The sequence below is a fragment of the Mesocricetus auratus genome, unplaced genomic scaffold (assembly GCF_017639785.1).
Source record: "Mesocricetus auratus isolate SY011 unplaced genomic scaffold, BCM_Maur_2.0 Super-Scaffold_100010, whole genome shotgun sequence".
NCBI lineage: Eukaryota > Metazoa > Chordata > Mammalia > Rodentia > Cricetidae > Mesocricetus > Mesocricetus auratus.
Window position 1 is genome coordinate 49808660 of NW_024429194.1, and position 288358 is coordinate 50097017.

At 42.4% G+C, this 288358-nt stretch overlaps 1 protein-coding gene across 4 annotated transcripts; it reads right to left on the bottom strand.

Annotated features, from left to right (window-relative positions):
* Nucleotides 1-5115: 5115 nt before the first annotated feature.
* Nucleotides 5116-179589, bottom strand: Spats2l (spermatogenesis associated serine rich 2 like). Of its 4 annotated transcripts, none has more exons than XM_013121137.3 (13): nucleotides 179440-179589; nucleotides 153894-153943; nucleotides 100024-100084; nucleotides 76545-76653; nucleotides 73148-73197; nucleotides 69892-70138; nucleotides 53373-53582; nucleotides 52009-52144; nucleotides 31181-31239; nucleotides 12762-12871; nucleotides 10285-10387; nucleotides 7540-7760; nucleotides 5116-6018 (listed from the first exon to the last, which is right to left on the bottom strand). In XM_013121137.3, the coding sequence occupies exons 3-13, from the start codon at nucleotides 100060-100062 to the stop codon at nucleotides 5623-5625; spliced, it is 1680 nt and encodes a 559-aa protein (XP_012976591.1). In that variant the 5' UTR covers nucleotides 100063-100084; nucleotides 153894-153943; nucleotides 179440-179589; the 3' UTR covers nucleotides 5116-5622. The 4 variants fall into 4 exon arrangements, with proteins under 4 accessions (XP_012976591.1, XP_012976590.1, XP_012976589.1 ...); XM_013121136.3 differs by lacking the exon at nucleotides 179440-179589 and adding an exon at nucleotides 179128-179230; XM_013121135.3 differs by lacking the exon at nucleotides 179440-179589 and adding an exon at nucleotides 178905-179051.
* Between the last annotated feature and the right edge of the window lie 108769 nt (nucleotides 179590-288358).

Below are 288358 nucleotides of genomic sequence, written 5' to 3' on the forward strand. Positions count from 1 at the left end.
GATGTTGGCTGTGGCTAAGACAAATAGAATTTTACAGTAACTGCCAGTCAGGGTTCTGCCCTACTTGTTTATTTAAAAGATTTTCATTTTATAAGGTTCCTTTTTAGATTTTATGCTGGCTTCTTCTACCCCAAAGCCCTCATTATTTTGGTAAAATTCTTCTGAGCTCCAGGTATGAATTTGGGGGGTCCTGGAGCTTAGAAAAGGAACTGTTTCAAAAGCAAAGGGCTTGCCACAGAAAGAAAAATACAATACTTGCTTAAGTTGGGAAAAGGTAAAAATCACTTCTTTCTGTCAAGGTTTCTTAAAAATTCAGACATTTCTAGTTCAATTACAGATCTTTCAAGAACTCGCCACCTAATTCCTTTACTTGGAAGTTTTGGGAACTCAGTTTGAGTGTTGACACCATGGACAACTGAAGGACATCAGAAACCCACAGTCAGACCAGGGATGTTGGTCAGTAGGCAAGTGACTTGGAGCCAGTAGAGATTGTAGCCAATTGGAATCAAGGTACCCCGTGGTCTCCTGTCACCTGGGTGGTCTCCCATCTGCTGGGTGGTCTCCCATCTACTGGGTGGTCTCTTTCTCCATTCCCTAGTATCTGTCCTCTTTCTTCTTTCGCTGCAACAGAGGACCAGAGACTCAGCGTTTCTAATGAAGACTTCTCCTTACAGTTCTGGAAGCTCCATCACATGTTGGAAGCAGATGTGTGTAGGGAATGAGAAAACAAGACTGAGTTGAAAGCCTTTGGGCCTTTTGTATTAGCACTGGTCCACTCATCAGTATGGAGCTCTTGCAAACTAAATGCTTTTCTTTAGTCCTGGCCTCTCAGTACTGTTGCATTTGGGATTAATGCATGATTTTGGGGGATACACACCTCTAGGTCCAGCGTAGTGATCTAGTGACATTGTTGACATTTTAGACCAGATATCTCTTGGTCATTTGGATTGTGCTCTGCACTGGAGGGTGTCTGATGGCATCTGGTCAGCAACCAGAGATATGCAAATGCCTTCTGCAGGTGGTGGGGGCCACTTGCCCCAATTGAGAACCACTGCTCTTTCTGGGTGACTCAACCTGAGCAAATAATGCCTCTCCTTATTAGGGAGTGCAGAAGAGTAAGAGAACACTGGAGCTGGCAATGGCAGGCAGGGATGGGACTAAGCGGGAGGATACCAACAAAGAATTAAAGAATGCCAATGAAGAAATCTGTCCTTTGAGTTCCCAATTACATTCCTGGCTTTAGTGCAATGTTAGAAATACATGTTCTTTGAGACAGAGTCTCATGTAACCCCAGCTGGTCTAAACTGCTAGGCAGCTGAGGATGACTTTGAATTCCTGGTCCTCTTGCCTCTACCTTCCAAATGCTAGGATGATTTCAGGTATGTAACATGTGCTAATGTTACCCTTAGAAACATTTTGCTAATTTTCTGACCAAGCACTTAGCTAATAAAAACAAAGATATAGTGATCCAGCAGCCATCGCTGCGTCCTAACCTTAGCTGCCATGCAGTCAGTTGCTTCATGCTCCTGCTGCATGCTCAGGCGGCCGTAGTCATGATGCTCTGCACCCTCAAGTCATGAGCTGGAACAAATCCTTCCCCCGTTAAGTTGCTGGTCATGGTAACAGAGAAGCAACTAACACAGACATTGTGCAGTGCAATACACCCGACTGTGATTTTCAGGCCTTTGGGCCTTATTTGTAATGTGGGAGAAACAGAAGGTAGTGGAGCTCAAACATGTCATAAATCTAATTGAGTATCTCAGGTTAAAACAGCACATTTTATTTTTTGACAAGTATTTTTAACAGTTTTCTGTAGTTCTTTGGTCATTGTCCCAGTCATGGCTCTGAAATTTTTTCTATGTCAAAATTTGCTACACGCCTTTCCCCCACATAAATACATTTCCTTTCGAATTGTGTGCTATGGAAGTGTGTGGAATTTCTCCTGTGAAATCTGAACTAGTGGAAGCACCTAGAGTTCTTCTAGGCTTTGGGAAGAGACAGTTCTCAGATAAAGGGCTTCTAGAAACAAATCCTGAAGATCATGGAAGAAGCTTGTGTGACGAATCAGCTGAGAGGAACACCATGCATTGGTAGAACAGATTCAGACCCACCCTCTGCCCATGGCTGTAGCAATGAGATTAAACACTGGTTTTGTCTGATCAGCCTTTATGGATGGGACAGAAGTCTTTCTTAGGACTTACAAAGACTTGTTTATGAAAAGCAAGAGGATGAAAAACAACCTATAGTGTCTTGTATAGTATTAAAATTGTGTTTCAAATTCTTAGCTAAATGACCCTATGGGGATTCACAATTTTTCACACTTGTTTTTCTCAAACATTACAACAACTAAGATGTTTAATAGTTTCAGAAAAATTCAACTATATTAGTCAGTTAGTGAATAATCATCATTTCCTTTGTTATTTTATAGGTTGAGAGATGTTGGAGCATTCAGCTAGCTCTTTTTTTTTTTTTGTATCAGTGCCTTTGCTTCCTGGGGCAATTTGGAGTCATGGCCCTGCTGTGCCTGAATTTTTAGGGATGTACTCTGAATGGGGGAGGAAAAATCCCATTATATTATTTCATGAGCTGTCACTAGAATGTTTGCCAAGAAGCAAAGCATTTACTCTTGTTAGACACACGAGGGCACCACAACCAGCCAGCAATGCAGGCAATGTGTAAAGGGTAGGAGTGACAATGCTGTGTCAGGGACAGTGAGGAATCCCAACAGCTTCTGTACAGCTAGAGACCAGCCTGGCCTCCGTCCTCACTGCAAATGGGTCTAGGAAACTTGATTAAATCAAGATTGAGGTTGAAATCTAGGCTTTTAGAAAAGTCAGAAATCTCAAGTCTGTTACTTTAATAAAAACTTTAAGCTAATAACTTTTCCCATGAACCTTATTTGATGATGCCCCTCTGAGAATGCTTAATTCGAATCCCCGTTTCTGAGGTGGACAGAATGTCTGTAACCCGGGCTTTCTACTGGGACTTGTACTGCTAGTTTCCCCCTAAACCAAGCTTTTCCTGGGGGTGAATTTCTTCACGGTTAAACACACTGAAGGTGGCGACATTTTCATGGCCAAAGAGTGGGAACGCGCAGTTTCTCCAGAAAAGTGTAAATTTGGAATGTAATTGGGCAGTCAACAGGGAGTCTGGATTTCAGAGTCTGGATGCAAGATGTGTGTGGTGAAATGTAGGTGAGTTTTGAAGTTATGCATTCGTTGTGAGTATCAAGCAGTTCTGACCCCTATCAGAAGTGTACGTGAAGTAGAGAAATCAGTGTTTGTGGCTCTTGGCTTTTTAGGTGTTTAGCACTCTTTATTGAGAATGGCAGAACTGGTCTAGAGAATGGCTCAGTTGGGAAAGTGTTTGCCATTCCAGCACAAAGACCTTGCTTTGGTACCAATAACTCACATAAAAACCTAGGCATGCATTGGCAATCCTAGTGCTGGAGAGGCAGCCCCAGGTGGATCCAGGGACTCACTGGCTAGCACAGATGGTGAGCCTAATTAGGGAGCCTCAGGCCAGTGAGATCCTATCTCAAAGAAGAAAAACCAAACCGAATTAAGGTGGACATCCTGAGGATAAACAATATGAGAGCTTGCCTCTTGTTCCATGTACACACATGTGCAAGTACACACACACACACACACACGTGTAAAAAGTGAAAAATGCAAGAATATGACCCAGATTCACAAGATTAAACAAATGGCTCTACCAGAGGTGAAGAAATGTGATCGAGCATTTATTTCAAAGACCTGACATTGGCCTAAAATAGCTAATTACCACTTTAAAATGCAAATTTGAAAATGTTCACATGCCAGAGTGTAAGGCAAAAAAATCTAGGGGAAAATGTAATCAGGTCTGAACACTTTTTAGTATTCTTATGTTTCTTTCTAGTGACCTGGGAGTGTTTGCTATGCACTCAGGAATGCGTCTGAGCTTTCTTAACTCCAGGGCAACTTGAGGGAGCGGAACAAGAGTAAGAGTGGCGGGATCAGACTCTGGAAGGAGGGCACATTCTTCACCTGGCATGTCCTTCCCCTTTGTAAGAATTATCTGCCTGCATCCTTACAGCTGTCACGTTTAAACTGACATTTTTTCAGGGGCCGGGAGAAATCTTACTACACAAAGCTTGTGTAAAATCCTTCCGATTTGTAAGCTATAAATTCAGGGCCTCAGACAGGGTAAACAGAGACTGTGGTCCAAAGCATTCGTCTTTCTTATTTGAACCGGTTCCTCTTCCTTCCTTCCTGGAATGTGGACTTGACATTTTGAATTCCTATTAAATCTCCGGGTACACTCAGAGACCTCACGAAGCTCTGGAGAGAGCAAACATCCTCCGGTACTTGGCAAAAGAAGAAGCAGATGCTTGTGTGGATTGAAGGCTGAGCTGTTCAGGGGAAGAGAACCAGTGAACCTGGGCTGTCAGGAAAAAAATCCCAATGAGGAGCTGAAAGGGTGTATTTGTACTTGAAAGTAGCCAGCAAAGGAAGACGGGGAGTTGGGGCTCTTTGGATTTGGGGGTACTCTATGTCCATTTTCCTTTTCTGAGGTCACAGTAGCTCTACATAGCCAGTGCTTCTGGGGAAGCCCCACTTCAATGTCAGGGGTGGGCTCTGATTAGTTTATGCTAATATGCTAACTAGTTTGTTCTATTAGCTAGTTCTCCCCATGGATGATCCACAGTCAGGTCTGTAAGTAATAGCATGCCAGAGTTTTGTTGTGACTTCTGACAAGACACTTGTCCCACAGAGAAGCCATCAATATCATTCTGAATACAGTGTCAGAATATGGAGGACAGAATTCAGAATTAAGAGAAAGGATTGGGAATCATGATCAAATTGGACCCAAGGCATGTTTTAATTCTGGACTGGCTAGCGAACCAATCATCTCGGTAAATTTTGTTACATACATGGTTTCTAACTACCATGTGGCATCCAAGATGACCGGGTATATAGCACCTATCTGTATGGTAACTGAGGGAGTACCACTGTTTCCTGAGAATTCCTTCTACAGAGCTTGGCACCAAACTTCTGGACTTCAACTTTGTCCCAAAAGTACTACAAAGAACATCCAACATCAAGGTAGGCATTGAAGAAAGAAATAAGCCAGGTGTCAAATGCAGCATATTTTAATTTGTTTCAAATAAAGCAATATATGTTTATATATATATTTATATATATTTCAGAAAAACACCAGATGTTAAATTCTACAAAAGCACATGTGTCTTCAGCAGATCACGTTTGTCTGATCAAGAACTTCTTGTTTCAACATTACCTCTCTAAAGACAACCAATGGATTGACATCACAGCTACAACATAGGTTGCTAACCGAGCCTCTCATCTTCAGCCACATCTTGATTTTCCTAACAACGAGTAAATACTGCCTGGCTAAAATGATGCAGTCTTGAGGAGAAGCGACAACAGATCAAGCAAAGCCATGGGAGTTATGAAGCAAGCTAGAGCAGAGCATTAGAATTAGTAAAAATGACTGAGAGAGGATGAATGACACAAACATACAGGGTTTGTATATTCTGATTGACTCTCTTTTGGCAGCGAATTGGGTCAGCACCTTGGGCAGGGAACCAAAACCAGGCAAAAACCTGCTCTTTTCTTTCCCGGCTCAGGCCACCAACGTCACAGCTGGGACTGAGAGAACCGTGGCCTCTGTGGAAACTTCTATTCTTGTGGGACAAAGATTGCACTGTGAAACCCTACCAACATTGCCCCGGAAAGGCCTGGCCTCTGAGTTGTCTGCCACGTGCTGCCTTCGACGGGGTTTTTCAGAATGTGTTGGGGCCTCTGGGGCCTTTGTCCCCAAGGAGGCCTCTTGGTTTTTGGCACCACCTTTGTTTTTGGGACGGAAGCCGTTGTGTGGCTGCCGTCTGTGTTCATGCCGGTTACTGCTCTTCACCGCAGGGTCAGTTTCGTTACCGCCACCCTGTGACTTGGCTGGACCATTCAGCCTATTGTGGTACTGGGGATTAAATCTTCGTCTTTGGCTAGACGGTCCATTATGCTAAAAAGAGAAATGAAGGAAGTGTTTGAAGCCAACAAATCATAGAAGACACCGGTAGGTGTCAGGGCAAATCTACTCCTTAAATAACAGACATGAAGTTTTTCAAACTATAGTAGAAAAAGTCAGCATGCAAATAGGTTGAGTTGGTATAATTCCCAGTCTAGCACTACAGTCTTATAAATGGAACTGGAAGAAAAATACGCATCTTCAAAAGAAGAGGAGGAGGAGGAAGAGGGGGGTGAGTGCTGATTCTGGGTGGATGTCTCCTTGGTCTCCCTGCCCCCTCACTCTGTAGGAAGGATAATGATGTGGGACTCATACCAGTTACTCTGAAACACAGGGCCTTTCCTGCCTGCTCCTCACTGTTTTGCTTAGATACACAAGTGTACTGCCACTTAAATTAACCATCGCCTAAATGTTGAAGTCACGGAGCTGCAAAGGAACCTACATGATAGCAATGGATTTGGATTTTTTTGTTTTTAAAGAAACCAAGAAAGGGAAACTCAAGGGTTAAACTTTAGACTTATTTTCCTCATTGTGTTTGATGACAAGCATGGGGCATATGCAGTGGAGACACATTTTGCCAGTGTTCCCTATCAAACCATTACTTTAAAGCTCATGAAGTCCCAGAAATGCCTGGCAGTGCCTGCAGGGGGAGCCCTAAAGGCCAAAAAGAGACTCAGCAGGGCATCTGCTAGTAATCCCGCACTTTGAAATACAGAAGACAGTTGCAGAGATCATGAAAGCTGCCTTTGTAGTGCACCCAACACCCATGTCACCGAATCCCATTTCTTGTTCATTTTCTAACCACAGGCTACTAGTTCCCTCTCAGAAATGGAGGAGAGGTGATAGACTGTTCTTTGAAAACATTCCTTCCTTCTGTCCTACCTTCCTTCCCTTCCTCCCTCTCTCTCTCTCTTCCTGGTTTTTTTTTTTGTTTTCCAAGACAGGGATTCCCTGTGTAACAGTCTTGACTATACTGGAAATTACTTTGTAGACTAGGCTGGCCTCAAACTCACAGAGTGCTGGGATTAAAGGCGTGCACTAGCACTGCCTGGTGAAAAGTTGTATTTTTAGAGGCTATGGAAGATAGGAATGAATAAAGTTGTTTTGAAAAGTGTGCTTTACTGAAATTCCAAGACAAGGCAAGTTTGCTTGACTTTGATCTGTTACTCACTCTCCAAACCTAAGTAGGAACTTCCTCATGGTGAATAACAGCAATCACTTTTCCTCTCACTAATGGTTTCAGTGGTCTGTCCAGGACCTGTCGATGCAGGCACGAAGGGCATGAGAGGATCTGTCTCCATTAGGTGAATGAGGTAACATGGTGGAGTACGCGAAGGCAAGAGCCTTTGAAGTATGACTGGATGAGGCCAGGTAGCCAGCGCTCTTGGAACCGAGAGAGACAGGCTAGTGATTCTTTCCTCTGGAAATGGATGGTGGTTTCCTTGCTGACATCATGTACCAGTATTGGCAGAGGCCCCACAGGCAGCACAGTGTGGCCCTCTTGGAGTGGCTTACCTGCTTGTTAGTGGGCATGGGCTGGTGACAAGCATCAGCGGTGTTGGGAAGACCGCCCACCATTTTGGGGTTTGCCACTTTCCCCTCAGAGGGCTTGTTGTGATTGGATGATTTTCGGACAAAGTTCCCTTGCTTCCCGGAAGAGACTGCATGAGTGTTCAGCAGAGGCAGCAGGGAGTTGCAGGGGGTTCTTGAGGAATAGTTGTTCTTTGGATGTGTGACTGCAACAAAGAATGGTTGGGCGTTAGGGGCTGTGCCAAGAGCACTGATGTCCGAGGAGCCATTAGAAAGTGCTAGAAGAGGAAGAAATTGGCAGGAGCTTGTACAAACATTAAGGGTCACTCTTTCAGATGTAGTTTGAAAGGACACCGTGGTGCTTAGAGACCATCACATTTCTCCTGGGAGGTGCCATCCACAATGAGAGACATTTGCAGGAACAAAGACATACCTGAGTGACTTAAAGATTATTCTTTAGGTCAAGAACCACCATGGATAGGGAGATAATGACATGGTGATGTTCTGTCTCTGGCTCACCCATAAATGAATTCTACCTCTTAGATTCCCCCATTACCCAGCCCGTTTACACGGCCCATAACAGGCTCTATACTATCCGGTGCTGCAGACTCATAAGGATGGAGAGGCTGACAGAGCCCTGTATTCTGAGAGCATGGGATGGGTGGAAAACATGTGTTAGGAATATGAGTATCCCTGACCATAGGGCAGGCCCGCCAACCCTGTGCATCTTCTATACTCCACCAGGGCTACCCAACCAGTCTTTAACTGCAGGTCTGCATCATTTCCAGCACTACGTGCACGGCAGGCTGATCAGGCAGCTCACTGTCAGGCACACATTCAGGTCAGGCAGGTCTGCTCAATGCTTATTATTGCCAGTCCTGTTGTTTTCGAAAGTGGTGGTTTCAGGCAGGATGATTTCTGTGTGATTATGCTGAATCGAGGCCAGAGGGGATCAATTCCAGGATAAAGCCGTGACTTCTCTCACAGCTCACTAGGATTCAATTGCCAGGCTGGACAGAAAGACCTTCTTCTGAATTTTAAAATTGTCACCAATTTTTAAAAGCAATTCTCTCTGTTCCCTTTGTTGGATCAGACTTAATCCCAGGGTTTGGCAAGAGGATTAGGAATGGCTAGTCGGGCTCACAGAATGTTGGAAGTGGAAAGGACAGGATGTAGCTCCAGCCCCTTCATATTGTAGGTAAGGTGTGACAAATGATTCTGGGCTGTCCAAACACAGCCAGGGGATTTTTGCAGCTCTCACGCTCACCAGACTCAGTAGCACGGGGTCATTATTTCCCATTTCCACTTCTGCTTCAGAAGCTGTAGCAATGCACCCTCCACGAAGGATTTGTGGATTACTGCCACAAACACTTGAGGCTGGCTGTCTTTATATGGACACTCACAATTTGGGAAGGGATGATTTCTCTCACTAGATGGCACCTGGAGGAAAGGGAGTGACGTGCCCCTCCCCTGCCCCTGTCCCCACCAGAGCTGGGTGACACGGATTCACTCAAGGTTAGAGTCTGACTTGTCATCTGATTCAAAGAGAACCTAGGATGGTCAGGTTCCTTCCCACATGTCAACCAAACTCTTGATTGGAGAAGAGCCAGTAAGGAGCTTCTGCCATAAATGAAGCAGCATATGAAGAAAAAAAAAAACTAAAAAGCACAGCAAAAAAAAAAAAAATCAGATGACTGACATCTGCCAACAGGAAGCCCTCGGCATTGTTTTCTGTTGCTCAATGGGAAGTTATTTAAACAACCCGAGAGCTGGTCACATGAGTTATGGAAGTGACCAGCTAACCATACTGACATGGAAAAATGTCTAGCGTCTATTGCCATAAAAGTACACTTTATTACTACACATGTATGCAGTGTGTAATAGACAGAATGTATGGGAAAATAAAAAGGTGACCTGAATGCTATGTCATATGCTAGTCAGCACAGTTTGGTAATTTTTAGACCAAATTGATAAACTGTTTTATTTAGAGGAGAAAAAAAGAAATTTCAGTGTAGAAAAACGAGTGCAGTCAAATCTTAGTTTCCTGCTGGCTCTGAGGTCGTGGATGATTGCTGGTTCTTCTCTGTGACGGTCCTCAAAGCCACGCTGGCACTTGTCACTCATCCCTACCTCCCCTTGTGTGTGGGCTGGAGGACAGGAGAAAGCAGCAGCCAATTTTGCTGCACATTAGCCACTCTAATTAAGGCTTAATAGTGAACAAGACTAAACTAATGGCTGACGCGAAGTCTCTCATTATCTTCAGCTTCACTCAGCAGAGAACTCGGGCTCAACAGGAGGGGGGCGGCACTCGGGAATCTCACGACTGAGCACTCCAGCAGGCTGGAAGAGCATCTACAGAACCAGAGCAGCAGTGTACCTGGCCGAGCTTACGAGAAGCCTGTGAAGGTATAAACTAGCTGATATGCTCTGCTCAGCTTAATAAATCTTGGGGATTTGCCGATGGGCAGTGGCATTTGAAGAGTCTAAGTTCAAATCTTGACATTTCCAGCGACTTGTGTCATGACCTTAGATCATTAAAGCTCTGCAGACCTCAGGTTGGCCATGCGGGACACACACACACACACACACACACACACACACACACACACACACACACACACACACACACACACTACACGGGACGACCGTCTACCTGACATTTCTGCCATTGGCTCCAAATGGCGCCAAGTTTACTCCCACAGAACTACTTAGTAAGCATGCGAAACTCACTTTCTCCGCAGATCATGATCTGGGCTTTCAGCTGTTCGATGTCACAGGAGAAGCGGGCGGCCTTCCCCAGCTCTTCATCATATTTGCGCTCACTAACAAAGTGCTAGAGGAGAGAGAAGGAAGGCAGGGTCCCAAACTGCAGCAGTGCCCGCTGCAACCCTCTCTGTGCCCGCAGATGGCTGACGTGAGGGGATCCCTTGAGCACAGTCAGTGTAAGGTGCCACGAAGTGGGCCTTGGTGCTGCCCCCCCGTGACCATTCACCTTTTTCTGGGAATAAGTAGGAGTCTGACTTTCCCCTCTGCGGCTCAGACAGATGCACGATGAGCAACTCTGTGTCTGGGCTCATTTACTCAGCCTTTTAGCATCCCTCACTAGAGCCGTTTTCTGAGTTACATTCCAGTAGGGGTTGCCTAGCTTGGCCAAGGGCCTGGTATAGTATTAACTGTCAAAAGAAAATATGCCACCCTCCCTAGACACCTCATCTCTATTTTAATAAGAAAGCAAGAAGTCTCGTGCATCCAGAAAGCACGATTCATCCTCATGATTGAATCTCAAGTGCTGCCATAGGGAGTGGAAAAGATTAGTTTCCAATTCATTTAAATTCAACTTCATATTAAGATCTAAGTGTAGATGGTGCAGTGAGAAATACAGAAATAACCATGACTCAAACCTTCCTTGAGTATCAGGGAGTTTAACCACACGTCGAGGAAAAAGATACCATTAAATTCAAGGATGAAAGTGGTTGGTGCTTTGGAGACAGAAGCGGAAGAAATGATCTCCCACTGAGTGACGTGTGAAAAGAGAGACCACGGGAGCTGGGACATTTAAAAAATATTAAACTGGACACTGACTGAATTCTCAGGAAATAATCTCATTTTCACCTGATCACATGATCATGAAATCAGTATTCTTATTACCTCGATTTTACAGATGAGGGATCCGGGCTCTAAGAACTTAAGACAATATGTAATTTATCCAAGCCACAGAAGTAGAAAATTTTGGAGCTATACTGTTTCACTCCAAAGCCTGTGCTGCCAACCATGTAATGAAAAGTGGGATTCCGAAAGGAAGGAGTGAAACTTGGGAGAAAATTGATTTCAATTGACTAGGAAGCTGCAATCCCACATTCCCCACTTGATGTTCTAACAAGCTGGAGTTTTCAGAGGAGACAGGCATTGCAGTATGGGCTGACCTGCACTGTACTGCATTCTGAGCAGGGAAGGGGACGGCTCATGCTAAGGGAGGCTAGGTCTGTTTTGGGAGTTTAACCTTGGACCTGGGGTGGAGAGGCTGGAAGGAGACAGAGGAGGCAGAAAGACTAGTTAGGAGGCGCTTGTAATTGGCTGGGTTGGAAGAAACAAGGGCCAGAAGGAAGGTGAGAAGGGAAACACCTCCAGGATCTTGACACCCAATCCCTTTCTCCCTGAGCTTTCTTCCCTGCCAGCCAGGAGGGAGGGGATCAAATATCAACTGGCACTTCCTGCTGCCGCCAATCAGCTTTCTTCTGGGATGGACAGACACTGTTCTAAAGCCAGCAGCAGCTGCGCGCTGAAAGGTTTCTAGACACCAGGGAGAAGCTAGGCGTACATGTGTGCAGACACACTGTTTAACAACTGTCGTAAGAGAAGAGGAGGCTCAACGTCACCTTCCTACTTCGGGATAAGCGTTTCTTGCCCCTGGTGACCACTTCCTCTTCTGGCAACTTTACCCAATGCTGTCTAGAAGATCCATCTCAGAGGGTCTATAAGTTGAGGTGTCACATCCCCCTCTCTTGGCCAAAAAGGAGGCGTGGCCCAAGTAGAGAGCAGCCAGAGCTCTTCTTTAGTGGCTTGAGTCAGTGTGGCACAAGAGCTTATGACTCTTGGAGGGAATCCAATGCCATGGGGCTCTGAATAGAGAATTAGGGGATTATTATTTTTTTCCTGTATTATCCACAAACCACACTGGTTCCTACCTTTAGGTCAATGTCTGAAGACATACCTGGCTTTGGTGATTTGCACTAAATATTATTTCAAATTCTGCTTCCGATTAGCCAGGATTAGCTCAGACTCCTTGCAGTGGAAGAAATCTAATAAATATACATTTACGGATAGTAACCTTAACAAAAAAGGGAATTAAACTAGAAAAAAGAGAAAGGATGCTTTATAAAACACTGTTAGGGCATACTCACAGGAGTGTGCACTCATATGCACAGGCGTAAATTACACTGTAAAAATCATAACCCAGATAACTTACATTTAAATACACTTTAATGGGTTGGTCTTGACTAACTTATCCCCCTCCTTTGTACTAATATATCCCTTCAAACCACATTCTACCTAAGGTAGAGTGTTTCTTCATCCTTCTGTAGTCTGAGTTTCAAGTCCCTGGAAGGGAGTCGGCACATGGTGTCAGAGCAGCCGTCTATTGACACAAAGCACACACAATAGGAGTGGTGCTCCGGCTCAGCGTTCTGCTGGGATTTCAAACAACTGACCTTAATTTCTGCCCGAAGTTCGGCCAGCTGCATCTCTGCCATTTGACTGGCTAGATCAGTCAGTCTCTTCAGTTCTTCTGCTTTCTTCTGACGGGCAGTCAGGATCTCCACTGCCAAACAGGAAGGGATGGCGTGTTAGGGACTGGGCTTAAACATATTAAATGGCCGCGTTTCTTGGAGTCCATTCTCTCCCAACAGCCTCAGACCACAACTGAGTCAGTCATCAAGGGAGGCTGGCTCTTCATGTTCATTCCCAACAACACATTTCCTGGTGTGCTTATCTGCCAATCCCCTAACAAAATCCAGTTCCCTCAGTCACTGTCTACCTACACTGCTTTCCTTCATTCTCTACACTGGTATCTGAACTAACTTTCTTAATCTGCAGTCTTTAATATGTTGTTCAGAACTAGCTCTGAAAAAAAGACATTAGAATCCTTTGGCATGAGATTACACAAACAGACAGAAGTCCACTCGGCAGGCCCATTCTCCTGTATTGCTATCATTAAATCCTAGCAGCACTAGACCCTGAAGCTTAACACACAGACTGGGGTGGAGGTCAGCGGTAGAGAACACTTAAGGAGCACATAAAAGGCCCTGGGCTTGATCCCCAGTCTGGAATATTTTAACACGAAGTCACTTGGGGTAGCTAGCTGTGAACCTGGAATATGACTTCAAAGATTTACTCTATTCGCTTTCATGAGATGAGAATAATGCTTCTGGATTTGATATTCTGCAGACATATTTTTGTTTTACACACAGAGAAGTTCCAGACTAGGGTATCTCGTATCTTTGTTTGAAGTGTTCCTGGTAGAAAAAATTTCAAGGGTGAGTCAAGCTGCTCTGAGCTGGATTTGTGTGCGTTCTTTAGCATCCACACCTGTAGAGGACAGCTGAGAAGTCTCTGGTACCTTACATCCTCATCACTGTCGTATCAACTCAAGTTGCAGATACATGTAGAAGCCCGGGTTAACCTGTGTGTGTTTCCCAAGAAAGTATGGAGCACAAAAGCAATTAATAAGAAGTTTGAGCTACCAGTACACAGGCTTCTAGCTCTCTATTTCATCACATGTGCATTTCCTTCCTTTCTCTTGGCCAATCATGTTGAGCCCTAAGGAAAACAGCCCACATTAGAGGACACACATGCTGAACTGTTTTCCATCCTGGCTACGCAAGGGTGAACTGCTCTATTAGACCACACTCACAGCACACAGAGCCACACGATTTATTTTCATGATTTTGCAACTTTTGAAGTGTGATTTCATTGTGTAAGTCAGCTGGCTTCGAATGCACATTTCTCCTGCCTCAGCCACCACTGCTGGGATTTCAAGCCTGTGCCACCACACACAGCCAAGCAATGTGATTTCTGATTCTCAAAGGTCTTAATAGATACAATATCAAACAAGTCACTTAAAAAAAACAAAGCAAGAAAGCAAATAAATATAAAAATAAGGTGATGCACACAATCAGTCAAGGCTTAAGATTCCTGCACACTCTCCCATCCAAGTACTAACCAGGCCCAACCCTGCTTAGCTTCCGAGATCAGACGAGATCGGGCGCGTTCAGGGTGGTATGGCATCAGCCTGGGAATCCAGCATGGGACTGATCAATACCCCCTGAATTTGGGTGTCAGTGAGGAGGCCTAGGGAATCTATTGAGCCTTGGGCAGCAGATCAGTACCCATCCCAAGTATACACACGGACTTTGGACTCCCATAGAACAATGTGAGGTGCACTCTCACCCTGAACACTTGGGGAAGGGTCTAGGCCCTGCCCTATATGAAATGACAGACTATGGACACCCCCATGGAGGGCCTCACCCTCCCTGGGGGAATGAGGGGATAACGGGGGGGGTTGGGGGAGGGCACGGGAGGAGGGGAGGGAATGGGAGAGGGACCTGGAACTGACTTGTGAAGCAACATCGTTTCTTATCTAAATTTAAACTGAAAAAAAAAAGATTCCTGTACACTGAGAGATGCACACAGTCAGTCAACGGTTAAGATTCCTGCACACTGAGAGATGCACACAGTCAGCCAATGGTTAAGATTCCTACACACTTATTCCTGTTCTTCTTCTCTCCCCACGGACCAGCATTTGGACAAGGCATAGAAGAACCACCAGATTACTGGACTTACTAGCACCCACCAAAAAGGGAACTCTGGTCCCCAGACCAGGAAGGGGCTCTTTCTGCACCCACTAAAAGAAGAGATGGGAAAGAGACAATACAAAAACACAGTCAGCAACAGAAAAACAAATATGACACCGCCAGATTCTAGAGACTCCACACCAGCAAGACCCCAATATTCCAACGCGAAGGAAGCAGAAGAGAACGACCTTAAAAGCACTTTCATGAAAATGATAGAGGCGCTAAAAGAGGATATTGGAAAATCCCTCAAAGAAATGGAAGAAAAAACAAACCAAAAAAATGCAAGAAATGGAAGAAAAAACAAACCAAAAAATGCAAGAATTGGAAGAAAAAACAAACCAAAAAAGGCACGAAATGGAAGAAGAAATGAAGCAAAAAATGCAAGAAATGGAAGAAAAAGCAAAGCAAAAAATGCAAGAATTAGAAGAAGAAACATACCAAATAAGGCAGGAAATGGAAGAAGAAACAAAGCAAAAAATGCAAGAAATGGTAGAAAAAACAAAGCAAAAAATGAAAAAAATGGAGGAAGAAACAAACCAAAAAAGGCAGGAAATGGAAGAAGAAACAAAGCACAAAATCCAAGAAATGGAACAAAAAGCAAACCAAAAAATGCAAGAAATGGAAGAAAGAACAAACCAAAAAATTCATAAAAGGCAACAAACGGACGAACAGATAAACAGAAAATTGCAAGAAGCAATGCAAACGCTGCAAGGGTTGAAAACTGAAATAGAGACACTAAAAAAAACACAATCTGAAGAAAGGCAGAAAATAGAAAAGCTGGACAAACAGTCAGGCACTACCAATACAAGCATTACCAACAGAATAGAAGAGATGGAAGAGAGAATCTCAAGTGTTGAAGATACATTAGGAGAAATGGATTTATCAACCAAAGAAAACCTTAAATCCAACAAATCCTTAACACAAAACAGCCAGGAATTATGGGACACCATGAAAAGACCAAACCTCAGAATAATAGGTATAGAAGAAGGAGAAGAAATCCACCTCAAAGGGGCAGAAGGCATATTCAACAAAATCATAGAAGAAAACTTTCCCAACCTTAAGAAAGACATGCCAATGAAGGTACAAGAAGCCTACAGAACACCAAATAGAGTGGACCACAAAAAAATCCCTCGCCACATAATAATCAAGACCCCAAACATACAGAATAAAGAAAGAATATTAAGAGCAGCTAAGGAAAAAGGTCAAGTAACATATAAAGGCAGACCTATCAGAATTACACCTGATTTCTCCATGGAAACTCTGAAAGCCAGAAGGTCCTGGATAGATATTCTACCTACACTAAGAGACCATGGATGCCAGCCCAGACTACTATACCCGGCAAAGCTCTCAATCACTATAGACGGAGAAAACAAGATATTCCATGACAAAACTAGATTCAACCAATATGTGTCCACTAACCCAGCCCTACAGAAAATTTTGGAAGGAAAACTCCAACCCAAGGAAGCTAACTACAACCAGAAAAACATAAGCATTAGAGAATCCCTCTCTACCAACAGCCAAAAGAACAAAGGGCGAAATTCCACCCATAATTCCACCAACAACAACCATCGCAAATCGAAGAAGGATGAGCAATCAATGGTCATTAATATCCCTCAATATTAACGGCCTTAACTCACCCATAAAAAGACACAGATTAGCAGAATGGATTCGAAGACAGAACCCTTCCTTCTGCTGCATACAAGAAACACACCTCACCCTCAAAGACAGACATTACTTGAGAGTTAAAGGTTGGGAAAAAATTTTTCAATCAAATGGACCCAAGAAACAAGCAGGGGTAGCAATCCTAATATCTAACAAACTAGACTTTAAAATAAAATCAATCAAAAGAGATGAAGGAGGTCATTACATACTCATCACAGGTGAAACCCACCAAGACGAAGTGTCTATCCTGAACATCTATGCCCCCAATACAAAGGCATCCACATTCGTTAAAGAAACATTATTAGAACTTAAATCTCATCTAAAGCCCCACACAGTTATAGTGGGAGATTTCAACACACCACTCTCACCACTAGACAAGAATACCAGACAGGAACTCAACAAAGAAGCAAAGGGTCTAATAGAAGTAATGACCCAACTGGGATTAACAGATATCTATAGAACATTTCATCCACATAAAAAAGAATATACCTTCTTCTCACCACCACATGGAACCTTCTCAAAAATCGACCACATACTTGGCAACATATCAAACCTCAGCAGCTACAAAAAAATTGGAATAACTCCATGCATCTTATCAGACCACCATGCCTTAAAATTAGAATTCAACAACAACACAAATTGCAGAAAACCTACAATCTCATGGAAATTGAATAATGCTCAACTGCACCATCCCTGGGTCAAAGAGGTAATAAAAAATAAATAAAAGACTTCTTCGAATTCAATGAGAATGAAGACACAACATACCCAAACCTATGGGACACTTTGAAAGCAGTGCTACGGGGAAGTTCATAGCACTAAGTGCTCACATGAAGAAACAGGAAAACAGTTATACCAGAGAATTAACATCACAGCTAAAAGCTCTAGAACACAAAGAAGCAAACTCCCCCAGGAGGAGTAGACGCCAGGAAATAATCAAATTGAGGGCTGAAATCAACAAAGTAGAAACCAGGAAAACAATACAAAGAATCAATGCAACGAAGAGTTGGTTCTTTGAGAAAATCAACAAGATAGACAAACCTTTGTCCAAACTTACCAAACAGCAGAGAGTGAACACGCAAATTAACAAAATCAGAAATGAAAAGGGGGACATAACAACAGACTCTGAGGAAATCCAGAGAATCATTAGGTCATACTTTGAAAACCTGTACTCCACAAAATTCGAAAATTTAAAGGAAATGGATGACTTCCTGGACAGCTATCATTTGCCAAAACTAAATCAAGAACAGATAAGCAATTTAAATAGACCTATAACCCCTATGGAAATAGAAGCTGTCATCAAAAGTCTCCCAACCAAAAAAAGTCCAGGTCCAGATGGCCTCAGTGCAGAATTCTACCACAAATTCAAAGAACAGCTTATACCAATTCTTCTCAAAGTGTTCCACACAATAGAAGCAGAAGGGTCTTTGCCAAACTCTTTCTATGAGGCTTCAATAACCTTGATCCCCAAGCCACACAAAGATACAACCAAGAAAGAGAACTTCAGACCAATATCCCTCATGAACATTGATGCAAAAATACTCAATAAAATCCTGGCAAATCGGATCCAAGAACACATCAAAACAATCATTCACCACGATCAAGTAGGTTTCATCCCAGGGATGCAGGGATGGTTCAACATACGAAAATCCATCAACGTAATCCACCATATAAACAAGCTGAAAAACAAAAATCACATGATCATCTCACTAGATGCTGAAAAAGCCTTTGACAAAATCCAACACCCCTTCATGATAAAGGTCTTGGAGAGATCTGGGATAACAGGGACATACTTAAACATAATAAAAGCCATATACAGTAAACCAACAGCCAACATCAAATTAAATGGACAGAAACTCAACGCAATTCCTCTAAAATCAGGAACAAAACAAGGCTGTCCACTCTCTCCATACCTTTTCAACATGGTACTTGAAGTTCTAGCTATAGCCATACGACAACAAAGGGGGATCAAGGGGATACAAATTGGGAAGGAAGAAGTCAAACTTTCACTGTTTGCAGACGATATGATAGTTTACATCAATGACCCAAAGAACTCTACTAGGGAACTCTTACAGCTGATTAACACCTTCAGCAAAGTGGCAGGTTACAAGATCAACTCAAGAAAGTCAGTAGCCCTACTATATACAGATGATAAAAGGGCTGAAAGAGAAATCAGAGAAACATCACCCTTTACAATTGCCACAAACAACATAAAATACCTTGGGGTAATGCTAACCAAACAAGTGAAAGACCTGTATCGTAAGAACTTTGAATCTTTAAAGAAAGAAATTAAAGAAGTCCTCAGAAAATGGAAAGATCTCCCATGCTCTTGGATAGGTAGGATCAATGTAGTAAAAATGGCAATCCTGCCAAAAGCAATCTACAGATTCAATGCTATCCCCATTAAAATCCCAGCACAATTCTTCACAGACCTTGAAAGAACAATAATCAATTTTGTATGGAAAAACAAAAGACCCAGGATAGCCAAAACAACCCTGTTCAACAAGGCAACGTCCGGAGGCATCACTATCCCTGACCTCAAGCTCTATTATAGAGCTATAGTCCTGAAAACAGCTTGGTATTGGCACAAAAATAGACAGGCAGACCAATGGAATTGAATTGAAAATCCGGGTATTAACCCACACACGTACGAACATCTGATCTTTGACAAAGAAGCTAAAAATATACAATGGAATAAAGAAAGCATCTTCAACAAATGGTGCTGGCATAATTGGAGACTGGCATGTAGAAAAATGCGGATCGATCCATGTTTATCGCCATGCACAAAACTTAAGTCCAAATGGATCAAAGACCTCAACATAAATCCAGCCACACTGAACCTCTTAGAAGAGAAAGTGGGTGGTACCCTTGAAAGAATTGGTACAGGAGACAGCTTCCTGAACATAACACCAGTAGCACAGACAGTGAGATCAACTATTAATAAATGGGACCTACTGAAACTGAGAAGCTTCTGTAAGGCAAAGGACACAGTCAGCAAGACAAAAAGGCAGCCCACAGAATGGGAAAAAATATTCACTAATCCCACATCTGACAGAGGGTTGATCTCCAAAATTTACAAAGAACTCAAGAAGCAAGTCTCCAAAACAGCAAAGGACCCAATTAAGAAGTGGGCTGCAGAACTAAATAGAGAGTTTTCAATAGAGGAGTCTAAAATGGCTGAGAGGCACTTGAGAAAGTGCTCAACATCCTTAGCCATCCGGGAAATGCAAATCAAAGCAACTCTGAGATACCATCTCACTCCTGTCAGAATGGCTAAAATCAAAAACACCAATGACAGTTTATGCTGGAGAGGATGTGGTGAAAGGGGGACACTCCTCCATTGCTGGTGGGAGTGCCAACTGGTTCAGCCACTTTGGAAAGCAGTATGGAGATTCCTCAGAAAAATGGGAATAAACCTACCACAAGACCCAGCAACTGCACTCTTAGGCATATATCCAAAAGATGCCCATTCATATAACAAAGATGTCTGTCCCACTATGTTCATAGCAGCTTTATTTGTAATAGCCAGAACTTGGAAGCAACCTAGATGTCCCTCACCCGAAGAATGGATAGAGAAAATGTGGTACATCTACACAATGGAGTACTATTCAGCAGAAAAAAATAATGGAATCATGAGATTCGCAGGCAAATGGATGACACTAGAAGAAACCATCCTGAGTGAGGTAACCCAGTCACAAAAAGAGAAACATGGCATGTACTCTCTCATATATGGATTTTAGACATAGATCTGGGGAGTGCCAGCCTACAATCCTATTGCCAGAGAGTCTGGGAAACAGAAACTTCATTTACTGGCTGGTTAAGTACTGAGCTGAACTCAAGAAAGCCAGTATCAGAGAGGGAGGACTGATGATCAAAGGGATTAAGACTGGGCTGGTTGAACCCCCAGAAACAGCTGACCAGACAAAGGTTAACTCTTGAATCCCAGGCATCAGCCTGGGAATCCAGCATGGGACTGATCAAGACCCCCTGAATCTGGGTGTCAGTGAGGAGGCCTAGGTAATCTATTGAGCCTTGGACAGCAGATCAGTACCCATCCCAAGTATACACACGGTCTCTGGACTCCCATAGAACAATGTGAGGTGCACTCTCACCCTGAACTCTTGGGGAAGGGTCTAGGCCCTGCCCTATATGAAATGACAGACTATGGACACCCCCATGGAGGGCCTCACCCTCCCTGGGGGAATGAGGGGATAACGGGTGGGGGGATGGGGGGGAGGGCACGGGAGGAGGGGAGGGAAAGGGAGAGGGACCTCGTACTGACTTGTGAAGCAACCTTGTTTCTTATCTAAATTTAAAATGGAAAATAAAAAAAATATTAATAAAAAAATCTACCATATGAACAAAAAAAAAAGATTCCTACACACTGAGAGATGCACACAGTCAGCCAATGGTTAAGATTCCTACACACTGAGAGATGCACACAGTCAGCCAATGGTTAAGATTCCTACACACTGAGAGATGCACACAGTCAGTCAACGGTTAAGATTCCTACACACTGAGAGATGCACACAGTCAGTCAAGTTTTAAGATTCCTACACACTGAGAGATGCACACAGTCAGTCAAGGTTTAAGATTCCTGCACACTGAAGCCATTCTTCAGAAAGATGTTAATTGTTTATGTCAATATCAATGTTGAGATGTAAATAAAATAACCTTCAGTGTAAGGCCCAATCATCTGCCAATTACACTATCCATCCTTTGGGTATTTATCTGGCTCCATCTGCCTAGCAGAGGGATGGGCATACTGACTTATGCCTACTGGTCTCAGGATTAAGAAAATCTACAAAAAAACCCCAGTGTCTAGATAATGTGAGTGACAAATTTTTACCCGAATGCTGACAGTGTCATACTGAATGATGTCTTAGGGTGTGTAGTTGCACCATAGACTCAAGAATAGCAGTCTGTTGTTATATTTTGGCCAGAGAACATGTTTCGTTGAGCTATACATTAGCTTTACAAGTTGAGGATCCACATTTACACAGTAGGAAATTCTATTTGAAGGAGATTTCTAGAGGTTCTTAAAACATTGGAATGTGGGGTAGGGACATGGCTCACTAGGTGGACTCTTTTTAGCATGCATAGGCCCCCAGTTCATCTCTATCACCACATAACAAGGCATGGGCTGGATACCTGGGAGTGAGAGGCAGAAGAATCAGAAGATCAGGGTCATCCTTAGTTACACAGTAAGATGAGATTAGCCTGGCATATATGAAGCCCTGTTTTTAAAAGACAGTAATGTCTAGCCATCCTGGCTCAGCATCCCAAGTGCCAAACAACTAGAGCATGGTGCCCAGTGCATACCTTCCCTACATGCCCTTCTGACAGCATTTATGTTACTTGCCTATATACACCTTTCCAGTCACTCATGGAACTAGACTAAGACTGAATCATGTAGTTCTTTGTGTCCACAGTACCTATACATAGTATATACTTATATCTATGCTACTTAGTACCTATACATAGTACACAGGAGGAGCATGCTGATGAGGGGTTCATTGAGTGGATGGGCCCATTAATTAAAAGGATACCAAGATAAGGACTGAAGTTCCTGTCCCCCTTAAGACTGTCTAGGTCTGGGGCTGGAAAGATTGGAAAGATGGCTCACTTGGGTGTGGTGGTTTGAATAGGAATGGCCTCCATAGACTCATGTTTTTGAATACTTGGTCCATAGGGAGTGGCACTATTAGGAGATGTGGCCTTGTTGGAGTAGGTTTGGCCTTGCTGGAGAAAGCGTGCATCTGTGGAGGTGGGCTTTGAGGTCTTATATGCTCAAGCTACGCACAGTGTGTCAGTCACTTCTGCTGCCTGGGGGTCAAGATGTAGGACTCTCAGCTCCTTCTCCAGCACCATGTCTGCTTGCATGCCATCATGCTCCTCACCACAATGATAATGGACTAAACTTCTGAACTGTAAGCCAGCCTCAATTAAATGATTTCCTTTATAAGAGATGCCATGGCCATGGTGTCTCTTCACTGCAATAGAAACCCTAACTGAGACACTGGGTGAAGTGCGTGCTGTGTAAGCATGAGTATCTGAATTCAGATCCCCAGTCCCTGCATAAAGAGTTGGGTAAGGCTGTGCTTTTCAGTAATGTCAGGGCTAGCTGGGAGTGTTGGGAAGCACAGGAAGATCCATGGGGCCCCAGGGGCAGTGAGCCTAGCTAGTCAGTGAACCCCAGGTTCAGAGAAGAGATCGGATGGGGAGTGGCAGAGAAGACATTCGATGTTGGCCTCTATCCCCCACATGCATGCACACAAACGTGTATGTACACTCACACATGTGCCACACATATGAACCAGTGTCTCCCCCCATACTGTCTTCAAAAAAAGGTTTTGGGACCAATAGCTTTGATTATTTACTAGCTTGTCATTATAATTCAACATATGGGTGGAACTAAAGTCTGCAACACAAGAGAATGATTATTGAGTAAAAAATAGGAAATGTTATGCCTCTTGCAAAGTACGATAAAAATATATATATTCTGAAGACAGATTTGAAAGGCAGGGAGTAAAGGGGTGGGCAGCCCACAGTGACTGTGCAGCTAAGTGGATCCCACTTTTCTCAATGGATCATTTGTCAAACTGGTGACAATTAGAGGTCATTGTTCTTTTTGATTATGTAGAACTTGGGCATTCACTTGATACAGAAGATTTTGTAAAAATAGATATAAATGGGCCCTAAAATGGGAATGCAGGTGCAAGACTACCAATAAGTTCTGCGTTTAAACTCATGCAAATCATGAAAATGAAGACTGTGTATCAGCAAGTGCTGGGGTGCGTTTTTACATATAGTCTCATTAACATCTCAAAGCCTTTCATTATGAAAAAGCCTGAGAAGTTCAGACCATAAAGCCCATGTTCTTTAGGGGCTCACATTTTCACCATCAGCACATCAATCACAAAAGCAAGAAGCAACAACAAACCCAGATCAGATCTTAAGATTATTGATTCTGTAATTTAAAACAGAATAATATGTATGCTTTGAAAGCACCATGCTTTCGGAAATCTGTAGAGGGAGACAGTTCCATGCAGCTTGGGTCCCCTCTACATGCAAGACTTAATATTATGTATGCAACTTTATAAGCAGCATCTGGCATGCTGAAATCCATTTTCTCAATAGGATTTGTAAATCCCTTCAGACTCTTAGAACACACTGGAAGCTTGGCTCATATTACTTGAACCATGGAAATCTTAAGGCGTCTCCAATAATACTCAACTGCAGAAGGTGTGCTCAGAATCTTGGGGCCAGGTGTTGGAGTGCAAGCATTTCTTCAAGCATAGAGACTCTCAGAAATCCTTCTTATTCCATAACAGTTCTTGAGAATTTGCTATTTTACTTCATAATATGCTCATGTTAATACAAAGGCATGCCTTCTCCCCACATCTCTAGTAAACCTGTCAAGAACATGTCTGTGTGACCTTCAGTTCCCTGGGGAGGCAGACAGAGTCTGAAAGCCTGGTGTTATACATGCTTATTTGTTCATCTGTAAAATATAATAATCCTGCATCCCCTGCAGACTCACTGTACTGCTAAACAGCAACCTTTGCAAAGTGCTGATATAGTATACACACAGAACAAGTGTGTTAGTAACAAAGTGAGACATATTCACCTAGAACATACTTTTAAAATACTACATTAGTGTTCACTAATATCAATTACAGTCTATAGACACCACAGTGATTGTAATTGTGATGGCTAGTTTCGGTTGTCAACGTGAATACATATGGAATCAACTAAAACCTAATCTTCTGGGCATATCTGTGAAGGACTGTCTTGACTGGATCATTTGAGGTGGGAAAATCCCACCCTAAATTTGGGCCATCCCTTCTGATGGCAGTTCACAAAAACTGGAAGGAGGAAGCTTTTGCTTGTTTTCCCTGCTTGCCTTTACTTTCACTGACAAGTTCATCCATTCTGCTTCTGAAATACCCTTCACTACTTCTTCAGGACTACAACATAAACCATGGAAGGCGACGGAAGACAACCAACCTCAGGGGCTGATCCACTGTTGGATTCTAGGCCAGAGTTTGTAGAAATACTAGGGCCTCTATACACCGGCACAAAGTGGGACACTGAGCCCCTAATTTGAACTAAACAAAGGCACCTGAAGCTTTAAAAACATCTTTGACTTTGTCTCCAGTCCTAGCACTTCCAGATGTCTCAAAAGCTTTTCAACTATTTGCCCACGAAACAAAAAGGCATTATAAAAGTGGTTTCACCCAAACTTAGGGGTCATGGAAAAGCCCTGTGACATACCTGTCCAAATGACTGGACACTGTAGTCACAGGATGGCCTACTTGTCTAAGAGCTGTGGCAACTACTCCTATCTAATGAAAACAAACAAACACATTAACTCTGGGTCAATATCTTATACCCATAGCACTCTATGCCATGGTGGTCCTCCTCCAAGGAGCACTACGATGCTGGCTGTCTAATGCCTATGTAACCTAGTACCAGGCACTACTCCTGGCCCACCTTCGAGTCTAGTTTAAGAAACCCACCACCATCAATCCTGCTACCCTCTTGCCCCATGACGACCTACAGATGCTCATCCATGAATGTCATGAGATAAAAAATGAGACCAGATACATGGGAGCTGCAGAATTTACTTTAACCAAAATGATTTGGGCCCAAGTTTGCTATCTGGCCATACAGAACAGAACTGATTGCTCTGACTCAAGCTTTCAGATGGGGAAAAGGAAATTCCACCACCATAAACATGGACAGTTGCTATGCTTTTACTACCGGGCATGTCCATGGTATGATCTATAGAGAAAGTGGGTTCTCACTGATTGGAAAAAGAAAACAAAATCTTGGCCCTCCTAAGAGGCTTCCCCTGTCCTCCACTGTTGGGCCACTGACCTGGCTATGGGACAAACAGCCCTAAGACTTGGGGGGAACTATTGATATTCTGATGACATACCATGACCCCATGCTGCCTGAGACTCCATGGTAAAGAAGAAATGGGTAGCTCAAACCCACAGGTTGATGGAATGACAATCCCAGAAACAACTGGGACGACTCTGGTAAGTGACCTTCACTAGGGGTCCCCCAAGCTTTCTGAGTAGTTCAGCCCAAGGTAGGTTATACCTAGACTGGAGGGTTTAGTGTGGGATGCTTTAGCCAGATGCCAGGTTTGTGCTCCAGTAAATCCCAAACAGAGAGCCCTTTCCCATGAATCAATTCAAATGGGAGGCCAACACCCTGGCAAACTCTGGGAAAACTGACTTCACCAAGATCTGGCCTGGCAGGGGAGGATATAAGTATTTGATAGTTTTTATAAACACCCTTTCCAGTGGGTAGAAGTATTCCTCACCTAGACTAAAACTGCTCAAATAGTGGCTTAAAAGCTCCTCCGGCCAGGTGGTGGGGGCACACGCCTTTAATCCTAGCCCTCGGGAGGCAGAAGTAGGCAGATCTCTGCCTGGTCTAGAGAGCGAGTTTCAGGACAAGTAGGGCTGTTACACAGAGAAACCCTGTCTCAAAACAACAACAACAACTACCCCCTCCCCCCCCAAAAACAACAACAACAAAAAGCTCCTCCAGGAACTGGTTCCCGGATTTGACTTCCTTCTAGCAATGGAGTCCAACAATGGCTTGGCTTTAATAGCCAAAACCTCTCAGTTAATGGCTAAAGCTTTAGACATAGACTGAAAACTTAATTGGACATACAGAACTTAGAGTCTAGAGCAGGTAGAAAAAAATAAATATTATGTAAACAAACAAAAGAACACCTCTAATAAAACTCTCAACAACGGATATATAGACTTTCTTCCTTTGCTCTGCTTTGGGACCACTGTACTAAAATGGGGAAGGATTTACACCCTATGAGACCATGAGGTCTTCCCCATTATATCCAGGCTCAGAGACCAGCAGTTGGCAGAACTCTCTAACCACCCCTTTCTCAAGTCACTATAGACACTCCGGCCCTCCCTAACAGCTAGTCATTGAACTCTTCAAGAGACCCAGATGACCTCAGAGTCCACCACCAGTTTCCCCCTGAGTCAGGTGATACTGTCTAGGTTAGGCAACGAGCCAAATGGTCACTGAAACCAACTTGGAAAGACCCCTGCTCGGTGATTCTCTCCACTCCTATGGCAGTGAAGGTGGCTGGCATTATACCATGGATCCACCACACCCAGGTCAAGAAAGCAGAAGCCACAGGCGCTGCTGCCAAATGGCCTGTCTCTGGACTATGGACCCGTTGAAATGAAAGTTTCAATAAAAAGTCTGAAAATTCCATCAGAAAGACTCTGACCGTTGGGAAATAGGGAAAATCTGGGGAATCAGACTCTATGGTGTAGGAAGGGACTCTGGGGATGGAGTTAATGATTCCCAGCCAGAAGTCAGTCAGGATGGCTGGTTATGCTTAGACACCTGGTACCTATACTACATAAGGACAGGAACTAACCAGCCTGTCAGTTCACTAACTGACAAAACACACTGTGACGGGGATACCCCAAATTAAGGTTAAAGGACTTTAAAAGGGCTAAAACCTTCCCAGTATCCAAAACCTTTAGCCCAGGCATTTCCTCTTATTCTGAAGCCTGCTAATTCCGCCCTGTGGGCTAACTAATCTGGATAACAGCAATATTACCAGGCCCCCTAGCCTACCCGGTGGGCATGCACTAGAAGTTTAACTAGACATGCCTCTTTTGATGCTTTCCAAACTAAGCAGATGGTTGACCAGGACCCAGAGGCAGTAAAAGTTCTGTTTCTGAATTTAAACAATAGTTAGATTTCCTTGCAGGCATGGTCCAACAAAATTGGAGAGACTTAGACTTCTCATGAGACAAACAAAGCTATATATGACTTTGGGAAAAAACTTTTGTTTCTATGCTAACTGATCAGGAGTAATTAAAGAAAATCTTGCCACGGTTGGGGAAAACTTTAAAAAGACAAAGACATAAATCAGATAATTAATACTACGCTCTTGGTCCCCCTTGGCTAACTACTCTGCTAACAGCACGGACTGAACCTCTAATTCTCATTCTGGTTGGATTAATGGTGGGACACCACATTTTAAACTATATGGTCAATTATGTATCAATTTAGTAAAATTAATGGTCGTTAGGACCAACCAAGCTTCTGTAGAGCAGGATGAGTTCACAGTCTGACTCACTGAGTAAGACTAATGGGGAATGCAACAGGGCCCCAGACCTTAGTACAACGGGCTCCATGATGGAAGTACCATTCAGGCCATAACTCAGCACATAGACACTACTGCTTGCCAAAATGAAAATAAAGATCTAATCCATCAAAGTCCAATGTTTTCTCTATTTCTTCCCACTTTATATTTTTTTGAGACAGTGTCCCTTGCTGAGCCCAGAGCTCAGTGATTCAGATGGATTAGCTGGTCAGTGAGCTGCGGGGGCATCCCATCAAGTCTTTCTGGGATTACACATTCTCAGTGCTGGGACTACAGCTGTGCACCCCACGCAGGGCATTTAACGTGAGAGCTCAAACTTAGTCCTCATGTTTGTGCTTTACACACTGAGCCATCTACTCAGACCCTAGAAATGTTTCCTTGTGTTTATTATCGTAACATTTTTATTTCACTTATTTATTTACCTGTTGTGTGCATGAATCTATCGTGTGTAAGCATGCATATAGCACAGCATGTATGTGGAGGTAAGAGGACAACTTTCAGGTGCTTCTCTCCTTCTCATATGTGGGGTCCTGGGGATCAAACTAAGACCCATTGGCTTGGCAACAAGTGCCATTGTTTGGGGAGCTATCTTGCCCCTAGTCCCTTCAGCCCTGAAAAATTTTAACTAAAAATATTGATAGCTGTTTTTCAAAAATGAAAACTGAATTATGGCCAAAGTACAGAGGAGGAAATAAAAGAAAGAATTTCATTTAATCTTTTGCTCTTGTGCAAATGACTATATTGGTAGTCAAACGAAAAAGAATTGAGTTGAGAGGTTGCTGGGTTCAGATTGCCATTAGCTGACTCGTACGATAAAGTCTGTGTGAGGATGAAGAGCTTAGAATGCCCAGGTAAAACATTCTAAAGTAAATCCCAGGAGATAAATGTGGTTGTTGGGTCCCCAGAACACACCAGACCAGATTCAATTCTGAGAAAGGGTCAGCCGTCCACTGTGTTCCATTGGAGGAATCTTGTCTCTGCTGAAATTTCCAACCCATAAATTGTCCTGTGTAAGACTGCCATCGTGCACAGATTGCCATTTTACATAGATCACCATCTTACATAGATTACCATGGCATATAGACTGCCATTTTACAGATTACTTATTTACATAGATTACCATGGTATATAGACTGTCGTTTTACACAGATTGCTGATTTATATAGATTACTGTGGTATATAGACTGCCACTGCACAGACTTTACCTTACACAGATCACTACACACATGGATTACCATGTGCATAGACTTTACCTTACACAGATCACCAAACACATGGATTATCATGTGCTGGACTTTACCTTACACAGATCACCACACACATGGATTACCATGTGCACAGACTTTACCTTACACAGATCACCACATACATGGGATTACCATGTGCACAGATTGTCACCTTACACAGATCACCACACACACAGATTACCATCTACACTGCTACTTGTTGAGTCACTTATCATAATGGGAAGATTAAGACATGGGCAAACATAAAATAAGACCCAATATATTAATATTTTGTGTTGAATGTAGGAAAAGTTTTACAGTGATCATGACAATATGAACTTGCTATTTGTTTACTTACTTAAAAAAATTGAAACAGGGTCTCTTGCTAAGTAGAATAGGCTGGCCTCACCAAACCCACAGAAATCCACCTGTATCTGCCTCCTAAATGCTGGGATTAAAGGTGTATGTTGCCACATCCAGCCTATGTCCATTATTCAGTATCAGGCAAACTGTCTTTATAATTTTAAGTTAAAACATGGATTGATTTTTTTCTCTTACAGTCTGAAGTTGGCAGGTGTTGGCCTTTTTGACAGAGTTTGTAAACAGAACTGGAGTATTTTAAGAAAGTTTCATTTAATACATCTCTGTATTTGAATTATTAATCCTATACAAGTTGCTTCAGAGCTGGGGGATGTTTTGCTTGTTTGGATTATCAATGCATCATCGGATTCCTAAAATGCTTGAAAAGAGACAGATATGTAAACACAGACACATGCCCCATCACAAATATTTAGGCAGCTCTAGGTGACACAAATTTTGTTGTTTTGTTTTTCATTTTGTAAAAGTGTCTCATTTATTCTAGGTTGGCTCTAAACTCTCTATTTTGATCTTCTTGCTTCTGCTTCCTGACTTCTGAGACTATAGCCATGCATCACCATGTCTGGTTTAGGTCATGCTGGGAATCAAACCCAGGGCTTCAGGCATGCTAGGCAAGTGCTCTTTCAGATTGAGCTACATTTTCAGGTCAAACAGGAGCAATTTAAGGGAAATTCAATAACTTGAGTTATTTGAACTTAAAAGAGAATGAGTGTCTTAGTTTGGATTTTCTATTGCTCTGAAGAGACACTATGACCATGGCAATTCATATAAGGAAAACATTTAAGTGGGGTGGCTGGCTTATAGTTTCAGAGGTTCTGTCCATTATCATCATGACAGGGAGCATGGCGGTGTGGAGGCAGATCTGGTGCTGGAGCTGAGAGTGCTACATTTTGCAGGCAACAGGAAGTTGACTGACAGTTACATTGAGGGAAGCTTGAGCAAAAGAGACCTCAAAGTTCACCCCCACAGTGACACACTTCCTCCATTGAGGCCATTCCTCCTAATACTGCCACTCCCTTTGGGGGCCATTTTCTTTCAAACCACCAGAATGAGTTAAAACTACTATGAATGACATAGTGAGATTGTAAATTGGATAGACTTAAAGATGACTATCTTGAAATTAATACCTGCTTCCCCCAAGTCAATGCCAGGGCTGAGGAGGTAGCTAAGTCAGTAAAGTGCCATACTGTTCAGTCTTGAGGACCTGAGTTCAAACCCTAGAACCCACAGTAATTGGCCCTGGGGGAGCAGAAGCAGGTGGATCTCTGGAACCCATTGGCTGTCTAGCCAAACTGATGAACTTCAGGTTCTTGAAACCCTCTTTTTCAAAAAATAAGGTGAAATGTGGTAGAAAACACCTGAGGTTGACATCTGGTCTTCACATACATGAGTGTACATTCACCCTACACGAAGTCACATACACACATTGATACACCCACCCAAGCACACACTACATGGATTTACATAGGTGTAATATTAAATTCCTTGTCCCTTTAAACAAAATTAAGCTTAGTTTCTGTGTGTGCACGAAAGTCCCCTTGAATTTAGAGAATTCAGTAGCTACCCCTGACTTCCTCAGTGAGCATTCTGTCCTGAAAGCTGTGAAGGAGGAGCTGTAGCTCTGTCCTTCTGACAGACGGTTCAGCAGAAACACAGAGACAAGAGATCAGCCCGGGATTATGGAGCTCACCCATCAGTATTTCAGTGTGAATTGTAGGGTCTTGCCCTAAATTACTGTCAACCTGAGTCACGGATTGCTTCAGGTTGGGAGGCACCTTGTCACACAGTCACATACATGCCTTGGGTTGGAAGGCACCTTGTCACACAGCCACATGCCTACTTACTGGCTTCTTCTTTGACTTTATCCATTTCTGCCATTAGTGAAACTTCTTTGTCAATGATGCTGGGGAAAACAGAAACAAAAGGAACAAGAACTTACAAACTCTAACAGACAATGGAAACACAGAAAAAGGACTGTCATTAAACAAATTACCCCAAATATTTTTGTGTGACAATGCCAGGAGAACACCCTGTCTCTAAAACAAGCAGCATGGAAGGGATGTCCCCAAGGATAACACAGTGACATCTGCTGATTAAATCACTGTCAACACATCTGAAAAGAAAAGGCCTTTCCGACTTCCAGAACTGTATGGCTTTGCATTTAAATCTGGGTAAATTTTTTCCTTACACATTCCAAAGTTCCCAAACAAAAAAAGCTGGCACCTAAGTCACTAAGGATAATTCCCAAATGTCTCTATGTTCTTGTTTCTGAGATTCTAGCTTAGTAGGAGGAAGGCAGACCCAGTTCTGATGCAGTTAATTCTAAGACTACACTTGGACAAGTCTGCTCCTGGATGCTGCCCCTGCCAGCTCTATAATACAAGTATATACTTCCCATCCTCCCAGCACAGCAAGGTTCTGGTGAACCTATCCAATGCAGTTCATTAATTAAAGCAATTACTCAAGTTTATTTCTCTCATCCCAGCCCCAAATCTCCCAGTTTCACTCGCAAAAGCAACGACACATCAAAAACACCTTCTATATCTCTTCTCAGATTTGTCTTTAAATCATAGACATGAGCTGCACCTTTAATTTTCATTTGGTCACAAGTTATTATTATGTATCCATCCATCTACCATCTATCCATCTACCACATACATGCAAATATCTGAAATTTAAGGACTTTCTGAAATCATAACCACATTACTTTATCACCTAAAACATTAATAACAGTTTAATACTTCAGGTACCTACTCAGGTTTCTACATATTCAGGTATCTACAGCTGGTCCCTAATTTTTCAGTAGTTTGTTTAAACCAGCACCTAAAATAGACTTGCTCTTGTAAATGGATGACTCTCTTAAACGTGTTTTAATCTACCAGTTCCCTCTCATCTGCGTTCTCATTTCTTTTGCAATTTATTTGAAGGAACAAAGTTGTCCTCAAGAGTTATCCAAAGTCTGAATTTTGCTAATTACACTCTATGGCTTTATTAAACACACTCTTTTTATACTTCCTATAAAATTATTAGATGTAGAAATTTGTTAAGATTCAGGATTGACTTTTTCAGACATAGAATAATTTATAAATGTGTTATATCTTTGTGTGTGCTGACAAAATTATACAGTTACAATATTCCTCCAGAAGACAACTCTGACCTGATTTTCATCACCTAATGAAGACACTGCACTGAATACAAGACAACTCTCTTTTTGTTATTAGTAGTCACCAATGTTGTTGTCTAGATCAACACAGTTTGTAGGGAATTATGATTTGTATGAGTGTTTCATTTATTTACTGATGTCCTCTAGAAAGAGAAACTTCACAAATTGGGCATAGTTCAGGGTTAGAGTGCTTAGTCAACATGGCCACAGCTCTGGGTTTAATCTCCATGGTGTCCATCTCTCTGTCTCTCAGAGAGACAGACAGACAGACAGATACACAGAGAGACAGACATGCATACAGACAAACAGACACGGGGTGGGGGAGAGGGAGGGAGATTGAGATGACCAATTGTTTGGTTATCATTAAATATAGTTTGTATAGGTAAAGTAGATGTTTGGTTTTCTTTCTGTAAATAGGTTTTCAAGCTAGTTAGTCTTTTAGCATCCTCCAAAGGTGTCAATGAGTTTTTATCCTTGTTTATACTTCAATTATGAATTCATGTTATGGGTTTGAATGCATTGCAGTTATCATTAATTTAGATTGTTTAATCACCTGTACTTTCAAATTTTACAGTGTTGAAAGTTTCATTCTTAGTTATTTGCAAAATTGGGCAAGGTAAGAATTGGTTTGTGAATGTATCTAACCATTTGGGACTCTGAACAAGATGATAAAACCTAAGACTTGTGAGTGATGAGTGTCTGCTGTGGAATTCTGCTCCTTGCAAGCAGGAAATTCCAGTGGAAAGTGACATGTGCAGTGACAGGCTCTGAGTCCAATCCCTCAATCATAGACAGCATCCGGAGTCCCCAGGACACACATGGCTTAAGGTCATTGGGCTTAGTTCAGGGTTAGAGTGCTTGGTCAGCATGGCCACAGCTCTGGGTTTAATTTCCACGGTGTCCATCTCTCTGTCTCTCAGAGAGACAGTCAGACTGTATCATCTTCTGTATCATCCTTATTGACAATACATAGTTATGGTGACAGTGTCTTTTGGGAAATGAACAACACTGACATGTTAAATGGAAAGAAAGAAGCTTCTACCCCATCCCTGCCCCAGTTGGCTCAGTTCCTTTCTCTGAAAGCCTTCATCGTCTCAAGGTCTTATATAGCCTTTAAGCTTCATCTCTGCACAAACCAGCATATATTGAGCAATATATAAAGTGTCAGACTGTGTCAACAGACCTTGGGTTCCAGTGATTACTAAGTAGATGCAACTTCTTTTGGGAAGTCTACAAATGCCGACATAATAGAGAGAAGTGTGGTTTTGTTTGTGGTGCTTGTTTTGGTTTGTATTTTTCAACTTTCTTAGAGTAGGAACTTCCATTTTAGTTCAGGGAAACAAGGTTAAAGGATAATCTGTTAGGGAGTTAAGGTGAATTTGGAGTCAGGAGCTTAAACCACAAATAGCTAAACTACTCTGCCTGGAAATGTTTTGATTTTTTTATTTCCTATGGAAAGGGAGGAGAGAGAAGGCTGAGCACCAAGAGCAACTTCAGGGGTGGGGAAGTCAAAAACCTCCATGAGCCAGAACATTTCCTATGCCACTTTAAGGAATTTCTGTGGCCTTGCACATAGCAGTGAGATCTCTGTATCATCTTAGGCTTCGTGTGGATGGCTGGAGTGAGCATGGCACACACACAGGCTGGGTCTCACACTTGAAATTATGTAGGGGTGAACCAATGGAAAGAGGCAGAATCTGAAGGCACAGCAAGTGAAAGAATGTAAAACCTACTTGCACCCCAAAACTCACGCATGTCTTGAAATAGTCTTCAGATTTCCACAGAACACCGAAAGGTCAGCCAGGAAATCTCATTTGGGCCCAAGGGCTAGGCTATCCCAGCTGACTCATGGGTTGATAGAATGACAAGTCCTGTGGCCAGTGACTTGTGCTGCATGCTTGTCACAAGTAGAGTGACACAGAGTTGCATAGGGTTTGGGATAAGGTGCAGAGAGAGAGAGAGAGAGAGAGAGAGAGAGAGAGAGAGAGAGAGAGAGAGAGAGAGAGAGAGAGAGAGAGAGAAGAAAATGGTGATGGTCAGAGGGAAGATCTAGCAGCCATCTGAAGAGAACTGAAGGTTTTGAGACACATATGGCACATTTGGCAAGGCTGGCCTGGTCTTAGGTGGTCAGTAGTTGGGAGAGAAGCAGGCTATCACAGGAGGCCACCAGGCTCCACATAGATACCTGCCCTCACCACCCCAGTGCCTACGCAAAGAACAGAAACTGGAAGTCATGAAGACTATAGGCTGTACATGTTGGGCAGGAGAATGTCATAGGGAATAGGCTTTGCTAAGTTCTTTACCAGCTCACATTCATGCTAAGTTTTTTTGTTGGTAGGATTTGTTAACATAATATTGTGTTAAGAGAGTTTGCAAGATGGGTATCAGTGGTATAATACATAGCCCCAGGTGAAACACATATTAAACAAAGCTGGATAGTCTCACAGTGGTTGTTGGTTCAGACCTTCTGGGCTGGCAACAGGAGGGACGGAGGTTTACACAATACACTCTTAATCTGCTTAACGCGCACACTTGGGGATGTGGAAAAGCCCGTGAAGTTGACATCAAACCATGCTTCTATTCCCGTGAGTGTTTTAGCAAGGGAAGAAGGTTGTCTTTGTGTGTTTCAGCGCTGCTCTCTCTCTATAAGACTGTTTTCAAACTCATGCGCAGAGGCAAGCCCAGGGGTTTAGCTCTGATCTGACAGAAGCATACCAAGCACAGTACTCTGCATAATGAGGGTCCATTTGACCATTCCCCAAGAATTTCATCACACTGGACCTGCAGTACCTGAGTTTGCTTCCAAGGCATTAAGCTTGGGGAATGGAAACGGGTGTGACAGATGAGTTAGTACAGGCTAGTCTGTCCCTTGTAGGCTGCCAGACAGCAAGGAGCCAGCAACACATCATACTGAGCCCCAGACTAAGAGCAGGTCAAGATGGAATGGCCATGTCTACAGCCTTTCAAATGCCCTCAAAACCTTGGTGTCCCAGTCAGCTTTGAGAGTGATTTGATCAGGGCCATTTGCATGACTCAGTCTTCTCAGAAGGACAAGTTCAGTAACACACCAAAATGCTGCTGGTGACAACAAGTGCAGGTTGCACAGGGACTGAGGGTGTCTTGTCAGAACTCTGGCATGGAGTTAGCAGAGGGGAAGGATGGGAGGCCCCTCTGAGTGGACTGGCATCAGTGCATATACCACAGTCCTACTGGGAAGACGTCACACTTGCTTTTGAGGTCCTCCACTGTAGGTAGACATCAGTTTGCAGTTGTCTCAAGATGAGAGTCAGACCTAGACAGTACAGAGTACTGATTGACTCAGCCAGGGCCATCAACTTGTAGGCCAGTGCCACACAGAACAATCTTACTGAAGCCTCCCAACACCTCAGGAGGCAGGAAGCCTGCTCAAATTCCACCACAGAGCCTTGGGGGCATGCTCTCTGCCTCAAAGACAATGTCCCACTTCCTCCCCAAACTCCTTTCATCATCTAATGAACGTTCTTCAAATCTTTGCTTAACTGTCATGCCTCAAAAACCTCTAATTGAGTTTCTTTTAAAGATTTATTTACTATTTGTAGTGTTGCATCTGCATGCATGCCTACATGTCAGAAGAGGGCACCAGATCTCATTATAGATGGCTGTATGTCACCATGCTGTTGCTGGGAACTGAACTCAGGACTTCAGCTAGTGCTCTTAACCTCTGAGCCATCTTCCCAGCCCCTCTAATTGGATTTTAAAAACTTCACTTTTATGCTTGTATTCCGTTATGGGATGCTCAATAGTGGCTGAACTGTAAAGGAAGACAACATACCTATATTTCGGAGGCATAGCAATGATGGAACTTCTTAATGTGTATATTGTAGAACTTGCATATAAGTCATGTGTATGTAAAAATATACACACTTTTGGGCATGGACTGGCTCTCATCATTTATGAGATAATCTGAGGAATAAAATTGTAATGCCATTCACCAAATGTGGGAGCTTTGACACAGAATCAAAACAGGACATCTGCGGTAGTGTCTTCTGAAATGTGTGCTTTTCCATTCATCCAAAAGCCTAAGTACGGAGTGGTCCTGATTCCCAGTAGAGATCCTCGGTACTTGGCAGAAACATATGACTCTTTAATTGGCTTAGACTTAAGATGTATCTAGCATTTCTCTATCAGCAGAATGAACATAAAACCCATGCTAAGCTCACACGTTTCAGACATACCTTTCTTCCCTTCCAAACACATCTTCTCCTTTTATCTAAACAACTTGGATAATAAAATTTTATCCTGTGGCCATAAAAAAGCTTTTATTACCAAAGCAATAAGGTCTAAGGAGGAGATTATTGTGGCGAAAACTTGATAGTTTATTATATAGTTAACCGCAAAGATAAAGTGTCATTTCATAAAAAAACGTGCCCACTTTGTCTTGATTCTTCCTATAGGGAACTAATAGCAATGATAAAAGGAATCAGAAGGACTCTTCAGTCGTAATATATTTGTGGTTTCCTGCTCTGTGGACGACTCATCCTTAATTCTAGAGAACAAGGCATAGAATGATAAAAACAGCTTCTGGGAGCCTGGATGAGACACACAGGCCTGTGTTCTTAAAGAGCAAAGATGCTATGGTAGGCAGTCACCCACAGGACCACCATGGTTGAGAGCCTACTGGTCAACATTGAGGACTGAAAGCAGAATCCTAAAACAGAACTTCAACCAGTGCGGGCATCAGCTAGAACCAGATGTCAAAGAGTTAAAACCAGGCCAGTTCCACCTCTGATACTGCCTCAGGGAGCCTGAAGGCAGAGAAACTGCTCAGAACCATCTGATCCCAGACAATTGTGGCTAGGAAGCATCTTATGGATAAAGCGCTTGAGTGAGAATTCCCATAACTCATTGCCTACTGTGCAGACACAAACCGGGAACACCGGAGGAGAGGGCAGGGCGAGCAGGCTGTGTATGGAGCCTGTACGCTGGCCTCCTCGTGCAGAAAGGTGAGGTGCTGGGAGGGAAAGCTGATAAAGAATACCAAGGGAGTGTTCAGTCCTACTGCCTGTACCACACAGTGCAAGTGTGCAAATGAGTGACAAACCTTAATGCCAGACTTCTTGATATAAGAATGTACCCCCTTCTCTTAAGTTAGAGAAGAAAAATAATTTAAGGACAGCCCCACACTTTGGACTCTGCTCCTTATTACTGTGGTCCCAGTAGGACCCCGTGGCCTCTTAAATGGGCTGGAGCTGGGAAGTTCTCTTTGTTCTTCACTGGGGAGGGGATCTGTACTACTCAACACTTAGGGGTCTTTGTCCCTTGGATGAGGGACACTAGGGAAGAGCAGAACTTCCTGATATGTGAGGCCCCATGTACTTGTCCCATGCGTCCCATTTCCAACACAACTTATATTCTAGCCAGTCTTGAGACTAGGGCAAAACTAGTCAAGGGCTTCAGCTCAGCCACTTCTCAACTACCGCCGCTGTCAACAGTCTCTTCCTTGGCTTGAGGACTACAAATGCAGCAAGAACATGTGCGATTCTGTATTCCTAGACCAGGAGGGTCAGCAGCTCTAGCTGCAAGTGATACTCCCAATCTTACAAGCTGCCAACTTTCCATTCCTTTCTTCACCTTAAGAATCCTGTCCCCTCTCCCACACCCTGTGCTGGTTGCAGGTGTCACCACTCACTTTTCACTTCCATACCATACTGTCCCCAGAAGTCTACTCCAATAGAGAAATACCTTTCCTACTCACTTCCACTGTAGTGACAAGTGAATCTTTCTAAAGATTTAACTCAACATATCATTCTGTAAACACACAAAACCCACAGAGGTCTCCAGTGTGGACACCAGGGTGGGTACAGCCTTTGAGACTTGCCAACTCACAGGACCATCAAAGAGGTAAGGCGGCTGACTGTCTTGGCACAAAGCACACTCAGCTACAAGATCTGAACAACTGGCTCAATCTATCACTTGGACTGAGTTACCAGAGATGACACAGTGTGCTCACCTCTCTTAATTTGCATATTTCCTGTCTGAATCCTACAATGATGAATATTTGACTATATCATTTAAGCTGTGCTTTGGGAATGAGACATACAGTTTAGTTATATAGACTAACTTTAACACTTACCAGATTCTGGAGTTCCTCAAAACATAGTTCATTTCAAAATAATCCCACAGGGACTCATTTATCATCTTGGAATTTTGAAAAGGACAAGAGTTACAGAATCCTTTAAGTCTTTTAATCTACAACACCAACTGTTCAGCTAGGACTATGTGGCTTTAGTTATTAAGTGCTTTCTTGTCTTTGCTAATTATGTCTTAGCTTGATCTCTTTCTACGGAAAGCACTAGTCGAGAAAATAACCCCACTTCAGTTTCACTATAAAAAGAGAGGGCTTAGCTCTCCACCCACAATGAGGGATAGTTTAAAGCAACACTCTAGAAGAAGAAAGAAAGCTATGGATGCCAATTGTCTTATCACACAGGAATACCATCTGGACAACTGACAAACATTCTTTTCTATATCTTTATTTCATCTTATATGCTCATTTAAAAAGCTGAAAAAATACAGAAAGCAAGGTAAAATTAAATATTTCAAAATAAAACATAACAAGACAAAACCCTTTGTCTCATGCACAAAATAGAGCCAACCACTCTCAACAGTCTGTTACATTTTCTTCCAGAAACATTCTTGGAAAACCAACTGGGGTGGGGGAAGCTTTCTTTGTAGATGCTATCATAGATGTTGAACATCAGTTTCTTGGGAATGGAAAGTGTAAGACACCTCAGTGGTGCCCGAAGGATCAGAAGCACTGTCATATCTCTACGAGGCAGCCAGGCCTAGCCTTTACTGCCCCTGGCTATCTAGAAGATTTTATAGTTCTTTTGGATGTTTGGTGAAGAGGGGAGGGAGGGAAAATGCATACTGGGACCCTCTAGTCAACCATGCCACTATTATCTCCGTAACACTCTGGTCTACAAAGCTCCACATTGGGATGGCGAATAAATATTAAACTCTTAAATAGTACTTTCCTAACCTCTTGCATACAGATGAATGTCAGTGAATTTTCTGATCTGAGAGGCATGGGTTCACATTTCATCTATTGATGGAGTGTGGCCAGGGGAATCTAGCCCTCCCACATATGCTGTGGTCTTTCATGCTTCTGTTTCCTTCAGTATGGAATCTTCTGCTCCCCCATTTTTTTAAGTTAGAAACAAGCTTGTTTCACATGCCAATCCCAGCTCCCTCTCCCTCCCCTACTTCCCTGCCCTCTCCACCAGGCACCCCAGCCCCCCTACCCAATCTCCACTCTGATTCCCCAGGGAGGGTGAGGCCCTCCATGGTGGATCTCCAGAGTCTGTCATTTCATCCAGGGCAGGGCCTAGGCCCTCCCACAAGAGTCCAAGCTGAGAGAGCATCCCTCATTGTGGGAGGGGCACTCAAAGTCTATTTGTACACCAGAGATAAATACTACCCTAGGTCCCATAGATTACCTAGGCCTCCTAACTGACACCAACATTCAGGGGGTCTGAGTCAGTCTCATGCTTTCGACACAGCCATCAATCTGGGGACCAAGAGCTCCCCCTTGTTCAGGTCAACAACCTGACCTGAACCGGCCCAGTCTTAACTACTTTGCTCATCATGTCTCCCTTTCTGTCACTGGATTTCAGGAGTTCAGTTCAGTGCTTGTCTGTGGATGTCTGCCTCTGCTTCCATCAGTCTCTGGATGAAGGTTCTGTTTCCCAGACTCTCTGGCAGTAAGACTGTATGCTGGCACTCCCCTGATTCATGTCTAAAATCCATATATGAGTGAGTACATACCATGTTTCTCTTTTTGTGACTGGGTTACCTCACTCAGGATGGTTTCTTCTAGTACCGTCTATTTACCTGAAAATTTCAAGATTCCATTGTTTTTTCCCCGCTGAATAGTACTCCATTGTGTAAATGTACCACAGTTTCTCTATCCACTCTTCAGTTGAAGGGCGTTACCCGTCAATTTTCTAGTCTTCCTTCAGGAGTCCAGTGCCCCCTCCATGATGAACCTCATTCCATCAGGGCTTATTTCCCCCTTGCTTCTTCTAACCCCTCTACCTGCCCCTCCATCGCACCACTTGCTACACTGCATTCATCACATGGCCTGTTTCCCTTTGCACCCACCAGACATGACTTTTAAGGGAAAGAAATTGTCCCCATCCTTGGATATTTGCAGCAGTATTCTCCAACTGTGGTGTGCAGACTCCTTTGCTCAGTGCAACTCACAGAATGCAGATTCTGGGCCTTACCCGTATGGGATCAGAATCTCTGGGAAGGGCTCAGGTGCTCCTCATTCACAAGCAAGTTTGAGAATGTCGCTGAAGGCACGGTCTCTACCCATGGGCTGAACGGATGAGGAATGGGAAAGAAAGGAGGACAGAGGGAGACACGGCAAGACACGAAGGCAGGGTGAACTGCCTTGGTGGCAGGTGTTGCCATTCAGCATTGGGAGTTCCTTTATTTCACTTCTCTCTTCACCCAAGGGTAGGAAAGCTGTGGTGAGATTCTCTCATCTCACCCGGAGATCCCGCACATGCTAAACGCCTACCAAGTTGGAGGATACCGTCGAAACAGCGTCTTCTGGACACAGCAGGACTAACACGCACATCAACTCACAGAGACTATGACAACACAAGATCTGCACTGGTTCAAACCAGACGAAAGCCCAGCACTGAGAAGGGGAAGTGGACACAAAGCCCCACCCCTAACTATTCACCCCGAAGCTATTCACAATCGGTGCCTGATGGGAAAACCAGCTTTCTCCAAAGGAGTGTCACGGGGTGCACCAACCACACTTCAGGGAAGGCTGCATGCCCAGGAGTAAATGACCAACACAAAATGAACTCCATTTTGCAGGGGAGGGTACACTTTTTGTTTTATTACTTTTTACCTTATTGGTTTTTTGTTTGTTTTGATTTTCTTTCTTTTTGGAGACAGAGTGAGGGAACAAGAGAGGGGGACAGTAGAGCACGAAATGGGGTGAATAGGGAGGCAGTGAGGATCTTGGAGGGGAAAGAATATGGCTATAATACACTTTATGAAAAAAACTTTTTAATTAAGAAGAGCTTTAATTAGGAAGGCCTAATAACTTCCTGCCAGTGTCTCAGGGTAGAGGAAAAGAATGTTCCTAAACTTTATTCTAGAAGAAAGAGAGATTCAAGCCAGTATCAATTGTAGAGCAGGCTAGCAGTTTTCTAGAATGATCTGACAAGCTTGCTCACTTACACGGGAGTATTCATACAACCCACAGAAAGTGGTAACTGTATCTTGGTTTCACAGATGAATAGATGTAAGAAACTCAATTGGCTCCTGAGCTAGAACACAGGAAATGAAATTCAAACCCCATTCTGTCTAACTCCACACCACATGCTTCCCAATTAAGTGGTTAATAAACCTTGGAAAGCGTGACTTTTATTAGAATATGGCCTAGTGAGAATCAAGAGTTTATAGGCACTGACATAATAAAGCTGCACCCATGTAAGGAACTCTGTTACTTCCACTTCATGTGCAGTTTGCTGCATGATCTGTTGTTGTCTACCTGACAACTGTCCAGAATAACTCCTGAGTCCCCCTTCCTCATAGGTTAAAAACAACAACAAAAAAATACACACCCCAAACAACAACAACAAACCTCCGAAACCCATTCTCAAATTATAATTTAGAATAACTCTCCTTAAATACTATAGTGTATTATATTACAAAATCTTTTCTTTTCTTTTTTGACAGGGTTTCTTCTTTGTGTAGCCTTGGCTGTCCCAGAACGCACTTTGTAGACCAGGCTTTTCTTGAACTCACAGAGATCTGCCTGCTTCTGCCTCCAGAGTGCTGGAACTAAAGGTGTGCATGCTCCACCGCTGCCTAGCTGTGTTATAAATTCTTCTGTTCTATAGCTAGCTGGTTGACTGGCAGCCTTCACCTGCTGGAAAGATTCAGACATCTGTGCAGATTTCAGAACAAAAGCAGGAGCAATGCTGAGTCCTCAACTCTTATGGAGGTTCTGCTCTGCAAAGAGGCTACAGTGAAAGTGAAGTGGACTCCCAGAGACAGTCATGTGTGGCTGACAAAACATATGGCGGTAATCCGCACACAGGGCCCAGGAAGGCTGCTAATGTGAGGGTTGTTGATGCTGGCTTCCTGGGACCGTACCTACACCGAAAAGGCCAGTTCAGTACTTTTTGTATTTATCAGCCTGCTTTTCCTTCAACTGATTCATTCAGTCCCAGTAGTGGCCCCGGGGAAACATCTAATGCGGAGAAAAACCTGAGGGAGGAAAGAAAATAGGAAAAGGGAAGCTTCCACCTCCGAAGAGTGATCTGCCCCTATTTAGAGTGACATATATTCACAAACGAGGCAAGATCTGGAAGTGCACGGTACCTCAGGGACTCGCCACAGTTGCAAAGTCACAGGAACCTTGAGTTTCTCTGCGTTATGTGGTATTTGCCCTTTTCATAGTTTCAGAATGAATCCCGGAGCCTACTCCTGCTTATTACACTGGTGCAGAGTGAGGAAAAGGAGTCACTTTGGGCAATTTGTCAGCTAGATGGCAACAAAATCCATCCATATGGCTCTCTTGAGGCATAAATATATTTATTAGCCTCTTTTATTATTGTCTCTGTGTATCCTTTACAAGTGTGTGCTCATCCTCACGCTGTGTTCTTTTAATATTCTCAAATAATATGGACTACTAGGGTGGGGGAAGGGTTAGGCTTATTTAATTTCCTTTGTATAGTATCTTGTACAAGGTACAAACAGGTGGGCACTGAGAAAAAAATATTTGATGAGAAAGAAAGGGATTTGTGGGAAAGTCAGATTTGTACAGGTTTTGATCATTTTGAAGACTGTATTCACTTCCTGAGTGGAAAGACATGAAAGCCTTTTATTACCTTTTAAAAAGAAAAACACAATCTGAACTTCTGATTTTTATTAAAAACAGAATCGAAAACTGAAGACCACATATCCTGACCTCTTGATTTTGTTCTTCATTATGTGTCTAGGCTAAAAGCTGGAAAAATCTAGTAATTGTTTCATATACTTCTTATAATTAAATAGGGAATTGAAAGCATTGTACAATCATTATGTAGCAATGCCGAATAGCTGCAAATCCTCCTTAGGTCATTCTTGTGCTGGCAACCCTGTCATCAATACATCTTATTGAAAGGGACACGGAAAAGCATCCTTTTGTGACTCTACAATTACACTATGCCAGGAGCCGACACTCCACTGTGCACACTAATAACGCTCACTGTTTTTGCCACATTGGTTTTACAATGGGATTCCTATCCATTTCCCATGCTTGTATCAAGGTCCTTCATGGGATTGAACTAAATGCCAAATCTACTTGCTGCCATCTGTTTTGTGATCCAGACCAAATTCAAAGGTCATTTCTTTAAAAACCAAATATGTGTTACTCCTATCAAAGTATATGCAGCTCCATAATGCTAATGATTCTCTTAATTAAGAGAAGGTAATTAAATGACCAAGTATTTGTTCAACTACCACTGGACCATAAGCTATCCAAAAAGACCTTCTGCTTCCATCCAGTTTAAACAGAACAAGGGCTTGCTCACCTGAGTATGTCACTGGCATTGGAGTGTCTGGACATGAGCCATGTATGCTGGGAATACCAAGTAATATTGCTGCCTGTCTGAAGCCAAGGAAGAATATCCCCAAACAGGCACTTAATGGAACAATTCCCCACTGTACTTATCTTTACACGCCTCAGATCTCTGTCCTAATCCTGGTCCCCACTGTGATATTTGGCTTTATTGTAAAATGAGAAAAAGACTCTGGTAGAGACAGAAAAGGCTAATGAAAGTGACTGCTTGTCATTAGGTACAACCTTCAGTTCTTAATTTTTCCATTTTCTTCTAAAGACCGAGTTGAATTCTATAATAAAAAACAGACCAAAAAAAAGCAAAGCCTTCAATTTTCTACACTACAATATAATTGTTTTTCTGATCTCAAGGAGGCAAAAATGTAATTTGACCTTTAAAACGTGTAGCTGGAAGGGTTATGTTTCAGGAAGTATGGAAAAAATATTTTCCTACCACTGATTGAAAAGGGAAGGCTTTTGGTATGAAAGCAATGGGAAAGAAAATCCCACTACTGGCCTTGGAGGATGGGGTTCCAGAAGTTAAGATTCTCACAGTGTTGCCAAGTCTGTCTTTCCCTCAAGGAGGTACCTCAGAACACTCTGCTTTCTCTTCCTAGGGAATTCTTGGTATTATCGACATCTTGAACCAAACATGTTCTTGTTATAGGAGTATAGGAAGGAAGGAAGATGGGAAAGAGGGCGTACTTTGCATCCTTGGCTGGTTGGCCCCTGATCTCACCTTGTGCTACTAGAGGCTGGTAATTCGCCCTCCCTGCAACTGTGACAGTCAATAATATTGCCAGATCAACTGTCTCCTGGAGCGGAGAGATTCACCTACTGAGAGACACTGACTGTGTTGGCTTCAAACTGCCTGTCACCTCCACAAGATTTGCAACTAGTGATATTCAACTGTTACAAGACCCAAAAGAAAACCACCTGGATTTAAAACTAAACAAACAAGTTTTCATTATCCAGTCATGTGTTGACAGACAACTAGGTTGGTCCCAATTTCTTGCTATAGAGAATAGAGCAGCAATACACATGGGAAATTTGCTACAATAACAACAATGAAAAAATATATATGAATACTATTTAGCCCTAGAGAAAAATGAAATCACAAATTTCATTTGCAGGAAAATAGACGGACTTGCATAGGGGGTAAAAAAAGTCCTGAGTGAATGAAGTCATGAGTGAATGCATATGTTGACATGAGCTAAACTGGCCATGTTATAGACCCCAGAGCCTAAGAGCAATGGCAAAGCCTTCTCCCTAGGAGATGAGGCTCAGAGGGAAATGACAAAGTCTTTATTGAATGTTGACGGTGTGTGCAGAGTATGTCCACCATAGCTTTCTCCAAGCTGGGTGTTTAAAGCATGAAGACTGTTTTCCTACAGAGCCTCCTACCTAGATTGACTAAACCATCTCCTTGACCCAGCTGATTACTGTAAACCCCGCCTCTTTGTTTATCTGTATGCAGTAGCCCCACCTCCCTGTTTCACTCTATGTAAGAAACAGGGAGCTGCCAGGGTGCTGCGGGTTTCCCCTTCAGAGTCTAGCCCATGGGATCTCAAGTTTCTGTCCGTGTCTCTGTCATTTTCTTCACTTTCTCGCTGTGCCAGTCAGGTTCATCCATGCAGCCATGTTGAATGCCACAGATTTAGAATACCAAGCAAGGACACAAGCTCAGAAAGAAAAATACTGCATGCTCCCCCTTACACGCAGACACTAGCCATAACACACGTGTGGATGCGGATACAGTCTAACATATAGAAAGGTACACAAGCAAGGTCACAAATTAGATGATGAGGAAGGACCACGAAGCCAGTGGACACTTGAATCATGAAAGAGAATGCACAGCTAATTATTTTTCCAGTTCTAACTCTGTAGGGATTTTCTGGTGGCGGATAAATGCATAAAAACACAATCACTACTGAAAGTCCTAAGTCTAATGTGAAGTTCCACAGCATTTTCACAATAATTATTCTGTAGAGGTTCACTGAGATGTAGGGTCTGCTAATTTCAGTGTGTGAAGGGTTTTATTTTAAGTTCTTTAGACTCAAGTTCTAATTAAAATACCACCCCAAACAAACAAAGAAGACAAGACTGAATTCTGGGAGCACAGAAGTAAGTTTGGGTGTGATGACTTTGTAAAGGGGGGGCATAATGGCCCCAGGAGTGTTAACTATAATTTTCATATGTGAGTGTGGTGTGTGGTGTGTAAGCAAATATTAGTCATAGGCACTGTCTCTCTGGAAATACTAGCTACGCACAAAGAGAACAATGAAAGACCCAAGGAGCACAGAAAAGCCAGATTCTTAGCATTGTGTGCAAAACCTTGCACCACACAAAAACAGTGCCAAGGTGCCAAGAAAGGATGAGTGCTTGGAGCTTGTGACAGGAAGGGTTGGTCACCAACTAATAAAAAAACTATGCTGAATGATAAGCCCCCTGAAGGAGAAGATGGTCTTACTTGGCTTCAGACTTAGTGACTCGGAGAATGTACATTCCAATAATTTTACACTCTTTGGATATCCGAGGAGCAACACTGGGAATAAGCTATCAACCATGACTAGGTGATTCTGAGACACAAGCCTCACTGGTTACTTCCTGTTGGGAGGCCTCCTCAAGCTCACAGTCCGAAAAGAGCACAGCATTTAAAATGTCAAAGAGATGATGATATCTGGCTGGTGTGTAGGACCCTCTTGACAGTTAGGGGGAGAATATGTGCAGACAGGGTTTGCTTAGCTACCAGCAAGGCCCCAGCAGTAGGTAAGGGGATTCCAGGGTGCTGGTAAAAGGTGAACTTAGCTTAAAATACCTAGGTCTTCAGTTTGGATTCTCACACTAGAATTCATCTTTTAGTTAGGGGAAAGGGTCTCTAGAGAGCATTTGTTACATGATATTATGTCATTTTGGGTGCAGAACACATCTTCACAAGGAGGATGAGTTCATGAACTATGGAAGACCAGTAAGTTTCGATGATCAAAAAGAAGAAAGGAGATCCGTAGACCACAGGAGCTCTGACCTAAAGGGGGCAACAGGAAGAATCCCTGTCTGTGAGAAAGGAAAAGATGAACGAGGAAGAAATGAGGTGGCAGAGAAAGGGTAAGTAGGCTGCGACTCCGGATTTGACAACATGAGAGGTCTTCACAGGATCTCAGGTTTGAACACCTGGTTCTCACCTGGTGGCACCATTTTGGGAGGTTGTGGAACTTCTAGAAGGTGGAACCTTGTGGGAGGAAGTGGGTTACTAGGGGTGGGCCTTGACGATTTACAGCTTAGCCTACTTCCGGTCAGCTCTCTGCTTTCTGACTGCACATGTGATGTGAGCAGACTCTTCATGGTCTTGCCACTGGGCCTTTCCCTCTCTGATGGAGTGAGTCCCTTCTTAACTGTGAACCAGGACAAAGTAGTTATTCCTTGAAGTGCTTCTTGTGCTATCTGGCCACAAGAAAGGTAACGAATGCAGCCCTACTGCAGGAAGAAACACACAAGGCATAGGGCCAGTGTGGCCCCTCGCTATAGAATTTGTGTTCTGACTGCCCTTTTCATTTCAAATAAAACAGCTTAAAGTGATTGCTCCCTCCATCCCTCAATCTCTACAACCTCATTACCACCCCCACCCACCCTGCCACTAGTACACGGACTACTTTGCTGGCTCCAGACCAGCTTCTATCTTCCTTAAGAGTGCTCTTAATTAGATGTTAAATTGACAATAACACCTAACAGGATTTTTTATAGCTCTATTTTGGGATACTTTCTCTCTCAGCATATGGCAGAAATATTGAGTATTATTATACTTCCTCAATGTTTTTTCAATTTCATATTTTATTGCTCATTTTAAGCCTTCATAATCAACTTGGACACACATACACTGGGTTTGTGATGAGAAGCTAGACTAGTCTGCACACACAGCAATTAAATCTGGCAGCTATGATTCCACAGGATGAATATTTTCCAGCTGTGGTAGGAGGCCAGTCGTACAGAAATGCAGCCAGCTGTTTCACGTTAGTTCCTGATATTACTTTTTATGCTCCTGTTGCCAAGTTTATCTTCTGTTCAGACATAGTGGGAGAGGATTGTGTCATCTTGGTTACTCGCTCAGATTCCCAGCTCTTTCTGAGATGGGACTGCCCCGTGTATGGCTAGTTAGTCACATGGGACTGTGTCCTGGTGATCTGCCAATGTTCTATTTTAGCTACTTAGTGGTTTTCTTCAGTAACTGTACTGAGTAAGTGCTCTTCGTGACCTGCTTGGGAAGGATAAATACTCAACTCATTTGGCCCTGGTGTGTCCTCTGTAAGGCTGGAGGATGTAAGGCAACCACTTCCTTCTAGCTTCTTAAAATCACCATTCCCACGAACTTTATGGGATTTTTGGCAGAATGTATTCAAGCAGAACTCATGTCCTCAAGTGTGGCAAGTGGTGACAAAGTGAATTTTTAAAAATGTTTTACATTAAATGCATGCTTTATACATTTATTTTTTTCTGAAGGACACACAATGCCTCCTCCTGAGTACGTGGGAGCGAGGAGGATTGGGTGATCCAAATAAGGATCAGAGGGAGGACTTAGGAGTGAGACTCACTGACTCAAGTCACTGAGGGTCACGAGTTACTTACTGTTTTAGAACGAGTAATTTTTTTCAGAAACCAGAGGACGTGGTCCATGTGTTCTACATCTACAAACCCCTTCTTGTTGAACCCAAGCTTTACCTGTCTTTAAAATGGTGGTGATAGGCATACAACTCCCTCTACTGCCTACAGAACACGATTCAGCCATTGGTAGAGAAACTTCTTTCCCAAGTCTTATGTAGCCTTGGCATTTTCATGAGTACCACAATTCCTAAAATCCATCCTCCTCCCACTTAAGAGACAAGCAGGCAGGGGCGAGGGTCTGTCTTAGTTTGTGACTGTGTTGGCTGGGCTGAAGGCTTGTTTGGAGCAGAAGTGATGTTTTCCATTTGACAGAAATGCATGTAAATGGTATGTTTAAATGTTAATTTGGTTTTATTTTTAAGTTAGCACACAATTGTTGTGGGATCATTTTTATTAAGGGTTAGATTAGAGAAGGAGTATTGGCATTTACTCTGTAGCCGTCACACACAGTAAAGGGTTGAACCACACATTTTCTCCCTTGGTTTTGAAGGAAAGTGCCCTTTTGTCTTAGCATGACAGGGCTCAGAACTCATCTTCCCACCAGGTTAAAGTGCAAGGGGAATCCAGAGTAGAGAAATAACACACAACTTCTGTGGGTACTGGCTTTCCTGATCCACATTTCAGGAGTGAAAAGCTCGAAGAACCTGTTGTAAACCTCCAGATGCCCTGTGACCTGTGTGCTGTTCATTTTACCAATACACAAAATTAAGTAAATAAATAGCAGTCATAGCAGCTGGAGGACAGGGGATTCAAGGTCACCACTACACTTGGTCAGCGGGTGCCTGAGTCACTCAGACGGAAGGTATTACAAGGGGCTCTCAGAGAAAGGGGTTACTCTACAGAGCTACCCACCTGGATAGGGCACAGAACTCCCCTTCAGGCCAAGAACTAATCCCCCAAGACCAGGACTATCAAACTGCAGACCGCAGGAGCTACTTCACCCTGGTGTCTTTCCTCATTGTCCGAGTGACTGTATGTCTGGAACACTTAACAAATTCACTCGCTGGCCCCTACCAGGTAGTGTCTGCTGCCCCTGGTTCTAGACACTTGTTGGGTGGACTTACAAGCAACAGGACAACAGACTTAAGGAGAGATTGGAAAAGTTATAACTAGAAATTACTAAGAATTCTTATTTTTTCAATAGTATAGCATCTTTGCCATGTTTAAATAGTCACATGTGTCCTGGGAGTTGCTTTGAACAATTTAGCTACAATCTGGTCAAGAGGAAAGTTCCATGGACACCATGGCTGAGTGAGGGTAAAGGGTAGCTCATCTCAGAAGACTAGTAAGGGACTGAGTGGCAATTGAAGGAGACAATTTCCTGTTAAGTTCCGGGTGTCTTCTGTACCCTTGGGATCTTGTATGCAGCAGATGGCTTAAAATTCATGAATTTTAGATTAAGTTAGTGTGAAGCTTAATCCTTAGTTTTTACAACTCTATGGCACTGTTAAAAAGTGCATCAGTGTCAAAGCAAGGGCATTGCATGGGAGAATATGCAGAAAATACACCAAATTCTAGTATCAGGAGAAGTCAAGGAGATTGGGGGACAATTTCCATGGACCTGGGTATCATGGTTGGGTGGTTTCTTTCAGTGTAAGCACCTTGCATTTTGGCCTGGATAACTATGACCAAAAAGGGGTTGAATTGGGACTCATCCCACTGTCAACTCTGTAAGAAACATTTGACTTTGAATCGACAGTGACAAGACCATTTCTCCTGCCATGGTGGTTGTTATATAGAGACTTACATGTAACCAAACCCAGCCAATGGGAATTGGCCATTACATGTTTTGCTGGAACTAGACTCCAGTGCTTAGACTTATGAAGAAGCTAAGAAGGGGGATGGTATCTGCTACAGAGATGTCTGCCTAAGAATTAAGTCAAAAATAAGCAAACTAGGAGACTGTGGGAGATACTGAAAAAGACAGAGATGGAGGAAGGAAGTGAGGAAAGAGGTAGGAAGGAGTAGAGAGACTGGAAGGAAATGAGGAAGGAAGAGAGCTACTGGAAGGAAGTGAGGAAGGAGGAGAGCAACTGGATCCCAATAGTATAATATAATTAGACTTAGAAGTAGATTTACCTGAATGAAGCTTCTGGTACACACACACACACATTCTCATTCTCATTCTCTCTCTCTCTCTCTCTCTCTCTCTCTCTCTCTCTCTCTCTCTCTCTCTCTCTCTCTCTGTCTGACTGTCTCAGCTATGAGATTCTCTTTTGTCTTTTCTCATTTGAAATGGAAAGAGTCTTAAGAGACGCTGAGTCTTCAGACAATGAGAAGATTTTTCCTATAACACTCTATATAACAATAAACATTTCACTCCAACCTGTACATAAATTAAACATCCTGGGCTCATTAAAACCAGCTGAAAGGAGGGAAGGGCAGCACCTAACTCACATCAGGATACTATTTTATTTTTTTGAAAGAAAGAAAACAGGTTTCTTTAGGACACTGGGAAGGGCAGTGAGCCAGGCAGTAATCAGAGTACCACTGTGACGGCTAACACTGTCAACGTGACATGATCTAGAATGGCTGAGGGGACAAACTTCTGGGCACATCTGTGACATATTAGACTAGATTAGCTGAGGCAAGAAGGCCACTGTATCTGTGGTCAGTGGGCTGGAGTCCTGGGCTGAGCTGAATAAAAAGAAGAGAGCAAGCTGACACAGACACAAGGTGGCCAGCTGCTTCGAGCTCCTGCTGCCATAGTCATGAACTCCTGTACCTCAAACTGTGGACCGAAACAGACCCTCGCTTCTATAGGTGACTTCTGTCACACTGATACAACTACCATGGCCTGTGTCAAGAATGGAGCTCTCTCACTAAGTTCACTGAGTAAGATGTTTCTCTTTGTTGGGGGAATTGAATGGTAATGATGGGAATATTTTTGATTTTTAAAAATCTGTCATGTGACTAGCCTTTCACAGATGCCGATACCATTTACATCCTGCCCCCTTCCTGCCTTTGATCAAGTTTTAGTCTATATCCTTGATATGTTATTAGACCCACTGCAAACTTCTGTGAATTATGATGTCTATCAGAATTCTTCTTATTGAAAGACTTTTTCTTATTATCCCCAAGACCTATTCTTTCCTGCCTGCAGAATTCACAGAAAGTCAGCCAGAGAGTGGTTCTCTGATGTTTATGCATGAAATAGACAACCTTTTCCATCTGATGTCTTTTACAGGCCATAGGGATAGCTTAGATGCTGTGAATTTATAGTTGTGGGTCGAATTACTCACCAGTTGTGTAACTCAGCAAAAGCTGCTTTGATCTTCTTCACAGAACTGTCCACTTCCTCTTTGATCATGACACGGTATCTAGTCAGAGAAACAGTGCAGCGCTGCAAATCCTTCACTGATTTCTCAATATTTGGGCCTAAAATTGATGCCAAGAAAAAAGATATTAGCATGACCATTTTATCTTTTATTTATGAGCTAAAAAAAATGAGGCCAGCAACCCCCAAACAGACCTGTATTTTGTTGTCTAGAGGAAAAAACACTGCTAAGAGGGAATGATTTGTCTAGCACTCCAGAATGTGCTAGACAAAACCCAGAGGGGGCTCTGGCTGTGCCATGTGGGGTACACCAGTCATTTTGCTCTTCAGGAAATGTCATAAACTGTAATATCTTCCAACCTAAAGGCCATTTGTGTGGCTGGCTACTCCTGTTAACACCACTGCATGTGGTTCAAAGCGAACAGAGACTTTGGTGCAGGAAAATGGCATAGAGTCTGGGAGAGGTACAAATAGGCTAGAGAGGACGGAGCATGAGTGCCAGGTATGCTGGCTCCTGACCATCATCCCGAGTCAGGCCTGGAATGACAGCAACAGTGTTAAAGCTGCTCTTTGGGTGCCCATCTCCCTGGATTTCCTGTAACTTGCACCAGGGTGGAGAGCCTGCAGGGCCAACAGGCTGTTCTTATCTCATCAAGAGGATGTTTCTTCTAAGAAAGAAATCTCTCTCAAGAAAATGCTCAAGAAAATGGAACTAGTGTGTCAAGCCAAAGCCAAGGAAACCAAATACAACTGAGGCTGAATTGGAAGGACATTAGTCTTGGAATCAGAAAAGGAAATGATTTAGCCATCCCATTCGTAAGGCTAGTTACTAGTCAAAACACCATGGCTTGAAAAATGGAAATCAAGTATGTCAAATAGAAAAACACCTCTCAGTGGTAGATTGTCTGAAGTTCTAGCACAGAACTGAGTTCACAGAGTGAAGACCATCTCTCAAGGAGGATCCATCAGGCTCTAGATCCATCTTCATCCACACAGGTCTGGACTTCGTATGCCCTGGAAGCACTAATTCACCACACTAACACTGCCCTCTACGCGACTAAGGTAAATGAACATCCATTCATTCACAGTGGGGCAGAGAAGGGGATGCAATTCCACTTTGATACTCCTAGACCTTTGACTGACATGGGAAGGACTGCATCTGCCTTCCTATTTCCCATCCAAGCGGCTCATAGGGGAAAAGATGAAGAAATTCAATTGCATGCACGGCACTCTTTGCTAAGCAGTATTTTCTGGAAAGTTCTGCCAGCCTGGCACTTTTATGTGTGTGCAGAATATGTTGAATCATTTGTGCAAAAGAAATCACTTTACCTCGTTTCTTTGCCAGATCATCTGGCTTTATTTCAAGATGAGCTGCGGGGGCAGCATTGGACTGAACAGGAGATGTTTTTGCCTTAGGCTTGCTTGGGTTGCAAGGCTGCCCAGCTGACCACTGTAGACCATCTGACCTCTCTGATGGTCCATGAATAGGTTTGGAGTTCCCATCTAAGGACATTTTCTGTTGCAGTAGTCTGTTGCCTTCTGTAGGAGAACACCAAAAAATGATTGTGAAAGGATAAAGTAAAAACAGGGACAGCAGAGTGATGGGGAATGGCGAGATTTCTGGTTTTATTTACAGGCTGGCAATAAAGTCTTTCACTGCAAAAATCTGAAGGAGCTGTTTTAATAGGATTCCCAGAGGAGCTGAGGCTATATGAGAAAGGGCCTCATATTTAGAGTCAGAAGTCTTGGGTTTGTGTGTGGGCTCTGGTAACTGCTTGTAGAGAAAGGTGGAGCAGCTGTTTAATATCTATGAGCCTTACTTTCCTCACTTGTAACTATCTAGCAAGGTTATTAACAGGCTTGCAGGAGATGAGTATGCTTCCCTATCTCCTCCCCCCCATTCCAGTAAAAGCTTAGGCATCCTTCGGTGTGAGTTCATATTGAAACCATAAAAATGTAACCCTCCCATCTCCATTAATGCTTTGTGGTATTTCATTCTGGATTAACGAAGGCAGAAAGAGTGATTGGAGATGCGGCAAGAATGAAGTGACAACAGGTAATATAACCATTTCATCTAATTTATGGGGGGGGATTAAATCAGGCAACATCATGGTAATAGCTCAACCATATTTAAAATCTAAGTGTTAGATTCTCTCAAGAGCTTTAATAGATGTGGCAATAAATTAGAAGCACATTGCTTTTCGGCATCTTCTAAAAAGGTAGGTTCGTATGTAGTTATTGCTGGTGTGAGTTAAATGGCATCTAAGGGCCTGAAAAGGAAATGTTATCACTCTTTAGAAAAAACAAACAAACAAAACAAAACAACAACAACAAACAGTGAGCCAGTGTGCTTCTGAAGGTCAGGTTCATGGAGAAAGCTGTGGTTTGTGCGCAGAGTGCATCTTGGTTTAGACGACTCCAAGGCTGAGCTTCCCAGTATCCTGGACAAGCTTGCAGCAATGTTTTCACCTATCTAGCTGGCTGTGGCTCATATGCATTCAGAGCACAGCCCTCTCTTTGAAGCCCAGCACCCCTCCCTTTCTGGGGCACTTACTTGCCCACCCCCTGCTTCTGCCCGCTCCTTGCTGCCTCCATATATTACATTTAACATTACACTCCTGTGTCTGTCTCTCACTGCCGCCTCGCTGAGGCTATGACCTCCTAGAGGGCAGACACTGAGTCAGATCCACTTTCTAAGTTCCAGTACTTGTGTCTGGTTCAATAGCTTTCCGTAGAGCTGTGATTGAGTTAAAGTACACTTAAAATGATTTCATGGGGAAAAAGAAGAAAAGACAGGAGGCACACCTTTCCCGACACTGTCACAAACATTACAAAGACCAGGGGGAAGTGTGAGAGAATGCAGTCTGGGTCCTAGACAATTTGATTTTAAGACATTAGCTCATTTATGATAAATATAATTGGACTCTAGTAGAATCCATCATTCATAACCTATATGTCAAGGAGCCTTCCCGAACAATGAAAACTTTACTGAAAGGGAAATTATAGTATACACTGAAATGTCCAGAATAGGTAGTGAACAAGTAGTAAACACTGAAAATAGATTTCTTGCAGTAATGGAATTGTTTTGAAGCAGTAATGTGTAATTTAATCCTTAGTTACACTAATGTGAAATTTCACTGTATGAATGACAGTGGTTGTCAAACTTCCATGTGAAATGACTCTCCCTTGGTACTGTTTACACAGCAATTTCCTAAGGACTGTCTCCAGAGCACCCGAGTCAGCAGTGGCCTAGAGTCCTGCATCCCAGGTGGGTCTGAAGGAGTGGAGACGGGTAGACATACATGATGATGACTTTATAAACATTTGTGTTGGAACAATGACTAAATCTAAACCGGTTCCCACTCATTCCCTTCCTAAATCACAGATGAAATTCAGTCTTGGTGAGCGATTATAAATTCAGAATTACAAATTTAGCATAGCAGAGTAAATTAGTTGCAGTCTTGGAAATTTGGGGATGGATAGCCTAATGGAAATAATGACCTTAGGTAGAGGAAAAAAATTATTCTGTTAAGATGCAAATTAATTTTAAACAGGAAGACAGGCATGTAAATAAACATGAGCTCATTAACCTGGAGCTAAAAATATTTTGTTTGTGCATTACAGAGTACTATGTGGGCTATTGATTCAGTTCACCACTCATCTTTCAAATATTTATTGAGAAATTTGAATAGCAATATTTTTGCTTTCTGAAAAATCATTATTGGGGGAATCATTGAACACTGGGAATATTTACAACTCCCAAAGACCACTTGGATCTGTCTGCAGACTGGCTAGGTAGATTTGTCTATAAATATGGCAGAACTCTGGAATTCTATCAGAGAGTTAGACAGTCACAACAGAATGATATTCATTTGGATCACACGTCCTGGACTTCTAGCAATACAATAATGGAAGTTATTTCCTAGAGACAGTGACTTTCCTTTAGCATCAGAAACACCATCAGGTCTCCCTCGGGAGGCCAGCTTTAAATTTCAACAGCTTCTACCTGACCAGAGTTGATTAACACATGTATACTGTCAATAAGATAGCCATCTCCCTACATGTGGCTACGGAATAACTAAAATGTGGCTGATCCAAACTCAGATGAGAAGTCCTATAAGAAGTAAACACTGTTTTTTTTAAATCTTGGCATAATATCTTTAAAAGATTCTTCAATAAATATAAAAATATTGAAACTAGAGAGCTCAGTGGTATAGTACTTGCCCAGAATATGCAAGGCCCCAGGTTGGATTTTTTTTCTTTTTTTGAGACAGGTGTGTAGCTTTGGCTGTCCTGGAACTCACTCTGTAGACCAGATTGACCTTGAACTCATAGAGATCTGCCTGCCTCTGCCTCCTGAATTCTGGGATTAAAGGAGTGTACCACCACTGCCTTGCCCCCTAGGTTGAATCTTTAGCAATGCAAAAAGTAAATAAATACTAATTGCATGTTGAAATGATCATATTTTAGATATATTAATTTAGATAATATATTATCCAATTGAAACCACCTTATACCTTTTAATGTGGCTACTAGAAAATATCAAGTTGCATATGTGCTTGCACTGTATTTCTACTGTAATTGTAAGGAGCATGAGAATGGTTTACTGTGTTCAGTCACTAATAATCTATAGTCTACTATGAGAGGGCATTTATTTTAGTCTCCACTTTCTACATGTGAAAGTGGTGACAGAGTGATGCTAATCTATAGTCTACTATAAGAGGGCATTTATTTTAGTCTCTACTTTCTACATGTGACAGAGTGATGCATGTCTTGCTTATTCAACATATGCTTGATATCTACTGCTACATGGTCAACACTGAATGAGTGAATGAGAAATATGCACCAAGGAACCAGCATTACTTCAGTGCTCTGCATATGTAGGGCCATTCCAATGATAGGGTCCCTAGTCAAATAGGAGTCTGTGGCTTTAATATTCATCGAGGGCTTGAGCCAGATTTGTGATATCTTGGAAAGAGATGTTATCTTTGGAAAGAGCCTATTTGCTCAGATTTCAGTTAAAAAATTGTACATATCTTTAGTTAATTCTTTTCCAGGTATTAACAATGGCTCCCAGAAACTTCTGTGGTTTTGAATTTCACAATTACCAGAACCCTTTTAAAACTGAAAATACTTAGCAGATCTTAATACAGCTAGTGCATGACTTATGGAGAATCATTTAGCTTTCTGATTCAAGTAGACTCAACAGACACTTCTCACAGAGTCCCTGATGTGCTATCTCTGACTTTCATATAGAACACAAGTAAGTCATCTCTCTGCCCTTGACACTGATACATGAAATGCAAAAAGCTAATAAAAGAATGGAAGAGCTTAGTGAGTCTGAGGTGACCTTCTTCCTCTAAATTGCCTTGGCAACACTGTCGGAAATCAGTTGACTATTTGCATGGGTTGGTTTCTGAACTCTATTTGATCCACTGGTGTAGCTATCTGTCCTCACTCACTATATCTATATAAGAAGTCCTAGTTTCAGATATGCTCTCCAGATTTGTCCTTTCCTTTTTAAAGATTATTGTCTTTATCATAAGTCCTTTGCATTCCAATATAAATTTAAGAATTAGCTTTCTCAATAAAGAATTTCAATTAAAAATCTGGCAGAATTTTAGTTGAATTTGTGCTCAATCTATAAGCCAAATTGAGAAAAAGCTGGCCTATTATCAATATTGAATCCTTTGATTCTTAAACATTACATATCTAATTGTTTATTTGAGCCTTTAAAAATTATCTTAATATTGTTTTAGTTTTGAGGTTTAAATATCAATGGTCAAATTTATTCCTAGGTATTTTAGACTTCCTATGCTTTGGTATGTAAGATTTAATTTTTTTTCAGTTCCCAAATGTTGGTTACTATAGTAAAATATGAAAATTCTAAGACACACACACACACACACACACACACACACACACACAGAGGCCCCCAGATCTTAGCACTTGGAACCCAGGATGTATAAAGTGAGTAACAGCCATCAAAATGAGAACAAAGACCTGATCCATTATAGTCAATAGTTCTGAGCAAGTCCCTAAATGTACTAACCTCGCCTTTTGGCTTCTGTAGTTCTGCTTCTGACTAACTGTTCTTGCTAGCTAAGGTGTGTCAACCCAGGATTTATTTTTTTGTGCTAAAATGCCCATCCTGAAAAACCTTTGGGACTGCACTCAGGTCCTGAACACTCTGTGTAGTCTCTGGAAGGCTACTACAGACTTTCTATTGACTCAAACCCATGTCCGAGTAGTTTTCTCTGGTGGACACCTCATAACAGATACCTCAAAAAAACACTAAACTTATATCTAGAGACTTGTTTTATGGCCTATTAATTGGTCTATTTTGATTAAAATGCCAGATATTCCTAAAATATTGGGTCCTACCAATCAAGTTAGATGGTAGTACCGAGTAAGCCTACATTCTTACTAATGTTTAATGTACTTGTCTCATCAATTAGCAAGATAATGGTATTAAAATCTATAACTATTATGGATTTGTCCTTCTTTAACTCTATCAATGCTGCTGCATAGATTTTGAAGCTCTATACTTAGGCTTGTGAACTCTAGCTGATATACTGACTTAGCGTGTTACTATGAAATGACTCTGTCAGCATTTCTTGTATGAGAATCTTCTTCCGCCCGTGGATCTCCTGCATTTAATTGTTTGCACAGCATAACTTTCCTATATCCTACTTATCTTTACCTTTTACAATAATTACATGTAGCTGCATTTTCTCATCTATTCTGCCACTATCTGCTTTTTCATTGAAATTTTAGTCCACTACTATTAAATAGTATTATTACATTGTATCTACCATTCTGAGGTTATCTTAGTTCAAAATTTTTTTTCAAATTAGAGATTGTTGTAAGGATTGCAAGATTGTATTACTGGTTTATCACAATATCCTTCCAATAAACATGTGTTTCTTCAGGAATAAGTTAAGAACCACACAAGAGCATAATTTTACTTGCCCACTTCTATCAATATGAACACATGGGTTTGCATTATAAGATTTTTCACCATATATGAACAACCGTGTATGTTTTAAATTTTCAAAGTCCTCTTTTCTCTAGTTTTCAGGTTTTTTTGTGTGTAAATTTGATGCACTCAGAAGAAGACTATAGGAAGTTGACAGGCAATTTAAACCTAACCTCCAGGAATGCAGTAAATATAGCAGCCCTAAAGTCATTATTTTAACCTATTAAAATTGTTTCAGAGTCTACCCCAAAGACGATATTTCAATAAAGCATATTATCTAATCATGCTTAAAGGCTGTGAGGTAGTTTTATCTGGAAAAATCGATCAACAAAGCATACCTTTGTTGTTATAAAATTAGGTTTAAAATTCCTAATGTCGATGTCACTTAAAGCAAAAAGTACTTAAGGAAATATAATTGCATTTTATGATGACTGGTAATAAAATTGATACTCCTTTGGCATCTGGTCATTCCGTTCTTTAATATTTATAACCAGAGAAATACAGGTGGAGATTACATTAAAGAAATAATCTGTTTTTAAAAAACAATGAGATTAATGTAAGCTTCCTGAACAGAAACATATTGAGAACTTAAGCTCACATATGCATTGTGTGCACATGTACACAAACACGGTCATACTTTTTAAACCCAATAATTACAGGAACCAGGAATAATCATAGAAGTTGTTCACTACAGTGTTGTTTCTAAAAGCAGAGACAAACTGAAAAAATCGACAGGGAAAACAAAAGCAGTTAAATTATGTGGCAAACTCATAAAAGTAATAACAGCCATTAAAATGTGATGAGACACGCTAATAACGTGGTGAGGCACATGATCTTATACAGTTAATACATGCTAATAAACATGGTCTTCCCCTCATCAGGGAAGCTTCCTCTTGTAGTGGACGGCTGTTAACACTGGAACTCACAACTTCTCAAAGAAAGAGAGTCAGTGACTATGGAGAGAGGTCATCTCTAAACGGACAGTTGGATATTACACTTCCAGCAAGGCTCAGGAAACACTGTGAAAGAGGAGGCCAAGTGATGGCAAGAGTCAAAGGTTGGGGAAGATTGCTTAGGAAACTGCACTCATGGACTCAGGGTACCTATGGTTCAGATCCCATCTCAACTGAAGTAGTATTGGCAACTGATGGCCCCTGGGGGAATGAGGGTCAGTGTTCTGCAATGCTGTGGGCATCACTAATTGGGCTCAGTGGGCTGGGTAAAAGAAGGCATAAAGTTAGAAGGGAGATGTAGGGGAGAAACTGAAGGACAACAGTTTGGAGCCACATTGTGTTTGGAGCTGGAGAGATGGCTCAGGCTCTGAGAGTACTTCTGGCTCTTAGAAAGGACCAGAATTCAGTTCCCAGCACCTACATTGGGTGGCTCACAACCGCCTGCGATTCCAGCTCCAGGGGAATCCAAAGCCCTCTGCTGGCCTCTGACAACACCTGCACTCAAATATATAAATCCAGACACAGATACACATACATCCACCTAATTATTTTAAGTGTTTAAATACATTGTACTCATATCAAATTATCAAATAATAAATTAAAATGAAAGAAAAATAGATAAGTGAGAAGCAGAATGTTAGAAGGTGGTTGCACTATAACAGAATCTCTTATCTGTTTGTGTTACCTGTTTGTTATATTCATAAATAAAAGATGAAATACCCTGGGAAAATTAACCTTAATAAATACTTAATGATATGATGTAATGCTCACATGTTCATGCTAAGTAAAGCAGATTACAGAAATTCACATGCTATGCAATTTTTTTTGTGAGGAGTCTTTGTATCTGTGCTTTAAAGTAATTTTGGAATGAAATTTAACAATGGTTGTTTGGGGGAGACAAAATTTATTTAATGGAATTTTCCAAATTTCCTCAATTAGGACAAAGTAATTTTAAATACAGAAACAAAAACTCTATAATTATCTCTAAAAGGCAAAAGATAACAACTTCAAATAAGACTACAGCAGGGCACAGCATCCAGAATACAGTGAACCTCAGACCTGAGAACAAGAAAAACTTAGTCTGTTCAAAGGAGTAAAACTTAGGCTGTGAAAAGAGTGCAGTATGTAGGAGGATCTGGGGGCGGGGAGAGGAGACTGGGGCTTCCTGAGAGAACTCTGTGGTAGTGAGAGAGAGCCAGGGTCGTCGTTCTGGTGGGAAGGGAGAGGTAGAGACAGTGAGAAACGGATTAATGCTGTGAATACCTGGGAATAAAAAGTCTGAGCAGGTCTTGCTGGTTGATTGACAATGGAGGATGGGTGCAGGTAAAAGGGAGCTGTCCCGAGTGCCACCTCGACTTCTCGCTTACGTGGATTATGAACTCAAAAAAGAGAACCACACTTAAAATGGAGATCATAGCTGTTTTGGAGCATGTCACTGAAGTGCTTTGAAATGTCAAAGTGAAAATATCAAATATGCCTCAAAGTTCAGAGAAGAGTATGGACTAGGAAGATGGGTGTGGGACACGCGGCATAACTACAGCCAGGGCATGTTCCAAATGATCTAAGCAGAGAGCTTATGGTTATATGATGGAGGACTTGGCCAGCCCAGCCTTGATGGGGTTTAAACAATCCAACAGCCAGGCAAAGAATGACCCTCAATGAAGCTGAGAAAAAGCAATAGAGACACAGGGAAAATAAGGGGGCTGTGTCATAGAAACCAAGATGAAAAAGACATGGTGGGTAAAGACAGAGGAGTAAACAATGCTACATCCACCGAAAGAAAGATAAAGGAAAGATCAAAGGTTGGCCAGATTCAGTAGCTGGGAGGCCACTGCAGAGAGTGGGAGCAGTGTCTTCTGAGAGATGGGCTGTAAACCACCACAAATAGGCTGATTAGTGAGGTGGCAGTGAGGAAATGAAGACAGCTGGTAAAAGGAACTCCTTTAAGACAGAAAAACAGTCTCGCGATGAAACCTCAGGCGCGTTCTTCCCGTTACAGCCACTGGCCAGCAACTAACAAGCATCATATTTTCTCCCATCTCTGCAGGACAGGGTGGCTAACAGATACAGTAACTTTGCAGGAGACATCAGAAGACAGGGGTTAATTCAGACATAATGTCAGTTCTGCCCTTTCAAAACTTCCTTAGCAAATGTGCACAGGCATTATTATTCCACCCAAATCCCATGAAACTGGAGTGGCTCGAAGGCCATTAAAAATGGCGGATGTTGTGACGGGCGACATGTATTAAAAGATAATAGATAATAACAATGGATCAAGCTGTCAAAGGTGGAAGACAGACATGTTAAATCAAACACACGCCACTGTCTTAGTTCCTTGCAAGACAAGTTCAACTCTCTTTGCATTTGACAGAGCAATTTAAAGCTTTGTTCAAAGAAAATCATAAAATTTTTCTTTTGAAACCCCTCCCTCTCTCTGTGTTTATTCTACCCAAGTCCTTCTGTAAATGAAGTCACCATTTCAAGGTTCTGAAGGTAGGATATTTAGAGCTGAGCAACAATGGAGTGTGATTTTGCTGGACAAAATACAATATGTTTTGCCAATGAAGAAGGGGAAACAGGGCTCTGGACACAGAGGTAGGTGAGGGCATCGGGTGTCCTGTGGCCTCAGATCACTACAGCCAGTGCTGTCTATGCCCATTTCTGCTCTAGACTACCCAGGGAAAGAAAGCAGAGATCCAAGTCAATGAGAGTATAACTGAAGGCCTCTCTTAAGATTCCCCGCGCATTCAGCCCCAGTGCTGCTGGAAGAGGCTAAGGCTGAGAAATACACATGTCTACATGGAAGTGAGCCAAGAACTCAGGTCCTAAAATAATAATTAAAGAGGAACATGAAAAATTATTACGTACTTTGAGATAGCAACAAAATGTATGTTTGTATAAGAGCACATAATCTCAGCACTATACAGAGTATTAGATCTTTAATTTTTCAAAGACAGCAAGAACCTATAGTGGCAATTACAAGGGCTTCTCTGAGACACTTACCAAGTGTAAACTAACAAACAACCAACACAAAACCTGCTTGTTGAGGCCATCATGACCTGGCAGGAGATACTGGAGTACCTGAATCTCAACTCAAACATCTCTTCTTTGGATGATTATGTCACAGTATGGCCTCATGTGAAGCCACCACACATCCACCATGCCTTCAGATAAGTGGGCTTCATGATTTTCAGAATCGCTAATCATCCTGGTGGCTAGGTTTTATGTTAGGTAATCATCTGTTTATTTTCCCTATGCAACAAAGTATGTGCTTAACATTCTTCTATTTTCCCTTCCCAACAAAGTACATGAACTCCATGGGAACAAATGCATGGCTGTCTGGTTGATCTTGGAACTAAAACACCCGGTATGCCTTAAACAGATTTTGCTCATTGAGTAAAGTGGTGGTACAGTGGCTTCCTCTCCGCCAGTTGCTGCACAGGGCACTCTATGTATTGCATTCATTACTCACCCAAACCTGGACAGTTAGATGTTTTTGCTATGCAGGGGAGTAAAATGAAACACAGAGCAGATAACTTTTCTATGGTCATATAGCCAGTACTTGAACAAGGCTGAGGTTTGAACCCAGGCATCTCCATTGCTAGGCACCCTGGTTCTTGCTCATGGTCTACAGTGTCACTGGAGAGCAGGTATTACTGAAACCCTAGACTACACAGATTTAGCATCACTATGAAAGTTCTGGGCTAGCAGCTTTCCTATTGATCTTTTCTAATGCCCTGGCCCAACACTGGGCTTAAGAGGAGCAGGAGAGATCATGTGGAGCTCCTGCCAATAGTAACATGACAAGAAACTCTGCTTGGAAACCCTATATGAACCTTGAGCCTCAAAACACAGAACTGTTCTGAGGTATTTATTGTTGTAGAAAATACAAAGGAGGGACAAACAACCACATTATAACACAAAAAAGTCCCTTTTTTTCTCCTTTAGTTGATTTCATACTGAGAAAGTGGAGGTAGTTCTGTGCTTGTGAGCCACTGGAGCTTGTGTTGTAAAGGGAAGGCGGATCCAGGGACTGGGACAGTCTGCAGGGCAGGTTACAGAGGTCAGCAAACACAGTAGGGAGCCCTCCATTTGTGACAAGCAGGAAAAGAAGATGTGGCTTCCCAAAATGCTTTGGGATAGGAAACTATAAAGGAAAGCTGCTGGTGGCCACAGTCCTGCTTTCCCTCCTCCTCGGGCATGTGTCCAGCTGGAGAAGGACAGAGAGGACTGTGGTTTCCTGTGCCGGCCCAAACACAGATAAGGCTTGAGAATCTGAGGCTCCTAAAACAGAGCAGGAGGAAGATTTGGGGATACTGGACCCTAAGGTGCTTTAGACATTTAGATTGGAGGCATTAGGGGGTAAAAATTACTATCTTTAGCTTTGCTTTTGATAAAAATAAACCCCGTCTACCCTTTGCTTGTCTTAGGATTTGAAAACAGGATGGTTTTGATTGGATTATGTAAAATATCTAATTTGAGCTGTTATTAAAAGTTCTGAAATACAGAAAGAGCTACTCTCAGGCTTAAAGCCTACTCTTCAAACTCCACACTACATGCTGACACGCAGCACTGTCCCAACTGACAGCGCCGTATTTACGGCCTAGAATGATGGGGCTCTGGGTGGCTATTTTTCATGTAGGAAGTCACACTAACACCCCTGAGCCACCTGCATATATCTTAAAGCTAACTTTTCCCCTACCAGAATAATGATTCTGTGTAAGACTTTTAAAAAAGAGAGATCCTGAATGTCAAGGTGTTATAAAAAGATAAAACACGCCTTGCATATGTCCATAGCCTGCTGCCCGGCGGGGCAGTCAAGCAGGCTTTGTCGAGCCAGTTTCATTACTAGAGAGCCTGATAAATGTGCCAGCACTAGTAGCCTGGAGATTTCTTTCAGGCTCATGCTGTGAATCCACTCAAGCACAGAATATCATTATATGGCTTTGTTACTATTAGTTTTTCTAATTTTTCAATTATACATTTAAAAAATTTATTTTTAGGAATTAGCAAGCTCATGGTATTAGCAATATTTCTTCACTGCAATTTAGATGGTCCTAACAGAGTCAAGTTTGCCAAACACAGAGGATCCCAGGTTTCCCCTACAGGGACAGGGTTTAAGGCTCCAACTCATCCTTCCTTCTCCTACTCAAAATTGGGCTCAGTATATACAAATTCTGTCGTTTACCTGTGATTTGTCTATTAGTGGGCTCAGGAATTCTGAGAGATGAACAAGCATCATAGAGTCATTTAACAGTTTTGGCATCAACTTTATGTTGGGTCTTTATTATCTTTGGAGGGTAAAGTCTAACCACTTACAAACTTATTTTAAAGTTTATGAGGTGCACTCTCACCCTGAACTCTTGGGGAAGGGTCTAGGCCCTGCCCTATATGAAATGACAGACTATGGACACCCCCATGGAGGGCCTCACCCTCCCTGGGGAAATGAGGGGATAACGGGAGGTGGTTGGGGGGGAGGGCACGGGAGGAGGGGAGGGAAAGGGAGAGGGACCTGGAACTGACTTGTGAAGCAACCTTGTTTCTTATCTAAATTTAAACTGGAAAATAAAATAAAAAAATTAATACCCCCAAAAAATTTATGATCATTAACACGTGAGATGCCAATGAAGTTAACAGCTAACCCAGAGGGGTTCTCTTCCTTTTACAAATACATCTAATGACCTTCCATTACTGTCACTCATTCTTCAGTAAAACACTTACATAAAACATAAAGATCTGTGCTAGGGGGGTGGGGCGCACGCCCATATTCTGAGCACTTGGGAGGCAGAGGCAGGTGGATCCAGGCTAGCCTGGTCTTCAAAGAGAGTTCCAGGACAATCTCCAAACCTACAGAAAAACCCTGTCTTGAAAAACCAACCAAAACAAACAAACAGACAGACAAATCATAGAGATTTGTAAGGAAGCAATGACATGAACAATATCTTCAGGCTAAGACTCAAAAGAACCAAAGGGATATGGGATGCCTTTTGTATGCTCAGGAATTCTTCACAGAAAGCCTCACACTAGTGCTTATCAAGTCCCCTTGCACAGAGGACAGTCTCGGTTGGAGCGTTAACTGTGAAGGCGGCTACCCAGGGTGAAGGGCTTCTGCCTTGCATTTGCTCCAATTACTTGACAGGCTTACTGAAACTGTGTTAGGACAGAGGCATAAATTACGGATAAATGAGCAAATATATGTGCTAGGCTTTTAGTTTATGATTGATATCAAAACAGCAACTTGAGTAATTAGATTTTGAGGGTAATTCGTGTGAAAGCAATAACAAGTGAAGTTGGGGATCTGCCATTTGATTATTTAATTTCTTTCTCCTGTCCTGACTATAAATCAAAAACATTTTAAAAACTGAATTAAAAATTCCTGGAGAATTTGGATTCAAAATGAACTAGGTTATGCTCACTGCAGTCACTGGTTTTAAGGAAGTGTCATGCAGTCGATAAGGATGATTGACCACAGCTCTATGAATGGTGTTTGTAGGAGATGGGAAGAAAATTGAGGCTGGATGAGCAATTTAAAGATGTACCAGTGTGACACAGTGTCATGACCTAGTGTCTCCTCACCATACTCCTCATTTGGCCCATACCATCATTGGGTTTGTTTGTATTTTGGCCTCTTCCACTAGACTGAAACCCTAGGCAGGGATATGTTGTAGAATAGTCTTTTTGTACACTGTGAATATGCATCACTCTGGTTGGTTTAATAAAAAGATGAACAGCCAGTAGATAGGCAGTATTTTGTGCAACAGGGGAGGTTGGGAAGAAGAAGGGTGGAGACACCAGGACACACAGAGTGAGAAGCATGGACTTTAAAGAGTAAAGGTAACAGAGCCACTTTAAAGAACATAGATTAAAAGTCATGGGTCAACTTAAGTTATAAAACTAGTTAGAAACAAGTCTAAGCTTTCATAATGAATAATGTCTTCATGTGGTTATTTGGGAGCTGGCAGGTGGGACAGAGAAATACTATTGAGATAATACCTTACTCATCTCTGGCTTGTCACAGGACAGCAATGCCCATACCATCAGGAGGGATACAATGGATGAGGGTGCTACTCAAAATTCTCCTCACCATTTCTCAACCTTCCCCATCTTTCCCATCACCTTGTCCCTAGACATTTCCATGCCCAGCCATCTATGGCATCCCAATTGCTCAGATGGAAGCAACATTTCTGCTCTCCAAATCTGAAGTTCATTGTGTGCCCACAGCCTTTGATACAACAAATTCATAGAGTGAGTCCCACAGAGCCTACCTCACAGGTATCCTTCTCAGAATCTACCAGGCATCTGGTACTCCACTAAGAGTCTCCCATGAGTGGCCCATCCTAGGCTTCTGGGTGTTGGCTTTGGCACCCAGAACCCAATCAGACTGCATCTGTATTCTCCTGGGTTTTACAGACAGCTATCAACTTATTGACACTTCCTTCACATGGTAAGTATAAAGAAATACCGGCCACAATATCCAGATGGACATTACCTTTTCTGTCTTAAGCACAAAGTGACTTATTGTAGGTGTGAACATCTAGCCACTTTATAAGGTTCCCTAGTTCACCTGGTCAAAAAGGTCTGAAATCCTTATTAACATTTTTTTCTAGGCAGGTTTCATCACGTGTATATTTTATTTTTAGGATTTGTTATAGCCATGGGGTAGTGGCCATTTTATTATTGTGAACTATGATTTTAATTGGTCCCTGAAAATGCTAGAAAGTTAATTCCTAACACTGAATGCTGGGAAGCAGGCCTTTATGAGGTGATTGGGTCATGAGGATGTTATGCTTCTGACAAGATTATAGTTGTTACAGCAGTGGATTCGTAGTCTATCCCCCTCAACTCTCCCATCTCTTCTTTTCCAGTGGTTGATTTCCCAGCCTCTAGAACACTGAGCCAAATAAGCTCCTATTTTTTGTAATCTCCTGTCTATGGTGTTCTGTATTGCAGCAGTAGGAAACAAACCAAAGCAGTTTCCTTTTCTTTTCTTTTCTTTTTTTTTTTTTTTGAGACAGGGTTACTTTGTATTGCTTTGGAGGCTGTCCTGGAACTTGCTCTGGAGACCAGGCTAGCCTCGAACTCACAGAGATCCACCTGCCTCTGCCTCCTGAGTGCTGGTATTAAAGGCATGTGCCACCAACACCAGATTACTTATATTACAAAAAAGAAACAGGGCAGTAGAGAAGAAATGGTGTACCAAAGATAGACAGTGTATTGAGTAGCCTTCTTTCATGACCACAATATGGGGACTGGCTCGCCTACACTTCTACTAATGGGGTTGACTCTATTGTGTCGCCCACAGGAGATGTAGGGCCTGCTCTTCTGAGTGCTGCAGAGGGCAGGGGCAGCTCTCCTGCCCTTCTGACCTCAGGGCCAGCTCTCCAACCTGCCTCAGACACTGATGAGAGTGATGCTGATGGGCCGGGGTGGGGGAGTATCCATAAGGGGGCATCTCTCCCCTGCCTCGCCACCACATGACAGATGAGTAATAGGGACAATTCTCCCATACTCACAACTCTGGGGCTGGATCACCCACACCTTGGTCAACAGGATTGGCTCTATCATGCTGTCCAGGTCAAGAAGAATTCTAGTGAGGGCCCAGCATCAATAGGGTAGCAGAAACCAGAGGCCTTGAACTAGACCAATGACTTCGAAATGGATACTTCCAAGTAGAGATGTATGGACAAAAGGGTTTACTGTGTGACTCACTGTGCCACACTACAGCTTGCATGATGAGTTTTTTTCCTTTATTTTTTTCTTTTTTCTCTTAAATGTTATTGGGGGGGTGGTACCACAAGGCAGAGGGTGGATACAAAGGGATGGGAAATGAATGGTATCCAGACGCATGATGAGATAGACACAAAGAATAAATAAAAAGAAATTTAAAAAAGAATTAGCCTTCTGGGACTGGTGAGATAACCCAGAGGGTAGGAATACCTCTTGTGCAAACATGAAGACCTGAGTTTAAGTCCCCAGGTCCTAAGGGAACAGCTAAACATTGCTGTGTGCATGTATAATCTCTGTGCACAGTGGGCCGACTGGAGGGTCTCTGGGGCTTGCTGCTGGCAGTCTACCTTGAGGTCTCTAAGGAACAGGTAGAGAGTTTTACAGCAAGAGACTCCTTACGACCTCCTCTGGCCTTCATACTGGCGTACATGCCTGCACACACACGTGCAGATCATATACACACAAGTAGACTTCTGAAGTTAGTTTATAGCTGCAGCATACATGTTAATCCATATATTAATACCCTGAATTTTTCAGTCCACCGTATGAAAGGAGATAAACTGGCCCAAGGAAAGAATTTAGTACCATTTTCTCTTGTCATAAATTGTCTTTTCCCTTTCCTGGGGGAAGTATCTCTTCAAGCTAGCACTGTCTAGTCCCCCAAGATCCTAATACAGAATAGCTCTGAGGGACTGGGAGTTAGACAGATACCCTGACAGGCAAGGGGAGGGGGCATAGCTAGGCAAACAAGATGGTGAATGGCTCCTTCTGTACCCTCCTGACCAGAGCAAAGTCTGGCAGCTTAAAACATGGCCTCCTGGCAGGAGGGTTCCTGCTGAAGGGCTGGCTCAACAAAGGCTGCATCAGGACATGCGGGCGGGGTGGGGATGGAGATCCTCCGACTCAGTGCAGGGATAGACTGAGCATCTCTCAGTGGCCCTGCTGTACTAGCTGGCTGCAGGACTCACTGGTATTTACATACCAGCTGCTCAGATTCTTCTCATCCTGTGTAGCAGCAGCAGCAGCAGCCACTGCCTCAAGGAGTTACTCTGTGTATGTGTGTGGTGTGTGTGTGTGTGTGTGTGTGTGTGTGTGTGTGTATGTGTGTGTGTGTGTGTGTGTGTGTGTATGTGTGTGTGTGTGTGTGTGTCTCAATCATCCTAAGCAAATATACTTAGGAAGAACTGACCTGTAATCCCACGAAGAGCCCTTGGTGGTTCCTCCAGTATTGAGATATTTTTCTCACGGGGTGTGAGGGCCAATTTTTCTCTGACAGAGTCAGGGGATGAGCTGTCCTTCTCACAGCCACTCACGTGGCCATTTTGCATCAGTGGTACTTGTGGCTGCAGGGGCCCCACCTCGGGCCTCTCCACCTTGTCCTTAGCATCTTTGTGGCCTGGATGCTGCTTGGACTTGCTTCTTTTCCTTTTATTATTCTACAGCGAGAACAATAGGAAAACAGCACTGTGTTCAGCAGGGTCTCTTAAGCATAAAGTAAAGTAAGACATTCTGACACATGGCATTTAATAGAATGGGTGAAAACACATTTTTATTAAACACCCAGATTAATCTAAATATTGTGCTTCTAAAGTAAGCTAACATTTTACCTTGAGATTGTAGTAAACAAAAAGTCTCCTTAATTTGAAAAGAAAAAAAATTACAGGAGCAATAATTAAATAGCTGGAAGGTAATTTAAGCATCTTAAGAAAGACTCTTAGGGTATAGACGACAATACAGAAAACTCTAACAGCTCTGGAGGAATTGGTGATATCAGGAAACAGCTCTTGCTTCTTGAAGCAGTTCAGGACCAGGAGGCCAGCAGAACACTTGGGTAGGGAGTCAGAGTCACAGGTATAAGGTTGGCTACCCATAGCAAAAGGAGTACTGTGTAGCAGTTTCCTGAAACATTCCATCCTGCAGGGAGATCCTTATGTAGCTTCTGGAAGTTCCTGAAACTGAGCAGAGTCACTGGGTACCTCCCTCCTAAGAGAAAACAATACTGCTGGGCATTCCTCTCAAACAAGTAAACTGCAAAGGAGACTCAGAGACCAGCCAGGCTGGCTAGAGGAGGCAAAGACCAGCTGAGCTGCCAGGAGGAGGCTCAGATCAGCTGAGGCACCTGGAAAGGACAATGCCCAACTCTTTGAGCGACCTGCAGACTGTGCAGTGTGTTCCAGGTTACCAACTTTGGGAACTGTCACCCATGCTGGGGTGGGCTTTGGTGATGCAGCTGTCTTTGAGTCATTTCTTCTCCTGTAAGTAATCCCTCACCCATATAACTGTAATTAACCCCAATCAAACCTATTGGTTCACCAAGTTAGACTTTGGCGCTATCCCTGGTTTGGTCTGTCATGGGATTCCTATTTGAGGTGAACAGACACGTGTTGTGTCTCTTCAGGAGAAGTCTGTTACACAACAAGAGGAAACACAAAGTAGGGTTAACTTGGATGTCTGCAAAGGCATTGAGCAATCAGGGAAATACAGGGATTGCTGTCATCTTCCAACAAATCTCGGGTAGTTAGAGCTGGGGCAGTACTACTACAAGGTAAATGCAGATTTGTCCACTCTGCCTGGACCCAGAACCTCTCAGCAGCTAGCTGAACAGAATGAGCTTCATCACATAGGCTTTGAAATAGCTGCACACCACATTTTATACAAAGTGGTTGGACTCTCACAGAGTTTTACTGTATTCCTCATCTGCTTGGTCACTGAGTACATAACAGCATCCAGGAAATGAAGACCATATTCCTAATTACAGACCTCTTTTTCTTGAATTTGTACATGCTCTCTCTGTCTTTATCAAGTTACAAAGCATGTGTGGACTTAGAGGACAGCTTGCAGGAGTAGGTTTTTTTCCTTCCACTACGTGGATCCCAGGGAACAAACTGAAGGTGGTCAGGACTGGCAGCAGGCGCCTTGACCTGCTGAGCCATGCCAGCAGCTCCTGACCTTGGAAGTTTATTCATCTGGTATTCAATGCACTTAACAATCAGTGTGCAGATACTGTGGAACCTGGGCATGCCTGCAGAGCACCAGCCCGCCTTTTTCCTCCAGTGCACTCAGAGACCTAAAGAACCCGTGTCTCCCTCTTAGCCTCCCCACTTCCTTTCTTTTCCTGTGAAGTCACAATCATGCCCTGGTTCTTCTGAGCAAGAGATTTGCAATGCTGAGCACAGGCAAAAAAGGGACAGTGGAGACTAACAACCCCCCCCAAGCTGACTTCTGGAGTTCAAGCCTAATGTCCACTAGATTGGGGCTGGAGATCATCTCCCTACTGAATCCAGAATAAGGAACTCAGTGAGGAGTTGGGTCTGCAGCTGCTGTTTGCACCTGCCTCCCAAATCAAACCCAAACCACACAGATGAAAATGTTCCATGTAAAGATAAACGCGGCCTTTCAATCACTTGCGTGTATTATCTATCTCCCAGGGAAGTCTGGGATGCTATGACTAAAGAGTAAGCAGACAGTGTCACAAACGGTGACACACAAAGCAGGGGAAAATCTCCTAATTCTTCCTCTTCTACATGGAACACGAAGGAGAAAAGCAGGGCAGGACGAGTCCAGAACTTTCTGTGATCCTGGGACTGCATGAAAGCAGCATGGCTTTTTCATTTGTTCAAAACCTGTTTTGCAGGCCTGTGATCTTCCCTTTGGGAGCGGGGTGGGTTGACATCTTAGGTCTGTGAGAAGCAAAACACAGGACTGTGTGTCGTCAATGTGAAAACAGTGCTGTGGCTCTGGAGAGCAGCAGACAACTTTCCGTGGTGTGTGTGTGTGCACAAGCACATCATGGTGTGTGTGTGTGTGTGCATGTGCAAATACACTGTGCCTGTGCCCCAGAGCCACACCTCCTGCTACTACACAGGACAGCATTGTCATTTCAATGGGACAGAGCAAAGTCTCCTTCTAATTGCTGTCCAGGAGCAGTTCAGGAGTGGTCCAGAAGGGCCCTTGCTCTCTACGGCTTTAAGGCATTTTTACTTCTTTCATTAAAGACTGACTTGGGTGGCGTGGTGGGGAGGTACCTTAAAACAGCTCTGAATAGATTTTTTTTTTCAGTGGGAAAAAGTGAAAGTACATTTAGAGCATTTTAAGTATCTTTAAAGCACTCCTTAATTTTTCCCTTTGTGCTATAGGATGTGTTCAGGCAAGTTAACATCTTCTCTGCTTTGAATTCTATCGCCAGGTTCCCCTTAATTCTTACAAAGGAGCACAACTGTTGGGCTCCTTAAGCACACCTGGAGGGTAAAAACACTGAACAGAAAATAAGGCCATTAAGAGCGGAAGTGGCTGGTAACTGAAGAAAGGCATAGATTCGGGAGCATTCCGAGTGTGCATATTAACAAGTCTGAGTGAAGCATAAAATTGGCAGCTTTGCTGAAATGATAAGAAGTCTGAAGGTTTGATTGAAGATGTTACTAATTCACTATCACCCTTAATCTTACCTTCTTTTTTCCTGTCATGTTCCATTCTTTAAGAACTTGAATTGCACTTCCTAGATAAAGAGAAAAAGTGTTCAACAAATATCCCCACAATAAACGGGACAGAAATTCATCTGCTGTGGCAGCAATGGGGGTGGGGCGGACTTCTTCATTTATTTTGATACAGCCTACGTTAATAAAAACGCCAGTTTCATTTCTTATTTCCAAGATTTTCATTTAATTCACTGCAGAATCTTGGTTTTATAAAAATATTAAGCCCTACTTCCTGAAGCTTGCATTTTTTTATCATGATATTGTCTCAGGGAATATGAAATATATCTTGAGAATTTTCTGATAGCTTCATTGCCACAGGTAGAATTAAAATTGTTCTTTTTGATACATGAATAAAGTACTATAATCTTTTGAACCAAACATGGGACTTTCTGTGTTATTAACCATGACAGTTGGACATTTCTCTGTGGCCACTCTGTTTCCATTTTTACTCTTACTCATTATGTTCAAGACTTGCAGGGGGCTGAAGAAGACAGAGGCTGTTGTAACTTTCTCTCCATCCACCATGAAAGGGTAGAACGTGTTCTTTACAAGGCTTCCATATCAAAACCGACAAAGTTCATTAAACAACTAATTGGGTCCCAGGCTCTGCCTAGCACAGTCACATACTTAACCTTGATCTGATGAAGTTAAAGAAACATGTCATCACTGTCAACTACAGTCAGTCTCCACACACTTTAACAAATTTATTCCAACCTCCTGGGAGCAATTTTAACAAGTACCTGATAACCAAGAGCCAGGTGATTCCATTAAAGCAGGCACTTCTTCAAGGGGGCAGGGCCCAAGTAGCCCAACAATTTTAAGCATTCTCAGATCACATTACACTGACAGCTGTCTACAAGGTATTGGCCAACGAGAGATTAACTTCGAGCTGGTCTCTATGATGAATTTAGAATTAGTGGGCCTGTGTGATTGATGGCACTGACAGGCAAGCTGAAGGCCACAGTGTTTAGACAGACCGATCACTCATCTTTATCCAGAATTTCCAATTGAGCATCCTTCTTGTCTTCTTTGAGTTGTATGCATTTGAAAAAAAAGGCTGCACCAAAAAGTACACTTGAATGTACACTTCCTTTCCTGCCTTCCTCCCTCCCTCCCTTCCTTCTTTCCTTTCTTTCTTTTATTCTTTTTTCTTTGAGGCAGGGTTTCTCTGTGTAGCCTTGACTGTTCTGGAACTCTCCCTGTAGACCAGGCTGACCTTAAACTCACAGAGATCCACCTGCCTCTGCCTCCTAAGTGCTGGGATTAAAGATGTGCACCACCATGCCCAGCCATGAATTTATACCTTTTATTAACTGGGTTGGTGTTTCTCTAATTTACCCAAGGAGTTAATATTTGCCAAAGTTTCTAAGTAACGGGGGCATTACCTGTTTGTTACTTATCAGTCGCTCTTACAGCTAAGCTTCTACTTTACAAAATGTTAAAAGCTATTCTTATCGGAAAGCGGGTTGCTGATTTTGCAGTTCGACACTTGTCCGTCTCATTTTCGTATTTTGGCATCAACCATATTTGTAATTTGGACAATGAGCTTCCATAAAGTAATTGTCAAGAAATGCTCTTAACTTACAAAGAGTTTTGAAAGCACTGTTATTAAATTTTAACTGTGTCAAAGATGCTTGGAGGTGTTTTCTATAAACCATTTGGATGTGTGATTTCAGGGTGCCCCCAAATGACACTCAACAGATATTTTTGACTCTTCTGGGTTTTAAGCAACTCTTCCCATTGGTTTACAACTAAACAGATGAAGATCCTCAGCAATCAGTGAGCTTTAGTGAGGTCTTGACATGGACAACCTGAGAACCCCAGCAGCAAGATCCTGCATTGAGATTGCCACAGCTTTGACTGCAGCCCACTAGCTGCTGGCCTCTGAGCATCTTACCACGCCACTCTGTAAGAGAAACCATTCACAAGCTGGAGTGGAAAGGCATGGGCAAGCAGCCCCAAACATTTTTCTGAATCTTTTCCCATCGAAGTGATGTGGCAAGGAAAACCTGACAGGAGGATTTCGAATTTCTCAGTTTCGAAGTGCGTATTTACAAAATTTAAATCGTGTGTGTGTGGGGGGGGATCACATCTACCATTTGGTCCTAATGACTGCAGATTTTACATAGAAATCTTCATAGTAGACATAGTCGACGGCAAACAGTGAGAAGTTTCACACAGCAGATTTGCTTGCAGGTTTGTAAGAAGGATCATCATCTGCTAATTAGGACCCGAAGCTTCAAGTGCTGATACAGAATGTGGGCACAGGGCTTGGCTTCTGGATCTTGCCCTGAAATGTTATTATATTTGCAGAAACTCCTCACAAATTAAGGAAAGCAAGCTGTCCTTGACAGCATGTGAAGAAGGTATAGTTGAGATATGTGCTGGTATGTCTTCCCGACCTTATTTGTCAGGCTGCATTTAACTAGTTCATTATTTACAGAACAGAAAAATATGCCGGCAAACAAGGCATAAAATAACCATGACAAGAAAGAGATCTTTATTCAAAACAAAACATTAAGAAAATCTCTCTACAATTTACAGAAAAGATATCTAGACTTGCAAATGTGCAAAATAAACACTTTTCAGAATTGAGGCTCTACAATACCACTGGCGAGGCACTTGCTAAAAAAATAAATAAAAAACAAAAACAAAAACCAGAATTTTTTCCCTAGGAAACCAAAATCACTTAACAGGTAGATGAACTGACAGTATGAATAGCTGAGTGATATAACTATCACAAACAAAAACCATTACAATGAAGAACTCGGTCCACTTAGACTACCTGAGCATCAGAGTCACAGCCATGACACTCAGTAGATATCTGTTGTTGAAGAGGTAATGCCTTCCAGCAATGTCCTCTACCCATAGGGACACCATCACATAAAGGACATTTTAATCAGACTGAAATAATGGCAGAGAAACCAGTAGCTTATAATTAGTGTCCTTTAGGTATTAACAGTCTTAGTTTAAATGAGGGGAAAAGACCTTTCTGCATTCTGCTCTTGCAATGTCTACATTCTTTCGAAGTCTATTGTGCTTTTTAATTTCTGTATTTTTTTTACTCTTCGAGATGAGGTTTCATTAGCCTCAACTGGCCAGGAACTCGGGGTCTCATTATGCATCCCTACCTAGTCTGGAACTCACCATGTAGACCGGGATGTCCTTGAACTCATAGAGATCTGCCCACCTCTGCTTCCAGAGGGCAGGGATGAAAGGTGTGTTGTCTATTGTATTTTTATTTTTATTTTCTTTTATGAGAAGTGTTAGAAAGTAAGCAATGCTCGGTTCATACAAGGGAAAACTACAGGGTCTCTGGACTAAGGAGCCGCGGCATTCCCAGCTCCAGGCAGGCATGTATACGCACCATCCACAAAGGCTTGCACGGCTTTATCCACATTGAAATCAAACTGCTGTAGCACCAAGACGATCTCATTATTGCTTCTGTTCGGAACAACCGATCTAACTGCATAGATCTACAAGAAAAGGAGAAGAGAAGCAGAGAGGTAAACACCCAAGTATTGTTCACCTACAGATCTCCTGCTAGATCGAGAGGAATTATAACTTAGAAAGGCCCTGGAAAGCTAACCATCTATCTTCTTGCCACACTCCAGGCCTTTCAGAGAATCGAGCATTCATCTGGGTAATCACCTTGATGCCTACTTTACTTGTGTGCACACCTCTACAGGGATCTCCTTGTGAAGCTGTAAGAACAAGGGTACCAAGCCAACTCTGGTTTGGCAGTCAACCCTCTCGGAGACTGAGATACATACAAGATGTGTTCTCAGTGAGGACACAGGATCTTTTTCTGTCTCCAGCTTCCTTTCCACTGGCTCGGGGGTATCTTTAGAAAACATACAGAAATAGCTTCATGCCTCAGCTTCTCTCTGGGCACAGTGGAAGCAGTCATATGAGGGTCACAGAAGCGTGCTGTGAAACTCCGTCAATGTTTATAAAGACGGGAGAATATGGAGCACTACACTTGTGAAATGGTAATTCTAGCTATATTACAAAAAATGCTCTCAAACACCCTTCTGGAAAATAAAACCTCAAACAGAGTAAAAGTAAACACATGTATGAGCCAGGATTCTGATGCCCGAGAGCGTTCAATCCTTAATGACGTAGACTCCTTCCTCCATCAAATTCAGCATGGATTCTTTCTGGTTGCCTGCTGGAATTAATTGACCTTTATCTCAAAGAACTTGTGGTTATTACAGACTGTTGTACATCTTTTAGCAGAACCTATCTCACCTCTTTTTATATGAGAAGGATTTCTGTGCTAACAAATGCTAGAGCAATGCATGGAGCAGTGGGGAGTGCTCATTAAAGAATTGTACAATCTATACATGATCCACTCAGAGTTAAATCGGGACCAGTGAGCTTTAGAATTAAATGGATTTTGTTATAATTGGATTCATGGGGTATGGATTATAGAAGCATGGTATGTGTAATATGATACTATTGACCAGACATTTAACTGAGCAGTACAGACTATTTCTTGATTATGTTAGAAAATAGGCGGCCTATTCCACACCGATCTGTATACAACAGTATTTAGGTTATAATGAGAAAAAGCATGGGCTATGGGCACAGAACTTGTAGAAATGTTGACATTATTGATCAGAAGATTGGTTTCAAATCCTGACATTTAAAAATACTAACTTTTGGGCTTTTCTGAGTTTCTAATAGAATATATACTTGTATGTGTCACTCAGTACTCCTATGGGTTTTTACTATTCTCACATTTTATGGTTCTTAGTTTCTCTAGACTTCATTAGAAAAGTCGACTCTTTAACATCTAAGTCCTTCGCTGCTTTGCGACCTTCTCTTAAAAAGCCCAATTCACAATGGAGTATTACTCAGCAGAAAAAAACAATGGAATCTTGAAATTCGCAGGGAAATGGATAGCACTGGAAGAAACCATCCTGAGTGAGGTAACCCAGTCGCAAAAAGACAAACATGGTATGTACTCACTCATATATGGATTCTAGATATGGATCAGGATAGTGCCAGTCTGCACTTCCACAGATAGAGAGTCTGGGAAACAGGAAACAACCTAAAAGATATGCATATATGCATAGTACCCAAGAGAAGAGGATGGAGACAAGATCCTCTGATGGGGAACACGGCGAGGGGTGGGGGAGTGGGACCTGGGAAGAATAGAGGGGGTAAAGAGGAAGGGAGTTGGTCATGGGGGAACAGGAAGTTGAGGGGGTGGGGGTAGAATAGGGGGAAGAGGGAATCATAGGATCGAAAACAGATCAGGCACCAGAGTGACCTCGAGTGATCTAAAGGTATAACATCAATTGGCAAGCTAAGCAATAGTGGAGGGACCACCTCGAATGCCCATTCCTGATAATGAACTTGATGTCTATAACCATCCGGGAGCCTTCATCCTGTGACTGATGGAAGCAGAGGCAAACACACAACTAAGCACTGAACTGAACCCAAGGAACCCAGTGACAGAGAGAGAGGAGTGATGAGCAAATTGGCAAAGAATAGGCTGGCAAAACCAGCAGAGACAGCTGATCTGAACAGGGAGTGCTCTTGGACCCCAGACCGACAGTGGGGAGGCCAGCATGGGACTGATCTGGACCCCCCAAATGTGAGTGTCAGTGAGAAGGCCTGGGCAACCTATGGGGCCCTGAGCTGTGGATCAGTGTCTATCCCTGGTATACAAACTGTCTTCATGTGCCTATGGCACAAGGAGAGATGCTCTCTCAGCCTGGACTCTTAGGGGAGTGCCTTGACCCTACCAAGAGTAAAATGACAGACTCTAGATATCCCCTATGTGGAAGGATTTGGCAATAGGGTGGGAGGGAGGGGGGGAAGGGGAGTGCGGGAGGAGGGGAGGGAGAGGGAACTGGGATTGACATGTAAAACAAGCTATTTAAAATTAAAATAAAAAATGATAAAAAATAAAAACAACAACAACAACAAAAAAAAGAAAAATGGAACCAATAAAAAAAATTCTTTAAAAAAAAAAAGCCCAATTCAGTCAATTTGTTTATTTTGGATAGGGCCTCATTATATGGCCTCCAATCCTCCTGTCTTGGCCTTCCAAATGGCAGAGGTGTCACCAAACTGACATAGTGAATATTCTTTTTAAAATACTTATTGTAGCCGGGCATTGGTGGTGCATGCCTTTAATCCCAGCACTTAGGAGGCAGAGGCAGGTGGACCTCTGTGAGTTCGAGGCCAGCCTGGTCTACCGAGTGAGTTCCAGGACAGCCTCCAAAACAATACAGAGAAACCCTGTCTCGAAAAACCAAAAAAAAAACTTATTGTAACTGTTCTAAACTTATGGGCAATAACCCCTTTGGGAGTCACATATCAGATATCCTATATATCAGATATTTTTATTATGATTCATAACAGTATTGGAATTATAGTTATGAAGTAGCAACCAAGTAATTTTATGGTTGGGGGTCACCACAAAATAAGGGATTGTGTTAAAGGGTGGCAGTATTAGGAAGGTTGAGAATCACTAACTTATTGTTTGAAGAAGCACCAAACTTCCTGAACCCTAAAGGCCGTAGAGATGTAGACAATGATCAGACAACCACAGAGAGTGGACTAGACTTCTACATTGCACCATGCTGTAGCATCATTGGCAGGGACATCCAGCTTGGTAGGTGCACTCAGATGTGGAGGATGAGTGCACGGAGCTTGATGGAGTGGGGAAGGCAGAGCATCCTGGGCAGAAGGAGCATGGTTGGAGAGTACTTCACAGTGAGCATAGCGGGAAGCAAAGGGAGAGGCTGTTAGAGCACAGTGCAGGTCAGCCTTAACAGAGACCAGACTGGGCAGGTTCTCTAAGGCTACGGACATCATGTCAGCCTTGTGAGCACCCCTCAGCTGTTTGTGGATACTCTTTTCTCATTTACTTATCATGTTTAAAAGATAGGTATTCTTTCCCATTGATGGGGGCTATCCTTCTGTATACATGTTTCGCTTATTGGTTGATGAATAAAACACTGTTTGGTCAATAGAGGCAGGAAGATAAACAGGACTAGGAGACAAGGGGAATCATGGAAAAGTTATGCAGAGAGAGCCCACCAAAAAGAGACACCATGTCCCACCAAAGGAGTAACAGGTCCAAGCATTCTGGCAATCCGAGTTCATGTGGAAATACATAGATTTATAGAAATGGGTTAACAATTAAGACAGAGCTAGCCAATAAGAAGTCCTAGCCATCGGCCAATAGTTTATAAATTAATATATGTCTCTGTGTGCTTATTTGGGGCTGAAGATAGGCAGGACCTGGCAGGAAAGAAAAACTCCAGAAACATCCACTGAACATTAAAATGTTCTTAAGAGAAGCCAAGATGGGGCAGAGGATGGAGTTCGGTTGGTAGAGCATGTGCCTGGCATGTATAAGGCCCTATATTTAAACCAAGATGCAAAGAAACAAGACCACTTAGCCCAGGAAAGGTGTCAACAGTAATAATAAGTAATAAGTGCTTTTTACCTAACTAGTGCATTGGAGTTACCTATATTACACTTCCAATACCTTTTAAGTAAATGCAATTTTAGCAGTTCAAGTCACAACAATTTGTCCATATGTAAAATTTCTTAATAATGACCATCATTATTGCCACTTCAAGCATGCCTTTTTGAATAATAAAATGCTTACATTAATTACATTAAGTTATTAATTACAGAAAGTAAATTATTGTAGCATTAGACCAAATTTTCTAAGATACCTACACACAGTTTTGTGAATAGCAAAGACTAGAATTATAAAATAAACACAAAAATAATTGCTTCCAGATTACTCTCCTCTGCAAGACATAAAGTTACATTATGTTAAGGCAAAAACAGTGTAAGCTATTGCTTGCATAGAAACTTTCTCTTCAGACACTTGCATTGCTTTTGCAATCCTTTTAAAAACAAAAAACAAAAGCCACATGAACATTTGTGCAGCTATGTGCAGACAGACATCATTCTGTGTCCTAAATGGTGTGTATGTGGGGGGAATGAGTGGGTGCACACACATGCATGTGAAGGCCAGAGGTCAACATCTGGTGTCTTCTACAAGGGAACTCTGCGTTAGGTTTTGAGACTGACTCTCTTATGAATCCTGGCGCTAAAACTCATTGAGTTCCAAGAAGTCCCTTGTTTCTACCTCCTCAGCCCTGGAATTACAGATTTGTGTCACAGTGCACAGTGCCCAATTTTCATGTGGGTTCTGGGAATCAAACTCAGGTCCTCGTGCATGTGCTGCAAACATTTTACCAATGGAAACATCTCCCCAGCCCTCCTTCTTATTTTATATATCTTAGCTCCAAATGTTTCTCTAGAAAATCATCACTAATAGAGTTGCGATATCAAATCTGTGAGAACTAGATCCAACTCCTGGAGGATGCTCCGTGATTAGAAGAGGTAATAACAAGCTTTACACAAATGAGCAGATTGCCTGTCCTTGGCTACTCCTCACTAATGCTGAATTCTGGGCTCACTTCTGCTCTGGTCAGGCAGTGGGTTCTGCTAATGTGAAGAGAGCAGCACAATTCATCAATCTACTACATTATTTCTGTACAGAGACACCTTCAAGGAGGACAGAGAAACCACATGTGCCCCTACGTGTACACAAACACGCAGGAGCCAGCAGGTCACTATTCACAATTCAGCAGAATCGAAGGGTCTGAGCATTTAAGACTAAGAAAGACCTCATTTTCAAGTGGTGACAAACGCAGGGCACAGATAACCAAGGTTGTGCTCGGAGGCTGCTTCTGCCTGCGGAAATGCAGCTCTCGAGAGCTGTAGGAACAGCTCTCCATTCATGTGTGACTAATGGTACTCTGCATACACAGAATTCATGAAATTCATGCAGGCAGTGGCTGTGTTGCAGGGACTGCTTCTGGTGCAGCTTCTCACACAGCCACTCCTTCCCCACCACAGCCCCAGGCCCTTCAGCAGCTTTATAACAAAGCTGGAAGCTGCTGCCCTTGACAGCAGTTCTACTGGGCTCCCCTGCCAAAGTAACAGAGTGGTCCATCCGTGCCCGCCAGGCAGCCATTCAGGCTGCTGGGTGACAATCGAGACTGCCAGTTAGCGCTTCATTTAGCAACTGCTTTAGCCTTCCAATATCCCACTCATCTGTTTTGCTTCTCTATTAATGTCTGTCCGGTTTGGCAAACTCAATTTGCTATTTAGAAAAGGGTTGTTGTGATGTTACCTCCTGTGTAGTTTTCATCTGGATCCCCTCCTTTCTCTGGGGGCTTTCCTATCTGGCCACACAGGCTCTGGCATACCTGCACCAGGCCTACCCTGTTGGCTCATGCACTAACGAAGCTTCCAGATGCTCAAGGTGCTGTTTGGTTCGTAGCTGAGCTGTCTTTGGTTGAATAGCTGGTAACAGATTTCCTTGTTCACATTGTTCATTATCAAGCTTTTCTGTGATGGCTCCTTAGACATTCTTCTTGGCTTACCAATGAGTCTTAATACCATGCTGGAGCTTCAAAAGCTATCCAGAGAAGAGAATCTACTTATACTACCTTGTTATTAGCCAAGACCCAACATTATCAATGGATACAAAATAACTTGTCTCTCTACTTCTAACCTCTTCCTTGAAAATTCACTCTGCTGCTGCTGTCCTTCCAAACATGTAGTTGTCCTGGGGTACTCAGGAGGATGTGTTCCAGGATCCCTAGATACCAAATCCCATGGGAGCTCAAGTCACTTCCTTATTTATAACTGGGTAGTATTTGCATGTAACATATGCAAATTCTCTATGCACTTTTAATATGTATTTTTAAATACCCTCCAAGCAATGAAAGCAGTTATACTGCATTGTTTAGGAAATAAGGAAAGACAAAATTCTATATATGTTGGGTTTCTTCCCAAAATGTTCCTGATCTGTGGTGAACTAAACTCATGGGCAGAGAACATGTGGACTTGGAGGGATGGCTACAGAATCGTGACCATCGTACTCCCTTACTGAAGTATCAAGAATGAAGTGCAATTTGTGCATCCTGGCATTCAAGGCCATCAGCAACATGGAACCAGCTAGCTTTTCCAGGTGACTCTTTTTCTCTACCCAGCACATACAAGTGCTTCAAACCTGGTTTAGACTCCTAACCTCGGACCTTCATCTGGGCTCTTCCTTTTATGAAAGATGTACCTTGCATATGAGAGTGGAATCCTCCTCTGCCACTTCTGTATGGTTACCATGTCTACTCCAGAGTGACTGGCAGAGTGCATGTAGTAGGCATTTAATAAATGCTTGAGTGAGTGTCATCCTGTAGCATATCTAGCTGCTGCTTAGAGCCAAATGAATCCTCCACCAGCTTGTTGGTACACGCCGCCAATCTGCATCTACCACCCACAGGAGCACAGCAGTTTCGAACTGACTGACTGCGCCCAAGCATGATACAGGCAGAGAGAACATATGCATGTTCTTTATATTTCATCAGAGACTGGAAGAAAACATGTGCAATTTTCAAATCCTTAACAACTTTCCTGCTATATAACTAGGAACAATGGTATTTTTGGAGTTTTGGGAATATGAAAAAAGTGCAAAACCTTCCTACCTACCTTTCCAAAGTCAGTTTAGGAGACAGACATAGACTGAGTCCTCACTGAGTGATGGGTATTGAGGATGAAAGAGTCAGCTACAGTTCTGTCCCAAGGAGGCACAGTGTAGCACACAGACAGAAACTCTATAATGAGAGAATAGTTAAGTGGGGTTTCTCTATGAACAACGTAGCTGATAGTACAAGAGAGAAGCAAGTATGCCTGCCCAAGGGTAGAAGGCAGAGTGATGTGGATGGAGCCCTGGACTTAACAGAGCTATGTTCGAATCTTGGCTCTACTAAGTGCTAACTCTGTGACCTTGGTGAACTACTCAGATCTTTGTAACTTAGTTCAGCAGCCAGGAAAGAGGCTATTATCTGCTGGAGTCTGTAAAAATGGGAAGAAGTGATGTGTGCAAAGTGTCTGATGGACAGCCTGATGTATATTAGCTGTTCGATAAACCTGAAGCAGAAAAGAATGGGAATATTCACAACAGGCCATGAAGGCTTGGCTTTACAACTGTAAGAACATGTAGCTAACATGTTGGTCGAGGTTTATTTGGGAAAGACTGCCCTCTGTACCAGCTGCCTAGAGAAGTTCTTTCCTCCACAGACACACGGACAGTGGACCTAACACCTTCGCCTAAGTTCCCTTTCTTTACTCCATCCTTTTTAAATGTGGTCGGCATGTATTTCCCTCTTACTCTCACCCAATTACTTGCTAAGAGTCTAGTCCCAGTGTGTGGACAGAGCAGGAACAATTCAGTCAGTGGCAGAGCTGGGAAAGAGATCTGCAAACCTCACCCAATTACTTGCTAAGAGTCTAGTCCCAGTGTGTGGACAGAGCAGGAACAATTCAGTCAGTGGCAGAGCTGGGAAAGAGATCTGCAAACACAGAGATAAGATGGACAGAGACCGATGCACTGTGACTCACAACAGCGTTTAGGCACCAATAAGTTCTTCATAAGCTAAAAACACTGCAAGTCAAGAGTGCATGTGGCTTGGTTGGTAAAGTGCTTGCTGTGCAAGGGTGAGGCCCCAAGTTGGGGTCACCATCACCTACAAGTACTGGGTTCAGTACATATCTGAAAGCCTGGCCATGAGAAGGTGGGGGGCAGGAGGATCCCTGGAGCTTGCTGGCTCACTAGGGTAGCTAATTAGTTAGCTCCAGGTTCAGTCGGAGACTGCCTCAAAAATAAGGTGGAGGAGTGATTGAGGAAGACACCTGACATTGACCTCCGACCTCCACAGACACATGCACACTTGTGCATGCACACTCATATACACACACGTTCACACACATGCACTTAAGCACACACAATTTAAAAACTTGTAAATGCATTTGGTATGCTTAGCCTACACAATGTCACAGCTTAGGCGCCTCTGCTTTGTAAGTGTTCAGAACACTTGCAGTAGCCTCCAGTTGCACAATGCCACTCAACACAAAGCATGTTTGGCGAAAAATTGCTGAGTATCTTAATTTATTAATATTGTGCTGGGCATGTAAAATAGAATGGTTGCAAGGGTATTGCTTTTGCACAAGTGTGAGGCTGAAAAATTGTAAGTCGAATCATGGCAAGTCAGGACCGATCATCTGTAATTGCACCTCATGGTAAGTGAATCTGTGCAGGAAGCAATCAGAGTATATTCACAATGAATGACAATGGTCAGGAAGCCGCTGGCTTGAAAAGCCAAAATGCACCAATCAGACTCTTACCAATTATACAGGATGGGAGACAGAGTGGAGATACATGGGGCCAGTCTTAAAGAAGGTTGTCCCCCACACTCCCTGCTGTTTTCTTAACTCCCCTAAGTCACCTGACACCTGGCGAGACCTGTGTAATAACCTCTTTTTATTTGTACTAGTGTGAGAAGATTTCATTTTCTAGAGCAAGTAGCAAGCGCCTAAAGGCCGTATTAGCAAATGGAGCTGGAAATAAAAACAACACAGTCAAATAGCCCATCTAATTGGCAAAGGAGGAAGACACTGGTAGATCTTAAGGATAAATGCAGTCAGAGTGAAAAGTGAGAGATCGGGAGATGAGAAGCCACAATTCTAACTTATACACCTCCTCAGGCTCTCACTCATGCTCCAGGATTACTTGCCTGACTCTATCTGATGTAGGGTAAGTTACTCGGGGCAAATCTATATCCACAGCATCTTAAACACTAAGGGAACTCGGTATGTGGAGGCATAGTATCTGCCGGGCGGTTGAATGGACAGAGAAAGTGGGGAATCTAGTAAAGCCGTCACCAAAACTCTAGGCCTGTAATCCACCCTTTCCAGTGCATGCCTACAATTCAGCAGAAAGTACCATGCAGTATTAAAAACCTTAATAGATTCAAGCCACAGTCCCTCCTAGGTCCCAGGCACAGACGGCTGCTTCCAGCCTTGAGGAAATCACACACTTAGAGATGAACACTATCCTACCCTCCACAATAAGGGCAGCAATCAAATAGCCAGAGACCTCTTCTTTGCACCGGTGAGAACCGGAGTTTATGGCTTTGCCATTCCTGCACTGCTAAAAGGGGTTTATAACCATCTCTGGTCACATTTCTCAAATGCTGAGCCATTCAGAGATGCCTGAAAAACAGCTCCTCTGCGTATGTTTCACTTCACTTACTGGACCAGTAGTGTTAACTGCACATTAATGAAGGTGGTTCTCATGTGAATCTTCTTGGGGGAAGAAAATACCCTGTACAGGCTGGTACCTTTGCATCGAGAATAATTCCGTAGTTTAATTGCTTTTTCGAACATCTACTTCCTGCCAGCAAAAAAAAAATGTATGAAGTGTTGTCATGTTCTACTCAGCTGACTTCTTGGGAATTAACACCACTGGCACAAATCAAAATTAACTTTTTGGGGCGAGCAGAACAAGATTAGAAAGAAAAATGAAGTTTTGAAGATGGGGGAATGCCATGTTGACAGAATCATAGGAAACCTGAAGTGAGGGGTCTTGGTAACGCTCTCTGTGTGTCCCCTGAAACCCATCTCAGTTAGCTGGGATGCAGATGCAGGCACTCAGAGTATGCAGGTTAATTGTTTTCAAGGTACCGCTTGGCGCTAGGATGTGGCAGGCCAGAGGGGTTTAGCAGATGCTCTTGTTGCCCTGTGAAGATGCTGACATTCAGGGCACACCCAGTTTGCAGCCGGAATGAAAGTTGTTAACTAGCTACCTCTGAAGGACATAGATCATCCTGAGTTATCTCGGTGGGGCTCAGCGCCATAACAAGAACCTAGAGATAGAAGGAGGAAGAGACTGGGCGACAGCAATGCAAAGCGAGACTTAATGAGCCACTTCGGAGCTGAGGACAGAGGGGACGAAAAGGCGAGGAATGAAGATGGCTTCCAAACTGGGAAAGACAAGAAAACCAATTCTCTCCATCACTCCCAGAAAGGAATGTGGCCCTGTGGGCACCTTTTGTTGAGGCCTTGAAGGCCCGAGTCCCCTAACCTCCAGAGCTCCATGGCAGTTCATTTGTACTGCCTTAAGCTCCAAAGTTTTCAGTGACAGTGACAGCAGCAACACTAAGTGGGTGCAGGATCCCCCTTGGAGGAACAAAAGTCCACTGTGTTCTTTCTCCTAATCAAGAGACACGGTTCCCTACCCCGTAAACAAGCCACCTTCCTGATGGCACCTTTCTCACACCTCTTGGGGAGTCCTAGTTTTTCACAGATTGTAGCTTCATTTTATGAAGGAAACGTTAGAGGGGCTTGCAGTGCGGTGAAGAAAACAAGACAGAGTAATAAAAACAAGTTACTCGGAGTTGTTCTGCTACTAAAATCCCTCTGCATCTCACCTGTTTGCTCCCCTCTCTCTCATTAACCTAGACAGGCACCTTTTGTCTCTCAGGGAGACTCTGGAAAGGCCTCTTAATTGGATTTCTGGCTTGGTTTCCCCCCTCTCTAACCCATCTTAAAACAAGTCAGTGCACAATTTATTGCCCAAAGTGCTTGGGCATGTTCACTGATGGAGGATGGCGCAGCAGTGAGGGAGACGTGAGAGGAGGAAGAAAGGAGATAAATTAGGGAAGACGATCCCCGAGGAAATGAGAAAATAGTGTTGAGATGTGGAGGGACCGGGGACATCTCAGTCTAAGCACTTCCTGGGCAAACCTAAGGAACATTTGGTAGCCAGCATGTACCTTAAGAAGGTAGGCATGGCGGTGAATGCCTGTGATTTCAGTCGTGGGAAGCAGATCGCTAGGGTTCAGTGACCAGCAAGCCAACCTAGCTGAACCAGTGAGTCACAGGACCAAGTGAGAGACCCCATCTCAAAATACAAGGTGGATGGCTTCTGAGGAACACCCAAAGCTGCATGTGCACATATGTACACACACTCAGAATTCTGAGCTGGAAGGAAAGGGGAGAAAGGGAGAAAGGAGACACAATAACAATGAATGTGTGGAAAGGAAGGTTTATGGAAACTATCCACCTGGGCTTTGCGGCTTAAAAAGTAGGGAATGACTTAGAGCTGCTTTCACGGGAACTCAAGAGGAAGTGGCCAGATGAATATAGAACGCTGAACAGGCCTGAAGGTCCATGAATGGACAGACAGCACAGATCTGTCAAGGAGACAGCTGGCACGGCTTATCCCAGAGTTTCTCAGCAAGCTACAAGCCGAGGAAAGGGGCGAGCCATGCTTGCAAACGAAAAATGGTGGTGGGAGGTCCTGAGGCTCAGTCACATGAGCTTCAGGTATTGTTAACGTAGTCGACGAAGGCACCTAAGGCCCATCAAAGATGGATTAGGACACCAAAGAGAAATGAAGGGACCAGATATCCTGCTGTGATTAAGGTCAAGAGAAATTGGTGATGAGAAGCCAAATAGAGACTCTTAGATCTTTCTCACCCTTGTTCCTGGTACTAACTACTTTCTGGTATGTAAGAAGGTAACCCCCTTTGTACAGGCCAGCCCTGCACTTATTTCAAAGAACTGAAGCACCCCTCAGAAATCCATCACCACAGTGCAAACATGCCCTCCTACACATAAACTGCAATCCCCTGGCTTGTGCCACCTGGTCAGGCTCTCCTGAGTGCTTTCCCATTGAAAAGCATTTCTGTAAATATGCACACTGTTCTAGCTTGGGGGTGGAGGGATCAAAGAACAGAACTGTGGCACCTGCACCGGCCTTGGTGGGGTCCCACTTACCCATCCAAGCTGCCAAAGCAACAAGGATATTTTAGGAGACACACTAACTGCCAGCCTCCATGGAGCCCATTTGCTACTAATCCTTAACTGTTCTCAGGACAAGCAGCCCGAGGCCTGTGAAGTAGTGTTAACCCATGGGAATGAATTTTCCATTCATCTGTGTTAAATTTCAATATGCAAGTTCTGATTGGGTGCTCCAGTCAGCTGTTATCTTCTGGAACCTTGCATTTTTTGTCCCTACAAACAAGGAACATGTTAGCCATTCCTTCCAATTTGGTATCTTTTAAAAAAGTCAGTTGCTACCTTCCCTTAGAGAAGATTTACTGATTTAAATTTCATGTAGGCTAGAGCCAAATTGTTGATTTGAATTTTTATGAGCCTGAGTCAAGTACAGAAGCCAGAGTCTTACCACAAGACCATCCTCAGAGCTGAAAGTAATCTTTTAATTCATGTTCCTTTGTTTACTTATTCACTAACTCAGTCACAATGAACAGACTCTGAGGCTGGACCACAGGCGGTGACAGACACACTTCCTGACCTGCCGAGAAAATGGATGATCTTGAAAGACTGATGTTTGATGAATTTAGTAAAGGAAGTGAAGATGTTTTGTTGTCTGAGAACCAGAGGAACATGGAGGACTGAAGTTGGCCTAAGGAGAATGAAGGGGGAGAGATGGAGTGCTCCAGAAGGAATAACACAGGACACAGGAAGGAGAAGAGATGGGGTGTTCCAGGAGGAACAACACAAGACACAGGAAGTGTTGCAAAGGAAAAAAGGTCCAGGCTCCTTGGAATGGAATTTTGGAGACAAAGGCATGAGGCCAAAGTGGTCCAGGTCCTGTGTCTGATAACTTTGAGCCTGATTCCAAGGCAAAGCCTCTGAAGATTTACTCAGGAGAGGAGTATGATATTTGCACATTTAAGGTCATTCTGTTTTCTTTGTGTATGAGCTCAAGGAGATCAAATGAATGCCCGTTAGGATTTTAACACAGAATCCTGGGCAAGGAATTGGAGCAATATGAGCAGCGTGAAGAAGGACTCACAGGTTACTTGTGAAGAAACAACTGGTTTCCATTTAGATACAAAGAATGAGGAGGAGGAAGCAATTCTGATGATGAATGGCTTGGCATTGAAGTTTCCACCATGGTGCTGACGAGCACCCAGAATTGAGAACTTGGATTTGAGATATAATGGACGTTACAGATCAGGTTTGGCCCCATGCCTTTGTCTCTGAAATCCCATCCTTTTTAATACTTGATGCTCCAGAGAGCCTGGACCTGTTTTCCTTTGAGTATACTTCCTGTGTCCTGTGTTGCTGCTTCTGGAACACTCGATCTCTTCCCCTTAAGCCACTTTCAGTCCTCCATGTTTCTCTGACTCTCAGACAACAAAACATCTTTACTTCTCCTTACTAATGGAGAAGGAGCAGGGAAAAAGAACAGTGGCATAGGCAGGGTTTTTTTTTAGATCTAACTGCTCACCTCTCAAACAATTTTTGAATTTATGCAACATCATTATTTCAACAATATGGTTTTTGTAAAGTAAAACGGTCCCATAGGGATATACAATCTCTTTCTCCCTCTTTTTCTGATAGACTCAAGGATCTGAGCCTGGCTTCATATTCACTATGTGGTGGAGGATGACTTTGAACTCCTGATCTTCCTGTCTCTACCTCCCAAGAGCTCAGATTACAGCTGTGTACCACTATTCCCAGTTTATGTGGTTCTGGGGTTTGGATCTCAGGCTGGTACATGTTAGGCAGTCTGTCTGCTAACCGAGCTACATCCAGCTCAGGTGAGCCCTCTCTTGAAGAAGATATTGTAGTTGCCTACAGCTGAGGGCAGCTGATCTGGTACTTCCATTGTTTCTGTAGAGATCAGCTTGGGAGTAGTTTGTCTGAATGAATTTGCCATGGGTCACTCATGCAGAAAGACAGGGGGAGTGAGACCACTAGCTGGGCAGTATGTTCTCTTCATATGACACGAGGACTGTTACATGGGTCTCTTGATGGGCTTAGCTGGTCTTTCTCACAGCCTGGTGACCTCATGATAGACTGTTTACAGGGCAACCCAGTGCTCCAGGAAAACACCCCAACTATGAAGCAAATGGCAGCATCACCTTGTTTTGGAAGAGAGTTGTTTCTTACCCTTGTCAGCCTGCTACAGAGAGCCTATCTCCTTTTAAGAGTCTAACTCTTAATATGGGAGATACTTTTGTAATCATCATTGCTGAATACAATCTGACTGAAAGGGTACGGACAACAAAAGCAAAGGGTCATATATATGACCGTTACTAATGGCAACAGCACACAATAGGGTAACAAACATTTTATTTCACCCATTAAGATGGCATGTATTCAGTCTATGCTTGAATTGGTTTTTAGTTGTTACTTTTTTTTTTTAAGTCACTGTGTTCTATTCTTCCCCAATTTCCCCAGCATTACCAATTAGACTTGAAGATAATTTTAGATCAAGTGAGCCCCTTGGTTTCCATCCAGCTGGTCACATTCACAGTATTAGGGCTTAGGTAAATATTCTGTCTGTGTCTCTGATGAATTCCATATTTAGACTTATTAATGGAGGAAAAACAAGTAATGTTTGGGCTGGAGAGATGGTTCAGAGATTAAGAGTACTAGATGCTCTTTTAGAGGTCCTGAGTTCAATTCCCAGCAACCACATGGTGGCTCACAACCATCTATAATGAGATCTTGTGATCTCTTCTGTCGGGCAGACATACATGCAGGCAGAACACTATCTATATAATTAAAAAAAGCAATGCTATCTCCACAAGCTATTTTGGTTTGGGTGCATTTACAACAGTAGAAAAGCAAGATTCTTTTAATTTATCTTGTTCCTAAAAGAATATTCAGTAAATTCTTTCCTCATTTTCTTTGTAGTTTAAGGTCTCTACTTGGGGGGAAATGTAATTATTCATATTCATTCTCAATACGGTTTTTCTTTTGCTCATTTGCAGAACTTCCCAGATAAAAAGTATTATAGAAGGGGTGTAAGTTACTTATAACCCTTTAATCAATGCTAGAATAAAAAGCTAATTGCCCATTGGTCAATACCAGCTGAAGAGAGTTAGCATAATCTCTAAAGTGTATTAGCTCTGGGTATTTCTTCAATGTGATGTGAAGGAAACAGACCGTAAACCTCCATGGAAACCAGGGATGCAATTTTTCTTTTATCTACAAGAGTGGACCAGTTCTAAAAAGGTACACTGTTTTAAAATATAAGTCAAAATGATCATTTAATTGACCAGATCTTGCTTTTCCTACAATGTTCTGTTTGTTTGGGTTTCCTCTAAAGACGGTAAAGAAAAAAAATAAAAAGTTAAAACTACCTTCAGTCTAATAAGTCAAGTTACATTTGGGCCATAAGTATTTAAAGAAAACACTTTAAATGTGGCTAGAAACAGAGGGGAAAGGCTAGTAAATCATTGCTTACTCTAGAAGTTGAGAAGACTCTCATACTAGAAGTAGCACAGCCCAGTTTGCAAAGACAAGGGTATCCTAGGTGTTGAAATGAAGTGTGTGTGTGTGTGTGTGTGTGTGTGTGTGTGTGTGTGTGTGTGTGTGTGAAGGTCAGAGGACATCTTAGTTACTATTCCTTAAGTGTCTACCTCTTTTGAGACAGGGTCCTTCCTCCATTGGCCTGGAGCCTGACAAGTAAGCTAGGTTGGCTGGCCAGTACGTGGGCAGGATCTACATGCCCCTGCCTCCCCAACTACAGGACACACTACCGCGCTTGGCTTTTTAAATGTGTGACCTGGGGACTGAACTCAGGTCCTCTCACTTCATCGACTGCTCTATCTTACCATCCCCATAGAGTTTGTATTTTAATATACTCATTTTTTTTCAGAGCAGTGGTTTTCAAAGTTTTTATTCATTTTTTTCCAGGAACATAAAGAATTCATGCTTTTATCATATGAAAAAATTCCAAAATATCTATCTCAATTTCCTTTCTACGAACAGTTTTTGATGTAATCGAGTGCTGTGGAGTCTAGAGAAGTCTGTTGTAGCAGGCACAGCTGACTGACAGTCAAGTCATGCTGTGCTGGTCCCATGCATTGCTCCTCTAGACACTGCCATGCCACTCTGAGGGACACAGAGTCCTCCAGTTGTCAGCTTTGGTCTGCACCTCCCCAATCTGCCTGACAAAACTTTCTTGTCATTGCATGGCAACTTGGAGACCTTTCCTGGTGGATTTTTCTCTTTTTTCCCCTCCTTTCAAAGATGTCATGACATCTGATGGCTGTCCCTAACTGCATCTACCTATTCTCTCACATTTACCACTTAAAGGCACCACCCTGCACCTCCATCCTTAGAAGGTGCCCCACCTCCTGTCTTCCTACAAACTGTCTCTACTCATAATTACCTATAGTTGTCATTATAGAATCTTGACAAATTATTAAACCAAATTTTGATTAAGAGATTCTGGGAGTGAGGTAATATCTGTAGTATTACTATTATATAAAGTACTAAGCACACAGGCATGTTAAACTTCTTGTCTGCTGATTTACCAAGAAAAAGTGCTTTAGTAATATACAAGAATTTACTATTAAGCGCTAGATCTGCCGATCTGTCTACCTACAAATCCGTCTCAACGGATTTTCAATGTGCAAGGTCAGAAGAGAAGAAATCATTGTTGCAGCCTTGTCAATCTTGTATCTATGAAACTAGATAGTTTAATATGAAGGATCATTGTAGAGAATAACTAGAATATGGGAGAAGTCCATATAAATTCCAAGGGATTGCTAGCCAAGGTTATTTTTTCCTGCTAACAAATGGTTTCATTTTTGGCATGCTCTTATATTCTTTAGCACAAAGCGTCTGTCTCCTACACATCCCTCAGCCATAGTACAAAAGGGACTACCATGAAAGGCTAGAAGAAGAAGAGGGCAGGAGAAACAGAAGGAACCTTGTGTATTCCAGTCATGTCGCTTGGAAAAAGCAATGTGATGCTAATCCTGCAATGGTAAATTTCTTCTTATCCCCTGAAACTGATGCTGACATTTCCATTTATTCATTCAGTTCCTTTAGACTTCTTGTCAAATCTCTCCTGGTTGCCAAGCAACAATAACAGCAGTTCTGTACATAAGCATTAGGCAATAACTATTGTCAGTGTTTCTCCTTCCTTTGAAAGGGAAATTTAATGACCCTTTCCTATGAGAAAATGATGGCAAGAACGGGTCCCACAGTGAAATCCGAAAGCTATGCAGCTGGTCTTCTTGCTATCTGAATCCAAGGATTGGGCTAAATTAAACTCTCATGAAAAATTAAGGTTTTCCCATAAAATAAGAGAGAGAGAGTGTGTGTGTGTGTATGTGTGTTGTTTGTATGTATGTATGTATATGTAAATATACATATATCAACTATTTGTCATTAAAACTCATCCCAACTCCTATGAAATGGTTTCTCTATGAAATGGGTTAATTTTTTTAAAGACAAATGACAGCAGATATCTTCATTCTCTGATCTACTAAGATCTATTTGTAATCAAATGCTTGGCTTTTTCTGACTACACTCCACCACAAATAAGAACCCAAGCTGTATCTTCAGTATTTTGCAAAACACAGATGAAGAGTTGCTGAAAAAATAAAATGGAGCAAGCTTACCATGAGCTAATAAAGTAACTGTTGTGGAAAGTAACCTGGGCTGAGACACGAGCAGTCCCCATCACAGTGACAGGCAGAATACTTCCTTGGATGTGGTGTGGACAAGAGACTCTTGTCCCCTTTCATTTTAATGACTCTACACTGTTATTGTTTACAATCCAATTTACGTCAATAACTCCAACAGCTCTTAAAGCTGTTCACAATAAATGGCTCCTCAGGAATGATGTTATAGTCTGAGCTATTTCCCATTTCAATGTCATCAGATTGTCTTGCCTCAATAATTTTTTGTGCAGCTCAGCAATACCTATCAAAGTCTGAAAGTCAAGTCCACGTTTATGTTTTCTCATCTGGACCTTTTCCCTTTTTCCAATCTTGGTTCTGTGGGAATTTACAATTTGAACACTGAAAGAAATGGTAATCAGAGGTGAGTTCCCTACTTTTATTTGCAAAATGAACAGATGATCTCACCCTGTGCCTGTATCCTTCAGGTTTCTAGTACTAAGAGCCCATTAAGCATTTCCACACTTAGGATTGTATTTGATGACTTCAAACTGGGGACTAATCCTGGGACCTCACACTTGCCAGGTGAGTCCTCTATGGCTGAGCATGCTCCAGCCTGATTTAGTGAGATGATTTTATAATTGTGCTTCATTTGCTCACCACTAATCTCAAGTTCAGAAGAGTTAAATGATTTGTTTTAAGACGTTCAGCTACTCATTGGGGAACTGATAACTCTTGCCTTCTAGACATATTCTCTCTTACAGTCTTGCATATAGAGGTCTCTCCCAAGGGTACTGGGTCTGCTTTGGTGGCTCAGGAATCTTTCATCACTGGAATGACTTATCATGCCATATCTGGACACTACAAAAAAGCTAACTCTATTTTATAAGCAAGGATTCCTTTTTCTTTTCATCAACAAGTTTTCTTACTAAATTGAAGCTGACTAATAATAATAAATAAAAAAAATCCCTGACAAAAATTCTATTTTTTTCTATACCACTTACCATTATCCTTCATTTTAAAACTCTGTAAATCAATTTCATTTCATAGCTAAGTATTTCAAGCAAGAAGCAATTCAATAATCATTATCAACTAATTTGTCCATGGAGTTTCTAGTGTTGAACTTTGTTTTAAAGAAAAATAATTTATGAACTCATATGGACACATACACACCTCCATGTAATTAAAAAATAATAAAAACAAATCTTTAACAAGATAAAACATAGAGAAAATACCTGTAAACAGTGAGTTATTCCCAACAACAAGAATTTAGGTTACCCAAATATTTTCTTCTGTTGTTTTGGGGACCCCTTCAGTTGCTCACTTAGCAAACTCATTTGTCATCCTAATTTGCCTGCGACCACAGTGTTTACTCACCATCTTCTAAAGCACATGTAATCAGCCCAAGCATGCCAACTAAACTCCCGTTTCCAGGTGCAATTAAAGCATGCTTTAATTGCAACAAGTATGAAAATGAGACGACATTGCCATTAACCTACATTCCATTTTTCAAGAAGCCTTGAGATTTGATAAACTTTTATAAATGAGATTCCCTGTCTCTAAAGAACTTAAATATTCAAATACTCAAAAGTGTTCATTCATCTGCTACCCATTCATTTACCCAGCCAAGCGAGGGGCTAACTATAGGTCAAATCAAAGAATGTAAGATCCATATCCTGCTCCTAAGAAACAGCTAGTCTAAATACAGGGAGACAGGCAACATGTACTAAGCTGTGATCAAAGATGCAGAGACTCTCACTGAGGAAGTTCAGGGGGAGGGGCATAACCCAGAGGGCAGGAAGAGATATCTGAAAGAGTTCTGAAATGGAAGGGACCCCACCTTTGCAATGGCTTGGGGGCAAGGGACACAATAACCAGGCTGAAGGGCACATGTGGAGACAGTGGTAGATGAAAGTGAGGAAGAAGATGGTCTGGTCATGAAGAAGAGGTACACTATGCTAAGGAGACAGAATTTCTACTTGAGTCACATTTACAACCGAACCATTATAGTTATAATCCAACAACATGAAGTTATCTTGAAATAAATGTTACAAGTATCTATCATTTTATTTTGAAATAAAATATTACAAGTTTTATAAGTTTATTTATCCTGATTACTAAACATTATTAGCTTCATTTCAACATCACTTCTATTCAACCTGTCCCTTTGAATCACTAGAGATATACAAAGGACTCATTTCACTGTCAACCATTTTTAAAACAGAAAAGATTATGTATGTCCTCATTGACGTGTGTGTGTGTGTGTGTGTGTGTGTGTGTGTGTGTGTGTGTGTGTGTGTGTGTGTAGGTCTATGGTCAACCAGAGTCTCATTTCTCAGGAGTCATCTATCTTGTTTTTTGAGTAGGGTCTCTCAGTGGGTTTGGTGAGGCTGACTGGCTGGATAGCAAACTCTAGGAATTTCCTGGCATCCGTCTTCCCAGTGTTGTGATTACTAGGGATTACTAGATTCCAGCTCTGATCTGCATGCTTGCCTAGCAAGCCCTGGGCTAACTGAGAGATCTCCCCAGCATGCTCCTATCTCAAGACCTTTTTTTTGCCATCACAAGACTATTGTATCTAAAGATCTGCTTACTAATCAATGAAAGCTTCTAACTTAAGACCTAACAGTTGTTATTATTTTTAATTTTCTGAACTGAAATGTCATTGCTTTATGTGACAGATTGAGAAACAAACTAATCATAAAAGGCCATAAAAGCTAATAACTAAAGGAATTAAGTACACTAAAATAAACCAAAGTAAAACTGTATATGATCAGAATTTCTGTTGTTCATTATGGCTTATATGATTGAGTTGAGAAATCTATTAACTTTTGACATGGGAGGGTGGAATTCACTAATTGCGTTAGAGGAACTTCACTTTCGTTGTCATGTAGAGCCACAATATTTACAATTTAAACATCACCCTTTCTCAAATACTGACAACATTTGGTAAGTTACTCAAGTGCAGTAGCAAAACAGCCATCATTCCTATTCTTCCTTACACGGGCACTCAACAATTTACGGATGCCTGAACCAGAGCATGGCACCTTCTTGTCGAATCTCCGTGGTGTGCATCTGGACACACCAGCCTGTTTCCTCTGTTCCGAATAAGACGAGGCCTCCACGGTGGTCTGTCTACTCGATATGCTTTGCAAGGATCATTTGCTAGAAATCTGATTCCTTAGAGTTTTACCCTTCGACAGCCTGATGTGGAGGCTGCTGGAGCCACCCATCAACAGATGGCTGGGAAAAGACCAGTCTTTGGTCAGTACTAGAGAGCCCACCCAGGCTTTTCAAACCACGGAACACATACTCTCATTTAAATAAAATGAGAATGTGAAAGCACATTATCACAGGGACACATCTCTCTGCTGTTGTTTATTCAACGATCAATAAACTAAAATAGTTTAATAGTAAAATAATATATGGAATATGTGATGGGATATAATGGATAGAAATTTTATATCAATTAACATAGCACACAAAACTCCAGAGAAACTGTCTGTTGGTGGAAGTTGTTTTTTTTTCCATCTTCCAGAGACTTGGTAGCAAATCTGTTTTTCTGTTCACTGGTGGGAACCCTAAGAAGCAGTGGAAAGGGAGTGGCTTTCCGAACCAGACCCAGAAAAGTCTGCCTTCGACCAAGTCAAGTGTGACTTCAAGCCTCATCAAAGGGGAAGTTATTGAGTAGATGTATAAACACGAGGCAAAGTCTTAGAGGCAGCCAGGTGAGATCTGCAAACTTGCTCTCCCAGTCCATCCCTGCTGACATCTCCCCAACATCTGGCCTTTGCCTGTGGAAGCCAGCTCTATAGTTCTATCATGCTGGTTGAAACCTGCTGGCCTGCAAATCCCTTCGGCAGTCTGGTGAAGCCCGAGGTCCCTCCTTCTCAGGACAATGTGTTAAAATTCATGACAGACAATATGTATGATTACAAAGGAAATAGCTCCTATTGAATTAAAGGTCAAATACCAATAAAAACAAAACTCATGCTACAGTAACCCATACACTTCTCTATCAACACCTCAGATAACACAGTCTGGCAACAGGGTTAGAGGAACAGATGTTTTGAAGTAATGATGAGTAAATAACACCTCAGGATATCTATAACACACATAATTTGACATGAAAACATAAGGTTTCTAGAGACACAAGTTACAGATCCTCCTACTGTGGGGTTTTTCACATTTCAGGTTCGAAGGAACGTTAGTTTCTCCCAGGTGTGAGTGACGATAAAATGTACTTCATATTATAAGACACAAAGTTCCCATCCAAGTACATAGAACCCTGGGTTTCACTGATGGTCCCCTGAAGGTCCATGGCCCAGGTGAAGTGGTGGCCTCTGGCCTTAATTCCCATCCCCACTGTCTGTTACCCACAGGCCCCAACTGGCTTTCTGTTCTCCAAATACATTCAACTTTGTGCATCTTATGCACTGACTTTTGCTTTTTTACATAGGATTCTCTGTCCTCAGATCTTTACATGGCTGTTTCATTCCCATCAACTTCATGTCAGTTCTAACATGACCTTCTCTCAAAGGGCTCCTGGGACATCCTCATGTAGAGTAGTCACATCCCCACCTCCCTCTGCCCTAAACACCCTGCTGTGTGTTTCCCAAAGCTGTTATCATGGTCTGAAATGACTGTGCTCATTTGTGTTCTTGCATTTATTTTTGGCTCCTCTTCCCTAAATGTGACCTCTATGGGAGCAGGAGCCTCATCTACATGTTTAGTGCCACATCACTGGCATCCAGTAAAGAAGAAAATTGCAAGGACTTCACATATATTACTCTTCTCAGCCTCCATACTATATTCTTAGAATGGCCTGAAGACAAAGTGATGAGGGCCAAATGCCTACCCTTAACTAAGCGGCAGTCCAATGGAGTCTGGGGTACCTCCAGGAGATGTGACATGAATAGAGACTGACAGAGGTTCCTGTCCAGGCTCTCATGACCATGCATGAGTCTCTTATTCTTTGTCGATAATGAGTAGGTTGGGTAGACTTATCTCAATGGCCTATAATTTGGGCCATCAGGAACCAATACTACAATGTATTAATTAATATTCAGATGGCAAGAGGATGATGCTGACCCAAAGTGAAGTAAGCTTTCCAAGACTGGGAAGGGCTATGAATGGTGATCAGTTATAACAAATGATAAAGATGGAAGGGAGATTCAATGTCATGAACTCTCAGGGTCAAAAGACACTTAGAGGGCCATCTAAAGGGACTACAAGATGGTTGGAGAGATAGTCATACTTAAGCTCTTAGATGCTGCCTACTTGCTATGTGAATTAAATCACATGACTCATCTGCACTATTGCTCAGTTTCTGTCTCTACATTATGGAGATTATGCTCAAAAATGAGAAAATAAATGTACTGTGCTTATCACACACTCCACAAATATAACTTTGTGATAAAAAGTATACTAAAACCACAAGCTTTCTCTGTGTCTCTGCAAACCATTTCCCCCTTTTCCATTATAACCAAGTTTTCACCAGCAGGGATTATGTTATCTAGTTTGTAGTTTCTGAGAGCCAACGTTCAGCCAAGTCCTTACCTTCTCCTTGACATTCACATGGGTATTGAGCTCAGCCATTTTCCTTCTATGGGTATAAGCCCTGTGAAGAAGGGAGAAAAGAAATGGTTAATGTTTCAATGATTTTCAAATGTGTCATTTTTGTGTCCTATTGTGCTCTGAATGAGAATAGCCCCTAGAGGTTCATGTATTTGAACGTCTGGTACCCAGTTGGTGGAACTGTTTGGGAAAGATTAGGAGATATAGCCTTATTGAAGGAGGTGTGTCACTAAGGGTTGGCTTTGAGATTGGAAAAGCCCCTGCCTTTCCCAATTTGACTTTTCTCCTTTTCTGTTCTGTTCTGTTCTCTCTCCCTCCACCCATCATCTCCAGCTTGTGTATCAGATGTAAACTCTCAGCTACTGTTCCAGCATCATGCCTGCCTGCTTACTGTCATGCTTCCCACCATGGTGGTCATCGACTCACCCTCTGAAAGGGTAAGTCCTCAATAAACTCTTTCTTCAATTAGTTGTTTTGGCCATGGTGTCTTAGCACAGCAATAAAAAGTTATTAGGACATGATCTCTTTTGACAGCATAAACAATTGTATTCAGTCCTGACCATAAGTACTATTTAGGATGCAGAAATACTTTCCAGTTGGACATCTGACTTAGGTATGCTCTAAAAGCATGTTATGGGAACTCCAGAAGACAACGTCAACTCTTTTTACTCATACTGTATTAACATGGAAAATGATATAGACAGATAAGTACGAACCCAAACTGTGTTTCTTCTTATTAGCAAAAAGAACAGGGGAAGTGTTCAAAAACTAAAATTGTATTGATTTCAAACAAGCATTTTCATGGCAATCCTCACTGTCACAGGCGAAAGGTTACTGTCAGCCCTGGGTAATTTCACACTTGTGGTAAGTGTGTTGAGCACAAGTGGAAGATCTCCAGAAGACAAATGGCTGCAACCGTGAACAGAAGAAACACAATTCTTCCTTTCCCTTCTCTCTGGAATGTTCTCACCGTAGCATGGCCATTTCTCTTGTGTCAACTTCATCCTAGCTCAAGTTTCTCCTTCCCTGAGAAGGCCTTTTCCTGACCACTCCAGCTATCCTTGCCACCTCCCTGGCCGGCTCTCCATCTGCACACTTACACTAACAACTTCCAGGACGCATAGGTGCTATTACCACATCTTCAGAAGACCATACATGCACCATCTCCAGTTTCAGTGGACCCTGAATCCCGCTCACCATTTTCCTACCCCTAACTTCCGGTTACCACCATGGCTGTCTATGAGACCGTCTTCCTCACATCAAGCTGTGGTATCTCTCTTTTTCCTATCTGGTCAAAATCTTGGACCATGGTTATCAAAACTGTATCTTAAGTCTTTAATAGTTTTGGTCTTTTTGAGACAGAGAATAAATGAATTATATACCTAACAGACTGTCCCAGAATTAGTGGCTAGTTGCTCTCTGAATACATACAACCTATTCATATGCTGACCACTTTTTGTCAATCAGGAATCATGGAAACACTTTATTGTGTTCTTTCTGACTTTTGACATAAAGTATCCCCAGACACATATATGGTACTGTTTGCAAAAATGCTTTGCTCTCTTTTAAACCTATGTTTTAAGTAAAATATGAATTTTGATTTAATACCTTTTGCCAGTTTTTAGATGAAACCTGACAATATTCAATGTAGATGCTATTATCATTCCGATTGTTCTCAAATAGGAACCCATTTAGACATACTCTCAAATACTGGAAACAATCACATTTTATTTTTAGAACTTCCAAAGAGTGCTGCCAACTGACATGTGCATTTGGGCATGCTAGCCAGAGGCCTGCGCATTCATTCCCAGAAAGGCGGTTCTCTGCAACATGCTCTGCACAGGCAGACAGCCACCCCACTGAAAACACCTCTCACCTCTTTCAGTTGGTAAATGCTGTGTCTCCAAAGTTGGCATAAGGGAGATAGCAAATGCACCAGCTGGCAAATCCTACCTCCACTTCATTGTGAATTACTCCTGCCTTTGAATGGTACTTGGAAAAGATTACTCTCTGATGTCTCTAACAATGAACAGGGAAGGTGGGCAGGGCTTTTCTGACTACAGCCATGAAAAATGAAACCCTCATCAATACTACGCCTGCAAGACATCCACAGAGATGGCACTTAGAAGACTTCTGCTTGGTTGTCTAATCCTGGCCTTACATAAACACCCACTGATTCTATGACATTTTTTAGGGTGTGACTGCATATATTTGGGAAGGAAATTGAGATGTACACACATGGGGCTACACAGGCAGTGAACACCTTGCTTTGGTGTCATTTGATAGGGAAAGCTTGTGAGCAATAGATCCACCAGCTGGGGTTTCTGGACACATCTCATTTTTTCCATTACAGATGCGTGAAACCGGATGGAAGAGGTTTTGTTTTATTTTTGCATTTGGGCTTTAAAGTCTAGGTTTGCAGCACTGTCTAAAGCTGAAGAGGAATCTGGGAGAAATCTCAGTGAACAGGTGTTTCTAAAATCTGAAAAAGAGGCAGTGCTGATGGTAGGCTATGTTCACGAGACAAATTGCTCTCTCTCTCTCTGTCTCTCTCTGTCTCTCTGTCTCTATCTCTGTCTCTGTCTCCCCCCCTCTCATGCATGCACGCACACACACACACTCATAGTCATTCCCACCTTCTTGGCAATTACTTTGCTCATTGACATCACAGAACCATTCAACAAAGGCTCTTCTTAAGTGCCATTAAGATTAATCGTGACATTATTTTTCCATGAATGGAAATGCTGGCTACAAATGCAGACTGAGGCCATGTAGGTTTTTCAGATGTGAAGACAGAAATAATTGTAGGAGCTGTGCTCTCTCTTTTTTTCATATACGGAAGGCTGCCCCTACAGGCTCTTTTTTTCTGGGTACATTCTAATGTCCTTTCCAAACCACCTTTTTTGTTGGCTGGGATACAATAGAAGGTTTTGGAAATTGCCCACTGCTCCAGTTACAGGAACTAATTGAAGGGCCTTAATTAAAACAGATAAAAATTTTACTTTTCCTTTAAAAGTTGTGAGGCAAGAAATTAGACATAAAGTTGGGCTCTACTGAGAAGGACAGTTGCCAGGGGCCCTATGGGTGGGTGAGGGTATTCATGAGTAGTCGCAACTTCTGGCTGGCACTGGTCCTGCCTGGATGTCCGGAAGCACACTTTGCCTCTGCAATTCTTCCTGTACCTATGGGGACAGACTCATTCCTGTCCCCTGTGAGGAGGAGGCTGTGCTGTGGCCCTCAGCTTTTGAGAATCTGTTTCCTGCTATGAACTCCATCTGGCTAGTCAGTCGCACTTAATCTCAATCTTGTTTACTCTAGATAGTAAAGGAACACGTCCTCCAAGGAGCACATTTTTTCCTCCTCCTATATGACAAGCCCAGGACCCAACCATGTGAAACTGCAGTCCCCCAAGCTGCAGACAGAAGCCTCCAAAGCTGGCATCTTTCAGGCGTTTTGGGGAGTGTCTAGAGACAAATCCTCCAACCTATGCTTGCTTATCATACTGTGGCTCTATAAGACGCACTCCTCATTTCTCGCCACTTGCTGATCTCAGGAGCATCAGTCTACAAGGCAGGGAGAGCTCTGTCTTCTTGGAGGAAAAGAAAAACTACTTTCCAATTCTTATTAGTACTTGAGGCTATCCTTGGAACAGACTAATTACTGGGGCCTAACTGTAGGCACACACTTCATACAGCATTTTGGTCAACAGCAAGCTGCACAGAGGTTTGCATCTGACACATAACCTATGTGTGAAAGAGGTCACACAATCTCGATTTGTGTATGTATACCCCATGATGTTTGCACAACAACAGATTTGGCTATGACACTCAATATCAATGTTCTAAGACACACACACTATACTTTAGTCTATGGAGGCATGTTCCCTGCCCATCTTTCAACAAACAAAGTTAAGATGCATAAAGATGTAAATGCTGTTTTTCATATAGCATTTCAAAAGCTTAGTTAATGGCTTAAGGTTTTTTTCTTAAAACAATAACTTAGATTGCAGTAATAGCATTACTATATACCCTAGACAAACATAAAGACCAGGAAAGTTGTAAAAAACTTATTAGACAAAGGCATCAATCACAAAGAAAAGAACTCACCATTTTAATATATCATCTCTCTGTTCCTCCAGAGTAAAATTAATAAAACATAAATATGGTTAATACTAACCACTTCAGGCACAGAGTTCTATCAAACTGAAGTTCTTGCTGAGCAATGACCTTACTTAGTATGCATTAATTCCATTCTCAAAACCTACTAGCTTCCACACAAAAGTAAACATTTTTATGAGAAATAAACTCTAATAGTAGGAAATCTGGCAAATATATCTGCCTCAGCATTTCTAATTGACATAATACAATGAAGTTTAATGTGTATGTCAACGTGATCAATTACCGACTCCAAGTTCAAATATTTGTGTTCCTTACGCAGTCATGGAAACAGGAAAACTTCCAAGAGTGGCCTGAGACTGGCTGCCTGACTCCTTAGCATTGCCCTGGCTCTCTGGGGAGGCGGTGACACAGTTTCACTTTTGTTTCTTTGAAACCTTTGGTATCTCTCAGCTTCACTTTCCTGTTCTCAGGCATTACGTCACACTGCCTCAATTGGACCTGGAGACCCAGAGGAAGGCCAAGAAAGAAACCTAAGAAAATGATTTTAACAATTTCTACTGAGACATTTACGAATAGCTTCCCGTGATTTGTAAAAACATAATAATAAGATGGTGTATCTGGGCTTATGAGTAGAGTAGTAAAGCTATCATATGTGAGCTGAAGGGGCAGACGGTATGTGTCTTAATTTCATGCTGGCACAGGGCAGGGACTCTTCTGATCTTCTGGCTAATGACCAGAAGCTCCTCAATTGAGGCATTTGGAAAAGAGAAGTTTGTGAGGCCCAGTGAAACTGGGATAGTGATTAGTAACAGCTGCTCTCCAGGTCACCCTCCTATACAGCCTGTCTGGGTTGGAATGTGCTAGAACTATAAAATAATTACTAGAAATTACAAACTTAGCACAGAAAGAATGAAAGCTGTCTCCTTCATATTTTTATAGTGACTGTATGTTGAAATGACTTATTTAATAGATTAAGTTAAACAAAGTGTATTACCCATTTCTTTCCATTGTTTTAGGCATTTCTTTTATTATTATTATTTTAACACATCTACTAGAGGATTCAAAATCATGTCTGTGGGCATACATCACATTTTTCCTGCAAAGTGCTGTACCAGCACATGAGCTCTTGGAGTGTGGTTCTCAGGGGAACATCCTCAGCACCACTGGGGATTTGTTAGAGATGCAAATAGTCTGTCATATGCCAGGCTGGGTGACTCTGGAGCTGAAGGGGTGAGGGGATGAGGAGCATGGCAATCAGGGTTTCAACAAGACTCATGGTTAGAGCCCACTCACTATTCTTAGATTAGGTCTCCATCCTCGAGTATAAGGAGAGTGTCATCCTCCATTCCAACACAACACACAATAAATGGGATCCTACAGAAGTCCAGATGGATAAATGGTAGTTATTTCCTATACACTGAAGAGTTGTCCTTTTGCTAACATTATTCATAACAATTAGCATACTTATGGAGAGTTTGCAGTGTGCCAGGTACACTGCAGGCTTGGGACACACATAGTTTGGTTTGTTGTTTTTCATGTCACCCCTCTTAACTATGAAGTCGAAATTATACCTCTTCCCACTCTACACTTGTGAACAGTGAGCACAAAGAGACTAATAAGTCAGAATCATACAAGAAGTCGGGCCTGCTGACTCAGTCCCCAGCAATTACGATAGCATTCATGGACTTTGAACTGTAGCGAGAACACACAGTCCCCAGTCTGTGGCCCACCTGGCAGGTATGTGACATACATAGGCAGGGTACACAAACCGCAGAGCTGAGCACTGGGCTCTCACTGGAATGGGCAAGAAAGCATTTGTCATATGGGATGATGGTCCTCCCAATGTCCTGCCTTGGCTGAGAGCACAGAGAGCCAAATCAAACGGGTGTGTGTTACATCTATTTGATGTTATAATGATGCTCAGGGTCTGCATGGCATGCAAGGGGCTATAGTCTGTGTCCTTGTTCTACACGAGTTAAAATATCTATGCACCTGACTTTGGCACAGCCTAGAAAATGCTCTGAGACATTTTCTCACGGTGGTCTCAGATCTTGTGTACAGGGTGCTGATGACATGATGTGACCTCTCAGCCAAAACAATGACCACCAGCCTCCCGGAATAGGAACATCTTGACAACTGCGGTTTTACTTAGTTCGGGGCATGCAGTTACTTTTGAAAGAAGACGTAAAGTCACAGTCTGACTTATTTCATTCTCCTCCTGACATCAATTATCCTGGAGCAACGTGTAGTGGATAGGAAACAAGACAGTTAGGCGTGGGCAGGGGAGCTGAGGAAGCGGTCCGTGTTTCTACACGGTGCCTTTCATCCTGACAGGGCCCCAGGGAGGTCTGGTGGGGGAGCCTAGGGTCTCGAAGTGTGAGAAAAGATGGACATATTCAGTGACCTTTATGGCCCTTTGTAGCTCTTGGACATTGGAGTTGATGGGGACTCAGAGTGGCAGGAAGCTGAACATTCACCTTAAGAAAGCCGGTGAGTGGGTGCTGGGTTTGATGTAGTAGGCTGCTTCTCTATATAGATCACCTGTGAACTAGTTCAGAGACTCACCGTCTAGTCTTCTGTGCACAGTGGGCTACCCGCATGCCAACCGAAGAGGAGAATACTTATTCCGTAAAACCCAGACTTTCCTTAAACTTACTACCTACCATAAGGGTGCTTGCTGCCTGCACTTCCCTTTGGTGTTCTGGGTTCTTACTTGTTTTTTAATTCTCAAACTTCAATGAAAGGTCTTATGTAGTAACCTATTCCTCTGAGGAAAATCTCTTTAATTGTTAAGAATGAGGTTACATAAACAATGAGACAGCATGGTGACAGAAATATGAATTCCATAGAGCAGTACTTATTTGGACTTTTTTTTTAATTTGGTAAAAAAATCTCAAGGTTGCATTTTTATTCAAAGACACTTCAATGCACTCAACCCACTGTTAGAACAACCTCACTGAATAGCATTTTAAGGGCAAATGTCAGAAAAAAATGTTCACATTTAAAAGCTTTGGCTCAGCCTCTTTTGAAAAGCAGAGTTAGCCTTCCCTTTAGAAATGCCTCTGCCTACTAAATTCTTTGTGGGGGAAGAAAGGAAATTGAATGTTTTATTTAAACAGGTCATTAACAGTCAATACTTATTTGAAAAGCTTGCTTGCAGAGGCAGATAAAAGCCTCCAATCACTTAGAATATCACTTGAGCAGATCTGGGGCAGGATGTGCTGATGGGAGTTTCAGACCTTTCTGGGAGACCTTCTTCACCGACAGACAGGTGCTTATGCAGGCAGCAGCAGCCTGTGCCTCTGAGCGACCTGCACACGCCACACAGGGATATGGCAGGGCCAGTACACATAGCACACTGCATGACAGACCCCACTTTGAATTCTCCCTTTTACTAATAGTACCAGCAGATGCTTATGAATGAAGATTAACCGTTTTTGCATAATGTGCCAAAGCACCCTCCCTTCCTGGCTGAGTGCAAGTTGGGAGCTAGAGAGCAGAGGACAGTGGAAATAAATAGGACAATGTCAGCGGACACAGGCACAGAGTGGGGGGGGGTGGATGTGCAGTGGGCTCTATTAACATTCATCCGTGGCACGGTTTTCCTATTTAATTTGAAAGTATTTGATTTCACAGGCCTTTGATGGCTGTGAATGCCTATCTCCAAAAGTGACCTGACCAAAAACCCACTTTTGATTGCTAGATTTTAAAACAAACATGTGTTTCCATAGAGACACAGGTGACCTGGACCTTGTACAAGGAGCCGCTTGTATCAGCAACTCAATTACACTTGGTTCTTTTAAGATGCAATGATGTAAACTCAAGTCTTGAAAATATGCTCATCCTCAAAGGTGTCCCTAAAAAGGCCAGTGTTATGAGAAGCAAAGAAAGGGTCCAGAAGAACCCCACTCCGCAAGCACACCACGGGAGGTGGCCACGTAGAGCACATGGGTTTCTTCCTTCCCATTGCCCACAGGACAAACACCTAATCCTAGAAGGCCCGATACAAGAGCTTTACATAACTCTTTACCCCCAGAGCCCAAAAACTTACCATAAACTCACCTAGGATGCTAGAAGAGAAACAGCATGCATCCCTTCCCTCATCTCTTAGTCCCTGGAGGGGAATTGCTCTGAAAGGACGATGTTGTCCCTTATTCTGGGAACATTCATTTAATACCAACAGTGTACCAAGCCTGTGGGGAATGCTGGGAATGATTGATGCTAACCCTCAGTGACTGCTTACAGTCCATCCAGTGCTTCCGTAAGCACTGTCTATGCATTTCCAGGTATGAGCTCATTTAATTCTCGCAGTCGGCCTTGTACAAGATGAAACATGGATTCCTGTAAACCTTATCTTACAGAAAATGAGATGAAAGCTCGGAGAGGCAAGGACACACACAAGTCACACAGCCAAGGTTCTGCAAGGAACAATTGTGGGATTTGGTCTGCACCAATGGGCAAGGTCCAGCAGAGTCCTGCCATGGGTTTGCTGTTTGTGGGAGGCAGCAGGGCTGGGTCATTTTAGCTTTTTAAAGTGTCTTTTTTTTAGAAGATAGCATGGCTGCCCCCAAAAAGAAAAATAATTCTGGGCTGATAAAGAGGGCCCTAACTAAAGCTGGTGAACAAACCTACAGGTACACAGATAATTCGGGAAGGCTGGCTCAGTTACCACTGAACAAATACTATAGGACCCATTGGCTATTCAGAGCATATTTCAGTTTCACAATCTCTTGTCCCACCAAGGCACAGCAGTCCTTGTTCACGACGGCAGAATTTTCTAATGACTTTCTCACAGCAGCCGAGGAAGTCAGTTCTTCCACATGCCCTTGGAATGCCATCGAGGAGTTTGACTCTCAGAGCCAACCAGTCCCCTCTTAGTCTTGCTCCCCTCTCCCCATGCACCCTCTGCTCTTCCTAAGTTGTCCCAATCATCCAGCTTTGACTCACTCTCCAGGTGTCTTGGTGCTTGGCTTCGGGCTGTCAGGCCTAGTTCCAGCTCCTGGTTTCCTTAGCCGTCAAATGGCCAATTCTTAACAGGCCACCTTTATCAACTTTCGTTTGCTGTACCCAGTTAGTCACTGCAATAGTGACGCAGGTAGAGCCAGGAACTGGAGTAGTGGCAGGATCTTGGGTGTGGCTTAGTAATCTGCAGTGGGTTGGTGGCCTCAGTCACATAGGGTGAGAGCGTTCTTCTACTGGAAGGAGATTTTCCTTTTGGTAAAGTTGTCCAGTGTCTCTGTCTTCGTGCCCATGCTAGTGAATGCCCAGGTCTTCCTTCTTCTTAGCCTGAGGGAAGCAGATTCATAAAGCTGAACGGACAACCTTTACACTGACTGGGCCAAGGCTGGGAAGCAGCACCGGCTGGGGTGGCAGTCACCTTTCCAAAGGTCAGTCCTGTGTGTGGCTGTCTGTTAATGACTTCTCCTCCTCCCAGTGACAGCAGGATTGGCTCGTTCATCAATGAACCAACAGTTCTGGCACTATACCCAGAAGCAATCATTTCTAAGTCCTATGTCTGCCTCTAGACCCAAGTGGAAACATCTGTTAGCTAACTTAGCATTCAATGATGACATGCCACAGAGGCAGGGTCCCACCAAGGCGGAAGGCGATCCAGTTTTTGCGGGTGAAAGGCTAGTGGAAGGAGCATGGGCTAGGGTGATCATTTGGAGGCAGAGTATAGAAAGACCTGTTAGTCGTCAGGCCCATTTCCACCTACAAGTCAATCTATTCTATTAATGTTACCTGTTTATCAGTTTGATTTTTTTTTTAGAAAATTAAAATGTTTTACACAACCTTGGACTCTTTTCCGTCAGGCCTCACTTGATCCTAGCATTCAAGCCTACCGAGTTAGCCACAAACAAGCAGCGGGCCCAGAAAGTCACCCAAGATGGGGGCACTGTTGTCACCCTCTAGAGGAGACACACCTCTTTTCTGCTCGACAGCTCCTTATGGTACAAACACGTAGTAACACTTCAACAAGACTGAAACCTAGCTCTGCCTCTGACTGATGTGGGAGGTGAACGGGTCACTCGACGGCCCTGTGCATCCTTTCCCTCATTAGCATGCCGGAGACGATAATAACATCACATATCCCGCAGGGAGGTAAAGCGACTGAAATGAAGTCACATCTGTAAAGTGATTACGAGAGTGCTTGGCACTCAGCACGTACAATAAAAATACTATAAAGAATGTAAGTAGATTCAGTGGCCCGTGTGTTCACTTTCCTGCTGTCCTCATTGCACAGCTGGGAACGCAAGGCTCATGAGACCATGGTCACACACGAAGCCCATGATGGTGCTGACCCTCAAAGCACAACTGTCTGGTTGCAAATTCCCTCATGTGGCTCCACTCTTGCCTCCTCCCACTAACGCTGCCTCCTGACTCAGGACTAGGGCAAGCCCAGAGAGGTTGAGGGGGTAGCACCAGACAAGGGGTGACTGTGGCATGCTAGTAGGCTATGGATGTCCCTGTCCCCAGTGTTTTGTTTTTTGTTGTTGTTTGTTTGCTTTGGTTATTTTTGTTTTGTTTTGTTTGAGATAGGGTTTCTCTGTATAGCTTTGGAGCCTATCTTAGTACTCACTCTGTAGACCAGTCTGGCCTCAAACTCACAGAGGTCTGCTTGCCTCTGCCTCCCAAGTGCTGGTATTAAAGGCGTGCGCCACCAACGCCTGGCTGTCCCCAGCGTTTTAAAGGCTCAGCACAGGCAGGAACAAGTCCACTACAGCAACCCTCTTCCACAGACCACAGCTGTTGTGAATTTTTGTTTCATGGCCACCAGATGTCAATATCATTTAATGACCAACCCCTCATTTTAAGGCACTATCTTTAGAGAACAATAAACAGTTACCATGCAGAAAGAACAAAGTCCGAGTGAAGACTGTCAGCTAAGTAGGGACCATTCTGGAAATCACTAATTCTTCTGATTTCAAGTCACGGCATCAAGGCAGACACAAGAATGTATGTGATCTGATATCACTGTACAATCCAAATAGCAAAATCTCATTTTGGTCACTTTGGACATACTCAAAACTCAAGAGGTCACATTTAAAACCTTAAAATTTCTTTCAATTTCTAACAGTAATAGAAATAAATCTGTCACCTGGGTTATTGCATAATGGGAAAACTAGTAAATAGTTATAAAGTAATTCACATATACATGGCAGAAACAGGTTTAATGAGCTCCTCTTATGAAGTTGGCTTCTTTCAGCTTCTCTTCACCTTTCTCTTTTCCAGAGAATAGTGTACAACACCTATGATAAGCTAGATGTACAAAAAGACATGGGAAAAGGAGAAACACCCTCTTACATCATTCTTCCTTTCTGTGGAGCACTGAGTTTTCTATTTAACTCCCAGTTTCTGACGCTTAAGACTGGGCTCTTTCTTAACATGAACCTTAAATCAACATGTGGTACCAGCCCCACAACAGTGGCCCTTTCTGTACCTCCATACTGTCCACAGGACAACACCTCTGCACCATTTGGAATGTCAGGGTGTAAATACGAGGACCGCTGCCTTCCACATTTCCCTCACTGGACCTCGCTGTGTCCCCAGGCAGCTTCCTCAATATCCTCCACTTAATATTTTTTTCTCTACATAGATCTCTGTAGTCACAGTAAGCTACTAATTAAATTCCTGTTCCTTTCCACCAAAGCTTATACTTCTGCCTAAGAAAGAAAGATCAAAATTTATTAATTCCTTGGAATGTTAGGGGCAAAAGTTACTTTCCCCCACCCAATGAAAACACATTTAACCACTAACATTGCCATTACATGCTCATGTAACAACAGCACAACTATGAATTTTTGCTGCTGTTGATGCCTTTGCACCCTCCTGGGATCTTAGAAACTGCTTTTCTCTCTGCCTGCCTTATTTACCTCATCATTTAGAGGACAAAAGGCCTAAAAGCAGAAAGTCATGTTCTCTATTTTTTGTTGGAAGCTTGGGCCTGCCCTGTGGCTCAGCTCACATTGGGAATGCTCATGATGGGCTCTGAGCCTCAGCAATAGGTAGTTTAATCCTTCCCAAACCATTTTCTAAAGATTGAATGCATCAAAACTGGTTTTTGTATAGCACATCAAATATTGAACAGGTCTCTCAACTAAATACAAGACCGTATATTATTTCCCATTGGAAGACTTTTGTCTAGTTACCCAATCTACCTTAAAGCAATTCTAAGGTGCACATGTATTAGGTTTTGGTCATGTGTTTGATGAAATAGATCCATCTTTCAGTCTCAATTCCATTTGTATCCAATCTTGGCAGATTTACAGGGGCAAGCAGTGGAGGGTAGCTTCTTACTAGTGCTAAGAATTTCATCAACAGTTGTGAAACATGTCTAACGCGCACCTCCTGCAAGCCTGGCCCTGTTGTGATGTTGCTGGCTAGGTGTGCCCCTACACAATTTTCAGATGAGGATGTGTGCTGTGTGGTGTTCAGATGTCAAAACCACGTAAACTGGAATATAACCAATATTAAACAAATGACTCTGAAATGACACTAGGGATTGGGGGAGAGACAACTTTAATCTAGCTGGCTCTAGCCAGAAGGGCTTCAGGGAGAGGGGACCCTTTTGTAGTTCCTCGAGGCAGTACCAGCAAAGATGGATAGGGCACTTCCAGGAAGAGTTAATGTCAAAGTAAAAACTCTCTAGCAGAAACAAATGAGTCATGGGTTAAGCCAGAAAGAAAACCTACCTGATTAGTGTCCAGATGTCAACTGATAAATATTTATTGGGGATCTCCTATGTACTTCTATCAGGCACAGTGTGCTTATTTAATTATAATCCAGTCCAACTTTAAGATTGGCTTGTACAGGAGATAAGATTATCAGGGAGCAAGCAATTAGATGGCAAGAAGGCAGAATACACTGTGTTAGGTGGTGTGGTTTCAGCTACACGCAGACTACACGTGTGCTTAAGTAAAACCCCTGTTTTGTTTTCTCTTGTAGCACAGAGAGACTGCTTCTCATTCCCACTCAGTTCTCCCTTATTCCTCAGTATTTTTGGTCACAAAGTTCTGAACCCAGAATGTGTTTCCACTATTATCCTCAAATGCCGAACTGAAAACTAGTAGTGACTTAAATATGAAGCACCTTGAGTTTTTGGTTCTCCCAGTTTAGGAAAGTCATGCGCCTTAGTCTCATATTGGGGATCCCCAAAACTAAAGCTATATAGATATGTTTCACATGCCTCTGGGGAGGCAACATGTGATGCATTTAAGATGTCATTTGGTTTTATTTGTACCTGAATTTGCATAGTGGCAGCTGACTCACAGCTAATATGTAATTTACCACACTCAGGCTTGACAAAGAGGTAACCAGACACCAAAAGGATCTTGGTGCTTTGCTAAATGCTTCTCTCACAAGCACAATGAAGTATTAGAGATGAGAAATGCCTAAAAATTAATCTAGGTTTTCATCTATTTGTGAATGACTACCAGCCAATCTTGGTTTCGATTTCATTTCAAGCTTTCAAAGACACATGCTTAGTTAGAATGAGGCCATTTTAGACTCGCCACAGAGAGCAGAGTAGAGACCAAGAGAAGACTACAAAGACATACAGGAGTCATTATTTCTTGGCATCTGGAAGATGCTGAAATCATTCAACACAATGGAAAAACACAAATTTGGCTCAGACAGACCCCTTTAAACCTCTCAACAATTAGTCATTTGCTCTACAAACATGTCAAAGGTCTTACAGGTGTGTCGTGCCTTCACAATACTGGGCATTACTGGTCATTTTAATTTATTCATTCATTTGTTCATTCACTAAACATCAACAAGTACGTACTCCTCGCCCAACAGTGTTCTTTGGTAAAATACTAGACAAATCAAACAACCCTTCTTCAAGCACCACATTGGGTGATCATTTATAGTTCACTAAATACCTAGAGTACTCCACAGGGTAAGCATTACCAACTCCGTTTTATTGGCGGGAACTAAAGCTTACATGTTAAAGCTAGGACCAAGAACTAGTCTTCAGCAAAGCTAGTGATAAACCTCAGAGTCACTCCCATGCTGGTGATCGTTCAACTGGCCTGATGCTACTGCTTTGATACAGTGTCCAGCAATTATCTAGGAGGTTCAATACAATTGAGATATCTTACTTAGTATTTGCAAGCATTATGATCACAAATTGAATGTTCTTTTTTAAGATAAAGAGGTAAAGAAAGTTTTCACATGGAAAGAATATTTTCTTGGTATATTAAATTTCGTTTCTCACTTCTCAGTGAAGATAAGTAACTGTGAAACACCTCCCCCCCCTCACCCAGCTCAACCTGATACTCTTTCTAGGTCATCCCTTGACCTGTGATTTCATATGGTTTTCCCCCTTTCTTCCCGGTGTATCCAGTCTCTTCAAGGTCAAGAAAGGCTGTCCTGGGCTGTCACAGAATATGCTGGGCAGGGGCTGGTTGGCCATTCAAGGGAAATGTTGAAAAGGGACTTGCTCACTCACAATTCATGCAGGGGAGGAAGATGGTTTTGACTCCAGGATCCCAGGGGATGCAGCAGCAATCCCTTTTAAAGTGGCTCTCAGTCTTTACCTGTTACTGCCCATGAGGCACCGAGACCAAGAATATTCTCATTTCCAACTTGGTTGTTTTGTGAGAGCTTCAAATGAAAACTGAAACCAAGTCCCCGCCAGCTGATACACAGGGGCAGTCATTCACTTCCTTTGAGTTGTTTGTGCCTGGAAATACGAGACAGCCATGGGAAGAGGCCAGCCATAGGCGAAGCCAAAAATGTCTCAAAAACTATGGCCTCATTAGAAAACAAGTCATGACTCAGTCACTTGAAGCAGATCTAAAGAAAACTGTCACAAATCAAAGCTTTCTGCCAAGCAGACATTTGTGGGTATGTTTGTGTGTGTGTGAGTGTGTGTGTGTGTGTGTGTGTGTGTGTGTGTGGTTTGATCTGTCATCCAACTTGACTCTTAGCGCCTCTAGGACTCACCTTTCCCACAAGTTGGTGCAGCTTCAACACTAATGTTCATCCTTTACTAGTTTCCCAGAAGGGAGGCTATTACTGCCCACTCTTTGGAATCTGGGGTTAGCAAGGACCAAGTGATTCCCTTTCTTCCTGATACATAAGTGAATATCCCCCTCCGCATCCTCATTACGTGGTCATCCAGCCCTTCATCAACAACACAGCCAAAGTGGATTCCTAAGGCTCTCGAGGAAGCATCTTCTGTGGAGGACAGGTGCACTCTTGGTGACACCTGAGTTAACTGCCTTTCTGCAACTTCCTAGGCAACGCCACTGACCTGCCTTCACATATCCTCAAGTCCCGGCACTCTTCCCAAACTCAAATTCATCTAAGTATGCTTCCTCTATTCTACTACAGAATCATTCACAATAAAGGATGTTGGAACAGGAAAGTATAAATCCTTAAGTTTTTTTTAATGTAACACATTTCTTTTCATAAAACCTGCAGGTATTTCTTTTTAAGGCTTCACCCATTTCTTGTTCATTCACCCTATGCCTTTATGCTTTTTAAAATGCAACTTAAAAATTCTGAAAGGTGCAATAGTGGTACTGACAGGCTGGGGGTAAACAAACAGTTGAACTTAGGTACTGAGCAACAGAAGGGAATTCGTGCCTGACACTATAAACCGAGCCAAATACCTGTGGCTGGCGAAGCCATGGGGCCTAGAGAACTTACCACTGTAGTTTGCTACACTAGTATGAATACCTTACTTCATTCTAATCCTCACCCTTATGCCCACAGGCAAGCACTTCTCTAACCCATCACCAAAGAAGTTACTTTCTGCAGCAGATGGAGACCACTAGACAAAGTCACAACTGCCAAAATGCAGAGATCAACTGACCTTGGGATGCCCAGCCCCAACTAATGCATTTACAACACAACCCCTGCACGGAAGGCTCAGGGAGTCTTGCAAAAGATGGGGCAGAAAGACTGTAAGAATTAGAAGACTAGGAAATTTGCTGCAAGATAGTGTCTTCTTTAAAAAATCTTATTTAAAGAGGACACAAAAAGGAGGTGGGGTGTAGGGAAGAAAATGATCAAGGCATGCTGTATGAAATTCTCAAAGAATTAATTAAATTAAAATACATTATTTAGAAAATAAGATGTAACTTAAGATCAATTTTGTTGACAATCACATCTCTCTATATGCTGTCCAGAATAAGCCCACAGCCCAAATCTCTAAGACCTGCTCATGTTTCCTTTCACAATTGATATTTTAGGTAACCTAAGTGCATGAGTTTATATTTGGCTCAAATTCATTTGGCACATTTTTCAAGTCTACTAGGGCTCTTTTGGGAACCAAATCTATAACTTTCCACTTTAGCTGTCCATTTCACTCTGGTCATTCACGAACTGAAGGATGTAATTTAAGTCACTTACACCATTAAGCAGACAGCCGGGGCTTGAATCAAGTTTGCTACTTAGAAGCTGTATAACCTTGAGGACATTAGCGGTTCTGATTTACTTCATTAGAAAGTGAGGATAAAAGAGCATCAACTGCAGAGAGCTGGTGTGAGGACTAAGGGAGAGCACACAGTATGCTGGTGACAGTTCAATGACAGCCTGTTTCTGCTATTGTTTCTATTCGGCTCACCATTCACATCACTGATAAAAAGAAGCCCATATACACAAGGGCGGCCTCTACAGCCACACCCACTCTTTGGGATTGTTTATGTGATTCTAGCTAGGAGTCAATTTGCAGCTACTGTTCAGTTCCTATACCTCCCATTATGAAATCCTGAGGCCTTGAGGAAACGACCTTGAAGAAAATGGTTACACACCAGATCTGCCATGTTATCCTTGTTTCTCATTCCAGTCATTTTACTGAACGGGAGAGCAACTTAGTCCTGTTGACTTTCTCCGTGTCTGGTGACCGTCACTTTGTCTACTGAGTGTTCGCTGTCGTCACAGTCATTTCTGACATGTGGCTGAAATTTTGTATTCTCTCTTCTTGTCCCTCTCCATGCTTTGGATTTCTTTCTGAAATCCTCCCAGAAGACTGGCTGGAGTAGGCCTGTGTCAGGTGTGCTAGGCCCAAGTAAGTCCCATAGCGGGAGACCCTACCCACGACAAGGGGTTGAGGATGGGTCTCCTGTCAGCTGCTGTGGCCTCAAATCCCTTACATTCTTTTCTCTCCCCAGCCTGTGGGAAATCAGTAGTCCCTTTAACAGGCAGGAATGAAGAGAGCTCTAAGTGGTGGAGAGGCTTCAGTCTTACGTTTTTCTCATCAGGGATCTTGTCCCTTTGATTCCTTTCTCTGCAACAATAAAACAAAACCCAGCAATAAGAAAATACAACAGAAACAGCATTCCAGCCTGTTTTGACAGAAACTGTAAGGATGCCACTAGCAAAACCATGTATAACATTCAATGTCACAAGCATTCCGTTTTCTATACCTGGCTTATTTTGTCACCTTCATTTCCTGTTGGATCCTGCCTCACAGGATTTTTAAATCTCTTGTTGTTTTTTAGAATTTCTTACATATCTCAGCACACTGGAGACACAAGGTTTCCTGACAGTATTCTAAGGGAATTAACTGTCTCTGTGGTATTTATTCTCACTCATTCGTTTTCCCTTGCCTACTTCTTTGAAGATGCATTTAGGTTTGGAGTGAATACAACCATGCCATTTGCAGCCATGTCTTTTCCTCTTTTTAAAAACGATCCCAGTTTGAATTCTGTTCGTTCAAAGAATCCAAGATTGTTAGATTTACAGTGCATATATGGGTGTAAGAGCACAAGCCATCTCTGGCAAGTAGGAGCACACTGCATGCTTATAAAGTTCACAGTTGTTTACTGATTGGTTTTATACAGATATAACTTGTTCCAAGCTCTGCTGTATTTGCCGAGGACACAACAAACTGGAAATAGACGCAGTATTGCCGTTCGCAGCTTTAAGTTTCAAGCAAACAGAGTGGGAACAAAAGCAACAGCGTGCTACCCAGCACAGCACTTTCAGGGCGGGTCCTAGGAAGTTCGGGAGGTACTGGAGGGTCGAATCCGAACAGTAGGGGCCGAGTTTCCATTTCTTCAGCAGTCACTTTTTCAGACTCTAAGGCTCTACAAGCCTGTCTGTCACTTCTCTGAACTATTTGTAGTGTGTAGTGCATTGGACTGTATGTATCATCTACTTCATGGTTATCACAAAAGTTAAAAGCGAAGCTGACTGCCAGACTGCAGATACTTATTTATTAAATAAATGGATAAAAACTTCCTCTACTTCTATTTCACCAACCAATCTCCTCTTGGTTAAAATTAGATCCCAATAGCAGCTCCCTTCATTTCCTTCACTTTCCTAGAGATGAAAATGTCAGAGAGGCAAATTGGTATCTGGGACCCTGTTTTCATTTAAACTTGAATAAGTCTTATAGTGGGTGTCCAAGTAGCTTAAGTTTTCCATCATTCTGACTTATTACCCCGGTGTCATTTTTGTATGCTATATCAAAAAGTAAATTATCCAATGCTTGATAAGGCTGAATACTCTGAAGTTCATTTTTTTTTACTCGAAACTTGTTCTTAAGTGTTTACTAAGTATGAAAAGCCGTTCTGGGCATGGCAATTTCCCCTTCCCTTTTACTTCAACAAACCTGATCCCTTGGCTTTTGGGTCCTTACCTCTTGGTCCCCCTAAAAGCAGTTGTCAACCACTGCTGCTTGTGAACAACCCAGTGTACTTCTCCAATGTCTTCTTTTTGGGTCTGTTACAAACTCTACCATTAGCTGACCTTGTATTTCAAGGGAAATTACTTAAATCCAGGTTTCTCAATGTTTTCATAATGGCAATAGCTTTGTTACCTATTTCAAATATCAAACTAAGTGTATAAATTTAAAATCAGAGGTAAAAGGCAAAGGAGCACACTATTCGAAACACACATCCCTCATCACACCATCATTTAAAATAATTTATTTGAATAACTGAAATAAGTAACATGCGGAAAGAACGTAACCAAATTTTCAATATCATTCTGCTGATCACTGATGCAACTATTACCTCTTAGGATTTGAGTTCTAATTTTACATTTCTATGTAAGGCATAGGAGTGAGCAGGCAGGCATCACACACCCTGGTATCCAGCACTCAGGTGAGACCAGATCATCAGGGTTTCAGGGTATCTTCCATTACAGAGTTCAATGCAAGCATGAGCTATAGGAGACCTAGTCTCAAAATAAAACAAAATAAGAAAGAAACAAAAAGAAAGGAAGGAATTCCCTTTGAGAACACATAAATATGAACCTTACTTTCTTAATTTCTTCAGGCTACTTTTAGTAATTTATCTAATAACCAAATACAAAAGCTGATTCCAAAGCACCACAGTTTACTTTCAGTGTGAGATAAAGATATAGCTATGCCCCCACTTTCCTGGAAAGTATAGATTTTTGTCAACGTTTTCTACCAAGGCACTGAATCATCAGATCATTTTTTATTGGCTGTGATCTGATTGCAGAATAAGTTGTTTGCAGAAAAACAATAAATCCATTTGTCTTTACCATTTCTTGGAGTGCTACTAGCCGAATGTGCACTGTCCGCACGAGGTCGCAGCCACCTGAAGTGTGCTTTGCTGATTCAGCAGATCAGAGAGCATCCTGACTGTCGCTTAGTAAGCTGCACATCAAGAAGTCATGGGGATGGGAGACCCTGACTCACTTCTTATTAGCATAATGGCTGTGTCGACAGGGTTTTGTCCAAAGATAAAAGAAATTCTGAGCAACAAAACATCCAATTAAGGAGGAACTGAATTTTATTTGTAGTGAAGTTATTTAGGACACCAATGTTTTATATTGCAATATTATCATTTCAAAAATATTGAGATTTTGCAGTAAGGTACCTTGGTATGGCAGTGCATGCCTGCATGCATGTCCAGCTAACCAGGAGGCTCTAGGCAAAAGGAACACCTGTGTGAAGGAGTTCAAGGCTAGGCTACACAACATAGTGACAGTGTAATTCAAAAATTAAAGGCATGCAGTAAGATTAAAAAATAATTTCAGTTTACTTTTTGAGTCTTGAATTTTGTCAACGATTGACACTGAATACAGGGCAAATTTAAGACAAATTAACTATGTCTCTTAGTCAATTACCTCTTTAGTATGTGAGGTGTTAAGGAAATGACTAACTATGCTTAATTTACTAGTGAGAAGTGATTACAGCATGGTAAGACTCTGGTTCCCAGGGTAATATCTTTAGGATACTGGAGAAAACACCCTCTGAAATGCATGAGCTGTTGTGATTATTTACAACTGACACTCACATGTTCAATACTGTCAAGCTGATTGGTAGGCTCTCTTCCTTCCATCTCCATAGCAACTGTTCCACCTGGTTAATTATGAGTATTACCAATGCATCATGGATGGTCAATATTTGCAGATTTTTTATTTGACACTATTCTCATATAATAGTTCATTGAATTATCATCACCCAAGAAATCTTAGTACAGAAAAATTACTGATAAAAAAGATAAACATTAGTACAAAAAGTGGCCGTAGCAGAATGCATTACTTTGTTCAGCTATGTCCTGTTAGTAAAAATACGGAGCATATCTTGTAGGAAAGAAAGTCTTGGGTCAAGGGTAGAATTATTAACATAAATAGGTGTGAAACTGTTGCCTAGTAATGTGTATGAGTAGGTGAGTGAAAGAACAAATTCATGTTGGAGAAACAAAATCCACAGCAACACTCCCAACTTATGGTTTGCAAGATATGAACTTTGATTTATGAGTACAGGACAGGTAACTAGCTACATTAGCACATCAGTACTTCCTTAAAAGGATTTTCTGCCCACAGATTGGGAAAATATATTCCCTAACCCCACATCTGACAGAGAGCTGATCTCCAAAATTTACAAAGAACACAAGAAACAAGTCTCCAAAACACCAAAGGATCCAATCAAAAAATGGGGTACAGAACTAAATAGAGAATTCTCAATAGAGGAGACTAAAATGGCTGAGAGACACTTGAGAAAGTGCTCAACATCCCTAGCCATCTGGGAAATGCAAATCAAAACAACTCTGAGATACCATCTCACTCCTGTCAGAATGGCTAAAATCAAAAACTCCAACAAGTTTATGCTGGAGAGGATGTGGTGAAAGGGGAACACTCCTCCATTGCTGGTGGGAGTGCTGACTTGTACAGCCACTTTGGAAATCAGTATGGAGATTCCTCAGGAAAATGGGAATCCACCTACCACAAGACTCAACAGCTCCACTCTTAGGCATATACCCAAAAGATGCACATTCATACAACAAGGATGTCTGTTCCACTATGTTCATAGCAGCATTATTTGTAATAGCCAAAACCTGGAAGCAACCTAGATGCCCCTCAACGGAAGAGTGGATAGATAAAATGTAGTACATTTACATAATGGAGTACTATTCAGCGGAAAAAAAAACAATAGAAATTTGCGGTAAATGGAAGGCACTAGAAGAAACCATATTGAGTGAGGTAACCCAGTCACAAAAAGAGAAACATAGTATGTACTCATTCATTTATGGATTTTAGGCATGAATCAGGGGAGTGCCAGCATACAATCCCACTGCCAGAGAATCTAGGAAACAGAACCTTCATCCAGTGAATGATGAAAGCATAGGCAGATACCCACAGACAAACACTGAACTTCTAGAATCCAGTGTCAGAAAGAAAGGACTGATGGGCAAATTGGCTAAGAGTGGGCTGGTTTAACCCACAGAAACAGCTGACTTGAACAAGGGGGAGCTCTTGGACTCCAGATTGATGGCTGTGTGGAAAGCATGGGACTGACCCAGACTCCCTAAATGTGGTTGTCAGTGAGGTGGCCTAGGTAATCTATGGAGCCTTGGGTAGTATTTATCCCTGGTATACAAATAGACTTTGAGTGCCCATGCCAAAATATGGGAGGCTCTCTTACCCTGGACTCTTGGGGGAGCCATGCCCTGGATGAAATGACTATTATTGGAGATCCACCATGGAGTGCCTCAGCCTCCTTGGGGTTCGGACTGGAGAATGGGCGAGGGACTGGGATTGACATGTGAAACAAGATTGTTTCTAACCTAAAAAAAAAAAGAGCTAGGATCTGCAAATGAGAGAAAAAAAAGACTTCATGTATCATTTTTGATTAAATATTAAGTCATTAATCTTTAAAAAAAAACAAAAAAGGACTTTCTGTCCTTCTATTATCCCCCAACACACACACACACACACACACACACACACACACACACACACACACAAATATCTCATTTAAGGGACCTGTTAAAAGTCACACAGGAAGATGGGTGAGAAAGTGACAGAGGCAGAAGCTGAGTCTTCTGTTCTTGATTTACTCGTTCACGGAGATTTTACGAAGCATCTCCTCCATAGGAAACCCGTGCTAAGACCTAGATGAAGAAAAATGAATGCAGTGCAGACCTTGAGGAATTCTGGCGAGGACTTCCAGGCAGTCACTGACACAATCAGCAACCCGAACATGGGCTAAGGGTGCCCACATTCAGATACTGCAGGAACACCTTGTTTCCTCTACTTAGTGTTCATAACAAACTGTGACATGGATCTTTCTAGTAGCCCAGATCAGGACAGGAAACCAAGTATGTGCAGTTCTTATGGACACTATAACAAATCAGAATGAACTTGGTGCAAAACATCTCTGAGTTCTAAAGACCAGAGCACACGGTTCCTTCCCTCAACCTTTCCGGGTTCTAGACGCCACCTGCCTGCTGCCCTTAGCCCGTGCCTCCATTTTTCTTCCACCTGCAAAGCCCATCACATCTCATCTGCTGTCATGTCTCTCTCTGACCATAATCACAATTGCTGATTTTTTTCTACTTTCCAGCAATGGTCAAGTAATGACCATATCAGAGTCACACATGTATTCATAACTTTTAATACCTCTTAGATACTGAAATTAACCTGATACAAAGGTGGGGTTCTATATTTACTTTTTGTTCCTAGCTAAAATCATAGCTATCCTTGATTTAATTCTATTCTGGGTTTATTGCTTTTCCCAATAATGAAAGTAAGGGGCAAAATCAGATTTCACTTCTCATAGCTTAAATAAATATAAATCTGCCTGACTGTCAAAATCCAGGTTGGTCTTGTCAGGGTGACAAGAAAAGTAGAGTAATAATTGAAAAGGATGAATGTGGACACTAACGAGGAAAAACACTCGGCTAATCATGTAAACAAGTGCAAATCCCAGATGGAGTGTCTATAGCACCATAAGCAGCAGCAGTGTCTTTTGTGGTTATTTTCCGGAGCAGACATTCTTAAAGATATGCACACTTTACACTATGGCGTTAGTAGCAGAAGTACAGTTTTTTAACCACATTTGGTCATTCCCCAGCGCTGAAAGCTTAATTGTGATCACGAAGGGCTTTCACTCCACTCAGCTATCTCTTTCACCCAAGTGGAGTCTAGACCACTTGGGTCAGTAAGGTCAGGGTGGTCTAGAATCACACAAGACATGGTGACATTGGTTTTATAAAGTGCCTAGTCTAAAAATGTAGCCTGGAAAATGTATTTTTATTCAACTTTACAGTAACAAGAGATATCTGTGGGTATCGTGTGTGTGTGTGTGTGTGTGTGTGTGTGTATACATGTAGAGGTCAGAGGTCAGAGGTCAGTCTCAGGTATCATTTTTCAGGACCTGCCCTTGTTTTTATACTATTTGTTTCTTGGTTTGAGACAGTGTCTTTCACTGGGACCTGGAGCTCACTAATCAGGCTAGGCTGGCTGGTCAGTGGGTCCCATGAACCCCACCTGTCTCCATCTCTATCACTGGGATTATAAATATTGCATTGGTGCACTTTGCAGATAGACTAAGCTATTTCCCCAGCGCTCTCTCTCTCTCTCTCTCTCTCTCTCTCTCTCTCTCTCTCTCTCTCTCTCTCTCTCTAAGTAGGAAAGAGGTTATCTTGTCCAAGTGTAGAGACCTGAGATGCACAGTGTGGCAATGCCAAGCTCCTACTACATAGGAAGATTTTTCTTCTACTTTAGATCCTAAGGCATTTTCTGCTCTGTTTACAAGTCCCCTCAGAGAACTCAGGGTCAAAAATGCTTCTCATCCCAGTGCAGCAAAGCTGGAGGCAGAGTGAACTGCTGTCTCACGAGCTATTCTTGCCTTCTATCCAGAGACCGGGACTTCTTGGCTTAAGATACGCTTCCAGTGTCTTCTTCCCCTCTCAACATCTCCCTCTTCTTTGTGTTTTCTTTTTCTCCACTGAATCGGGTTTTGCTTGCCCACAGCAGAGGGCACAGCTCAGGTCGAGAGCATAGTTCCCAGTCCCCTTGCAACTCCATAGGGCAGGTAGCATGCTCTGGCCGAGGGGATATGAATGGAAGCGACCTGCAGGCACCTTTAGAAGACAGGGGTGTGTGTCCCACTTCGTTAGGTCCTCCCCTGCAGGGATGTGAGGCCAGGTCTTGAAATGGAAGCCAGAAAGTGAGGGCAGCAGCTGATGAAACAAAGCCAGAGCCCCATCGTCATGGAGCGTCTCCCATCAGAACACTTGGCCTATTACACTATAGAGCCTGACTTGATTATTTTTAGGCTACTGCTATTTGTCTTCTGCTATAGCAACCAAATCAATATCCCAAACAATATTTAACTTCAAAAATTTCCACACCAGCTTCCCTGGCTTTCCAACATTCATGAGTCTTTGGATTAGGCCGGGGGCCCTCAGTGTCTGTTTATACATGCCCCAATACGCTGAAGAGATTATAACGGAGAGGCAAGGAACTGATTTTGAAGTTCCGTTACAGTTTTTAAAAGGCTGAATCTCTGTGATAAATATAGAGAAGCACAGAGAAAGCATCAACTAATTCCTGTATTGAATTTCCACTATTGAAGTGGGGTGTGAAAATCAGAGGCAATATAGAGAAATGCATATTCCCAAACAAGCGTGTAACGGCACAGGCTGGCTTGCACGGCACAGGCTGGCTTGCACGGCACAGGGCTGGCTGGCTGGGACACATCAAGCCATGGGTCTAAGACTACTGTGCTAGGCAAAGGGTGGCGATGAACCACCTCTTCCACAATGGAAGGGAAGCATTTTAAAACTGGACCAAGCAAGCTCCACAAGTTGGACAAGAGTTCTCTGAACTCACACTTCATCCCTTTAGTTACTGAGTCTTACTCCGTAGATAATTTCTAACTGCGCGGATTTTCAGTTTTCACAGTATCAGCGTTCTCCCCTGTGAGGGAAAGTGATGTCGGGAAAGGTTTTCGTTCAGGGACCCGGACTTCTTGGTTCAAGATGTGTCTTCCATCCTCCCGGTCCTTCCTTCTTCTCTTGCCAGTCTTCCTCTTTCCCCCACTCCTTCTGCTTTTGCTCACCAGTAACAAGAAACAAGGGTTTTGTTTCTCGGCATTCTGTTTCATGTGACCACGTTTTCAATTCTACAATGTGCCAGAGTCTGCAAAGTGTAAAGCTAAGAACGGCATGCATACATACGTGTCTAGGTGTGTGTAAGTGGGCAGGGGTGGGGTAGGGGATGGAGTAAGAACAGCATGTACACATATATGTCTAGGTGTGCATAAGTGGGCAGGGGTGAGGCAGGGGATGGAGCTAGGAGAGGTTTCAGAATGTGTGTTCAGATATGGTTAACAGCGACGCCATGCTAAAGACAGACATACAGACAAGCAGGGGTGTGCATGGGCATACATGCATGAACTCATGTGCACACACATGGGGTTAGGGAGCATCACAGAGCAGGAACCTCCGGCTTTAGAATGGATACATCTCCACTGATCACAAGTCTACTGATCCTAACATTGGGTTCTGTGCATCTTTAGTTCTTTTGAGAGGAAAATAGCGTCATTTACTTGGGGCCAGTATATTTGAAATGACAGAAAACAGTCTTAGCATGCAATATAAGCCTAAGCAGTGCAGGACTACTTACTAGGAGAGACCCCACATCACTAGGACACTGATGAGCCCCCACTGTTTCCTCTATTATTTCATAGGGGGCTGGAAAGTATAAACTGGGTATGCTCTACTAAATTTCCTCTCACTTGACCTGCAAAGCCTGTACCTGTCTCACTTGTTCGTGGTCTCAAAGTAGTTTGGGGTACAGGCACTGAACCCAGTTAGGGACAAAATAGGTAAAAAGGGGGGGTGCAATGCTCCCTTTGTCCATGACTCATCTGCCTAATGCAGGGGTAAAGTATTTGCAAATCTTCCTGGCCCCACATTTTGCACAACTGTCCTCCAAAACAATCACCTGCTAGCATCTCAGGGAAGTCAACTGAACCACCGAGCCAGAGTATCCTCAGCAGGACTTGATGACAGTTCACATCCCCTCATGGAAGAGTGAGGAGAGTCACAAGGCCTGAGCATCTGACCATTCCCTACAAGCTGGTGGGAGGGGAGATGGGCAGATGTGGGGACAGGACAGATGGTTACTGCACATAGGCTGGGGACAACTGAGGAGGTGACTCCATCCACATGTGTCTACCCTGGTGGGTAAAGATTTTGTAGGTGTGGCCTTTCAGGGGAGGTGCACCTACACCCCTGTAAGTAACCCCTCACCTATGTTCTGTAAGTAAGTTCAATAAATTCATCAGTTCCCTGGGAAGAACTCTGGTGGAGTTACCCTGGGTTTACTGTTGGGACCATAGGAGGAAGGGTAGACATCGTCTCCTACTGGGAAGGAATATTGGTAAAACCCTGCTCTGAAGCTACATCTAGTAAAGCATCTCCCAGACACAAAAACGGCATTTTAGTCTCCTCTTGCCTGAGTCCTCCATCTCAGCGCTGTGGGCTGTCACCAAATGACTTCTGAATGAGAAAATTAATGGATGTAGATGGGAAGTTTGCTGACTTCCTGAAACTCCAATGAAATTGTTCTAACGTTGAGGTGCTCTAGTTTTTGATTATTTATTCTATTAATTATAGTGCTTGCACATGTAATACACACGAGAGGGAGAGGGAGGGTAACGGGGAGAGGGAGAGGGAGAGGGAGAGGGAGGGAGGGAGAGAGAGAGAGAGAGAGAGAGAGAGAGAGAGAGAGAGAGAGAGAGAGAGAGAGAGAGAGAGAAGAGAGAGAGAATTTTTCAGTACCTTCATGACAGGACACCAAAATTCATGAATACTCAAGTTGATTTGGTATACATTAAGTCATCTAGATTAGCTATAGCACCTATCAAACACAAATGCTGTGTAGAAAATTGTTACACTTTATTATTTAGAGAATAATGACCACAGGAAAAAATCTATGCAAATTCTGTAGGCTCTTTTTTCCTGCGTATTTCTGGTCCACAGTTGGTTAAACCCACAGAATAGAGGACCCACCACGTACATGTTATTTATAAATGTCAAATACACATTTCAGTATGAATATGTCCTATACTTTATAGAACTATTCAAATATAAATTGGAAATATATGAAAAATGTCAGGGTAAATGCTGCTATGTTCTTATGGCAGCCCAGTGGTTTTGTGGCACTTCATCCTGGAGGCCATTAGCCCAGACCCCAAGGGCTACGGAAGTTGAGAGATGAACTGAAGAACTGGAGTGGTCCAGGGAGGCTCTGGAGGGGCATGGGGCTACGCCATACCTTAACCCCTCACTCTACACTGTCAGGTGACTTCCACTTTAACAGTAGAAGGGTGCTTTGAACTAGAATGTGGGACCTGAGTCTATAGCAGCTGAATGGGTAGGATGTACAGAACTAGAAGGAAAAGGAGGAGGGCTGGAGACTCATTTTGAAGCACCTTGTGCAAAAGTAGACTTATCACAGAAATGGGGGACAGCCTGGCTTCCATCGCACTGCCCTGGGCACTAACATGCTGTAGAATAGTAAGAAACAAGATCAGTGTCTGGAAGCGAAGAGTGGAAGTTGGTTCCACCCTGTACTAAGAAATAGAAGTACAGAAATCTGCATTTAGTTTGTTATAGGACAACAGAGAGTCACTGGACATTTATAGTTAAAAACAGAATTACATCAATATTTTATGAAGATCAGACTGAAATCAAGATGCATTGTAGATGGAGAGATTCGGCTTTGAGCAGAGTGGCTGAGACGTCTACTAGATAAAGCAGCAAGTGAAGACAAAGTGTGAAAGCGAGAATCTACTAGAAGGAGCACAGCCGTCACCAACCAGCAAGAGGTGAAGAAAGAGACAATCTAAGATGCTAAATGATCTTGCCATTTGCAAACGTCACAATCCCGCAATTTCTAGAACTTTCTATCCTGAGCAGGATAATCCCAAAAATGAGCTATTTCTGAGTTTCATTTAAAAGTTTAAAGTTTGCCATATTGTCCAAAGACAAAGTCTTTCACACAGGAGATGGGATAACCTTGAAGAGGTTTGCCAGCAGAAGCAGTTTCAATGCTGTTTTGCCTTGAAAATGGGAGGTGCTCCCTCTTTTGTGTGTCCTGTGAACCTGTGCTAGGTTCCTGAGTGTAAGCAAATATTCTAACCAACCACCAGATAGAGACCAATAGTAAGCTGTGTGCCTGTTCCATCAGATTTTTCCTCCACGTGCCCTTCATAGTATTTTTGGTTTGATGTTTATCTGTGAGTTAAATTGACTGGGTGAATGGTGAGGTGTGTCAAGAGGATTAGGTCAGAACAGTGCTGGAGGAAAAGGAAATTCAGGCCTTTCCATCAGGAGGCTCTGACTGTGCACATAGGCATACGATAGATCTGGGCCTGTGCAGTTCAGCTTTTGAAACCTGTGTGCTAGATCCCTCAATGACTTATTCTGAAAACAGCCTCCTAAGACAGTAAGAAATGACCAACAATTGCACAGAGCTTACTTTCTAAATAGAGCTCTGCAGCAAATACACCCGCCATCTGGTCTTTGGGCTATCTCTACAGCTTCGCTGTGAGGCAGATATTATTTAATCCAGACCACACCATGTATTCACTTAGTTCGTTGTTGAGGAAGCTTTCAGAACATGACTCTGTAGCAGGAGTACTTGGCAACTGACAGCAACACTGCTCCAATTGAGGGCAGGGTTGTTTTGTCTCAGCGGTTAAGCAACCGTGTGTCTGGGTGCTTTCTGCTACTAAGTCAAGCTAATTAACTTTGTCATCTCTCAGGATGACATCTCCAATACACTAGGGGATGCACAGCATGCTCTAAAATCACCACAGAGACTTCAGAACCTAGAGCCTCTTCACAGGAAGGATTTCCAATGGTCTACCTAAATAAATGTAAGCTGATCCAAACCTAGTGGCTATAGTCAGTTGATGCTGAACGAAAACAGCTTCTTTGTTTTCACTGGATAAAACACAACCAGGCTTTAACACCTAGCCAGGGAGAACTGAAGTATGGAAAAGGGAATCAGGCTTGAGTTGGCCTTTGAAATCTTGTTTAGACTAAGAAAAGAAGCATCTAATAAGAATAACAAAACAATCACATGAGTTGTATAATTGGTTTTTCTTCGCTACATTTTTTAAAGGCAGAAGTCATTGGTTTTTGTTAACTCTTGCCTGTCTCAAAAGAAAAGCACAGGCAGAGTCGAGAGCCTGAGTCTCAGAACTTCTGGCAGTGTTCAGGTGGCAGAGCAGCCTTTAATGACGTGGTGGGTTTGGTCTTATTTCTCAGTAGTTCTCCTAGCTAGGTATATGAAGGACTGCAGCAGAGCCTACAGATTGGTCCTACTGCTACCACCCAGTGTGCACCATTTGGACTACAGTGGTCTTTCCAGAGAGGCAGATCAGATGGATTAGCTCATGTCCAAGAAAAGCCCAACCCCAAATTAAGATAAAAATAGGTATCTGTGAAGCTGGAAGATGATGCAATCGTTTTCATCACAACAAAATTCTTCTATAACCTAGAGAATATTAATTTCATGGTTATTAAAGCTTCATAAATTCTTTATCAAGCAGTCTTCAGATTTTTTCCTATTAAGTCAGTTGATAACAAATTTATCATTCATTTGTATAATTCCATTTCCTTCACTGTATCTCATTTAGATCATGACATCATAGCATCAAAGAATGGAAACTTCGTGACCACTTGTTTTTTTTTTTCCCTCCTTCTAAGCTAAACACGTACAATTCTTAACACCTTTTTTTTTCTTGGAACCATTTTTACTTCTGGCTTTATGCAAAATGTGAGGCTTTTCTGTCTCAGAAAATGGTGCTAGTTCATCTGCTATGATGTTCCCATTGTTCACTGTCAGCAGGACAATCTACATAGTGTCATTATTATTCCTTAAATAGACCTATGTAATGTGTTCTGTATGGCGGGCTTTGCCGTGTGTTTATCAGTTTCAGAGCTATGCTGTCTAGACTTTCATCAGAAAGGTTACCACATGCCCACATTTAATGAGCTTTACTTTCTGGTATTGAATTCCAATAAAATATCATAGATAAAAACGCTCACTTACCAAGAGTATGCTGGGAGAGTCATTCAAAATCACAGCCATAAAAATACTGTTAGTGTGGGTTCAGGTCTATAAGTAGGAATATAAAATGGGAACGTGTGTGTGTGTGTGTGTGTGTGTGTGCTCACATGTGTGGGAGTAGTAGTCACATTCATGCACATATGGAGGTCAGAAAGGACATCCTGAGTCCTCCTCAGCCACTCCCCCGCTTATTTCCTCAAGGCAGGGTCTCTCATCTAATTAAAACTCACTGGTTGGCTATGCTAGCCGGTCAGGGAACTCCCACAATCTACAGCCTCTGTCTTCCCACTCCCTCCTCCTATGCTGGATTCATAGGCACGTACTACTATGTTCAGCTTTGATGTGGGTGCCGGGGGTTCAAACTCAGCTTCTCATGCTTTGCATGTCAAGTACCCCTAACCATTGAGCTGTTTCCTAGCCCTAAGATGTCAATCAACAGACAAGTGTTAATGTATTGTATAGGTTACATACAATAATTTCTCATCCTGAAGACCTGGAAGAACTCTGCCTATGACTCATCTAATTTTCAACCTTCTGGATTCAAGGATCTTATAAAAGAGACGAATATTAAAGCTGGAGATGGCTCGAGAGTCGAAGTTGTATTCTGTTTGTCAATCATCTGCAAATGTGTCTGCTTCCCTGTTTAAAGAGGCACAATGGATGGCACAATGGACCACACAATGAGGCACAGAATGGAAGCAGCACATAGTTCAGAATTTTAATCCTGAGTTCCCAGTCATGCTTTCAGCAATTCAAATATTTCAAGGTCTCCAAGTCCTAGTTTCATCATTTGTGAAGACACTACAAAGACCAAATGCTTGTGTGGAAATCTCTTATAAACAATGTACTATAAACTGCCAAACATATGTACCTATGTGTGAATATGCATGTGTCTGTGTGTGTAGGCATGGTCACTAGCATGTCCCATTTCATGTGAATTCATCAATGAAATGGGTTTTTCTCTTTCATACACACCTGATTTTTTTATAAAAATTAACTTAAGTCCAAATGAATAAAGAAAAATTATGTTTACAACAATTATAAAATATTAGAGAAAAATCCTGGCAGTGCATACCTAGTCCTGCCCAGAACCTATTCCTGGGGCTACCCCTAACAATCTACTTCCCATGGCTGTTTCTCTACCTTAGAACCATGGTTTTTCAAGAAGGGCCGACTTTTCCCACAACAGTTCTCACAGCAGTGCTCAGGGGCTGGCACTGAAGGTGCCACAGCCAGAGTGGTAAGGCAGAAAAGAAGATGAAAGGGATCCCTACAAGAGAGAGAGGGAGAAAGGGGGCTCCCTTCTATTACTTCTATGGGAAACTTGTTTGTCAAATTCTTGTTAAGTCGGAGATTGTATAAATATCCAGCCAGACGTTACTACAGTATTTTAAAAAGTCATTCAGAGCTGACATTTCCTAAATGTCAAGTTTAACTATGAAACACAACCCCAGAAAGACGTCAAAGGTGTGCCTTTGTTGGTAGAAGCTGGCTTGTTCGGTTACAGCAAAGTCGTAACACAGACGTGGCTGTTTTCTCTTGAATTGAAAGTGTTTTCTTGTGTATACCAAAAAGCACTTTAGAACACACTCAAGAGCAAAAGCTATGTGTGTTTCCTAGAAGGGTCACCCAAATGGGACAGCATAGTAACAAGAAGCCTCAGCAGTGATCAGTTATTGTTCTGGTAAGGGCTTGTGAGGCACAAGAATGAGGTCGGGAAGTGAGCTGGACGAAGAAAGTTCTAGTTCTTTACCCGTGATAACTGCATATACAAGACCTACAGCAGCACCACATCAAGGAATACAGGCAAAGGCCAATCCACTGCATTATACAAAAGCAGGAAACACCAACACTGAGAACACAGCTTGCATGGAAACTCTTGGTTTTAGCCAATGCATCTGTTCCTCCATGGGATGAAAGACAAGGTTTGAGCTAATGATTCACATTGTCAAAATTATGGACACAGGCAAGTAATCACACATGATTAGTTAAGCTTAGTCAGCTCCAAACTGCCTTTGTGAAGCAACTACTCTCTAAACAAACTCCCTCGGCAAATACTTGATTTCATTTAAGCCTCTACTAACACGGAGAAAGTGCAGTTCCCGTGGAAATGACAGGGGAACATAGACTGGGCGTCTTTGCCATAGGCCGTGTGGAATGTGCTCTCTGCAGGAGCAACTTCCCCTCAACAACGGCGACAATTTCTACCTTAGAACTATTACTCAGTACTCACAGAAGTCACTGTTCAATACAGTTCATTGCATATTTAGTTCTCTAGGACAGGGGGAATGGGCTGAGTGGCAAAATACCTGTAGCCCCTCCTCCCCGCTTTTAACTTCAAGGTATAAGCTAAACTGAGACATATTTCTCTAAGAGGTGACATGGCAAGACAAATATGGTCAAATTTAAAGTCTGAAATCAGGGGGGTGGGTATCACATCTATTGTGGGTGGAAGACAGAACAGGGTTTATGGGGGTGAAACTATCTGGGGACCCACATCCATTTGTTCTTGCTTTCTGTAGTGGGGGGGTGATGACTTCATTTAAAAAGCTGGGGGCTTTTCTTTTTCCTTTTCTTTTTCATAACAAGCAACAGGAGAGAGAGGCAGATGCGTGTGGGCTGGTTCTGGCCCTTGACTGGCACCCGGCAAAACCATCGCCTCTAAGGTTCACCAAATATATCCGCTGCAGCACAGACACGGGGGCTCCTCTTGAGCCCTACAATCAAGACCCCACATTTCAACCAAGTGACTGTGCTGCTTTAGCAAGGTCTCAGTGGGGCCAAGTTTCCCTTTCCACAAGCGCTCTCAGATGTGGTTTCCAGATCAGACTTTTCCAGCCCCATTCTGCAGCTCCCCTAGGTTGAAAAGTCTGGAATCAAGATATTTGGAAAAAATCTTCCGTGCTTTGATCAGGAAGGGAGCTGACAGGGCCAGCTGGAATTGCACAGCAGGGCCGGCCAGGGCTTCTGGGAAGGGCATCCTTGGAACAAGAACGCTCCGAGCTCTGGAGCTCCAAAGAGCAGTGGCAGGCACAGAATGGAGATTCTCTTATTGGCAGCTGAAACCGGATGTGGCATTGAGGACACCTGGGAGAGCTCCCTGGTTGGCTGTTTTTGTATTTCTTTGTGCTCACCCCCCCACACCACCTTCTTCCCATTCTGCCCCTCAATCGTGCAGGGTTTTGTGCTATGAATCCACTTGAAATGTAGCTCTTATCACTACCCACTAGAATTCACTGGCCTTTAACCTCTGCTGCCCTGGCCAAACAGGCTGCAGGACAGGAGTGGGCGTGTAGACGTCCCAGCAGTGAGACCTGAATTCAGGTGTGCCAGCACTGGGTTACCCTACAGCTGGCTGTGCCTATAATCAACAGGGAAGGGAAGGAATGAAGGACGCTTTCCTCACTGAGGGAGTAGGGGGACTGGCCATCAAGGAACAGAGGCTGAGGGGCTCTGACATGAAGTCCAGCTATTTAAAGCCAAAGGCTCTTTAAAAAGCAGGAGACCCCCAAAAACAGCCTGAGATACCTGTGCACAGGGCCAGAGAGACAGAGCAACATTGTGTGTGGGGTGACTAAGCCAGGTATCTTGGATAATGATTAGAATACAGAGAAAATACTGCTTAATTGCCCCCTCTTTGTCTCTTAGCTTTTGTTGGATATACAATGGCCTCAAAACTAAAATGTTTTAGATTTTCTTTTATAGAGAGCTTGCCTGTATGTATGTACATACATGGGGCATGTACATACATACAGGCAAAAATGTTCAATATAAAAATAGACTGCAGAGGATACATAATTTGGCCAGGATTCATTAAAGGCAAGCAGTTGTCAAGAAAACACAGAACTAGGTCTACGGGATGGAACTGAAATGGCAAGTGGAGTTTCTACACTCTTAAGAACTCTGTCAAGAGGCAGGGGATTTATAACCAAAGCCTAGGATAGCCAGAACCTAATGTTTCCTGAATAAGGAGGTCCATGTAAAAACAACTTACAGTGAAGTCCATATTACTGCTATATGCATTATTGTTAGCTATGTTAGTTCAAGGTAGAATTGAGGTTGCATCAAAATAATCAATAACACTCATTATTGGGGGAGAGGCGATTATAAAAAATTTTACTGTCCATCCTTCATAGTCTAATGCTATTAATGCTATGTAAATCAGTCATCACCCCCCAAATACTAGATTAGATAAATCCCTTTGGTAACAATAACACAAGTCAGAAAACCAGGAGTAATGTAATGATAACAAAAAAATATCAGGAGTTGGGGAGAAGTTACTGACAACTTAGTATATTTATATTTTTCATGGGAAAAATTTTAGTTCTTGGCAAAATAACATGTGCAAATTCGTTTAATTTTAATTCTTAGGATTTCTGAGGAGTTATTTTACTTTGAATGCTTTTTGCTGCAAACATGTGGCGGCAGCCACAGAATCTCCATACGTCCAGTCTATTTATTCACTTAACAAACATGCGTCCCTAGTGTGAACACACTTGGAGGACAGCTCTCTGTTGCTGGTTAGTGCTTGTGAAAACACACACACCTGCAGGATTTCTTGCTGCTCCCACCCGCAAATGCTGGGCTCCCAAGGAAAAACTCTAATCTCTATCCTTGCATAGCAGTATGCTTCATTTTCAAAACACTGTCATCAATATGATCACGACCCATGCTGTGAGGTTAATTTTTGGTGCTAACACAAAACCTGAGAGGACTCGTTTTCTTTTTCCTTTCGAAGGCTCTTGGCAGTGCCTGAGCATATGGTGCAATCTTCATGGATGGTAACTCCTTGCCCATGAGAGCTGAGATTTCCTTTCCTCCTCCACTGTACTACTGAAGGCCAAGACCCTTGATATTTCATAAACAAACAAGCAAATAAGCACACAGCCCAGGTCATTACTGCAGTGAGAAGATGGTATGTGGATCTCTGCTTCCTTCCAGAGTCCAGAAATCAGAAAAATATAGGCCCCAAAGAGCTGAGATCTGACCCAACATTCCTAGAAAACAGAGACACAGATTTGTAGACAAGATTACAAAGAGGACAGCATGCGATCCTCCTGTCCCCAACCCTAGTAAACTCCAGGAAAGCATCAGCTCTACCTTACTGGAGGCAGCCAGCCAAGCACCCGTTTCCATCCCTGTGGGGCACGAGTGATTCCTTTTCCAGAAAAACTGAATTCACCAGACTTGATGCTCAGTCATGTGGCAGCACTGCAGAGAGAGGGCTTTAAGCACAGGGCTAGGAAGGAAGTCTGGGCATGAACAATGAGCCCTCAAACCATTCTTTGACTCTGTCTAGGATGAAGGGCACGCTTGGATGCCTCCCAGACAGAAAATGAAGACAGTATTCCTGAGAAGTTGAGTGACCACAGTCAGAAGACTCATAAATACCGACATTCTGAGCGGCAGGAGAGGGGTTTCTGACAACTGGAATCTGCAGGAGAAAAATGAACTATCCTTCCATGGCTGCATGGAATGGTTAATTTAAAGGAGACCAGGAAGGAAGCAGTATAGAACGTGCAATGCCATTTAGTGGTAGCGTCATCTGTCCATGACCTGCACATAGGGACTTTTACTTCCAGTCTGTGCGGCTGCCTCTCAATGTGGTCACTGTGGCTTTTTCTATGCCTCATCTGTAAACTGAGGGACTACAATCTCTGGGTCCTGTTACCCTGAGATTTTGAGACACTCTTCCCACAAGGTCTAGGAGGACAGAACATCAGTGGTCTCTGGCAGGGTGCTGCATGCCTGAGGCTTCACTTATTTCTTGAAGTCCTTCTATAGCAAGTGGGTAACATTCTTGGATGGGATACAATTCTACAAGCATGTGCCCAAAGTATAGGACAAGGCCCCGAGGTTGCTAATATGCTCTTACTATATGCTAATACTAATCCATTTCTCCCTTCTCCCGTAAGGCAAAAGCGTTTTCAGGAATAACACTGATCTGAACTTAGCATCTTCACACCTAGTGTTTTTAACTTTTCCCCAAAAATGAAACAAAGGGGAAAGGTGGAAACACCAACACTTCCTCTTCCCAAGAGTTAGCTCTGATGCAATGCTGATTGGCACGTTTGAAACACAGGGCAGTAAAGCACTCAGCTCTTTGGGTCAAGTACCTTTTCTCATTAGAGTCTCCCGTGTGCCCACTTTCAGAGCCACAGGGATCTGGCACACATGCAGTCACAGTGTCCAGCTGAGGCCACACACAAGGCAGACGCACTACTCTGCCTTCCTACTCCACCAACTTGCTGTAGCCTGTCTTTGTTGTCCTCAGCTCAGTTAGATGATCCCTGGTTCCTGAAGAAATTCCTACTCCAGTTCATCCTTACCCCATGGTTTCAAAGAACACGATCAAACTTTCTGCTAAAAGGTTAGGCATTCTGAAAATTCAATAAGGTTTCTGCAAGATGCTGCCTTGCCCAAAGCTAACTGACGGCCATCTGAACATTTGCACAACTCCTATTGATCACTATGTCCCAATGTATCCCTGCAGTCTATCACCTCAAAATCCCTTTTACATGTTCCCTCATACCAAAGGCAAGACAACAGCATTTTTGTCATTGCCCTGTAGCTCATCCATCTAAACTCAGAACACTAGTATTATGGTTACATAATAGGCAGCCTGCTGACATTCCTATTTCAGAGCATTACTTTTTCAGGGTTTATCACAAGCCGTTTTAAATTTCATTTAGCTCTAACGTATTATACAACTTTATGTTTGAAAGCAATGTTCTCGGCTACATCAGCAAGCTATATTGGAAAATACAGTTGCTATGAGTTTGAAATAGTTTGTTTGCTAACTTTTGATTTGATCCTTTTGGAGAGCCACATGTAGAGAGGTAATGAGAAAGGAAATTATTACTGCATGTTGTTAAGACATTACTTTGGAAAACTAAAAGAAAGAGATTTTGTTATCTAATCTGGATTAATGGTTTAGCTTTCAGCTTTCCACTTAAATTACTGTAAATGAATCTGGCGTCCCGATCATTGTTTATGTAGCTTTACAGACCAAGCGATCAGTTTACTAGATTTCTAGTGACTACAATAATTGTAGAAACTGGCAAACTTGGTGAGAGGTTATTTGTGACTTGATAAAAGCATCCATTCATCCAACTTCCACACAGAAGTACTATACTGTTTGGGAGACTCAGTGAAGACACTAGCAATCAGGGGCCTAGGGTGGGTTACAAGACCCATGGTGAACTCATCAATGCCTCATTTCTTGAGTCTCAGCTATGGGCTGAATGAAGCCCCAAATGGGTAACCAGAACAAGCAAATATAAGACTCTGCTTAAATCGTGAGGAAAACGAGCTTTCTCTTTTCTTGTCCATTTCTCCTAAATGAAGCACATGATGGGACTTAAGCTGTCCTGGTTACCTCATAATAATGCAGGACTCAGAAAGGAACAAAAAGGAAGTTGAGTCAAGAAAGACACAGTCCTGTCAACTCTCACTGAAGATGTTTCCTGAAAATATTTGCCTACTGATTTCGTGTGGAGCAGTAGTTACTGCCAGAGAGGGATGAGCAAGCAGGCCTTCCACTGAATACCTTTACTCCATGGATTAAGTTTTGCTACACCAGGAAGGGAGAAAGAACATGCCATGGGCTTCCTCTGTGCCTGTATAGGTTAGATTTTCTATGGTTATTGCAGAGAACAGGCCACATTTCACATACAGAAGGAAGAAGTAACATATTCAGGGGGTCTATAAATTAGACTAATTAAACATACTAGTATTTGATTTGTAAAATCTTTCATGAGGCAATAACCTTGCTTATTTCATAGTAGTCTCAAATGAAATTATTATTCAATTTAAAAATATCCTATTTACAATTAAAAATGCAAGATCTGAGAGCACATGCATTAGCCTCTTCTTGTATATACAATTTAGACACTGAGTAAATTGTTCTGAAAAATGTTAAAAAATCCTAATATCTTCTTAAATTATAGGAATAAATCAAGCTATATATTTATGAGCCTACTGTCTCCAGGCAGGAATCACTCTGTTTCAAATTATGGCTTAGATTTCTATTGGTTAGGTTAGAAATGATAACAAATGTAGAATTCTCTGAATTGACATTTAGTGCCCAGGGGAGAGCTTTTAAAATTGGAAAATAATGGAAGTAGCTGCCTTTAAGAATTTTTTTCCTCAGGAGTCACAAAGATACATCATACATTGGAGGATACAGAGATTGCCAAAATGAGATTTGCTCTGAAATTACATAGTATGACACAAGAAAAGGAAAAATATACAAGAAAATAGTTGTTTATTGGCACGACAGAGGAAAGTGTTGGGAGAAGGGGTGTCACAAAACAAGGTGCTAGCTGATGTTCTTGCCTCCATCCTAGTGATGAAGGCAATGATAAAGGACCCAGGAACACCACAGCCATTCAGTTTCAGAACTTCGAGAAAGTCCAAAAGTGGCCAAATTTAGCCCTTGTTTTAGTATGACATTTTATACATATGTATATTTGAATGCTGCCCATATTTTGAAGGTGTATTTGTAGGCATAGAATAATTATGTTGTCTCATTGTGAAGATAGCACAGGGTGGCTATTGAGAAAAAAATACTCAGTGTCTGACTAAACCCTGTTTGGGGTTGAGACAGAGGCCTCCTTGCTATAAATGGAAGGTGGCCAGAGGTTGCCAGCTGTGGACTTTTAGGAGGGAGGGAGTTTGTGTTGAGGTTTGGGTCAACTGCTTCCCACCTAATGGCTACAGTTCCCATGAAACACTGAGCAGTTCTCAGCTCTGCACCCCTTTCCAGAAAGTTCTCTGAAAAAATGTCAGTTATCCAGGGCAATCAGTAAGTGACAGAAAACTGTATCTTTTGAATGTTTCTCTTTAAAGCCAAAGATGAGGGATGGTATTTCAGAGCTGATGAGTCTCAGTGTCTACAAACAATGCCAGTACTTCATAACGTACATTTTTGTCACTTGGAGGCTTGTGAACATGAGGAATTCGGGGAGTTTGTCTCCAATGCATACTAGCCTCATGGGATAGGAAGGGAATAGGTAGGGCGGATTGGGAATAGGAGGGATGCCCAGAACTGCCCTAGTAAATTGAATGCCTTCATTTGTTTTCAGGGAAGATTTGAAAGAAAAGTGCACTCTCTGCTAAGTCAAAGTGACTTTTAAAATCATGTTCCACGGGTCAACTAGAGTATGTTTTCAGGCTGGGCATGGTGGTGTATGTCCTGGAATCCCCACATTTGGAGGTAGATACAGGCAGCTCTGTGAGTTTAAGGTTCAGCCTGGGCTACATAGTGAGCTCCTTATTGACCAGAGTAAGAGAGCGAGACACTGTCTCAAATACAAACAGAATTTACAAATAAATTCAGCTCAAAATCATCCTGTAACCTTTCTCAGATATTTTGGAGTTGGTCCCTTTCATATAGTTTGGTGAATTTATTTTTCTTTTGAGCAAAAAAAAACAAACAAAAAACCCCACCTTTTTTCTTATTAAGAATGCAATACTAAATTTGAAAAAATCAAAACACAGATAAAAGAACATTTTAAATTCTGATAATCTTACCATCCAGTGAATCATTTTCAAAGCTCTCTCAATATTCCTTTTCATATATTAAAATGTGTTTACACTGTCTATCTTTGGTTTTGTAACATTTTATTTTAACAGCATATTAAAAACATTTCATTGCTGATATTTACCTGCTATGTATCCATGGTGCTAAATAGCATTTCTACAAATGACAATGACATATGTATGCATATATATACACACAACATACATGATATATAGCATATATGCCATATATAGTATATAATCTTTCAGTTAGGGTTTCTATTGCTGTGAAAAGACATCATGACAATGGCAATTCTTATAAATGAAAACATTTAATTGCTTACAGTTTCAGAAATTCAGTCTGTTATCATTATGGTAGGGAGCATGGCAACATACAGGCAGGCATGGTACTGGAGTAGCAGCTGAGAGTCCTACATCTTGCAGGAACAGGAAGTCGACTGACACAAGGGGCAATATCCTGAGCACAGGAAATCTCAAAGCCCACCCTTCCCAGTGACAAACTTCCTCCAACAAAGTCACACCCACTCCAACAAAGCCACACCTCCTAATAGTGCCACTCCCTGAGATTATGGGGGTCAATTACATTCAAACTACCACAGATACTATATGTTATATTATATATATATATTTGCTGTGAAATATTTTAAGGTGTGTTACAATTGTTTATGCTGTGGAACATTTGTTTAATAATGCAAATGTTTTAGTTAATGATACATAAAAACATTTGTTTTATGTTACATTTGTTTAACTCTGTGAAACTGTCTTACTTTGCCTGCCTAAAACACTTGATTGGTCTAATAAAGAGGTAAATAGCCAACAGCAAGGCAGGAAAAAGGATAGGCAGGGCTGGCAGGCAGAGAGAATAAACAGATCTGTGAGGATAGATCAACGAACAAGAAAAGGAGGAGAGGAAGACTGCAGGGACCAGTCACCTCAGCCCCACAGCAAGACACAGAATAAGAAGGAAAGAAAAGATATACAGAAATAGAAAAAGGTAAAAGTCCAGAGGCAAAAGGTAGATTGGGATAATTTAAAATTGAGAAAAGCTGGCAAGAAACAAGCCAAGCTAAGGCTGGGCATTTATAAGATAAAATAAGCCTACATGTATGTATTTATTTGGGAGTTAGGTGGTGGGCCCCCAAAAGAGCAAAGAGCAAAAACAACCAACAACAAATATTATTTGTATATTATATGTAGTATAGCATATGTAGTATGTGTACTATATATAAACAGTACACACACATAACTGTAACTATTATCGTTGTTTAAACAATTTCCTAGTAACCATTTTGTACATAGTGTTGTAGTCAATCTTGGTGGCCAACAACTTTGCATATATCCTCAATTCTTTCATTAGATTGAAAGCTTGGAAGTAAAATATTCATGACAAAACAATAACCCAGTTTAAAGGAATAAGAAAAGAATACTACCAAACTGCATTTTAAAAATCAAGTCATACATTTTTAACTTCCATGGAGTGCATGGAAAACCTATATAGACAAACTGGAATTGGTCAAAAGTCATAGATGTGCCCAGATCTACAATGGTATGGAATATTTACTGTAGATAGAGATGATATCATACCTCACGCTTTCTATTCTCACTCTGCCTGCAATTGATGCATGATGTAGTCTTCTCTTGCCCTAGTTTCAGCCACTCAGGGTCAGCCATGCTCCAAAAATTTTAAAACAAAATTTCCAGCAGTTGACAATCCATAACAGTGTGAACATCATGCCACCCTGAGCACAGTGGGCATATCTTACAACTCCTCCTCCTCCAGTGGCTGAGGATACCAATCATACCTTTGTCCCGGGTATTCGTTGATGCTGTAAATGCCACCCTACCATTAGACACTCACTAGTCCTGGATCTCAGTTACTAGATTAATTAGGGGACACTGCAGCACCAGTGTTCCCGTCACCCTCACACAGGACCCTAATGGTGGGTCACAGTGCCCCACCTTCCTCCCCTCCTCTCATCTCAGAGACAATGCCATTTCACACCATAAGAATGGCATGCACAGAGCAATAAGATAGTATGGGAAACGGAACAACTTATTACTGTGTATCATTAAGACTGCCCTTTTGGAGGCAGGGCTTGAGAGATGGCTGGCTCAGAGGTGAAGAGCATTGGTTACTCTTCTAGAAGACCTGGGTTTGACCCCATGACAACCCACAACCATTTAAAACTCCAGTCCCAGGGGATCTGATACCCTATCACAGCCTCCAGGAGCGCTGTATGCATGTGGTATACAGACATACAAACAGACAAAACACCCACACAGACAAAATAATAAAACAAAATGATTTAAAAATAAAATATTATTTTTGCTAGTAGCTGCTGTTAGTAATCTCTCATAATGCCTAACTTATAAACTGAATTTTATTAAAGGTATATATACACAGGGAAAAAAAATACACATAAGATTTGGCATTATCCATGGCTTGGAGCACCTACCAAAGTATATTTTCCACAGATAAAGGGAGACTAATCGTGTGTTTCATTGAGTTTTTTCCTTTGGGTTTGATGTCATCTTTCATCCCCTTTGCTAAGCCAGTACATATTCATACTCTCATTCATTCATATTCTCTCTCTTTCCTTTGTGTGTGTGTGTGTGTGTGTGTGTGTGTGTGTGTGCATGTGTGTGTTCACATGCATGTATGTGTACATACAGGACAGATGTCTTCTTCAGTCACTCGTCTACTTTATTTTCTGAGATAAAACAGCTCACCGAATATGGTACTAGTCAAGATAGCTAGTAAGCTCCAGGGATTCTTCAGTTTTTGCCTCCCCAGAGCTGGGGTTGGATCCATGTGCCTCCATGCCCAGCTCTTGCATGAGTGCTGGGGATTGATCTCAGGTCATGATACTTGTGTGATAATCCCTTTTCAAAGTGAACCATCTCCCTAGGCCCATTTTAAAGGACATTTCAAGCAGACAGTCCTTAGCCGTATTACTGCCTCTGATTACACATACCAGATCCCAAATCTTCCTCCAAGTTTGCACTCTCAACTAAGGGCCAGAGCTAGTTTGCAGCTTAATATTTTAATAAAGTGACAGAAATGACATCTGAAATTTAAGCAAAAAAAAAAACCAACAAATACTTGTAGAACCATAGAGAGTAGAATATATGATCAGACCACTCATTCTCTTTGAATTTTGTGTTTATTCATTTATATTCTACCTGATTCCAAAAACTACTCACAGCAGCTTTTCCTTTTAAACATGTTTTCTAAATTGGACATTTCACATCACTAAAGATGCCAACTCCTTTCCTAACATAAGGACATTCTTCTATCATAACTGCTTGCTATATTTGGAGACTGAATGGCAAGGATATTGTTCTTAACCAGAAAAGAAAAGAGAGAGAGGGAAATAACTCATTATGATCGCAAACCCTGCTTGGAAAAAACGTGCCAAGCAGGCAGTGATTTTAGGTATGCAATGCCGGTTCTATTTAAAAACAAAAACAAAAACAAAAGAGAGCTCAGTTCCTGGGGTGCATAAAAGCACTAAAGAATCACACAAAGTGGGGCCTCCAGCCTATTCTTGTACCCCCAAAGGGTCTGTAAAAGCTCAGATGCCCTGCATTCTGCAAACGAAGAGGACGCAGGGAGGAGGCCCCCACAGGGAAGGCAGACCCACAGAGAGGGACGCTCTGCTCCAGCAAGTCAGGGGCAAGGGGCAGCCAGTCTCCTGTGCAGCTCTGCTGCCTTGGTGTGCTCTTCTCCTCACAGGCCACCTGGCTCTTCCAAAACCAGGCAGACCTTTCTGCAGTGCTAGGTCTGGTTTCTCATTCCACATTTTGGATGGTGATGGTAACGAGGATGGCTGGTTTGATGATGATGATGAGTGGTTTGTGGCCTTTGGTTTATGAATCCTCATCTTCGGAATTCTTACCCAGCAGTCTTCCACAGGCGTAACCCTCCTCGACCAGCACCTCTTCTCTTTCAGTGTTTCGTACCTGCAGTCGGAGACTTGGTCCCAAATCCTATAGGACACACTGAAGAACAGCTAATAGCAAGTGCATGGGGTATGGTAGATGGATACTTAGAAGAAAGCTAATTTTGCCATGATTTAAGAACAAGAATAAAGGCTCAAGTGGCCCACTAATGCGGCGGCATGAAGGGAAGCAATGACATTGAACTTGTTCAGCATGCTGCAAATGATATGGTCAGTTTTGCTCTGTCTGAATGCTTACAAATGTCACTGTTTTGGGAAAAAGGATCATTCTTCACATTATTGAACCTCATTTTCTTTGCAAATTCAAGGCAACCTTAAGATAAATAGGTCTTTGTTCTTATTTTCTGTGATTTAGCAGTATATTCAAGTAGCAAGGGTCAAGTACAAGAAGACTTCTCTAATACAAAATAACATGTTGGCATTCATCCTAAACTCAAACTTTGTGTTTTAACACTTTATAACTTACTGAACTGTTTCCAACTATTTTTTTATTCTTACAGTTTAGTAGGTATTATTGTCCTTTCTTCAGAGTCATTTAGGAAGTTTAGTGCAGTGGTTAAAAATGTGGGTACATGCTTGTAATCTCTGCATTTAGGAGACACAGACTAGAAGATGATGAGATCAAGGTCATCCTCAGCTAGTTAGAGGCCAACCTGGGCTACAAGAAATCTTTTCTCACAAAACGACAGCAAAGTAGACATTGAAGCTAGTTTGCCTGGGTTTAAGTTCAGGCTCTGTTCACATAAGTGATCCATATATAAGCCACTTAAACCAACTATGCCTCTGCACCTTCCTCCCTCCTGTAAAACAGAAAGGCATTCACAGTATCCACCCACAGGGCTGCTTCAAGAGCACTGACTATGTTTCATGCATTAAGGCAGCTGTGGTACAGAATCAAACCGGCCAGTGACGCATGAGTCTACATGTAAACACCTAAGAAAGGTCAGCAAGACTCATCCCAGAGCTAAATCCTTGACAGTCATAGGAGGAATCCCATCTTTAACAATGACGCTGCTCCTATGATTCATAATTTTATCAGTGGACAGATTATCTATTTTTTTCACATAAGCAAAATACCTGATAAAAGGAAAACTCTTGCTGGATATAATGATTCAAAAAGGAAGAACAGGGACAAGAGTTCATGTGTGGCTTCTTGAGAGAACCCTGTTTATTTTTGCTTTCACAAAAATACAGTGTGCAATTTAAGTGCTTGCAGTCATTTTCAAGCACAATAAAAGGACACTCTAAATGGAAGTAATATTGGTATGACCCATGGTGACTGTGTGAGTGTGTTTTTCATGGCTGTTTCCTCACTGACACAATACAGTGCTTCTCTGGAGGCGCCTCTCAAGAGGAAGGGCTGCCTTGCTCCAGGTGAGCACTCTGAGGGGCATGCAGAGCATTGGGCAGCTCTCCTTGCTGTGGTAAAGCCTTCACCAGGGAAAGAGTGGTGCTGGGGAGTCAGCACCAACACCTTAGAGAACACTTTCTTATTTCTGGTTTCTTAGAGAAATGGGGGTACAAAAGATAAACTAAGAAGGGCATGATCCTGGAGGACAGAGAGAAACAGAGCTGCACCAGGACATATTATGGATAGCAAAAGATGCAGGAATCTGAAGTCATCACAAAACCGGGACAGGGAACAAGGGATAGGAACCAGCCACAGGAGAGAGAGCTACATTACAGAGATCAAGTCACAGCAAAGAAAGAGAGAGAGAGAGAGAGAGAGAGAGAGAGAGAGAGAGAGAAAGCGCATCACACTAGAGAGACACAGAGGAGAGAACAGCCACAGAGAGTCACAATAGAGAGTGAAAGCAGAGCTAAGAGCCACACAAGAACCATAAAAGACTATCCACACAATGTCTTCATCACATATATGGTGGGTCAGGTTACCATAGTGGGGCTCAAGGATGCCCTCTACAAATTGCTAATGTATCCTCAAAGTTCCTTCCTGGAAATGATAACTAAAGCATCCTGGGAAAGAGCAAGTGTGGTTGGGAAGGTTCAAAAGGAGAGTGCAGTGTGAAAGAACCCAACTGGAGAGTTTAGGCCATCTCTCCAGAGTCATATGTGAAAATCTCAGTCTACACAAGAACATGCCATGGACTGTCACTCATGGATAATTTCTGCAAGGCACACATGAAAAAGGACAACAGTGCAATTGCTTTGCACTGACATAGCATTTTCAAGTTTGCATCTCTAGTTCCTCGTGGATATTTTGCATGGGTCATCTGGACAGGACACAGCTGTTCATGTGATTATCTCTTCCTTCAGTCTGGCTTTTGTGCAGGTGGCATGGAGACAGGGCTGGGGCCTTGCTCATTTCAGGCAAACCCTTTGCTTCAGAGTCACATACTCAGCACATTTTGCTTAACTCCTCAAGAATGGTCTTTGTCACTATAAGCAAGTTTTTGTGTTATGTGGATGGGGAGAAAGGGGGTACCTGTGGGTGGGAGGAGATATGTGTGCATGTGTATATGGAAGCAATAGTCCAACCTTGGGTGTCATTACTCAAGCCCCCTCCATCTTTTTTTCTAAGATGGAGTCTTTAATTGGACCGGAGCTCACTAAATAGGCTAGGTTTGCTGACCAATGAGCCCCGGGCTTTGCCTATCTCTGCTAGGATAACAAGTATATAGCACATATTTGGCTCTTTTAATTTGGGTTTTTAGGATTAAATTCAAGTCTTCAGGCTTACAAGACCAAGTACTACTTTACTACCTATCTCTCCAGCTCCCAAACAAGGTTTTCAAATCTGTAAATACTACTCATAGAAACTTACTTGCAGGGCTGGAGAGATGACTTAGTGGCTAAGAGAGCTGGCAACCAAGTGTAACTCCAGTCCCAGGGGAGCCAACACATTCTGCAGGCACTGCATCTACATGGTGCACAGGCACACATGCAGGCAAAATGTCCACACACATAAAGATAAACAAATTTTTTAAAAGAATCTTAGTTATGACTACTATACATAAAAAGCAAACTGTGTTTTAGGTACTAAATCTATTCTAAAATATCTACTTCTGTAGAATGACTAATTAAATACAATTTATGCTAGCTAAGCCAGGTGTAAACACTGTGGTACCCTGCATAGACCATTAACCATATCTCATTAAGAAGTTTCTGAATCTCCAAGTCCTCAAACATTCTAAGAGGGTATGATATAGATGAATAATTATGTTACAAAGGAAAGTATTAAAGGATGTCCCTTAAGGGTCTTTAAAAACAGCTCTTAAAAGCATAAACAGGAAGCATGCTACGAGGTTGTGAAGAATAGCAGAATAAAAACGATGGTGGCCTATTTCCATAACGGAGCACCGAAAAAAATTACTTCCATTAAGTTAAAATGAACTGTTATTTCATTAAGCGAGTGTCTTATTTACTCTTTGCTCTATATACAATAATAAACGCGTATTGTCAAGAGTCAACAGTTCATAGTAGCATTTTTTAATTTAGGAAAAGGAGGAAATCGTAAACCCTACAGAACAGTTCCCTAGTTGACACAGTTTGGCACGCTTGGAGGGTGAAGTGTACTTCATACTTGAATCTTTATTAAACCTTCTGTCCTTAAGATACAAAAATAACACTCTCACCCGCAGTCAGCAGGGCAAGCGCTCTGATGTTCTCTTTCTGTAGGCTTTTAGGATAAATGTGTGCTGATCTAGACTCATTTGGCCACTGGTTTTCTGTGTAACTAGTGGTGTGTGTTTGAAGATGCCTGCCTCTAGGAGAGAAGTGAAGCAAAGACATAGTCCTTGGCCTTCACACCATGTGTTAATCAGCTTGGACCTCCCATGCTTCTTTTACAGCTCTACTAGCTATGGCTACTACCATGTTACTCCCTTGGTTACATGTTTCTTCATCATCTGGCTCCATATGTTGAATGATCTGAATCCACTCAAGCGAGTTCCTAATTCCACAGTTAGTCTGATTCACAAGTCATCTATCCCGATAAACTGATCTCCAACACACAGACCACAATGGGGGGACCTGAAGGTATTCATTTGTACCAATGAACATATCAATGGGGTATTCTTGTGTACCAGAGACTGTAAGCATGACAGCACTGGAAAAACACAGAACAAAACAGAACTCTTTCAGTTGCTGGTTTGTCTCAGGATAGCTATACATGCCATGTGTTATCATATGTCTTTATCTTTGAACAGACCACAGAGAAGGAAGGAGACCACCCACTGATCAGCAGAGCAGACCAATATAGGAGAGAGCTGTGTATCTCCTCCTCTTGTGACTCTTCTGAGTAAGCCACACATGCCAAGAGTACTCTCTGAGCTTTTACTTTTCAGAAAAATTCGCAAGCCTCATTAACTATTTTGTGATGCCCCCAAAACATTCATTTGTAGGTACTTCTTTGAAAAAAAAGGCACATTCCTTTGAGTTTTTTTCCTTAGCAACAAGGAATACAATTAGGCCTTTACTTGGCACTTTGTCAGCTCCCACAGCCAAGAAAGCTCAGTGCTAGAACAAAGCACCAAGATGCCTTCAGTACTAACTACTGCTGGCCTAGAGTTCAGGGGCTAATGTCGGAGAGTGCTTTCCCATGTCACTTTCATTTCTCTCATAAGTAACCTCCAAATGCCAAGGATTAGAGAACCCAGGGTGCAGAATCTTCCCATTACAGACCTGACAAATTACAACGTATTGCTAACACCGGTCTCTCAAAGCATTAGGATACCTGCAAGCCTTTGGCACACAGCTGCCAAAGAAGTTCGGCCTTTCATGGCTTGGTACTTAAAATTGCCAAGCAAACCATTCTTAGGACCAGCACGAGACTCTGGGTTGATAATATATTGAGAGAGATGGTTCCGATGTATGAACTGTGGATGGCATTATAGCTCTACACTTTGGAAAATGGAAACTGAGCAAAATAATGACTGTCATCATCTGCCCTCTCAGGAAAGACATTTTCAGTTTATACAAAGACTGAACAATGCAAAATTTGACTATTTTATATGTATACATACTTGACAAACAATGAATCTTTGTGCTCTTTAATGCTGATAATGAATTCTGTGCCCCCCCCACCGTTTCAAAATAAAATCAATTTAAGATACTGTTCAGGAAAATATTTGAAAACAACATTTGACTTGTTTTGGAAAATATACTGATTTTTCAGTTATGCATATTTTCAACACTTCCATTCTTGACAGAGTACAAGTAATTGCTTGTGCCCCAGAACAACAGGTACTAGATACCCATCTGGTGTGAGTAATGGCTGGCTATACCCTACAGACCTGTTTCAGAGTGATGTGTTACTAGAACATACTTAACTAGTTCCCAGGAGAAAACAGTTCAAGGTCATCTATGCTATGAAGACTCTACTACCTATTTTACCTTGACAAAAGTTTTAGGGTAAACCAGGCTGTTAGTGAAGGAAGTGCTACCATTAGGAGTGTTACATTTGGGTCAATGCCCCCTTTTTCACAAGAGGTAAATGAAAAGTTTGATGTGGAAGTAAAAGCAAACTTTTAAAAAAAGGCAATCTAAGTTCAGGAAGCTCCATGACACATCCAAAGACCCTTCCAGAAACTAGTGCTAGAGACTTTGAGCCCAGTGTTCATTTCTAAAAGAAAATGAGATGCCCAGACTCAGTTATGTGATGCTGTAAATTGTCACCAATATATCTATGTTGATTTCTTAATTATCTACTACTTAAGTTCTCTAAAGAAAGTTGCATCATTAGCAAACATGAAACACCAGTAGCATCTGTACCAGTTGTAGGACTTGGGACAAAGCTCATGGGCATCCTGGATTTTTCTAAGATGGTTCAAGTGTAACAGGTGAGAACTCCAAGCATCCTATTCACACCTTCACACCATGTAATGAAGTCTCATAATGGAGTCTGGCAGGTTAAATAGAAGCCAATAAATCTGAGTTGAATCAATTAAACTCCCTCTTGAGTGGCTTCAAACCTTGCACCCCAGCACTGGAAAGTCAGTACTGCTTAATCCCATCAGCAGCAACACCTTGTCAGAGAAGGCACCTGTTGTTGTGGTTATGGTGGTGGTGGTCATCATGGTAGTCTTCTTCTTCCTCCTCCTCCTCCTCCTTCTCCTCCTCCTCTTCTTCTTCTCCTGCTCCTCCTCCTCCTCTTCCTCCTCTTTCTAAGACAGGATCTCTAATTGGCCCACAGCCACCAAATAGCCTATGCTTGCTGACCAATGAGCTACAGGGTTTGCCTGTCTCTGCTAAGATAACAAGCACGTGTACCATACATCTGGCTATTTTCATTTGGGTTTTTCGTTAGAGTTTTAGGATTGATGTATGCATAACTCACTAACAGCTTAGTTTTATCTGTTTCATACTTCACATAATGTAGTAAGATACTATGCATTAACATTCTTCGGTATCTTCTTTTAGCATCATGTTCATTTTATAGCTACTGTTGGTTCTTCCACTGCAAAGCAGTATTTCAATGTATGACCACACTATTTGTACATCTCTGTGTGCACTTGCATATATACTTCTCTAGAACACACACATTGGTGGGGGGTAGATTAAACGATCTTAAGTGAAATCTGAAAGGAACTAATTCCAGTGTGGCTCTTGCCAATCAATTTTACTATGAACTAGTTCTTATATAGCTTTGAAGAAAGGTCATTATATTTGTAGATTTATCTTTCTGCAGACTTTAATTCCTGCACATTCACCAAACATAAGCTATGACATTAGATACATCCTAAACTGACTCTCTTAAGTCTGTGGTTTTTCCAATAGATTTATTGAAGCTACTTCCCCCTAAATCAATGCTCCCCCCGTTTTTACATAAGAGTATTTTTCTTTTTGATAGAGATAATATTGCATATACTTAAAGAAAAAGTTCTCTCAAAATTTAAAGAAATTCTGCACTGAAAGAGTTTCAAGACAACTTTGAACACAGCTGTAAAGTAAAAGGCGTTAATTCTGTAGCCACATCAAAGAATGCCAGCACAAATAATAAAGACTAATTTAAAAAGGATTAAATCCAACTTTCAAGTTTTCAGTGTTTTCATTACAGTGGAGAATATTCTGCAAACCGAGTGTAGAAATAGGATCTAACTGACAATAGTGTGGCACCAACAAAATGTGCTTACCAGTTTGTCACTGTCTCCTTGATAACAAGCATAGCATGTTGCATTCCTTACTGCACCAGGAATTTTCCACATACTGTTCACATACCTATATTTTACATGCATTAGTCTGACTAAGGAATTTGATAAAGTAGACACTGACATTCTTCCTACCTTATAAGGAGAAACTGTAAGGGAAAGTAACTTAAGTTCCCACATTTGATACTAAAAAGCCTTGCCTCAGGCTGGTGAGCTATCTTGGATTCAGTCCCCAGCACCCACCCACATGGCAGCACCCAACACCTCCTTCTGGCCTCCCTGGTCGATCTACACACAGTGTAGGCAAAACACTGATACACATATAAATACATAAATATTTTTTAAAAGCCACACACTCTCAACCTTAGACTGTATTGCTATGCATTATTACCTTACAAAATGTCGTTTCATTGCTGCTGGCATTGCTATTGTAATTTTGGTAACAATAGGTTTCCAAGATCAGGGAATAGTATGTGAACCATGGGAGGGAATTCTACATACATTTGTTCCGATTTATGAGAAAACTGTGACGATGATCGTAACTAGGCAACCCTCTGATTCTGAAGAACTAATTAAGAAATGAAATTAAGGGATCCAATGGGTGCCCAAATTAGTCATTAGGGCTCGAAGATCTGGAGCTCTGGTCTAAATCCAGCCTTTGGCACTTGTTTCCAAAATAAACATGACCAGATAAGTACCACAGCTCACAATTAAAATGGATTTAGATGGCTTATGTGTCCACATGGGAAAGACCTCTTCCTAATTGAATTCGGACATCTCTTCAGTTATCGTGGGTTTCATTTACCATCTTCCCGGTCTTTTTGTAAATGCTGGCAATAGGATTATGCTAAGGAAAATCACTTCAATCAGCAATGTCTGCTGTACAAGCACAGAAAGACAAAAGCAGAGCCTTTGAGCTGTAATTAGAAAATTCCTTAAGTGTACTCAGGTGGCATATGCTTCAGACAACTACCAACTGGCAAGACTGGTTACAGAAGGGATGTCTAATGTCACCATTCTGGGGTAAACAGTCAGGAGAAGGAGTGTTTCAACATGCGATTAGAGCAATCTTTTCAGGCCAAAGCACTCCTCTTTCCCACATCTAATGTGATTAGCGGCAGACAGCTGGAGGCACCTCATCTCCTGACAAAAATATGATCAGAACTGGTTTCAATTGGTACATCTTTGCATCAGGCTGCTGCTTTCCAGCAGGGTAATCAGAGGCTCTGACTGCTTGCTGTATGTTCCAAGGAAACAGGAATCGACTGTGTCCTTGCTTGTCTGATGGGGAGAAGGCTGCCAGAATTTTCATTATAACTCTTCAGTTGCCTAAGCAAACTAAGCAGAGGGGGCAGGAGACGGGGGAGGAGAGGGGGGAGGAGAGGGGGGAGGGAGGGAGAGAGGGAGGGCCCATGCTCATACATAATGTACAGGCATAAGGACACACTGAGACAGTTCATTCAGGTTTTGCTATAAAAATTCTCTTTCAGCAAATGGAAGTCCTTTCACGGTGACTCAAACACAAGGAAGTAAAAAAAAAACTCCCAATCCATGCCTGGATTATGAGCAGCTTCCTCCAGAGTCAATGGCTCTTTTCAGAGTTACCCTCATCTCACTCAAGTGCCAGGTTTATGGAAAAGGAATCAGGTTTAAACATGAATGGGAAGCAGGGTAGGCACTAAGGCTTGGTTCATTTGGCCTGCGCCAATATGGAATTTGTGATTTTTTTTCCTTGAATTTCAAGACCCAAAAATCTTTTCAGATAGAATACAGACTGTTGGGGAATTTCAGCGAAATGAACCTGAAACAATATGCTTCTGTCCACAAAGGCTTCTAACACACCATTCTCACCTGAGTAACTATTGAAACAGTTAAATTTCTTCTTGTCTTTGATTGCTTGGTTGGTTGAGGCAATGTCTCATTCTGTAGCCCCGGCTGGCCTTGAACTCACAAGAGATCCATCCACCTGCCACTACCTCTGAAGTACTAAGATTATAGACATGCACCAACACACCTGGCAACAATTAACAACGTATTAGATGTTGGTCTCCTTTACATATATGAGCTTGAGATGGCTAATGCCTCTGAAGATGACTGTGACTACCATCTCTCAGATGAGATCAGGAACACTCAGGTGTGACTGTAGACTATCCATTTACTAGAAAGGAGGCAACTGAGGCTCAGAAATAAGTGAGAAATAAGACCATGCAATGATTAGACAGCAGAAACTGGAAGCAAGGCCAGGCAGTTTTGACTCTGAGGCCCAGATCTTTCAGCTCCTGTTCCATACTGAACACTGCAACTGAGAGTCCAACTTCCAGACTCATTGGGGCAGTCTTCAAAAGCAGTGACAAGGGCAAAATTGGCTGTCACTGTAAGGATGGAGAAGCCAGGCAGTCTGGCTCTGGAGCCCAGTGCTCTTAACTCTCAATTCCCTTCTAAATCACAAAGATGTCTATAAAAGACTTTGTTTTCATTTTCTTTTTGTGGTACTCCTAAGTATTTTACATGATACTATTCTAACAATAACCATGGAAACCGTGTAGTTTGGGAGGGGGATGTGGGTGGGACGGGTGATAGAGACAGGAATGGGAATGTGGGTGGAACAGAAGTGGCTCAGATCCCTCAGCCACATGGTCCCAATTGGACTGCCTCAGTCCTTGCACTTCAATGACAACCCTGGCCTGAAACCTTAAGAGGCAGCTAAGACCCCACAGCTGTGACTTGGCTCTCCAGGAGTCAACAGCAAGTGTAGGGACAGTCATCCACAAAGACAGGCAGATGTCATGGAGAAAGAAGGGACCATCTCCACTTACCTGGGAATCCACAGAGATGTTCTGGAAAGCAGCCTAGGTTCTGGAATGTTCTAGGAAGAAAATTAATTGGGAAGGTCAGACTTGTTGGTCTCCCGCTAGCAATATCACCACCCCTTCCCCATTGTACTTGCTCCCTAATACAAAATCTTGAGTCTGGCAGATAATGAGTTTGGTCCTCACACATGACTCAATTTAACCTTGGATAGGTAGAGTAATCTCTCTGTGTCTCTGTTTACTCAGCGGTAAACTGGAGATAATAATAGCTTTTTCTCACCAAGTGTTTGACTGCATGATAAGCAAAGCATGCAATGCCTTCAGCACACCTAGCGCGTAATGGTGATATTTGACAACAACAGCTAGCATTTATTATGAATACATAAAATTCCTGGCATTGTTCCAGAATGTTCTTTCCACATACTAACCCCTTCAGTACTTCAAGGGAGGCACTAGTATCATTGCATTTGGCAGAAATCAATAAAGAAGGCACAGAAAGGTCAAATTATGTGACTAGTGAAACTATCCTGGAATGTGATATGCTGGTAGTCTAATGGTGACAACAGGACCTAGATAGTGGTTACATGTACTTGCCTAACTAATTAAAAAAATGTTTGCTATGTTTTTGCTATAATATTATCTTCTACCAGACTCAACCTATAATGTATAACTCTACAGAACTCATCACTAACCAGTTACTATTAAGGCCCAGAAATGAGTGCCAAGTAATGTCACCAGTTACTAACTCACATACCACCCCAGACTTTCCTGCACTTCTTAATAACCCCAGGTTCTTAAGTGATCCATGGAGCATCTGGGGGTTCAAATGCTGAGGTCACAGATCTCACAGAGGTATAAGGTCAACTTTCATGAGATCATTGGGGAACAAGAGGGATGGAGGTGCTTGAAAGAATAAAACAAGAGTGGGGGTAGGGGGAGGTCAAATAGGGAATATAGGAGGGACAGCTAAAACTGAGGGCCATTTGAGGAGGGGTATATAAATGTAATATAGTAGAAGATTCTTAAAATACAGTCACACATGAACGAAATCTAAATAGGAATCACCAAGTAATAGGTGAGACAAAGGACCAACTAGACATCTCTCACCACCAAATGAAATCTCTGGCGCTGGGAATGGGTTACATCTGGTCAAATTGTTGGCCAGAGAGACCCTATGAAACCCCCAAACAACCAAGGCTATTGCCAAATTTCTTGGTTGCTCCCCACAAGTTGATGGTAAGGCCCTATTGCTGAAGATAATACCTACATAACTCATTGAACAAGAAGCCAAGTTGGTGCTTACACAGAGCATTCACTCCTACTGACTAGTTAGTGTTCATGGTACTAGAAGGTACTCTTCATGACGCCAAAGGAGAAAGGGAAACACCAACCCATCTACAATCCCTGCAGACTACAATAATGATCTGCCTGTTTAATATGCTTGTACGATAGCGGCACGAAAGTTGTGGGAGTAACTAACCACTATCTGACCGGAATTAAGTAACGTTCACTCCGTGAGACTGAACCCATGCCCTGATACTGGGACTAGACGGGTCATAGACCTAGGGTAAAACCAAATGCAACTATTCTGCTAAAGCAATGTAGCAAAAAAGACTCTTAGTGACATTCTGCTATATTCATAGATCTGTATCTTGCTCAGCTATCATCAGAGAAGATTCTTCCTTCAGTAGACAGACACCAATACAGAGACCCACACCGGAAAATGTGCAATGAGTAAGAGACCTTGGAACACTCAGTCCTAATGTGATATTGCCACCAAATCCCTCCCTTCAGGTCCTAGGGAACTGTGTGGAAGGAGCCAGAAGGATTGCAAGAGCCAGTAGAATAGAAGACAAGGAAACAAGGCCTTCTAGACACAAGGGGATTGATGCACATATGAACTCACAGAGACTGGCAGCATGCACAGGTCCAAACCAGATGGGGTCCCAGGGCTGAGAGAGGAGGAAGACACAGGCCTTCATCCCTAACCCAGAAGCCATCTACAATTGGAAATCACTTGCAAATGAAAGATAAGTTTTCTTCAACAGAGTCTTACAAGGTATACAAACCACACTTAAGGATAGGGCCCATGCTCAGCAGTAGATGCCTAACACAAAACAAACTCAATGGTATCTTTGGAGGCTTTGTGCCTCACAATACTTTGGGAATTTTTTAACTTTGTAGAACTTTTGCTTCTATATTATGGTTTCCCATTTTGTTTTTATGGGGTTTCTGTGTGTGTGATTGTGTGTCTCAGCATCAGGTTGTTTCTTGTACTTTTCTTTTGCTTCTTTCCCCCCATTTGTTTTGTCCTTTTTTTGGTTTGTTCTTACTCTTATTCTTATTATTTTAGATGTCTAGTTGTATTTTAAGAGAAAGAGAAAGAAATAGGTGGGTTTGGTTGGGTAGGTTGGGAAATGGAAGAGGAGAAACAATAATCAGAATATATTGGAGGAAAACAATATTTTAATTAATGAATAAATTGATTATTTATTTTATGTGCTTTTGTATTTTGCCTGCATGTATATCTGTGTTAGAGTGTCAGATCTTGGGGTTACAGACAGTTGTGAGCTGCCATGTGGGTGCTGGGAAATGAACCCGGGTCCTCTGGAAGAACAGTCAGTGCTCTGATACCACTTTTCCGGATACTTACCCATCTCCACTGACATCTCTGGGGCTGGTATTTAGATGAGAAGACAGATCTGGACATCCTGAGATCCTAGTCTACAAATCTTTCTTTCAACATTTTCCCTACCAACCCAGCTTCAGAGAGAGAATATAACACTCCAGTGGCATGAACAATATCAGGATAGTGCCAAGGTTATCAACATAAAACACAACCTACATTTCATAATTAGCTCTGTGAGCAAGATCAATTCTTATCATAGGAAATACTGGCAACCAGAAGACAGGGGAAGAATGCAGGCCCGAGGACGGGCATGCAAGCCTTCTTAGCCCTATTCTGAATCCTGGGAGTGGCCCCAAAGGATTTTACAAACCAATCTCAAACCCAGGTCCCCAGTGTTCCAGGTGTTCAGCGGTTGGTGGGTAAGGTGAGTGATGGGCAGGTAAGAATGCCTGTTAACAAATTAAGCAGAAACCACCCAATTACTGAAATGCCTGGGTCATAAGTCAGGCGAGAACTCCATGGTACAGAAGGGCTGACTTCATACCAGTGGCCATTTTGGCAGCTCTCTGTCTGTCTGTCTGTCTGTCTGTCTGCCTGCCTGCCTGCCTGCCTGCCTGCCCCCTCTCTCTCCCCACCCCCTCTGTGTGTGTGTGTGTGTGTGTGTGTGTGTGTGTGTGTGTGTGTGTGTGTAGAGAGGGGAATAGAGGGAGAGAGGAGCAGAGGGAGAGAAAGAAAGAGAATCGTTGGGAAACGTTTACTTCCACATGAGATGCTACTGACTTTATTTACAGATCAGTTCATCACACTTAGATCCATTTGCTTTCACAAAAACCCCTTGGAGGGGAATAATTCAGTGAGTGTAATACCTCCATTAAATAGGAATTGATTTCAAAATATGCTTTTCAAAGTTTTGACAAAAGCAATTTTCTGATTTTCTTTATGTACCACCAAAGGCAAACACTGTTGTGTTGACAATGTAATAAATGAGTTGTCAAATAAGATATTAAACATTTATGGATTTAATTTTTAATAAAGGCTTTTAAACATACCCCAAAATATCCATCAATATTTGACATGAGGAGCAGCCTTTTGGTAAATTCAATCCCCCACTACAACTGAACTTGGCACAATATATTTATGGTTCTTTGACACAACATGGTGGTATTCCTTACAGGATAGTAAATAGCTACAACATAGACATTCAGAAGGCACACAATGACACACATGTCATGTATTATTTTGCTAGAATGTGAGGAATGGACACACTGCCTTTGTAGTTTCTATTCCCAAGCCTGGGAATCACAGAGACTTTAACTCCTAGCAGACTCTGAAAGGGACTTTATCTGATGCAAGAGCAATATGGTTGACTTCACATGTCAGCCTCAAAGACAACCGTGCACTGTAGTACTCATTTAGACATATAAATTATAGCTTTCTTAAGCCTGGAAAGAAAAAAGATGAAATTTGGTAGTGGTTATCCCTAGGGTGCAGGATTATAGGTAATTGCTTTCTTCTCTATATTTTGCTTTCTAAACTTTCTATAATAAGTGTGTATTATTTTAACAATTTGAAAAAAAACTTTTTCAGTCTCATATATTATTAAAAACAAGCTCATGCAGTAAACAGTGAAAAGGCTTTAGAAGCAAACACACTTGGGTCCTGGCCTCAGCTTGAACCCTTCTGACCTTGATGCCCTTTGAGTAGGTACTCGGTAGCTCAAGTCTTGCACATATTGGTACAATGAGAACAATATGCATGCCTTGGGAATGCAGCCAAGATGCTTAGGCTTTCCTGATAACAAATAATAAATCAATATGTTGGTGTTTGCAAACTGATACCTTGGGCCGATTCTTTACAGAAAGGCTGTGAGTGAGATCAGGTGATTTTCAGAAATTCTCTCACCATTAAAAATCCAGAAGAAGAGAAAAAGTAGGGCTTCAACTCTTTAGTACCCCATATTCCTTCACATTACAACAACTAGATTCCGATGGGTCAGGACTCTTGTCCCCTGCACCAGCTCCAAGACCATTTATGGGGAGAAACTTCTGTTTGCAATGGCTGGCAGTTAATGTGGAGACTCGGAACTAGTCAAAGTGCTGGGACTAACCAACAACTCTATCATCCCCTCCATGGCAAGAGGAGGTGAAAAGAATATAAGTGCCAGAGGATAGGAAGGAATACTGTGACACCTCACCTTCTAGACATGGTATGTATGGCTCTTGCACCTATGAACCCTAAGTAGTAGTGGCTACCTGCATACAGCCTTCATAGGAATGGGCCATCAACATTCATCATGGATTGGGAGGAACTCATGAGGCTCTACTCTTTCTTAAGGAGATAGACAGCTAATCTTTTCTGGAACAATTTCTATTTCTTAGTTGTGCCACCTTTGGTAAGTCACCCTTGCTCAACTGAAAACAAAACCATAAGAAACCTTAATTAATCTAATTGGGGCACACACAATTAGACATGGAGGTAGATAGATTTATCAGCAAGAAATATAATCAAAGTACATTTTATACATGTATGAAGTTGTGAAAGAATTTGATTTTAAAAGTTAAGCCAACAGCACAGAAGTCCTCAGACTGGAATAGGAGTTGGAAAAGGATAAAGAAAGAAATTGCAACTACTGCAATCAAAATCTTCACTTCATATTTTCTTACAATTAATGTGAGAAAAACCAATCAGAATATTGGTTAAATAAGATGTAAAAAACAATATGATAGTTCTCCACCGTTATTCTTAAATTATTTTGCTATCAGCATCCTATTCATCAGAAGACAGGTCGGTCAGACAGTCTTATGATAAAATATACAGACTCAACCAAATACGGTGGTTGGGCTATGTTGTCCTTGGATATATGCTGCTAATGACTACAGCAAGGAATACTGATTTAACTGGCTTTAACAAGGAATACTGATTTAACTGGCTTTAACAAGGAATACTGATTTAACTGGCTTTAACATTCAGTGAGACATTTGTTGACATGTGGAAATGAAAAATTTCAAAACCATGAAGAGCCTGATACACAGATCAAATCCCATTTGGTTCACCCAGAAGGGCTCTCCAAAGTCTTCTGCTACATTAGAATTGTGTAGTAGATGCTTCATGAGTCTCAGTCAAAAAAGAAAAAGGATTTTCATCATAATGTGATTAGCTACATTAATGAAAATTGGTACACAGGTTTATGTAGTATAATTTACTGTGGAAAGCACAGCAGGGAAAAAGAAGTTACAAATTTGACCTCCCTTTTTTTCTCAACTCTGAGTTGCATCTGGCGTCTACAGAAGAAAGCTTGCTTCTTTTCCAGCATCTGCTCTCGCTGTTCTTTAACCAGGGTTAGTGCAGTGCAGACACTCAGGAAATAGCTGCTAAAGCAATGAATGGGATGAAGCTTTGGCACCAAAGCAAAGGAGGGAATTTCATGATAGTTTCCTGTGTGGAAAGAAAAATAAATCCCATAAACTGATTCCAATGGAAAACGGCAAGCAGGTTTAGGAACTACCAAGCATGCTCAGGAAATCCTGGGCTCAGTGGGCCTTGGGTCAGTTCACCTGGGTCAAGAGGTTCATTTAAAATATCTAGTACATGGTTCTCACCCCTATGCGACCCACAGATGCATTTCAACCTTTAATTACCCATAGACATCTTCATAAACATCCTACCACATAGCTTAATCAATCAGGGGTGGCCAATGAACAAATCCCGTCCTCCTAGGGTCAAGGAGATAAAGGCAGTAAAAGAGGGAAGTGAGGTTTCTGAGCCTGACATAAGTAGGAAGAAGGGGATCCAGAGAGATTCCACACAGGCCTGCCTTTCCTGCTGTCAAAGTCCCTAACTTCTTAGTCTCTTTCCTGCTCTCCAGCAGCAAGATTATATGAATAATCAAAGTTTCCTATGATTTTCTACAATGCCATCTTACCACAATATTTTTCTTTTTTCTTTTTGGTTTTTTTCCTTTGATCCTTTTTATTGAAAGCTAAAATGTATATCCCAAATATATCAGCTCTGCTTCTGTTTCAGGACAACACACAAAACCCAAATGTCTATATTTTAAATTTGAGGTAGAGCCTTGACTGTGTAGCCCTGGATGTCCTGTACTTGCTATGTAGTCATGGCTGGTCTGCAACTTCCTATGCAGTCATGGCTGGTCTGGAACTTGCTATGTAGTCATGGCTGGTCTGGAACTTCCTATGTAGCCCTGGCTGGCCTGGAACTTGATATATAGCCCTGACTGGCCTCCAAAGCATGAGTGATCTTATTGCCTCTCTTGCCTGAGTTCTAATATTATAAGTATGTATTAACACAACCAGTTTAAATGTTTACTTTTATGAAGGACTTCAATGTGTTCCAAAAACTACCCTTTAATGTCACTGATGCCCCTTATTCCTCAGAAGAATGTGCCTCGGGAATGAACATTTGGGTTTTGAGGGATTCTAAGCTGAGCAACTGGGGCTTTTAGAGCTGAGAAAAGGCCTGTGCCATTATCATTCAAAGGCAGCAAAGAGTCAGAAAGGTGTGTGGGTTTAGTATCTGTTGCATACATCTTTATACACATGTCCACTGTTTATCTGAAAATATTTTAAACTGGATCCTCCTCAAGAGGGATGGCCTATGACCATTAACTAATAACTAAGAACACAAAGTATAAAGGAACTTTAGAGTTATCCAAATGGTTTGTTCAATATATTTGATCTTCCAAATGATCTATGACTCTAATCCCCATTATCTCTACTGGAGAGTCCAGGGCTTGCATGCATGCATGCAATAGCACTTTGTCCAGTAGACTAAGTGACAGGTTCAGTCTTTAGAAAAGAACTAAAGTGTACCCTTCCCACCTACAATATCATCATGGGGGGGGCAACACTATCAACCGTTTAAGTCTGTAGACAAGTTCTGTCAAGATTCAAAACCTTCCTGACCACTGGGACCCTGAAGACAATGCTTCATGAATGAAAGTGACTGGAGGAAACAGGATAACTCTAAGACAAAAATATGTCTCAAGAGATGTAAGACCTCAAGAATTCAAAGTCCAATGCTAGCTGTCCCGTCTAGACAATAATTAGCTATAAACTCTGCAGCAAATCATCGTTTAAATATGAAAGATTGCAACCAGAGTTTCTTTCATGATCAGTTTTACTAGGAATCGGAATCTACAGAATGACAAACCAGGATCACCCATTAAAAGGTGACTTCAATTGCCCCTTTGTTGTAAAGAGCTGTGTGAGGTACTGACTGCCAATACCCATGCCTTCCTCGTCATATTAATTATATGCTTTTCCTACAAGATTGGCTGCCACACTGCATACCATGAGTCATATCTGAGAGCTGCCAAGATAAATGTTCCAAAAGCTGACTTTTTAAAGACAACCTGCCAGCTCACCAAATAGTTCTTTGGCAGGGGGTGGGGGGTTTACCCCAATATACATCAAGTTTTCCCTTTTGTGTACAGTTGCCCACAGCAGTTACTGCTTCTCCTTCTGGGTGTACTATCTTATGGTTAAGGCTAAAGATTTTTTCTTTCAATACAAAATAAGCAAGTAGAGAAATGCACAATTTCTTTTGACATTATCAGTTTCTTTTGAGTGTTCTCAATGCTTAATTCCTAAGCTGATTTATGTGAGAAATTCTGATTCATGGGGAGATAAGTGATTCTGGCCCAGTCCATACAACTAAAACAAAGACGGCTTTTGTTGGATTGACTAAATAGATGTCTTCTTCCGTGCGCACTGCTTTCATCAAGCAATCATATCAATGCTGCTTTCCCTGGACTTCAGGCCTTATTTTAATGAGGCTCCATTCCAAAACATATAAGAACATCCGCACACAAGAGGAGCTATACTGAGCAAGCCAAGAGTTCCAGCCAAGTGTCCTATCTTTTACGTGGCACCCAGTGACATTTTGTAGAAAGCACAATAGTGACTATTCATTCTGCTGACCTCAAAGTGACAGGCATGAGTGCATGCCAGAATGGAAAAGGCTTGAGCTTTGAGACCAGCAGCTGCCTCTACCTCTACTTCCACTACCCATGACCTCAGGCAAACAACTTATTTGCCCTCAGAACTTCCTTCTCTGAAAACTGGGTGTCAGACCTACCTCAAAGAGTCTGTGCAATGGTGAAATTAGAACTCTGCCACTAAGAACACGTAGCATATAATCTGGCACATTAGTAAATATTAAGGAATTCTTAAATCTTTTATCTTGCCATAAAAATACCAATAGTAGTTAATCTTTGAATCTGTTGTCTATGCACACAAAACAATGTATAGGATATTAACTGTGGAGTTGTTTTAGGATGGCAAATAATTAGAAATGAGTTAATTATAGGGAAATGATAACATCCAAGTATATTCATTATTGAAATTTATGCATTCTGTGTTTTCAAATATTTTCTGGCAGAGAAATTTTGACCCTAGAATTTAAGTGAATAAGGCAAGAAAAAGAACTCATCTAATAATTATGACTCAAATGTGTACAGCACAGGCTCTGAACCAAACGCCTCACTCTTCTTAATTCTAGTAATAAATATGCACTATGACCTGCCCATTTCATAGAAGTACAAATGGAGATTCAGAGAGCTTGGGAATTACAGTCACTACATAATAATTATCAGTGAGCTAGGACTAGAATCTCCTGGTGTTTGAACTAAAACCCTTTGAGAGGTGGGGTTGCTACAGGAAGAACCCAGGAACCCCCAGGTTACACCTTTGGTTCCAAAGCAACTTTAACCACTCTTCTACACTGGCTCTTCAGAACTAACTTTCTGTGCCCACCATGCACTCTCACTCTCACCCCAAACTTGAGCAGTGACAACCTCCAGGGGGTGAAATTTCAGCTGTTTTAACATGGTTGTGTCTACTTCTGTATGGTCTAGAGCTAATTAATGTGTATATTTCCACAATTTTTTCCAAGTGGCAGAATGTGTGTGACTACTTAAAACCTACTAACTATAACGCAAATACTACTCTATTAACGGGGTCAGTGGTTCACGCCTTGCCTATATGGATTTGACCTTCTTACAACTAGTAACCTTCTACATCTAGTTCAAGGCAAAAAGAAAACATAAAAAAGTATTTTGTACATGAATGCTACAATACAGCAACAAAAGCTCTGCGGGTTACTGGAAAGATATTTGACATTAGTCTAAAAAGTCCAAGTATTTTTGCAAAAGGAAGAAAACAATGACTGCAAATAAAACAGGATATTCTGCTTGGAGAAAACACATCCATAATTGACACCGTGCCATCCACACATTCTCTCCCACTGTCATGCTACTGATATTGCCACGGAGCATGCCTGTAGGCGTCAGCTTACTGTTTGGACATGCCTCCGCCTGATACTATCTCTCCAAGAAGGTGTGAGCATAACAGCGTGTTGGAGTGACACCTAAGAGATGATTTCCTGTCACTTCAATGATTTGTTTCAAGAACATGATTCCACGAAGATGAGCTGAATGATGTGCTAAAAAGCAATTTTCAGTGATTCTTTCACAACAAAAAGTAATGCAACCTAAAACTAATTCTAAATTAAGCTTGTTTCACTCACAAAGGGGATTCTATACTGGAGTAAACAGACCAACAGTGAGTGAGCTAGTGTTTTGGGCTAAAACTATCCCCTGCCACACCCCTCTGTGACAACAAAGTAATGGCAAGATCATCACACTAGTTTTTATTTTAAAAAAATCTAACAAAAATTCTCATGCCGAGTTTCTTGTAGAAATAAACAGACTCAGAAGTCTAGAGTCTGGTGGAGTGGATGACTCAGAGACAGAGTGCTCGCCCAGTACATGGGAAGCCCTGGTTCCATCCCCAGAACTGCGAAAAGCCCAGACCAAACCAGACCACTCATTCACACCTACTAGATAAGTTAATGAAAGTGTCACTAACAGACTAAATTAAAAACTGGATTTCAAACTGTCTTGATAATGAGGGGGGGGGCGAAAGTAACTTAACGAAAACAAAAACCAAACAACAAAAACTAAGATAGATGTGGACTCCTCTGAATAAATCCTCTGAGTGCAGAACTGATTGCTTGAGCAGAGGAGGGGTCCCAGCACGGTTACAAAAAGACCTGGAAGATTTATTTGCCTTCATATATGAACTAGAGGCACACTGGTCCGTGGCTTACAAAGGGGGCCATGATGACCCTTGACTTTGTTAATAAAGATCACCCATGGTCGAGGAAGTCATGTAGTTTTTCTACATTTTCTGCCACTCAGAATCTCGGGCCTAGAGTGGTGAACTGAAGAGGCCCCCTCCTCTTAGAAGAACCCGGACAGCACGGTGGAGGAGAGTTAGCCGGATGAGAAGTGTTGATTGACATCTGGGACATATCACCCTGAAAGGACAAGGGTCTAAGGTGCTAAAATATGGCAGATCCTATGACAGTGGAGGGACAAACATGACAAGCATAGGGAGCTTAAATGAGACGTTTTAATGGGGGAAATGGGGAGAGGGCAAGTCCTGTCTGCCCCTTCAGAGGAACAGTGGGAAAGAGAGAGTGGAAGTGGGTGGAGTTTGCCTCTTCAAAGGACCTTTGTACCTGGGTGCAGACTACTAGTGATGTAGCAGCCCTAGGACCCTGGGCTGGCCAGGATGCTGCCTGAGTGCATCCTGACAGGTGACAAGAGGCAGGCCAGGATAATACCTGAATCCTAACAATAAGTAGCAAACACAAGAGCTCTCTGAAAATGTCAGCCTATTCGGTGGTGGCATGGCAAAGGCCAACAGGGAATGTTCAGGAGGAAGACTGCAATGCACTGTGCAGAAGGGATATTTTAAGAGATATTTTCACCCACTTGTTCTTAATAGTGAATATCAGTGTGCCCAACATTAAACATGCTTCAGAGCCAGGAACATTGCAAACTGCTGTCATTGGTGTTGCCTGGCATCATGAGTGTGTGAAGTCCCCATTCCTTGATGGGTTCAAGCAGCAGGTGGGCTACTGTGGAAGAGATTCCTGCATTTGGTGGACAATGGACCAGAGTATCATAATCTCTTTCCAACTTCTTAGAAACGTTCATGTCGGTGCTACAAGTACATTTCATGTAAACATTATTAAAATATGCCCTGCCTTAATCAATGAGAGACAAAACAAACGCACAAACAAAACAGCTTTGAAATGCAATCCACAAGAGTCCAGAAGGTGAAACTCTATTATGGTTTGGAAATTATGAATTAGTGTTGCCGTGGAAAACTGAGTTGATATCTCCCACCACAACTGGAGCAGTTCTTGCTCACAGTCCATCAGAACAATAAATGTATTTATATGTTCAATGCCACAGATGAACATTAAATAATATTTTTTAAAAGACCATAGCCAGGCAAGATGGTGCATGACTTTAATTGCCCAGCTAGGAGGCAGAGGCAGGCATATCTTTGTGAGTTTGGGGTCACTTTGACCTACCTAGCAGGTTTCAGGCCAGCCATGGATACACAGTGAGATTCTGTCTATAAAAGGTTATGGTGTTACAGTAAGGTAGTCAACTGCATCAGGAGTGTGGAGGCCAACTGCAGAATATTAAAGATGAATTATGCTGTGAAACATTTGTTTAATGATGCAAAGATGTGTTGCATTCTTTTATGTTACATTTGTTTAACTCTGTGAAACTGTTACTGTGCCTGCCTAAAACACCTGATTGGTCTTATAAAGTTCTGAACAGTCAATAGCTAGACAGAAAAAAGGATAGGTAGGGACATCAAGCAGAGAGAATACGTAGAAGGAGAAAAATAGAAGAAAGGAGATAGAGATAAAGGAGGAGAGGAGGATGCCAGGGACCAGTCACCAGCCACCCAACCAGACATGAAATAAGAAGGAAAGAAAACATATGCTGAAATAGAGACAGGCAAAAGCCCAGAGGCAAAAGGTAGATGGGGTAATTTGAGTTAAGAAAAACTGTCTGGCTAGTTTCAGGATATCCAGACCTGTTACACAGTGTAGCTCTGTCTCAAAAATCCAAAAAAGAAAAGAAAAGAAACAAATAAAGAAGGAAGAAAGAAAGAAGGGTGGAAAAAAAAGAAAAAGGGATAGGAAGAATGAAAAGTTGCCTAGAAATAAGCCAAGCTAAGGGTGGGCATTCATAAGAAAGAATAAGTCTCCATGTGATTATTTGGGAGCTGGTGCCAAGTCCACCAAGAGTTAAGAGTAAAAAACAAACAAACAAACCCAACTACAGAGGCCAGATAAATGTTACAGAATCCAGGTCCCCACTCTGATCTCATCAGAGGTACAGAAGAACAAAGACCTGGAGCAGGAAAGACAGTGGTAACACGTCCCAGTTTCCCTTTGTGTACAAGGCTGCCCATACTCATGGCTGTCCATACTCATGGCTGCCCATCACACATGGCGACAGAGATGCTCAGCCTCACTCCTTTCCAGAATGTCAGTGAGAAGGTTCCCTTAGTCGAGCGCTAGGAAGCAGCATAGAGTGCAGAAGTCAGCCTACATGAGAGCAACACTGCCTGGAATCAAAATCTGTCTTCTTTGAAGTTCTAAAGCTTTTCTCTCCCTGCAAGCAACAAAGCTCCCAACAAAAGAATTTCCCCAACACCCACAGTTAAGCAAAGAATGGTTCCAACCAAATGAGTGTAAAGACCTCTCCCCGGCATCTAATTTATACACAAAACTTCCTTTTCAGGGTATTTTAGTGACTTCCTTTGTTTGTAATTTATCAGCAAAGGAAAAACCACAAGTTTATTTTGACGGCAGTGCACCTGACTATTCCAGGATTCAAAAGCCTGCTTTGCTTACTGTCACACTATCTTGGCAGAGGATGTAAACAGGCCTCCCCATGGCTTCATGCTGCACCCACAATTCCAGACGAGAATTTTCACAAATGCAAACTATTATCCAGGATTGGACGTAACTAAAATGTGAAGACAGCTTCCTTCTGGTCCTTTCTTCACTGCTGAATGGACAGAATTTTGGCTCCTTGATCTAGATTTTTATTCTCTTTTACCAGCCTCAGAGAAGAACTGCAAAATTGTTCAAGCCAAGGAGTGTATGTTTAGTAAGCTTAAGTCACCACTTCCACAGCGTTTGAGTTTGAGCCCCTGGGACTTTTTATTGTCTTATTTAGTCATATGAAGTCATAACACAATGGTAGATATTGCTAATTTTGCTTCTCATATGACAGACCCTAAGTTCAGGAAGATTAAACACCTCAATTCAACTCATACAACCATCCCATATCAGACATCAAATCAGGACTTCCAAATGCCCAATTGGGGTTTCTTTTGCCTTTAAAACACACTGGCCTTAGGAAGAAGGATAGAATTTTGTAATGTTAGTTCTCCAAGTTTTAACAAAAGGAGACTAATTATATTTGAAATGACCTTTTAGGAGTATGGATTCTGAAATCACACGATAAGGGCAGCCACCTTTCCTTTCCACCCAGCCTTCCATCTAAAGACAAACAAATAGATGCATCAATTGTGAAAATGAATGCTATACTCAACTTCCCCGTGGCCTTCCAGTCATCCACATAGTACAAACAGGACCTAGAAATCAGCAGAGGGCCAACCTGCAAGGTCATCTCTTGGAATTAGGGGAGAGTCAATGCTATATGGTGTCAACATATTTTTGTCTCCCAAAGGTTCATGTGTTGGGATCGTGGTTCTGAGTGTGGCAATGCTGGAAAGTGAAGCCTTCTGGGAGGTCCTAAGGTCACTAGGAATGTAGTCTTGGAGCGGAGCAGGTCATAGGGATTTGTCTCCTCTGGCTTCGTTTTAAGATATATTCCCGTCTCCTTATGCCCACATGCACTTCAGCCACGCTTTCCTGAACCCCTGCCAAAGCCAGGGCTGTGTTGTTTGAACTTTCAGCCTCCAAAGCTGTGAGCTGAATAAACCTTCAGTGTGCCTCCTTAATTCTGTCACAACCACAACCAGAAAAAAATAATAAATGAACTAATGCAGTGAGCATGCAAGGAAGATATTCCAGTCAACAAATAATTCATGAAACGTTGTGACCATTACTGGTCGATGTCAGTATCAAAGGAACCTGGGGGAAAGGACAGAGACTCAGCTCTGGGTCTGCAGCTCACAGACTAAACTGCTGCCTCTAGGTGTGATGAGAGACATGGGACCTTCAGTCCAGATCATCTGTCTGGGATTCTCCCACAAGAACTCAAAGCAAGATGTGCACACGAGAGGCAAAGTAGAACTTGGCACACCACGTGAACACTTGACCCCTAAAGAACAAGGCTGAGTTATGATTTCCTGATCAAAAGGCGCCATCCATTGGATGGTGGTTCACTAAGGTACTGATGCTGGGGAGTGACAATCTCTCTGTGAAAGTCCCACGCTGTAAACATAGGACAAATAACCTCACTGGGCTGCTCACAACTGCTCTAGGCTCATTTTCAGTAGATATGTTACTTTCAAATTCTTATTTGCAGCACAGGAATGTGTCCTCTTAACAAGATCTTATACAGATGTTCACCATGTAAAGCAAATCAAAACAGCTGCTCACAGAGGAATCAAGACAGGAAGAGGTTCTTTTCAGAACTGTAGGGCTCAACAGAACACAGCAATCAAATCCTCTCTCCAGGAGGCACCTAGTTACATTGCCTAGGTCAGACTCTTCCAGGATTCTGGTCCTCGGAAAGTTTTCTCTTGATCATCTTGGTTTCTCCCATCACATCCTCCTGGAGGGCTCCTTCCTCTTGCTCCAGCCTGATAAGGGTTCCCTCCATTATTCCACGGTGAAGACATGAAGACATCTCTTAGGATACAGCACCCTGTCTTCTGGGTCTTCCTGATAGCCCACATACCCATCTCCCAATGTCTTTGGGGCCAACTGATGCACAAAAGGTTTCCCTGGGTACCTGGCATAACTTCTACAAAGCACTTACCAGGTTTGGGCAGGGTTTTGCTTGGTGCCCAGTGACTGCATAAATGCACACTACTGACTCTAAACCCCTTGATTCATGAACTGGCTCGGGATCGTAAGAGCTAAAGAGCTGGGAAATTATGAAGTAACCCATCAGGAAGCACTAACACCCAGATAACAGGTCGCACAGACCTGGCCCTCAGCATCTCTCCTGGTACCCGGAGAAGAAAGGTTCCAGGAGCGTGCTTTCACTTCCACCTAGTGTCTATCTCAAGCCCCACCCCCTCCCACAAACACACAAACACACCATGGGACCCCTGCACCTCTCTGGTTAGTGGGGAGAGATTCGTCTATGCTCCCCATGCTGCGCACACTGTGAGGATAATTCTGGGTCTTAGTATCCATAATCTGTCTCTCGAATTCTGTATCTTAGGGAAGCACTTTATACCTCTGGGTTCAAGAAACTGAACAACTGTTGCTTCTCCTTACTATGGAGCTGACTTGGGTTTAGCTTGCATCAGGGTTTAGCTTGCATCAGGCACATTTCCTGGGAAGGAAGAGATACTCTGTAGCGATGTTGTCTTATAAAATTACAATGCAACCCACACAGGCAATTTTCTAGTAGCTAAGTTAAAACAATGTGAATTTAGTTTTACTAATCTATTTTATCTAGCTGACTATATACAAAATATTTCTATCTCAATATGTAACCAAAATTATACTAACGAGGGGTTTGGGAGATGGCTCATTCAGTAAAGTGCTCGAGGCACAGGCACGAGACACTGATATCAATCTCCATATCCATGTGAAAAAACCAGGCAACGAAAAGTACACAGAAATGTAATCCCAGAGCTGGGGAAGCAAGAGGGTCACCTACCCAGTACAGCTCCATCAGCAAGCTGTAGATCCTGACTCAAAAACATAAGGCGATAAGGTGGAGGACATTTGAGGAAGGCATCCACGGTCAGCTTCTAGACTCCACATCACACTGGTACACACAAACACAGTTTCTCTGTGCAGCTATGGAACCTGTTCTGGAACTCTCTCTGTAAACCAGGCTGGCCTTGAATTCACAGAGATGTACCTGTGCCTGCCTCTGCCTCCCAAGTGCTGGGATTAAAGGCGTGCACCATGACCGCCCAGTATAATTTATTTATTTGTATTTTATGTACATTGGTGTTTTGCCTGCATGTATAGCTGTGTGAGGCAGTCAGATCTTGGAGTTACAGACAGTTGTTAGCTGGTATGTGGGTGCTGGGGATTGAACCCGGTCCTCTGGAAGAGCAGTCAGTGCTCTTAATCGCTGAGTCATCTCTCCAGCCCCTGCACATACGTTTATATTAATGAGATATTTAAAATCACCCCTTTGCCCCATAAAATCTTCTTTGACATTCCCAGCACATAAGACTTTGAACTAACCACATTTCGATGGTATTATGGTACTGGACCCATGGTGCTGTAATCTCTCTTCTGTCCCCATCCCTCCCATCATTCCCTTCTAACAACAATGTATTTCTTTTAAGGAGGATGCTATGGATGGGAGCAGACAGCAGGGCCCGGGATCATTAGAGGTGATGGGTGCAGCACACCTGAAAGGAAGGCCTGCATCACAAAGGCGCTTTGTGCCCTGCTAGGGAGTTTAGACTCCAACCTCAGCTGCAGTCACCACGCTGGAGGATTTTAAGTGATGAGTCATGATTAGCTTGGCCTTTTAGAGAAGCAGCTCCGTGAAGAAGGTGATGGAAGCAAACCAGACAGAAGGCAGCCAGACTAGAATAAACCTGAAGAGAAGGACTGAGGAGCTGACCCAGCACAGCCATGGGAGTCACTGTGGAGAGAGGGGAGGGCAGACTCTGGGGAATTCGAAAAGATGGTCCCCTAGCTTCCATCAGGCTCGGTGGTCATGAAAATGCAGGTTTTGAGGAAGAGCGGCTTCTTACACTTGCTGAAGTGGTTTCACTAATTGAGGCAGAGAGTATGGAGGCCTACGCTGGTTTACAGCTGGATCTAATTATGGATGAGAGTACCTGAGAAAATACTAGAAGAGGTCTCCAACTGGACACACAGATTCAAGAATCAAGGGCACACCGGTGGCAGGCAGAAGCGAAACACGGCAGCTGCCACAGGACAAACGAAAAGAGCAAGCAGAGGCCACACTCAGGGTACTGAGGCTCTAGAGGAGAGGGTGCCAGCATTCAGGCATTTCAGGGGCCTGCTCTCTCGGGGACCTAGTAGGACACAGTAGCAGCAGCAGCCAAGATGCGACACTGTATCTGTTGCAGCCGCCAAGTAGAGTTCTCTCCCTGTGCAAATGCACTATGCTCACCTTAAAAAAGCTCTTCTCACCCCCCTTTCCTTCTGCTCCCTCTCAGAGGCTGGCTCTGCACCTCCCCCCAGTAAACCTCCCAGGTGAGCTCTGTTGCACTATGTGACTTTGTGGTGCCCCTTGGCTCCAACCTGCCAAGATCGTCTTCCATTGTTAAACTATCACAGAAGACCCGCAGCAGAATTACACACAAAGACAGTTTTCTTTTCCCCTTTTCTTTCTGCCTATCATAATGTAAAACGGATTGAAGCCAGGAAGAATCCCCTGGTGTTTTGTTTTGTTTTCTGGGTTTGATACACTGAAAAGTCTTTCACACACATGAACACTCCAGTAGACTCTATGGGTCGTGGGGTACAGGGCCATCACTTCAGAACCTGTTGATCATCCGAGAACCACAGTTACAGGGAGTTCCTTGTAGTCAGCAGTCTTTGGGACTGGTCAGTGTCTGGGTAGAACCGATGGTAAATGTTCTCAGGGTCACTGTGCACCACTCCCAGGGTGCAGTAAGAAAAAGCAAAAGCCTGAGTCAGACTTAGTAGAGCCTCTGACACTGAGTGACCTTTCTGTCAGTCAAGTTCTGAACCTTTTCTGAGCTTCAGCAGCGTAAAACGGGCATACAAATTCCATGGCACCTGTTCATTGTCAGGCTAAGATGAGTGGATCTGTACATGATAGCTGCCTTGATAACTGTATGCAGTTGGTTCTGGATCTCTGGGAACTGGGTGCCCCTAACAATGAGTTAGTGCTTTGCCACAGATAGTATCCTCTTCCCTGCAGAGAATTACACAGTCAACCTAAGTGATGGCAAGGGACCTTAACGTCTTAACTGATGATGTCTACTTTTGTATCCTTTCTCCACCACAGTTCATATTTGGTTCCTGCACTCACACTGCCTGGCTTTCATGCATGCTTTATCAATTTCTATCAACTTTTCCAGACTTCTGTTTTGTTTTTCAGTAAAATGGGGCTCACATGTACTTCCAGCACATCTGAGGATACAAGGACATAATATGTATAACCAAGTAAGACATTGCCTTTTAAAGTTTGTTTGTATACACGATCAGTGATGGGTGCTTACCGCTTCATAAAATGGAACAATCTGTATTTACAACCTCAAGTCTGAGGTTGGTACCCAGAGTACTTCTAGAGTCCATGAGGGTAGCTGTATAGAATCAATGAGGTTCTAGGTTATCAGATGCTGATGCATTTTCAGAGCTCCTGTAGACACTTGGGTAGTGTCCCACATTGGCTGCCATGTCGTCTGGAGTTTTTAATGCCAGATTGACAATCTGAAGGATCCTCCGTACTTAATACTACGGGGGGGGGGGGGGGGGACCTTCTGAGCATGCTAAGTAAGTTGGGCAAACAACCAGGAACATACTGGGTTACACAGTTTACAGCATTTATTTTGTGCTTTATTTCATGGTCACTTCAGTGCTTGGCATCACACATGACTACAGAAGACATCTATATACACTCTAGGTTCCACTATTGAATATTTCAGAACTCTGGTGTGAGAAGGCCTTTTTTTAAACCCTGGAAATCAAGTTTCCATTCCAAGCAGACACTTCTGCTCCCCATCACACTCCCAGTAATAGCGACTGAAATTGTAACGAATTGCTTTAATAAGCAGCCCAAATAACTGGCATTCCACCAGGGCCGTCCGTCCCTGTCCCCACCAACAGAAGTCAATGTTCCCCTTCTGAGTTCCCTTAGATGTTCATCTCTGTGGTGCAAGTCATGTTTCCTGCTAGAGCAAACTCTTCAGAGAAAAGGCGCCTTCTATGAAATCAGTCTTAAAACTAAGTGTAAGGAGCTGGTTCCCAGCCCAATACACGCTAATGCAATGGTTCTCAACCTCTGCATCTCGGCTCCCTCATCAAACAACCCTTTCACAGGGGTCACCTGGGACTATCTGAAAACACAGTAACAAAATCACAGTTATGGAGTAGCAACAAAAATAAATGTACTGTTGGGGGTCACCACAGCATGAAGAACTGCACAAAGGGTCACAGCATCAGGAAGGTTTAAAATCACTGCTTTGACGAATTGGACAAGCTCTTCCTGGCCTCACCTTTCACTCTCAGATGGAGTCCCAGATGATTTTTTTTCCAGTTTATAGGGTTGCTTTCAAATGAAAGGTGTGCAGCCCTGCCATGTCGTCTGGAGTTTTTAATGCCAAGTAACAGAATCCTTATGTAACTGATATCTTTAGCCTGATCATTTTACATATAAAATAGTGGCATTAAGCCTGATGCTTTTAATTTTTGCTCACTCTGAGGCCCATCATCCCACCTTAAAATAACTGCTGTCTTCTCAATTCCAAGTCACAACTGCCAGACCCCATCATTATCTCAAGTCTGATAACACCAAGGTCTCAGAATCCTCACTGCTGATGAATGGAGAAACTGATTAGAACCAACCAGGAAAGCTGAGAAAAACTCCGTGACAAATGACTCCTTCAAGTGTCTGCCCCTTTCATCCAATGTCAATATTAATTTCTATGTTAACAAACATTAATTGAGGTCATGACTAAAAGTCAGGCTGTGAGTTGGCCCTCGACATAAACAGGTGAGCATGGCACAGCTGCCATCAGAGCCATCAATGAAGGACAAACCCTTCTAGCTTATTATTTCTACCGCTGCATTTATCAAACACTTGATATGACCGTTGGCTTGTAGCTGTTTCGTGATTGGAAGACATACTGATGCCCTCAAGAAGCTTCCGATCTACCTGGGAAAGCAAGAAGCAACAGTGTAGGAGAAATCTAAGCAAAGGTCTAAACTTAAGAAGGATGTGGACAGGAGGGCAGAAGAAAGCAGTCTATGAAGGCAGCATGACCAGGGTTTGACTCTGAAGACTGGTTGGGTCGGAGAAAAGCAGGTAAAGCTTTCAAAGAAGCAGGGCACAAACAAAGGGGAAGGAATGAAATGAGTATGTCAGAGGGCAGAAGGAGCCAAGTGAAGAACAGGCATTTGTGTCTGAAAAAGGCAGGAAATCTAACTGTTGGGTTAAATTTGGGCAGGAGTATAAAATACATGAAAAACACCCTGGGAGGTTGGGCCTTATGCCAATCAAGGACAGGAAGACTGGGAAGTATTTGAACTGTAGGTCTTCCTTGGCTTACTTTGGGCGCAGGTTCCCAGTAAACCCATGGTGAATTAAAAATATATCACCTAACCTGCTGAACCTCAGAGCTCAGCCTAGCTTACCTTAAACACACTCAGAGAACTCCTATTAGCTTATTGCTGGACAAAAACCAACTGACACAGAGACTATCTTATAATCAAGTGTTTAACTTACACAATGTATTGGGTACCCCCATCTAAAACCACTGGCAACATAAGAAGAGGTGCCTGACCTTCTGGCATTGCAAGAGAATGTTGTCACCTACAATGTCGATGCTAGAGAACTGTGCAAGCAAGTTACAAGAAAAGAAATGCAAGCAAAGAAATCTCATAACGTTTTAAGTAAGTTACCATTTTGTGTTAGCCCCCATCCATAGCTATCCTGTAACACATGTAGCCTACTGGTCACAGGTTAAACATGTGTAGAGCATCCCTCGTTTCCACCCCTGACGTCAGCTAACTAGACATGAGTGAGCTACAGCATCCTATGAGAATATCACATTGCTTATAACTAACCTATGGCAAGGATGGAAATTCAAAGTATGGTTTCTGCTGAATACACACCACATTTCCACCACGTAAAGCTGAAAAGCCTTAATTTGGACCATCCTCATTCGGGGACCAGCTTGCCTTGAGAAGAGCAGCGGCTTCTAATCAAGTAAGCCTGATCGCCTGCGTTGGTGGTATAGTGGTGAGCATAGCTGCCTTCAATTAAGCCTGATCTCGTGGGTACCAGGCTTTCCTGTGCTATAAGCTTGAAGACTGCTCTCAGAAGAGGCATGTTTCAGGAAGGTAGTGTGGTGGAAGGGCATGGATGGGGAAGGACAAAGAGATGAAGCGGGGCGGGGGGTGGCTGTAAAAATCACCAGTGCACATTGAAGGCCAGGGCTTAGGCTCTACAAAAAACTGAAGAAAGAAAAGGAAATATAGGGCTGTCTCTTGGGAGAAACTTCCAAGAAAAAGTTAACAAGATCTGGTGCAGTCTCCTAGCTAGAAAAACAGAAGGATTCCTAGACCAGGTGAGCCAGAGAAACCATAAAGTATTAAAAACTGGAAGGGACTTTCATCATCAAAGGTGCAAGTTTAGTGGAAGCTGTAAGGAACCGTGTTATCATGCCTCTAGTCTAAGGATAGGACAACATACCACAAAACGTCTGTTAAGCTAGCAGATAAACAGGAGTGGATACATCAGTACTACAGCTAAAGATCTGTCAAGATAGAAGGGTAGATAATACTTAAGAAGTTTTTACTAGAAAATAAAAGCAGAAATTGTTAATTAAGCATCATGAAAATAATATACACTGTAGACACACGCCTTCACAGATTATTTTTCTCTGCTATGGTATTTAGGGGGTCCTAACCATCACTGCTATTCACTGACTGGATAAGCCTCAGCAGAAAATTCAACATATGGCTTATTTATATAACAATCTTCACAACTCTAAATTAGCCATTTTGATGTATCAAGGAAATAACACCTTCCTAACAGTCGACTTCAAAAGAAGAAAGGGGGAAAAAAGGTTTATTTTTCTCCTATAATGTTTACTGTTTTTTTCTGGCATAATGAAAATCCCATTTTAATGAGCAATTCCACTTGAAGGTAGAGCAGCAGCGGTAGAGTGAGCTGATGAGGTGAATTAGACTCAACCATCCAGAGGCCGGCAAACACAATCATTTAAGTCTGTCCACATGGCCTTACACCCTGTGCTGTGCTTATGGAAGCTACTGTTCCATGTGTACACATTAGAACCACTCCAGATTAGATTATCAGAGTCAGGGAACACAGTAACAACAGCACCACAGATGTCACCAGGAAGGCAAGACCACTGAGTGGTGACTGAGCAGGACCTATCACATACATATAAAATGTACTCTCTTGCCACATGGTAAGGCTGGAGGTAGCAGCCATAAGCAATCTCTACTTTTTCCACTTCATCAGAACTGGAACTAAAACTTCTTCTCTCTCCTGATTTATTTCTTAAGATGCTGACTGCAGTTGTATATAGGTCCTCAAGTGACAACCATGAATGGACACCCATTGCTAACAATGGTGCCACACTCTGACTGCAGACTAAGAAACTGATTTAAAAAAAAAAAAAGACTAAAACTGAGATGTTTCTAAGTCTTAACTGCCATTTCCACCTAGAGGTGACCTACCTGGCAGTGCTTTCCAGACTGCCATGCCGTGGTTTAAGTATTTGTTCCTCTCATCACTGCTGACATGGTGAATGAAGGAGCTTCTGGGGCCAGTGGATTGTTCTTCCACGATGGCCACTTGATACTAGTGTGAGCAACTGAAGGCTTCTGTGGGGTGCTTACCACATCAGAATGAACACAAAGGAAAGCCTGGTCATTTTGCCCGCCTAAATGAGCACATTAACTAAATTGATTCCTAGGAAATAATTTAATATTTCAGAGATTAAAGAACAAAAATTGCCAATTAATACTCTCCTTCCCAGATGTTCAATGTTTTCCCTTAATCTCTTAAATATTCTCTGCATTCAAGTAATTGTATTTTTATGCAAATTATCTTTTGGAGCTAGTCATGTGTGTGTGTGTGTGTGTGTGTGTGTGTGTGTGTTAAGCCATACCAAATCTGACATGTTTTCTGTTCTGTTGCACCACAGAAAAAGGTCTTAACCCAGCTTGAGTTTATTTCAAAACTCTAATTAGAGAATGAAGTAGTATTTGCCTTGTCCAAATAGAAAATCATTCTCAAAGTTGATTTTCTTTTTCTTGGTTAAAAAAATATATCCAACAAACACCAGCTACAGATTTTCCTAAAGCACTACAGATATTTGAAAAGACTGCTCCATCTACACAGCACATCGTTTCCTGTTTAAGGAACACAATTTCCTAAGGCTCATAAAATATTTTATCCAGAAGGCAACTTTTTAAAGAGTTCCTTCAAAATAACTGGTTTTACTACTTGAATAGTCTTTGCTATGTCTGACTTCCTGTCCTTTCTTTTCTCTGCCATATTGCACATCTGCTTACTCTTTGGCAAACAGAATCGGAGTAGCAATGAAATGTTCCTCTGAAACAAAATAGAATGATAATATAAAGACCACACGACCTCACTCTTTCTCTGCAGATTCTAAAATTTCCGGTTTTTTGTTTTGTTTTTGTTGTTTTTTTTTCCCTTAAAATCTCCGGAACTGCAAAGGTGGCTGGTACTTGAGTGTTTTAGATAAGCAAGGGAAAATAATACATATAATGTTTTATGAAAGGAAAGAAAGGCGCTGTGGTTGAAGTTCAAGGGTTTTCCCCAGTCTCAAGCTACAGAGAGATTGTAGTGCACTCGAAGCAAAATGCTTTACAGAAAGAAGCTTTAATGAAAGTGTCCTGTCTCCACAACCTTGGCACCTGCTTAAAACCAGGACTGCAGGGAACTGAAATCCCATCAAGTTCATAAACATCAAGCCCGCTGTGCACTGGAAGCCTCCACTCGCAAGGATGGGGAGGAAATGATGGGAGGCTTCCATAGCACCCCGGTCCAGGTGAAGGCTGGGTCCTTCACTCGGGTGTCTGCAGTAAACGCGGACCTCCCCGCAGGGAGCGAGAAGCTCGGCAATCTTCTCAGACACGCAAAAGTCAAGTTGTTTCCGCGTCTCGGAAACGACCCTCAGTCAGGGCCGCAGACCGCCCGCCGCCTGCGGGCTCCGGGGGGTTTATCTGCCCAGACGCGGCAATGACACCGCTCAGTCCCGCGGCCCTGGCGCCGCTCCCGCCTGCCCCGAGCACCCTCGCCGCGCGCACGCCGAACGCTTTAGGACTGGATCCCGCGGGCGCCGGGGGTGCGGGGTGCCTGGGACCTGCCGCCCCGCTCCGGCCAGGCAGCTCGGCAGCGCGGAGCTGGAGCGCACGGGGGCGCCCGCACGGAGCAGGGCCGGCCGGGTCTACGTTCAGCTGCCCGGCGCCCGCTCGCTCGGGGAAGGCAAGGACGGCGACCTCCGTGTCCGGTCCGCCGAGCGCGGGCCACACCCAGTGCCCCGCGAGGCGGCCTCCGGGAGCCCCGGCTGCGGAGTGCGCGGCTGCTCGACCACCTCCACCCCGGCCGCGCAGGCCCCGCCGCGTCCCGCGTCCCGGGGACCCTGGCTTACCTCGGAGCGAGCGCGGACGCTCTGTCCCGGGCCGGGGCACGGCGCTGGTGGCCCCTGCGACGCGGAGGGCGGACGGAGCGAAAGCCGAGGCAGGGCCGCTCGGCCGGCGGGCTGGATTCCTTCACTGCCTCAACTCCGCGCCGCCAGCCCCACGCAGGGACACTCCCGCCCGCGCAGCCTCCCCCGCCCGCCGGCCGCCCGCCCGCCCCTCCGTGTCACTCACCAGGAGGCACACACCCCGCCAGCGCCCCTCGTTCCGGCTTGCACACACGCCGCCGATCACGCCTCCCTGGGTTTTGTATCCGCTCACACGCACGTTCTGACACAGATCCCGTCCCTCCACCCGCCCTCCCTAGCTCCCTTCCCACCCTACTTTCTAGAAGAATCCCCTATACAGCTTCCGCACTTTGCTGGCTTGCCCCGCACCAACCTCCTCCTCTTCCCCTCCAAACCTCCACCTCCCCTGAAACTGCCCACTGCTATCCAAACACGGGTCACCACCCGCTCGAGAAGCAAGAGAATCGCTCTTCCCTACCCAGGAAAAAGAACTTTGCTGCCCCAGCACCGTCTGCAAAGGCGAGATGCTTCTCCGGGTGGAAGGTAGTAATGCTTCCTGGGGCTGAGCCAACCTCAAAATGTAAACAAAGATAGCTTATTCGGAAATGCCGCGGAAAATCAGGTGCCCGGACGAGCGCTGTGGCTCAGTCCAACCTCTGAAACCCTGGCCTTCGCCTTTGCTGCGGGTCTCACGTAGGGTTCTAAGCGTTACGTGATCACCCACCGAGCTGCCCTGAATCGCCCGTGGCATCGGCCGGTGGTGTTTCTGCCTGGGAGAGCAGTAGTCGGGAGAGTAAGGGCAATCATTATTCATGATGGACGCACTTTAGATCGCGCACACACCTCTTTCAGAGGCGGCAGAGGGAAATGCAGGCTGCTCTCAGGGTTATTTTTGAAGGGTAACTTCTAGCCACCTTTTCTCTGGGCAGTAACTGTTTTTCAGCGGCTTCATGGGTCTCGGAGCCCTCTACAAATATCAGCCTAGTCAGTTATGCCTTGCAAACTCAGAACAGCAGAATTGTATTCCATTTAAGGAAGCCGTTACTTGAAACGAATTACACTTTCAGGTAACATTCGCATCTACAATCCATCATACCCCAGTTGACAAAGCCCACTCTGGTTACAAGGAAGAGTTAAAAGGAAAGAATGCAGTTTGTTACCTGACGGGGAGTGTTTGTCTACCTCACAAGGCTGGATTGCTGAGTTTCAAATTTAACTCCAGCGAAGGGCTTAGTTTCTGATGTAATCCTTCAGATAATCCCTTCTGGCAGGTGTGGTTTTTGTCCACCTTTTTGCAAATAAAGAAAGGAGACAAAAAAGGTTAATTAATTTGCCCAAGTTTTCTCGATAGTAGGTAGAGGAAGAATTTGAACCCAGTCTGGCAGCTAGTCTGGCAAAGCTAGCTTCTGGACTACATGTCAAGGACAAATGCCATCCTATTGCTTATTGAATTTAGAAGAATTAATTAGTAAGTTGGAACGATTCAACTTGGAGTGTGGTGCACATTTCAGATCTTCTTGCATAGTAAGTCATTTAAGTTTTGAGTGAGGGTTCCCCAAGACTACAGTTCGAAAATGAGTAATACATGGTTCCTCCCCTAAGGAAGGGCTTTGGAAATAACATCGAACTGTCTTCATTCCTTTCTTCTACCACTGCATAACCCTCCCAGGTCTCCAAAGCTAGCTTGCCTACTGAAGTCTGGCAGGAAAATGCTTTCAAGACCCAAGGGATGAAAGGTTCTCAGAAGTCAGACCTGGTCTTTTCATATGTGAGGGTGGCTTTCCGGTAAGTCATACCTGCAATAATGACTGCAGGATGGGTGGCCACGAGCAGAGAAGTCTAAGTGTGACTGATGAAAAAACAGAGCAAAGGTTACACTTAGGCAAATCAGACTACAGCTGATCTCCGGGGAGGTGGAGTCCTAGCCCCTGAGAGGACAAGGATATGATAACCATATGGAAACAATAGTATCTTTCAAGAATTAGACTGGCCCAGCAAAAGAAAGCCGGCTTCTGAAAGTTTTTAGATAGTTTCAAATCAAACTTAGACCTTTGGTTGCTCAAATTAATTTACTCTGGAAAAAATAAAACCTTATTTCTGGAATCAAAGGTTGAAAATGCTTACTGGAATGTAAGTAAAAACTTCTTGCACATCAAATAACTAACAAGGCTGTATTTCGATGAGTCAAATAAAGTAGATTCCTACTACTATTACATGGAGATGTAAAAACCCAAAGAAATAGAAAGTGAAGAAAAAGAGATAAATCTGCTTTTAAGTTGATGTTGGAAAACTGGAAAAGTACATTGTTTGACATTATAACCAGAAGGTTATGCCAATGTGACTGTCTTGTTCAGAATCATTTTGTAAGATTCTAATCCATGAATCTCATTTTATTGTTTTTTTTTAGCTAAATTTAAAAACCAAAGGTCCTTTCTGAACCATATCAGCAGATGTCTTCATGAGGGCAAAGTGGGTTGGTTTTTATTTCCGCATTTTTCTCTGAAGATGTTTTAATCTGCAGCTACTGCTTTCTTCCGTATGTCTCCTTTACTCTCTACCCAATGTGCTTCACTGCAAGCATGGAGGTCAGTAAAACTGAGTGTCACAATACTGATTCAGAAAGAAGATGTCACGCCCCCTGCTTTTCAATTTCCCTTGGGCTGGACTCCCGAATTTGTAGGTGTAGGTCATTCAGAGTAAGGCACACCTTCAGGAAAGCCTGCTTAAGGCAACCATCTGTTTGAATCCATTTATCCACTTGAATGTCAATATTTGAGAGAATGGTGTGGACAGGGAATGATGTAGTTGCTAGGCTCCAGGGCACCAGGCCCTATTTGGCCTGATAGGGGGAGGCCACTACCCAGAGACCCTGGACTTTGACCCGGTGCTGTTGCTAGGTGGAATCCAGGTTATCTCCACCAGGGAGGTGACAAATGAACCGTGCCTGTTGGGAGATATTCCAACTCTCCAAAAACCATTATGGGATTTTTCCTCTTTGTTTGGCTAGAGCATGGTCCTGCAACTTGCTGTGGCCAACGATGCCAATGACAGTGTTGGCCATCATTTCCAGGCTAGTACATGGGTCACCATATTGTCTTTTCCCTTCAATAACTGCAAACAGTGAGGTAGTGAGCAGAGCCACATCTGTGGTCCTCAGTGGACCCGTAGTAGGAGTGAGAAACACAGCTTGTTCTGAGCCGCTGGGCCTGGGCCTGTTTGCAGTCTCCTCCACTTAGGGTTATAAATGGGGAGTTAGAGCTGGCGTAGCGAAGATGATCTGATGGGAGCCACAGTGTTCTTCCCTTCAAGGCTCAAACTACTGAAACAGTAGTCCCTGGAGTCTCAATCTGAGCAAGGGACAGTCTGGGGTGCTTGTGCAAATCAGAAGGGGAACTTGTCTCACAGGAAGAGATTTTACGGAATTCTGAAGGCTCGTCATTACACTTTGCTGGAGATAATGAATGGGTAGGTGATGGGCAAGGCCACACCTTGATCAGAACAACGGATGATGAACACTTTCTATCCTCCTCTTACTCCTAACTGAAACTTAGCCCCATGTCGGCACCCTGGGGAGGGTGTCATTGGACTTCTGTTCCTCTTCCCAATGTGGCGTATTAAATCCTTTCTCTGATTAATTCACCCTCACCCCTAGCCTAGGGTAGCTTATAGCTTTCTATGTTGTCAAGGATGACTTAGAATTCATGATCCTGTCTCTACTTACCGGGTGTTAGGATTACAGGCCCGTACCACCAGGCCATTGTCACTTGTCTCTTTAGTTGGCATGTTAAGGATGAACTGCTGAGCCTACCTCGTTTGGGCTGCCAGAGCCCAAGCTCTGACCCTGTCATAGTTAGGGTTTCTATTGCTGTGATAAAACGGCATTACTAGAGGCAACTTGGGGAGGAAAACACTTCCATATCACTGTTCATCATTGAAGAAAGTCAGGACAGGAACTCAAGCAGGGTAGGAACCTGGAGGCAGGAGATGATGCAGAGGCCAGGAGGGTTGCTGCTTACTGGATTGTTCCTTATGGCTTGCTCAGCCTGCTTTTTTGTAGAGCCCTGCACCAGCAGCCCAGGGATAGCGCCACCCACAATGGGCTGCCCCCACCTGATCACTAATTAAGAAAATGCCTACAGGCTTGCCTACAGCCTGATCTTATGGAGGCTTTTTCTCAGTTGAGGTTCCCTCCTCTCAGATGACTTTAGTTTGTGTCAATTTGACATAAAAGTAGCCCGCACAAACCCTAACAACTCCAGGAACACTAGAAATAAATGCATAATTGTAGACAGTACTGTAGCCAGATGGCTTATCACTCTTTACTCCTGGGCACACATTAGCTCACATTTCTTAGCTTTCCAGGTCGTTGGTTGAGACTGCGGTCTGCATTCTAATGCTACACTGAATGTGGAATTGCTTCTTCACTCTACTTCTAGGCTGCACTCAGGAAGAATCTACTCCCTGTGTTTTTTAGGTGGAAACTGGGGACCTCAAGACAACATGCAGCAGCCAGTGAACCCATAAAGGGGTAAGAAGCAGCATCATAGGCAGCTTTGTCTTTTCCATGGTCAGTATCATAAGTGCTCAACTATTCTGCCTGGTACACTACAAAATAGCCATGGGCACTGTAAACAAATGGGCATGGTTGTATGCCAGTAACAAGTTTTTCAAGAAAATCAAACAAATGTAGGCTGGGGTGTGCTGGGTTGTGGTTTCTACCGACCCCTTCTCTAAAGGCTGGAAGGACCACTGGTCTCTGAGTGATAAGACATCTACTTGTTATAAACCCATAATAAGTTGATATATGAGTAAAACATCCTCCTAATAAGTTAAGCATAACTGTCTTACTCCATATTTCATAGGAAATTCCAGAGAGATTAATAATGTAAAATTTTTTAAACTGTAAAAGTCCTAAAGAAAATAAGAAAGGACTGTTCACATTATTGTGAACAGTTACTGTGAGTGTGTACATAAAAAATAATTGCTTTCGTATATTTGACTGGCTGGAATATGAATGAATGAGCATGCTCAGAAAGTAATTTACAGTACTTGCAAACACTGAAACTGCACACAACTTCTGACTGCCTTTTATTAGTACAAACAATCTATTCTATACAAATACTGTGCACAAAAACACATCTACACTGATGTCCATTGTAGTGTTAGCATAAGAGTCAGAAAATTTGGACCACTCCTCAACATCTTCACAGAGAAGAATAGCTAAATAAGGTGGATATATCTACACTGTTGGATAATAAGCACTTTAAAATGAGGGAGAGGTGCTAGAGAGATAGCTCAGTGGTTAGAAGGCACCAAGTGCTTACAGAAGCCCAGAGTTCGACTCACAACTGCCTATAACTCCAGCTCTAGGAGACCTGTTACCTCTGGCCTCCATGAGCACCAATCTGCATGTGGGCATACACATACATCTATAGACAGACACAAATGCATAAATAAAAAATCCATTTTAAGAAAGGGAGACATGAGCTGACCTGACAAGGGTTAGCTCTTGAATCCCAGACTGATGCCTGGGAATCCAGCATGGGACTGACCAAGACCCCCTGAATGTGGGTGTCAGTGAGGAGGCCTAGGGAATCTATTGAGCCTTGGGCAGTAGATCAGTATTTATCCCGGGTATACAAATGGACTTTAGGCACCCATCCAACAATGAGAGGTGCACTCTCACCCTGAACTCTTGGGGGAGGGTCTAGGCCCTGCCCTGGATGAAATGACAGTCTATGGACACCCCCATGGAGGGCCTCACCCTCCCTGGGGAAATGAGGGGATATTGGAGGGGTTGGTGGGAAGGTGCCGGGGGAGGGGGGGAAGGGAGAGAGAGGGACCTGGAATTAACATGTGAAGCAACCTTGTTTCTAATTTAAATTTAAAAATAAAATATAAAAATATAAAATAAAATATAAATATAGAATATAAAAAAAGAAAGGGAGACATGTATGTGTTGACTCTGGGACAGTTTTAAGTAACAAAGCAACTCAGAGCGTTTGGAACACTGTGAGCCCCAGGAAGAAGGAACAGTAGAGACTGAAGGGCACTTGCATGGTGACACCCTTAGAGGCTGAAATGTAGGGGACTTCCACTTTTGTGTTTGTACACTTCTGGTTTTCCCCTTCGTTCATCATTTGTATACCATATTTTAGACTTGAAAGGACAGACATTAAGCAACACAGAAAGACGAGCCCATTGTGAACATTAGCCAAATGAGGGTTGAGGGACAGGCACGCCAGGAAACAAACCTTGTTGAAGGCTGAGGTGTCTCCAAAGCAGAATGAGGCATTCTCTTGACACTCAGCTACAGTAGATCAAACTATCATCTGGAAACAGGGCTCTACTTAGAAGTGTTCCGGAACGGATGGAGACTTGGGCAAAAAGAAAATGTGAGCCTGGGAACAAATGATACAAAGACCAAGACAAAGGAGCAGTGCATCTTGGCCAGACCTGTTAAACTATCTTTGCTGCTTCTTTTATAACCCCTCTTCTCAGCAGCTACTCCTCTAATGATCACATACCTATTATAAGGTTGGGCTTAATTTTAAAAACATGTCATTGTGCATTACAAGAGGGCAATTCTAGGTTCAATCCACCTTTGTTGTGTTTTAGGAAGACAGATGGCAAGAGGTATAAAAGTTATACATGGATAGACTGCCGTCCACTCAAGACACATGGATCCATTGTCTGGTGAGTGTTTAGCTTTGTCCAGCAATAGCACTTCTGTCACAAATCTGACAAATAGGGAGCTAGAACATCTACTATGTCTACTCGCCACTTAAGCAATGGTGTCTTGGTTATTACTTAACACAAAGTGTTATCCATTAAGCCAGCTTCCCTCTAAATTTCTCTTCATTATTGTATAGTCTCTAACTTATTAATAGCCCTGCTTAATGTTGCTCCTGGGTGCCAGAGAGGTGCAGTGGCCTTGTGGATTAGTCTATGTTTAAAAAGGAGAACTCTTCCGATTCCTCAATATCTTGACACAAGAACATTTCCGATTCCTCAATATCTTGACAGAAGAACAAGTCAGAGGTAGTTGGGGCCTTGTTTCTGGTTGGTTGGGATCCGAGTGCTTTCGCCCAAGTTTTCTCTTGTGTGGGACTTGCCTTTCCTAGAATAGATTCTGGGATGTGAAGTGCGTTTATAGAACCATGGTAGTGCATTAGCATCCCATGCCTGTCATAACACAGGACCATACATAGGTAGGATAAGCCTTAGAAATGTGCTGTCTCTTGGTGCTGGAGGATGGGAGTCCCAAATCTAGGTGCCAGCTGTTGGTTCCTGTCAATGACTAGGAAGGAAGGATCTCTTCTATGTAGCATGAATAATAAAAACCCAGAGACAGATATTGGGGTTCAAGCTGAAGATCAGAGAAGGAAAGCAGCCAGCCACTAGAGAGATCCCACCTCTACCAGTGCTCAGATTGAAGAGGCAATCACTGACTCTCAGACTGCATCTCCAGACTGCACTGCCCTCCACCAAGCCCCAGACTCCTAGACTGCTATGCTCTCCTCAACACGGTTGGAGACTAATTACCACATAGACCCTTGCTTCTTCCTGATATACCTCTCTAGTGCTGGGATTAAAGTGTGAGCTCTGTTAATCTTTCAGACTGATGCACTCTTGTGTAGGCCAGGTTGACCTTGAACTCTGCCTCTGTCTCATGAGTCCTGGGATTAAAAGTGTGTGCCACCACCACCCAGCTTCTATAGCTAACTAGTGTAGTTGGCTTTGCATTCTGATCCTTCAGACAATCATTATTAAATCATAAATAATATATCACCACAGTTATAGGTCATTCTCCTTCATTGGAGATGACCAACTTCTCCTTGTGTTCCTTTTTATCATCCTCCAACTCCCTCTATATGGCTCTAGGTTCATATTTCCCCTTGCATAGGATGCTAGTCATATTGAATTAGAGACTACTATGGTGACTTCATTCAAATAGGGTCATATTCTAAAGAACTCAGGGTTAGGACTGCAGCAGATCTCTCTGTGGAGGAGTCAGTTCAACCCACAACAGACAGCACTACAGCAAATAGTTGAACGATATTAGAGCCACAGCCTGGTTACCCAGGACTCCTGATCAGACCCCACTGCCTGTATATCTTTACTGGCCCTCCCTCATGCGATCCTTGTCCCTGTTGTCTTAGGTAACTGCACACATTATGAGGTGCACATACTTTCTTCAAGCACTGGTTTTAGCAACATGCTCAAACCCAGACCATGTGAGTGCATGCATGCACGCATGCATGAATGAACGAATGAATGAATGAATGGATGGATGGATGGATGAATTATTAACATTGGGACATCCTCAACTACAGTCTACACTGCCTAATTATACACTTCTTAATTATACAACGCAGTGTAAAGGAGTCTAGGCTTATAAAGGAAAATGCCATATAAACCTGAAAATTTAAAGATTCCTTTTAAAATATGTTGTGATATGATGTAGGAAGTAGCTTTTAGATGTGAAATTGGTGGGACAAGAAATCCAAAACAAGGGGAAATGATCATGTGTTCATGTCTTCCAAAAAATGGAGCAAGTTCAGCCAAAGGATTCCATGCCCTACTTCTACTAATAATGAACTTTAGGTTTAAAGTCTTATTGGAAAAGTTACTGGGAGAGAAAGTACAGAGGCTTCTGCAGAGATTATTCTTTGGTTAATACACCGGATTCGTGAGTGAAGCCTGCTGTGTTTTTAAAACCTGGGGAAGATAAGTCAGAAGGGCAACCTACTCTGAGTCTTGCAATGAAACCCAGAGGCACTGATGAGCTTTGCAGTCTCTGCTACGACAGAACAAGAAGGGTTTATGCACCAGCATGCAAGGGTTCAGTTGACCATGAAGGAAGATCTCTCAACAGAATACTAAATATTAGGATCACATGGATTTTAATGCCAGCTGTGGGTTTACATCTTCCTGTCATTTACATGAAATCTGAACCAGCCTTCTCTATCACTACTCACAAGAGCTTGGAAGAGTTACGCCATTTGCTGAGGATTAGTGTCCTCGCTGATAAAATGGCTTGATGCTGCTGCCTACCTGCCATTCTGGCAGGAGACTGAGTGTGAAGCATGTGGTACAACGTTAACATCTGACGCAGTGTATGTGCTAGAGAAATGCCATAAAAAATGGCTGTGGTGAGGGTTGGGCTACAGAAACAGAGCAGGGATGGAAGCACTTGCTGTGCAAGCATGAGGACCTGAGTTCAGATCTCTGGCACTCATGAAATCTGGGCATGGTGTGCACCCACCACCCCAGCAGGGACAAGAGGACCCAGCAGCTCGTTGGCCAGCCAGTTGGGGAGCTCCAGGTTCAGGGAAAGGCCATGTAAACAAACAAACAGCAATAAATAAATAAATAAATAAATAAATAAATAAATAAATAAATAACAAAACCCCAAACAACAACAACAGACAAAAACATGGTGGATAGTCCTCCTGGATTACACTTAAGGTTGTTCTCTGCATATGAGCCTGCACACACACACACACACACACACACACACACGAAGAAATGAACGTGAATTGGATATCTATTAGTCTGAAGATTTTTTTACTATGCATAAGCCCCCATCCTAAAGCTAAAGTATCTATCATCATCATCATCATCTCAATTTAGACCCCCAGGCATCATGTGAAGTGGGTGCTTTTATTTCCATTTTTCAGATGAAAAAAACATGAAGGGCCAGAGGGTTAAGCCATTTGCCCCAAGTCACAGAGGTAGTGTGTGCAAAGCTCTAATGTGAACTCACAGCACATGCTGTCTTTGCACCACTGTCACCCCAGAACCTCTGCCTGCCCACCACTGTCACCCCAGCACTGCCACCGGTCCACCACTGTCACCCCAGCAGCCTCTCTATGTCTGCTCAGAGCAGTATTAAAAAAAACTAGCACTCCCTTTAAAAAGTCTGTTGTTACCACATTGTCATCAGCCATCCTTTTTTAAACTGTGATTCCTTCCATGTTTGAATAATTTTATGTACTAAAATGCCTCAATGATAAGTAATAGATTTATTTTTTTTACTGTTATTAATCAGAGACATAGGTCACCCAACTCCAGATCAATATGAGGTAACAGCATGATCTGAATTGCTGTATCTTCTGCCAAGGAGGGCAAAGCAATTTAGCATTGTGGTTTGTGCAGTTTTATCATTGCACAGCTTGCACCAGCCTTTCAGAAATACCTGCAATAATTAATTGGCCCTTTCCCTCCCGATAGTAACATTTCAGAAGTTAATATTCTACAACAAGTCATCTCTGGTGCAGATTGATGAGTTTGCTGTACTGCAACATCATTTTACATAGGCAGGTTTTTCCTCTACAAGACAGACAGATGGACTGCATTAGCAGTTCTAAATAGTGTTGTCAGCAATTTTGGGAAAGTCTTTTCAGGAACCAGAATGCATTTTCAAAATACATACTCCATTGTCAAATGTTACAAGTGGATGTTTGAATACAGAAGCCAAAATGCTAAGTCAATAGGTAGAGCCAAGTACGGATGGGTTATCAAGGCAAAATGGACTGAGAAGCTCAACTCTGGGGCAAGCAATGGCCTCTGTGTGTGCCCATTCAGAGGGGCAATTAGGAAGAAATGTGTGCTGGCAAGCTACCGTTCAGGGAAACAGAAAGCCCTGATTAGTAATGCTTGTCAATTTCCATGTTGTCAATAATCCTCCCGTAGCCAATTTTAAACTACCAACAGCTTGACAAATTATATTTTTGCATTAATTTTTATTTTTAGCCATTCTCTCTCTCTCGCTCTCTCTCTCTCTCTCTCTCTCTCTCTCTCTCTCTCTCTCTCTTTCTCTCTCTCTCTCCCCTCTCTCAAACCAGCACCTCCTGCCCCAGCAGCACCTCCAGAACTTGTTCATCAATAGTCTCAGGGTACAGTCAGTGGTTGCTGCTAATGAGAACGGGAGTGTGACAGGCCGGGTGGGAGAAAGTCAAGGAAAGATCATTTCCAAGATGAAATTGAAGCAGAAGACTTGTGGCTGGAAATGACATGGCTCCAAGGAGGCTGTAAAGATGAGATGCTTCTGAATGCAGCACTGTCACTGCCAGACAGGAATGAAAGGCTGAACACGGAGATGGATCCTATAACCACTGATTGATTAGACAAAGGATGAGAAGGGAAGGAGGGTGAAGACCAGTCTGCCCCAGACCAGTTGTCTTCTGCCTTGATGCCTGTCATTGCCTCTTCTTACATTTGCTTCTTCTGCAATGTGCCCCAAGGAGATTGCACATACCTTTGGCAACTCTGCAAGGTCCTATTTACCAGGACATCACATGCAGGTATTGTTAGCCTGGTGCTCATGGCGTGGGAAGGCCAGTAAGCAGTAAGCAAACAATTTAAACACACAGGGATAGCATAGCTGCAGATTCTGGAAGCAGACAGTTTTGGGAGACCTCGCTGGGTAGTTAACAGGAAAACAGACGGGCAGATGTCCATTAGCAGACATAAAGGCCTGGAGGTAAGATGGTGCGGTAGGAGAGGAAAAAGGTAAGTTAGGTCAAGAATCATAGTTCCTAAGCTGAGCAATGGTGTCAGTGGCTGCTGGCTGCTCACCCTGAATTTACTCTGTCCCCTCGCTAAGAACCCTCCTTCCATTTTACCAGTGTAGTAAGGTTTGTCATTTGGCAATTTTTTAGCCTATGAACAACGGAGAAACTTACAGGGAAGGCTTTCTAGAAAGTTCTGCAGAGAAAACGAAAAGAAGATGCTTTTCTATGTCCTCACTCTGCAGCCCTTTCCCTGGAAGACGACATTGATGGCTTGGATTTGAACAGTTTGGATCATGAGGCAAATTTGAAAGAGAAAGTAGTTAGAATGCTGTTGTAGAAAACAAAAAGACATCGGTCCCTGTCTTAGTCTGTGTTCTATTGCTGTGAAGAGATACCATGGCCATGGCAACTCTTGCAAAGGAAAACAATTAACTGGGGCTTGTTTATAGTTTCAGAGGTTTAGTCCATTGTTCTTATGGCAGGAGCATGGTGGTACACAGACAGACATGGTGCTGGAGAAGCAGCTGAGAGTTCTACATCTGGTTCCACAGACACCAGGAAGAGACAGATACTGGAACTGGCTTGGACTTTTGAAACCTTAAAACCCACCCCTAGTGGCATACTTCCTCCAGGGCCATACCTCCTAGTCCTTTCAAATAGTGCCATTCCCTGGTGACCAAGCGTTCAAGTCTATGAGCCTGTAGGGGGCATTCTTATTCAAATCACCACAGTCCATGACCACTGTGGAGCCTTCATAGCATTTCTACACACCGCTTAATAAGAGGAAATTTTTTATTTAAGTCACTGATATTTTCTAATTTGCTTATTGTCTGCTAGTTGAAATTGCTGCGTGGACATAATGACAGCTGACAAATCCAAGTCAGGCACTGAAAAAAGGCAGAGGCTGTTGACCATTTCAAGAATTCTAGGTCATGGACAAGAAGGACACAGTATAGTTAAAAGGGTTAGAACATAAGATGAAGGTCATACTAGGAATAGTGCTCAAAGTCAAGTTCCCTAGATGACAGAACAGCCTAAACCGAGCTCCTAGACTCTCCATTAAGGACTCTCCTTTGCCAGTGAACCCCAGGCAGGGTGACAGATGGCTTGCAGAGAGTAGGCCAGTGCCTGCATCTCTGAATAGAAAAGGGCCCTATCAAGGAAGGATCCAGGAAGGTCACCCTGATGAAAACGAATTGCAGTGGCAGTAGACATGGAGAACTTGAGTTTGGAGACAGTTCAGTACAGTTCCCATATGGGAAAACAAACCCATGTTTGTCCACCTACCAGCCAGCTTGGTGAGCAGACCCTAGGCTACCACTGACAGACATGGCTAAACTCTCTTATCCAATCAGGACTCAGATCTGTAAAGAGAAGTTGAAGTGGAGATGACAGATGCTCACACTTTCCCATGGCGTGCAGGAGGCCAGATGGAGCTAGGAAGGAAGAGGGGCCGAGGGACATGGGTGAAGGTGAAAAGGAATAAAAAGGCAATGGCCATGAACGTTGATCAAGATGAGAAAACTGATTGTGCATATACTTGGGAAATAAAATTCAGGAGTGAGAGACAAGGCCTAGACATAACCATAATCACCTTTAGTACTTGAGAGTATGCAGCAAATATTATCAAAGAACAAAATGTTTTTAAAAAAATATGATTAAATTTTATTCATTTAATATTTTGCTGAGATGCAACTGGAGTACAATAAGCTGTGTGCATTTAAAGCTGGTATCTGTGTGTATCTTTTTGGCTTTCGCCACCGTCAGGGTACAGAACTTGCTCACAGTCCCCATACAGCCCCTCTTCATGGTCCTTTATCGTGCCTTCGCTCTCCTCCCCACATTGCTAGACCTAAATCTCACAGATTAGCTCCCATTTTACATTACTTTATATTTGTTTTGGACTTGGCTTCTTTTACTCCTCGGAATGATTCTCAGATTTCCTGGAATTGCTTTCTACATAGGTAGTCCATTGCTTTTTATTGCCAGGTGGTGCTCAATGGTACTGGTGTGTCACTGCTTGCTCTCTCATTCATTTCCTATTGGAGGCTTGTGCTATCTTCAGTTTCTATTTCTTACAAATTAAGCAGCTATAAGCATTTACAGGAAAGTCCTTATGTAGACTTATGCTCTCATTTCATTTGGCTAAATAAGCAATAATGGAATCAATGGATTATATGATCATTGTGTGTTTGCCTTCATAGGAAATGACCAAGCTTTACTCAAAGTTTATGCTATCTTACGTCTATGAGCTTTCTGTTGTCCACTCTTTCACCAAAACTTGATACAGTCAATTGTTTCCATCTTAGCCCCCCAAATAGACACAGTGCCATGTCTTGTTGAGTTTAAGGGCTTTTAAAAAGATTTCTTGTGTGTGTGTGTGTGTGTGAGAGAGAGAGAGAGAGAGAGAGAGAGAGAGAGACAGACAGACAGACAGACAGAGAGACAGAGAGACAGACAAACAGAAAGAAAGAGACAGACAGACAGACAGAAAGAGGGAGACAGAGAGAGAGAGAAAGAGAGAGAGAATGCACATGTGTGTATAAGTACACACACTTTTGTATGTATGGAGGCCAGAAGAGAGTGTCCATCCCTCAGAGCTGGAGTTACAGGTATTTGTAGAGTTACAGCTTGTCATGTGGGTGCTGGGATCTGAACTTTGATCTTCATGATTATGCTGCAAGTACTCTTATCTGCTGAACCATCTCGTCAACCCCTTGTTGAGGTTTTAATTTCATTTTCCCGATGACTGATGCTGAAACTTGTTTTCTGCACGCATCTGCCACCTATAATCTTTTTTCTGCCTATTTTAAAGAGTGCTTGTTTCCTAGTTCTGAATTGTTGACAGCTCTTTATACACATTGGATACAGAATATAAAAACTTAATTATCCTTTATCATATACAAGATTCGGAAATGGTTTCTCCAGTCTGTAGCTTGTCTGTCCATCTGTCTGTGTCTCTTGACAACAGAAGTTGTTAGTTTTAGTGACATCTCATTTGTTCTTCTATGGATTGTACTAGAGGGGTAAAATCCAAGAACTCTGCTTCATAGCAGGTCACAACTCTTTGTCCTGATGTCCTCTTCTAGATATCTGATAATTTTGAAATTTACATCTTGGCCTATGATCCATTTTCAGTTCATGCTTACCTCATGTGGGAGGTCTGAGGTGAAGTTTATTGTTTTCTATATGGACATTTAATTTGCTAAAACATGTGGGGTTGCACAAATTATGAGAAATATCTCTTCTTGTAAGTCAGCAGAAGTCTTTACTTCAAAATTGTATATTTAAGATTAATATGCCAATAGCCCAATCTAGTTGCTTGCCTGTTTTAAAGAATATACCCTTTATTTATCATATTTTTTCAAGTTTCTCATTATCTTTCTTGCTTTTATAGTAAAGGATAAATGAACATTTATCTTGAGCCATTGGGCTATTTGCTTATCACATTTGAATTTTATAAGTTTGCTTTGATCTACATACCTCCTGGGCCTTACCAGGTGGAAAAGGAGTAACAAGAGGCAGAGTGAGTGTGAATGAGGGCTAATGTGCTTAGACACCTCGTTAAGCTCTGTCTCTGTATTGGTATATTAAGGAACTTCCAAAGACACCATGTACAACATCTTTCCTGTGTAGATTTTCACTCCATCTAGATCAGAATAGCTTCAACAGTACATGTCTGTCTGTGTGTTTACTAGAAGTAGGAAGAGAATGATGGACTACAGATATTGTTTCAATTTAGAGACAGCACTACTATAGAAAACCTATCTTGCTTCTTTTGAAGGGCCCATCACAGCTTAATAGAAAGTGTCTCAAATATCTGGAGTGGCTTGTAAAGTCATCAGGCCACTCTGAGGCCAGAGATGGCAAGGGGACCAGTGCAGAGACATCTTATTATTGTCTTCATGCTTGTTTACTTATTTATTTAGTGCCAGGGTCTCTCACATACTCCTAAGCAACCCTCTTTCCCCAGCCTCCCAAGTAGCTGGAACTGTAAGTGTGTGCTACCAACTGTACCACCTGGAAGACTGCAGCTTTCAGTTGTCCCCCTCTGTCTTAAATTTTAGCTTCTCTAAAAATGATGATCATCGCCATATGTATTTTCTTGGCAGGGTTATCAGTAGAAGATTAATGTATAACCAATCAACTTTCTACCACTGGGATGTTAGAACTGCATAAATCAGTGCTTGGAGAGTGATGTTCTAACTACAACATGGATAAATATGGACATCTGCATACTTCTGAGTATCCATTCATTCACTGCTGTGGACAGATCTGGAAACCTACATACTTCCCAGTATCCATTTGCTGAAGTGGACAGATATGAAGGCCTGCATACTTCTGAGTATCCATTTGTTGCTGTGTCACTCTCCATGGTCTTCAACATTTTTAGGAACTCAGGTGGTTTAATAAAAGCTCATCTAGCATTTACCTTTAGTTACAGAACACTAACACATTTGCTCCCTCAGTGTTCCTGGCCCCTGAAGGTGAAGATACAGAAAGAAGTAGACAATGAAGCAAGTCTTTGGTTGCATCATTAACTTGCTGGGTCAAACTTCAGCTAACCCCTTCAAGGCCATCCCATATGATAGGCAATCGGTTGACCTTTTCTTTCATACTTCTTACTTAGTTGAAAGATATGATGGGGCAATCAAGATGCAAAGTGCATGTTCGTTCCTGGCATCCTTGGGTCTGTTAGGCTTTGTGAGGACACCTCAGCAAGATTCAAAGAAAAGAAAAGGATGAAAGGAAGGAAGTAAAGGAAGAGAATGATGAACAGCTGAGGTTCAATAAGACTATTTTTTGAACTTCTATCTAACCGCGAGATAGTGCTCTACTCTATTGGTGACCAGACCTTCCCTACTATGAGTGCCATCAGTTCCCCAGCTGTCACCTACTCTTTCTCTCACATTCAAAAGTTTGGTTCAGCCAGTTAGTTTTAATTCCAAGGCAAACATTTGTTCCTGGAGATCCCTCTCAAGCATTAACAACATATGAATCCCTGTCTGGTACACTCCTCCCTCACTTCATGAGAAAATTAATTGTTGAAAAGTGCATTGGCTTCAGCAGTTGGTTATTGACCACTCTGGGGTCTTCTCAGGTTAGTCATGCGAGGGTGGTGGAGTATGTGTTAAGACAGCGTGGTTTCTGGAATCCTTAGGCTTACAAAAGGTAGTATGGTGGAGCTGAAGGGTCCAGGAGGCTAATAAGCATTGGCAAGAATCTACCATGTGGTTATAAGGTGGAATGGACCTGTAGAAAGTTCCCATGTATCCATATAACAAAAGTAATAAAGGATAATTTTGACAAACACCTTATGGTACTATAAATGCCAGGTGATATATACAGGGTCCCCACAGTGGCTTAAAAAGCTGTAACAACTGGGTCTTGCCTTTAGCTTCATGTTGGATTCAATCACGAGGAATCCCTAGTGAGAAATGAGGAGAATAATGTTAGTCTGTTTGCTATCCTGGCTCCCTTCCTACTGTGTGGCCTCAGGATGGCTGTGTCCCCTAACTAAAGGCCATTGTTCTGCAGTATGTTGACCACAACACCTCTAGATTTTCTCCTTCTGGATTCTGATAACCTTTCTCTACCCTCTGTTGTTACCAGCTCTGTCTAAAACTCTTTCAATGCCTTTATGTGCTTATCACACTCTTATAAATAGACTTATTCTTTTAGGTAGAGTCTTAGTCATTATCTCCTCCAAATCAAGTATTGCTTTTTTATGTCTGATCTAAAACAATCTTAGTCATTATCTCCTCCAAATCAAGTATTGCTTTTTTATGTCTGATCTAAAACAAAACTGTTGTCTCTCCATAGTCCTAAAATTATTCTTCTATGTTCCCATTTAAAAAACCCATATATTTAAGTCTGCCTTTGCAAATTGATTGGCATGTACTGTATAAGCAAGAGGTAAAAAGGTCCCCTTGATTTGGATGGCTGCATATTATTCAAATGTCCTTTCTTGAAAAGACTCTTTTACTTTTGAATTGCCTTTGTTCTTTCAGTAATTGAGTTTGTTCTTTGATAATTTCATACATGTATATAACACATACAGAGTACTGTCATTACCCATCGTCTCTTAACTTCCTCCCACTTCTGTCTACCTGCTCTCTCCCCTTCAAACCTCTTTCTCACATTCCTGTATGCTTTGTTTTGTGGCCCACTGAGTAGTTTAAACAGGGCTGTCTGTGTGACTATAAGTTTGGAGCTGTCTCCTGGAGACTGTGGGCTCAGCAGTGAATATATAACTGATGATAATAACCCACTGCCCCCACACATGTCTCCATCAACACCCAACAGTTCAGGAGTGAAGGGTAAATCCAAGGAGTTTCCCCCTCATCCAGAAAATAAGTGGAGAGAATGGGAAGGGCTAGGATATAGCTCAGTGACTCCAGTGCCTGCCTAACATGCATGGAGTTCTGGGTTCCATCTCAAGCATCATATAAACCAAACACAGAGACACATACTTGACATCTTAGCACTCGGGAAGATGAACCAGAGCATCAGGAGGTCAAGGTCAGCTAAAAGACAATAGAAACGCCTATTTAAAGTGCAAAACAAGTGCACCTGTATATACAGAGAAAATCAGTAGATATAGTCAGTCTCATGCAGGCCGAGCGCAAGTAACCATGGCAATGATTATACCATGCCCAGACAATGGCATTTTGCAGCCTTTCTCTTGTCTTATGGTTCTAATCTCTTGTCTTCTCTTCTGCTATGTTCCCTGAACCTTAGAGGAAATGTTTTGATGTCTTGTTTAAGACCAGGCCCTCACTGTCACTTATTCTCCACATCTTTACTGAGATAGTTGGATGTAGCTATAGCATTTCAATGTTGGTATGTTTCTCGGTTTGTTCCTTTATGAATATATTTTAAAATTCTATTTGGTCTATCTTTTGAGTATACTTTTTCCCTAATTGCTCTAGGAAATATATTATCTACCCCTTTTCTTGTAACGGTCCACTGGGATTATTACTGTACATACAGAAATGTTCAGATCAAATTTCATTTATGCCCTTTCCTTTACATTGAGTTTGCCTTGCTCACTGAAGCTCTGAATAAGTCTAACATGTATTTCTAAAGACTGAAAAAAATGTGAGTTTAGAGTTATTTCATCTTGGGGGCTGGAGAGATGGCTCAGAGGTTAAGAGCTCTGGCTGCTCTTCCTGAGGTCCGGAGTTCAATTCCCAGAAACCACATGGTGGCTTACAACCATCTACAATGAGATCTGGTGTCCTCTTCTGGCGTGTAGTGCAGGCCAGATAATAAATGAATACATCTTTTGAAAAAGTTGCTTACTCTTTACCATCTGTACTGTTTTTCATTCTTTTTCCAGGATCACAGTTTTTATCTCTCTCTGGACTGAATATATTCTTTGTATGTATTGTGGTGTGTGGCTTCTGATAATGAATCCCTTGTACTAGGTTCGTTTACTACCCTGACAATGTCTTCATTTCCTCTTCAGACTTGAAGGATATTTTCTCTGGATATACAGGTACACTTTTTTTTCACTTCAATTTTGTCTTTCTATTGTCTTCTGGGTGGCCTTGAACTCCCTATCCTCCTGCTTCATCTCCAGAGTTCTAAGATGTCAGGTACATGTCTCTGTGCTGGGTTTCTAGGATGCATGGGATGGAGCTCAGAACTTCATGCATGTTAGTTAGGCACTCTACCCAGTGAGCTACATCCCAACCCTTGGCATTCAATCCACTACTTTTCTGGAACTGCAAGTATAAATGTCAGATATTTTGATAATACTGTCTCGCTGCTTCCCTAATTTCTGCACTTCATTTCTCTCTTTCTCTTTATTTCAGAAGACTGTTCCTTAGATTGAATAATGTCTACTGGTCTGTCTTCAAATTCTTTTGTTTTCTCTGTCATTTCCACTATCCTTTATTCAGTGATTTTTAAAATTTCAAGCACTTTCTTTCCAGTTCTATAAACTTCATTAGATTCTTCTATGTTTTCCTTTTACCAATTGCCTATCTTTTCACTCATTTTGAACATATTGTTCTCCATCCCACTGACCAGAATTTAATAGCTGCTTTAGATTCATGGCTGCTAATTCTGATACCCGAATCGTTTTTAAGATTGATCGATATATTGCTGTTTCTCTTCGTAATTGGTAACCATGTTAAAGCTTTTATGTGTTGGGTATTTTGAGTTGTATCATAGATACCAATTTATTGTATTATTGAGACTGAGTGTAATTTCCCCTGTCAAGTGTTGATTTTTCCCCTCACTTGGGCTTGGACAGTTAATTAACTTGCCTAGACAAAATTCAGATTTGGTTCGGTTCTCCAGTTTCATTTGCCCTTTAGGGTGCACGGGACACTTACAGGTGTGGAGACTTTAGTCCTCCCTATGCTTCATGGAGAAGCCTCTTGTGTCAGCATCTGGATTTGGACTCCCATGTTTCGCCTTCTAGTCCTTTGGGAAAGAATAGGTGTGGACTCTCTGTTGTCAGTGCAGTAGCTGCTGGGCATGGTGCCAAGTTCAGCACAGGGCAACACCATTTAGAGGTGAGAAGCTTTCCCCCACACCATCTTGCCTTCTCAGATCTGTTTTCTTGTCTTCTCTGTGTATGCCTTCGCTTTGTTGAGTTATTGCATTTCTCCTAGAGTTGATAGCTCTTATCTGTGGTCTGACAGGAGCTTATTCATCTATCTCTAAGAGCAGGACTGATGGAGCTACAAATTTTTAGTGTGTTCTTTCGTAGGACCTGGATTCCTACTATAATAACACCATGAAATTCACCCACGTAAAAATGTTTGTATTTCCTGTACTCATAACTTGAAAAACAATTCTCTCAGCCTGCCAAAGTTTTCTGCCATCATTTGGTAGGGCCATTTTGTTGTCTGTGATGTATTTCCAAGGTTGCGGCTTTATGGGCATCCTATTTAGCTTAAAGATTAAGTTATTTTTGAATTATCTCAAGGAGTGTCACTTCAGTTTGTTTCCTGAGATCTCGAATCTGTCTCAAATCTTTTGGTTCATCTTTCTGTATTATGTTCTCATACTTATAATCTGCTAGACTCAGTGCCTCTTTTCATATTGGATAGATTAAGGGTGATTTCCAATATCTTCAAATCATTCTAGCTTGACCTCAAAGATTACATTTCTCCCAACAAGATTTCTCTTTCTCCAGCTTAATCATCCAGTTTCGTCTTTCCCTAGCTTCCGTGCTGCTCCTGTTCTGCAAGTCAAATATATTTCAATATCACTTTTTTATTTTCATAAAAGAAATACATGTGTATAACATAATCAAATAGTCCTACAAAGTTTTAATGAATATCTGTTGTTCTCTGCTCACCTGTTTCTCCAGTCCTATTCCAATCCCTTCCTTGAAAGGAGTCTCTTTGTTTGATTGTTTCATCTGTCTTTGTCTTCTATGTTGCTAAATAATAGGTAAAGACTGTTATTATCTATTGATTATTTTGCCCTATATATTCTACTATCAGAGCAGAACTTGATCAAGGAAATCAGTAGAATAGCTTGTTTAGGAGGTGACCCTTAGGTGTACAGGTGGGGCAATAGGGGCATGGGACAGGAGAGGAAGAACACTTAATGACTGTGGTTTCAAGCATTGCCACTATAGACAGTTGGTGCCCGACTCTGGGAAACAGTGCAGAGCACACCTTGTGGCTATCCATGAGGGTCCAGGGGGTAGTTATCCTTCAACTCCTATCATTCACTGGTTGACAGTACTCTCAGAACTTACTCCCTGACTAGTTTGTGTGCAAGTTGTATGGATTCTACTGCTTGAGTGACCTATCAGGCAGAGTTCCAGGTGCTTTCTCTAAGAGATCATTGAACAATCATTAGCCAAGGGAGTGTTGTGGGACACTACCCCAACACACACACACACAAACACACACACAAATGGGGGAGGGAGAGAGAGAGAGAGAGAGAGAGAGAGAGAGAGAGAGAGAGAGAGAGAGCCATGTCTCTGACCTCTGATTGCATTCAGTTGACAGATAAATATGGTGGGAGAAGAGACAGGAGCAGCAGAGAAAAATGGCATGGGAGTCTTTACAGTCTTAGCTTTCTTCCTATAGGATAATCTCAAGCTGGATGTATCCCCTACCAAAGGTCCCTCCCTGTTCTGCATTCTGAAGATCCAACTCTATTCTAGGAGACTTTACCCCAGAATCCATTTTTGCTGTTTCTGGTATTCTCTTACTACCCTGGGTTGTCATCAGCTCTATCCTGATGTTGTCCTTCAGGGGTTTCCTGTACTGTGACCCCATCTTTGTAAATATAACTCTTTAAATTGTCCCACTTTAATGCTGCTTGTTTCTTATCGAAACCTGAAGAGAGAACATGGCTGGGAATAGCAGCCAAGTGATTAAGGGTAGCTGGTCATCTAGCTATCATACAACCATGGGAGTCTCTTCTCTGGGAGGCAAAGTCCTAGAAGTCATAGAAGCAGGACTCTATCCACCCCTGGACTAACTACACCAGCAACAGAGAAGCACTGAGTGAAAACAGTTCAGTCCCCTTGCCCAAATCAATCATCTGAATATGCCACTCATTCCTATGGAAGGACTGCAGTATAGATGAAGACAGTCTCTTCCTATTGCTTTCAATTGAGGTGGGTTTTCCTCTTTTGTGGGCCATGGAAGGGATGCTAGGAGGAGGAGGGAATGGTCTCTCTCCAACACTCCATGGAGCTGAGCTTACTAAAATTGCTAATTTGATGTGCTCACACACGGAGCTCTGGGTTTCTGTCAGATGTCATGACCTGAGGACAAACTGAAGTGGGACTGAACGTGGCAGTCTGTGAGCAGTGGAAGTCAATCAAGAAAGTATGTTTATCATAGTGTTTGGCTAGTAGTAAAATAATAAGGTTATTCCCAACCCACAAGTGAACACCTGCAATCTGTATTCTTATGCTGACTAGCATATTTTCATTTATTCACTTAGGTACCATCAGGAATCATCAGCCTGTGAACATGAGAAGGGTTATATTGTTAGTAATACTTAACAAGGTTTATGTTCTTTCCTGCATTGCTCACAGATTGTACTGGAGTCTCTGAGACCAAGGGTCTGCAGTTGGTATCTCATGGTACCTTGGTTCCAACACTGCCTCTGTGGGAGAGGCTATTGTCTAGTTACCTAGAGGGTATGGTAGCTTGAATATAACTGGCACCCATAATCTCACAGGGAGTGACACTATTAAGAGGTATGGCTTTGTTGGAGTGTGTATGGCCTTGTTGGAGGAAGTGTGTCACTGTGGGGGCAGGCATTGAGGTTTCCTGTGCTCAGGACACTGCCCAGTGTCTTAGTCAACTTCCGGTTGCCTATAAAGTGTAGGACTCCGAGCTACTCCTCCAGCACCACATCTGCCTGTGTGCCACCATGCTTCCCACCATGATGATAATGGACTGAACCTCTGACACTGAAAGGGAACCCCTCAACTAAATGCTTTCCTTTATAGGATCATGGTGTCTCTTCACAGCATTAAAAACCCGAAGAGGGCATGCTTTCTTGCAGCCTCTGCTGCTCCTTTTCCCACTGACGGTACCTTCTGATGCGGCCAGTGGGCTCAGACACCAAAGTCACTGAGAGTTTTGTACAGAGGTAAGTTGGATCATCTCCCCAATTTTAGGATGCCCTTTTTTGTCCCCTGAATCCCAGTCCTAATAGGCAGACTTGACTAATTGAATATCAAATTCCCCCAAATCTCTGGTTTCTAAAGTTAATCTCTGATTTTCCTTTTTACATACATTTTCTGACCCCACATCTGCCTTACTAGACAAGCTATGGTAATGTCACTGGACCTGGGAAAACTGAAAACCTGACACCTACAACTTGAGTTGTAAAAGTCCACATAAACAGTGCTCATCAGAGCTGCCCGGCAAAGCCAGGCCAAACAGCCATATGAGCAATAAGGTCATTACTGCTGACTTGCTAGCCATTTCCCTAGGGCCCTAGGCATCTATGCCTTTACTAGGTACTACATTAAATAAAACCAGGAGCCCACAACTCTTACTCAAAGGATAGACTAGGTACTACATTAAATAAAACCAGAAGCCCACAACTCTTACTCAAATGATAGACTAGGAATTGGAAGCAGAAATATTTCCTGAAATTTTGTTAAAATGTGGATTCTAGGCTTCACTAACACCTAGAGTGAGGATCTCTGGAGTTCAGCTTAAGGATCTGTGGTATAGTAAACCCTGTGTGTGATTCTTTATACAGGTTCAAGTTTCAGACACCGAAGCCTATCATCTATACAGCGTCCCGGTTAGAACACCAGGAGCTGACTGTAGGTAAGCTGAAACACAAGCAGTTCATGGTGGAAGTTACACCAACTGGTCAAAGTCCCCCCCTCCCCAGGGACACTCCTAGCTGGACCCACCTGCAGCAGCAGTGCCACCTGTAAGATGGGTTGATGTGGGTAGAGAACTCACGGGCCTATTTTGCAAACCAAGTGAGGATCTGAGGCAGCACTTCCTTGCTCTCAAACGTTAAAAATAATTATTGTGAATATGACTTTTTAAGGTGCTAGAGCCCCATTCATTAGCATTTCATGTCAGTAAGAAAAAGCAACATGTGCTACCTCTCAAAATGCTTTTGTCCATGTGTTTTTATTTATGCATGGCTGAAATGTCTTTTATTCAGTAACTTCTACACATTGCTCTGGAATGATGCAAATCTCTCTTCCCTTCTTCTTTCTATCCTTCCTCCCTTGTTTTTGCAGAGGTTTAAGAAATATCTTTTTTAGCATACTGGCTACTCATTGTCAAGCAGGATAAAGGATCTTTGACTCTCCAGTGGTCTCTATTTTAACATGTTTGGACATTTCAGCACATTTTAGAGGAATAAATGGGGTTTTTTTGAAAGTACTATTATTTTTGTTATTGCTATTTTCCCTACAGGTTCATTAACAATTCAAAACTTAAATTAGAAGTAACTTAAAATGCCTTGCTTTATACCAGTGAAGTCTATTAAGTACAAATGCAATCCATTTTTGCAACACTCCATGAAAAACACCTCACACCTCATATAAATCTCTCCTCAGATTTCCTAGAAATCAGCTGAATAAAGACAAACTACATAAAATGTAATTTTACTATTATACTAGCATGACAGAGTAGAGAGATAGAAGAGTCAAGACGCTGAACACCTTTTGAACTCTTAAGGTTAGCTCTGGATGTTCCATCTTAATTACACAGCAGAGGCGGTGTCTTATGAGAGTTCAAATAAACACTAATTTTCAACCTGAACCTAAAGTAAGCATTGAAAAAGCTCACCATGGATCCAGCAACATCACCACACTCCTCAATTTCCTTATCGTTCACCTTTGTTTTATAATTAGGTTCTGTTTCTGATGAAACAAGAGTGTGTGAAAGCACATGGCGCAGGAGTTAGCATATATACATATAGCAATGCTAATTCCCTCTTTGTCCGACCCTGTAGTAAACTCAAGGGGACTTATTAAATTTCTGGTCACATTTTTCTGAGCTTCCTGTGACCATTTTAAAAATAAGAAGTAAATATTCTTGGAAAATGGAATTAGACTCCAGAAAAACTAGAGCTATATGAAGATAAATTCCTTTTATGTGTTGCTAATTTCTTAAAATATTACATAATAATATTCAATAATAGTAAGCATTTTAACGGAGTATAGTCATGTGTCTGTTGTCTACACTTACATTTCAAACTGTTATTTTCTGACATTACAAAGTCTGACAGAGGGAAGCTAGAAGCCTCAGATAGCAGGTGATCAAGTCAAGTGGAATTTGTATTTAAAGTAAAAGCAAACATTCTTCTTTAACTATTTTTAAGCCATTAACAGAAATTCAAAACCCAAAGTATGTTTCGAAGTGACCAATTCCACAGTCCAGGGTTCTGAATAGGATATGTTTCTTCTTACAATTAAAATATAGATTCAAGCACAGAATGATGTAATGACACTATTGTATATATTTAAAAGTTAAAATTGAAACTGTCCGTATTCACAGCAGCAGTTACATGCTAATGACATTGGAGTCTGTGCACATGTTCATAACACGAAGGGATCATATGCATCTTTTCTAAGGTCAGAAATGCAGGGCCAAATTTTACCTCCTTTCAACTTGAAATTAGGGGGTCTCAAGGATTTCAGACTCAAAAACAGGAAATGAAATTCCCTGACTTGCCCACAGAATAGGTACCAGATGGAGAGCAGGGTTACCCAGTATTTGGGGTAAGGCAACCCAGATTATATCCTAGCAAATGACAACATGAAATCACTGGAGCATTAAGAACATGCTGTGGATTGTTATTCAACCAAATGTACCAGTACTCACTAGCCTTCTCCTTTTTAATCATTTGGTTGGAGTCTTCAAGGAAATCATACAAGACCTTAGATCAGTTCAGTTTGCAGTCTTTATTGTACAAATGAGGCTCTGAGACAAGGAGTGACTTGTCCAAACTACTGAGGAGGTGGAAGGACAAAGTCTTCCCTGGAGCATCTCTGTTGCAGAAGTCCTCTACCAATTGCTTTCCCAGTCTGTCCTAAGACCCTCCCCTCCTATAAGACCCACAGCACAAAAGCTGGGTTAGGGCTGGACTCAAGGTTCGCTCTGACTTGGAAGGTATTCCAGCCCTGTCCAGATGAGCCTTGGGATTTTGAGTTGCACAGGTGGGAAAGCATGAGGAGCCATTAGAATGGGGGAATGTTCATGACCAGAGGTCAGCATGTGACACAGGAAGAAGTATGTAAATGGGCAAATGGAACCACATCATGGCATCCTCATTACCAGGCTACCAAATGGATTTATTGCCATTCCAAGTATTGCCTTCAGCACTTGGCATCATGCAGACACTAATATACCTTATTTTCTTTTTCATGTACCAGTGAATGACTTCATTTGGGGCCTGGATGTGGCCCACATGCTTATTAGACATACACATCAGTTTGTGTTGGATCTTGAGTGAAGATTTGACCCAAGGCTGAAGCTTATTGGCAGTTGAGAGAGTAGAATCAATCACAAAGATGAAAAGGACATTATAGCCGCTTAGAACATTTTAATGTGACTTTAAATAGCCTTGTTAGTGTATATGATTAGGCCTTTTATTTCTATTTTTGTCACATAGATGTAGCTTTCTGTTTATAAATGAAAGCTGCTAGCATGTCCTCCAACAGTATACTATTGTTGAGGAGAAGACTGGAGAATTGTGATTTTTTTCCCTCCCATTTATCATCTCTTTTATTGAAATATATTCATTGTACATAGCAACAGGGTTTATAAAGACATTTTCATAATGGATGTCAAGTTCTTTGTCTATATCTTCCTCTAATACCCTACTCTTTCCTCTTTTTCCCTCCTCTTGATACTCCTATTTCCTTCAGTAGTCTTGGTTCTAGTTTCATGTTCTATATGTGTGTTTATATATGTGATTTTATGTATCTTTATAAAGCCTAGGATATACAAATTAGAGGAAAACGTGGTATTCATCTTTCTGAGTCTGACTTACTTCATGTAATATAGGCATGATTTCTTTCTTTTTTTCCATTTTGCTGTTGACATAGAGCCTCATATAGCCCAGAGTAGTCTCGAACTCACTGTATGGCTGAAAACCTTGAACTCCTGATCCACCTTCCTATACCTCCCAAGTGTTGGGAATACAGGTGTGTGCCACCAGGTCTAGCTAAAATCATTCGTGTATGTGTGTGTGCACGTGTGTGATACTGGATGCAGGATGTAATTCAGAGACTCGTGCTTACTTGGCAAGATCTCCGAGCCATGCACCGAGTCCACAAGAAAATAACTTCATCTTCTCTTATATCTGAACAACATTCCATTTTGTATATATACTAGATTCTTTATCCATTCACCTATTGATGTGTAATTATCTTTTCAATGGGGGGATTACTCATGAGTGAATGTCATGTAAAATTAAGTGAAGAGAGCCAGAAATGTGTACACACACACACACACACACACATACACACACACACTTGAGGCAATGTAGGCCCTCAGTGAAGTAGGCATCACAACAGAACTGAAGTCTAGAGACTATGAAATACAAGGTAGAGAAAGTATAGATAGAGATGGAAGGGTTGGTCATGTGATAATACGGGTTTCTACCTGTGATAGCAAAGGGCGGTGGGAGGAGGACTGAGTGAGGAGAGTCTCTTGCGAATGTGTTGCCTGAGCTCCCAGGCAAGATTGTCTATTGGGGAGTCCTTCATTGGGCAATAAGACCATGTGATTCCATTTGTTTGTTTTTCTGTTTATTTATTTATATATTTTTATGTGCATTGGTGTTTGGCCTGCATTTCTGTATGAGGGAGTCGAATCCACTGGAACTTGAGTTACAGACAATTGTGAACTGCCATGAAGGTGCTGGGAATTGAACCCAGGTCCTATGGAACAGCAGCCAGTGCTCTTAACTGCTGAATCATTTCTTTAGCCCTGCAATCTCATCAGTGATTACTGTTAGGGAGAAGAAGAACCTGAAGAGCTTCCAAGCCCCAACAATGTTCTATTCTTTAGTCTGGATGCTGGCTACAAAGCAGGTAGGTTCACTTTATGGAAATTCACTGAGCTGTGCACACTGATGGTTGTGCATTTTTGTATATTATACAATATTAACAACAAAAGACATAAAGAATCCATTCACCAAGCTCAAACAGATAATAACATGGGAGATGGCTACATAGTAGGAAATACCACAAAGTTTGCTGGAAATTTAAATAATTTACTTTACATGTAATAAAACCAAAACAGCTGGTCTTAGCTTCTTATAAGAGCTTGGAATTAGACTAAAATGGAAAAATATGAAGCAAGAGAGGCCACAGGGGCCTGGATGGCAGACTCTGGCTACTCTAAGTTAGAGGCAGGACTGTGGGGGAGTGGAGTGAGGAGAAGGACAGTGAGGTATGACATCCCCTAGAACGGAATATCAGTAGCAACCGGAGAGAGGAGGGGCACATGAAAGGACCACTCTATACACAACTCTCGGCACTCAAGTGTCGAGCATGTATCTTGGAGAGGAGGGCAAAGGCAGTCTGTAGAATAGGAGGACCAGCTGGATTGTTCAGACAGTGGAGCTAGATTTCAGGTCCAAGAGGCTTTGAGTTCAAAGTTCAGTCCCAGGTGAATATATAAACCCACTGACCCAGCGATTCTATTGGCCTCTGTTCATCACTGATAATGCTGTATCTCTCCTTAGGCAGATATAGCTATTGTTTATATGAACCAGGAAAAATGACTTCTGTGTGTAAGAAACTGTGCTTGAGCAAAGTTCAAGTGGTGTGAAAATATTCATAGATTATACGTGACTGAGCAAAAAATATGATTCAGGGAAAAAAGCCAGGAGACTAAAAAATAATTCTGTGTTTTTTACTTTAGGGGTTTGAGAATATCTCATGTCACCTTCCTGGGAAGTTTTGAGTCTACAGTGTATATTTTAGATATAGGTGCAGAGCCTTCTTCATCTTTGGACCCTCAGTGTCTGGCACATAATAAATTTTCTACAAAACCTCACTAGAAGAATCTGTAAATTATAAGAAATGGGATATGCAAGAAAGTTCCTGTGTTGTCAGTCTAGTCTTGGTGGGCAAAGTGTACATGAGCATCATAACTCATCTGGAAATAACTCAAGCACTTTGGTGAAAGTTCCTGTGTTGTCAGTCTGGTCTTGGTGGGCAGAGTGTACATGAGCATCATAACTCATCTGGAAATAACTCAAGCACTTTGGTGAAAGTTCCTGTGTTGTCAGTCTGGTCTTGGTGGGCAGAGTGTACATGAGCATCATAACTCATCTGGAAATAACTCAAGCACTTTGGTGAAAGTTCCTGTGTTGTCAGTCTGGTCTTGGTGGGCAGAGTGTACATGAGCATCATAACTCATCTGGAAATAACTCAAGCACTTTGGTGAAAGTTCCTGTTTTGTCAGTCTGGTCTTGGTGGGCAGAGTGTACATGAGCATCATAACTCATCTGGAAATAACTCAAGCACTTTGGTGAAAGTTCCTGTGTTGTCAGTCTGGTCTTGGTGGGCAGAGTGTACATGAGCATCATAACTCATCTGGAAATAACTCAAGCACTTTGGTGAAAGTTCCTGTGTTGTCAGTCTGGTCTTGGTGGGCAGAGTGTACATGAGCATCATAACTCATCTGGAAATAACTCAAGCACTTTGGTGAAAGTTCCTGTGTTGTCAGTCTGGTCTTGGTGGGCAAAGTGTACATGAGCATCATAACTCATCTGGAGACAACTCAAGCACTTTGGTGAAGATAAGAGAGACTTGTGCTAGACTAGAGCCCGCCTCCCTTAGAAACATGGGTAAGGAATGGGGGACTCTACGTAGAGAAAAGTGGGTGTAGAGGGAAAGGGGAATACAGGGAGAGACTAGGAGTTAGGAGAGAAGTGGTGAGAGAGAGGGGGAGGGAGGGAAGAAGAAAGAGAGGGAGGGAGGGAGAGAGGCAGGGAAGCAGGGAGAGAGAGAGAGAGAGAGAGAGAGAGAGAGAGAGAGAGAGAGAGAGAGAGAATGCATCTGTGAGTTGAGCCAACAGGTAGTACACTTCTGTCTGTTGTAGATTATACTTTCTTGTTGCTGTTTTGCTTTGTTTCAAGACAGGGTCTCACATAGTATGGGTTAGCCTTAAACTCCCTCTGCTCTACATCCAAGAGTGATCTTGAACTCTTGATCCTCTGCCTCCCCTCCAAGGGCTAGGATTACAGGCATGGTTAACACACTCAGCTAATACCCTCTTAGAGGAGTAGAATCAGCCTTTGATCCTTTTTGATTTTTTCCCCCAATGCTTCACCCAATTGGATGAAAGCTACACTCATTATGGAGAGCAATCTTCTTTACTGAAACCCTACTGATGTAAAATTGCCCTTAGAGAATCATCTTGAGTTAATGTTTGACCACATATCTGGACACTGGCTCAGTGGAGTGGACACACAAAACTAGTCACCTGGGAATCCTGGAGCCCTGGACTTGCTCAAGCTTGTAAAGTTAATCATTCACAGAGTCAGTTCTAACCTCCCAGGCTTCTGACATTTAGTACCCCCACCCCCCACGAAGGGGTTTGCTGGGGCACTAGAATGACGGTCTTCACAAAGTCTGATTTGGGAAGGAAGACTGAAAAGGGACTCTTAGCCAGTAACTAGAAATGTTAGTTCTCAGCTGGGTAAATAATGAAAGCAAGAATCAGACCCTAGATAATTAGGAACCACAAAAAAACCTCACTACTTCTCCAATAATGTTATGTATAATTATATAAAATCACAAAACCGTAAACAAACTCAAAACAAGAGAAAAGAAACTAAACCATCTGCCTAAATGTAAAAAGATGCCTGTAGAGACACTTGAGTTCAGGCTGGAGTGAATTATTTTACCACCTCTATCTGATAGAGATGTAGAATAAATGGGCAGCATAAGGGGTGGGGATTGGGGGACTGGAGAGGAGCTAGGTTTGACCACGAAGCTCGTCAAACTGATCTAAGCTGGAGGGCAGGCTTGGGCTTTCTGCCTTCCAAGAAGTCAGAAGCGATCAAATAGCATATCTTCCCTCCCTTCCATGTATCATTCCCCATCCCTCTGAGTCTTGGCAGGGGTTTGTGTCTCACACAGCTCAGCCAAAGCAACTCACCATCATGATGAGTGTGTGATCCATGGCAGACATTCACATTCAAAACCCATAAATCCAGGAATGGATGGTTCTGGAGGCCTTCCTGCTATAACGATTGGCAGTAAATTTACAGCCTCTGCACAGCCTCCCCTATTTACTCGTGATAATGAAGAACACACTTTGTATGAATAGTTGGGGACCTCGGATAATCCCCAGACCTAATTTTTAAGTTAAATAGTTTCGACTGCCTGCTTCACTAAGCAGCAATTCTTTTAGCCCTTGCTTTGCACATTTCTGTTGGGAGCAAGATGGCCTGTGCAAACATGAGCCCTGTTTTCTACATATGAAAAGTCACCAGGCTGCTACATTCTTAAGCACATGCTAAGTGAGGGGACTTCCAATTTAAAGGGGTGTCAAGGGAAGACTCCATTGGAATGATTTTTCAGGTCCTGTGTCCTAATGTACCAGCAAGGTAATTCTGATTTTCACAAACAGCAGTTGCTGAAAGTGGGGGTAAAAGAGAATTGGTGGAAAGATGGATGGCAAATGCTATGATTAAGCACCTACTAAGTTCCAGGGCTATACTAGACATAGCGTGAGCACTCAGTGAGAGCCAGGCACATGGAGGTTGGGTTTCTCAATTAGCATTTCACAGCCCAACATTCCTAATGAAAGCAGGCTCTGCTAGGGAGCATACTGAGGAAACAGCAAACGTGCAACTGCTCCAGTCAGAACAATGGATCACGTTTCATTTCCCGCCTGAACCAGAGAAGCACCTCTTTGTCGTGCCTTTCGTTCATGCTCAGCAGATGCTGGGTTCCCTGAAGATAAAGCTTTCTTTGTGTGCTGTGCCCTGAGCTTCCCTGGATGGAGGGTGGCAGCTTCTCTATGCAGATGCTGAGAAGTCTTTCTGAGTGTGTTTACACAGTACTTGTCTCTTGAGTCCATGTTTATTTTTAGTGGTAAATTATCAGAGCGTGTGAGGCTGAACCTCACCTACTTTTTGCATATATTTTAAGTAGCCAGATTTCTGAGCCAGGAACCATAACAGTCATGACGATAGTCTCCAGACCTCTCATTCAAATGGTGCCAGGTAATTGAAATTGATTAATGAGTTACTCATTTAACTGTGGTTGGGTTAGGGGGTAACTTATTTTTAGATCACTATTAGTTGGAAGTTTGTTAGTTCCAAAGAGGATGGGCTCTTTGTATTGGAGCCGTTCGAAGTATGGGGGCGGGGAGGGGGGAGAAACTTTGAATCAGTGATCTCAATTCATGGCTAAGCATCTGCAGTCAGAGAGAAAAAAGGGTCAGGTCCCCAGATCTGATGGCAAACTGCTTAAATTGCTAATAGGGAGGTGATGCTGTCCTAGGGGTACTTAGGATTCCATAGATGCCGCTGTGAGTGAAGTTTGGATTCTTCTCGTGAGTGGCAGAGATGGCTCCAAATCCTTCCGGAAGAGACCTGAGAAACACAGGGAACTGGGAGCCAAGAGTGCTGTTTTTATGGGACCTGGCAAATGAAGAACAGGGCATCTGTGCCAGACCCTCTGCTTTGCCTCTGTTGCCCTCAGAGATTTAACGATGCAGCTCCACTAACCAAGGCTGAGCAAGACTTAAAGCTTACAAGATGCTTTTCCTCCTTTTTTCCCCCTGAGTCAAGACTCTTGATTCCCAGTAACAAAATCTCAACCTAACTTGTACTTTCAACCAAACTTCTCATATTGCTTTTCAAACTTTCAGTTCCACCAAACAAGCAAAGAAAGCTTATAGGTATGTCTTAGGGTTTCAGTTGCTATGAAGAGACACCATGATCACGGCAATTCTTATAAAGGAATACATTCAATTGGGGCTAGCTTACAGTTTCAGAGGTTTACTGTATTATCTTCAGGGCAGTGTGTAGGCAGATACAGTACTGGATAGGGAAGGAGCTGAAGGTTCTATATCTTGAGCCACAGGCAACAGGAAGTGAACTACCTACCACACTGTGAATAGCTTGATCATATATAAGACTTTAAAGCCTACCCCTAAGGTGACATACTTCCTCCAACAAGGCCACACCTAATAATGCCATCCCCTATAGGCCAAGATTCAAACACATGGGTCCATGAGGACCACATCTATTCACACCACTACAATGTGTTTATTTCATGTAACTAAAAGTCTCAGAAATATATCCAAGAGTCCAAGTATTCTGTGAACCTATTCTGTACATCTCTTTGTGCATGGTAGGTAAGCTTCAAGAAATACTTGATAAGCACAAATATTGTCTTCATTGATATCATACATCACTGTGAGAAGTTGACACTGATCAGCTCTACTTGAAGAACATCTACATCTCTGGAGCAATCACCCTGAGACCCTTAGAGGAGAGGATATGATTAGATAATTTGATTTCTACATCCTTCCTATACCCAAGGTAGCAAGGTTGTATGATTCACAGGTTTATCATTATCTTAACTATTTGTAGATGGTTTGGATCTCCAAGAAAGAATGATGGTGACAGGAAGAATGTCCACTGTAACATAAGTGACCCATGGGACTCTGATGGTACTGATGTAGGCAATTATCAACTGCTCCTACTATATCTCTATCATTCAAGACTTCCTTGATGATCTGGGGAATATATGGGCTTAGGATGGTTTCATGGTTGATGCATCTGAGGTTGTGGTTATGGGGATGTAGCTCAGTTAGTAGAGTGTTTATTAATCATGAGCAAAGCCCTGGATTTCTTCCCCAGAACCATATAATGGAAAGAAGTTTAGGGTCATGCTCTGAAACATAATGAGTTAAAAACTAGTTTGGGCTACATGGGACTTTGTCCTCAGCATGAGTGTGTGAGTGTGTTGTGTACACACACACACATACATACACACACACACAAAGTGTGCACACACAAAATCAAAACAAACAACTAAAACAAAATAACACTCCTAACACACTCTCCTCATGTTCTGACTATTTTTATTAAGCCAATTTCTTCTATTAGGATAGCCTGCTAGCTCATGATTTTGGTAGACAAAGATATGCAGAGATACGCACTCTTGAGGGAGTAGAATTTGTTTTCACTTAATTTTGCATCTGATATAATTTTAAGTACAGTGTCTAGAGCCCTTAGAAGGCCCAAACCACTGTTAAATTTAGTCAAATAGACTGGTGATCTCCTGGGAGTTTGACAAATCTAATGGCTAAAGAGTTTACAACCACCGAGAACACATAGCATAATCTTTCAGGCATTTTGTTGTTTTCTAAAGGATCCCTTTCAATGAAAGACTTAAGAAAAACCAAACAGGTAACAAACCACCATAGCTTAATAGTTGTGGTTTTAGAATTAGGTCTGATGGGAACGTTTCCAGTCAATTTGGGGTTACTTCAGGGTGGTGCTTACTTTGTGTTCACTTGAAGACATGGGGTCTCATAGTAAACACTGCTGTTTCTGGGTGTGCCAGTGAGGAAGCTTCTGGATAAGATTAGCGTTTGAATTAGTGAACTCAGCAGAGTGGATGCCCTCCCAGGGAGAATGTTAAGAGCCTGAATACAAGAAAAGAAACTGGAAGGCAGAGTGCCATTCTCTCTCTGTGTCTCTCCATCTCTGTCTCTCTCCCTCTCTTCCTTCCCCTCCCCCACCACTCACACATGCACACTCTATTGGTCTTACTTCTCTAGAGATTCCTGAAGAACAGAATCAGGCAAAGTATTTAAGATCTTAAGGCCCTGGTTTCCCAGGGTTGTATTTAACCTTCGGGTTTCCTGGGATTGTGTTTAACCTTGGTGAAAGAGTTTCTGATGCTGACCTTACACACTGATTCAGAAGTCACTGAAATAATATTCAGGAAACTTGGCACATAAGGAATTGTGAGTGCTGTTGAAAATGGTGAGGCATTCAAGGGACAGACTGGGAAAGGTCAGGGCCCAGAAGACAGAATTCACTTAAGATATGTCCACAATGCTGCATTTACAATGCTGTGATTACAAAACTGAAAATTATTGCTGAGAAAGTTATGGCTATTCACCAATTATGATTGTTTTCTAAGTTAGCGGTCTTACAGTTCAAGCGCAATGTTTTTTTTTTTAACCATCATATAGAGGCTTCATCACATAATTGCAGGGATAGCTACCAAAGTGAAACCCACTCACCTAAAATAAATGGAAAAGTTATCCCAGGGACAAAAACAGCTTTGAGGAGTCACACCATTGAATGGCGTCTTTGTCAAGATCACACTCACTCTTAAACTCACTAGAAAATGAACATTTCAGATGATAATAATCTTTGACCTTGCTTTCACATATACTAGTGTGTAGAAAGTCTCTCCAGAGACAACTCTTCCCCTGCTCCCCACAGTTTGTGTGAATTAAGTCCTACTCGATTTGAGGAAGTTTTACATTTCCCCCAATGCAAATCTATTTTAAGGTCAGCGAAGCTCAACTACAAATGAAAGCCCAAGGCAGGCCTGCTGTTAATGCTTTATATATCCCATTTATAAAAGAACCAGTTGGCTTACTGCTATATATTGATATTCAGTAGGCCTGTTGTTATAGATATTGATTATTTCTGTATGGGCCGACTGGGAATTATGGACTGTGTGGCTGTCAGTGTATAATTCTTTGTTTATCCCATATCACAAACTTGTAAGATTTGGTCTTGTTAGCGTTGAAAAGTGTTGTACCCAGATTCTGAACCCCCAAATCACCAAGAGACCTGTTGGATACAAAAGCAATGAGTCTTTTATTGTTTAGCGAGTTAACTGTCTTTAACTCAGGCCCTTTCTTGTTCATCATGGGGTATGTTAGGAGAAGGACCCAAGGGAACCTCGAGGCAGCATATTGGGCAGCATAAAGGGAGTGCCTAGGGGTATGCAATAGTCTCAGGATTCGTGCACTTTCAGGCTCAGGCAACCTGTTCTGTGTTGATTGGTCAACTGGTTGTTATGGCCTATAGGCCCTCCTAGGGCAGTTGCTGTGCTATGCACATCCTGTTATGCCATCTCCTCAGGGATATACTCTTATTGTACAAAGATTTTAATCTAAAATGATAGGGAGAAATATTCCATGTTAGGTGTCCATGGGTTTACATGTGGTTCTAGGATTGGACCATGGCTGCTTCTAACTCAGACTTTCTCATTTCTTCCTTCTCACAGACCTAGGGGAATAAGATGCTGAGATACTGGCAGATGAGAAGCAGTAATGATGGTCTAGGAATATTAAAACACATTCCTTTGGTAGTTGTCCCTGCCTGATAATCTCTGGTGGTTCTCTGGACCTCTTAAGACCAACGTGCAGAAAACATGAGTTAATCATTTCTTTTCCAACCTATTAAATTATCCTTGATTATGACCCTGTGCTGATGGCATCATTCCTACCTAGTTAACTTGATTAGAAATTAGAGGTGTATTTAATTGCTTGCCTTTTACTGGTGGTCATAATTGATCATCATGCCCTTCTCCTGGCATATTTTGAAAGTTTCTTAGTTCAGTCTTCGGTCTCCAGTGTCATTGTTGTGTTCTTACATATTTTCCACATGGGCTTTAGCAAGGATGCCAAAGACTTCTCTTTTTCTTCCTACACTCTTCTTTTACAATCTTCACCTGCTAAATATATATTGGCAAGACACCGATGTGGTCATTTCTTCTCTTGCTTAAAAAACAAAACAACTCCCCAACCATCTAGGATCTTATTTAATAACCATGGTTAATGCAAACTCTTATTAATATTTAAGGAACCCATCATGCAAAAAATAAGGAATCGTTGCATTAATATTGCATCAAAGTTTGTGGAATGATTGAATTTAATGAAGCAAGGTCCACACAGTTTATCGGAGCTTGATGGAGTAGTGCTCCTGTAATCCACTGAGATAAAGATCTCAGGAGTTTGTGTGAGGGACTTCTAGAGATTTATCCATCCCCATTTGTACCTTAGAAGTGAAACTCAAAATGCTAGTTGGTTAAAAACTAAAGCACACTACAGTTATTAAAAGATTATTGATGCATTTTCACTCAAAAATCAAGGATCAAGACAAGAGTTACAATAAATTGTGACAAGGAGATGCTCTACGACTAATCACAATTCCCACAGGCCATAGGTATTCCAAATGTTAACAGAAGGCATATAACCTGATTGAAAGTATTTGAAAGTCTAAGAAAAAGTTTAACTGTAGTAATGCTTTTTTGGAGGGCAATTTTCTAATTATGGTAGCATGGAATGTTAGCCAATTGGTAATGAAATTTTGCCTTCTTAATCTTTAAAAATAATTAGCTATAACCAAAAGAGTATACAAATGTATATAAATTACCAGGTAATAAGATAAACAATGGTGAATCTGCTACCCAATCCAAGAGTTGAAAAATTATACATAATTTCCATAAGCCTAGTAGTTGCTCTCTCATGTAGGCTTATCTTCAATCAATCCCGTATAGGGAGTGGGTTTGGCAAATGGGAATGAGATGAAGTTTGAGAGCTGAACCACATTTCCCTGTTAGTAATGAGGTCTCCACTACAGTGTTCAGAGGTGTCTGCAAAGCCCCGGGCATGGATAGCAGAGGCTAATCCTCACCAGGGGGGAATTCCAATGGTGAACTGGTAGAATGTAGTAATGTAGCTGACTGATACAGCAGGCGGTTGAGAAGTCATTGGGAACTCTGTGGGCCATGGATAGCATGGCTGTCCTGATAACTGCTGATGTTCTCAAAGGTAATAACAAACTGGAAGGAATTTCTAAGCCAGGTGCGAGAAAAATCAGACCTAGGACTTAATCAGGTGATCAAAGTCCAGAGAACAGTAAACAGCCAACCAAGACTGTTATTCCAAGGTCAGGTCCTAGTTGAGACAAAAATGGGGCCTTGTTTTTGAAATGCAGACATCCATCTGGAATAATCCCAAAATTCTGAATGGCCAGACCTTTCCTGAACCGCATGCACAAGAGCAGGAGCATTCTGTAACTCCCTATTCTAAATGAGGGCACCCTCCTTACTAACAGCAGCTACTAACAGAGTCTTGCCCTGCATCCATCAAGTAGTGCCTCCTTAAGAACCAACCACCTTGTCTTCCTTCCCTCCTGGCCACTTGGCCTGGATTCAGGGTGAAGCCAGCTGGGGTTCATCAGGGACCTCACAGGGGTAGTAGAGCTGTATATATTAAAGGAGCTGCCAGGCTTAGCCCGCAGGTACTAGTGTGAGCAAGAAATTTGTTTACATAGGATGAAATTCTGAGGAAGCTTGATCTTAGAAGCAGGAATATAATTAAGTAGGAGAATTTACAAATTTTAGATAACTCAAGGTACAGGACTTAACACAATGGCAGAAGTCTTAGAAGATAGTCTGATTTGCCATTAGAATGGAACCTAGAAATGTGGAAAAAGTCATTGTCTGTACGAAATTGAAATGCCCAAATTGGCATGGTAGACACAAAGGAAGCAATTTAAAGGTTTAGTTAAGAAGGCACAAAGGCCCTGTATCATGGCAATACCCAGAGGGCCTACTATTGGCAAGACTTTAGTCATTGCTGATGAGAGGGCCACACAGCTACTACCCTGTTAACTGTAGTCTAACGCAGACCCAAGCTTGCTGATAATAGGAATGATAGGACCTGATATACTAGAGGTCAGGAGGATAGGATTATTTTAAGGAATGCCAGCCAAGACAGTCTGCCCCAGAGACACAGAAACAGTTAATAGAACATGGAATTCCTAGATGTGAAACCGAAGGGTACCTGTCAAGGGTTACCTGTCCACATGTACTACCAGAAAAAAAGCAGAGATGATGGCCAGGGCACTAGGAGAAATTGCCTTAGAAATCTGTCTTCCCTTTTGTGTCAATCATAAAATCTGTAAGCCAGAACTGAAGAACAGGTTAAGTTCCCAGGAGGAGGAAACACACACACACACACACACACACACACACACACACACACACACACACACGTCTCTTGAGTTGGGTTATAGGTCAGGAGGCTGGATAGCCCAGCGATGGCATTTTCATGCTGCAGAAGCAGAGAACCTGCTCATAGTTCAGTCCGTCCTTTGCTGGAGACTAGACAGTCCCCTGGAAAGCCACTGGTGATGATTCCCCCGGAAAGCCACTGTTCATGAGTCCCCTGGAAAGCCACTGGTGATGAGTCCCCTGGAAAGGCCAATGAAGCTGTGTCTGTTGTGCACAGGCAATGGGAACAGTGGTAGCACTCCTTCAGGGAGAGAATAACGGAGCTTGCAAGCCTTGGCTGGCTTCCTGTTCTCCTAAGGTTTTTTTTCTGGGCTCTTAGCCTGTTTGGTGAGGCTGCCATCACTCACAGTGGGTCTTTCTCCCGAAATTACCAAATGCCAATCCTCTCTGACAGACACAACCAGAAATGCCTCACCATCTAAGGCATTCTTTCAAATTGACAATGAAGACTAACCAGCATATGTGGAAAAGGGAAATGCCCAAATGTTTTGAAGGTTACAGAACAGTTTGTCTTTGTGGCCTGTGAGATAAAGCAGGTAGGGCCAGGAAATGAGCAAAGTCCTGACAAGGTGAACTGATAGGGCCATGGTTCAATGGTATAGTACTTGCCTAGTAGGTGTACAGCTACTAGGTTTCCCAACACTAGAAAACACAAATAAAACCCCAATTTGTGTTTATGATCTTGGCACATGGACATCCTGGTCATCTATGGTCATTTAGTCCCAGAAGGTACACTTAAAATTCCATAGCAACTGGGGTCTGATCTCTGTATTGGATCTTTGCCTGATGGATAAGCTCAATGAAGGCAACCTCTGTTGATGAAGACAGGAGTGAACAATACAGGACCAGGGACATGGCTTCTGGTATCTTGGGGTCTGGGCACATTCCAGCTATGATGAGCTAAGGCAAATGTGCTCCTGACACCCAGGGGTGCAACAGTTCAAGCTCTGTGTACTGTGTGGTCTCTGTTAAAACTATTCTTTGCAACTCCACACCACACCACAACAATACCACACCACACCACAACATCATAGCACATCATACACTACAACACAATAATACAACATAACAGAGCAAAATACAACAGCTCACAACCCAACACAGCACAGCAACACATAGCACAACAGACAACCCAAGGTAGTATAATACATAACACATCACACAATAAAACAATACAACAAAAGAAAACACAGCACAACACACAACAAAATACAACAAAAGAAATACACCACACCACAATAAAACAACACAACACACAGCCCACAACACAGCAGCACAATACAAGAGACAGCACACAACATAAGGAGAATACATTACAAAAACACACAACAAAACGCATCACAACACCCAAGATGTCACAAGACACTACAGTAGCACACAATAACCACAAATCGCACAACAAAATACTTGACAACACAATGAAACATTATACACAATACAACACAAAATCAATAATAATACACAACAACAAGCAACACAAAACACAGCAACATGACACAACACAACACAAGACACAGCACAACACTACCCATTCTTTGTGGATACTCATTCATAACGCTTAGTTGGGTGAGACCCTTTATAGTGGCTTCTACTCTTTCTCACTTACATGGAAATGCTTGTAAGAGGTCTGTGGCTATATAGATACAAAGGTCCATATAGGTGAGGCATATCTCAGAATATTTTACAGGAATGCCAGCAGTCTTAGCTACTTTTCAACCTATGTTGAATCCCCTATGACCAGACTTTACATGGACCTAGTGGGCAGCTTCCAAGGCACCTGAGGATAAAAAGTCTGTACCTTGGTAAGGCTATGTGCTCTAGTATTCACCAAAGACAACATATTGTTTTCAGTAGTGGAGACAAACAAATCTGTAACTCATCATGAGGTCTCTAGTTGCCATGTATGGCCCTCACTTGCAGGCAACATTTGTCCCCACCTTGGGATACTTTCTTCTTCTGTGAGAGGTGCTATGGGGATCACATGTACCTTTGTTTCTGTTTCTTTTGACCCTTTGGTGAACTGCTTGTCAGACTTTAAGGCCTCAGTTGGTCTAAACCTCTTCAAGGCGCTTGGCTGTTTCTGCTTCTTTCAAGCACCTGGTCTCAGAGTCTGGTTTGTAGCTTGGCTCTGCTCTTCTGAGAGGGACTTTTATCAGTCTGTATTGCTTATTGTAGGCAGGGAATAGTCTATTGAATCTGACCAGTTTCAGGAACTTCCTGAAGCTCTTTTACATTGTTCAGACAGAGTTGTCTTTTCCTGCATGGTGTGTGCTAGTGTGCCTTGTGCTAGGACAGTGATTGTGTGGTTCTTGATGTGGGTAGTGAAACTGAGCCATCAGTATTAGGAGAGCTCGTGGGAGGAATCCCAGGATGGCATGTGGCATGGCGTGGCATACCTTCAGCTCCTGCTTAAGGAGCTTCCCTGCAGAGTGGAATGCTTCAATCTCAGATGAAATTGTTACACAACAGCACAACACAAAACACCACAATACAACAAAATACAATCTAACAGAACAAAACGCAAACCAACAGAACACAACACAACAAAAGAAAGCACAACCCAGTACACGACAAAACCATAAAACACAACACAACAAAACAGATCATAACAACAAAAAAAGAAAATACAATAAAAAAGGCACCCATAGGCAATAAACAAATGGGCATGTTTGGGTTCCAGCAAAATTTCATTTTCAAAAATAGGTCAGCCCATAGTTTGCCATCACTGGCCCCGAGGCCACAAGGCAGGGTCTGTCATCTGTAGAATCAGCCTGTGGATGATGACACCAGCTCAGCCTGTAGCTGTATATGCAGCCCCTAGGCTACTCATCCATTTTTTTCTACCTCAGATTAGCATAGCCTCAGAAGCCAGCGCAGGAAGCTGCCTATTTGTTAGTGTGCTTTTTCTATTCTGATAAAAAGTCCAGAGGCAGCTTGCCTTCCTATGGGATGGGCAGTGATATTTGACACACATTTAGAGTTTACTCCTGGAATATTCTCTTTCATGGCCTATGTTATAACGTAATTCCAAAATATCTGTGTCCTCTGAATATCCCACCGGCATCTCACTGCCTCACTGTATCAATCATATGATGCTAATTGGAATGAAGGATGCAGGATTTGTGAACAAAATGGCTGAAGGCTTGAGTTAAGACTCATGTGTTCCAGGGCTTGGGAGATAAACATGAAAATCCAGGGACCAGCCACAGGAATAAGCTTTTTAGAGTTCTGTGGTCATGTTGGGCGTGTCTTTCAAAACTAGATGTTGTAATTTTTATAGATCTTTTCTAATCTGCTATTACCTTCTTTTTGGAGGGTTAAGTCTAATGCGGTATACTTTTACTTTCTTTCTTTCTTTCTTTCTTTCTTTTTGAGACAGAGTCTCACAATGTCATAGGTTGGCCTTGACCTCACCATGTAGATTAAGATGACCTTGAACTTTGATCTATCTGTATCTACTTCCCAAAAGCTAAGATTATAGGTGTGGATCACCATAACTGATACATGTGTTGTTGGCACTCAAACACAGGGCTTTTGTGGTTCTTTCTACCACTTTTCAGAGTAGTTTGTGTTCCTGGAACTTTGTTGATTTTTATTGTGATCTATTGTTTGAGCTTACTACATCAGAGCCCAAGGAGTTGGGGGCCAGTTTTCCCAGATATGATTTGCAATGTTAATGTCTTAGGACCACTTTTTCTGAGACCTCTTCAGTCTTGCTGAGGATCTTAGTGCATGGAAACTGAGGGCACATTTTCTCTTATTGAACTAGGCCATCCATCCATCCAACCCAGATCTGACTGCTTTCTGCAGCTGCCCCACCCCTAACAACTCTGACATGATCTGAATAGAATCTCTTCCTCCTGTGAAGTCAGTCTGACTTCAATAAGGCATGTTGCTTCAGCCTCAACCACCTGTATTTTCCTGTGGACAAACTGGTATTTTTCAATATACTATTGATGTCTAGGAATTTACAGCCCTTATTTTGAGTAGTTCCTAGTATTTTTGTTTATGCTAAAGTTGAGAGCATTTATTCAACCATAATGATAGAAATGGCGACTTGTACTTAGGCAAAACCACAATAGATAAGGATTTATTAGGTCATGTGCTCATGTAGCTGTCTTCCATTCATGTTCACACACCTGAACATCATTCTAACAAAAGTAACTGGCATTTATTGATTGTTGTGGGATATTTTGATTGTGTTCTGACAAATAAAGCTTGCTTGGAAATAGTGGGCAGAGCTAGCCGCTTTCTGACCAAAATTAACCACAGAGGTTTTGGAGGACTGAGGACAGATAGGATCTTGGCCCTTTTGGAGGAAGGAATGGAGCAATCAGGAGAGGACTTGTGGCTTCTCTGCTTCTCTGATCCTTTAGGTTCTTCCCCCGATATCTGACTCCTGCATTTTTATTGATAAAGAGTAATTAGAATAATGCTTCAATTGATGGTTAATTACATATTTACATAGATATTTAAAAAAGCATTTTGTCTTCTAAGGGTGGAAAATGTCGAGAATATTTAAATGGAACTAATAGGTCTTCTAGCTTCATAACACCCAACTCTACTAATTTCCAATACCTGCCATTGTGTTTTCTTAGAAACTCTGTACTTGGTTATTTTGAAGCAAATTCAAGACAGCATACAATTCAATTAATAAATTTTTAAATATATGTCAAAAGACTGAAAATACTTTTTCAAAATCGTAAACACAAGAGAAAAAAATCACACTTACGAAGCTGACAATGGAGGATTCCTTCTCATCAACAGAGCACTGAGGCTCCTAACTGTAATGACATCAGTTGTTAACTCCTTTTTAAAGTTTGTAATTTGTTCTGACACTTTGCTTAGGATGTTTTTTCCACACAAAAGTTTGAAAAAATATCATTAAGTGCATCAATCTTGTTTTCTTCTTGATTCTAGAACCTGAATTCTAGTTGGGGACATTTCCTTCCAAACTATATCTTCTAGCATGCTGTTTCTTTCCTATTGAAAAAATGATCTTACGTCTTTATGTTGAAGCCTTCAGTCATTGGAATCCACCCTGGTGTGTGGGATGAGGAATGGATCCAGTTTCTGTTACTCTTTGTAGTTCTCCAATTACTCTTTGACATTCACTAAAAGGCACACCCGCCTCTCTGAGCTTTGATGCCCAGTTCTATCAAACAGCGTATTTGTGTATGTAACTTGATCTGTGTCTGTGTCTTCTGTTCCTCTCTATCGACCTGCTCCTCCTTTCCTTTGCCAGCTCCACACTTACAGTCACACATGCTTAATAATATGCTTTAAGAGCTGCAAAACTCTTCTCCCAGGAGCAGATTACCCTTCTACAAACCCGCTCTTTCTCTCTGCTGCCTTTGACTGTATATTTTGGATATAATATCTTAAAAAATATGTATTTTAAGCTGGATGGTGGTGACACACGTCATTAATCCCAGCACTCAGGAGGCAGAGACAGGTGGATTTCTGTGAGTTCAAGTTCAGTCTGGTCTACAGAGTGTGTTCCAGGAGAGCCAGGACTGATACACAGAGGAACCCTCTCTTAAAAAAACCAAATATGTATAATATATATATAACATATATGATTGTTTGCCTACATGTATGTTGTATATGCAGGTATGCATATATATGCATGTAATGCATGTATGTACCACTTGCATGTATGCATGTCTGGTGCCTGGCTAGGGGTGGAGCAGAAGAAAGCATCAGATCCCCTGGAATTAGAGGTTTGTTTGTTGGTTTTTCAAGACAGGGTTTCTCTGTATTGTTTTGGAAGCTGTCCTGAAACTCGCTCTGTAGACCAGGCTGGCCTCGAACTCACAAAGATCCGCCTGCCTCTGCCTCCAGAGTGTTGGGATTAAAGGTGTGCACCACCAATGCCCGGCTGGAATTAGATGTTTGTGAGCTTCCGTGTTGGTGCTGGAACCAAACCTGAGTCCTCCACAAGAGCAGCTAGTGCTCTTAATCACTGAGCCACCTCTCCAGCCCAGATACAAGGACTTTTTAAAATTGATTTTTTTCTTCTTGCCTTTCTTGCTTGTTTTTTCAAAGTAAAAATTTAAATCAGTCTTAGACCCTTGTTCCTAATAGGTACATACAATTTTTACTAAAATAGAGATATCTTATTAGTTGTGTATTTACTATCTTATTTCCCTATATGTAAACTGGTGTTTCTTAATGCATTGCCAGTTTATAGGAACTGTGCTCTGTGTAGTATTGCAGCACTTTTTAAAAATAGTTTCCACCATTTCTTGTTATGCTACAGTTATGAAGATATGGAACAAAGCAGAGTGTGGCCCACTAAGAGCCTCTCTCCCTGCATAGTGGTCACTCCCACACATCAGAAACTCTTTTTACTAACATGCTTTGGTTTTATTTATTGTAAATACTTTCTTGTTGTTGCATGCTAATAAGGAGGTCAACATGCCATTTTGATCCATATGTAGTCAGTGAAGTTATTTGTCATTAGCTAACATCCTCAAGCTGTACATTCAGTCTCTAAATGTTTCACCCCACTGAAAGCAGATTTGTCTTTTTGACTTGCTTCTCATTTCTTCTCCTACCATGCCCGCAGTCACTGTCGTTTCACTCCATTTCTGTCTGCTTGCCTTTAAAAGAGGAAGATTCTGTGTATAAATGAGACTGAGCAGTGGTTTTCTTTTTGTTCTTAGTTTATATCATTTAGCATGGTGACCTTAGGTCCACTTATGTTTTTGAGAATGTTTTTTCTTCCTGGAAAACATCTTTGGGATGTTACATGTACTCTTTCCCACCAGCCACCTGGGTCCCGCTTCTGTTTCAGCCCCCAAATAACACATTAGACACTACATTTATTATAAAATTGTTGGCCGTTGACTAGGGCTTCTTATTGGCTAGCTCTGTCTTAATTACTAAACCCATTTCCATTAATGTAGGTACTTCCATGTGGTATTATCTTATTAGAGAAAAGGTCCGGGCCTCTTACTTCATTGTGGTCTACATGGTGTTCCTCTGCACCTACACTTCCCAGAATCCTCCTCATCTACTAGACCCACCTATCTTGCTTCCCTATTAGCCAATAGTGCTTTATTCATCAACCAATAAGAGAAACATATTTACAGAATGACATCTACCATCAGTGGGACAATCGTGGGGTGTTAGTGGATGGTTAGGAAGTATTAATTGGCTTTTGCATGACAAACAGAATTATCTCCTCATTGTTTGTGTTTTCAGAAAGCTTACCAATGGCAAAACACTGCACTAAATGATGTTTAAGGCTTAAAGATGAAACACAAAAAGACCAAGACCAAGGAGACTATGACATAGTCAGAAGGAAGAGTATGCCTGAGTAATTATACCAAGGTGTGTAACCCGGAAGAGGTGTACAGATAACAACATCCTAAAGGGAGAAAAGAAGAGGAGAGAGAGAGAGACAGAGACAGAGAGAGAGACAGAGACAGACAGAGACACAGAGAGACAGAGACAGAGACAGAAAGACAGAGAAAAAGAGAGACATACACAGAGAGACAGAGATAAAGAGACAGAAAGAAAGAGAAAGGGAGACTAGTTTTAGTCAAGGAGTAGGCAACTGATTAGCATGGCATAATCTTGTTTGCCATCAGAATTAATCAACCAGGAAGACTTACCCACTGACGAATTAGGGCGGAGTTATCAGTGTGTCAAACTAGTTTCCTACAAAGAAATTAATGTACATTTCTATATAAAGTAGTTGACTTTTTCCTCCCATATTTACTTACTGTCACATAGAGCTGCCCTGGAGAAGGAGGTATTTTGGGTGGGGAAGAGGCAATGAATTCCTTACAAGTCATTCTTTGCAAAAAGGTATCTATCTACACTCCAGTATGGAACTACTAAGGACTCCTCTTCAGGATGAAAGGCAAAGACATGCACTCTGAGGTCTGAGAGGTAGGGTATGACTTGGGGAAATTTTTAAACTGAAATATATTCCTGGTAGCAAACCCAATGGGATGTTGAGAGAAAAGGCAGAGTGGAAAAAATCATCTCCCTGGGAATGACTCCAGTGTTCAACAGTCAGCCAAGAGGTCCCTTTGTTTCCTCTTTGAACAACCTCACAGTGTCCTTAGCTGTCCCCAGGAGGCTGCCGTGTTAGAGTAAAAAGTTTGGGGAGTTCTGGGCAGAACAAAGTAACTTCTAGAGTGTTATTCCATGCAGTATCCCACAGAACCCACCAAAGATCCTGTCAGGTCTTGCTGTTTCCTTCTGCTCCCATTTACCCCGTGTTTGTGTTCAGGGGTAGTCTGCATTGCATGGGGAGAGGCAGCAGGCAAGAGAACTCACAGCATCCTTCAACATCAGGCAAGGTCTTGTCCCAGAAGGTGAATTCCCAACTGACTTTTGAGACAATGAGCCATGATACATCTCACACTATGTTCTATAGAATAAAAACAGGCATTATTTATAATTTCATAAACACAACTACAATACTTATCTTTATGTGTCTATCTGACTGAGCCATGGGGTGCTCAGATCCATGATAAATATAACAACAGTATATTGCTCATTTTGTTGGAATGATTCAGATGATTATCTGATTTATTCTTTCACTAAATTCTTGGAAAGGTTGTTGATGATGATTTAGCTAAATAAAACAGAGTTTATATGTGGAAATAAATAATAAACTCATAACTTACTAATTTCTAATAGACAGTTTTGTGTACTGTATCCCAAGACATGCTTGCTTTCATGGGAAAACAATAACAAAACCCCAAAACAACAAGCAACCAAAAGACTGTATTTGTTCTTTCAGATCACTGTGGGAATCTGAAACATTTACTAGTTGTTGCAAGAGTTTTTGGGTCACATTAGGTTCATCTCATTACTGTACACAAAGCAGATTTATCATTTGAGTCTTGTAGTGAGGTGTTGGCATTTGAACACTGTGGAAGCCATAGAGACACTGACAGGAAACCTAAATAAACAACACAGCACCCTAGGGTAGTGGTTTTCAACCTTCCTAGTGCTGTAACCCTTCAATGCAGCTCCTCATGTTGTGGTGAACCTCAACCATAAAATTATTTTCTTTGATATTTCATAACTATAATTTTGCTACTGTCTTGAATCATAGTACAAACATCTGTGTTTTCCCATGGTACTAGATGACCCACAAGGGGTCATGATCCACAGATTGAGAACTGTTGGCTCAGGGTATCACACAAAACAAGCTAAGAGCTATTCACGTCTGAGTGCATACCTCAAGAGCTTGTCCTGTCTTCCTGTGATGGGATGGCTTTTGTTTACAATCCACTTAGAGCCTATGCGAACCTTTTCTTTGTGCCCACATCTGCCTCTCTTGGATACCAAGGTCAAGAGCAGCTCATCTCTTGACCCTCAAGCTTCATGTTCTCACCCAAATTTTCTGCAATTACCATCCACAGCCTTGGCCTTCGAGTCTTTCCGTTTCCTCTCACATCTTAGCTGGTCTTGTTTTTTTTTTTCCTTTTCCCTTTCCATTTACTTAATTCTTCCACGCAAAACCTGGGATCTGGGCCAGCAAATAAAGAAGTCTGTCTGTTTATAGAGGAAGGGCAAGAAAGAAGTCAGAGCACAAAAATGTAAATATTCTTTAAGATAAAGATCTTTTATTAAACCCTTTTTGTAACTACATTTTGTGTGTGTGTGTGTGTGTGTGTGTGTGTGCATGCTCACACACTTGTGGAGGTCAGAGGACAACTTAGACAATTTGATTTTCTCCTTCCACAGTGTGGGTCCCAGAATACATCTCAAGTTGGCAGCAGACACGGCAGCAGACACTTTGAGTCCTGAGACACAGTGCTGGCCCAAGACAAAGATCCTAAAACATTGGTCTTTCATTTTCTCTTTTGTCATTGCCAGAGTGGCACTGCAGATGAGCATAGCCTGGGAGCCATGCCCTGTGACTTTGGTGCATTTCTTCTACCCACAGTGCTCTTGGCTTGCCCACCGAAGACAGCTGCAATGTCTTGTGGCTTTGTTCAGCTCCCCCAGAATCCTTTAGTTGGAAGCCAAAGCAAGGCACTCAGCCTGGATCTTTACAAGCAGGGCAGAGACAGAGAGAAGCAGAGTGCCCGTGCAGGGGCAGGGACCCTGAGGTAGACACTGGTTCACTCTTGTCTAGCAGATCCACCCTGTGGGATACACAGATCAAGCGCGAAGGTCATGGCTCTCCTTCCTTCGGAATGGCATCTCTGTTAAATTCAGAGTGCTTCAGAGTGATGGGGAGAGTTGTTCAGACTAATTGTGGTTATATTGAATCACATTAAGCATCTCGGGTATTTTTCCCTTTTTTATAAAAGGGGTCCAGTTTAGACAATGAAATGAACATGACCTCTCTTTTTTTTCCCACTAGAAATCATGTGCTGTATCTTTTACACAGAAAAAAACCCACCGAATTTATAAGCATACTTACACTGTAATCATTTCCTGTGATTACTTTTCATTTTTATGCTAATATAACTAGAATTTATGTATTGCATTATTTTTCCATAGTGCATCTATTTTGATAAATAGAGAAAAAGGGAGAAAACATCTAGAAAAATCTCCAGAGAAGGACCATAAATAACACTTTTATCATCTTTAATAGAAAAGCCCTTTATTCTCTTTTCTCCATCTTTGGCCTCATTAGAAATATCTAATGTTTATACACATTACATAGATTTGTAAGTAGATTTATTTATAGGAAAAAGAAGGTAGCAACTTCAGTTCATTCAAGCCAAGTGGATCATCAGATTCCACATCCCCTGTATCTGCAGCCTCTCCAGGGACACACCTGACCTTGCCTTGTGTGAAATTTTGAAGAACAGACCCACAGAAATTTTGATTACAGACCCACCTCTCAGTGAACCGATTAATCCTAATGGCATAAAATACAGTCAGGCAGCTAGCAGGTACCTTGGGAGGCATTCTAATGCATGATCTTGAAATACATCTGAGGAATAAATCTGAGGTAAAGCCAAGAAGATGCCTGGCCACCGTAACCAGATGGCTAGATTACAGGAAGTGGAGAGTAAGGGTTTCATATTCTGTAGGGTTGGGGGAGTGACAGGTGGGGGTATCTTAGGGTTTCTATTGCTGTGAGGAAGCGCCATGACCAAAAAGCAAGTTGGAGAGAAAGGGTTTATTCTGCTGATGCCTCCACATCACTGTTCATCACAGGAAGTGGGGACAGGAACTCAAGCAGGACAGGAACCTGGAGGCACGAGTTGATGCAGAGACCATGGAGGGGTGCTGCTCACTGGCTTCCTCCTCATGACTTGCTAAACCTGCTTTCTTACAGAAGCAGGACCACCAGCCCAGGGATGGCACCATTCACAATGGGTTGGGCCCTCACCCATCAACCATTAGTTGAGAAAATGCTTGTCTACATCCTAATCTTGCTTAGGCTGGCTGTGCAGCAAGCCCCTGGGATCTACCAGTCTCCACTCTTCCTCCCGCTAGCACTAGAGTTGCAGGTATAGGCCACAGGCCACAGGATCCAGCCTTAGTGCTTAGGTACAGTAAGCACTCAACCCACATCTCCTCAGACTCAAGTTTTAGTTTAATAGTCATGTTTGAGGTTTTTGCGACCAAGAATGAGAAACTGAATTGAAGTTTAGCAGCATCTATTTTTATGTATGTATGTAAGTATGTATGTATGTATGTATGTATGTATGATGCCTATTTTTTTGTTTTGAGAGGGACCTTAGAACCTTCCTGCTGTAAGCACTCGGAGATGGAGGCAAGGGGATCATGGAGAGTCTGAGGCTACCTGAGTTACATAGTGAGTTTCAGGCCAGTCAGGGGTATAGGGTGGGACCCTGCCCCATAGAAACAGACAAACAAAACAAAGGAGTTGAGGTAGATGTTGAGGAAATCCTTTGACCGATAACAAGGGACTGGTAGGGTTACCACCTGCCTATTTCCCAGATATGGATGTTAACCCTCTCTAGACGCTCCAGATATCACAGGCCTGTGTTCAGCTGAACAAGGCTCTTCAGGAATGAGGTCCATGTTATCCATCTATGCTTTTCTTAGCTTTGTTCCTTACAGGGAAGTTTGGTTTTAACTTCCTTAGGGCCCTGTTTCCATCTCCACCGAGTTCCCCTGTCCTCACCAGTGCTGAAGTAACCACGAAAGCTCAACAGGTACTTGCTCATTCACTGACCAGTTGATCTCAGAGTACTTCACATCCGGAATGTGGATCAGACTTGGAAAGCAGTTGGCAATCTGCACCTACCATTCCTCACCTCCAAAACTGTGTTCTATACTAGCAATCGCAGCTCCAGAGAAGAGAGTGGAATATCCTCCAAAGAGAACAGATATGAGTCAGGGTCCTGCTGGCTCTCACCGTGCCATTGTGAGAATTCAGCAAAAGCTCTTGTCCTCAGTGGACCCCGCCCAGTACTGATGCTTGTGGAGAGGTGTGAAGAGGTCAGCTGGATCTCAGATCCTATCTGCTTTCTCAACTGGGAACTCTTGTTCAAGACACAGTCTGTACGTGTGGCATCCAAGTTTTCAGGGGACAACCTTGGCTGAACTGAGAGAATGTAGTGGAAAGATCATCCCTCTGGCCCTCAGAGCACAGGTGGTGGAGAAAGAGACAGAAGTAAAGAAGTATGGACAGTGACTCCTAACTGCTGTCCTTCAGATGGCATCTCAGAGGGTGACACATCTGGGACATGTTTAGGGAAAAGCTAGAAGACAAGGATTGCACTCTGTTCCTATTTGGGACTTCAAGAGGCTGCCCCTTGCAGCATGTGCCATCTCAAGTGAGGATGCTTTGTGACTAGGCGGAGAGGAAGCCTGTGCCAATGTGCTCCTCTTTTGTGCGGCATTGTAGAGACCTGGATGTCGGTAGTGGCCTGTGGTTCTCCACAGTGGTAATATCCTCCCCTCTTCTGCGTGGACGACTCCTTAGGAGGAAACAGGGCATCTTTTGAAGCAGCCATTTGTCCACAGGAACCATTTCTGTTACTGGGTAAGACGTTGATTGAGCTGGAACTGCACTCTCATGTAGTAAAGTTAAGTCAACATCTGTAGGTGGTGAACTGGCCTGGAACTTGGGTTCTTTACCAAGTCTATGCCCTTGACTACCTCTCAAGGGTTATGAACAAGTTGTCAGCTATCTGGAAAAACATTTTTATCTATTTGTTTACAATACTGCTCCCCAGAACCTACCTGAGACAAAGACTTACCTGTAAATGAATTGTCAAGAAATGGCTCCAACGGGCTGGACCGACAGCCTCCAAAACAATACAGAGAAACCCTGTCTCATAAAACCAAAAAAAAAACCCAAAACAAAACAAAATACAAAAACAAAAAAAGAAATGGCTCCAAGGAAGAACATGGGAATGACCTCAGGAGAAATCCCAGCCTCAGGTGGACAAATGTCAGTTACCCCATAGAGGCTGCTCTCTCCCGAGGAAGACTTTCTACTCAAATAAGTCAGTCACTGACATGGTCCACATAGAGAAAGGGGGAAGCAGTGGGGGCTACACTTCCAGATACCTCTGTTTATTATGCATGATCCTAAGTAACCCTGGACCATCCTCTGAAGGAGGCTGCTCTGGGAACTGTCAGAGTGGAGCCCAGACCAAAAGCTGGAAGACAGATGGTAATAGATCTGACCCCCCTAAACACACACAGAAGGAGAGAGGAGATATCACCACCCATCCTTCTATCTATCGTACCTATTGTCTATTGACACCTGCTGTTATCAACTATGCTTTCTTGGGAAGAATGGCTTTTTTATTCCACTTTCAATATTAAGTTGTTGCTCTTTATATGAGGGCCTGGTGATAATGGATACTAAGACTTTATATTGTTTTGTATTTAGTGAAGGAAATGTTAAAACTGTCTCTCAGCTCTCCAGCAAACACACACACACACACACACACACACACACACACACACACACACACACTGATCCACCAAGTGAGAACTTGCTGTCAATTCATACCTCTTCTCTTTTGGGTTGGTTTCCGGAGGTCTTAGCAGCATTCTCTCTGAGATGTAAGACAGACAACCAAAACAATGAAGAGTTTGGAAGGCAGCTCAGCCTTAATTGTGTAAACACTGTTTTCCTCCCCAGGGCATCTGCACTCAGCAGTGTTCATTTTCCCATGCAACTTAACCGGGTTGGGGGGAAGCTGACCCAGAAGGAACGTCCCCAGGGCCACTCTTGCCTCACATCTTCATAACCCTGGGCTGGGGATTGGCTGTAGTCCTGAGAACAGAGAAACCTTTCTGTCTTCTACCTTTTCCCAGTTCTGTCCAGAAAATTCTAGGAACCCATGATGTCAGTGTGTGTGTGTGTGTGTGTGTGTTTAAGTGTGTGAAGTGTGTGGACGTATGGTGTGTGTGGAAGTGTGTGTATATATGTAAGTGTATATGTACATGCATGTAAGTGTGAACTATGTGTGTAAGTGTGTGTGGCATATATGTGTGTAAATGTGTGTGTGGTCTCTCTGTGTGTATGAGTGTGTAAGTGGGTGATTTGGAGGAGAGGTGGATGACTGTTCCTCGGGGAACTGGAGAATGATGAAGTTTAATATGAGAGTCGAGCAAACTGAGGGGAATTAGCAGTTATTCACTACCCTGTACCCTGTTCCTATTCAGAGAAATAAGTGGCACCGGGTTAATATTCTCCCCAGTGACAAATTCTGAGAGCCGGCAATTTTCCCTCTTCCACTTTACCAGGAATGACTGGGTTTTTCATTTGGATAAAGCCTCATGCGTTTCTCATCTGCCAGCTGAAAATTGCAAACAGGAAAATCTGCTTGCCGGAGCAGAGGAGTAGTTTCAGTCGCTCATGGTAGTTTATAGAGCCCAATGGCTTCTGCTTTGAACTCCAAGAGTCAAAGATATATTTTTGTAAAGGAAGATGGCTGATCATCGCACTTGGCTTTGTGCTATTGACTCTTGACAGATCAGCAGCAAGCAGGAAGGATTCTTTCTCAGAGCTATTTTAATGAATGATGGAGTTTATGTTCCACCTCCACCAAATCTTACAGGAAGCTGTGTTTAGAGACTACGGCTTGCCATAGACTTGCATGACTCAGATTAATTAGGCCAGTTGTGACTATGTTCAGCTGACATTTACTCAGAACGGAGTGGGTCCACTTCTCAGTCTTGGGGACAGGCAGTGAGAAAGACTTTAACAGCTGCAGTCGTGTAATTGACAAACAGTTGGACTATTGTTTTCTATGAAACTGCCTTTGAAATTAGGTATTTTCACAGGGGAAATATCATGTAATATGATGCAGAATTGGAAATTTACTAACTAATCTTGAATTGCTATTATTTTTTGTTCCTTGGAGTAAAAAAGGAAGTCCTCCCAAAGGCAGACCAGCTCCTGTTTTAATACAGATGTGTAACTGATTAAATCCTTTCCTCAAAAAAGTAATGCTAAACGAGTAGGAATAGAAAATAACTTTTGAAGTTCGCAAGTTCAGAAATCCCGTCAGCTTGGAGGAGGAGTGGATCTCTGGGAGAAGGCAGGTGGTGGGGGGCGACTGGGTGGAGAGGAGGGCAGGGAACGTGCCTTTGGGATATAATATATCAGACAAGAACAACAACAAAAAGAATATACAAGACCCTGAGTTTGACCCATAGCACTGCAAAGCTACACAGCTAACAATACAGAGAAACATTCCTAAACCTGTAAGATTTTAATGATTAAGTGTGAGACCAAGCACCTTGATTTCATCAACCAGGCAGCAGCAAGGAGACTATGCAGACAAAAAAGGACTTCCTTCCTCAGATAGAAAGTGATCTAAACAATTATTTGAATTCCCTCACTTTTAAAGATTCCCTGGGGGGATAAGGAGGCCAACACCTTGTCCAGAACTGTTAGAGTTTTGGATTCCTTCACCATTTTCCCTCATCTGTATCAAAGCAGGAAGCCAAGAACGGAGTCTGTTGAGGTCTGCGGTGACATGACACAAGCCAGTGAAGACAAGCAGCTTTCCGGTCAGAGATTTGAGATCCACAAGTGACTAACAGCAGCAGGCGCTACTTGCATGCCAGGGCTGTCTTCCACAAGGGGCTGCCATCCCCTGCGTCACACTGACCGGTGATCTTCTGCTTAAACACGCTACTGTGCTGTGGCATTCTGTCATGTAATGCTCGTGAATGGTCTTCCCATTAAATGTTGCGAAAGGGTCAGAGTCCCTAATGTCCCTTCTAAGCAAATCTGGAGTTCTGTAAAAGTTAACGGTACTTCTGTAGCACAAAGGCGCTTGCTTAAGTGTCATTTAAAATTAGCTTGGAGCAGATGAGATGGCTCAGTGGGCTAAGATACTTGCCTTAAATCTGAGTTTGATTCCCAGGACACACATGATGTGGGGAGAGATGGATTATTAGAAAGTGTGCTCTGATCTCCACACTCAAGCATGTGTGTGCCCCCTTACACATGAAACAAATAAATAAATGTAATGAGAAATTAAAAGGACGGCCTCCAGGAGTTGTTTGTGTTTTTTCTTGAGATCCTAAAGTGTTATTTAATGGCATTTATTGTACATTTTCTGTGGTCGATATTTCCTTAAGTCCTTTCTCATTTAGTCCTCATAAAATTCAGTAATGTTCATCCTCCCACTCTTCAGATGAGTGATAGATGGGAGAACTCCTAGAGGTGTAGCAGATTGCCTAGTGTCAAGTAGGCAGATAAGAACTTCAAGATTGACATCAGGTCTATGAGAGGCTGTGTCCAGCTTTACTTGAACCTTTGCACCTGACATCATGGTAGGAACACTGGAAATACAGTCAAGGTCCAGTGCCACCGGCCAGTTTTTCTAAGGAGATTTCTCTTCTTAGAGCTGTTTCCTCCAGGTTCCTCTCCTGGTGGGATTCATTCCTTCAAGACAGTGGTCTGCATTCAGAGTGGGTATCTCAGCCCAGCGAGCCCTTCCCCACAACCTGCTGGATCCCACACCTAGAAGCATCATCCTACAAATCACACTCGCTATTTATAATATTAACTACCCTGTACAGCATGATTCTTTCAGGAAAAATGTATAATTTAGGCTCAAAAAGGCATTATTTTCTACACAATTTTGTTCATGAAAAATTCTGGCAAGGAACCACAAGAACATCATAAGCCTCATTGAGAATGTAAGAAAAATAGAAACAACTAGATTTTAAGAAGGTATATTTATTTCAGAGAAAGATTTTTAATAATCTATCCTTCAAGATAAAGAAGGCCACGTGTCCCAAAGGATGGTGTCATGTCTCAGATGCTGCTCTTGGGGAAGAGCCTTCAAGCTACTATGTAATTTGAAACTAACCTTGAGAACAAAGAAAGACTCCCAGTCATTACTGTAAAGTCTTATGTGCCTGTGTATTTAGATGTTTTCCTAGTAAGGCAGAAATTGCAAGTAAATTTAGAATTTCTGTTGCAAGTAGTTTTTATAACAGTTTAAATATTTTAGAGAGTGGCAGAAATATGGCTCAGTTGGTAAAAGTGCATGCTGTACAAACCTTGCTGTACAAGCAACCTGAGTTTTTATCCCTAGGATTCATGGTGAAGAACAGAACCAATTCTCAAAAAATTGTCCCCTAACATACACCTATAGCACTATACCACCATCCCATCATCGCCACAACCACTACCACCAGTACCACCACCCCCACCACAGCAGCAGCAATAGCGATAATAATAAATAAAAATATTTTTTGAGACAGGATCACACTATGTAGTCCAGGCTGGCCTGGAACTCACAGAGATCTGCATGCCTCTGCCTTTTGAGTGCATGGATTAACTGCATAGTGATGACCTCCCAGGCACCAGTAACACTTCAGTATCACATTAAGGAAGAAATAACAACAGTTGTCCTTGGAGTTACTTAAGCAAGAATAAGAGATTTGAATTCTCTACTTCATGTGTCTGTGTCTTCTGTGTGTTGTACGAGTCTGAATCTATCCCTGGTGAAGGCTGTCTTGTGAATCTGTTCCTATGTCTATGTCTGTGTATCTGTATATGTCTGTCTGTGTGTCTGTTTCCTAACAAAGGACTATGCTCTGTCTTTACCGAACTCCATAGAAATCATTACATAGGGAAGGAATGAGGCATAACTTTCCAGAAATCTTTAACAGAATTCTACAAGGGATTAAGTCACTGGCTCCAACTGACCTAGATAGAAAGTGTATTTCAAACACTGTTCATCAGCCAATATCCAAATGTTGCATTCAACATTTATGCTAGATATTCATTTTAAAATATTGTTTTAAATCTTTGCATTTACTACTTTTAGCAATTGGGAAACATGCACTGTTTTGGGTCAGAGGCATGGAAGAGAACAAAACCCAAGATTACAGCTATGTATTAGCTTAGGTTGTAAAAATTGATTACATGGAAAATCCAAGGCAACTAAAGTTGATTGTTACATGGTTCTCTTACAAGCAGGTTAAACAATCAGGTTGAATACACAGTCTTAAGCGACCTCAGGGTGTATTATTAATGCCGGCTGTGAGGTTCAGCACGTGTTCCAGTCTCTTGGAACAGAAGAGTAATTTTTATCACAGTGCATTGCCACAGCTGACTGCTGGGAGTGAAGGTGTGCATCACCATACCTGGAAAAAAAAATTGAAGCCCAAGTTGACTTCACTCTTACAGACACACATAAGGAGAAACAAAATTGATTTCCTAGTTTTCAATGGGCTCAGGAATCTTAGTGTTTTAATAAGTAATATTCAAATTTAAAATATGAAGACACAGAGAATAGGATATTATTCTATTATAATTTGCATCTAAGTGCTTAGTTATGTCAAACTTTTTTTTTCAGTAAAGTACCTGTATTTAAACTTCAACCTGGAAAACATAATTAAAAATAAAAATCCCTGAGTGAGTGGCTAGTCACCATTAAGTGTGACCTAAACTGCTACCATGTATCTGTGACCTTAGGGATATCATATAAACAAACTCCGCCCCCACAGTCTCATAGATGTCACTTGTAAAGTGGAGAACCAGATCCTAGGACACAACTTAAGAGTTGGTTGGAACTACTGAGGAAGGGTAATGGGGAGGATGAAATGCCATGGCAGAAATTAGGAATGTATCACACACTACAGGAAAATGTATTTTAGTAACTTCCCTGGCAGGTACCTAAACGGAATAGCATGTTTCACTTTGAGGAATGCTGTGATAGAGGTCAAAGGTGCCATCCAGCATGAATGTTCTTTATGCCCTTTTATGATGCTTGACAGTGACTGTAAACCAATTATCCATGAGCATTAGCAGTCCTCTTCCATGCATTTATGGCTGTGTGCCCAGATGCTACGAGTCCTAACTCTTCTGAATAGATGGGACCTGTGACAAGGCCTTGGCAGTGGAGTGTAAGAAGAGACGACACACGTCCCTTCCAGACTAAGTGGCTAAGGAATGACTGTGTTCTTCTTTTCTTCCCCTTCTGTTGACTCTGACAATCGAGTGTACAAACCTGAGAAACTCTGGGTTGTGGAGCCTCAACATGGGACCAACCCAGTACTTCAGATCATGCTTGGAGAGCAGGCAGGCTCTGCAAGTTAGGAGCAGCTAGTTTAGCTACTTGAGAACAAGAAACAAAACCTCATGCCTTTGAGTTATTATCATGGTGAAGGGTCTGCTTGTCATGTTACCGACTCAGATACCAGCATCTGGAAGCACAGAGAGGCAGGGCAGTGCCTGCCCAGCACCCAAGGGGTAGTGCACTGGTTTGGGCTTCCTGTAGCCATGTGCTGTATGCTAAGAAAGTACTAGAGGATGTATTCAGCAGGTCTGCCTTTTGATGACTTTAAAAACTGTAGATGGAAAATCCTTCCACTAAGGTGGCAGCCTCTTAAAAGCAATTAGGAAAATCATTTGGAAAACAAAGCAGAGAACCTCTTACTAGGCTTTGCTTTGAAATAGCTTCCTCTACTCCTTGTGTTAAAGTAACACTTTGTATCTCTCTGCTCCTTCATGGTTTACAAAGTGCCTCTACTGCAGCATGCATAATCTAATCCTATCAACAACCTCAGTGACAGGAATGTTAGGACTGTGTGAAGTTATTTAAGGTTTGTGCAGGAGCTAGGTTCCTATAGCCTTTAAATCTTGTTCTTTTTTTTTTTTTTTTTTTTTTTTTTTTTTTTGGTTTTACGAGACAGGGTTTCTCTGTATTGTTTTGGAGGCTGTCGGTCCAGCCTGGCCTTGAACTCACAGAGATCTGCCTGCCTCTGCCTCCCGAGTGCTGGGATTAAAGGCGTGCGCCACCACCGCCCGGCAGGCTTTAAATCTTAATTTGAACTGGGCATAGTGGTATATCCCTGCAATGCCAGCACTTGGTAGGTGGAGACTGGAGGATTGACAGCTCAAGACCACTCCCAGCCTGGGCTTCATGAGACCCCTGTCAAAAAAGAGGAGGGAAATGTATGGGAGAGGGTGCAGTAAAGAAATGCTGACCCGACCGCTCAATAGTATGGTTAAGGATTTTATTGTGGATATGAGAGAGAGATCAGCCCGAGGCATCTGGAGGAGTAAAGGCAGAGAGACACTGGTCAAGGGAAGCAGGAGCGCGGGAGGGAATCGTGGCAGAAAGGAAGAGAGTAAGTGTGGGAATGGTGGAGAACCGCAGTTTATAAGCAGAGTCAGTAGCTGGGGAAAGTGAAGGCCAGGAGACTACATAGGGGCTTTGACAGTAGAACAAGTGTTGTGAAAAGAGTTGGGGGAGCCTGGAGGCTGGCATGGGCTTTGATATGCAGACACAGGCACATATCAATGGAGAGCTGTATGTCCCTCTTCCAGGGATAAAGGAAATGACTTCTGGCAGAGGAGAAACAGTTCCTGAGGAATGCTGGTTTTTATCTCACCTCCAGAAACCCTCCTATAGACCAGATTGAGCTGGACCTAGACTCAATTTTGGACCAAGTCCATGGGCCAGACATTTTTGGGGGGCAACGGGGAGTACTCCTTTTACCTAATAGGAAGGATAATTTGTAGAGTCTAAATTGGAGTTTCTGGATTTGGTAACTAACACCTGAATATTGCTTGTTGCTGCTTTCTCCACACCACCCTAGAACACAATAGAAATGTGATGAAGATAACTTAAAGTTCCCTGTGCTTGGTTCTCATGCCCCAACTGTCTCTGCTCAGAAAAAAAATGGCATCACAGTGACAATAACTGCTGAGTTTACTGAGATTGGAGTTAAGGAAGGTGGTGTTAAAACATGAAGAATGGGGCTTCACACTTTACTGATTAGAAAAAGTGAGATTTTTTTTCCATTTAGTGAGATTTAAGCATTTTGTAACATTTTCTAGGGAGTTCAAAATTTCCTTAGAATTATAAAAACTAAGACATTTGTTTTAAGCAGCATACTGACAATATACACAGCATTGCTAAGCATTAAATGAAATAAAAATATCCATGACCATTTTCCCTGCTAAATGTAGAATGGTATCTGGAAAAAAAGAGAAAGAAAAAAAAATGTGCCCAGATTTTTCTGGAGAAAATAAAGTCCTTATCAATGAAACATCAACTCATGAATACCTGAACAGGCTCTGTTTCCATTTTTTTCTCTTTGTAGTCTTGGTTAGGCTTATAGAAGAGACTGGGGAAGGGAGAAAACTTTGTTTTTATTTTTTTACAGTTGAAAGAGCTTTTCCAGAAGACACACAAAAAAGATTAAATACTGGGCCCTCCTTGAGCATTTCAAGAAATGGTGTTTTTGTAGCTATGTATAAATAAAACCGTCTCCAAAGCAGAGGCCTCTGTAGGAAATTTTGGGCCAGTGTTTCCATTATTAAATAAATCTCTGAGCTAGAAAGTTTCCTAGATTCCAACTTGCCTGTCTAGTTATTTTTGGACACAATATCGTCTGGAGCATGGAGGGACAGAGAGACACCATCTGCAATGTTTTCTTGGGGCAGAGGCCCCCTTAGGACAACTGAGAGAGCAGAATCTTGAGTTAGCACAGCTGGCTCTCAGGCACATTTTCAAAGCAGAGGGCCACCGGTGCCGTTCCAAGGAGTGTGATGTAGGTAGGGCTGGTCTGTAACAGCCAGCATTGAAGGTGACCCAGTCAATAGCTGCAGGGAAGGTCTGGAAAACGTTCTGGCAGAGGGCTGAGAGCTTTGAGTTCAAGTTTGAGAACTGAGGCATCACAAACACGTCTCAAAGACAGCTGCCTTTCATTGCAGAGTTCACCCAGTTTGGTAATCAGCCCAACACGTGGGCGAATTGAACGTCCTGGCCAGTTCTAGATTTGCTCAATTGATGAAGTACTCTTTGCAACACCATTTATGGGGAGAGCACTCTAAATGGTTCTTCCAGATATCAAGGCAGGAGAGAAGCCTTCTTTGATTTATTGTAACCACATGGTTCTCATGCAGTCGACTGTGTGTCCTCAAGAACTGGGCATCCTCTAAAAGACTCTGGAATTAATTAAAAAGAAATCAAGACTTCAAAGGACACATGTTAAAACTATCTCAAATAACAAAGAGGTGGCAAATACAACAATTCTGAGACCATCTCACTTGTGTTGATAAAACAGACAAGCCACCGTGAATAGACATAATGCAACTTCTAGCACAGGGCGCTGTTTAATGAAAATTCCTGGCTAGAGAGCTGAATATATTAAGAAAGGTTTGCATCAGACACAGTGTTTACCAGGGCACAGCACAAGTTCGTTAGAGGAATGGTTTTTTGGACACAGTTGCTACTGGGGGAACCGAACCAGCATTAGTGTTGTTTTCCCCTCTGTATAAGGCTTTATATTTATTTTCTTATACATATGAATAGGAAAAGAAAGTTTATTAGCAAATTCTTTTGGGGAGAGGAAAGCATATTTGACCTTCATGTGGATTTTGAGCACACAATGTGTTGAGTGGTTCGTTATTCATTTGTTAAAAACAATTATGGAATGTCACCCAGAGCAATGGCCCTCTATGTGAGGGACCAAGGGGATATACAAATAAGTTTCAAAAGTCTTATCCTTAATGAATTCACAGGATAGAAAGTGAAACAACAGAGACCCCCCCCATTGCTATAAAAACAGGCATGATTGATGTCACAGGAATGATAAAGGAGAAGGGTAACTCTAAGCTTTAGGGAGTCCTTAGGAAGGAGGGAGCCGCTGAGCTCAGCAGGAAGGAGTGGTATTTCTGGAGGGGAGTCGCAGCTATCCAGAAAGGCTTCACTGCAGAGAGAAAAGGCAGGGAAGGATGCTAGGGAGATGGAGGGTGTGCTTCTGGAGTGCTGAGTAGCATGGTATGCTGGAAACTCCTGAGCTCACAGGGAAGCGCAGTGGCAAACAGGCCTGGCAAGGAATATGGACAATGGTAAGATTCCTCTAAATGCATCTTACAGAGCCGGGACACTCCCAGTTCCTTCAGGGAAATTGCATTCTTCACCTTGCACACCAGCTGAATTGGGGGCATAATTGGTTGTTTTAAGTCCAATTATATTTAACTCAGTTGAAGGTGAGGATTATGGATTTTGATATTACTTATGACAAGGTATGCATAATAAGGTCTTTGATAGAGGTTAAAACAATGGCACACAGTACAGTGGTCTGCCCCCCCGGCTAGGAAACAAGAAAGAGATGACAAAAAATGAGAAATGAGCCAATTAAATTACGCAAAAATCATCATGCTTGTAAAGAAACTGGAGAAAAGAAAAGTCAGGCTTTGGAGCTGTGCTTCAAAGTCTAATTCTCTTTCTCTTTTCACAACTACTTTGCCTTCTTCCAAACTATTTAGTAATTGTATTCAATTCAGGAGAGAAAGAGGGGGTTGTGTGTGTAGGGGGTATGTGGGGGCTATGGGGGGTAAGTGTATCCACTTCAGGAAGTAATGGCATATTCTATCCCAAATTCTATGATCATTTCTGCAGTCTCTGCAATTTCTTCATTGGGAATCTTCTCACATCCCTCCCTCTTACCCATGCTCCGGCCATGAAGACCATCCTATGGATATGCCACAGGCAGAGATGCTCCCACGGGCATCCCAAGTGAAAGGAGGTGACAATGCCTGGCATTCAAGAGATGTAAGCACATGTCCTAAGATTTTTGCCAAAAGAAACTGGCCTCCTAACACATTGCTTTCAATCATTGTATTGGACTCAATATGATAAAGTTGTTTGAGTGGGCTTTTATGTATGTGCTGCAAAGCCTCCAGTTTGTTCCCTTCATAGTATTACCCCAATGGTATTCTACCCAGACAGAAAGGAAAGCACTTACTGTGGGGCCATAGCTTTCTTATTCATGAATATTTTCCTCTCAATTAGCATATTGCTTGGGGAATTAACATCACCAGGAAGATTGTCATCACATAACTAAGATTGGTTGAATAATTAACTTACTATGTGCTTTTGTATGTGTTACTTAATGAGTGTTACATTTAAAGTGCTTTTCATTTTTTTGGCTAGGATCTCATGCAGTCCCCTGGGTAGCCAGAATGACTGTGAACTCCTGATCCTCCTGCCTCCACTCCCTAAGTTCTGGGATTAGAGGCATGTATCACACACCTAGTCTTATGTCTGTTGAATATATGCATTTCTCTTAAAGCAGTGGCACCAAATTTTGACACATTTTTCTAAATATCTCACTAAAGCTATTTGCTTGCTTCTTGTGACATTGGATAAATAGTAAAAAAGAAGGACTGGAGAGATGACTCACTGTGTGAGAATGCTTGCTGAACAAGCATGAGGACCTGAGTTTGGAGCCCAGCACCTATATAATGCCTTGAAAAGTCACATGTGCACTTGGAAGACCAGAGCTATGTGTATATGTGGGGAGGGACATAGCAGGATTACCAGGGCTTGCTGGCCACTTGCCTAGCTCCAAAATCAGTGAGAACCCCTGCCTCAAAGAAATAAGGAAGAAAGTGAAAGAGCAGGGCACTTGATGTCCTTCTCTGGTCCCTGCATGCACAAATGTATGCACACCATACACACACACCACTCACATGCATATATTTACACATGGAGAAAGAATAATCAAGAATGAAGGAAAGAGTGGCAGTGAAAGCCTACTGTTTTAACTGTGTCCTCATCATTCACATCATTAGGTGTTTTCTTCATTAGATAACCTTATTTATTCTTTCTTTTCTTCATTCTATGAATATGCATACCCAGTGCATGCCTTCAGGAAAGTTAATTCAATTCTGGATGCATTTCATCATCCCTCTGACATGAGCATCTTTCTTCATGTACACAACTCGGTCTATGCAGCAGTGATTTCAGGCCCTTAGCATGACTCTGGGGTTGCACTGATCACTCATTTAAGGCTTCTGCCTAGAAGGAACTGATTTTTCTTTGAGCTGAATTTCAAATCAATGTATTAAATTTCTTAAGAACCACATGGATTGAAAAATTGAAGGGCAAATTAAAAGCTAGCCAATTCCTTGCTGGCATACATTGATTCTCAAATATTGAAGATTATAGCAAAACCAATCGGGTTTACTGTGATGGAAAATTAATATGCCCAACTAGCCTTGAAAGCATGAGCATTTAAAAATTCCCAAGTGTTTTTTTAACACATTTAAAAATTCTCATTAATAGGCATGCAATGCCAGAAAGCGAACGTTTAGAGACTGCTACCTGATCGTGCTTCTGTCCTTACTTATTGTCCAAAGAGGTTGTGGCCATGGTTTTTAAATTTCAGAATAGTAGAAAATCTTTGCATGGCAGTGAGGCAGCCCCAACAAGCATGGCACCCTGTGAAGCTGTCTGAGTCAGATCCAGTCTGCTAAATGGTTTCTTTCCATCTGCAAAATTCAGACAAGAGTGTTATCTACATCAGAGAATGTCTTGTAGCTTGCAAGATGCCTGAAGAGATGGGCAGTCTAGAACAGAGATACATAAAAGCGCTGGAACGGAGGTGATAAGACAATGCAGAACTCTGTTTCAGAGGAGTCAGGATCTGGGTAGGACAGGCTTCTTGGAATGCCTGACGAAGTCTGGGTCTTCGGGCTTCCTGGTGGCATTCCTCCCTCCTGCCCCTTTACCTCTCCCTACCCTCATAGACAGAAGCTCATGGTGGGAGTGTTCAGCCTTCAGCCACTGTGTTGCCCGTAATTTGGGTCCTAGGCACCAAGTATTAGCCCTTCCCTTTTTACTTAAATTAAGAAAAGCCAATGGATGCATTGTGACCACTTACCGAGCTTGGAAGAATGCTGAGGTTCGATGTGCGAAAACTCTTCCCACAGTATCCTCTTCCCAAAATGATTATAAAACGATTAAGGTGAGACTTCTTCCCTGGTTGTGGCTTTATCAGTAATTAGACTCCATGTTCACGGTTGCACTATAGGGAGTTGTATAACTTGGTCCCTCCACTCTGCCTGGTATTGTTCTGGATACATCAATAAACTTGTTCGCGAGTTCTTAGACTTCTCCTCACAGCCGCTGGAAAATAGGAAGAGATCTTGAGATTAGGCTCAGTTTTATTTAGACTTCTGAAAAAATCCAGAGGTTTCCCTCAAGATATTTGACTAAATGAAGTTAACAAAGTTTTTCTTCAATGAAGTGAGGGCAGGGTACCAGAGCCAACAGGGAATGGTGAGGCTTCCGGCCATGCTCTGGAAGCAGTGGCCGCTCCAAACTTTGAAGGGGTAGGCAAAAGATTACCAGAGTCTAGTGAAAACTTAAAGAGGAAGCTTCTGGAGACAAAGGAAACCAGAGGATTCCAGAGGAATGTAACCGCAGACCAGAAACCCTTGCACGGGTAGAGGACAGGAAAGACAGGAAGTTAAGAGTGCCAGCATGCCCCACCCCAGTGTTGATCTACTAGCTTCTCCGATTAGGATTGGCTGAGTCGAAACCAAGGCAAGGGGTTGAGAGAGCTGGTGAGACAGACAGTATTAGTTTGGAGGACTGACAAATACTGATTACTGAAGTTTTTCCTTACTCCCCCTTTTTTTCCCAACAAACTTTTCTATTAAGACTTTCCATAACCCCCTTCCATTTTCTACTCTTCATGATGTCGTCTTTGCTGTTTCTATTCATCTTTAAGAAAGAGTTCCCATGATGTCCGCTTGCGTGTGGACACATTTTCTCTATCGCTCGATAGGAGCAGTTTAATGAATGAAGGAGGGTCTGTGAGTGTTATTGCGAAAGAACTTCGCTTTTTCACACCATGGTATTTCAGGACTTTACTCTGCCTTCCTCTCTCTATCACTGGAAAACGCTTGCGGCAAACCCCATCATTTTTCTCCAGCATGTTCTTTATTTTAAAGTGTCCTATTTAGTTAATGTGTTTATCGAATACAAGGTGTTCCTGTGTAGCCTTACCTAGCCTGGAATTTGCTTGGTAGACCAGACTGTCCTGGGACTCACAGCTGTTTTCTTGCCTCAGCCCCCTGAATGTTGGGATTACAGGCATGCACAGTCATACCTGGCACTCTAGCCACCTGAGAACATAGACACACATTGATATTCTTGGGGATTAATAAAGCATCCAGCTCATTTGAGGAAAGAACATTGAATCTCAAGCCATGGCATCACATGCTTATAATCTCAGCATTGTGAGACAGAGGCAGGAGAATTCAGAGTTAAGAGGTTAGTCTGGGCTACACAGTGAACTTGAAGTATTCCTTGGCTAAATAGTAAGAGTCTGTCTTGAAAATAAAGCAATATCAAATACCAAACCCCACATACTGCATTTCTCAGGCATTCTGCAGTCTAATCCTGGCCTCAAAAGCCTCTCCAGACTCCCACTAGAAGGCTGTAGAGCTGAAAGGGGGTTGCAGAATACCCACTTTCCATTCATATTACTTGGTGTTTGGCTCTGTAGTCTAACTGATGGCTGTCTTTCATGGGGCGCTTTTGTGAATGCTAGAGTTGTTCGGTGAGCCTTGCCCCTTACAGTCGTCCACTATGCCTTTCTGCGGTTGTGCATGGCTCCCCCTTCAGCAGCACCACATCTCACAGGGAGCTGTAGGCACTCTCATCTCCTACTGTGAGCTCATCCTAGGACACTATGTGTCATGTGGTGTTCAGTGCCCACTGCTTTCTCTTGGAGCACAGTGGTTTCACCTCACCCAGCTTTTGGACATCTAGAACACCACTGATCTTCCTGCCCACAGCCCTCCAGTAGGTTTGCCTAAGTGAGAGGTAGATCTCTTAAGAGGTTTTTCTGCACCATACCCTACTGTCAAGGTGACTGGGCAGAACTTAGTATGCCAGTTGTCCAAAGAAATCTTCCCTCCTAACCTGTTCCCTTCTTACCTTCTCTTACATATAGACAAGATAGAGTAGAAAATGGCCTTGAAGTCACTTGGGATGTTTGGAACATTCATGACAGTACTTAGATACTGGTTAGAAAAGGCCTGCTCAGACTGCAGATAGAATTTGAACCATTCTTTTCACTCCCTCCCTCCCATCCTCCCTCCCTCCCTGCCTTCCTTCCTTCTTTCCTTCCTTCCTTCCTTATTTCCTTCCCCTTCCCTACCCTCTCTCTCTCCCTTCATCCTTTTCTCCCTTCTTCTCTATGTTGGGCATTTGAACCACAGGCCTCATGAATGGCTGGCAAACATCCTGTTGCTGATGTACAAATTTAGCTCTATGATTTTCATGTCACAAAATAGTAAAAACGAAATCTTGCAACCTCATCTCACAGCAATGTTGTCGTTCTAAACATTCTGCACCAGCTGTTTTCATTTGTGTGTTATGTAGCTGCTAGCTGACTATTGTGGCTGTCTATCTAATGTTTGTGTTTTAAGCAGTGTTCCTAATCCTCGAAGACTTATTTAATAATTTGACAATCATAAATTGAACACCAATATACCAGTGAAGAAAACAGACACAGTAGATTATATAAATTCTAAAGGGACAGTCAGATGCTGGAAAAAAAAAACACAAAAAGCTGCAGACCTGAGATCACATGGCACATATAATTAATATTCACAAAGTAAATATGCCATATTTTATTAAACAATTAACATATGGATTTATATTTGAAATTACACAATAATCACACAAATGTCATTTTCTATATTTGGAATTATTATGTTAGGCTTTATTCCAACAAAGAAAATTAGGCACAACTTTAATTAGCTTGAAATATTTTTGTTTTGAGCAGTTTTATATAATTCCACAACATCTAGATAAAGCATTTAGATGTTGGACAAATGGTGGTCGTCGCTCACACATATTAAATACCAGTGTTGTCACGAGAGCCTGCATAGTACTTAGAGTGATGCTGAGATGCTCTGACGTCAAACACAGAGGTTATTGGATGCAAGAGAATACACAGTTCTTTTGTGAAGACATTATCTGACATAATTTCCTTAAATAAATTTTCCCACAAAAAAGGCAAAAAAAATCCCACAGTCTTCTTCAGACATATATTACATAGTCACCAATTGACTACTATAGTCATCTACTTTAAATTTAATATTTAAATAAAATTAATCTAAATTTGGAAAATAGAAATGGAGTTAAGCATTTCACTTTAAGTGCTTTGCTTTCCTTAGGTTTCTAGGCTAAGCAGTTGTTTCCTGGACTACTCTAGCTTCTGTTTGCTGCAGAGTTCCTGGTGGCTGTCTAGACAGACGGGAGGGTCACTGGCTCCTCTCTTGCCACCAGCTCTCCCGCTGCTCACCTTTCCACCTCAATCTCCACCAGCTGACTCTCGCTTTCCTACTTCCATGGGGTTTGTGAGAGAATGTCTACAAAGCATGCAACAGAAAACACACATGCTTGTGGCTGGAAACAAGTTTTATTGTTTTTTTAATATAATTTATAAATCAATCATGGCTTGGATCTGGAGTGTCCCAGAGAGGTCCTTGGGTGGACTACATGCCTACAGGTTTTCAGTTTCGTGAAGAAGGCCATAGAGGGGTGATTGGATAAAGAAACTCTAGCATCACTAATGTTAGTGACCCATTGATGATGAATTCATGGCTTAATGGCTATTCAGAGGAATTCAGGCTACCTCCAGGAAAGAGCCACTGAGGATGTGGTCTTGGAGGGTGTATCCTCTCTGTGGACTGACTCTCTCTTATTCTCTCCTTTCCTCCCTTTCTTCTTCCTCATCCTCCTCATTGTCTTCTTCCGCCCCTTTCTCCCTACCCCATCCTTCCCATGTGCTATGAAGTCAATAGGTTTCTTCTTCATTTTCCCCAATAGTATTTTTTCTCACAGTCCAGAAAATACAAAGCCAGCTGACCATGGACTGAAGCTTCTGAAACTGAAAGCCAAGATAAATCTTTTGTCATTTAGCTATAATTTTCTCAGTTTTTTTTTGTCACAGCAAAAGAAATTCTAGCAAAATAATGTTTTATATTATGCTGTAATACAAAATATGTCCATCCCTGGTGATGATATATGAGTTTTCACACATAACTCATTCATGCGTACATCAACTCATTTGTTATGGAGTATCTACTCAGCATAGAAAGTGAGAGATGTGGAATACATCTGCCTCCATCTGGCTTTTCCATTGCAGTGCTGCTCTTAATGTAAATGGAGTCATTTCAACTTTACATTTTAGAACCTTCCATTGATCCAGCTCAGATAAATTTAGGAAGCAGTCCAAGATTTAAAGCACTGAATTGTCTATTTAAAACTAAGATTGGTGGGCACAATGGGACTAGTAAAGACATCCTAGAGCCAGAAAGATGGCTCAGCAGATAAAAGTGTTTGCTGCCAAGTCTAATAATCTGAGTTTGAGTCCCAGGACCCACAGTGGAAGGAGAGAAGTGACCCATACATATTTCCTTAGATTTCCACACATGCACTGTGGCAGAGGCTCACCTCACCCCTCCCCAGATACATAAACAAATGAACACATGGAATGAAGATCTGAAAAGCATTCCAAAGTCACATTCAACTGAATTTAGAAACATGCAGAAGGGAGAGGGAGTCTACCAATGTAGGAAGAGAGTGTCATCGTGGTCAAATATCCTGTTCATAATGAGGACACACAACATGATGAGTTCAGCTCAGTAGAAAGGACCAGAGGTAGCAGTTAATGAAGAAAATGCCCTCTTGTGGTCTCCTTGGACACTGCACACACACGGTGCACATACATACTTGCAGGCAGAACACCCATACAGATAAAAATAAAAAGGAAAAAATTGAAATGAAACAAAAGTAGCCACACTGAATTTGACATTCTGTATTGACATTTGAACTCATATGGGGAACAAGGAATGAAAAACAGTTGGCTCAAACCATGAAAAACAAGACAGAAAGGGAGATACAATAAATAAACAAACCAACCAACAAGGAAAAGAATCACATACATTAGTGATTACAGTACATAGGGCCAAAATGATTTCCCCCACTCACAGACAGAAACTATGAAAGTGGGGCCAAAACAAAACCTAGTTAAGTACTAATCATCAGAGTCTGTTAAAGTGAAATAGAAATACAAAGACATGAAGAAACACCAGACAACTATTTCTGGGGGTGGGGGATTAAGAGAGGGAGGGAGGGAAAGAGGAAAGAAGGGGCAGAGGGAGGGAGGCCAATCTCTTTTCTAACTTGTGATTATGAAACTAGAAAATACTAATTCCAGTCCAATGAATCAGATTCCTGGTTAACTTTCTCATCAAAGAAGCTGTACCACGTAGTTTCTTCTCAACCTGACACAAGCTCTGGTCATCTCAGAAGAGGGAATTTCAGATGAGGAATGGCTTCCATCAGATTGACTTGTGGACCTGTCCACAACAGTTTCTTGATTGATGATTGATGGGCTTTCTGCTTCAGTTCCTGCCATGACCTCCCGCAGTGATGGACAGTGACCTGGCAAGTGTCAGCCAAATAAACCCTTTCCTTCCCAAGGTGCCTTTGGTCATGGTGTTTTACCACAGCAATAGATAACAAACTGGGACAGGTACCTTTCCTTTCCTCAAAGTCATTCAAAACAGGAGACAATTGGGCACAGGAGATGGCTCAGTTGGTAAAGTGCTTGCCTAGCAAGTATAAGGGCCAGAGTTCAATTCCCAGAATGCATGGCTTGCAAAAAGTCAAGAGTGGCAACATGCACCTGTAACCCCAGCACTATTGAAACAGAGTTCGGAGGATCCTTGGCCCATTAGCCAGGCAGTCTAGCTGAATTCAGGAGCTCCAAGTTAAGTGAAAGGTCTTGTCTTAGAAAATAAGGTGGTAGAGCGAGCCAGTGGTTGCTGCACACAAAATATGCACCCCTGCATATTAATATATACCCACATAAACATACACACATATCCAGACACACATTACACCCAAAGGAAATAATGATTTTTAAGTAATTATTGTAAAGCAAAACCACAGAGAGCTAAGAGTTTAAGAGATTAAGAACACTAGCTTGTGGGGATGTTTTTCTGTATATATGTTTCTCTTATTGGTTGATGAATAAAACACTGTTTGGCCAACAGCCAGTAGAGGCAGGAAGATAGGCAGGGCTAGGAGACAAAGAGAATTCTGGGAAAGTCAGGCAGAGGGGGCATACAGAGAGATGCCATGGAGGGACCTGGAGGATAGGATGCTCCAGGCGTTCTCTGGTAAGATAAGACCATGTAGAAATACATAGATTAGTAGTTATGGGTTAATAATTAAGACAGAGCTAGCCAATAAGAAGCCCTAACTATTGGCCAACATTTTAATAATTAATATAAGTCTCTAAGTGAGCCAGGCTCATCTCCAGCACCCACATAGCAGGTCACAACTGCCTGTAACTCCAATTCCAGGGGATCGGATGCCCTCTTCTGGTCTCCTTGGACGCTGCACACACATGGTGCACATACGTACTTGCAGGCAGAACACCCATACAGCTAAAAATAAAAAGGAAAAAATTGAAACAAAACAAAAGTGGCCACACTGAATTTGATGTTCTGTATGATTCTACTTCTTGTGTTAGCTGCTCTTGAGGTTTTAAAAATTATTACTAGAGTTGAGAGAAGATTATGACTGCTAGTCTGAGGATAACTTCTTATGGGAACAGAAATGAAGCATTTCTCATGTGAAACTCTTCTGGAGTTTCATTTTCTTCCAACAATTTGATCAAAAAAAAGTGTTTGCAGGAGAAATAAAGCCATTATTTAAGCATTATTTTGAAGCCACTGTAACATTAATGAATACATTTTATGTCCCATGCCAAACTTCATTTTCTCTACCAAATAGAAACCAGTAGGAAAGCAAAGTACAAAGAAAAATCTAAGTGGCACTGGATGTGAGAAAGCCTACAAAACAGGGAAAGTCTGCACGGAAAGCCTCTGCTCTCATCCCGTCCATCATCTCAGGAGCCAGGCAGTAGTTCCTCAGATGGGATTACAGTCCAAGCACAGAAAAGGCAATAACAATGAAATGGGCTGGGTAGACAAACAGCGTTAACAAAACAACAAATGAAAGCCTTTGTTTCACCACAGCATCTTGCTTCAAGAATCAAACACTGTTCCTCAAGATCTTGAAGTCAGAGATCACGTTCTCTTTTTGGTTTGGACATGCCATTCTTTTCTTTCCAGCTGATGACACACTCATTGTGCATTAAGAGCCTGGTTTGTGTCAAGAATTGTGCTATTATTGGTGTGCTGTTGACATGGCTGAGATGGGTCAGCATGGTCAATGTCCTACAAGATTTTGGGAGAGAGGTGGAAGTAACTGACAGTGATAGCTCAGTACTGAGTGCTTGGAGAGCAGTCACAGGGCATGAATACCGGCAAAACAGAACAAGTCTTTCGGAGAACACTCTTCAATAGGAGTGACATGTGAGATGACACCTGTGGGGGGACTGAAGTGTACTAATTGAAGATGAGAGTAATTTAAGAAAAAGACATATATGGATTCAACCCTAAGTGAATAGTGTCACAATTCCAACAACAGTAAAGAAGAAACTTTGATGAAATGTCAGGAGCCAGGCTGGATAGCTGTGTTTGGGTTTGAGGAGTCAACCCTAAACCCAAGGCAAAGAGGGTTTCAGACACAGGGGACTTCTCTGAAGAGGACAGAGAAGTATTTTTGGATGCGGCAACACTGGCGGTTACCTCTGGACCATTTCAATAGGGCAATGGAGAATGGAGGTGAAAGGAACAGAGGTTACTAGGACTCTTCTAGAGAGAGAGAGAGCCTGTGGGAGCTAATTCGCTTTGTCTACCATGTGCAATCCTGGACTAGAACTCAGCCTCCAGAGCTCAAGCTTGGGAGAAATCCCTTTACTTACTGAGCTGTCCTCAGCCCTTTTAACTTCTTAAATTTTGCTGACAGAATCTCTCTCTCTCTCTCTCTCCTTTTCTGAACTGTCTGGGAATAAGTCCATGATGCTGTTTTTCACCTCATGCTTGAGTATATTGTAATTTATGTGTTTATCCAATGTTGGGGGATAGATAGAGTTTAATATTGACAGGGTGCAGTCCTGTGTGAGCACCCTGTGCAGGTGTTCTCTTCTTGATGGCGTCTTGCGGTGCAGTCCCTGTGATACAAAATCCTGGTGCATGACCATCAGGTCTCCAGGAAACTCAGCAAAGAGATTTCTCCTTTCCTGGCCTTGATGCAGCGTTCCAGGAGAGCTTTGTGATCATCAAGCCTGTCTCTCAGGTTCTATAGCGCATTTCTTAAAGTACAAAGCTATTCTTACATAACACAGCAGAATGGCCCAGAGCAGGAAACTAGCTTTGGTACACTGTGCAGACCTAATGCAGAATCTCCCTACTGTTCTAATAGTGCTCTGCACTGCCTGCAAACATCAGGTCATGATTGCACTTAGCATCATGTTTCTTTAGGTGTCTTCAATACATAATCATTTGCCTTTATATTTCATGAGCTGTCATTGTGTCCTGTGTATGTGTGTGCACGTGCACGTGCACGCTTGTGCACATACATGCACTTGTGCACACGCATGAGCACACACATGGATGGGTCAGAGGATGATGTCAGTATCTTCCTTTATTTCTCTCCACCTGTTTTTTTAAATTATTCTGACCTGTTTCCCATCTCTCCTCTTGTCCTACCCCCACACCTTTTCTGCCTTCTCCCTACCCATTCCTCCTCCATTTCTATTTCTATTCAGAAAGGACAGGCCTCCCATGGATATCAACCAAATATGGCATATCAAGTTGCAGTATTAAGTATTAAGGCTGAGCAAGACAACCCAGTAAGAGGAAAACAATTCCAAAAGCCAGAAAAAGAGTCATAGACAGCTCCTACTCTCACTGTAAGGCATCCTAAAGAAGATCAAGTTATACAACTGTAACATATATGCAGAGTGCCTAGGTCAATCCCATGCAAGTTCTCTGGTTGTCAGTTGTCTCTGCAAGCCTCCAGAAATCCTGGTTAGTTAGTTCTGTGGGTTTTTGGTTTTCTTTTGGTGTCCTTGACCCCTCTGGGTCCTAAAATCCTCTTTTCCTTTCTTCAGCAGGATTCCCCAGGCTCCACCTAATGTCTGACTGTGAATCTCTACATCTGTTTCCATCACTTGCTGAATGAAGTGTCTCTGATGACAGTTGGGCCAGGTATCAATCTATGAGTATAGCAGAATATCATTGGGCATCATTACATTGACTTTTTATTCTTTTGCCAATTGTGTTTGGTTCTATCCTAGGTCTCTGGGCCATCCAGCCTCTGAGACCTGGTGCTCCAGGCAGTATCAGGGGTGCGCTCCCTCTCAAGGCATGGGTCTCAGGCTGGACCAGTCATTGGTTTGGCACTCACAATTCTGCAGAACATCTTATAGGCAGGACAAATTGTAGGTGGAAGGTTATGTGGTTGGATTGGTTTCTCAGTCCCTCCATTGGAAGTTTTGTCTGGTTACAGGAGACGGCCAGTTCAGGTTATGCATTCCCTAATGCTAGGATTTTTAGCAAGGATCACACTCAGATTCCTGGGAGTTGTCATTGTGCTGGGTTTCTACCTCACCCTGAAGTGTGCCCCTTTCTAGTTGTCTCTTCCAGTACTCCCCACCTCCACACACACCCAGATCCCTTCTGTTCCCATCTTCACCCGCTCTCAATCCACCTATGATATCTATTCATTTCCTCTTCCCAGGGAGATCCAAGATTTCCCCCTTGAGCCCTCCTTGTTACTTCTCTGAAACTGGGGATTGTAGTCTCGTTATCCTTTACTTTTTATCTAATATCCACTTATGAGTGACTCCATACCATGCTTCTCAGTCAGGTTACCTCACCCAGGATGATTTTTTTTCTAGTTTCATTCATTTGCCTGCGAATTTCCTAATGTCACTGTTTTTAACAGCTGAGTAATACTCTATTGTGTAAATGTACCACATTTCTTTAGATCTGTTCTTTGGTGGCGGGGCATCTAGATTTTTTTCCAGTTTCTAAATATTATTAATAAAACTGCTATGAACATAGTAGAGCAAGTGTCCTTGTGGTATGATTGTGTATCCTTTGGGTATATGACCAAGAGTGGTGTGGCTGGATCTTGAGGTAGATTGAGTCCCAATTATTTGAGAGACCGCCATATTGATTTGCAAAGTGGCTATATAAATTTGCGCTCTCAACAGCAGTGGAGAAGTGTCCCTTTCTCCACATCCTCTCCAGCATAAGCTGTCCCTTGTGTTTTTGATCTTGGCCATTCTGATAGGTATAAGATGAAATCTCAGAGTCATTTGATTTGCATTTCCCTGATGGCTAACGATGTTGAACATTCCTTTAAGTGTTCCTCTGTCATTTGAGATTCCTCTGTTGAAAATTCTCTACTTAAGATCTGCACCTTATTTTTTAATTGGGTAATTTGGAGTTTTTTGATGTCTAGTTTCTTGAGCTCTTTACATATTTTAGAAATTAGCCCTCTGTCAGATGTGGAGTTGGTGAAGAACTTTTCCCATTCTCTAGGCTGACATTTTGTCCTATTGATGATGTCCTTTGCCTCACAGAAACTTTTCAGTTTCATGAGGTCCCATTTATTAATTGTTTATCTTAGTGCCTGTGCTATTGGTGTTCTATTCAGGAAATTGTCTCCTGTGCCAATGTGTTCAAGGCTATTACCACTTTTTCTTCTATCAGGTTCAGTGTATCTGGATTTATGTTGAGGTCTTTGATCCACTGGGACTTGAGTTTTGTTCAGAGAGATAGATATGGTCACTCTTGCCTTCTTCTACATGCGGACATCCAGTTAGACCAGCAGCACCCTTTGTTGAAGATGCTTTCTTTTTCCAGTGTATAATTTTGAAGTTTTGTCAAAAATCACGTGTCCATAAGTGTGTAGACTTATGTCAGGGTCTTCTATTCAATTCCATTATCCGCTTGTCTGTTTTTATGCCAATACCATGCAGTTTTACTAATATAGGCCTGTAGTAGAGCTTGAAATCAGGCATGGTGATACCTCTGAAAGTTCTTTTATTTCACAGGATTGTTTTAACTATCCTGAGTTTTTTGTTTGTTTGTTAGTTTTTCCATATGAAATTGAGTTTTGTTCTTTCAAGGTCTGTAAAGAATTGTGTTGGGATTTTGATGGGGATTTTGTCAAATCTATAGATTGCTCTTGGTAGGATTGTCATCTTTAATATGTTAACCTACCAATCCATGAACATGGGAGATCTTTCCATTTTCTGATATTTTCTCCAATTTCTTTTTTCAGAGACTTGAAGTTCTTGTCACACAGACCTTTTACTTGCTTTGTTAGAGTTGCACCAAGATATTTTGTATTTTATTTTTGTAGCTATTGTGAAAGGTGTTGTTTCCCTGATTTCTTTTTCATACTGTTTGCCATTTGAATATAGGAGGGATACTGGTATTATTATTCTTAATTCATGCCACTTCACTGAAGTTGTTTATCAGCTGTAGGAGCTCCTGGTAGAATTTTTTTGAGTTGCCCTCTATATACTATCATATTATATGCAAACAGCAATACTTTGACTTCTTCTTTTCCAGCTTATATCCCTATTATCTCCTTTGGTTGTCTTATTGCTCTAGCTAGAACTTCAAGTCTTATATTGAATAGATATGGAGTCAGTGAACAGCTTTATTTTGTTCCTGATTTTAGTGGAGTTGTTTTGGGTTTCTCTCCATTTAATTTAATGTTGGGGAATAGGCTTACTATAAATTGCCTTTATTATGTTTAGCATGACTCATATCCCTGATCTTTCTAAAAACTGTTATCATGAAGGCATGAGGGATTTTGTCAAATATTGTTTTCAGAATCTAAATGTTGTCTTTTTTCTTTCAGTTTGTTTACATGGTGAATAACATTATCAGATTTTTGTATTTTGAACCATTCCTGTATATCTTGGATGAAGCCTACTTGATAATGGTGGATTCTCTTTTGACATGTTCATGGATTCAGTTTGGGAGCATTTTACTGAGTATTTTTGCATCAATGTTCATGAGGGAAATTGGTCTGCAATTCTCTTTCTTTGTTGAGTCTTTGTGTTGTTTGGGTATCACAGTCACAATGGCCTCAATAAAAATAATTTGGCAATGTTCCTTCTGTTTTTATTTTGTGGAATAATTTGAGAATGTCTTAGTTATGGTTCCTATTGCTGTGAAGAGACACCATGACCACAGCAACTCTTATAAGGGAAAACATTTAGTTGGAGTGGCTCACTTACAGTTCAGAGGTTTAGTCAATTATCATCATGGCAGGGAGTATATGGTGGTATGCAGGCAGACATGGTGCCCACCGCTACAATGACCTCCAAGAAGGCCATACCCACTCCAAAATCAACCATAACTCTTAATAGTGCCACTCCCTATGAGATTATGGGGGCCAGTTACATTCAAAGTGTCACAGTAGAGTATTAGTATTAGCTCTTCTTTGAAAGTCTGGTAGAATTCTGTGCTGAAACCATCTGACCCTCATCTTTTTTTGACTGGGAGATGTTCAGTAATGACTTCTATTTCCTCATGGGTTATAAGTCTCTTTAAGTTGTTTATTTTGTTCTTGATTTAACTTTGATAAGTGGTATTTATCAAGAAATGTGTCATTTATTTTAGATTTATCAATTTTGTGGAGTACAAGTTTTTGAAGTATGACTTAATGAGTCTTCAGATTTCCTTGGTGTCTGTTGTTATATCCCCCTTTTCATTTGTGATTTTTGTTAATTTGGACATCCTCTCTTTGCCTTTTTGGTTAGTTTGGATAAGGGTTTGTCTATCTTGTTGATTTTCTCAAAGAACAACTCTTTGTTTCATTGATTCTTTGCATTGCTCTCTTTGTTTCTATTTTTATTGATTTCAGCCCTCGGTTTGATTATTTCCTGCTAGACAGACCTCTTGGGTATGTTTGCTTCTTTTTGTTCTAGAGCTCAGGTGTACCATTAAGTTGCTAATATGAGGTTTCAAATTCTTTATGAAGGTACTTAGTGCTTTGAACTTTACTTTAATCATGTCCCATGAGTTTGGGTATGTTATACATTCATTTTCATTGAATTCTAGGAAGTATTTAATTTCCTTCTCTGTTTCTGCCTTGACACAGTAGTCATTCATTAACTGTTTCCATGCATTTTAGGCTTTCTGTTGTTTCTGTCATTGTTGAAATCAGCTTTAACCTTTGGTAGTCTGATAGGAGCAGGGGGTTATTTTAAATTTTTTGTATCTATTGAGACTTTCCTTGTGACTGAGTATGTGGTCAATTTGGGAGAATGTTTTGTGAGGCACTGAGAAGAAGGTATATTCTTTTTGCGTTTGGGTGAACTATTCTGTAGGTATCTGTTAGGTCCATTTGGTTAGAAAAGTATGTCAACTCCATTAATTCTTTGTTTTGTTTATGTCTGGTTGACCTATCCATTTGTGAGAGTGAGGTATTGGAGTCTCCCACTATCAATGTGGGAGGGTTGGTGTATAATCTAATGTATCTTTTACAAATGTGGGTGCCCTTGCATTTGGGGCATAGATGTTGAGAATTAAAATACCATCTTGGTGGATTTTCCTTTGTTGAGTATTAAATGCCTTTATCTATTTTGATTAATTTTAGCTTGAAGTCTATTTTGTTGTATACAGTTATACCAACTTGCCTCTTGGGACAATCTGCTTGAAAAATCTTTTTCCAAAATTTACTCAGAGGTAATGTCTTTCTTTGATGTGGAAGTTGTGTGGTGGTGGTAGTGTGTGTGTATGGATTTTCTTCCTTTGGGTTATGCTGGTATGAGATTATTTATTTCTTGTTTTAATGGGTGTCGTTAACCTTCTTGTATTGGGGTTTTCCTTATAGTACCTTCCGTAGGTACTAGATTTGAGGATAGATATTGATTAATTTGGACTCTATCATGGAATATTTTGTTTTCTCTGTCTATGGTGATTGAAAGTTTTGCTGAATATGTTAGTGGCCTCTTAGATTCTGTAGCACATCTGTCCAGGTTCTTATGGCTTCTAGAGTCTCCACTGAAAAGTTGGGTGTAATTCTAATAGGTCTAACTTTATATATTACTTGGCCTCTCTTCCTTGCAGCTTTTAATATTTTTCCTTTGCTCTCTGAGCTTAGTGTTTTGGTTATTATATGGTGTGGGGACTTTCTTTTCTGGTCCAATCTATTTTATATGTTTCGTGTACCTTTATAGGCATCTTGTTCTTTAGGTTAGGAAAGTTTTAATGTATGATTTTGTTAAAGGTATTGTTAAAGGGCCTTTGAGCTGTGACTTTTCTCCTTCCTCTATTTCTATTATTCTCAGGGTTGGTCTTTCCATAGTGTCCCATGTTGTAGATGGAAACTTCTGTCCTGTCCAGTCCTGCAACCATTTAATCCCAAATAAATACACAGAGGCTTATATTAATTATAAACTGTTTTGCCCATTTTCAGACTTATTACCAAGAAGATCTTACAACTTAAATTAGCCCATAATTCTTATCTCTGCTTAGCCGCTTAGCTTGGTACCTTTTTTCTGTAAGGCATTGTAATCTTGCTTCTTCTGTATCTGGCTGGCAACTGTGTCTCTGCTTCCCTCTTCCCAGAATTCTCCTAGTCTGGTAGCTCTGCATATACTCCCTGCCTGGCTACTGACCAATCAACATTTTATTAAAGAAATATGAGTGAAAAATCTTCACAGATTCCCTGGATGTTTTGTGCTAGGAATTTTTTAGATTTAGCGTTGTCTTTGACCAATATATTTATTTTTTCTGTTGTGTCTTCAGCACCTGAGATTCCTTCTTCCATCTCTTGTACTCTGTTGGTGATGCTTGCATCTGTAGTACCTGTTCACTTACCTAGATTTTCCATTTCTAGAATTCCCTCACTTTGTGCTTTCTTTATTGCCTCTATTTCTGTTTTCAGGTCTTGAATAGTTTTATTTGTCTTCTTTAACTGTTTGTTTTTTCTTGGCTTTTTGGACATTCTTTAAGGTATTTATTGATTTCTTCCAATTTTGATAGTCTTTTCCTCAATTTCTTTAAGCGTTTTATTCATTTCCTCTTTAAAAGCCTTTATCATCTTCACAAAGTTGGTTTTAATGTTGTCTTCTTGTGCTTCAGCTGTGTTGAAATATATTCAGGGCTCGCTGTAGTGGAATTGCTGGGCTCTGGTGGAAACATATTGCCCTTTTTGGTGTTGATTGTGTTCATTTTTTTGTTGTTTTTACGAGACAGGGTTTCTCTGTATTGTTTTGGAAGCTGTTGGTTGTTGATTGTGTTCTTACATTGACATTTAGGCATCTGGATTTGGAGTAATTATAGGTCTTATGTGCTGATTTCTGGGTGTTCTTCCTTGGTTTCTATTTACTCTCTGGTCTTCTAGCTGGAATGGCTCATGGTTGAGTAGATGTTTTTTGTCTGAGTTTGGGGCTGGACTTCTGATTGTCTGGATGGCTTCTGGTCCAGCAGGGGGGTACCACCCAAGTTAGGGGCCGGCGCATGGCCTCTGATCTAGTTGAGGACCTTCTGGAGTTCAGGATGCTGGTCTGGCCTCTGGTGAAGTAGGAGGCTTCTATCAGAGATGTGGGGCAGGGTATGGTGACTAGGAGAGGAAGACTATTGGGATTATGCTGGGCAGGTGTGGGTGGGGTAGAGGCTCAGGATTCTGGCCTGACCTCTGGTGAGGTAAGAGGCTTCTGCCAAGGGTATGGGCCAGAATATGGTCTACCTCATTTTTGAGACAACGTTTCTCACTGAGCTTGGAGCTCACTTATTCAACCAGACTAACTATCCAGTCAGTCTCAGGGTTATACCTGGCTTTCCCTCAGCTTTGCTGAGATTATAGGTGCATGCAGGCTTTTTACATGAGTGCTGGAGTGTGAACTCAGGTCCTCATGCTTTCAAGACCAGTGTTTTTCCAACTGAGTCATATCCCCAGATCCAAGTATGAACATTAAAAAGAGGACAGGCCAGTTGTTTTTCAGGCAATCTGCTGACTTAGTTAGTTGGATGCTTCCTTGTGCTTAGGTTTTGGGGTTGTTCTTATGACAGGATACTATAGGTATGATGCTGTGTCTTTCTTAACATATCCTATCAGGAGATACATGTCAGTGCTTTGTCCCAGTTCTGGCTGGTCTCTTTAAAATTTCATCCTCCAAAGAAACTATAGATGATTCTTGCCTAAATCAATTAATTATGTTTAGTATCAATTGGTGATTTTTCTAAATCCACCATCCTATCTACATTTATTAACTAAATTCTTACTCTATGGAGGTGCTTTCTGTTCGATATTTAGTTATTTGTTCTTATCCTTGGGTCCTTACAGAGTCTTGTTTATGTTACTATTTAACCTGTTAATAATGGGTAGCTTCTTAGGATACTGCAGTGAGTTTGTAGGCATACAAAGAAAAGCCAGGGGGATATTGCAGCAAATCTAACTCTTTGTCATTCTACAGCTTTTAAAACTCTGCAGACCAGGGACTGAGGATGCATCTGCTGGGAATGAGGGACAGGAAAAGTGGGAGTGGGGACAGACTTTCTATATTCTAACCCCTGGGAAGAAATTTTTAATTTTGATAGTTTGCGAGAATTTCCTCACCAGATGAACAGATTACATGTGGGACAAGGAAAAAGATCATAAAGAAGAGTGGAGAATGCATCAGGGATGAAAGTGACACCTCAAAAAAAAAGTGGTGATCACATTCCTTCTGGAAATTTGGGGAGGTAATCGGCTCTTGAATATCAGCTGCAAAGACTGCTGGGATATGATGGCCACCTCAGGTTTTTGCTGCATTTTTACAGACTGGAGATTAGGGGTCAGAAGTTCAGGAGGCAAAAATCCCTCCTGGACCAGAGATCTGAAAAAAAAAAAAAAAGACACCGCTCTCCTCAGTATCCACAATCATCAAAACAAACTGCACACCCACATTAAAGCCTCAGTTGTCAGGTCTGGGAAGGCTCCTCCAGGGACTCCTGAGGGTCTGTGGAATTTCCATTTAAACATTTGCTTCTGACTCCTGAGAAGGTACCCATAGGCCATTTGTGTGAGGAGAATCTTACTGCAAAATGTTCATCATTTAGCTTTATTTATTTTATTCACATTAATCAGAAGCAGATGTAACCCAGAATGCAAGTTATTTCAGAGTTTATGTTGATCCCAAAGATGCAGAATACAGTATGCCTGCTGATCTCCCAAAGATGCAGAAATACAGTTTGCTAGCTGAACTCTAAAAGAACCCAAAAAAGTTCTCAAGTTTTTCTGAGTAATACTTTAATCCTGAAGAAGTTTCGAGCACTTGGCTTTGTATTTGCTTGCTCTTGTGTTTGAAGGACGGAGAGGCAGATAGATTAATGTGGTTTAAGATGTCTGGAAGCAAAAGGCAGAATGTGTCCGTTACCTTATTATCCAGAACACATAATACTCCCAAAGAAAATTCAAGCTAAAGATTCTGAATCCTGGATTTCACTTCAGGAAAGGCCGCCTTGCTGCAAATGTAGGTCACACAGTCTTGGCATCCTGTGTGGGTTTCCAGCTGTCTGCAGTAACAGAGGAATACGTGTTTCAAGGCGTAGCACACTGGAAAGCAGGGACCGTTTTCAAGCCTGAAGTTATTCACTTATTGAAGTTCCCTTTTCTTTACCTTTGTCACTTCTGGTTTTTCACTTATTTTGTGGTCAGAATTTTTAGGTAAACAAAAGAGCAATTGCCTCTCTTCTCATCATTTTCCAAAAAACCTCAGTATTGGTCAAAGTTAAATTAGATTAATCTAATTAGAACAACAACAACAAAACCAAACAACAACAACAAAACCACAAAACCTGGTCTGTGATAGCTGAGATGGTTCTTAATACAAAGGAAGAGAAGACAGCATGGAAGGACTCACTGAATATTGGGCACAGGAGGTCAGGGAAGACAAGGCTATATTGTATTGTAATTTGCAAGCTTCCTATTCAAGGATCCCGATAAGTTAGGACAGCAAGTGGTTAAGTGTCATATGAATGTCATAGAAGCCCAAAGAGACCACAATTTGGAGAAAGAGAGTAAGAAGTAGAAATGTGAGTTCTTAACCTTAGGGTTGTGCCCAAATCCATGTGGCTGTAGGGCTCGCTTGCTTTGCCTCTCAACCGTTTGCAACCCACCAGCATGGGACTTGCAATTATTATTATTATATTAAATATGATTCCATAAATATGTGCACACACATTTTGGGTTCAAGGAACAAAATGCAGGCAAGAATTTAATTGAAAGGGGACTTGTGGGGATCCTGGGGAAAGGAGACTGGGAGCTCCAGGTTAGCCCAGCACTGGGGAGCCTGGGGAAAGGAGATTGGAAGCTCCAGGTTAGCCCAACCTGGACAAGGCTCCATTGAAAAAGAAAAGGTGGGTACTTGTTTTGACATGAATTAAAACGGTTTTATATAATTCAAGTGTAGCAACACATTGAACTTCTAGAACAGCTGAGCTAAGATGCTAGCCGCTCACCAGGACCCAATCTCTCACACCACTGAATGACTTGCCATTTTTATAGGCTCTGCTCTCATTTCTTGGAAGAGGGATGGTAGGTCAGCTAGGAGGGTGGTGTCCACAGTCTGGGCAGTGAGCAGTGACCAGAGCAATCAGATTATAAAGGAGGAAGGTGGGAACAAGCATAATGGTAGTTACCAATCAAGGGAGTATCCCTGTGAGTGGGAACAACACCTATAATGTGTCCCTTTGATTGCCTACTGTGTATAAGTCATAGTGCTGTTGAGCCTGTCTGCCATCGCACAGAAGAGGACGCTGATGTGACACTAGTTTAGACATGACCACCATGAGGCAAGGCAGGGAAAGTGTGTGTACCTGCAATCCCAGGTAGGGGGAAGTTGGAAAACTGAGTGTCTGAGGCTAGTCTGAGTTACATAGTGAAACACTGTCTCAAAACAAAGCAGAGCAAGCGAGTCTTCAGGAGACCAAGGAGTGGGATAATCTGGGCATGTCTGACATGGAAGGCATTGGAGTTGGGCTTTGGCAATGGGTAGATTGATGAGGTAGAGCTATGCATAGCAGAGAAACTAGGAATAACAAGGGGTGGGTAAAACCACAGAGTGCGTGGTAAGAACAGGGAGGCCTGAGTGCAAGGGGACCAGGTTTGGGGAACAGGAGGAATAGCTCTGGTATCAATTAAGATTAGCTTCAGCTGCAAGTGATTACAGGGACAAGGGAATAGACAGCAAAGTAAACATGGTTTGAGCAAGATAGAAGCTCATTTTCACCCCCACATTAAGAGGGCTGGACGTTGTGGGGTCCAGGGTGTGCGGAATGACTCCAAACACCTACAACCCGGGTTCCTTGCTGTGCCGTGCCGTGCCGTGCCGTGCCGTGCCGTGCCGTGCCGTGCCGTGCCGTGCTGGGCCGTGCCGTGCCGTGCTGTGCTGTGCTGTACTGGGCTGTGCTGGGCTGTGCTGTGCTGTGCTGTGCTGGGCTGTGCTGTGCTGGGCTGTGCTGGGCTGTGCTGTGCTGGGCTAGGCTGTGCTGTGCTGTGCTGTGCTGTGCTGGGCTGTGCTGTGCTGTGCTGGGCTGGGCTGGGCTGGGCTGTGCTGGGCTGTGCTGGGCTGCGCTGTGCTGGGCTGTGCTGGGCTGTGCTGGGCTGTGCTGGGCTGTGCTGGGCTGTGCTGGGCTGTGCTGTGCTGGGCTGGGCTGTGCTGTGCTGGGCTGTGCTGGGCTGTACTGTGCTGTGCTGTGCTGTGCTGTGCTGTGCTGTGCTGTGCTGTGCTGTGCTGTGCTGGGCTGTGCTGGGCTGTGCTGGGCTAGGCTGTGCTGGGCTGTGCTGTGCTGTGCTGCGCTGTGCTGTGCTGTGCTGTGCTGTGCTGTACTGTACTGGGCTGTACTGGGCTGTGCTGTGCTGGGCTGTGCTGGGCTGTGCTGGGCTGGGCTGTGCTGTGCTGTGCTGTGCTGGGCTGTGCTGGGCTGGGCTCACATCCTTGCCTACTGCTCTCTATCTTGTAGTCCATGAAGATGACCCAAGCAACTGCCCTCACAACCACACTCTGCCCAGCTGTCTGAAGATGTGTGAGAGGGAGCTCCCCCTATTATGTAAAGCGGCTTTCTACAGGTTGTGCTCAAGATTTTTCCAATACTTCCTGCTTGTCAGATGTCTTCATTACTTTTATGTTGCTCTGATAAAGACCATAACCAAAAGCAGCTAGTGTGTGTGTGTGTGTGTGGGGTAGTCCAGCTAACTAAAAGAGGGAACTCAAGGCAGGGACCCCGAGACAAGACCTGAAGCCATGGAGGAAGGCTGCCTCCTGGCTCATTTCTTATGACCTGCTCGGCCTGCTTTCTTACACAGCTCAGAACCATTTGCCCAGGGGTGGTGCTAACCCTCCCACCTCTGTCACTAATCAAGAAATGCATTATAGACTTGCCTACAGGCAATTCTCAATTGAGGTTCCCCTTCCCAGAGAACTCTAGCTTGTGTTGACAAAAAACAAACAAAGCCCCCCAAACTCAAAAACCAGTCAGGTCACCAAAACTTGATAAAATAGATATAACTAACTATGCTAAGGTCAGCTGGGAAATGCAGTGGCCCTGTCCCCATGTCAAAGCCAAGAGTACTATTTCTAAGAAGGGAAGAATAAATATTGGGAGACAAGAAGTCTTTTTCACCCCTACTATGCCAAAGCTGTAGGCCCTGTGTAAGAGACGGAGCTAAAGGGTTAGACTGATTAATACAATGTAGAGGAAACTGTCGTTGTAGCTGTTGTAGTCTTTGGCCAGTACTGTGAACCACCAAATGTCCTAGAGAAGCCAAATGACATGATCAGGGCTATACTTTAAGAAGTTTGCTCTTGAATTGAGAACTATAGGCCATGTGTGTTGGAAGTAGGAGAGGCTGTGTAGGGATGAGAGAGAAGACGGTTAGGTGACACCTGATCGAGAACAGCATTATTGGGAACTAAATGGATCCCATAGCAACTGGAAGACAAGATGATGAGAAAGAGAGAGAGAGGAAAAGGGAAATTCCAGTGTTGAGCCCTAGGAACTAGGAACACTGCTGGTGTCATTTATAGAATGGAAGTAAGTGGAGGAGGGAGTTGGAACGCAAAGGTGGAGGCACATTGGTTTGGCTCTAGGCCCTGTGGTTTGGGCATTCAAGCAGGGGTTTCCAGTGGGATGGCTGGAACTTGAGAGGACTTGAGCAAGGACCTCCAGGCCAACATTTGGCAGTTCAGTGCCTCTGTGGTGTCACATTACCAGCATGTTAAGAGTGTCCTGTGGGTCAGGAGCCATGATAGCACTGATTCATGGCCTGTACTTGCAAAGTCTCTGAGATGCTGAGAAGGCAATAAGCCCCCATCACTCATTTGTATTGAAGTTTCCAATTAATTAAGGTGCTCTGGGCACATTTAGCACGGGCCAAGAGAGGCTTGTGTGTACCGATACTGCCATATTTCCAGAGGAATGTCAATAAGGCTGCAAATGTGATTTTGGACATAGATTTTAAGGGGGAAGGGAATGCATGTTGAGGGTAGCACTAAAGGCTTTTCTGAGAAGTTCTTACTTCAGGGTTTTATAATCTGTTTGTAAATCAACTATCCATTCTCTCGATAAATATTTATTGAGAACTGCTATGGTGTGCTAAATACAGGTTTTACGAGACCGAGTAAGGCAAACATGGTCTCTGACTCGTGGAAGCTAGTCTAGACGCGGGGTTGGCAAACTACAGGTGAGTTTGGATCACTGCTTTATTTTGCTTTGCCTGAAAACTAAGAATGATTTTCCCACTTGGAAATGGTTAGGAAAATATCATGAAAAATAGAGGTGGGGTAGTGAGATTGCTTAGTGGTTAGAGTGCCTGCTACTCTGGCAGAGGTCCAGAGGTCCATTCCTAGCACTGGCAATGGGTGGCTCACAAATTCCTACCTGCAACTGAGCTGAAGCCTCTTCTGGACTCCTTGGGCCCAACATATACATGTGCAGATACTCACAGCGACATGCATGTGCACATACGCATTAATAAAACTAAAGTCTTAAAAAAACAAGTCTGGAAAGATGGCTCAGTAATTAAACACATTGGTTGCTCTTCCAGAGGACCCAGGTTCAATTCTCATGATCATTTGTAATTTCCATTCCAAAGGAGTTGATGCCCAAGTCTGGCCTTCATAGGCACCAGGAATGAATATGGTACACTGACACACATGCAGGTAAGAACACACATAAAATATGTGACCTCATTAGCTGCAGGGAGTTGGCTAGGTTTCCAAAACCAGACATCTTTTCCTGAGCTCGCCTTATGTCCAACTAGAGAGTTGTTAATTACAACAAAGATATGAGTGACACCATTGCACCATTAGGACTATCTTGCAGGGTTGGTCATTATTGTGGTTCTCTGACTACGCAACTGAATGGGAATATCAATTGCTTCCCTCATTTGGTAGCTTGCATAGTTCTTGCTGGTATTTTGAAAGCTAGACCTCATGGAGGAGCCCTTTAAGTCCATATGTAGCTGGAATTTCCTGAGTTCTATGTCTGGAGTACATTTCAGTAACATAGACTTACCTTCACTTTTGGGAAGTAACCAAGGGCGACAGAAATACCCTATATGATTTTCAGTATCTTTTGGACTTCCCTTACCAAATTGGAAAGAGGTTCTTATGCCTGGGGTTTGTGTTTGATGGTCTATGGCCCTTAGGGGGTAAGTTAATGTCTGAAAATAATAAGAAATTCAAGTTTTGGCACCCACAAAATATTTTAATTTCCACAGAGCACCCACTTACTGCATGTTGTTCCTGGTTGCTTCCACACTATGATCGCAGAGTCTAGTGTGATGGAGGGTGCATGGATCGCAAAGCCTGAAATATTTAGTATCTCATGCTTTATGGAAAGTTTACCAATTCCCAGTCTCAACAGACTTAGTCAAAAAAGAGATCACACAGGTATGTCCATGCTTAAACAAGCTAGGCGAGTTTCATAGCTGTTGTGTCCCATCTAATATCCCCTTTGTCCCTATAACCACCATCTAAATATCCAGGCCTGTGGTGGATCTTCAAAGGTTGGTCCCCACTGAATTGTGGCCTTCAGTATTCTGAATTTTGTAGCTACCTTCTTACTATTAGTCTTGCTATTCTGTGCTTGCTTGAAGCAAAGCAGTACAGCAGAGGCTATGCTATGTGGTTTGCAGACCCATCAGAAGGCTTGCATCTAGTCTCTTGGAAGGCTCCCTCTGAGATGGCCAGTCCACTACCTATACATACACTACAAAGTAACAAAGCCCAAAGTGGGTTTGAGGAGAGGCCACATGACAATACAAATGCCTCCTCAAGTTCTTCCATGGATGCCAGTTTAGGGAATAAGCATTTGGGTGAAGAAGTCATTTTGGGTATCTGTTTGATGATGCCAGTCCCATCTGACCTTCTGCTGCAATCCCATTAGGTACTGAGAACCACCCAGTTAATCCAGAGAAACTTCAGCAGTAATGATAGATATTTGTGTTAACCTGAGAGTGTGGGGATAAGTCATTACACAGAAGTAGAAACAGGGTTTGAACAGTTAGGGTTCCTATTGCTGTGAAGAGACACCATGACCATGGCAACTTTTATTAAGGAAAACATTTTATTGAGATGGTGGCTTACAGTTCAGAGGTTTAGTCCGCAGATGGGGACTTTGAAAAGTTCTAAAGATGGACAGATGGTTTGGATTATCCATTTGCTGTGCAGGTAGCTTTGGGGTGCAGGTGCACTCTGATATGGAGAAAAATCTTCAGGCGGGATGAAGATTGATATTCCACAGGTACATTGATATAGTTGTACTAGTTATTGAAATATGGAAATGTTTTATACCTACTGGGAAATAACAGGAACAACTTCAATAAACAATGATATTACAGTTTAGCAAAATTCCAGCACATGTGACTTAAGAGCAGAGATCTGCTTTATGGTACAGGCATTTCCAGTTTAGGCCCTAGGAACGCAGGTCTGTGGCACTTGCCATGGATGTCTGGTTATTTGTTGGAGGCATCAGGAAGTGGTGCCCAGTTCCTAAAGTGTTGGTGTGTGGGGTGTGGTGGAGTGGAAGGAGCATCATATATTGAGCTGAGGAAGACTAATTCTGCAAACTGAGAAGAACTAAACCGAACTATGCTCTTGGGAAGAAGTAGGGTCCAGACCCGGGCAGAGGTTGTGAAGGTTCTTCAAGACCGTGTTTAGTGACTAGGAAGCCATGAGCTTTGGCAAGTGACGGTGAGAATTCTCTTACCTCCTCTGCGCTGCACCCAGACTCTGGACCATTGCTTTCTTTGCTTTGCGCCTGGTCCCTCTCACAGTCACCAGAGCAGACTGTGCAATGGGAGCTCCACACATTGTGAGGTGAAAGTGCTGGCCCAGCTGCCAATCACTGCCCTTTGTGTTCTCTTTTCCCTCACATGGTGACTCATCTTCCACCTGGTCTCATCATCCATTGGGGTAACCTGACACCCCTCAGTCTGTCCTCCTCTACCCGCCCTCCACTCAGGGCATAGCTATCCCAGGAAAGTGAAGGAGGTGGGCAGCATTGTGCAGAGACCTACAAAGCCCTGGGCACAGCTAGGATGAACCCGGGGAAGCAGTATAAACCGTTACTCACCAATCTCCAGTGACCTCACTTGAAGGGGAAGCCATTGACAAAGTTTACACAATTCCCATGACTCAATGGATACAGTTTAGGGAGTAAGTCAGCATTGGCTTTTCTCAGAACCAGAGCCCCAAGGAAGCATTTGGGTGCAGCTAGAATGTTTTGGAAGGTTGCCTAGGGAAGCAGGAATGAGGATACAGGGAGATTAATTAATTCAAAAGAGGAAGAGAAACTGAAAAGCCATCTGATTGTGTGTTCCTCATGGTGGGCAACTGTGACCTGACACTGTGGGTGACCCTTTGAGAAACCACACAGTATGCTCCCCTAAACCGGGCCTAGGAGCATAGGCCCATAATTCCTGCTACTTGGGAGGTTAAGACAAGAGGATGGCAAATTCAAGACTTCCAAAAGATGAGAGTCTAGGGCTCTGGACACTGCTTCCTATAGATGCCAGTTTACTGTTATTCAAAGTTGTTCCCAAGAGGTTTACTTCCTGACACTTGTGGCCTTTGCTTCAAGTTAAGCTCCAGAGGCTTACAGGAAGCCATGGGGCAGAAGAAGAGAGAGTCACTGCACTTGGTATGGGATCTGAGTGTGTGCCTGGGAACGAAGTAATGCAGCTGTATCTGCCGGTCGAGGACGAGACACAACCACAAGGAGAATTTTCCTCCAATGGCAGCAGACACAGACCATAGCCATCAACTTCCGGGGCCCAATGATGCTTAAGATTAGAATGAGTTAATGAATGATTGATGCTGCAACTTTTATGTTATATTGGCAGTTCCATATCATGCTTAATCTAGATAATTTAGACAATAAAAGAAAGTATGTTCTGGGATTTTTATTTATATGCCAGCATATGCGTATTTATATATTATTGAGTGTTAGACTTAAGCTGTTGAGTGTTTTAAGTGGTGCACTGTCTGCAGTAGCGTAGGTGTCTCCCAGGGCTCCCCAGTGCTGACTGAGAACAGCTTGGCTGTGTCTGGATGCAGACTGCACTCTTGTTTACCTGGTCCTCAGGATCTGCTCTGCTCTGAAGACAGCATCCTTTCTCCACTCCTATCCCTGACCTGCCCTTTGAATTCTCTCAGACTTTTACAGGAAGTCAGAAGATTGGCTGGTAAATGTTGCTTGCTCTTGTCATAGCTTCTAAAGATCCCTGCTTGTCCCTGGGTAAACGAACGTGTCTGATTAGGGAAAAGGTCATGTGTAAGTGGTGGAGGGAGAACAAACCACAAGACAAATATTTCAAGGCATTAGTGTGCTTCACTAACACTTGTGGGAGCAGCTTCCCAGCCAAAGCGGAAGACATTATGGAGGGATTTGACCCTTGAGTGGCAATGAGTGCCTGGCTCTGAAATTATCTAAAAGCTGAGAAGAAATTAGGAAAAGGTCAAAGAGAGCTGCCAGGCAAAGGAATGGAGGCCCTGAGAATTGGGGCTGTAAGGGGCATTTGGGTAAGGACGGCAATGGGACATGTGCACCTACTTGGCTTCCTTCTGCAATTCCACTAAATGAAGACAAAAGCAGGATCAGTATGTCAGCTACTGTTATACGACTCATCTGGTCAAGGGATATTTCCTTAAGAAGATGAAAATTGATACATATCCAATTGTTTGAAAGATAAAGCCAGGTTGTGGTAGCACATTCCTTTAATCCCAGCACTCAGGAGGCAGAGATAGGCAGATCTCTGGGAGTTTGAGGCCAGCCTCGACTACAGAGTGAGTTCTAGGATAGCCAGGGCTACACAGAGAAACCCTGTCTCGGGAAAAAAAGGAAAGAAGAGAAAAGAAACAGAAAAAGAAAAGAAAGATGGTAATGCTGTCCACACACACTCCTGAGGAAGAGACTATCCAGAAATAGTTGTATGTGGTTTTTTCCCAGAGAAACAGAAGGAGGTGATACTTCCTCAGGAAGATGTACATTCCACAATTTTGGGGGATTATGTGTTTTTACATGTGTGGGGTCCGTGTGTATGCCCTGTGGGGTTTTCTTTTTGGTATGGGTATTCACATGTTTGGGACATGTGTGTATGCCCTGGTGATCATGTGTGCTTCTAGAGGCTGGAGATGTCTTACTCAATCTCTCTACACTTCATGTATTGGGACAGGGTCTATTACTGAATCCACAGCTTGCCAGTTTGGCAGTCTGGGGAGTCCTTGTATCTATTTCTCAGTTTCTGGAATTACAGACAGACTGCCACACTTTCCATGCCGTATCTGTGGCTTCTGGTGATCCCAATTTAGTGATCCCAACACCTGTATGGCAGGCACTTTACCCGCTCAGCCGTCTTCCTGGTCCATGCAAAATGGTTTGATTTTCCTATGTAAGCACACTGTAAAGTGGATTGAAAATAAAAGCCATGCCATGGCAGCTGTTTTGGGAGGAAGGAGCATGGATTAAGTAGGGTTGTAGGCTCTCTGGAGGGAGGTGGTATCATGGATTTTCAGGAAAATAAAAAGAGATCAAAGGGAAGATGTTTTCCAAGGAAGTTATATTTCAGAGAGATTACCCGTGTGCTGTATTGAGAACAGATAGAAAGAATAGTCACAGGAGACCAGCCCAGAGTCACCACTCCCACACTGTCATGTGAGAGGGGGGACGTCTGCATGAGGGTGGTGAGGAGGGAGCTGTGGGGTGCAGAGAGGTGGAAAAATTCGGGGTGTGCTTTGAAGAAACACTATTTAGTCAATAGCCAGATCCCTAAAGGAATGTAAGAGGAGGGAAGAGAGTTTTTTTCTTTATTAATAACCACCATATGCAAGTTCAAAATCATGGATAATAACTACATTTCTTTCCATAGAAAACCCATTCACATTACTGTTGAATGCACTGTCACAAATTGGCAAAGATACTCATTTCAGCTGAGCGCCTTTGCAAACTACCCTGGCTGCCCCTCCGTGGCCTTGAATTCGGCAGTCCCATTTTCTTCAATTAAGTGGCTGTTTTGAAGCCATGTCATCTGTTTACCACTAATACATATTACTACAGCCATCCAAGCATCAACAGCAAAGATGGGCTAGAAAACCGGCGCTACGTTTATATAATGTCTATGCTCGCCCAGATGCATGCGAGTTTTAATTCCAAACCCCACATTTTTAGAGTGAAATGCAGCAAAAATAAAAGGAGAGTAAAGAGAAGTATCAAATCTCATACACTAAAAAAAAAAAAAACCAATCTCTTTGGGCTTCTTCTTCACTTGTTCCTGAGAGTGAAAACTCTAGAATCCTCGTATCCAACCACTCCCCTCCCCTGGTAACCCTACACCCCTACACACTATTTACTTCCAGGCCATCTGGCAGTTTTTCTTGGCCATGATTGAAAATTTTCTTAATATTTGCTAACAAAATTTGGGTTTTGTTTTCCTCCTATAATAGTCCTTTTCATTTCCCCGAGGATGAAGAGATTCTGAGATGCTCTGATAAAGGTTTAATTTAAAGAGAGGCTGGGGAAAGAGTGATACAATAACTCCCACGAAGCTCAGTCCTCCCTACAAAGGCACCTTGATCCCATGTCCCTGTAACTTGATTTGCTGACTCAGGAGAAAGCCAGACAGATACCCACGCCAAGCAAGAATTTGTATGTCTGGGCTTTAGAACCAAAGCCAGCAAATGTTCAGGAGAGCTGGAGTGGGGTTTGCATCTTCCTGGGATCTCTTTTCATCTCATTTTCTTTGCATATACATCTGGAGCACTTTCAAAGCACCAACGGGATGGGGTAGAAAGTGATTAGAGTGGTGTGAACCCCACAGTGTATGTAGCAGACAGGAGTCTCTACCTAGGGCCAAATACTATTTGCTTGACTCTTTGTTAAAAGTTTCTCAGCAAACCGCCAGACTCATAGAAAAAGCATTGTGAGATCCAGCAATCATATTATACATATGTCAGTATTCCTCATATTTTCTGCCATATCATCTATATTAGGAAGCTCAGTGTCATGGACATAGTACAGCCCATTTTGTCTCTCTCCAGGGCCCTATTTCATTGGCTTCCTTCAGAGGTAAAATCTGCTGTGAAGCTGTGATTTTTCTTATCTATGTTCAGAACACGTCAATACATCCATAACAAACAACCAAACCAATAAATGAGCATGTGCTGCAGAATTGTTTAATAGTCTGCAATTTGTTTTGAAACTTTAGTTTTCCAACAGCATCTTTTTTTTTCATTCATAAATTCCATTTTCTTTTTTTTTTAATTAATATTTTTTTTATTTTCCATTTTAAATTTAGATAAGAAACAAGGTTGCTTCACAAGTCAGTACGAGGTCCCTCTCCCTTTCCCTCCCCTCCTCCCGTGCCCTCCCCCCATCCCCCCCCGTTATCCCCTCTTTCCCCCAGGGAGGGTGAGGCCCTCCATGGGGGTGTCCATAGTCTGTCATTTCATATAGGGCAGGGCCTAGACCCTTCCCCAAGAGTTCAGGGTGAGAGTGCACCTCACATTGTTCTATGGGAGTCCAGAGACCGTGTGTATACTTGGGATGGGTACTGATCTGCTGTCCAAGGCTCAATAGATTACCTAGGCCTCCTCACTGACACCCAGATTCAGGGGGTATTGATCAGTCCCATGCTGGATTCCCAGGCTGATGCCTGGGATTCAAGAGTTAACCTTTGTCTGGTCAGCTGTTTCTGGGGGTTCAACCAACCCAGTCTTAATCCCTTTGATCATCAGTCCTCCCTCTCTGATACTGGCTTTCTTGAGTTCAGCTCAGTACTTAACCAGCCAGTAAATGAAGTTTCTGTTTCCCAGACTCTCTGGCAATAGGATTGTAGGCTGGCACTCCCCAGATCTATGTCTAAAATCCATATATGAGAGAGTACATGCCATGTTTCTCTTTTTGTGACTGGGTTACCTCACTCAGGATGGTTTCTTCTAGTGTCATCCATTTTCCTGCGAATCTCATGATTCCATTATTTTTTTCTGCTGAATAGTACTCCATTGTGTAGATGTACCACATTTTCTCTATCCATTCTTCGGGTGAGGGACATCTAGATTGCTTCCAAGTTCTGGCTATTACAAATAAAGCTGCTATGAACATAGTGGAACAGACATCTTTGTTATATGAATGGGCATCTTTTGGATATATGCCTAAGAGTGCAGTTGCTGGGTCTTGTGGTAGGTTTATTCCCATTTTTCTGAGGAATCTCCATACTGCTTTCCAAAGTGGCTGAACCAGTTGGCACTCCCACCAGCAATGGAGGAGTGTCCCCCTTTCACCACATCCTCTCCAGCATAAATTGTCATTGGTGTTTTTGATTTTAGCCATTCTGACAGGAGTGAGATGGTATCTCAGAGTTGTTTTGATTTGCATTTCCCGGATGGCTAAGGATGTTGAGCACTTTCTCAAGTGCCTCTCAGCCATTTTAGACTCCTCTATTGAAAACTCTCTATTTAGTTCTGCAGCCCACTTCTTAATTGGGTCCTTTGCTGTTTTGGAGACTTGCTTCTTGAGTTCTTTGTAAATTTTGGAGATCAACCCTCTGTCAGATTTGGGATTAGTGAATATTTTTTCCCATTCTGTGGGCTGTCTTTTTGTCTTGCTGACTGTGTCCTTTGCCTTACAGAAGCTTCTCAGTTTCAGTAGGTCCCATTTATTAATTGTTGATCTCACTGTCTGTGCTACTGGTGTTATGTTCAGGAAGCTGTCTCCTGTACCAATTCTTTCAAGGGTACCACCCACTTTCTCTTCTAAGAGGTTCAGTGTGGCTGGATTTATGTTGAGGTCTTTGATCCATTTGGACTTAAGTTTTGTGCATGGCGATAAACATGGATCGATCCGCATTTTTCTACATGCCAGTCTCCAATTATGCCAGCACCATTTGTTGAAGATGCTTTCTTTATTCCATTGTATATTTTTAGCTTCTTTGTCAAAGATCAGATGTTCGTACGTGTGTGGGTTAATACCCGGATTTTCAATTCGATTCCATTGGTCTGCCTGTCTATTTTTGTGCCAATACCAAGCTGTTTTCAGGACTATAGCTCTATAATAGAGCTTGAGGTCAGGGATAGTGATGCCTCCGGACGTTGCCTTGTTGAACAGGGTTGTTTTGGCTATCCTGGGTCTTTTGTTTTTCCATACAAAATTGATTATTGTTCTTTCAAGGTCTGTGAAGAATTGTGCTGGGATTTTAATGGGGATAGCATTGAATCTGTAGATTGCTTTTGGCAGGATTGCCATTTTTACTACATTGATCCTACCTATCCAAGAGCATGGGAGATCTTTCCATTTTCTGAGGGCTTCTTTAATTTCTTTCTTTAAAGATTCAAAGTTCTTACAATACAGGTCTTTCACTTGTTTGGTTAGCGTTACCCCAAGGTATTTTATGTTGTTTGTGGCAATTGTAAAGGGTGATGTTTCTCTGATTTCTCTTTCAGCCCTTTTATCATCTGTATATAGTAGGGCTACTGACTTTCTTGAGTTGATCTTGTAACCTGCCACTTTGCTGAAGGTGTTAATCAGCTGTAAGAGTTCCCTGGTAGAGTTCTTTGGGTCACTGATATAAACTATCATATCGTCTGCAAACAGTGAAAGTTTGACTTCTTCCTTCCCAATTTGTATCCCCTTGATCCCCCTTTGTTGTCGTATGGCTATAGCTAGAACTTCAAGTACCATGTTGAAAAGGTATGGAGAGAGTGGACAGCCTTGTTTTGTTCCTGATTTTAGAGGAATTGCGTTGAGTTTCTGTCCATTTAGTTTGATGTTGGCTGTTGGTTTACTGTATATGGCTTTTATTATGTTTAAGTATGTCCCTGTTATCCCAGATCTCTCCAAGACCTTTATCGTGAAGGGGTGTTGGATTTTGTCAAAGGCTTTTTCAGCATCTAGTGAGATGATCATGTGATTTTTGTTTTTCAGCTTGTTTATATGGTGGATTACGTTGATGGATTTTCGTATGTTGAACCATCCCTGCATCCCTGGGATGAAACCTACTTGATCGTGGTGAATGATTGTTTTGATGTGTTCTTGGATCCGATTTGCCAGTATTTTATTGAGTATTTTTGCATCAATGTTCATGAGGGATATTGGTCTGAAGTTCTCTTTCTTGGTTGTATCTTTGTGTGGCTTGGGGATCAAGGTTATTGAAGCCTCATAGAAAGAGTTTGGCAAAGACCCTTCTGCTTCTATTGTGTGGAACACTTTGAGAAGAATTGGTATAAGCTGTTCTTTGAATTTGTGGTAGAATTCTGCACTGAGGCCATCTGGACCTGGACTTTTTTTGGTTGGGAGACTTTTGATGACAGCTTCTATTTCCATAGGGGTTATAGGTCTATTTAAATTGCTTATCTGTTCTTGATTTAGTTTTGGCAAATGATAGCTGTCCAGGAAGTCATCCATTTCCTTTAAATTTTCGAATTTTGTGGAGTACAGGTTTTCAAAGTATGACCTAATGATACTCTGGATTTCCTCAGAGTCTGTTGTTATGTCCCCCTTTTCATTTCTGATTTTGTTAATTTGCGTGTTCACTCTCTGCTGTTTGGTAAGTTTGGACAAAGGTTTGTCTATCTTGTTGATTTTCTCAAAGAACCAACTCTTCGTTGCATTGATTCTTTGTATTGTTTTCCTGGTTTCTACTTTGTTGATTTCAGCCCTCAATTTGATTATTTCCTGGCGTCTACTCCTCCTGGGGGAGTTTGCTTCTTTGTGTTCTAGAGCTTTTAGCTGTGATGTTAATTCTCTGGTATAACTGTTTTCCTGTTTCTTCATGTGAGCACTTAGTGCTATGAACTTCCCCGTAGCACTGCTTTCAAAGTGTCCCATAGGTTTGGGTATGTTGTGTCTTCATTCTCATTGAATTCGAGGAAGTCTTTAATTTCTTTTTTATTTCCTCTTTGACCCAGGGATGGTGCAGTTGAGCATTATTCAATTTCCATGAGTTTGTAGGTTTTCTGCAATTTGTGTTGTTGTTGAATTCTAATTTTAAGGCATGGTGGTCTGATAAGATGCATGGAGTTATTCCAATTTTTTTGTAGCTGCTGAGGTTTGATATGTTGCCAAGTATGTGGTCGATTTTTGAGAAGGTTCCATGTGGTGGTGAGAAGAAGGTATATTCTTTTTTATGTGGATGAAATGTTCTATAGATATCTGTTAATCCCAGTTGGGTCATTACTTATATTAGACCCTTTGCTTCTTTGTTGAGTTCCTGTCTGGTATTCTTGTCTAGTGGTGAGAGTGGTGTGTTGAAATCTCCCACTATAACTGTGTGGGGCTTTAGATGAGATTTAAGTTCTAATAATGTTTCTTTAACGAATGTGGATGCCTTTGTATTGGGGGCATAGATGTTCAGGATAGACACTTCGTCTTGGTGGGTTTCACCTGTGATGAGTATGTAATGACCTCCTTCATCTCTTTTGATTGATTTTATTTTAAACTCTAGTTTGTTAGATATTAGGATTGCTACCCCTGCTTGTTTCTTGGGTCCATTTGATTGAAAAATTTTTTCCCAACCTTTAACTCTCAAGTAATGTCTGTCTTTGAGGGTGAGGTGTGTTTCTTGTATGCAGCAGAAGGAAGGGTTCTGTCTTCGAATCCATTCTGCTAGTCTGTGTCTTTTTATGGGTGAGTTAAGGCCGTTAATATTGAGGGATATTAATGACCATTGATTGGTCATCCTTCTTCGATTTGCGATGGTTGTTGTTGGTGGAATTATGGGTGGAATTTTGCCCCTTTGTTCTTTTGGCTGTTGGTAGAGAGGGATTCTCTAATGCTTATGTTTTTCTGGTTGTAGTTAGCTTCCTTGGGTTGGAGTTTTCCTTCCAAAATTTTCTGTAGGGCTGGGTTAGTGGACACATATTGGTTGAATCTAGTTTTGTCAAGGAATATCTTGTTTTCTCCGTCTATAGTGATTGAGAGCTTTGCCGGGTATAGTAGTCTGGGCTGGCATCCATGGTCTCTTAGTGTAGGTAGAATATCTATCCAGGACCTTCTGGCTTTCAGAGTTTCCATGGAGAAATCAGGTGTAATTCTGATAGGTCTGCCTTTATATGTTACTTGACCTTTTTCCTTAGCTGCTCTTAATATTCTTTCTTTATTCTGTATGTTTGGGGTCTTGATTATTATGTGGCGAGGGATTTTTTTTGTGGTCCACTCTATTTGGTGTTCTGTAGGCTTCTTGTACCTTCATTGGCATGTCTTTCTTAAGGTTGGGAAAGTTTTCTTCTATGATTTTGTTGAATATGCCTTCTGCCCCTTTGAGGTGGATTTCTTCTCCTTCTTCTATACCTATTATTCTTAGGTTTGGTCTTTTCATGGTGTCCCATAATTCCTGGATGTTTTGTGTTAAGGATTTGTTGGATTTAAGGTTTTCTTTGGTTGATAAATCCATTTCTCCTAATGTATCTTCAACACTTGAGATTCTCTCTTCCATCTCTTCTATTCTGTTGGTAATGCTTGTATTGGTAGTGCCTGACTGTTTGTCCAGCTTTTCTATTTTCTGCCTTTCTTCAGATTGTGTTTTTTTTAGTGTCTCTATTTCAGTTTTCAACCCTTGCAGCGTTTGCATTGCTTCTTGCAATTTTCTGTTTATCTGTTCGTCCGTTTGTTGCCTTTTATGAATTTTTTGGTTTGTTCTTTCTTCCATTTCTTGCATTTTTTGGTTTGCTTTTTGTTCCATTTCTTGGATTTTGTGCTTTGTTTCTTCTTCCATTTCCTGCCTTTTTTGGTTTGTTTCTTCCTCCATTTTTTTCATTTTTTGCTTTGTTTTTTCTACCATTTCTTGCATTTTTTGCTTTGTTTCTTCTTCCATTTCCTGCCTTATTTGGTATGTTTCTTCTTCTAATTCTTGCATTTTTTGCTTTGCTTTTTCTTCCATTTCTTGCATTTTTTGCTTCATTTCTTCTTCCATTTCGTGCCTTTTTTGGTTTGTTTTTTCTTCCAATTCTTGCATTTTTTGGTTTGTTTTTTCTTCCATTTCTTGCATTTTTTGGTTTGTTTTTTCTTCCATTTCTTTGAGGGATTTTCCAATATCCTCTTTTAGGGCCTCTATCATTTTCATGAAAGTGCTTTTAAGGTCGTTCTCTTCTGCTTCCTTTGCGTTGAAATATTGGGGTCTTGCTGGTGTGGAGTCTCTAGAATCTGGCGGTGTCATATTTGTTTTTCTGTTGCTGACTGTGTTTTTGTATTGTGTCTTACCCATCTCTTCTTTTAGTGGGTGCAGAAAGAGCCCCTTCCTGGTCTGGGGACCAGAGTTCCCTTTTGGTGGGTGCTAGTAAGTCCAGTAATCTGGTGGTTCTTCTATGCCTTGTCCAAATGCTGGTCCGTGGGTAGAGAAGAAGAACAGGAATCTGGGGCCCTTAGCCTCCTACCTGGTCCCCTGGACCCTATGCTGGGTCCTGTTGTACCTGATCCGGAACAGCTACTCCCCTGGTCTCCCTGGGTCTTGTAGTTTCCTGGTCTCTTTGGTGGGAGAGAAGATCTGGAGTCTGGGGTGCTTGGCTCCCGCCGGGATTGGGAGCTCTGTGCAGTTCCCAGGCGATCTGCAGTCTCTGGAACACAGGCCGGGAAGCTGGCCTGTTTACCTGATGATGCCAGAGGGACAGCTACTTCCCTGTACTCCCAGCCTCCTCTCCTTTCCTGGAATCGTTGGTGGGAGAGAAGATCTGGAGTCTGGGGTGCTTGGCTCCCGCCGGGATTGGGAGCTCTGTGCAGTTCCCAGGCGATCTGCAGGCTCTGGAACACAGGCCAGGAAGCTGGCCTGTTTACCTGATGCTCCCACCGGGATTGGGAGCTCTGTGCAGTTCCCAGGCGATCTGCAGGCTCTGGAACACAGGCCAGGAAGCTGGCCTGTTTACCTGATGATGCCAGAGGGACAGCTACTTCCCTGTACTCCCAGCCTCCTCTCCTTTCCTGGAATCGTTGGTGGGAGAGAAGATCTGGAGTCTGGGGTGCTTGGCTCCCGCCGGGATTGGGAGCTCTGTGCAGTTCCCAGGCGATCTGCAGGCTCTGGAACACAGGCCGGGAAGCTGGCCTGTTTACCTGATGCTCCCGCCAGGATTGGGAGCTCTGTGCAGTTCCCAGGCGATCTGCAGGCTCTGGAACACAGGCCGGGAAGCTGGCCTGTTTACCTGATGATGCCAGAGGGACCTCCAACAGCATCTTGCTTTTAGAGCTTACGCTCTTCACTACTGTAGCACCTGTGGCTTGTTTATTCCCACTGTTACATAGTACTCTAGTAAATCCAACCCACAGGCCGTCGCCCACCCTGTTTTCCATGAACATAGGTTCATTTGATTGCCTTGATCCAACCAGTTCTGCAGTCGATGTCACAGCTGTCGCTAATGGTTTTAGCTCCCTACTGCTCTCTGCATCCAAGTCTTTTACCATGTGACTCTGGTACCTCCTACTAGAATACATCTTCCTTCCCCTTGAATTCAGGTTTGACCGTATGCCTTCTGTTGGCCAATGGAATGTTATTGGGCACGATGTAAACGAAATCAGAAAGAATATGTAAGTGCTGAGTCGGTACAGAGTCTCTACCATTGACACAAGAATATGCTAGGGTATTTGGTAGTCACCGGATGGGGATGAACACGGCAGTAGATCAGAACGGAGCACACAGCTGAATTCAGACTATGTCAGTTGATCCCCACTTGGGGAAGAACTGTCCCTGCAGAGATCCACAGACACATAACTCAGACGATCTCTATCTAGCCTACAGCAGGCTGCACAGGCCCAACCTTGACTGTCACTGAGATGCCAATGCTTACTATAAAATGAAGAATATTCCTGTGAGTGAGAGAAAACATCTAAGATTTTACCCATAGAACTGTTGAATTTCAAGGGAAGTGAATTTTCAGCCAGACTGGATGTCCCTAGACTGGACCACTTCCATTTTCTCCAATGGAATACCCCATTCTCCTGCATCTTCACCAGCACTTGTCAGTTTGCGCTGTAGTGACCTCTGTCTGATTTCAGTTATTGTGACCAACCACAGTCTGAAAATAATAAATGGCAAGGTTCAGAAATAGCTCATAGGCTTTTAATAACTTTTATTGCATGTATTATAATTGTTTTAGTTTAGGATTAGCTATTGTTAACATCTTGCCATGTTCAATTTAAAATTAAAGTTTATCAAAACCAGGATATGTGCAGGCTTTAGCGATTCACACTTTTAGACACTTGGGCAATGGTGAGGAGCCCTTTGAGGATGTCCCCCTGCAGACAAAGGCAGATACTATAACATCTCATTTCCCATTTACTTCTGTACTTTCTTGTTTTCTTCAGAGGTTTGCAGTCCTGGCTGAGACCATCTTCAGCTGTTACCTCCTGGGCTCCAGAAGAAGCCATCTAGCCCCAACATTTCTACCTACCAACAAGGCAAGACCTTCCATGAAATCATTCCAGCTGATGCCTTAGACCCTGTAATAAAGAGTCACACTTTTGCCCTGCCAGAGTCCCCGGTCTTTAGAATCCATGAGCATAGTGCAACCACTGTTGTCCTACACCACTGTATGTTAGGGTGGTTTGCTCCACAGCCATGAGCAAAGGAAACTTGCTTGTCCTATCAGGCAGTGTGGAACCATTCTGGCTCCATTGCAGTGCAGGAGGTGGCCTCTACTTGCCTCTGTCTGTTGTGTACCTGGAGTTTTGCAGGCCTGCAGTGTCATACCTCACAGGCTGATTTGAATGTCTTCTTTCGTTTTAGCCAAGAAAATTTCTGGTTTTGCTTTTGAGTTACGTCTTTAAATACTCTTTGCATATGTCATTTCTCTGCTGTGTGCCTGGGTGGGTCTCAAACCAATTTTATAGTGCCAGCATGTCTGATTTGCATCTTTAGCACAAGAACTCATTAAGCATGTGGCCAGTTCGGGCTCTTGCATCATAGTCATGCTTAATCCATTCATTTACTAAAAACATTAACTAGTATCTACTGAACACAGGCACTATTCTAGACATGCTGCATAATCATAAAGGTACTAGGTCTGATGCTCACTCTCTAACAATGTACGGTCTGGGAGAAATGATGAGGTCTATATGAATAACCATGGTATCACATGAACTGTAGAGAGGATACACACATTATTGTGACTTGAGAATATGCTAGAGTAAGGCATGCTGGTGGGAGCCCAGAGCCAGTGCAGATGATCCATTACCGTGTGCTCTGTTGCAGAGCTGTGCCAGTCATAGTGTCACCTGCCTAGAGTTCAGTGCCATCGCCCTGGTGGCTCATCTGGACTCCACAAGAGTCTCTTCCTTCCAACTTCCCTGCCTATGCACAAAGTGCTGTTGTTTTGGGGCATGCCACTATGAGGATGGAGAATCTTAAGAGTTACCGTCAGTGCCTCCTCTAGCCTTTGCCCTCATCTCTAGGAGCTTCTCCCCCTGTCCTGATGCATTTTCTACGTGCAGCCTCCAACAGTTCACACTCCTCTTAGCATGCCACACATATGTGGCATCTCTAACTCATACGTTTTCACAGTTCCCAGGGCCTGAACTGAATTCTTTCCCTGAATGACCTCTTCTTTTTAAACGATGCCCCATTTCTGATGTAAAAACCTCCAAAACTTGTGTACTGTGTCTCTTTTAAACCCTTCCTCCAGAACTCAGGATTTCCTAAGCAGCCACACACTATTGCCTCACAAATCCTGGGGTGTTTGCTCTTTGTCCTGTCTTGTATCCACAGTCTTGTCCCTGCTGCCCAATGTCTGAAAAGCCTTTGCCTGCAAACACAGTGCTCTCAGGACTTTTCTCCAGCAGTTAAATATTTCATTGTCTTCTAGAACTCCCAAGGGTAAGCACCAAAAGAGGATGCTGTCACAGGCGAGGAATGCAAAATGGCTGACAGTGAGGCACAGAGTGGCCAGGGAGCCCTGAACGAGATTGGTCATGTCTTCCTATTTCCAACAGAACAGCTTGTTTATTTAAGGTCACAAAGTAGACCAGTTTCTGGAATCTCACATCTAAAGCTAGGGACATTTCCATAGCGTAGCAGAAGTCCACATTGTAAAGAATCAATAGACAGAAAGATTCTGAAGACAGACTTCTGTTCAGAATGAAAAGTGGGTTTTTAACAGTTCAGTTTCTGTAAGAGCGGAATAAAGAACAGTATTTTTAAGACATTATGCACCCTTGAAGTTAAGATGCGACAATGAAATGCCTGTTCTCCTGGGAAGTGGGAACTGGATGTGACCTTTGTGAGCTATCTGAAGGATAACATCCCTGCTCCCCAGATGGTTTGTAAGTGCAGCCTCTTTTACCTGAGCATCAAAAGCTCAATGAAGTGGAGGAGAGGAGTGGAGAAGTTAATGTTTATTTAATCACTAGTGTAGGTGACACCCCAAGGGATTTACATTTTTATTTAGTCATTATAGCAGCCTCATGGAATAGGATTTTTATCATCATCCAAATTTTGAAAAGAAAGGAGAAGAATAGAATTCAAGGTTAAGAGAGGCTAATAAAATTGCCCAAGAGCACACACCCGATAATTAGATAAAATGGAATTTAAGCCAAGTAAAGGTGGGGACGATGGAGTTCATTTATTCAATCAATTCCCTCTGTGTGGGATCTCCAAGGATAGCTTTTTGTATGGAACCAAGGATTTTTATCACACAGCCTGCCAAAGGTTTGTTTTCCTCTCCCCTGCCCTTCCCTCCCTTTCCTTCCCTCCCTTCCCTTCCCTCCCTTCTCTTCCCTCTCCCTCTCCTTTTCCCTTTCCCTTCTTCCATCTCCACTTCCCTCCTTCCTTGCTTTCAGTTCCTGTTTCGTAAATGTGTGTGTGTGTGTGCAGATGCACCTTCCCATTCATGCATGTGGAGGCCAGACGACCACCTTGTACCATCTGAGGCCAGACAACAACCTTGTACCATCTGAGGCCAGACAACAACCTTTTACTATCTGTCCTAGTTGCTTTTCTATTGCTGTGAAGAGACACCACCATGACCAGGGTCACTTACTGTTACGAGAAGCTTTTTCCTTGAGAAGGAGCCTTCCCGCCCGCCTGGTTCCAGATCCGCATCAGTCCCAAATAAACACACAGGAGGCTATATTAATTATGAAACTGTTGGCCTTGCTTGTTTCTAACTGGCTAGCTCTGACTTAAGTAATTACCCCATAATTGTTAATCTAAGTATGTTTCTTACCGGAGAGGTTTCCGAGCTTCCTACCCCAATGGCGGTTACATCTTGACTCTCTTGTGTTTCCCCTTCCCAGAATCCTCCTCGACTCCTAGTCCCTCCTATCTAGGTTTTCTATTGGCCAGACAGTACTTTATTGACAAATGCACAGGCAAATAACAGGACTTCCCCAACATCTCCTCTTTTCTGTTTAAACAAAAGAAAGGTCTTAATTTTAACATAGTCAAATTGTATATGACAGAACAGTTATCAAGTAAGAACATAGTTACAATATTTTAGCAAGATTTAAAGAAAATATCATCCATCCCATCCTTGTGAGTCAAAAGTTCTATATGTATCTTTTATCATAACTAAGGAAAACTATAATTATAACTATCTGTCTTCAACTCCATCAAAGACCACAGAAGGATAATATATAAACACTAGGATTAACAGAGATATCTTACTGCCTGGACAGTCACCCGAAGTTCCTCTGTAATGTTGGGGCATCCATCTCAAATATATTTTTGTATATCTAGAAAACCTAACTTACCTAACTATAAATTATAAGTAACTATCTATAGTCTGTATTCAATTATGCATTACATTTTAAAAGAGCAGTATAAGCACAATACTTAATCAAGAGGAGAAATATACATATCACAAAATTGACCTTGAATTTGTGTCAATAAATGAAAAACAATACCCATACCATACAAAAGAAAGCTTTTAATTGTTGGCTTGCTTACGGTTTCAGAGGGTGAGTCCATGACCATCACGGCAAAGAGCATGGCAGCAGGCAGCTCAGCATGGAGCTGGAGCAGCAGCTGAGAGCTCACATCTGGTCCACAGGCATGGGGGTCAGGGAGCAGGGAGCAGGGAGCAGGGCTAGGCCTAGTGTGAACTTTTGACACCTCAAAGTCCACCCCCAGGGATATACCTCCTCCAACAAGGCCACACCTCCTAATTCTTCCCCAAACACTCCAACAAATAGGGATCAAGGGCTTAAATAAATATGGGAACCCATAAGGGCATTCTCATTCAAAACACCACATCAACTACTGCTTGTTTCTTTCTTTCTTTTTGAGGCTGGTCTCTTATAGGCCTGGAGTTCTCAGAGCAGGATAGGGTGGCTGGTCAACCAGCCTCAGACATCCACCTGTTTCAGCTCCCCTCAGCGATAACATGACAGGCGCCCATCATACCCTTTCCTTACATGGGTTACATCTGAATGGCCAATACTTTCCTGGCTGAGCTATATCACCTTAGCATGTTTGTTTGTCTTTTGATGTTGCAAGTGTCTTAAACTGGTTTTGAACACATGTTGTCCTGCGTCATCTCCTGAATACTTGGATTGTGAGGTTTTACCAGATCATGCTGTCCTTGGCAGGTCTTTTAAAAATGTTTATTATTGGAGTGTTTAATAAAGAGAACAGATCAATAGACATGGGACCAAAGGAGGAGAAAGACTTGAAAACTGACTGGAGTCTATTGTTTCTGAGCAGTTGGCCTCTGACTTGAAGACTAGGAGCATTTAACACAGAAACGCCAGTCCACAAGAGCAAACTGTAATCATAGGGGACATCTAGAATCATCACCATTAAGTTATTTTTGACCTACCATGGGGGTGTGTAAAACAGTTTTAATTCTAATACAGTCTGACTAGAGCCTGCTCCACATAGTGTCCATCTGTGGCAAGGAGGCAGCAACTCACCTCTCCTGGTATTATTGTGAACCAGATAGTTCTTAAATTACTTTTACGAAACTCTGGCTTGCGTATAGATTTGTGGAGCAAATGAAGAGATAATGTCAAGACTCCATTCTTAAGTATCTCTGCTGGATTCTCATCACCTGTCTTGAAGCACCCATTGGCATCTGCCTTCAATCCTAGTGGCTGCTGTGGAGAGATGTGCTGGGCCAGGTAACTTGATCTCCCCTGATTACTTTTCCATTTAGGAAAGAAGGTATCCAAGAGAGGCAGCCTGAGGGATGTGGTGTTTTGAGTGAAAATCCACTCGCATAAACTGATGCATGCTTGGAAAATAACCCATGTGAGATTTGAAGTAATTTTGTATTTTAAAAATGGGTCCTATGACTCGTTGGCTGGATACCATTGGGTGAAGGTTCTATAGGAAACTGAAGCAAGGAAGGAAGATTTTCATTATAGAAATACAAAGGAGAGATCTCATGAGGCAGGGGGTGAGGAGTGTTTTGTTTGTTTTTGGATTTTTTTTTTTGCCCATGTTATGCTGTTGGAGCAAGAAAGAGAGGCAACCATTGTAGAAACACTGGCAACCAATATTTGTTATTGTTTCCTAGTCTGAATTCCTTGTGTCCTTCCAGAGTCAAGCCCCAGTGCAAAGCGAATGTGTGCCACAGTGGCAAATTTGAGCACAGAATTAATAATGTGCGTAATTTAAAATGAGATAGCAATTCAGTTTGGCTTTTGACTGAGAGATTTTAATCTTTACTCTTTTAGTATAAGTTCAAAAAAATTGCATGCTAGCATGTGTTAAAATAAACTGTAGATATTTAAATTCCTAAAGCATTATCAGTGTGACATAGATAGCAGGCCAGTTTTCTAAAGCATTACTTTGGGTTGCAACTTTTGAAAATAGTCTTAGAGTTTAGGAACCAGACAATCAAGGTCTCTGAAATTAAAATAGGCCCCATCGTCAGCAGATAGATGCATTTAAAAGAAAAAAATGAAATCCAATTGAGGGAGAGAAAAATAATGGTCTCAAGAACATCTTAATTATGTCATTAAGCCCAAAGTCAAATGCAGAGGCTGAGAAACAGTGGCATGCCTGCCCGGCATCATCTCTTTACTGCCAGTCCCCCACCCCCACCCCGACCCTCTGTGCCCCTGGAGCCAGGCATGTTGCAAAATTGTTGACAGCTCTCATTGCTCTCTGACATCCAGCTGGACTGATCAGTGAGAAGCTCTGGAGGAAGGCTAAAGGAGGAATTTATTACTCCAGCACACTCCCCATGGCTCCTAAAGGCTGATCCTAGCTCCCATCAGAAGGTGATTTCTACAGAGCTCAGCCTGCCACTCCCTCTTACCTGCCCTTTGCCAGGGACTCTCACCTATGAACTGGACCACCTTTCATGATCCTTCTACTATTGTCAACAGTCTCTTGGTTAAACTTTACTCCAATTACTATTTTTCCTGTTTGGTATGTCTCCTGCTTCCTGATGAGCTTTAACCCTGAGCCGTCAATAGAAATAGAAAAAAGGAAAGAAGGAATGGAGAGAGGGGGGGAGGGAGGGAAGAAGGGGAGGGGGAGAGAGAAATCTGTGCATTGTGGTGCTCTGGGACATGACTGAGGCAGAGTGAATGACATTTGCTCCTGTTTGTCCTCCGGGCAGTTTCTGTGGGTGGAGTCCAGGGCTATACAGAAGCAGCAGGTAGTTGGAGGAGGTCTCTCCTTGATTGCACTGGAGAACAGAGAGCTTCGCACTGGCCACTTGGCAATTGTCCTCCATGGAGACTCAGGAGGAGGAAGAGGCTATTGGACTTTGTTCAAGATCCTTGCTTTTTCAATGCACATTTGTCACACAAATGGAGCTTTATTGGGCAACGGGTACCAGGGTTTGTTTTTGTTTTTTGTTTTCCATTTTAAATTGTTTAGACCATAGTTTTTCCTTTCTGGATAAATTGGGTGTTCAGGATTTGAACCCAGCAGTGCAGAGACTTATTTGATAATCCTGAAAGGCAAGTGTCCTTCTGGAGTCTCACCTGAGAAAAAGATCTTTCTGTTTCTTTGCTATTGGAATTTAAGATCCGTGAGGTAAATTTTGTTCATTAAAATAAGAACAAAATGAGAGGAAAATACGTTTAATAGGATCTCTGACTGTTGTTAAATTTTAGTAATATTTGGGGAATCATCTTTTAGGCTGTTTATAGAATGGTTTAGCCTAGCTAATTGGGTGTTTAAAGCATTCAGCATTATTTAGGGTCTAATTGGTATAGTTATGAACCAGCAAAAGCAGCAACAAACAAAAAAGTTAATGTTGATCAAGACAGTCAAGAATCCTGGTCTCAGAGGGTATGTATGCTAGCTAACCTGTGGTCGCCGAGCAACTGTCATTGTCCCTACATGAAATGAGAAGCAAATAGAAGAAACTTTATTATATCTTGACTTCACACCCAATGGCTCACATAGGGCTTATCAAATACAGATTTTTGTTATCACTTCAGTGTGGGTGGCCTCAATTTCTCATCTTGCTTCCTTAGCTTTGTATTTCTGCAGCTAAGCACCTTTGTCTTGTGTACAAGAGAAGACAAGTTCCCAGACACACAGCTTACAGTCTTTAGAAAATGCTAGTCACACTCTCTGACCTGCAGTCACAAGGCATCGGGATTCTTTCCCCTCCTTTTCTCTGGGTGAATATTTCATAATTACAAAATCCCCACCCCCACAGAAAAGTATTCAGGCAGGATGGATACTTTGAGGGTTTGTGGAAGAAAAGATGAGCCCCAGGCAGCTTCTGCTAGGAATCTTCCTAGATAGCTTTCTTCATTATCTTCCTAGATAGCTTCCTTCATTATCTTCCTAGATAGCTTCTTTCATTATTTTCCTTTTCAC

Bases quoted from the DNA above. Each gene is read 5' to 3' on its own strand.
- Spats2l (XM_013121137.3), bottom strand. From the start codon at position 100,062: ATGGCTGAGCTCAATACCCATGTGAATGTCAAGGAGAAG. The intron at 70,139-73,147 runs GTAAGATTAAGG...TTCTCGCTGTAG, and splicing joins ACATGACAGGAAAAAAGAAG to AATAATAAAAGGAAAAGAAG. The intron at 53,583-69,891 runs GTCAGTTCTTCC...GTTCTCCTACAG, and splicing joins GGCTCTTCGTGGGATTACAG to AAGGCAACAGACTACTGCAA.